Source organism: Anomaloglossus baeobatrachus, chromosome 4, assembly GCF_048569485.1.
Source record: "Anomaloglossus baeobatrachus isolate aAnoBae1 chromosome 4, aAnoBae1.hap1, whole genome shotgun sequence".
NCBI classification, from domain to species: Eukaryota; Metazoa; Chordata; class Amphibia; order Anura; family Aromobatidae; genus Anomaloglossus; species Anomaloglossus baeobatrachus.
The window spans coordinates 439,735,366-440,023,723 of NC_134356.1; the positions used below are offsets into that span (position 1 = coordinate 439,735,366).

The 288,358-nt window shown below is 47.6% G+C and overlaps 3 protein-coding genes and 1 long non-coding RNA gene across 11 annotated transcripts in view; 2 read left to right on the forward strand and 2 right to left on the reverse strand.

The window, feature by feature from the left end:
* HERC1 (HECT and RLD domain containing E3 ubiquitin protein ligase family member 1) overlaps window positions 1-29,542 on the forward strand; it is a 408,496-nt gene extending 378,954 nt beyond the window's left edge. For all 8 annotated transcript variants that reach the window (XM_075345504.1, XM_075345503.1, XM_075345506.1 and 5 more), the window contains 16 exons: window positions 3,903-4,028; window positions 4,161-4,299; window positions 4,572-4,753; window positions 19,536-19,691; window positions 21,228-21,350; window positions 21,462-21,564; window positions 21,684-21,853; window positions 22,441-22,579; window positions 22,732-22,901; window positions 23,741-23,910; window positions 23,995-24,160; window positions 24,294-24,370; window positions 24,679-24,931; window positions 27,038-27,190; window positions 28,507-28,812; window positions 28,941-29,542. In XM_075345504.1, coding sequence (XP_075201619.1) covers window positions 3,903-4,028; window positions 4,161-4,299; window positions 4,572-4,753; window positions 19,536-19,691; window positions 21,228-21,350; window positions 21,462-21,564; window positions 21,684-21,853; window positions 22,441-22,579; window positions 22,732-22,901; window positions 23,741-23,910; window positions 23,995-24,160; window positions 24,294-24,370; window positions 24,679-24,931; window positions 27,038-27,190; window positions 28,507-28,812; window positions 28,941-29,126 — 2,619 coding nt within the window. In that variant the 3' untranslated portion in view covers window positions 29,127-29,542. The remainder of the gene's footprint in view (window positions 1-3,902; window positions 4,029-4,160; window positions 4,300-4,571; window positions 4,754-19,535; window positions 19,692-21,227; window positions 21,351-21,461; window positions 21,565-21,683; window positions 21,854-22,440; window positions 22,580-22,731; window positions 22,902-23,740; window positions 23,911-23,994; window positions 24,161-24,293; window positions 24,371-24,678; window positions 24,932-27,037; window positions 27,191-28,506; window positions 28,813-28,940) is intronic.
* Window positions 29,543-29,867: 325 nt separating this feature from the next.
* FBXL22 (F-box and leucine rich repeat protein 22) lies at window positions 29,868-45,032 on the reverse strand. The gene is made up of 4 exons (XM_075345512.1): window positions 44,839-45,032; window positions 35,755-35,835; window positions 34,815-35,237; window positions 29,868-31,404 (listed from the first exon to the last, which is right to left on the reverse strand). The coding sequence occupies exons 3-4, from the start codon at window positions 35,165-35,167 to the stop codon at window positions 31,059-31,061; spliced, it is 699 nt and encodes a 232-aa protein (XP_075201627.1). The 5' UTR covers window positions 35,168-35,237; window positions 35,755-35,835; window positions 44,839-45,032; the 3' UTR covers window positions 29,868-31,058.
* Window positions 45,033-66,266: 21,234 nt separating this feature from the next.
* USP3 (ubiquitin specific peptidase 3) lies at window positions 66,267-177,607 on the reverse strand. Its single transcript, XM_075342656.1, has 15 exons — window positions 177,395-177,607; window positions 172,086-172,146; window positions 163,543-163,674; window positions 161,691-161,774; window positions 159,961-160,042; window positions 151,195-151,277; window positions 122,861-122,974; window positions 101,661-101,774; window positions 97,456-97,602; window positions 96,220-96,326; window positions 92,680-92,757; window positions 74,455-74,573; window positions 72,920-73,033; window positions 72,718-72,785; window positions 66,267-67,787 (listed from the first exon to the last, which is right to left on the reverse strand). Exons 1-15 carry the CDS (start codon window positions 177,483-177,485, stop codon window positions 67,622-67,624), a joined length of 1,560 nt encoding a protein of 519 aa, XP_075198771.1. The 5' UTR covers window positions 177,486-177,607; the 3' UTR covers window positions 66,267-67,621.
* LOC142301636 (uncharacterized) lies at window positions 177,259-184,449 on the forward strand. Its single transcript, XR_012752857.1, has 3 exons — window positions 177,259-177,465; window positions 183,452-183,572; window positions 184,317-184,449. It is a non-coding gene; the product is annotated as an uncharacterized LOC142301636 (long non-coding RNA).
* The last annotated feature ends 103,909 nt before the right edge of the window (window positions 184,450-288,358 follow it).

Sequence of the window (288,358 nt, forward strand, 5' to 3'; positions counted from 1 at the left end):
GACAAGCACTTTACTAAGCGCCTTACTGACACACGTTACCCCTTCCCCTCTGACGTAGTTAAGGGTTGGGCTCAATGTCCCAAGGTGGATCCCCCAGTCTCTAGATTGGCGGCTAGATCTGTGGTATCTGTTGCAGATGGCTCATCGCTAAAGGATGTCACTGACAGGCAGATAGAGCTCCTGGTGAAATCCATCTATGAAGCCACGGGCGCGTCTTTTGCCCCGGCTTTTGCAGCCGTGTGGGCACTCCAAGCTATTTCAGCTTGTCTGGCTGAGATTAATGCGGTCACACGTAATTCTGCTCCGCAGGTTGCGTCTTTGACTTCACAGGCGTCAGCTTTTTCTTCCTACGCCATGAACGCAGTTCTAGACTCTGCTAGCCGTACAGCGGTGGCATCCGCTAACTCTGTGGCAGTCCGCAGGGCCATGTGGCTGCGCGAATGGAAGGCAGACTCGGCTTCCAAGAGGTTCTTAACCGGTTTGCCGTTTGCTGGCGACCGGTTGTTTGGTGAACGATTGGATGAGATTATTAAGGAATCCAAGGGAAAGGACTCCTCCTTACCCCAGTCCAAACCAAAGAAACCTCAGCAACGGAAAATACAATCGAGGTTTCGGTCCTTTCGTCCCTCCGCCAAGCCCCAATCCTCTTCGTCCAGCAGGCCGGAGAAAGGCCAGAGGAACTCCTCTGCGTGGCGGTCCAAGTCACGCACCCAAAAGGCTGCAGGAGGCACTGCTTCCAAGGCGGCCTCCTCATGACTCTCGGCATCCCCGAACCGCATCCTCGGTCGGTGGCAGGCTCTCCCGCTTTTGCGACGCCTGGTGGCCACATGTTCAAGACCGATGGGTGAGAGACATTCTGTCTCACGGTTACAGGATAGAGTTCAGCTCTCGTTCCCCGACTCGTTTCTTCAGAACATCTCCGCCCCCCGAGCGAGCCGATGCACTTTTTCAGGCGGTGATCGCTCTGAAGACAGAAGGAGTTGTGATCCCTGTTACCCCCCAGGAACATGGTCGCGGCTTTTACTCCAACTTGTTTGTGGTGCCAAAGAAGGACGGCTCGTTCCGTCCCGTTCTGGACCTCAAACTGCTCAACAGACATGTGAGCACCAGACGTTTTTGGATGGAATCTCTCCGCTCGGTCATCGCTTCGATGTCACAAGGAGACTTCCTAGCATCGATCGACATCAAGGATGCTTCTCTCCATGTGCCGATCGCACCCGAACATCAACGCTTTTTGCGTTTTGCCATCGGGGACGAACACCTCCAGTTCTTGGCATTGCCTTTCGGCCTGGCGACAGCCCCACGGGTGTTCACCAAGGTCATGGCATCTGTTGTGGCGGTCCTACACTCACAGGGCCACTCGGTGATTCCCTACTTAGACGATCTTCTGGTCAGGGCACCCTCTCAGATGGCGTGTCAAAACAGCCTTTCCGTCGCTCTGGCGACTCTCCAGCAGATCAGTGGATCATCAACTTCCCAAAATCCAAGTTGACACCGACCCAATCACTGACGTACCTTGGGATGGAGTTTCATACTCAGTCAGTAGTAGTCATGCTACCACTGGACAAACAGCTTTCGCTGCAGGCAGGGGTGCAATCTCTTCTTCGGGGTCAGTCACACCCCTTGAGGCGCCTAATGCACTTCCTGGGGAAGGTGGTGGCAGCGATGGAGGCAGTGCCCTTCGCGCAATTCCATCTGCGGCCACTCCAGTGGCACATTCTCCGCAAATGGGACAGGAGGTCGACTTCACTTGACAGGAACGTCTCTTTCCCTTGCAACCAAGACGTCACTTCAGTTCAGGATTGGTCGCAGTTTCGACTGCCCTATGTATTTCCTCCTCTGGCGATGCTGCCCAGAGTGCTGCGCAAAATCAGGTCCGACTGTCTTCGCGCCATTCTCGTCGCCCCAGATTGGCCGAGGCGGTCGTGGTACCCGGATCTGTGGCATCTCACGGTGGGTCAACCGTGGGCGCTCCCAGACCGCCCAGACTTGCTGTCTCAAGGGCCGTTTTTCCATCTGAATTCTGCGGCCCTCAACCTGACTGTGTGGCCATTGAGTTTTGGCTCCTAGCATCCTCAGGGTTATCTCAGTTGCCACTATGAGACAGGCCAGGAAACCAACGTCCGCCAAGATCTATCACAGGTCTTGGAGGATCTTCTTATCCTGGTGCTCTGATAAGGGTTTTGCTCCCTGGCCCTTTACCTTACCCACTTTTCTTTCATTCCTTCAATCCGGAATGGACAAGGGTTTGTCTCTCGGCTCTCTCAAGGGACAAGTATCGGCGCTATCCGTATTTTTCAAAAGCGCCTAGCCAGGCTTCCGCAGGTCCGCACGTTCCTGCAGGGAGTTTGCCACATAGTCCCACCTTACAAGCGTCCGCTGGAACCCTGGGATTTTAACAGGGTGCTATTGGCTCTTCAGAAACCACCTTTCGAGCCGCTGCGGGATGTCTCTTTATCACGTCTTTCGCAGAAGGTGGCATTTCTAGTGGCAGTTACATCGCTCCGTAGAGTATCGGAGCTGGCAGCGCTGTCATGCAAAGCCCCCTTCCTGGTTTTTCACCAGGATAAGGTGGTTCTGCGTCCGGTCCCGGAATTTCTACCTAAGGTGGTATCCCCTTTTCATCTCAATCAGGATATCGCCTTACCTTCATTTTGCCCTCATCCAGTTCACCAATGTGAAAAGGATTTGCACTCGTTAGATCTGGTGAGAGCACTCCGGCTCTACGTGTCTCGCACGGCGCCCCTGCGCCGTTCAGATGCGCTCTTTGTCCTTGTCGCTGGCCAGCGTAAGGGTTCGCAGGCTTCCAAGTCTACCTTGGCTCGGTGGATCAAGGAACCGATTCTTGAAGCCTACCGTTCTTCTGGGCTTCCGCTTCCTTTGGGGCTGAAAGCCCATTCTACCAGAGCCGTGGGTGCGTCTTGGGCATTGCGGCACCGGGCTACGGCTCAGCAGGTGTCAGGCAGCTACCTGGTCTAGTCTGCACATTTTCACGAAACACTATCAGGTGCATACCTATGCTTCGGCAAGACGCCAGTCTAGGTAGGCGAGTCCTTCAGGCGGCGGTTGCCCACCTGTAAGAGGGGGTCGTTTTCGGCTCTTTTTTATTGAGGTATTCTTTTACCCACCCAGGGACTGCTTTTGGACGTCCCAATTGTCTGGGTCTCCCAATGGAGCGACAAAGAAGGGAATTTTGTTTACTTACCGTAAATTCCTTTTCTTCTAGCTCCTATTGGGAGACCCAGCACCCGCCCCTGTTCCCTGCGGGCTGTTGTTCTTTTGTGTACACATGTTGTTCATGTTGAATTGCTCTTTTGGTTCATGGTTTCAGTTCTCCGAACATCCTTCGGATTGAATTTACCTTAGACCAATTTATAAGTTTCCTCCTTCCTGCTTTTGCACCAAAACTGAGGAGCCCGTGATGCACGGGAGGGTGTATAGGCAGAGGGGAGGGGTTACACTTTTTAAAGTGTAATACTTTGTGTGGTCTCCGGAGGCAGAAGCTATACACCCAATTGTCTGGGTCTCCCAATAGGAGCTAGAAGAAAAGGAATTTACGGTAAGTAAACAAAATTCCCTTCTTTATACATGCTATTAAAGCTATGTGAATCTGTTTAAGGGAAAATGTTCATTTTCGTGTAATCCCTTATCTTATCATCTGGCAGAATGAAGAGGGTGGGATTTAACCCAGTCTCCTGGTGAACCATCGCAAATTTGTTTTATTTATTTTTTAAAGGGAGGGGGGGCTCACAGAATTGTTTGCAGAATGAAACATGATTGATTGATCCAACTTGGGTTTCAAAGTTAGTCACTATGAAGCATTAACCTAAGAGCAGGAATTGAATTTTACAAAATTGCATAAATTGTTTCCGCTTCAGTCATTGTCATATTTTTCATCACAGGATTGGCATCTTGGAGGCAAGTGTGATGTACATCTGTGGGGAGCTGGACGGCATGGGCAGCTAGCGGAAGCGGGCAGAAATGTGATGATTCCATCAGCAGCATCCTCTTTCTCTCAAGCACAGCAGGTATCTTGGGGGCATGGTGGAAGAGTCTGTGTGGGTACATGTGGCATGATGAGCCAGAGTTTTCTATTTATTTTTTTTTTCATCCTGCAAACATCATATATGTAAAAGTTATTTGTCTATATCTATTCCCAGGTTATCTGTGGTCAAAATTGTACTTTTGTCATTCAAGCAAATGGCACTGTGTTAGCCTGTGGAGAGGGTAGTTATGGTCGTCTTGGTCAAGGCAATTCAGATGATCTTCATGTTCTGACTGTCATCTCCGCTCTCCAAGGTAAAGTATACAAAGGGGAATTTTTGAGCGCAGACATAATGAAGTGTAATGTATTAAAAAGTCGTATTATCCTTCAAATTTCCGTGTTAAGGATATCTAGTAATAAAGCAAATACCTTACAAGAACGTATTCAGCTGCAATTCGAGAAGGGCTGATATATTTAACAGTTTTTCTTCATTGAAGCTAATTGCTAAAATGAATTCGTGACACATGCTTGACATTGTTCAATTGATTTCTTAGTTGGCCTAAGAAAGTGTCTACATTTTTAATAGGATTTGTGGTGACACAGCTGGTGACTTCTTGCGGTTCAGATGGTCATTCTATGGCACTAACTGAGAGCGGAGAAGTGTTTAGCTGGGGAGATGGCGATTATGGCAAGTTGGGACATGGAAATAGTGACAGGCAAAGGCGACCTAGGCAAATTGAAGCTTTACAAGGAGAGGAGGTTGTGCAGGTAAGTCCTATTATAGCAATGTGACAAAAAACAGGTGGTGGGATTAAGATGTAATGGCAGTTTCACTAAGCAAGTAGTATATTACGTGACAAAGCTTGGAGCTTGTTTCCCATAGCGTAACTTTTATATTTTTTTTTATACATTTTTGACGGGGCAATATTCCATTTTTCACTTTCCTCACCGTTTTACAAGAGCTATAACTTATTTTTCAATCACTATATCCATATGTGGGCTTATTTTTTTGTGGGTATGAGTCATAGATTTGAATGGCACCATTAATTTTGCCATTCGCTGTAATTGAAAACAGGAAATAGATTTCAAGTGCAAAATGAACAATATTTTTTTTTTTTTTGGGGGAGGGAGGGGGGGTTTACAGTGTTAATTGGGCTTTAAAAATTGCCTGTAGAGGTCTGTATTATTATAGTGATACCAAAGTTGTATAGTTTGCAAGTAGCAAAAAAAAATAAAAATGCAAATTTGTTTAAAAAGAAAACTAATTTTTGCTTGGCACCATTTTCTGAGACCATTAATTTTCATTCTTCCATCGTTTGATCACTATGAGAAATTTCTTTGTGTGGCAAGCCTACGCTTTTATTGATACTATTTTGGGGAAGATAATATGATTTGATATTACATTCACACTATTATAGTATAAAATGAAACAGATATTCTCCTATTAGGTTCACCCAAAGCCTGGGTTTATGGGGCCTTCAGCAGGCCCCTGGCAGCAATTACAGATCACGGATTTCCTGCAGTTGTGATGCAGATGCCAGTGACTGCGTCGCTGCTTTGTATGGTGCGGGCTCCATTCACAGGGACCCAACATAATATTATGTCTTCTCTCAGGAAGGGGTTAGGAGTTGAGCCATAAATGCAAGTTCTGACCTATCCAAAGGAAAGCAGATACCATGCAGATTCCTAGGAGTCGTGTCACTGATCCTGAGAAAGGGAAGTGGCAAAGTTTGAATCAAACAATGGTCCTGCAGGTTGTCCACAGATGCATTCATTGTCTGAGTCTATGTATGAAGCAATGAGTACACTGCTCTTAACCACTTAGCGACCTATGACGTACTGGGTACGTCATGGATCGTGTGAGGTTAATCCCCGCAGGCAGATAACAGACAAATAAATGAATACTATGTAATGAATAGAGTTGAGCGCGGTTCGTGGTTCGTGGTTCTCCAGTTCGCGGCTCGAGTGATTTTGGGGCATGTTCTAGATCGAACTAGAACTCGAGCTTTTTGCAAAAGCTCGGTAGTTCTAGAAACGTTCGAGAACGGTTCTAGCAGCCAAAAAACAGCTAAATCATAGCTTGGTTTCTGCTGTAATAGTGTAAGTCACTCTGTGAATCAAACTATTATCACATTTCAGTGTATAGTGTGCGTGAACAGCGCCTTCAGATCACTGCTGTTTCTATAATGGCGATCGCCATTTTTTTTTTTTTTTTTTCTTGTCTTCCTTCCCTAAGCGCGCGCGTCTTGTGGGGCGGGCCAGCATGTCAGCCAATCCCAGACACACACACAGCTAAGTGGACTTTGAGCCAGAGAAGCAACGGCATGTGTGATAGGATCTGCATGTCACATGTCCCTGCATTATAAAACCGGACATTTTCTTCACGGACGCCATTATCTGCCTTCTGCGTCTTTGGTGTCAGACATCACTGTCGCAGCTCCGTCTTCCTGAGTCCTATAGCCGATACAGCTGTATGCGCTGCATACACAGCGTTAGACAGCTTAGGGAGAGCACTTTATAGCAGTCCTTTTAAGGGCTCCAACCGGCAGGGTCAGAGAGCCATAGGTGACAGGTCCTGCAAACAGCAACAGCGTCTGTGTAGCCCAGGTCAGGGATTTCCTACCTGCATTTCACCATTAGGAGGGAATAGAAAGGCAGTCTTCCATTCCTCTACCCAGAGCACCACAATCCTGCCACTGTACCCTCTTGTCCTCTGCACACTCCAACTGATAACTAAGCCATTATACTAGCAAACACTCAGTGTACCTAGTGGCATCCTATACGTGGCTATTGGACTTTGCTATAGTCCCACTAGTGCAAAGACATTTGCAGAGCGCGTCTGCCTGCATTGCACACTACAACTCATTCTAACCAAGCCATTATACTAGCAAACACTCAGTGTACCTAGTGGCATCCTATACGTGGCTATTGGACTTTGCTATAGTCCCACTAGTGCAAAGACATTTGCAGAGCGCGTCTGCCTGCGTTGCACACTACAACTCATTCTAACCAAGCCATTATACTAGCAAACACTCAGTGTACCTAGTGGCATCCTATACGTGGCTATTGGACTTTGCTATAGTCCCACTAGTGCAAAGACATTTGCAGAGCGCGTCTGCCTGCGTTGCACACTACAACTCATTCTAACCAAGCCATTATACTAGCAAACACTCAGTGTACCTAGTGGCATCCTATACGTGGCTATTGGACTTTGCTATAGTCCCACTAGTGCAAAGACATTTGCAGAGCGCGTCTGCCTGCGTTGCACACTACAACTCATTCTAACCAAGCCATTATACTAGCAAACACTCAGTGTACCTAGTGGCATCCTATACGTGGCTATTGGACTTTGCTATAGTCCCACTAGTGCAAAGACATTTGCAGAGCGCGTCTGCCTGCGTTGCACACTACAACTCATTCTAACCAAGCCATTATACTAGCAAACACTCAGTGTACCTAGTGGCATCCTATACGTGGCTATTGGACTTTGCTATAGTCCCACTAGTGCAAAGACATTTGCAGAGCGCGTCTGCCTGCGTTGCACACTACAACTCATTCTAACCAAGCCATTATACTAGCAAACACTCAGTGTACCTAGTGGCATCCTATACGTGGCTATTGGACTTTGCTATAGTCCCACTAGTGCAAAGACATTTGCAGAGCGCGTCTGCCTGCGTTGCACACTACAACTCATTCTAACCAAGCCATTATACTAGCAAACACTCAGTGTACCTAGTGGCATCCTATACGTGGCTATTGGACTTTGCTATAGTCCCACTAGTGCAAAGACATTTGCAGAGCGCGTCTGCCTGCGTTGCACACTACAACTCATTCTAACCAAGCCATTATACTAGCAAACACTCAGTGTACCTAGTGGCATCCTATACGTGGCTATTGGACTTTGCTATAGTCCCACTAGTGCAAAGACATTTGCAGAGCGCGTCTGCCTGCGTTGCACACTACAACTCATTCTAACCAAGCCATTATACTAGCAAACACTCAGTGTACCTAGTGGCATCCTATACGTGGCTATTGGACTTTGCTATAGTCCCACTAGTGCAAAGACATTTGCAGAGCGCGTCTGCCTGCGTTGCACACTACAACTCATTCTAACCAAGCCATTATACTAGCAAACACTCAGTGTACCTAGTGGCATCCTATACGTGGCTATTGGACTTTGCTATAGTCCCACTAGTGCAAAGACATTTGCAGAGCGCGTCTGCCTGCGTTGCACACTACAACTCATTCTAACCAAGCCATTATACTAGCAAACACTCAGTGTACCTAGTGGCATCCTATACGTGGCTATTGGACTTTGCTATAGTCCCACTAGTGCAAAGACATTTGCAGAGCGCGTCTGCCTGCGTTGCACACTACAACTCATTCTAACCAAGCCATTATACTAGCAAACACTCAGTGTACCTAGTGGCATCCTATACGTGGCTATTGGACTTTGCTATAGTCCCACTAGTGCAAAGACATTTGCAGAGCGCGTCTGCCTGCATTGCACACTACAACTCATTCTAACCAAGCCATTATACTAGCAAACACTCAGTGTACCTAGTGGCATCCTATACGTGGCTATTGGACTTTGCTATAGTCCCACTAGTGCAAAGACATTTGCAGAGCGCGTCTGCCTGCGTTGCACACTACAACTCATTCTAACCAAGCCATTATACTAGCAAACACTCAGTGTACCTAGTGGCATCCTATACGTGGCTATTGGACTTTGCTATAGTCCCACTAGTGCAAAGACATTTGCAGAGCGCGTCTGCCTGCGTTGCACACTACAACTCATTCTAACCAAGCCATTATACTAGCAAACACTCAGTGTACCTAGTGGCATCCTATACGTGGCTATTGGACTTTGCTATAGTCCCACTAGTGCAAAGACATTTGCAGAGCGCGTCTGCCTGCGTTGCACACTACAACTCATTCTAACCAAGCCATTATACTAGCAAACACTCAGTGTACCTAGTGGCATCCTATACGTGGCTATTGGACTTTGCTATAGTCCCACTAGTGCAAAGACATTTGCAGAGCGCGTCTGCCTGCGTTGCACACTACAACTCATTCTAACCAAGCCATTATACTAGCAAACACTCAGTGTACCTAGTGGCATCCTATACGTGGCTATTGGACTTTGCTATAGTCCCACTAGTGCAAAGACATTTGCAGAGCGCGTCTGCCTGCGTTGCACACTACAACTCATTCTAACCAAGCCATTATACTAGCAAACACTCAGTGTACCTAGTGGCATCCTATACGTGGCTATTGGACTTTGCTATAGTCCCACTAGTGCAAAGACATTTGCAGAGCGCGTCTGCCTGCGTTGCACACTACAACTCATTCTAACCAAGCCATTATACTAGCAAACACTCAGTGTACCTAGTGGCATCCTATACGTGGCTATTGGACTTTGCTATAGTCCCACTAGTGCAAAGACATTTGCAGAGCGCGTCTGCCTGCGTTGCACACTACAACTCATTCTAACCAAGCCATTATACTAGCAAACACTCAGTGTACCTAGTGGCATCCTATACGTGGCTATTGGACTTTGCTATAGTCCCACTAGTGCAAAGACATTTGCAGAGCGCGTCTGCCTGCGTTGCACACTACAACTCATTCTAACCAAGCCATTATACTAGCAAACACTCAGTGTACCTAGTGGCATCCTATACGTGGCTATTGGACTTTGCTATAGTCCCACTAGTGCAAAGACATTTGCAGAGCGCGTCTGCCTGCGTTGCACACTACAACTCATTCTAACCAAGCCATTATACTAGCAAACACTCAGTGTACCTAGTGGCATCCTATACGTGGCTATTGGACTTTGCTATAGTCCCACTAGTGCAAAGACATTTGCAGAGCGCGTCTGCCTGCGTTGCACACTACAACTCATTCTAACCAAGCCATTATACTAGCAAACACTCAGTGTACCTAGTGGCATCCTATACGTGGCTATTGGACTTTGCTATAGTCCCACTAGTGCAAAGACATTTGCAGAGCGCGTCTGCCTGCGTTGCACACTACAACTCATTCTAACCAAGCCATTATACTAGCAAACACTCAGTGTACCTAGTGGCATCCTATACGTGGCTATTGGACTTTGCTATAGTCCCACTAGTGCAAAGACATTTGCAGAGCGCGTCTGCCTGCGTTGCACACTACAACTCATTCTAACCAAGCCATTATACTAGCAAACACTCAGTGTACCTAGTGGCATCCTATACGTGGCTATTGGACTTTGCTATAGTCCCACTAGTGCAAAGACATTTGCAGAGCGCGTCTGCCTGCGTTGCACACTACAACTCATTCTAACCAAGCCATTATACTAGCAAACACTCAGTGTACCTAGTGGCATCCTATACGTGGCTATTGGACTTTGCTATAGTCCCACTAGTGCAAAGACATTTGCAGAGCGCGTCTGCCTGCGTTGCACACTACAACTCATTCTAACCAAGCCATTATACTAGCAAACACTCAGTGTACCTAGTGGCATCCTATACGTGGCTATTGGACTTTGCTATAGTCCCACTAGTGCAAAGACATTTGCAGAGCGCGTCTGCCTGCGTTGCACACTACAACTCATTCTAACCAAGCCATTATACTAGCAAACACTCAGTGTACCTAGTGGCATCCTATACGTGGCTATTGGACTTTGCTATAGTCCCACTAGTGCAAAGACATTTGCAGAGCGCGTCTGCCTGCGTTGCACACTACAACTCATTCTAACCAAGCCATTATACTAGCAAACACTCAGTGTACCTAGTGGCATCCTATACGTGGCTATTGGACTTTGCTATAGTCCCACTAGTGCAAAGACATTTGCAGAGCGCGTCTGCCTGCGTTGCACACTACAACTCATTCTAACCAAGCCATTATACTAGCAAACACTCAGTGTACCTAGTGGCATCCTATACGTGGCTATTGGACTTTGCTATAGTCCCACTAGTGCAAAGACATTTGCAGAGCGCGTCTGCCTGCGTTGCACACTACAACTCATTCTAACCAAGCCATTATAGTAGCAAACACTCAGTGTACCTAGTGGCATCCTATACGTGGCTATTGGACTTTGCTATAGTCCCACTAGTGCAAAGACATTTGCAGAGCGCGTCTGCCTGCGTTGCACACTACAACTCATTCTAACCAAGCCATTATACTAGCAAACACTCAGTGTACCTAGTGGCATCCTATACGTGGCTATTGGACTTTGCTATAGTCCCACTAGTGCAAAGACATTTGCAGAGCGCGTCTGCCTGCGTTGCACACTACAACTCATTCTAACCAAGCCATTATACTAGCAAACACTCAGTGTACCTAGTGGCATCCTATACGTGGCTATTGGACTTTGCTATAGTCCCACTAGTGCAAAGACATTTGCAGCACGTCTGCCTGCGTTGCACACTCCAACTAATTATAACTAAGTTGCATTGTCAGGGATATTTATTCTTTATTATTCTGCTGTTAATAAAGCTAGACCACCACTGCAATCTTCACCACCTCTCAATTTTTACTACCACATTTTCAGTCCACAATCTTGTCGCAATCAACATGAGTGGCAAAATGACAGATGCTGGTGGAAAGGGGAAGAGGCGTGGTGGAAAAGGCAAAAAAGGTTTTGTCCGTGGGGAAGGTGGCAAAGCTCCATTATCATCTGCTGAAGATAGACCATCTACCAGCAAAAGTAAGATGTCTACTACTTACCGTGGACAATCCGATGTGCTCCCTTTTTTACGGACACGAACAACAGGAAGAAAGGTAGATGATGGGCAAAAAAGGAAAATGCTTGAATGGATCTCAAGTGGTCCAACAAGTGCCCTCTCAGCCACTTCAAGTACCGCATCCAAAAAACACCAGTCCTCTGAGTTGTCATCCCAATCACACTTGATTTCTCCCAGCTCTGAAGTCTCCATCAGCCCTGCACAGTATGGTGGAACTGAGATGGCTGAGTCTGCAGAGCTGTTCAGTCACACTATAGCCTGGGAATCAGAGGTCTGCTCCCAAGCTACAGTGAGTACAGAACAGGAAATGGTCTGCAGTGATGCCCAGAACCTTTGTGACTCAGATTCAGGCCGTGAGGACCAAGTTTCTGAGCATAATGTTGACCCTTTGTCACAAACTGTAACACCTGTGGTTATAGACAATGAGGAACATACTGATGAAGATGAGACGCAGATACCCGATTGGGATGACAACTTAAATATTCCGTCAGGGCAAGAAGAGGCTCGGTCTGAGGGGGAGGGGAGTGCAAACACAACAATTGATGATGACGTTCTAGATCCCACCTACTGTCAACCCCCAGTCAGGCACTCGAGGAGGTCAACAGAGGCGGTGGAGGAGGATGCAACCGACGACGAAGTTACCTTGCGCCTTCCTGGACAGAGTCGGAGCACTGGTAGCACGTCTACAACTGCATCCTCAGCCACCACTCTGCCTATGAGCATTATTCGGGGTGGATCAACAGGTCGCATGGCCTCTAAGCCTTGCCTAGCCTGGTCCTTTTTTCACATCGAAAAAGATCGCCCAACTCATGTGATATGTAACATTTGTCATGATTCTCTTAGTAGAGGTCAAAAGCTCAGCAGTTTGACAACTTCTTCCATGAATCGTCACATGAATAAATATCATAAGTCCCGGTGGGAAGCTCACCGTGCTGCAATGCGGCCTAGCGGAGCGAACCATCCACCGCCCGCCCCTTCCACTGCATCCGCGCGCTCTTCATCTTCTAGGACTGTGGGGACAGCTGCCACACCTGTTTTTCCACGCAAAACTTCCACCACTGTAACCGCAACAGGCAGTTTGCTTGTAAGGTCGTCAGTTGGTTTGGAAGGGGAAACAAGTGAGTGTGTACAGCTCTCTCAGACATCGATAGCACCAACGTTGGATGAAGGCAACATCATGTCTCCGCCTGCACTTTCCTCACAAACCTGCATTTTTCCAGGGACACCCTACTCAACACCGTCTACACACAGCAGCCAGATCTCTGTCCCTCAGATGTGGTCAAATAAAAGGCCACTTCCTCCGACCCATGACAAAGCTAAGAGGTTGACTCTATCCCTCTGTAAGCTGTTGGCTACCGAAATGCTGCCTTTCCGCCTAGTGGACACACAGGATTTTAGAGACCTTATGTCTGTCGCTGTGCCCCAGTACCAGATGCCTAGTCGCCACTACTTCTCTAAGAAAGGTGTGCCCGCGCTACACCAGCATGTCGCACACAACATCACCGCTTCCTTGAGAAACTCTGTGTGTGAACGGGTGCATTTCACCACCGATACTTGGACCAGTAAGCATGGACAGGGACGTTACATGTCGCTGACTGGGCACTGGGTAACTATGGTGATAGATGGTGAAGGGTCTGCTGCACAAGTCTTGCCGTCCCCACGACTTGTGTGTCAATCCTCTGTCTGTCCAAGTTCCGCCACTGCTTCTGCATCCTCCACCTCATCTGGGTCCTCCACCTCCGCCCCAAGCCTGCCTGGTCAGGCCACCAGCGTTCTCACTGCGCAGAAGGAATCACGCACCCCTCATTACTATGCTGGCAGCAGAGCGCAACGGCATCAGGCGGTCTTTAGCTTGACATGTCTTGGTAATAAGAGTCACACAGCTGAGGAGTTGTGGTCAGCTTTGCGGTCCGAGTTTAATAAATGGTTGTCTCCACTCAAACTGCAGCCTGGTAAGGCCATGTGCGACAATGCTGCAAACCTGGGTGCGGCACTTCGCCTGGGCAAGGTGACACACGTACCTTGTATGGCTCACGTGTTGAACCTTGTCGTGCAGCAATTTTTAACACACTATCCCGGCCTAGATGGCCTTCTGAACAGGGCACGAAAACTGTCAGCTCACTTCCGCCGTTCAAGCGCCGCAGCAGAGCGACTTGCATCGCTCCAGAAGTCTTTCGGCCTGCCGGTTCATCGCCTGAAATGCGATGTGGCGACACGCTGGAATTCAACTCTCCACATGTTACAGCGACTGTGGCAGCACCGCAGAGCCCTGGTGCAATACGTCATGACGTATAGCCTGGGCCAACGAGATGCAGAGGTGGGGCAGATCACCCTGATGGAGTGGTCTCAGATCAAGGACCTATGCACCCTTCTGCACAGTTTCGACATGGCGACGAATATGTTTAGCGCTGACAATGCCATTATCAGCATGACGATTCCAGTCATTTACATGCTGGAGCACACGCTAAACACTATTCGGAGTCAGGGGGTGGGACAACATGAAGGGGAGGAACTACAGGAGGATTCATATGCGCAAGGGACAACAACATCACGAAGGTCCAGACGTTCATCATCACCAACGCAGCAGGCATGGGACCATGGGGGACAGGGATCGACAAGGGCGCATAGTAGCAGGCGAAATGTTGAGCAAGGTGCAGGAGAACATGAAGAAATGGAGGACGAACTGTCCATGGACATGGAAGACTCAGCGGATGAGGGAGACCTTGGTCAAATTTCAGTTGAAAGAGGTTGGGGTCAGATGTCAGAGGAAGAAAGAACGGGTAGCACCTCTATGCCACAAACACAGCATGGACTTGGTCCGCATGGCTGCGCAAGACACATGAGTGCCTTTTTGTTGCACTACCTCCAACATGACAGTCGTATTGTCAAAATTAGAAGTGATGATGACTACTGGATTGCCACACTATTAGATCCCCGGTACAAGTCCAAATTTTGTGACATAATTCCAGCCATAGAAAGGGACGCACGTATGCAGGAGTATCAGCAGAAGCTGTTACTAGATCTTAGCTCGGCTTTTCCACCAAACAACCGTGCAGGTGCAGGGAGTGAATCTCCCAGTTGTAACTTGACAAACATGGGACGGTCTCGTCATCTTCAACAGTCTACCCGTACCAGTAGGACCTTTTCTGGTGCCGGTAACAGCAATTTTATGGAATCTTTTCATAATTTTTTTAGACCCTCTTTTGCAAGGCCACCAGAGACAACAAGTCTGACACATAGTCAACGGCTGGAGAGGATGATACAGGAGTATCTCCAAATGAACATCGATGCCATGACTGTGCAACTGGAGCCTTGCTCCTTTTGGGCTTCAAACCTACAAAAATGGCCAGAGCTCGCAACTTACGCCTTGGAGATTTTGTCGTGTCCAGCTGCCAGCGTTGTCTCTGAACGTGTATTCAGTGCTGCTGGGTGTGTGCTGACAGATAAGCGCACGCGTCTGTCCAGTGACAATGTGGACAGACTGACGTTCATCAAAATGAACAAGTCATGGATCCAGAAGGAATTTACTACCCCTGTGTCATCCTGGGGAGAGTAAATGCTTGTGGATTTGGAATGTGCTTGATGCAAATCAAAACATCCTGTTTGCAACTAGGGCCCAAGTGCTGCCACTGATGGGGTGGGTGTCTGTGTGGCCCAATTTTTGGAAAAAAGGGAGACTCCGCTTGGAGTAACCCTTGCTTGCTGTGTTTTTAAAAGAAGCCAAGATGAACAGAGCTGGGATCAGGAAAGACTTTGCTACCTACCCCGGTGTCATCCTGGGGACGGCTAAGAATAGCGTATTTTTGAATGTGCTTGATGCAAATCAAAACATCCTGTTTGCAACTAGGGCCCAAGTGCTGCCACTGATGGGGTGGGTGTCTGTGTGGCCCAATTTTTGGAAAAAAGGGAGACTCCGCTTGGAGTAACCCTTGCTTACATTGTTTTTAAAAGAAGCCAAGATGAACAAGTCATGGGTCAGCAAAGACTTTGCTACCTACCCCGGTGTCATCCTGGGGACGGCTAAGAATAGCGTATTTTTGAATGTGCTTGATGCAAATCAAAACATCCTGTTTGCAACTAGGGCCCAAGTGCTGCCACTGATGGGGTGGGTGTCTGTGTGGCCCAATTTTTGGAAAAAAGGGAGACTCCGCTTGGAGTAACCCTTGCTTGCTGTGTTTTTAAAAGAAGCCAAGATGAACAGAGCTGGGATCAGGAAAGACTTTGCTACCTACCCCGGTGTCATCCTGTGGACGGCTAAGAATAGCGTATTTTTGAATGTGCTTGATGCAAATCAAAACATCCTGTTTGCAACTAGGGCCCAAGTGCTGCCACTGATGGGGTGGGTGTCTGTGTGGCCCAATTTTTGGAAAAAAGGGAGACTCCGCTTGGAGTAACCCTTGCTTACATTGTTTTTAAAAGAAGCCAAGATGAACAAGTCATGGGTCAGCAAAGACTTTGCTACCTACCCCGGTGTCATCCTGGGGACGGCTAAGAATAGCGTATTTTTGAATGTGCTTGATGCAAATCAAAACATCCTGTTTGCAACTAGGGCCCAAGTGCTGCCACTGATGGGGTGGGTGTCTGTGTGGCCCAATTTTTGGAAAAAAGGGAGACTCCGCTTGGAGTAACCCTTGCTTACATTGTTTTTAAAAGAAGCCAAGATGAACAAGTCATGGGTCAGCAAAGACTTTGCTACCTACCCCAGTGTCATCCTGGGGACGGCTAAGAATAGCGTATTTTTGAATGTGCTTGATGCAAATCAAAACATCCTGTTTGCAACTAGGGCCCAAGTGCTGCCACTGATGGGGTGGGTGTCTGTGTGGCCCAATTTTTGGAAAAAAGGGAGACTCCGCTTGGAGTAACCCTTGCTTGCTGTGTTTTTAAAAGAAGCCAAGATGAACAGAGCTGGGATCAGGAAAGACTTTGCTACCTACCCCGGTGTCATCCTGTGGACGGCTAAGAATAGCGTATTTTTGAATGTGCTTGATGCAAATCAAAACATCCTGTTTGCAACTAGGGCCCAAGTGCTGCCACTGATGGGGTGGGTGTCTGTGTGGCCCAATTTTTGGAAAAAAGGGAGACTCCGCTTGGAGTAACCCTTGCTTACATTGTTTTTAAAAGAAGCCAAGATGAACAAGTCATGGGTCAGCAAAGACTTTGCTACCTACCCCGGTGTCATCCTGGGGACGGCTAAGAATAGCGTATTTTTGAATGTGCTTGATGCAAATCAAAACATCCTGTTTGCAACTAGGGCCCAAGTGCTGCCACTGATGGGGTGGGTGTCTGTGTGGCCCAATTTTTGGAAAAAAGGGAGACTCCGCTTGGAGTAACCCTTGCTTACATTGTTTTTAAAAGAAGCCAAGATGAACAAGTCATGGGTCAGCAAAGACTTTGCTACCTACCCCGGTGTCATCCTGTGGACGGCTAAGAATAGCGTATTTTTGAATGTGCTTGATGCAAATCAAAACATCCTGTTTGCAACTAGGGCCCAAGTGCTGCCACTGATGGGGTGGGTGTCTGTGTGGCCCAATTTTTGGAAAAAAGGGAGACTCCGCTTGGAGTAACCCTTGCTTACATTGTTTTTAAAAGAAGCCAAGATGAACAAGTCATGGGTCAGCAAAGACTTTGCTACCTACCCCGGTGTCATCCTGGGGACGGCTAAGAATAGCGTATTTTTGAATGTGCTTGATGCAAATCAAAACATCCTGTTTGCAACTAGGGCCCAAGTGCTGCCACTGATGGGGTGGGTGTCTGTGTGGCCCAATTTTTGGAAAAAAGGGAGACTCCGCTTGGAGTAACCCTTGCTTGCTGTGTTTTTAAAAGAAGCCAAGATGAACAGAGCTGGGATCAGGAAAGACTTTGCTACCTACCCCGGTGTCATCCTGTGGACGGCTAAGAATAGCGTATTTTTGAATGTGCTTGATGCAAATCAAAACATCCTGTTTGCAACTAGGGCCCAAGTGCTGCCACTGATGGGGTGGGTGTCTGTGTGGCCCAATTTTTGGAAAAAAGGGAGACTCCGCTTGGAGTAACCCTTGCTTGCTGTGTTTTTAAAAGAAGCCAAGATGAACAGAGCTGGGATCAGGAAAGACTTTGCTACCTACCCCGGTGTCATCCTGGGGACGGTTAAGAATAGCGTATTTTTGAATGTGCTTGATGCAAATCTAGCTGTGAAGTGTACAACTGGGGCCCAAGTGCTGCCACTGAAGGGGTGGGTGTGTGTGGGGCCCAATTTTTGGAAAAAAGGGAGACTCCGCTTGGAGTAACCCTTGCTTGCTGTGTTTTTAAAAGAAGCCAAGATGAACAGAGCTGGGATCAGGAAAGACTTTGCTACCTACCCCGGTGTCATCCTGGGGACGGATAAGAATGGCGTATTTTTGAATGTGCTTGATGCAAATCTAGCTGTGAAGTGTACAACTGGGGCACAACTGCTGCCACTGAAGGGGTGGGTGTGTGGGGCCCAATTTTTGGAAAAAAGGGAGACTCCGCTTGGAGTCACCTTGCGGTGTTTTACATGACTTTAGAAGGGCGTGCCATGCCTATATCTGTGTGTCCTCCTCTTTTTCCTTGTCCAGCTGTTTTGTTTTCGCATGAGTACATGTCCTTGTCACTTTCCCATGTGTTTGTGTTGTGTTGTGAGTTGTTTGTCACCTTTTGGACACCTTTGAGGGTGTTTTCTAGGTGTTTTACTGTGTTTGTGATTGCCTGCCATTGTTTCCTATGGGCTCGAGTTCGGTTCGTCGAACGTTCGACGAGCCGAACTCGAGCCAGACCCCCCCGTTCGGCGAACCGCCTCGAGCCGAACCGGGACCGGTTCGCTCATCTCTAGTAATGAAGACTATATATAGCCCCCAATGTGAGTCTATAGGATATATACACACATACACATATACTCACACACACCTAGAGTTATATAATAGATAATCCCCCCCATGGACTCTGTGTCTCCTCTGCCCCCCCCCAGCACCACACCTCCCCCCGCTCTGTCTCTCACCCGTGCACTGTCTTCTCTCCCCCGCACTCTCTTCTCTGCAGCCCCCTCCCCCCCCACTCTGGCTCTCACCCGTGCACTGTCTTCCCCCCCGCACTCTCTTCTCTGCCACCCCCCGTCCCCCCGCTCTCTCACCCAAGCACTCTCTTCTCTGCCCCCCCCCCCTCTCACCCATGCTTTATCTTCTCCGTGCTGTGATGAGTGCAGCCTGCTTATAGCTAGGTAGGTGTTGCAGAGCTCAGTGCTGTTGTTCGCTGGTATCAGGTGACGTCCCTGGTTTCTGCTCCTGGCTGTATTCATCACAGTGTGAGGAGAGAGACAGTGCACAGGGGAGGGGGAACACAGTTATCCGGGCCCCATACATCACAATGAGCTGTGGCAAACAGCGCTGACTGTGTCCTAGACAGAGAGTGCAACCTGTTTATCCAGGACAGGGGCACATACAGGGCACAGATAGCAGCACACAGGGAGTGGGGGAGAGTACGAAATGTGGGGAGGGGGCGGGGGTGCACTTTACCTGGTCGGCTGCAGGGCGGCAACATGACGTCGGCTGTGATGCCCGTCCATAAGCTCCTGCCCTTGTTGTCGTATCATCACAGGAAGCAGCAAAATCACGGCAGGAGCAGTCACATGACCACTCTGAGCCGGGGGAGAGGGGCTGACCGCAGGGTAGGTAGTAGCTATTTACTTAGCTGCCCCAATATAGCACAATAGTGAAATAACAAAATATAAGTAAAATAAGCCGGATAACCCCTTTAAGTATGTTAACAGAGCATTAGAAGGAGATAATTTCTACAAAATGAATTGATCACATCTTTTCTGAAACAAATTACAGATGTCTTGTGGCTTCAAACATTCAGCAGTTGTGACAGCAGATGGCAAACTTTTCACATTTGGAAATGGAGATTATGGTCGTCTGGGCTTAGGAAATACATCGAACAAAAAATTACCTGAGCGTGTGACAGCCCTTGAAGGATTTCACATCGGACAGGTAATGTGACTAGGTTAATTTACCTAATTCCCCTAAAGGGACCCTTACACCCAGTGTTTTTATTTATTAAACTGCTGCTAAGATGCTATGAAGAATTCCTTAATAGATGTCCCTCTTTTCAAATAATTGGTTTTATTATGAAGGGGAAATGTAAGTTATCAAACCACCATGTGCTGCTTTTAAAGGGGTTGTCCATGGTCTGACAACCCCTTCTTAAGTACTATATTCTCCAAGTACAATCAATATAAATACTGACCGTTCAAACCAGCATTGTTCCAATGATGTCAGTGCTGAGTTACCCAAGGCTCATATGACATTTGCTGCAGTACTCACGCGGCATAATCAGCAGCTGCTGCTGACGTCTGAAAGCAAGGGTGAGAACTATAGCCCATTAGTGGCCGCTGACTGGCTTCAGTGTTCTCCTGGCAAAATGTCATATGAGCCCTGGGTTACCTCGCACTGACATAACTGAAACTGCGTTGGTGACTGCTCATTTTATTTTTCTCCAAAGAATATAGTATTTAAGAATGGGTTGTCCAAGTAGTGGCCCACATCCAGTGCTCCATACATAAGGTGGATCCCCTGCAGCTCATGCTGCCATACCCCCATCTAGCGCCCCCCCTGAACGCTTTTGGACAGTGTCTTAGCCTGGCTCCATGTGCACAGAAATCCTCGACAAAGTCCTTGAACAGGTCGAAAAGCTGACTTTGGATATTCTCTGTAGTGCCGATTCAGAATAAAATTATTCACTGTTTGCAGCATTCATGAACTCTATTTGTCTCATTTGGTGCTGAGGTTATTTTTTATGACATTCAGGACTTAAGGGCACTTTACATGCTGCGATATCGATATCGCTAGCTAGCATACCCGCCCCCGTCGGTTGTGCTACACGGGCAAATCGCTGCCCGTGGCGCACAACATCGCTTACACTGTCACACGGACTTACCTTCCCAGCGACGTCGCTGTGGCCGGCGAACCACCTCCTTTCTAAGGGGTGGTTCGTGCTGCGTCACAGCGACGTCACACGGCAGCCGTCCAATAGAAGCAGAGGGGCGGAGAGGAGCGGGCAGAATATCCCGCCCACCTCCTTCCTTCCTCATTGCCGGTGGACGCAGGTAAGGAGATGTTCGTCATTCCTGCGATGTGTGACGCCGCAGGAATGATGAACAACCAGCGGCATGCACCATCAACGATATTCTGAAAAGGAGCGACATGTCAACGATTTTTTAAGTTTTTGCGATCGTTGATCATCGCTCTTAGGTGTCACACGCTGCGATATCGCTAACGGTGCCGGATGTGCGTCACAAACATGTGACCCCGATGATATAGCACCCTTTAGTCCTTTCATCAAGCACAATAACTACTGTACAGTGTGCTGGCTTTTCTTTGTGTGCTAGTAACCCCTTTAATAGTCACCTGGACAGTGATGTAGCAATGATGAGTCCGGCTCCTCATTTTTAGCACACCCACTTTATCTTGAATGGTGTCTGCATCTTCATAACATGTAACAAGTAAATTTCATCTGCTGAGTTTCAGGTGGCGTGTGGGCTGAACCATACGTTAGCAGTTTCTGCTGATGGATTGCTGGTCTGGGCTTTTGGAGATGGAGATTATGGAAAACTTGGCTTGGGAAACTCAACTGCAAAATCTTCTCCACAGGTGATTTATTTTTTTAAATTAAGTTAAATGGGACACTTTCCCTGGCTGAGAGTTGTAGCCTTTAACGTGATATATAACATTCAGATGTTGCCTGATTTTTTGTTTGTTTAGAAAGTTGACATTCTCTGTGGAATCGGCATCAAGAAGGTGGCGTGTGGCACACAGTTCTCTGTCGCCCTGACTAAAGATGGAAATGTGTACACTTTTGGTCAAGGTATGTGTTCATATGAATATCCCCCACTATTTACACCATTTATCATTTTATCTTAAAATTCACTAAATCTTCATAAGTACTTACACGTGATTGCGCTCTGTATTGTGGTTGTTCTCTAGATCGGCTCATTGGATTGCCAGAAGGTCGAGCTCGGAATCATAATCGCCCCCAGTTGGTTCCAAGTCTCTTGGGCACCTTTATTGACGACATAGCAGTGGGGGCAGAGCACACATTGGCGCTCTCATCTGCTGGTGAAGTGTATGCCTGGGGTAGTAACTCAGAGGGTCAGGTCAGTAATCAGATCTTTTCAACTTTATCCATTGTTTTTTTTCTTTGACTTCTTGTAATTTGTTTTCAGTTTCACAGTAATACTAATAAAGCAATAATACTGCTTAACTCTCAATAGTCTAAGCTAATGGTCCCCACATCCAGTCCTCAAGAGCCACCCACAGTGCGTGTTTTCAGGATTCCTTAGTATTGCACAGGTGATCACTTAATGCAATGCTAAGTAAATCCTGAAAACACGCACTATTGGTGGCTCTTGAGGACTGGAGTCGGGGAACTCTGATCTAAGACCTCATCTTCTTGCTTCTTTCTAGCTTAAAAGTTCTACAAATCACTGTTGTGTTCATCTGTTTTACTATAATTTGGAAATGTACTTTGCTCATTGAGGGGATGCTTTATAGAAAAAAAAAACTGACATTGCCATCAACTTTAGTCTATTTCATCCAGTTATAGCAAATAATAAAGAACTCAGCAAAGTTCTCAGCTTTCCTAGTGGTTGTTGTGATTTTTGTCATTGAGGCTTGTGAACAATATATGGACCAGAAATGCACTTACAATTTATCTGACTTTTTTACGATTATCTTTTTTTAGCTTGGCCTTGGTCACACTAATCATGTCCGTGAGCCCACTTTGGTTACAGCATTACAAGGCAAGAACGTTCGTCAGATTTCAGCAGGACGATGTCACAGTGCGGCATGGACGGCTTCTCCTGTACCACCACGTGCCCCAGGTTGCGTGCCTCCTTTTGTTTACATTTATTTCTGTATCTTATGTTATGATTTATTTCACCCTCACTGTACAGGAAAACTTATGATTTTATGCTTTGTTGGTTTTTTACCTTGAACTTGTATCTCTTTTAACCAGCTTATTCTGCATCTCTAGGTGTGTCAGTGCCATTGCAATTGGGACTCCCTGATGTTGTTCCACCACAATACAGTTCTCTAAAGGACATCTGTACCCACACAGTCAGAGCAAGACTACGGCTACTTTATCATTTCTCTGATCTTATGTACTCATCATGGAGATTACTAAACCTTAGCCCCAACAACCAGGTACACAGCTTATGCAATAATTTATTTCTAATTGAACAAAACCAGTCATATGAAGTATTCATTGTCAGTCTCAGACTATAATCATTGATAACATAAAATCAATGATTAATCCAAAGCACCACATATTACATATGTGCCATGAAGTGTTGTGCACTTGTGCAATCTACGCCAGTGATTGACAGCCAAACTCATGTTGTAACCACTGAGATCAAAGAAATCTCTGAGCCTGATAATTACATCCCTCTAGTGCCATGGCCAATAAGGCTACGTTCCCACATAGCGTCTTCACTATGTGATGCCGCAGCAGCATTTACTTAATTTACTGCTGTGCATGTGAAGAAGCTGGGGCTCTGTACATTTCATCCTTGGCATCAGTGGCATAAAATCACCAACAGCTCCTGTCAGTTTGTGATGTTGCTATATTTCGTAGCATGTGCATGAGCTTTCTTAAAACCTCATGCATTACGCTGGCTCTCTAAAATGCAGTTGAAAATTACATCATGGAAACTTAGCCCTACAGTTGTTTTCTAAAATGATATGTTGTCAATCAAATAATTGCTGTCACAGGTGCCCTTCAAAGAATAAAAAAGTAAGCTACATTTTTAATTAAAGATAAATAAGTTGTCAGAGAAGCACAGAAGTCTAGTCTGCTCATGTCCCTAAGTAAGTATTCAAATCAGAGATTACATGGGAATTGTGACAGTGCTTATGCCAAGAAAGTTCCTTGCATGATGCATTTTATTTTTTTTTTTTTCTTATGCACTTTATCTTTATTTCCGCTTATGTTTGACTTTTTCCTTTGATACTAATGTGATTTTTTTTTTTTTTAATCTTTACAGAGTAGTACATCACACTACAATGCTGGAACATGGGGCATAGTACAGGGCCAGCTAAGGCCCCTACTGGCACCCAGAGTTTATACACTTCCCATGGTCCGATCTATTGGGAAAACGATGGTACAGGGAAAGAACTATGGACCTCAAATTACTGTAAAGAGGATCTCCACCAGGTTTGTTTTTTATTGCTACTTGCCTTTTCTAGCAATCACTTTGATCCTCTTCATGCTATGTGCTTTTCATTTGTCTCCTCTCAGGGGTAGAAAGTGTAAACCAATATTTGTGCAAATAGCCCGTCAGGTGGTGAAGTTGAATGCATCTGACTTGCGCCTGCCATCGCGGGCCTGGAAAGTGAAGTTGGTGGGGGAGGGCGCAGATGATGCAGGAGGAGTGTTTGATGATACGATCACGGAGATGTGCCAGGTGAGGTTCATGCTGAACTAACGTTTGAGATGTCAGCACCTTTGTTCACATCTATAAACTGTATATGATACTGAACCTTCACACTTTATACAAATTACTTCATATATCCATATTTCCTATTGTGCTCTGCTAGGAGCTAGAAACTGGAGTGGTTGATCTTCTTATTCCTTCACCTAATGCAACAGCTGAAGTCGGTTATAACCGAGACAGGTAATGCATTTAACTTCTATTTCTTTATCGGTACCACTTAAAAGGTTTGCTTTTTTCATTTTTCTAGCTTTTAAATATAAACACCTTTACTTTGAACTGACTTCTTTGTTACTTTTAGCATAATATTGGCTTTAATCTTTGTCTCACTTAATGGTTTAGCATTCTAGTTAGCTGATCTAGTTGACTAGGCGCAGGTTACTCATGAGCTTACCATGTCGTCTTTTTTTTTTTTCTTTTTTTTTTTTTTTTTAATAGAAAAAGCGTATTTGTTTTCCTGAGTTTAATAGAGAACTTTTATTTTTCTAAAGGTTCTTGTTTAACCCATCTGCTGGATTGGATGAGCACCTTATGCAGTTTAAGTTCCTTGGCATCCTAATGGGTGTAGCTATCCGCACGAAAAAGCCACTTGATCTGCACCTGGCCCCCCTGGTATGGAAACAGCTGTGCTGTATCCCGCTAACTCTGGAGGACCTTGAAGAGGTTGATCTGCTATATGTGCAGACTCTAAATAGCATTCTTCACATTGAAGACAGTGGCATCACCGAGGAGACCTTCCATGAGGTACCCAAGTCCTTCTAATGAGAATTTACTCATGAATATTCAACTTTCATAGACTGGATTGTATAAGCATTCTCTAACCACTGCCCCACTAACTAATGCTTTAGGTCAGGATGGCTCTGTTATGATTGTTATGATATACCCAAATTCACAGTATTGGATATTTTGCTTATGTGCGTCAAAGAAATGGGAAACGTGTGCTGTACAAAATCTTAAAGGGAACCTGTCAGGTCAAAAAAGCATTCTGACCTACAAGCAGGAGCCTGCGTGAGCTGCTAACCCCTTCCTACCCATCCCTGTGTCATATTGTGTAATATGAAACTAATAAAATAATGTTTTATTGTATGTCCTATGTAAATGACAGGGTCTCTAGCCCCATGGGCGTCTCATCGCCCTGTGGGCGTCTACATGCTTTCCATGGTAGCACGCCCCTGTGGCCGTGATACCATGGATTTACATCAGCGACGTCAGTTCTGCAGCTTCAGAATCTCACGTGCGTGCTTACCATTCTCGCCGCCTTCTCATCCTGGCACTTGCTTCTCTGCTTCTGATGCGCACTGCGCATGACCAGAACTGCAGGCGTCTTCTGAGCATGCGTCAGAAGCCGACATGCAAACACCAGGATGAGCCGGCGAGAATGGTAAGCGCGCACACACGAGATTCTGAAGTAGCGACGGTCACGTCGCTAATGTAAATCCATGCTATCACGCCCACAGGGGCGTGATATCATGGAAAGCATGTAGACGCCCACAGGGCGATGAGAGGCCCATGGGGGCTAGACACCCGGTCATTTACATAGGACATATGAAAGTAATAAAACATTATTTTATTACTTTCACATCACACAATATAACAACACAGGGATGGGTAGGAAGGGGTTAGCAGCTCACACAGGCTCCTGCTTGTAGGTCAGAACGCTTTGTTGACCTGACAGGTTCCCCTTAAGGCTACTAACTTCTAATTGTGGAGAATAACAACTGTAATTTTTGCTCTAACTGCAGTACTGTTTACACGTTGGCTATCATTTCTCAGAGAAACATAAGAAGTGACCATAGATTAAATTACCGAGCGTTTCTTAGGCATGTCATTAGCAACTTTTATTATTTCCCTCAGTAATACAGGGTCGGAGATTTCACTCTCATCTTATCAGCTTGAGCTCAAATTCTGGTGAGATTCTCTTCTGTGGGAGATGGCAACTGGGAGGGGAGATGGCAAAGGGGAGGGGAGGTGAGGGGCTGGTTCTCTACATCTGAATGGTACGGTGCAGAGATTATGGTGGACTTATCAATTTGTCTGTTGTGGCATTGCTATATCATAGACTATAATGGAAGAATCCATTTGCTTTTAAAAAAAAATAAAAAATGAATCACCAAATGTTCAGAACAAACATGGTGAATATATCGGTGTATCCAAATAAGCTGCAAATTGGACACTATTTCTTCACCTCAAGGAGCTACATTGAGAAAACTCACCCAGATTTACTTCTACAGCTGCTTCTTCTAGTCTCTTCCTTCCTTCTCCTCCTGAGGATTCAATATATACATGACTACACATTTTACACATTTATCACTACATCTAGTATAAAGATGACAGCACAGATCTATCTTCTCATGTATTTACAAGCTGCACAGTCTCTCCCCCCCCCCCCCCTCTTTATAGTGGTAGCTCCCAGTTAGAAGGAAGTCAGGCAAGGAAGAGCCCAAAAACAGTTTCCTTCAATTAAAATGATCTAAATTACAATCTAATCTATTGCTGATTACTGATAAAATATTTTAAGTTTCCTGAATCATTAATATTTGAGATTTTTTTTAGATTTTGGTCTCCTTTTACTTCCTGGAAATCTTCATGAAGTGATAGGTGACTTTTAAGTATACAAAAGCCATGCTATGCTAGAATAATTGGAGTGTGTGACTCAGTGTTCATTATTATTCTTTAACTTTAGTACCGGTAACAACAAAACAGTGGAGATGGGGTAAACAAGGATTGGTACATCTACTGTTTAACAGGAGTTGGGACTGTTGGCTTGTAACCCACTTGTGTTCTGTTCTTTGGGAATATTCTTCTCTTTATAAATGTTCTTTATATTCTCATTTTCTTTCTTCATTGTAGATGATACCCCTTGATTCCTTTGTGGGTCAAAGTGCTGATGGAAAAATGGTGCCCATTATCCCTGGAGGGAACAGCATACCCCTAACCTTTTCTAATCGCAAGGAATATGTAGAAAGAGCAATCGATTACAGACTACATGAAATGGACCGGCAGGTGAGTCACTGAAAATGTCACGTGAGCAAGAGATTCACATGTAATGACAACCTTAAACTATCTGCTGGCACCCCTCATCAGATCAAAATGCCAACACATTACATCACAAATATGCATTCCTCTATGTAACCTCCTAGAGAAATACATCCAAGCACATTTATCCTGTATTCATTTTACTTAAACAAAAATTTTGGATGGCTTAACCTTAATTTTCTGGACCATAAGACACACCTAGGTTTTAGAAGAGGAAAAAAAAAATTGACGCAAAAAATGTGGTCATGATGTGCGGTTATTGTGGGGGGAACTTGGGCCAATCCTGGTGTATATGCCTCCCATCACTCCACAAGCATTAAAAAAATAAGCGATTTATACTCGCCATCCATCCACTCTCCCAATGCGCACTGTCCTCTTCTGAGGTCAGTAAGTGACTTCAGCGTGTAAGCAGGACAGTGTGTAACGTCAATGACATGCTCACCCAGTTACACGTAGATTTGAGCTGCCAGAATATTCCCTGCTCCCCAGTCCCATAATCCTGGTGAATATTCATTCTCTTAAATAGTGGACACACCTGATCACCCAGCTGGGTGATCACGTGTGCCCGCTATTAATGAGAATGAATATTCACTTCACCCCACGTTTATAATCCTTCCCACCTCTCGGCGTCGGCTTCATTGCTGAGGAAGGTGGGATTATGGGCATGGGAAGCAGTGAATATTCATTTTCTTTCTTAGCGGGCACACTCTTAAGGGTACTTTACACACTGCGACATCGCTAGCGATCTCATTACTGATGTGAAATTCTTGATCGCAAGTGTGATCTTTCGAAATCGCACATAGGTCATTTTATGCATGTGCGATCTCGAAAGATCGCACTTGCGATCTTGAATTTCACATCGCTAATGAGATCGCTAGCGATGTCACAGCGTGTAAAGTACCCTTTAGCCCCAGTGCAGGCTCTCCTGTCTCCTGTGACCCTGCTCCTGATTCTCTGCTGCCCCGTCCACCTTCCCTTCCCCCACCCTTCCCAATCACAGCCAGGTACATCTGGACTATAAGATGCACACCCACTTTCCTCCAAAATTTTTGTCAAAAAAGTTCATCTTATAGTCTGAAAAATATGGTTATTGTGGTGACTGCCGTGAATATCATTCTACATGAGTGACTTTGTTGCCTCTTACATATAGGTACAGCGCACCACTTTTAAAGTTGCCGATAGTAACTGACAAGTGATAGTAGCGCATGCTTCTCTTTCTCTGGATTACGAGGTAGAAATGTATATCTCATGGTAAACTTAATACACCTTTATTTTAATGGCAGGTAGCCGCAGTGCGAGAGGGAATGTCATGGATTGTGCCAGTTCCCCTCCTGTCACTTCTCACTGCCAAGCAGCTAGAACAGATGGTGTGTGGAATGCCAGAGATTTCTGTGGACGTTCTGAAGAAAGTGGTGCGATACCGGGAGGTTGATGAACAGCACCAGCTCGTGCAGTGGTTCTGGCAGACGCTGGATGAATTTTCTAATGAGGAGCGAGTCTTGTTTATGAGGTTTGTTTCTGGCCGATCCCGACTTCCAGCTAATACCGCGGATATTTCACAGCGCTTCCAGATCATGAAGGTTGATAGGGTAAGTATACCTTTTAGTTATTTTATCTATTTATGTAGATAACTACTTTGTTTGACCTAAATATTTGGCACATACTTCTAGCTCTAGTTTTACTATAGTAACACACATTCACTGCTCTTCATCTACAGCCTCACGACAGTCTGCCTACCTCACAGACATGCTTCTTTCAACTTCGACTCCCTCCATACTCGAGTCAGCCAGTGATGGCCGAACGACTGCGCTATGCAATCAACAATTGCCGATCTATTGACATGGACAATTATATGCTATCCCGTAATGTGGATAATACAGAAGGATCAGACACAGATTACTAAATTCCACCTTCAGTCTCCGCTCTCCACAAGTGAAGAGGCATTTTACACCTGCATTTTTGTTTTCTTTTAATAACAGAGAAGACTTTGTTTTAATTTAATTTCTCTCTGTGTCATTGTAAACTAAGGTAAAGTGAACTGGCCCTTCCCTCACTTGCTGAATATAGGATGCATGGAGAGCAGATTTTCTATTGAGGGACAGGGTAATTGGTCAAGGGACTTGGCAAGGTGTCCAGACGCCCCTGGCCAGTGCTGTACTTGAATATTGTACATTGGTGCACTTATTGTTCACCCCTAAGAACTGTTTTACATGATTATTCCTATTTATTTTGTTTTAATTTGGAAGTTGCCTGTGCAGGATTAGCTATGAAGGAAAAAAAAAAAAATAAACCCAACAGAAGAATTGTGTGGTTATCCTATGTGTTTTCCTTGTGAATATTTTGTAAGAATGTTTACACAATAATGATTATATATTGGGGAAAAGGCATCCAGAACAAAACCAAACATAAGTTGCATACCCTTAAAAAAATATTACAAGTATATTGGTGGAGATTGGTCCTTTCACAAAAGTGTTTCATTATAGTGTTGTAGAGCTGGGTGCATGGCGAGGGTACGGCTCCCTAGTACATGGGTGCACGCGAAATGTATGTACAGATATTCTACCCCTGGAGCAATGGTTCTGCAAACATATATCTTCATTCATAAAGCATCTCATTCAGCCTGACACTTTATTTGGAGGCATGCTGAGCATTTTTTATTTGAATCCAAGACTTCTGTTAAGATGACCGTTCTGTAGTGCCAAGTGCAACACATTCTTTAAAGGGGTTGTCCACTACTTTTATTATTCTCTTCACTAGTAAGTAATCTGCATTACCTGGTAGTAGTCACTCAACAGTCCTCTGTTTACAACTTCCCCGCCGCCAGGAGTGATAACAGCTGTTCATGGAGGTGCCAAGTGCTGGACCACACCACCATACTAAAGCCCTATACTATGGATTGGGAATGGATGTAAAAATACTGGACCTTTTATGGTATATTTACACAATAGCTGTCATTGTGATTTAAGAAGGAAAACAATTTGACAGATATGTACATCCATGTAGGGTATAAATAAACTAATATTGGGAGGAGCTAAATGAGTCCTACTAAAGCATTCGCAGTGATAAGTGTATAGTAGCTAAGTGTTTGGGTCTGAAAAATTAATGTGGAATTTGATAGGCAACTGCTTCACCTATTAGTTTTGAAAAATGGTTCTGTATTGCCTGCCTAAAAATTAAAAATAAATATACAGTATATCTAAAATTACCAGAATAACCGCTATAGAATATAGAGCTGCCACCAGAAGTGTTGATACAATGTTAGGTAGTACACAGTTTAAAACAAAACAAAAACAGGCATAGATGTACATGAATTCTGTTATCACCCAAACTAAACCAGTATCTACATAGTATGAGGTTTATTCCGTAATGGAAACAAATCAACACAAAATAGTAATTATATGTATTGAACCCAAGAGCTATCAGTAATAAAAAAAAAAAAAAAGTCAGACAGAAGCCTAAATCACAACTGTACTTTGTTCAGGTTCAGTAGAAAGTCATCAGCTCTAGATCTTCCACCATATTTTACAATTTAAGGCTAGACTTCATGAATATTTTATATGGCAAGTTTTGGGTTCCAGTTCTACTGCTTCTTTTGGATTGAAAATAAAGAAAAGGGATTCTAGGTTTTTGTTTGTTTTGTTTTTTTGTTTGCAAAAAATAAAATAGACTCCCTGGAGCTCACACACAAGCTATAAGGTAGCTATGAATGTGATTCATTGTAAGCATTGGACAATTAGATTAGTTTACGGATGCTGCCATATAGATGGCCATGTAATATCAATCCTAACTGAAAGCTCTTGGATAGAAGAGCAGGTCCACACTGCTGTCAGATTGCTTATGTCAGTATAATTATTCTTGGTGTTCGCTGTAGAGAAACAATCTCATCAGGCCTTCTGTCACCGATCATATCTGCACTCCTATCTGCCTGCAGGATGATAGCTGGGCACCCCTGCCGCACCTGGGAGAGACCCTTCTGTGTTATGTTTCGGCAAAAGTTTACATGGAGGGTATGAAGTCTTTTGGAAAGAAGGGGAACCACTGTTAATATCTTGTCAGTCACTCCAGAACAGTTTTCCAGTTTTAAACTTTGAAGGTGAGGACAGTTTTTTAAGACTTGGATGAGATTTTCATCACCGATGTGGGCACAACCAGAGAGACTCAGCGTTCGCAGGTTTGGGCAGCTAAGAATGGAAGACAATGAGAAAGACAATTTTAGAACCTTCATGTAACACTGGACCACTAGTTTTTATTTCTGCGTCACAGCTTTGCATATTTTGACTAAATGATCTTGACTTGAGTGCGGTGTTATTGATGTCTAGCAGATTCTCCACTTATAAACTCACTAATGCTGCAAACATTAAGCTCCCTCTAGTGACAGATGTAACCTCCAGCATGTCATCTTTTCAAAGGTTATTCACAAAATCTAAAGTGTTGGATTACTGGGGGTTCAACCACTTTGACTCCCAACGATCGCCAGTACTGATTCTCTACTGGACTGCAGGGAATAGCAGTGGGCTGTACTCTGCTATTTCTGGAAGTCACATAGACAATGAATGGAGCTGAGGTTGAGCATGCGCAACTTCACTCAAGATCGGGCTCTTCAGAGCTGGTTTCTTGCGATCACGGGGAGTCCCATTGGGCAGATAACACAGCAATCAGTAAGTTACAAGGCTAAGGGGTTACCTTTTTCTAGTCTGCTTTTAAATGTCTATTAAGACTTCGTTTTCTGATTCAGATCTAAGTTCTGATTGTTACAAACATACAATAAAGATGTATCTGCACTTAATTGTACACATTAAAACAACACAATGATGATGAACAAAGCTTGCTGTAAGCAGTGTGTCACACCCATAAGGCACTTAACTTAAATTACTGTATTACAGACAATTCCTTTAATACAATGTGAAGAATCATTTCCAGGTTTCCCCTTTTGAGTTCTCACTGAATTGATTACAGAACCATTTTATGGGAACTATTGTCAGAATCTGTGACGTGGCCTCATTTACTCATGTGTATTTAGGGCCCATATTCTCTACCAATAGAATACGTCTGAACTATGGAAACAATGTTATTCTATAGTGCTAGTACTCCTAACTATGTATTTAGTTGTTTTCAATACTGTTTACTGTATTATAAATCAGAAAATACTAATTATTATAAAATTGATGTGGATGAAAATCATTCAGCTAACATCTACAACTCTGACAAATACAGAACTAAATTGAGAATTTCTACACAAGTATATGACTAATGTCAAGAAAATTGTCCGCTGCTTATCACATTGATTGGGGTGCGGCGTCCCCCACTAATCAGCTATTTGCTGCATCAGTTGTCAGCCTGATATGTATAGTGAACGGCGCTGACTTAGCCAGACTCCATAAACTGCATAGTGGCCTTTTGTGGTGACTGCACCTTAGAGTCCATTCAATTTCATGGGAGCTGAGCTGCAGTACTTGAATTACCACTACCGCATTGAGTCATGCTGTCCCAGCTCCATTCACTGTTTGGCACTATGGTTGCGAGCTGATGTAAACTACTGATTGTTGCGGGTGCTGGTTGTTTAACCCTCACCAATCTAATATTGGCCTGTCCTAAGGATAGGCCATCAATATGTACAGTACTGGCCAAAAGTATTGGCACCCCTGCAATTCTGTCAGATAATACTCAGTTTCTTCTTGAAAATGATTGCAATCACAAATTCTTTGGTATTATCTTCTTTTATTTTGCTTGCAATGAAAAATGACAAAAGAGAATGAAACAAAAATCAAATCATTGATCATCTCACACAAAACTCCAAGAATGGGCCAGACAAAAGTATTGGCACCCTTAGCCTAATACGTGGTTGCACAACCTTTAGCCAAAATAACTGCGAACAACCACTTCCGGTAACCATCAATGAGTTTCTTACAGTGCTCTGCTGGAATTTTAGACCATTCTTCTTTGGCAAACTGCTCCAGGTCCCTGAGATTTGAAGGTGCCTTCTCCAAACTGCCATTTTGAGATCTCTCCACAGGTGTTAAATGGGATTCAGGTCTGGACTCATTGCTGGCCACTTTAGTAGTCTCCAGTGCTTTCTATCAAACCATTTTCTAGTGCTTTTTGAAGTATGTTTTGGGTCATTGTCCTGCTGGAAGACCCATGACCTCTGAGGAAGACCCAGCTTTCTCACACTGGGCCCTACATTATGCTGCAAAATTTGTAAGTAGTCTTCAGACTTCATAATGCCATGCACACGGTGAATCAGTCCAGTGCCAGAGGCAGCAAAGCAACCCCACAACATCAGGTAACCTCCGCTATGTTTGACTGTAGGGACCGTGTTCTTTTCTTTGAATGCCTCTTCTTTTTTTTTTTTTTTCCCTGTAATCTCTATGTTGATGGCTTTTCCCAAAAAGCTCTACTTTTGTCACATCTGACCAGAGAACATTCTTCCAAAACATTTTAGGCTTTCTCAGGTAAGTTTTGGCAAACTCCAGCCTGGCTTTTTTATATCTCGGGGTAAGAAGTGGGGTCTTCCTGGGTATCCTACCATACAGTCCCTTATCATTCAGACGCTGACGGATAGTACGGGTTGACACTGTTGTACCTTCGGACTGCAGGGCAGCTTGAACTTGTTTGGATGTTAGTCGAGGTTCTTTATCCACCATCCGCACAATCTTGCGTTGAAATCTCTCTTCAATTTTTCTTTTCCTTCCACATCTAGGGAGGTTAACCACAGTGCCATGGGCTTTAAACTTCTTGATGACACTGCGCACCGTAGACACAGGAACGTTCAGGTCTTTGGAGATGGACTTGTAGCCTTGAGATTGCTCATGCTTCCTCACAATTTGGATTCTCAAGTCCTCAGACACTTCTTTAGTCTTCTTTCTTTTCTCCATGCTCAATGTGGTACAAGGACACAGGACAGAGGTTGAGCCAACTTTAATCCATGTCAACTGGCTGCAAGTGTAATTTAGTCATTGCCAACACCTGTTAGGTGCCACAGGTAAGTTACAGGTGCTGTTAATTACACAAATTAGAGAAGCATCACATGATTTTTCAAACAGTGCCAATACTTTTGTCCACCCCCTTTTTATGTTTGATATGGAATTATATCCAATTTGGTTTTATGACAAATGTTTTGGTTTTTTTTCATTGAAGACAAATTAAATGAAGATAATACCAAAGAATTTGTGATTGCAATTATTTTCAAGAAGAAACTGAGTATTATCTGACAGAATTGCAGGGGTGCCAATACTTTTGGCCAGCACTGTACCTCTATTATTACCCATTTAAGTTCTGACATTTTTATGTGGGGTTTTTTTGTTTGACACTACATCTGAAATTATTGTTTAACCTCCAGTGACAGCTATTCAGAGACACTAAGTGGCTCTCCCTGTTGTGCCTGCACACATTATGCAGTAATTCAGGCCTATGCGTAGTGTTCCTTGTTTCACAGATGACACATCTGAGTACCCGTGATGCTCAGCCGAGCACCAAGTGTAAACAAGAACCCTGATGCTAAAGCAGTGGCGAACAAGTTCATCCAACATTAGTCAGGATATATCGGATTTATTTTTCATGTATAAGGTGTCTCTCAAATCCCAAATATTACCTTTTACAAACCTTTTGGAGAAAGTCACTGACTGTGTTCAGATGAGGGCTGCACATGGATTTTTGGAGAGCAGTTTTCGCCCAGTATTCAATGTTGCAGATTTTCACCCTACTTGAATACCAGCAAATTGACAGTGATTTCAATGCAGGTCCCAAGATGTAGTTCTTTTTTGTGAGCTCTGATGGAGAGCTAAAATTTAATAAGGGCCACAGAGAATGTTCCTGGAAAACTTCCTGCAGCTTGTGGCATGTTTGTGACAAGTATTTTCTACTGTCTTTATCCAGGAACGAGCATAAATGCAGAAGGCACTCACGATTTAACTCTGTGATATTCATAGTGACAACTCCAGGCATTCTAGAGAAATCACAAATTCTTCAATCCAGAAGTCTTTCAGACCAGATAATGGAGGTAAAGAGGCGATCACTGTAGAAAGGTTACATGTTAGACCTAGATCCTTGCAGTGCAGTTTATATGGCATGTCTTAAACAAAATGGTAAGAACAACACCCTTCCTAGTATCTTTAGTGCAATGTGCCCAAGAGCCGACCACCCAGCTCCTCCAATCATCAGAAATATAACAATTTGCAGGGGAATCGCACTTCATGTAGTACAGAGTGTGCTTCAAAACATTATTTGTCCCCCATACAGCTGGACTACTGTTAGTTCTTGGGGTAAAGGTGGGAGCTTGGTGAGAAACAGCCTGGTTCATGATCCTGTTCCTCATTGTATGTGACAACATATGTCTAATGAAGGGCATACTATCTGAAACACTGTACCACCTGTAGCTGTTAAACAAGGGTCATATACCAGCCTGTTTAGACAGACCAACTGGAGCATCCTGTGCAGATACTGTCATTGCGTTTGGCAGCACATGCCCTGATTACAAAGGACAATGTGCTGCCAAGAAAGATTTTTAAGTAAGCGTTAAAAGGAACATTTACCTGGTAATTGGTAGTCAGTTAACTCTGGTCACTTAGTCCTTAGCAGTCTCATCCATGATAATCGGTTACAGTAAATGCACCCTAAGAAACACAGAATCTGCTATGAAAAGAACAATATAAGCAAAAAAAAAAATTGTGACTGGTTTTAGTTAAACAAAAAACATTTCTACAAAATAACACCTAGAAATTGATGCAATTTTAAAAATTAGCAACATGCCTCCAAAAGGGTTTGTTTTTTCTTAAGAATCCCTTCTGATCTGAAAGATTAATAAGTAAGACATGGCCTATGTAGTATCACTGTTGTGCCTTACTCACACAACTGGACTTAGGACTCGTTAAAAATTAGACCGAAAAAGAACATTCAGATTTGCTATACTATGTCTTTTAAGTGCCTCTAATTTCACATGAATGTGGAACACATCCTACGGAGTTATATTATGGCGGTATTCTCCAATAAAAGCATTGCTTCCAGAGAAAAATATGGAGGTATCCTTAGAAACTGAAAAATAAACCATACATGCAGCTTCCATGTGGATTTTAATATAGTTTGAATAAAATGAGAAGCGTTCCCTAGACACTGCACCGCTTTTAAGTTTCAGTGCTTTTGTGCACAAAAGGAACGCTACTAATAAGTGGCAAGCTTTTGTTTGGTTTCTCCATAGAAACTATTACACAGCATACTCTTGATACTGCATTGTGTACTTGGCCTTAAAGGGAATCTGTCAGCAGATTTTTGATTTGTAAATTGAGATCATCGTATTGTAGGTGCAGTGAGCCTGATTCCACAGATCCATCATTTACTATGTTGTGTGTTGCCGTTTCAATACTATCAGTGTTTTGTCAGGAAATTATCACTACAGGACTAGGTATTTCACACCCACACCACTGATTGGCAACTCTATGTATACAATGTATAGTGACCAAAAGCTGCTCATCAGTAGCAGTGTGGGCAAATTTATAAAGGGCTCAACATCAGAGTGGATGGATTTGAGGAATGTTATATCATGCCAGCCCTGGGAAATAAAATGCCACATCGGGGATGCCAGAAGGTAAGAAATTAATGGGCCTCTCATCTAGCTGCCAGATACCACTGACCTGGATCGGAATACTGTGAATCCACGCCTCTCTAATCAACATATGAATAAGGATGGGTGAGCACTCAAATGCTCGTTACTCAAGTCAAGCTGGTCAGACACTCGGACAGGTTCGGCTCGAGTAAAAGGGATAATGAAAAGTCAATGATTTGGCAGTTCGGCATAAGAGAAAATCATTTTTGCTATACAAAGCAGTGCTGATGCACTGCTCTGTATAGTACAGTGGGATTAGATCATTGCCGTTTCATGTCCCCTAAGGGGACTAGTAAATACAATAAAAACTGGGGAAGAATAAGAAAATAAAAACAACACAAGTTCAAATCACCCTCCTTTTGCCTCATTGAAAATAAAACATTAAAAAATACACATATTTGGTATCCCTGTATTAAATGTATGATTTATCAAAATATGAAATTATTACAATCGGTAAATACCGTAGAGAAAAAAAAATGCCAGAATTAAAGTTTTTTGGGCCGACGCAATATTGCAATAAAATGCAATGAGATGATCAAAACATTGTATCTACCCCAAAAGTGAATCAGTAAAAACACCAGCTCAGGGTGCAAAAAAATAAGCCATGACAAAGTTCCAGATCCTGAAAAATTAAATTGTTACGGGTCTCGTAGAATGGCGACAAAAGCAAAAACAAAATTATTTATTTATATATTTAAAAAAAAAAAATAAACATGTTTGGTATCTACCTATTACAAGGTCCGTTTTACCATATAGTGAACATGGTAAAAAAATTTTAAAAAATGTAAAATTGCACTTTTTTTTTTTTTTTTGCAATTTCACTAGACTTGGAATTTTTTTTCCCATTTTTTTTTTTTTTTGTTTTTTACTACACTATATGGTAAAATGAATGGTGTCATTCGAAAATAAAACTTGTCCACCAGAAAACAAGCCCTCATACGGTTATGTTAACAGAAAAATAAAAAAGTTATGGTTCTTGAAAATGGAGAGATAAAAACTAAAAAAAAGAAGGGAAAATGGCTATGGCTTGAAGGAGATAAACTCTGTTGAAAACCAGAGGATTTTTCATTTTATTAATTACTGCTCATTGCTTAGGTTCCCGGCTACCACTGCAGTTTATCGGTGGGGGTCCAGTTTCTTAAGCACAGCACAAATCTATTTTCTTCAATAGAGTGTGAACGAATTTCAGTATCACTTCACTCCTCTAATGCTGCGGTGTAGTCTCGGGGATCAATGTTGAGATTAAACCTTTTAAAAAAAAAAAAAAAAGTGGGGGATTCTGCCTGGAAAGAATTTTGTTTTTGTTTTTTTGCAATTCCACTGAACTCGGATTTTTTTGTACACTATATGGTAAAATTATTGGGTTCTTTCAAAAGTATAACTCAACTCGCAAAAAACAGTCCCTACAGCTCTGCTGACGGAAAACAAAAAAGTATGTCTCTTGGAAGAAGGGGGAGGAAAAAATGGAAAATCGCTGGATGGTAAATTACTTAATATGGAGATGCCTCATTTTCAAGGGACCAAAAGTATGGTAAATGGACAATTATAGCAAAGGCTCTTTAATCTCTAAATGATGGGGCAAATTTTGAACTTAATTACCCAAATTTTTCACATTTTCAAGATGTAATATGAAAAACTGGATCCCAAACGTTGTTACGCACTTTCTTCTGAAAGCAGCGATACCCCACGTAGTCAAAAATTCTGTTTGGACAAAACAACAGGCCTCAGAAGGGAAGGAACAATATTTAATTTTGGAACACAAGTTTGTCTGAAAGAGATTGTAGGCATCATGTTGCATTTACAAGGCCCCTGAGATATCAAAAAAGCAAACACACCCATATGTGACCCCCAAATAGCAAACTAAACCCCCTAATGAATTCATTTATTGGTGTGGTATTTTAACTCACAAACTACACAATCTTATAAGATAGTGCTGTAAAAAATGAAAAATGTATGGTTTTTCTCTAAAATTTTACTTTAGACTCACAGTTTTAATTCACACAAGCGGTAATGGGAAAATAGGAAAGTTAATGTAGTTTTTACTGAGCGTGGTAGTACCACCCCATATATAGTTGCACACTACTATTTGAGCACAAGGAGGGGATCGGATGGGAAAGAATGCAAGTTGGTATTTAGGATGCAGATTCCGTTTGAACAGATTGTTTGGTCCTATAGCTGATCCCCTGTGGTGCCAGATCAGCAGAAACCCCACAAGTGACCCCATTGTAGAAATTGCACCTCAATGCAATGCATTAATCTACTGCTACAGTGACTATTTTGCAACATCCACACCATGATTTTTTTTTACTTCTGAATAATTGCAAATATGCCAGTTTTCATCCATACATTGTGCCCACCTTGTGCTTCTGGGGATGTGCACCTGTAAATTGTTAATTGAGCTCTCCCCATTACAATAATGCCCCACGTGGTTGCTTACAGTGGTTTAGGCACAGGCTTACAGTGGTTTAGGCACAGTTCAGAAGGAGGGGGGTGGATTTGGGAGTGCAAATTATACTTGATTTTATTTGAGGGGTTGTGAGCCATGTTTTCCAGAGTCTTTGTTCTACCAGTAACGTGGGAGTGGGAGCCCCCTATATTTCCAGTGACAGTTGACGGACGTGAGTGGGGGCTGGTTTTGTCTTTTGCAGTTTTTAATGTTCTGTATAGTCTGCCACTAGGTGTGTTTAGCACAGTGGAACACTTTATAAGTTACCATTTTAGTACACAATTGATAGGTGTGTACATCATCTGCTGCTGCTTTTTCTCCTACTCCATCTTTTTTTCAATTAGAAGGGCTGGTGTTGTTTATTAATTTTCAATTTCCTCTTTAATACATCATCAAACAAGCAGGTAAAAGGTCTGGGGCTGATTCCAGGTGTGGTATTTGCATTTGGAAGCAGTTGCTGTGAACTCACAACATATGGTCAAAACAGCTCTCAATAAAAAGACAATCATTAAAAAAAATCATTAGACTGAATAACAAGAAGAAATCCATCAGAGAGATAACAGAAATGTTAGAAGTGGCCAAATAAACAGTTTTGTACATTCTACAACAACCAAAAAACAAAAAAAAGGAGAGAAATTTGGAACTCAAAAAGTCCTGGACATTCACGGAAGACAACAGTGGTGGATGATCCCAGAATCCTTTACACGGGGAAGAAAAACCCATTCACAACATCGACTCAAGTGAAGAACACTCCAGTGGTAGGTGTTTTAGTTTACCATAAAGAGGAGACTTCATGAGAGTAAATACAGAGGGATAACCATTAATCAGCCTTTAAAATAGAAAAGGCAGATTAGAGTTTAACAAAAAAAACATCTAAAGAAGCCAGCCCAGCTCTTGAAATGCAATCTTTGGACAGATGAAACTAAGATCAACCTGTACCAGAATGATGGGAAGAAGTATGGAGAAGTAATGAACAGTGATTTCTGGATTTTGTATTGAAGAGTGATCTCCGGTTTCTGTATTGAAGCAGGGCCGGATTATAGGCGGGGCCCCCACCACCATCAGTGTGGGCGCCATTTTATTGACACCGCAGTGGTTCAGGACCGCACTGTGCCTTTAAAGAATTTCAATCCCGGCCGTCACCGTGCTGCAGACACGCCCACTGCACGCTGTGTGGGCTGCGTCTGCTGGGATGACGTCACTGCGCGCCTGCTGCTGCTTCTTCCTGCCGAAGAGGAGCTTGTGGGAGGACCGGAGCGGCTCAGTGGATCACTGTGAGTATGACGTCATCCATCATGGTGCCGGCAGGAGGCTGCAGTGAGGAGGGAGCAGGACGCCGCTGATGACTCCAGACGGGATTCCATAGTGTCAGCGGCTGATCTGCCGGTGATCAGTGTGAGTTATTGCCGGAGTGTGAACTGCTGCAGATCAGGTCGGGCTGTCAGTACAGAGTCATCGGCTCCAGCCTCATCCCTCCCCTGCAATAACTCACACTGAGCTCCAGCACAGACATCACTACACAGATCCTGCACTGATCACATCTGAGCCTGCAGCACCGATTACACTATATGGCCCATATTACATATAGAATATGTGAGGTCCTGTAGGTCCAGGTGTGATCAGTGCAGGACATTGTATATCTGTGTACATGGTATACTACATCCAGTGTACTGTGTACATGGTATACCACATCCAGTGTACAGAGCAGTGTGATATACTGTGTACATGGTATACCACATCCAGTGTACAGAGCAGTGTGATATACTGTGTACACACATCAGATGGTATATAATAATGTGTATATTCTATAACATCTGGTGTCTGTATCACATTAAACCCGGTCAAATGCCGGGGGGACCCACTCGTGGTGGCAGGAGTGGCGTACCGCTAGTAAGGGGGTCCCGGTGCCCGCGCTGCCTCCCCCGCCGAGGATCGCGCTTTCAATTGTATCGACATCGCAGCTGCCGATACAATTGAGAGCAATGATGAGATGGAGCGACGCGCTCTCTCATGATTCCCCTCGCTGTGTCTCTCGGTGCTCTGACAGCTCTGCAGCAGAGCATGGTGACGTGATCACTGCGCGCCTGCTGAGAGGTCAGAGCGAGCGACAGCAATGGACGCGCCGAGGAGACCGGAGGAGCGGGGGAACGAGGAGAAGTGAGTATGTACAATCACTGTGGCCAGACGACCATGGGGGTGCATTAAATGATATGGCGGCTGTATACTACATGAGGGTGCCTAATGCTATCTGGTTCTGCACTGTGCTATATATGGGCTGTATACTACATGAAGGTGCCTAATGCTATCTGGTTCTGCACTGTGCTATATAGGGGCTGTATACTACATGAAGGTGCCTAATGCTAGCTGGTTCTGCACTGTGCTATATAGGGGCTGTATACTACGTGAGAGTGTCTAATGCTATCTGGCTCTACACTGTGCTATATACGGGCTGTACACTATATGAGGATGCCTAATGCTATCTGGGTCTGAATTTTTCTATATACGGGCTGTATACTACGTGAGGATGCCTAATGCTGTCTGGCTCTGCACTGTGCTATATAGGGGCTGTATACTACGTGAGGATGCCTAATGCTATCTGGCTCTGCACTGTGCTATATAGGGGCTGTGTACTATGTGAAGGTACTTAATATTATTTGGTCTGCTCTGTGCTATATAGGGGCTGTGTACTATGAGGATGCCTAATGCTATCTGGCTCTGCACTGTGCTATATAGGGGCTGTGTACTACGTGAGGATGCCTAATGCCATCTGGGTCTGTAATGTGCTATATAGGGGCTGTGTACTACATGAGGGTGCCTAATGCTATCTGGGTCTGCACTGCTATATAGGGGCTGTGTACTACATGAGGGGTGCCTAATGCTATATGGGTGTGCATTGTACTATATGGGGGGCTGCTTAATGTAATATGGGGGCTGCATAGTGCCATATGGGGGCTGCATAATGCCATATGGGGGCTGCATAATACTATATGGAGGACTATGGGAGCTGCATAATACTATATGGAGGAATATGGGGGCTGCATAATACTATACCCCCAGAGTTGTATGTCCTCTCCACCCCAGAGCTGTATACCCCCAGAGCTGCATGTCACCCCTCCACCTCAGAGCTGTTTGTCCCCCCTCAGAGCCACTGCCCCCCTCTAGAGCTGTATGCCCCCCATTGCTATATACCCCTTTCCACAGTAATATGTATGCCCCCCAGTAATGTGTATGTCCCCAGCCTCTCCTGGGATGTGTATATACATCACTGTTAGTGTGCTCTATGTGCGGCCATGTCTTTTAGTGACGGCCACCAATCAGCGTGGCACAGACAAATGCCCAGGAGGAGCTGGATGGAGACAAGCGGAGAGGTGAATGAGGCTGTTGCCGGCTTCCCAATATTAAAAATATATATAAAAATGTGTGTGTGTGTGTGTGATGTATGATGTGTATCTATGTATGTCAGTGTATATGACTGTGTCTAGATTTATGTCTAAATGTGTTTTTGTGAATTTGTCTTTAAATATATATGTGTACGTATGCCTGTATGTGTATGTATCTGTGCATGTCTATGTGTGGATGGGGCCCACTGAGACTCTTTCGCCAGGACCTACAAAAACCTGGAGCCGGCCCTGCGTGTACCAGTCATGTATTCTCCTGTACACTGTACAGGGGCGTACCTTTGGGGGGGGGGGGGGGCATGTGGCATATTTGCCCCTGCACAGCAATCAGGGGGGCACCATTGGAAAGTGTGAGGCAGCAGTATGGTGGGAGAAAATTGTAAGTGGATAGTATTGGGAAAGAAAAGTGTGAGGGGCATAGTATAGAGACTGGGTAGTGGGGCTGGGATAAGCAGTACAGAGGAGGGGCAGTATGGTGGCCAGTGTGAGGGTACAGTATGAAGGGTACAGTATGCTGAGGAGGGGGAATGTGAGACTGAGGTGCAGTGTAGAGAAAGAGCAGCATGGTGGCCAGTGTGAGGGCACAGTATGCTGAGGAGGGGGAATGTGAGATGGAGGTACAGTATAGTGACTGGATAGTGAAGGAGGTAGGCAGTATAGAGAAGGGGCAGCATGGTGGCCAGTGTGAGGGCACAGTATGCTGAGCTGGGGGAATGTGAGACTGAGGTGCAGTATTTATATCCAAATGCTACAGTTCGTGCTCTACTGTTATGGTTAAAATGTTAACGTTATTGGGCCCCCACCAGATTTTCTGCCCAGGGGCCTCCACCAACCTTAATCTGGCCCTGTATTGAAGAGTGACCTCCAGCTCCCTCCAGGAAACACTGGCGTGGTGAGGTCTCTCACAAACCTCTGATCCTACATGGATATTGGGACAATAAAGGTCCAGTCACACTAAGCAACTTACCAGCGATCCCAACAACGATAGGGATCGCTGGTAAGTTGCTAGGAGGTTGCTGGTGAGCTGTCACACTGCGACGCTCCAGCGATCCCACCAGCAACCTGACCTGGCAGGGATCGCTGGAGCGTGGCTACACGAGTTGCTGGTGAGCTCACCAGCAACCAGTGACCAGCCCCCAGTCTCCTAGTTACAGCACACATCAGGTTAATTAACCCGATGTGTGCTGCAGCTAAATGTGCACAGAGCAGGGAGCAGCGCACACTGCTTAGCGCTGGCTCCTTGCTCTCCTAGTTACAGCACACATCGGGTTAATTGCCTGATGTGTGCTGCAGCTACATGTGCACAGAGCAGGAGCCGGCAGCACAGGCAGTGAGAGCGGAGGAGTCTGGTATCAAAGGTAAATATCGGGTAACCAAGGACAGGGCTTCTTGGTTACCCGATGTTTACATTAGTTACCAGCCTCAGCAGAAGCTGGCTCCCTGCTCACTGCACATTAGTTGTTGCTGTCTCGCTGTCACACACAGCGATCTGTGCTTCACAGCAGGACAGCAACAACTAAAAAATGGCCCAGGACATTCAGCAACAACCAACGATCTCACAGCAGGGGCCAGGTTGTTGCTGGATGTCACACACAGCAACATCGCTAGCAACGTCACAAAAGTTGTTCGTTACCAGCGATGTTGCTAGCGATGTTGCTTAGTGTGACGGGGCCTTTAAACTCTCACACCACTAATCAAAGCTAATTAAGGATTCACTTTCTAAGCTCAGTGTTTGTTTATTTAAATGTCTTTTATTATGCCATCCCTCTGCTCTGTTTGTGTATATATTTGTGTTTCTGCACATATTTTGTCATACCATGCCTGAAGGGACCTGAAATGTCTTGAAAGCTTGCTTTGTAAAATCACTATTTTATTTTAGTTAGCCATTAAAAGGTATCACAAGATTATAATTTTGTTCCTCTCACTGAGAACATTCAATAATTTTTCAACTGGCTAACACGGTACCAAAACCTTTTCACTTGTAACTATGTATCCACTGACAGCGATGGTTTAGGAATCCTATCCCTGAAGTATCATCTTACAGGAGTGAGCGTTGAATACATAGGCTATAAATACAAGTATAATTCATAATTGTGCTACATAATTTTGCTAAATAAGAAGTTAAACACAGCCCTATAGAAAACAGTTAAATGAAAAATACTGCTATAAATACCTTTGTGAGCTCCCAGGTAAATCCAGTCTTGAAGGAACTAATTGTGTCCGGTCACTGCAATCCAGATTAGTTATTGCAATTAAGAAATAATAAGATATATAATAGGAACTTTCATATGATCTTCTGCATTGAAATGTGTATGTACAGGAAAGAGAATTTTGGATCTCTGTTGTGTACTCCCGTCTGCTAAGGACATATATGGCAGGGAGCAAGGATCACAGCTGTCACCACGTTATATATAGAACTAGATACTGGCCCTTTAAATCAGCCTGATAGATGGCATTGTTGAGTTCACACATTCAGTTTTGATGCAGTTTCTGAAGTCAATGTCGGGGGTAGATTATAAAAGGAATGGAAGTATTGAAAATTCTATCAGGTTTTTTTCTTTTCTTTCAATTAATCCACCCTTTGTTTTAGGTTGACAATGCATTACTACAGCATGTGGAGAAGAATATGTTTATTGACCCGACAACCCAGTTTTTTAATCTTTAGGTTCTGTGGAGAGAATACTAAGTTGCATATAGGAAATGCTTGTTACAACACATTTTTTTAAGAAATCCTGTGATCCTACACTTTACTCCAATTAACTCCATAATTCCCAATTGGTTATAGATCTGTTTGCTTATATGGGAACTCTCTAGACATTTAATGATTTGATAGCTGGGTATTTCCATAAGGGGCGTGTCCCTGCAGTCTGCATTGTCCAATCAATACTGCCGAAATAAGACCATGCAAGGATACACCCCTTTACCAATGGTAACAACCAGTTGTCAATTTCAATAAAGACATTTCTAGATAGAATCACAGAGGAACTGAATAATAACGGTTCTAAGAAAAAGTTAGAAACTAACAATTTACTAAACTAGACAAGTCAGGACAAGTGATGGGCGAACAGTAACTATTAGTGTTCAGATTATTCGCAACGAAACCCAAAGTACTAATCCGGTATTCATCATGAATAATGAACTTAATGCAAATCAATGGGGACATAATAAAGAGTGGAATAGTACGTAAAAGGTGTGCACTAGCATTTATTCATCTCCACCTGCTGAAACGGCGCCAGGACCAGACACGTGTTTCGACATGTAGCCTTCGTCTGGCGGTGTGGTGTCAGACCAGTAATCAGTAATCTTTATATTCAAATGGACCAATGAAACTAAAGTAATCTCAGACTAGGAGAGCCGCATGAGACCAACAACATACAAGCAGAGTGCATCACGGGGCGCGTAATCTAGAAGACTGGGACACATGACGGGAGCGAAGCTTCAGTTGTGACATGTCGCGTAATCCAGAGCCAGTCACATAATCCCAGCTGACAGTCCAACAAAGCAGATAAGATGTAAGTGATCCAAATAATATGCCAAGAGCAAAATAAATAATTATGCAAACAGAATAAATATTAGGGAACATGCACATGTAAAACAAAACAATATTGTATACATATACACTAAGGAGTAGAGATCCAGCTCCACGGACGTAAAAGTCTTCTTTATCCATACATATTAAAAATTCCAAAGAGCATACTTATCGGCTTCGAACAACAGAAAACACCAACACTTTTCTGGTGCGTCAAGCACCCTTAGTCATGGTATGCTACACAGATATATGGTTAGATTAATACATATAAATAAAAAAAAGTATACACATGACAAACCATGCACAAACATATGTACATGCATATACATGTACATATATATATATTATACTAGCAATTGAACCCGTTCTATGTCCGGTTGTCGATGATTTAGCATCGGTGCAGTATTTTGTGGGTGGGGTCTTTTTTAATCTGTTCTTCCCTGGCTGCTTTCCTCCTTTATTTAAATTCTGTGCCACGACTGCCGCCATTATCCCTATGGCCAGTGCGTGTGCAGTTCTGTGTTCATGTTGTACTTTTCTTCACTAAAATGGGTCCGAGCTGACTCCACTTCCATTTGATTGAAAAACTCAACTACAAAGTGAATATAGCACTGGGCATAAGCTTTCCTGGCTTCAGATAGGACGCACTCAGCATTTTGTAATGAATGAATGAAGAAAAAGTAAATAAAAAAAAATTATGTGTGTGTATATATATATATATATATATATATATATATATATATATATATATATATATATATATATATATATATATATATATATATATACACATGTGTATATATACACGTGTGTGTGTGTGTTTGGGCAGATGACAGAGTGCAGTAGCATGCGGTGGTTGGCACAGGTGACGTCAGTGAATTGGACGCATATGTGTGTATGTATGTGGGTATGAGTGTATGTGTATGATTGTGTACAAGTGTGTGCGTATTGGCTGATAACAGTGAGCAGCAGCACGCATCCTTGTGGTCGGCACAGTGACATCAGTGAATTGACTGCATACATGAATGTATTGGCAGATAACAGAGAGTAGCAGCGTGCACCATTGTGGTTGGCGCAGTGATGTCAGTGAAGTGGCTGCATATGTGTGTGTGTGTGTATATTGGCAGGTAACAGAGAGCAGCTGCAGCGCACCCTTGAGGTCAGTGCAGTGCCATCAGTGAATTGGCTGCATATATGTGTGTGTACGAGTGTGTGTGTAGTGGAAGATAACAGCGAGCAGAAGCATGCACCCTTGTGTTCGGCACAGTGACGTCAGTGAATTGGACGCATATAGTGTATGAGTGTGTGTGCATTGGCAGATAACAGAGAGCAGCAGTGTGCACCCTTGTGGTCGGTGGAGTGAAATCAGTGACCTCAGCCGAATCTCGAGCTGCTGTACCTGCTTCATCAGCTCCTCATTCTCCTGCCGCACTGGTATCCTGCTCTGAGACTCCATATTATTATTGATTATACGGGTCTAGTTGTCCATAGCAACCAATCAGAGCTCAGCTTTCACTTTACCGCAGCAGCTTTTTTCAGTAGTAAAGAGGCGTGGCCTGTGACTGAACGGGTTTTATCTCTTGTGCACTAGTGAAGCCAATCAGTAGCTGGGGCGTGTCCTCTTGCCATGCTGAAGCCAATCAATAGCTGGGGCGTGTCCTCTTGCCATGCTGAAGCCAATCAGTAGCTGGGGCGTGTCCTCTTGCCATGCTGAAGCCAAACGGCATGACAGGATCAGCATTATATAGTGAATAGCACATACACCTATACATGCATAGAAATATACACGTGTGCATGTACATTAAGAAAAAGGGATATGGTACAACCGATGCGGCTTAACTAAGTCCTTAGTTTTGCCCCATTCCTGCAAAATCATCTGACTACCCCATCTCAACAATAGTATTTTTTATTTTATTGCTTTTCAATATTTTTTTAGATTCTTTAATGAGGCACTTGAATAAAATAATATCCCAAAATTTATTTCTGTGAATAAATGATTAATCTTTATATGTGAGTATATAGGTTGGGCTTCTTTGTTGCTCCCATGTATATGCAGGTGTGTATAGTTATGTACGTGTATATGCACTATGTATGCATGTGTTTGTCATGTATGTACTTATTTTTATCGTATTTATATCTCTTATTCTAACCATATTCTTAATCTCGTTTCCGCTCGATCAATCTCACTAGTAATGGTTTTTAGAGGTATTTACATGTATATACCGTATTTTTCGGACTATAAGACGCACCCTGGTTTTAGAGGAGGAAAATAAAACTTTAAGCAAAAAAATTGTGGTCATGACACTGTTATGGGGCGAGGATTTGCTGCTGACACTGTTATGGGGGTAATGTCCCCAAATTCTCTACTAAGGTACCCCATCCTGGTAATGATCCTTCTGCCTTGTATATGATCCTGCTATAAACCCCCATCCTGCTCATATACCTGCATCCTGCTCATATTCCCCCATCCTATTCATATACCCAATCTTGTTCATATACCCCCATCCTGTTCATATACCCCCCCCCCTGTTCATATACCCCCCCCATCCATCCTGCTCATATACTCCCATCCTGTTCATATATATGCGGGGGAACGGCTCCACACACGGGGACGGGTGAGTGTACTGATTCACTGCACCCCGCGCTGCTGATAATGCGCGGGGGCAGTGAATACAGCCGCACATGATCACTCCAGGCTGTAATTGCCAGGGGTGATCATGTGGACCGGCTCTTTACTATGCGCGCATCCCCGCGCGTCCTCCCGCCCACCTGTCAGCGCCGGCTTCTGCGCTGAGAAATGGGCAGGAGGATGGGCGTGCATATGTAATGAGCGGGCACACGTGGTCACAGCAGGCTGATACAGCCTGCTCGTGCCCCCGATGACCCGCTCTACCGCAGCAACTCATTCCCCGCAGCCACAGTCAGACCATAAGACGCACCCCCAACTTTCCCCCAACATTTAGGGGAAAAAAAGTGCATCTTATGGTCCAAAAAATACGGTAATGTGTTGTACATAATTATGGTCTATGACACAGTTGATTATTTGCTCTTTATAATACCATATTTTATTACACTATTGATTAATTACTATTTGAACTTTATCGTACATGGGCACCTGAATGATTACACCTCTGCTTTATGGCAGTATGTCATCACTAGAGATGAGCGCTCACCTTATCACCCTCCCCTGGAAATGTTCTGCCTATAGCTGGCTGTATGTGGGTGGAGACCCAAACTGCAATGATTTCCATTGGGGTTCGGGTCAAGTCCGAACCCGTGGAGGCTCGGTTCAGCTGCACCCACCAAACAGACCTTCCACAGCTTCACTCATCTCTAGTCAACACATACACATGTACTTGCCAACACGTATATTTACTCCACTAGTAAGTAACACTTACACCCCATATTATATGAGATTTCATTCATTATTTTTATGCAGCACTTTTTTCTATCACTGTTATTTTTTTATCATTTCATTTTTTATATTTCTTTACTACTTATTTTCTGTTGCACTCACTGTGAGCACAATGAACATTAGTGAATCAATACACCTCCCTCTACAGTTATCTGCTTTCTATATAGAACTGAATAAAAATACTTACCTATTGTTGTTTCCTCAGTAACATCTACATGTACTGCATTTGTATACAATAGTATTCTGTTCTCCATGTCCATGTCTCTCTCTCTCTCTCTCTCTCTCTATATATATATAGAATTTGTATAGACACATATATATACACAGTTGAAATCATAAGTTTACATACACTAGCTAAAAATACACATATGCATATTTTTATCACTATCTGACATGAAATCAAAATAAACCTTTCCCGTGTGTTTCAGGTGTGCATTAAAATACATCCACAGGTGTGTCTCTAATTAACTCAGATGTTGCCAATAAACCTATTAAAAGCTTCCAAAGATATGACATCATCATATGGGCTGTCCCATATTGGTGAAAGGCTTAGTGTATGTAAAATTTAGACTTTGCAGAAAGTAATAAAAATGCCTTAAAACATTATTACTCAGTAATTTGTGAAATATAAATAATTTTGGATCCTAATTGACCTAAAATGGCAAATGTTTATTCTGATTTCAAATCAGATGGTGAAAAACACATACATACACTACAATTCAAAAGTTTGGGGTCACCCAGACAATTTTGTCTTTTCCATGAAAAAAAATCATACTTTTATTTATCAAATGAGTTGCAACATGAATAGAAAATATCGTCCAGACATTGACTAGATTAGAAATAATGATTTTTACTTGAAATAATAATTTTCTCCTGCAAACTTTGCTTTCGTCAAAGAATGCTCCTTTGCAGCAATTCCAGCTTTGCAGACCTTTGGCATTTTAGCTGTTAATTTGATGAGGTAATCTGGAGATATTTCGCCCCATGCTTCCAGAAGCCATCCTACAAGTTGGATTGGTTTGATGGGCACTTTTTGCGTACCATACTGTCAAGCTGCCCCCCACAACAGCTCAATAGGGTTGATATCTGGTGACTGGGCTGACCACTCCATTACAGATAGAATACCAGCTACCTGCTTCTTCCCTAAATAGTTAATGCATGATTTGGAGGTGTGCTTTGGGTCATTGTCCTGTTGTAGGATGAAATTGGCTCCAATCAAGTGCTGTCCACAGGGTATGGCATGGTGTTGCAAAATGGAGTGAATCTTCCTCTGTCCAATGTCTGTGTTCTTTTGCCCATATTAATCTTTTCCTTTTATTAGCCAGTCTCAGATATGGCTTTTTCTTTGCCACTCTGCGCTGAAGGCCAGCATCCCGGAGTCACCTCTTCACTGTAGACGTTAACACTGGTGTTTTGCGGGTACTACTTAAAGAGGCTGCCAGTTGAGGACTTGTGAGGTGTCGATTTCTCAAACTAGAGACTCTAATGTACTTGTCTTTGTTGTTCAGTTGTGAAGCGGTATCTCACACTTCTCTTTCTACTCTGGTTAGAACCTGTTTGTGCTCTCATCTGAAGGGAGTAGTAGACACCGTTGTAGGAAATTTTCAGTTTCTTGGCAATTTCTCGCATGGAATATCCTTAATTTCCAAGAATAACAATAGACTGTCGAGTTTCACATGAAAATTCTCTTTTTCTGGCCATTTTGAGAGTTGAATGGAACCAACAAATATAATGCTCCAGATTCTCAACTAGTTCCCAGGAAGGTCAGTTTTATAGCTTCTCTAATCAGCAAAACTGTTTTCAGCTGTGCTAACATACTTGCACAAGGGTTTTCAAGGGATTTCTAAACATTCATTAGCTTTCTAACACAGCAAACACAATGTACCATTAGAACACTGGAGTGATGGTTGTTGGAAATGGGCCTTTATACACTTACAGTCATGGCCAAAAGTTTTGAGAATGCTACAAATATTAATTTTTACAAAGTCTACTGCTTAAGTTTTTCTAATGGCAATTTGCATATACTCCAGAATGTCATAAAGAGTGATCAGCTTAACAGCAATTACTTGCAAAGTCAATATTGGCTAAGAAAATGAACTTTAACCCCCAAAACACATTTCAACAGCATTGCATTCCTGCCTTAAAAGGAGCAGCTAACATTGTTTTAGTGATTGTTCCATTAACACAGGTGTGGGTGTTGATGAGGACAGGGCTGGCGATCAGTCATGATTAAGAATGACACCACTGGACACTTTAAAAGGAGGCTGGTGCTTGGTATCATTGTTTCTCTTCAGTTAACCATGGTTATCTCTAAAGAAACACGTGCAGCCATCATTGCTCTGCACAAAAATGGCCTAACAGGGAAGAGTATCGCAGCTACAAAGATTGCACCTCAGTCAACAATCTATCGCATCATCAAGAACTTCAAGGAGAGAGCTTCCATTGTTGCCAAAAAGGCTCCAGGGCGCCCAAGAAGGACCAGCAAACGCCAGGACCGTATCTTAAAACTGTTTCAGCTGCGGGATCGGACTACCAGCAGTGCTGAGCTAGCTCGGCAATGGCAGCAGGCTGGTGTGAGTGCTTCTGCACGGACTGTGAGGCGGAGACTCTTTGAGCAAGGCCTGGTTTCAAGGAGGGCAGCAAAGAAGCCACTTCTCTCCAGAAAAAACATCAGGGACCGACTGATATTCTGCAAAAGGTACAGGGAGTGGACTGCTGAGGACTGGGGTAAAGTCATTTTCTCAGATGAATCCCCTTCTCGATTGTTTGGAACATCTGGAAAATAGCTTATTAGGAGGAGAGGTGAGCGCTACTACCAGTCTTGTCTCATGCCAACTGTTAAGCATCCTGAAACGATTCATGTGTGGGGTTGCTTCTCAGCCAAGGGAATCGGCTCACTCACAGTCTTGCCTAAAAACACAGCCATGAATAAAGAATGGTAGCAGAATGTCCTCCAAGAGCAACTTCTCCCAACTGTCCAAGAGCAGTTTGGCGCCCAACAATGCCTTTTCCAGCATGATGGAGCACCTTGCCATAAAGCAAAGGTGATCACTAAATGGCTCATGGAACAAAACATAGAGATTTTGGGTCCATGGCCAGGAAACTCCCCAGATCTTAATCCCATTGAGAACTTGTTGGCAATCATCAAGAGACGGGTGGACAAACAAAAACCAACAAATTCTGGCAAAATGCAAGCATTGCTTATACAAGAATGGACAGCTATCAGTCAGGATTTGGTCCAGAAGTTGATTGCGAGCATGCCAGGGAGAATTGCAGAGGTCCTGAAGAAGGGTCAACACTGCAAATAATGACTTGCTGCATTAAATCATTCTTACTGTCAATATAACCTTTTGGTACTCATAATATGATTGCAATTACATTTCTGTATGTGATGTAAACATCAGACAAACACAATTAAAAACCAGAGGGTAACAGATCATGTGAAAAGATAATTTTGGTGTCATTCTCAAAACTTTTGGCCATGACTGTATGTATACATTGCATTCAAAACCAGACGTTTGCAGCTAGAATAGTCATTTACCAAATTAACAATATAGAGTGTATTTCTGTTTAATGTAATGTTAGCTTCATTGAAAGAAATGTGCTTTCCTTACAAAAATAAGGAAATATTTAAGTGACCCTAAACTTTTGAACTGTAGTGTACATATCTATATATAAAATGTATTTTGCCCATCGTATTTTGAGGACCCTTTACCTCATATCTACTTTTTCAGACTGGGCGCATGCACCCACCTTGTCAGCTGGGCTAATCTTGCATCTCTATCGATGCCTGGGCCAGATCACATGATCGGCTCTGGATCACGTGACATGACACATGAGTGGAGCTTCGCTCACGACATCTTTCCAAGCTTCCTGGATAACGCGCCCCGTGAGGCTCTCTTACTTGGTCGTTGTTGGTCTCATGCGCCGTGCCTAGTCTGAAATTACTTTATTTTCATTGGTCCATTTGTATATAAAGATTGCCTCCTAACACCATAGCACCTGACAAAAGGCGTGTCGGTACCTGGCACCATTGCAGCAGGTTGAGATGAATACATTGGCACACACATTTTACATACTATACCACGAGATTATACATTGTATATATTAAAATATATATTTAAATGAAACCTTGATATTCTCAAAAAAGAAGGGAATTTTGTTTACTTACCGTAAAATCCTTTTCTTCTAGCTCCTATTGGGAGACCCAGACAATTGGGTGTATAGCTTCTGCCTCCGGAGGCCACACAAAGTATTACACTTTAAAAAGTGTAACCCCTCCCCTCTGTCTATACACCCTCCCGTGCATCACGGGCTCCTCAGTTTTGGTGCAAAAGCAGGAAGGAGGAAACTTATAAATTGGTCTAAGGTAAATTTAATCCGAAGGATGTTCGGAGAACTGAAAACCATGAACCAAAAGAACAATTCAACATGAACAACATGTGAACACAAAAGAACAAACAGCCCGAAGGGAACAGGGGCGGGTGCTGGGTCTCCCAATAGGAGCTAGAAGAAAAGGAATTTACGGTAAGTAAACAAAATTCCCTTCTTTGTCGCTCCATTGGGAGACCCAGACAATTGGGACGTCCAAAAGCAGTCCCTGGGTGGGTAAAAGAATACCTCGATAAAAAGAGCCGAAAACGACCCCCTCTTACAGGTGGGCAACTGCCGCCTGAAGGACTCGCCTACCTAGACTGGCGTCTGCCGAAGCATAGGTATGCACCTGATAGTGTTTCGTGAAAGTGTGCAGACTAGACCAGGTAGCTGCCTGACACACCTGCTGAGCCGTAGCCCGGTGCCGCAATGCCCAGGACGCACCCACGGCTCTGGTAGAATGGGCTTTCAGCCCCAAAGGAAGCGGAAGCCCAGAAGAACGGTAGGCTTCAAGAATCGGTTCCTTGATCCACCGAGCCAAGGTTGACTTGGAAGCCTGCGAACTCTTACGCTGGCCAGCGACAAGGACAAAGAGGGCATCTTACCGGCGCAGGGGCGCCGTGCGAGACACGTAGAGCCGGAGTGCTCTCACCAGATCTAATGAGTGCAAATCCTTTTCGCATTGGTGAATTGGATTAGGGCAAAATGAAGGTAAGGAGATATCCTGATTGAGATGAAAAGGAGATACCACCTTAGGGAGAAATTCTGGAACAGGACGCAGAACCACCTTATCCTGGTGAAACACCAGAAAGGGGGCTTTGCATGACAGCGCTGCCAGCTCCGACACTCTACGGAGCGATGTAACTGCCACTAGAAATGCCACCTTCTGCAAAAGACGTGATAAAGAGACATCCCGCAGCGGCTCGAAAGGTGGTTTCTGAAGAGCCGTTAGCACCCTGTTAAGGTCCCAGGGTTCCAGCGGACGCTTGTAAGGTGGGACTATGTGACAAACTCCCTGCAGGAACGTGCGGACCTGCGGAAGCCTGGCTAGACGCTTTTGAAAAAATACGGATAGCGCCGATACTTGTCCCTTGAGAGAGCCGAGAGACAAACCCTTGTCCATTCCGGATTGAAGGAATGAAAGAAAAGTGGGTAAGGCAAAGGGCCAGGGAGTAAAACCATTACCAGAGCACCAGGATAAGAAGATCCTCCAAGACCTGTGATAGATCTTGGCGGACGTTGGTTTCCTGGCCTGTCTCATAGTGGCAATGACATCTTGAGATAACCCTGAGGACGCTAGGAGCCAGGACTCAATGGCCACACAGTCAGGTTGAGGGCCGCAGAATTCAGATGGAAAAACGGCCCTTGTGACAGCAAGTCTGGGCGGTCTGGGAGCGCCCACGGTTGACCCACCGTGAGATGCCACAGATCCGGGTACCACGACCGCCTCGGCCAATCTGGGGCGACGAGAATGGCGCGACGACAGTCGGACCTGATTTTGCGCAGCACTCTGGGCAGCATCGCCAGAGGAGGAAATACATAGGGCAGTCGAAACTGCGACCAATCCTGAACTAATGCGTCCGCCGCCAGAGCTCTGTGATCTTGAGACCGGGCCATGAATGCCGGGACTTTGTTGTTGTGCCGTGACGCCATGAGATCGACGTCCGGCGTTCCCCAGCGGCGACAGAACTCTCGAAACACGTCTGGGTGAAGAGACCATTCCCCCGCGTCCATGCCCTGTCGACTGAGAAAATCTGCTTCCCAGTTTTCTACGCCCGGGATGTGAACTGCGGAGATGGTGGAAGCTGTGGCTTCCACCCACTGCAGAATCCGTCGGACTTCCTGGAAGGCTTGACGACTGCGAGTGCCGCCTTGGTGGTTGATGTATGCGACGGCAGTGGCGTTGTCCGACTGGATCCGGATCTGCCTGCCCTCCAGCCACCGATGAAAGGCCAATAGGGCTAGATACACTGCCCTTATCTCCAGAATATTGATCTGAAGGGATGACTCTATCGGAGTCCAGGTTCCCTGAGCCCTGTGGTGGAGAAAAACCGCCCCCCACCCTGACAGGCTCGCGTCCGTGGTGACCACAGCCCAGGTGGGGGGTAGGAAGGATTTTCCCTGCGACAGAGAGTTGGGAAGGAGCCACCACTGAAGTGACGTCTTGGTTGCAAGGGAAAGAGAGACGTTCCTGTCGAGGGAAGTCGACCTCCTGTTCCATTTGCGGAGGATGTCCCACTGGAGTGGCCGCAGATGGAATTGCGCGAAGGGCACTGCCTCCATCGCTGCCACCATCTTCCCCAGGAAGTGCATGAGGCGCCTCAAGGGGTGTGACTGACCCCGAAGAAGAGATTGCACCCCTGCCTGCAGCGAAAGCTGTTTGTCCAGTGGTAGCATGACTACTGCTGACTGAGTATGAAACTCCATCCCAAGGTACGTCAGTGATTGGGTCGGTGTCAACTTGGATTTTGGGAAGTTGATGATCCACCCGAACTGCTGGAGAGTCGCCAGAGCGACGGAAAGGCTGTTTTGACACGCCATCTGAGAGGGTGCCCTGACCAGAAGATCGTCTAAGTAGGGAATCACCGAGTGGCCCTGAGAGTGTAGGACCGCCACAACAGATGCCATGACCTTGGTGAACACCCGTGGGGCTGTCGCCAGGCCGAAAGGCAATGCCACGAACTGAAGGTGTTCGTCCCCGATGGCGAAACGCAAAAAGCGTTGATGTTCGGGTGCGATCGGCACATGGAGATAAGCATCCTTGATGTCGATCGATGCTAGGAAGTCTCCTTGTGACATCGAAGCGATGACCGAGCGGAGAGATTCCATCCGAAACCGTCTGGTGCTCACATGTCTGTTGAGCAGTTTGAGGTCCAGAACGGGACGGAACGAGCCGTCCTTCTTTGGCACCACGAACAAGTTGGAGTAAAAGCCGTGACCATGTTCCTGGGGGGTAACAGGGATCACAACTCCTGTCTTCAGAGCGTTCACCGCCTGAAAAAGTGCATCGGCTCGCTCGGGGGGCGGAGAGGTTCTGAAGAAACGAGTCGGGGACGAGAGCTGAACTCTATCCTGTAACCGTGAGACAGAATGTCTCTCACCCATCGGTCTTGAACATGTGGCCACCAGGCGTCGCAAAAGCGGGAGAGCCTGCCACCGACCAAGGATGCGGTTCGGGAATGCCGAGAGTCATGAGGAGGCCGCCTTGGAAGCAGTGCCTCCTGCGGCCTTTTGGGGGCGTGACTTGGACCGCCACGCATAGGAGTTCCTCTGGCCTTTCTCCGGCCTGCTGGACGAAGAGGATTGGGGCTTGGCGGAGGGACGAAAGGACCGAAACCTCGATTGTATTTTCCGTTGCTGAGGTCTCTTCGGTTTGGACTGGGGTAAGGAGGAGTCCTTTCCCTTGGATTCCTTAATAATCTCATCCAATCGTTCGCCAAACAAGCGGTCGCCAGAAAACGGCAAACCGGTTAAGAACCTCTTGGAAGCCGAGTCTGCCTTCCATTCGCGCAGCCACATGGCCCTGCGGACTGCCACAGAGTTAGCGGATGCCACCGCTGTACGGCTAGCAGAGTCTAGAACTGCGTTCATGGCGTAGGAAGAAAAAGCTGACGCCTGAGAAGTCAAAGACGCAACCTGCGGAGCAGAATTACGTGTGACCGCATTAATCTCAGTCAGACAAGCTGAGATAGCTTGGAGTGCCCACACGGCTGCAAAAGCCGGGGCAAAAGACGCGCCCGTGGCTTCATAGATGGATTTCACCAGGAGCTCTATCTGGTTTCACCAGGAGTCCTCCACGTGAGACCTAGGGCCCCCCCTGGGAACGTGCTGCGGCGCGGACAGAGAGGGGCCTGGAGGCGAAGATCCAACAGGGCCCGGGGCCTGTGTAAGGACCGGTCTGGACTGCAAAGCTTCAAGCAGCTTGGCAGACCATTTGTCCATAGACTGAGCCATGGATTGTGAGAGTGACTCAGAGTTTTTCAGCAAAAACTGTAAACTCTGTCCCTGCCGCCTGGACAGGGGGAGCAAGGGGTTCTACCTGAGCCGAGGGGCCCACTAGTGACCGAGGCTCCGGCTGAGCAAGCAAAACAGGGGTTGAGCATTGCTCACAGTGAGGGTAGGTGGAACCCGCAGGTAATTTAGCCGCACAAGAGGTACAGGTCGCAAAATAACCCTGTGCCTTGGCACCCTTGCTCCTTGTGGACGACATGCTGTTGTCTCCTAGGAGAGTGATCACTGAGGGTATATGGGAAAGGGTATACAGCCAGACCGAACAGAAATATATATATAGTATCTATTCCGGCACCCTAAGGGGACCAGCACCGGGTGACCGGTGTGGCTTACCGACCGCTAAAAAGCGGAGCGTGTGTCCTCCAGATTCCCTGCCTTAGATCTCCCAGCATTGCAGAGCTCTTTCCTGGAAATCCTCCACAGGCAGAATGCCAAAAAAAATAGCTGCCGGAGCTCTCAGGGGAGGAGTGGAGCCGTGGGCGGCGCTAGAAAAGTGCGGGAATCTGGAGTCCCCACAGTGATCAGTGAGGGGGGAGGAAACATACAGGGTGCTCCGGCCCTCACATCCGACGTCAGGTCGGCAGTCCCGCCCTTACCCCTGATAGACAGGCCCGGGGGCGGGAGTTTTGCTACTAGGCCGCAATTGAAGCCGGGGACTAAATTTAAGACCGCGGCCGACAAACAGGCGCGGTCGGCGCGGAAGTCCGCCGGCCGTCACAAATAAGCAGCTGCTGCAGCGTCCGGGATGAAGGCGCTCCATGCACATCCCCCATGGGGACACAGAGTACCTTAGTGATGCAGGGCCCGGTCCCTGAGGATAAATAAACTCCTGTCCGACAGATTCCCACAGGGGCTGCGGAGGGAGCACGGTCCCAGTGAATGGATGACCGCTCAGGATCCCACTTCTCCCAGAGCCGCTAAGGGATGGTGAAGGAGACGGCATGAGGCTCCGGCCTTTGTACCCGCAATGGGTACCTCAACCTTAACAGCACCGCCGACGAAGTGGGGTGAGAAGGGAACATGCCGGGGGCCCCGTGGGGGCCCACTTTTCTTCCAACCGATATAACTAAAATGAGAATGCATGAGTGGATGTGTGCCTCCTTCCACACAAAGCATAAAACTGAGGAGCCCGTGATGCACGGGAGGGTGTATAGGCAGAGGGGAGGGGTTACACTTTTTAAAGTGTAATACTTTGTGTGGCCTCCGGAGGCAGAAGCTATACACCCAATTGTCTGGGTCTCCCAATGGAGCGACAAAGAAATCTGGATTTATGCAAATTACACATCCATATGTGTACTGTGACTATTTTGATTACAGACTCGATTACTTTATTGCATATTTGCCCTAATTCAACCCCTGCTGATCGCTGTGCTTCATCCTCTGCCTGTGGTTACAGCGGAGGGTCATATTCTTAGGCTATGTGCGCACTAGAAAAATGATTTTTCTCAAGAAAATTTCTTGAGAAACTTCTGGGAGTTGAAGATTACCGTACCTGCGGTAAAAAAAACGCACCAAATCCGCAGGAAAAACGCATGCATTTTTGCCGCGATTTTGCCGCAGTTTTTTACCGCAGGTTGGTCCCTGCGTTTTTTTTATGCTGAACAGAAATAAATAATATAGATAATAGATAGACAGATAATGGATAGAGGGAAAGATGAATAGATAGATGAGAAAGACCTATATAATGTCCCACCCCCCTGCATATTCTAAGCTGGCACCCTTTAGTGACTTTCATGTGGCACTAAAGGGTGCCTAGCCTTGTATTTAGCCAAAAAATAAGTAATTAAAAAAAATGACGTGGGGTTTCCCCTATTTTTATAGCCAGCTAGGGTAAAGCAGATGGCTGCAGCCTGCAAACCACAGCTGGCAGCTTCACCTTGGCTGGTAATCCAAAACAGAGGGCACCCCACGCTGTTATTTTACATTAAATAAATAATTTAAAACAAAAAACGTGGGGTCCCCAAATTGGATCACCAGCCAAAATAAAAGCGGACAGCTGGGGTCTGATATTCTCAGACTAGGGAGGTCCACTGTTATTGGACACTCCCCAGCCTAAAAATAGCAGGCTGCAGCCACCCCAGAAGTGGCGCATCCATTAGACGTGCCAATCCTGGCGCTTCGCCCCAACTCATCCCGTTGCCCTGGTGCGGTGGCAAACGGTGTAATATATGGGGTTGATGCCAGATGTGTAATGTCACCTGGCATCAAGCCCTGGGGTTCGTGATGTCAGGCGTCTATCAGATACCCGACATCACCAACCCAGTCAGTAAGAAATAAAAAATAGGACTACAAAAAGTTTTATTTGAGGAAAAAAAAAAAAACACTCCCCACATTCCCTCTTTCACCAATTTATTGACAAGAACCATCAAATACTGTTCCGGCGTAATCCAATAAGGATGGGGGGGTCCATACCATAGTCCCTGTCCCAGTCCATGAAGAACAGAATGTTCCCCATTGGCTGGGAGAGCAATGCATTGACCTGAGCTAACATCAATGGGTCAGCCCAGGTCACTGCAGGGGATGACGAGCGCTGCTGTTAGGATGTTAGATGAAATAATTACCTGCTGTGATGATCTCCTGCAGTCCTGCCATCAGCGCTGTCACTGCTTTCTATGCCCGCCGCATTCTCAGCAGTATCGCGAGAGCCCGTGACGTCACCGCTAGTGACAGTCTCAGGCCGCTCGCGAGATGGGCATAAAAGGCAGTGACCGCGGTGACGTCAGGAGGCAGGAGATCGTCACAGCAGGTAATGATCTCATCTAACCTCCTGACAGCAGCGCTCGGCATCCCCGCGGCTGCACGCACTGCTGTGTGTCAGTGTCTGCCTGCGCTGCAGGGTGACAAACTGCTGATACTGCGGGCAGACACTGACACACAGCAGGGCAGGCAGCGGCGGGGCTGGGGCGGGACACAGACTGCACGGGCACCCGCCGGACGTCACACGGAAGTGCTTCTGTGCGGCGTCCAGGGAGTGTGACGTGTGTGTGTTTACTCTGCTCCGCTTCCTCTTCTGTCATAATGACATCACTTCCTGCAAAACCGCAGGCAGCGATGAACATTACCGCAGGTAAATCACGGCTATACCGGGGGTATACCGCACATCATTTGCTGCCTGCGGTATACCCCCGGTATTTCGCGATTACATTACAGTGAATGGAGTGAAATACCGGGGGTATTCCGCAGGTACCTGCGGAAAAGAAGTGACATGCACATTTTCTCAAGAAAATCTTCACAAAGAATTTTCTTGAGAAAAAAAACGCAGCGTGCGCACAGCTATTTTTTTTCCCATAGGTTTTGCTGGGAAATGTCTGCAGAAAGATTACAAACATTTCTCAAGAAATTTCCGCAGCAAAACCGCGGGTAAATCCGCAGGTAAAAACGGCCTAGTGCAGACATAGCCTTAAGCCGTGCGCTGTAGTTTCAGATGTAGCAGAGCTGGAAAATCTGAAAAATGAGCAGATCACTTCTTTTTACCGTTTGAGGGTTTCTGAACCCCCAAAGAAAATCACATAGGACAGAGCATGTACACAGGAATGTCATTTTTGACATTGCTGTGCATTGTTTATTTTATGGAGCTTCATTCAGATTTTTCCTCAAAAAGATGTTTTAGGCACAGCCTTATTGAGCAAGGGCACTGTGATAGCTCTACGTTAGCTATCAAATAGCTACTGGCCAACAATCTGTAAATTCCTTGACATTCTGCAAAAAATAGTCCACTGAGGTATTAGAATGATCATTTCAAAGATCACATAAATTGGTCAATATTGCATAATTGGGACTGGTCTCACATTTTGTGGCTCCAATGCCAATATATATATGGATGCCGCTTCTGCTAGCCAGCAGCAACCATCAGACAAAAATAAAGCCAGCACATGCGTTACTAGATTTAATTCTTCTTTATTAATTCATCCATTAAAACGTTAATGGGTGTTACTTCATTATATATCAATTTTTAATCTACTCACAGATGTGCCGGCTTTGTATTTTTTTTTGTCTGATGTCAACTTAAATCACCTACTATTTATGATTTTATTATGGTTTTACAATTAGCTAATGAAAAAAAAAAATATGACTTTAGTGTGTCCAGAAAAAAAATAATAGGTTTCTAAGTATGCCAACAGCCATATATTCCAGCTTCCCCTGAAGTTCATTTGTATCAGCTAAAAGGCGAAAACACTACAACCACATAAGCAAGTGTCCTGTAGGCACTTCAGGAAGGGCCAAGCTCCTAGAGGTGCCCTAGACACAAAAGGTGGGTCTGGTTGGAAATGATCCAATGAACAGTGCAAGCTTTACTCACTGGGCACTGCTACATAGAATATGCAATGTAAGGATGGAAGCCAATGATAGAAGTGGATGTGGCAGGAACATGTTTAAATGCAATCTGTCACCAGACCTAATCTCCAATGACACCCCACCCGCTCTTCCCCCGGCCTGTCACCTGTCAGCCTGTGTGAGTATTGGCGTCCCTCCCTCCGCCGCTGCTACTACCGTCTCCAATGATGACACCCCCCACTCTCCCCCAAACCCCCGAGCTGCCGCTGCTACCGTCTACAATGACACCTCCCCACAGCGCCGCCGCAACTCCCCCTGTGCGTGCATGCAGAGCAGGTGTGTGTGTGTGTGTAACATGGCATGCATGCATGCAGAACATTGCTGCGTGATACAGTCTGCTAAGCTGTGTATCTAATCCTGTCCTGTGTGATACTGTCTGCTGAGCTATGTATCTAATCCTCTCCTGTGTGATACGGTCTACTGAGCTGGGTATGGTGCTGAAGTCTCCCGCGATGCTCTATCCCATGCGTCTGTCTCCGGCGCTCTGCTACTTACGGGTCGGCTGTGCAGTGCATAACTGCATATGCATAAGCCGGCCTGGAAGCAGGAGACCAGCGTCTGGAGGCAGCCTCACTGGAGAAGGGGAGTATAAGATCAGCGGTGACTTCAGTCAGCTGATGTGAATTGACAGCTGGAGTCCTCCACCTGTCACTGCAAAGCACGAGTGAAGTCACTGCTGATCCCGCGCGGCTCACTTCACTTGCCGCCTGACCCTCACAGTGAGCAGTCATGGTCTGTGGCACTCGCTGAGAGTGTCAAGTGTAGGCGTCGTGGGACCTCATGTGGATTACGTCGGACCTGGAGGGCGGTTATTGGTGGGGTTAATAAAGTGGGAAAGAGGGTCTTTTTTGTCTTTTATTTCAAATAAAGGATTTTTGGTGTGTTTGTGTTTATTTACTTTTACTTACAGTTTAGTGATGAGGGGGTGTCTCAGACACCTGCCTTCACTAAACTAGGAATTTCGCTAATACACTTCAATGAGGATACAAAACGCATCCGGCGCCGGATCCGTTTTATCCGGTATTCGCCGGATTGTGCCTGACGGCAAAAGCCGGATGTGTGAAAGCACTTTAACACTTAGCTTCGTCTCAAAAAACTAACTGGAAAACTGCAGTTTTCCCCTCCAAAGATCTGTGTGATACCACTTAAAATATGTCCACGTGATTAGACACAACAGAAGACTTGTAATATTCTTGGCATGATTAGGATTGTCAGGTATGTCACAGTCACCACAAAACGAGGATGTTGTGAAATCCAGAAGACAGTAGTGAACGGTAATAAGACTAGAGATAGGAGTGTATGAAGTTTTATATCGACTGCTGAACAAAACAGCATGATTCTTCAATTAAACAATATACCATCTATAATTGAAAAGCTCAATAAAAGGAATGTGATGGTAGTTTTGAAATAGAATGAAATGGACACCATTTTATAGTATAAATCATTCAAATGAATGTGTATAGACATCTACAGGGCAAGAAACAGAAGAATGGAGCACTCTTGTGTTAAGGATCGGATCTACATTTCAGGCACCTCCGGAATCATTGGTTAAGACCCTGGTAAGGATAAAGGCCAACCTAATCTGCGAAATAATCAGAATCCTGAAAAAATAGGCAGTACTGTGTTATCTCCCTTCACATTGCTCTACATAAACCAGCAAGTCAAAGACCTGCAGCTTAAATAGCTAAGATTTGCCGAGTGGTGAGGGAACACTGGAAACAGACACATAATCCCAACATTTTTACAGACTTCATTCTGTCCAAAAAGCAACTCTAAAGGCCCCTTTACACACTGAGACTTTCTAGCAATCCCACCAGCGATCCCAACCTGGCCGGGATCGCTACAAAGTCTCTGGTGAGCTGTCAAACAGGCAGACCTGGCCAACGACGCAACAGCGATCCGGACCTGCAGAACGACCTAGCTAGTCATTGGGGACGTTGTCAGACCTAAAACACACATCCGTGAAAACTGTCGGCAGACAGCAGACAGAGTAGCGCGATGAGAATGAACTCGGGTGAACTTCACCCGACTTCATTGTCATGCCGCGGCTCTGTCTGTGTGCCGTGTACTGATTAGCGGTCACCTGTGAAGGATTTACCGGTGACCGCTAATCCCCCGAGTGACTGAAGTGTCCCCCCTCTCTCATACTCACCGATCCCCGATCACCGGCGCTGCACGGCGTTCACACTGCTCCGGCGGCTTTTTCTAATTTGAAAAAGCTGGCCGCTCATTAAACAATCTCGTATTCCCTGCTTTCCCCGCCCACCGGCGCCTATGATTGGTTGCAGTGAGACACACCCCCACGCTGAGTGACAGGTGTCTCACTACATCCAATCACAGCAGCCGGTGGGCGTGTCACTATGGAGTAAAGAAATAAATAATTAAAAAAAACGGCGTGCGGTTCCCCCCAAATTTAATACCAGCCAGATAAAGCCATACGGCTGAAGGCTGGTATTCTCAGGATGGGGAGCTCCACGTTATGGGGAGCCCCCCAGCCTAACAATATCAGTCAGCAGCCGCCCAGAATGGCCGCATACATTAGATGCGACTATTCTGGGACAGTACCCGGCTCTTCCCGATTTGCCCTGGTGCGTTGGCAAATCGGGGTAATAAGGAGTTATTGGCAGCCCATAGCTGCCAATAAGTCCTAGATTAATCATGTCAGGCGTCTCCCCGAGATACCTTCCATGATTAATCTGTAAATTACAGTAAATAAACACACACAACTGAAAAATCCTTTATTAGAAATAAAAAACACAAACACATTCCCTGGTTCACCACACTTTAATCAGCCCCAAAAAGCCCTCCATGTCCGGTGGAATCCAGGGTGGTCCAGCGTCGCTTCCAGCTCTGCTGCATGAAGGTGACCGGAGCAGCAGAAAAAAACGCCGCTCCTGTCACCTCCACGCAGCAAATGAAGAGAGCCGTGTGATCGGCTGAGCTGTCACTGAGGTTACCTGGATCCAGTGGTGGAAGAAGCGGTGGCCGCGGGTAACCTCAGTGACAGCTCAGCTGATCGCGCTACTCACCGCCGCTCCGGTCAGCTCCACGCAGCAACTGAGGTTAGTATCGCGATCAGCTGAGCTGTCACTGAGGTTACTCGCGGCCACCGCTGCATCCACCGCTAGATCCAGGTAACCTCAGTGACAGCTCAGCCGATCACGCGGCTCTCTTCATTTGCTGCGTGGAGGTGACAGGAGCGTCGGTTTCTTCTGCTGCTCCGGTCACCTTCATGCAGCAGAGCTGGAAGCGACGCTGGACTATCCTGGATTCCGCCGGACATGGAGGGCTTTTTGGGGCTGATTAAAGTGGTGAACCAGGGAATGTGTTTGTGTTTTTTATTTCTAATAAAGGATTTTTCAGTTGTGTGTGTTTATTTACTGTAATTTACAGATTAATCATGGAAGGTTTCTCCGGGAGACGCCTGACATGATTAATCTAGGACTTATTGGCAGCTATGGGCTGCCAATAACTCCTTATTACCCCGATTTGCCAACGCACCAGGGCAAATCGGGAAGAGCCGGGTACTGTCCCAGAACAGTCGCATCTAATGTATGCGGCCATTCTGGACGGCTGCTGACTGATATTGTTAGGCTGGGGGGCTCCCCATAACGTGGAGCTCCCCATCCTGAGAATACCAGCCTTCAGCCGTATGGCTTTATCTGGCTGGTATTAAATTTGGGGGGAACCGCACGCCGTTTTTTTTTTAATTATTTATTTATTTCTATACTCCATAGTGACACGCCCACCAGCTGCTGTGATTGGGTGCAGTGAGAATGCCGTGCAGCGCCGGTGATCGGTGAGTATGAGAGAGGGGGGGACACTTCAGTCACTCGGGGGATTAGAGGTCACCGGTGAATCCTTCACAGGTGACCGCTAATCAGTACACGGCACACAGACAGAGCCGCGGCATGACAATGAAGTCGGGTGAAGTTCACCCGAGTTCATTCTCATCCCGCTACTCTGTCTTCCGACATGTAGTAACGACATTTTGCATCACACACGGACATTTCTCGGAAGATCAAATTACACGCACGTGTGCCTTTAAACATAAAAAAACATATGTTCACGTTTGGTCGTATCTCCGGTATGTCCGGAAACAGACCAAACATGCACGTTTTAAACGGATGTGTGTTGCAGGCCTAAAGCAGCTTTTTGAAAGGGAAGTCGCTAACGAAGTCGCTGCAAAGTCCCCTTTACACACTGAGACTTTGCTGCACAGTGGGAAACAAAGGACCAAAGAATGATCCTGAACGATTTGTAGCGATCAGCAACTTCACAGCAGGGGCCAGGTCGCTGGTGTGTTTCACACACTGCAATGTCGCTGGGGAGGTCGCTATAACGTCACAAAACCGGTGACGTTACAGCGATGTCGTTTGCGATGTTGCAGTGTGAAAAGCCACCTTAACACATGGTCATTAGTTTCTGAGCTTGTACATTGCACACTCAGCTCCTACAGATTGCTTGATGCACAGAGCAGTCAGGCTTTATACTCTGGACAGCTCCATTCCAGCAGATAGTACAGATCTCTCCCCTTAGGCCAGAGTGCCACTTGTGTATGAATTATGTTAGTCTCGCATCGGTATCACCCGGCACGGCCTGACACGAGCATGAAGCTGCATGGAAATACATGCAGGCGACCCGCTCCTGTCAGAAGAGAGTGCAACTGTGCCGGGTGACGCGATGCGAGACTTGCACAAGTGGAACTCCGGCCTTATATGCGCCCTATAAAGTTGGACTGCTTGGACAGCAAATGTTTGATTTTGAGGCAGTGTGAGTATGAAGATGACAAAGCTCACAAGCTATGTGATATATCGTACATTGATTGTAGGGTTTGCCTGCTATTTATTACAACGTTATTTTAAAAGTTCAAGAATCTATGTAAATTTTAACTCGAAAGATATTTCTATTGGGGTGGAGGGTCGGGGGCCTTGCTAAAGACCAGCAAGGAAGGAAGCTAAGATTTGGAACTTTACTAAAACTGATACAGCTGCAAGTTATAGGATTACATTAAACACTTTACACATTTTTACCCCAATTGAAATTTCTGTGCATATAGTGATTGCACCTAAAATCATTCTTTTGGAGGACGTCTACATTGTAACAAGAGAACCACAGGCCTCTTTGGCAGCATTAGGGGGCGATCAAGTTCTGTCAGTACAGCTTATTCCATCAACGACAGCCGGACAAAGAGCTGTGAAAGTGCATGAATTAAAAACAAACTTTTTTTTCTCAATCAAGTATTAGTGAAGGGATGGGCATGTGTGAAGTTTGAGGGAATAAATGAGGTATTCAAAGTTTTTCTGGTGTGGCTGGAACAGGACGCTCCACATAGAACAAAATATAGGCTTTTGCTTTCATCACAGTCTCTTCTTCTGTAAAGGTCACTGTACTGTCATTGAAATGAAACCAACGTCCTTCATGGGTTGCATATGCTGTGTAGTGACCGGAGCCAACGCTGTCCAAAAAAATGAGACCAAGAAGAGGGAAATACAATATTAAAGAAATGTAAAAATACATTAAATTACATAAATGTTAAAATCTGATTCTAAAACAGTAGAAAAAAAAATCATTCTAAATTGACTGGTCCAATCTATGAGTTCACTCACATCTGGGTCTAGATAATCATGCCGATACTCATCCAGAAAAGTGGGTCGAGTGTCAGGCGTATGTCACGCCGTGTCATGAGAGTGTGCAATTGTTTTCTCACCTAGCATCCGTATGATATTCGTGTGCAATGTGGTTTTAACATCATCTTTTACATCCTACAATACTTTAGGTAAATTCTTGCTAGTTGGCAGAATAAAGCAATCAAATATAAAAATATAACGTAGATCACGAAAAGTGAGTACACCTCTCACATTTTTGAAAATTGCTTATTATACCTATGCATGGGACAACACTGAAGATATGACACTGATACAATATTGTGACGCCTGCCAGGAACCACAGTCTCAGAATAGCTGTTATGGACAGGTTAGAGGAAAGCCGCTTACTAAGCAGGATCCCGGGAACCCCAAGACTCGTTAACCCCTATATAGGGATTTGGAATTACTACAAGGCCCCGGAGACCGCTAGCTGTGGAAGGCTGAGTCCAAGAAGAGTAGTCGAAAGGCAGGATCAAAACAGGAAATTCTGAAAAAGTACAAAATTGGCAGACAAGGGTGTAGTCAGGAAATCAGGCAGAGGTCAAAACCGGAGATGGCAGTGAGGTACAAAAATGCTGGCAGGAGGGTAGTCAGTAAGCAGGCAGGGGTCAAAACACAGGGATCAATAGTCAGAAAAGAGAGGGAACCAGACGCAAGCAGGAATACAAAACTATATCTGGCAGTGACTAGCAGACAGGAGGGGGAATTAGAAGGGTGTGGTACCCTCCCATTTGCTGTTGCTGAATGGTGGTAACTTCAGCTGGAAGACACATGGCACCTACGGTCAGCCAGTGGTACTGTAGGTACCAGGGAAACCCAGCTTAGTGGATGAGCGCTCAACCAGAGCCACTGGCACCAACTCCTCTCCTATCACCAGCACTGTCTGCAGCGGGAATACGGCGGCTCCTGGTGACCAAAGCAGAAGTCACAGAAGTGGACTCCGTTGAGGACGTGACAAATATGAAGTAGTCAGTGTACAGCTCGTATAAGTGTAAATTTGGTGAGCCCTCTAAAGAACTCAACAACCAGCGATTAATGTCTAAACCGCTGACAACAAAAGTAAATACACCCCTAAGTGAAAATGGCCAAATTGTGCCCATTTAGCCATTTTCTCTCCCCAGTCTAATGTGACTCATTATTGTTACAAGATTTCAGGTGTGAATGGGGATCACATTTGGTGTGATCGCTCACATTCTCTCATAATGGTCACTGGACGTTCACCATGGCACCTCATGGCAAAGAATTCTCTAAGGATCTGAAAAAAAAGAATTCTTGCTCTCCATAAAGTTGGCCAAGGCTATAAGATTGCCAACACCCTGAAACTAAATTGCAGTACGGTGGCCAAGAACATATGGCGGTTTAACAAGACAGGTTCCACTGAGAACAGGCCTCGCCATGGTTGACCAAAGACGTTGAGTGCTGATGCTGAATGTCATATACAGAGGTTGTCTTTTCAAAATAGACACATGAGTACTGTGAGCATTGCTGCAGAGGTTAACCGCTTCACCCACAGGCGATTTTCCGGTTTTCATTTTTTCCTTCCCTTCTTCCAAGAACCATAACTTTATTTTTTCATCAATATTGCCATAAGGATGCTTATTTTTTGCAGGACAAGTTGTACTCTTGAATGTAACCATTAGTTTTACCATATAATGTACTGGAAAATGGGGGAGGGGGGGGGATCCAAATATGGAGAAAGTGAAAAAAGTGAAATTCCACAATGTTTTTGGGTTTTTTTTCACCATGTTCACTATATGGTAAAACTAACTTGCCAGTATGATACCTCAGGTCAATTCAAGTTTGTAGATACCAAATTAGTATACTTTTACTTCTATCTAAGTGGTGAACAAAAATTCTGAATTTTGTCCAAAAAAGAATAGTCCTATTGTCGCTATTTTCTGAGACCCGTGGCGTTCTTTTTCAGGATCTGGGGCTCAGTGACAGCTTATTTTTGGGTTTTGAACTGGCATTTTTCATTATACCATTTTTTTGTGCAGATGCTATGTTTTGATCGCCTGTTCTTGCATTTTAAAAAAATGTTGCGGCAACCAAACTACGTAATTTTGGCGTTTGGAATTTTTTTCTCACCACGCTGTGCATTGATCAGATTAATTGATTTTAGATTTTTATAGATCAGGCATTTCTGAATGTGGCAATCCCTAATATGTGTATTTAAAAAAAAAATGTAACTTATTTACAATGGGGCAATAGGTTGGTGATTTGAACTTAGTTTTTAACATTTTTTTATTTATTGCTCTGATCAGCAGAAATGCTCACCTCCTATGAGTGCTGGCGTTCTGTCGGCTCTCACAGTGAGTCATGGCAGTTTCAGGGGTCACCAGCTGACCCCGCACTACCATGACTACACATTGGTGCCCCATTATCGCATCACAGGGCCGCCAATGGCGGCAGGAAACGGTGGGATCCCCGCCGTGGCCCTTTAAATTCTGCTGTCACTGTTTAACAGTGCGATCTAAGGGGTTAACAGGCACGTATGGCTAGCCGATCCACCTACGCCTGTTAGCCACACGTCTGCTGATCAGATGAGATCAGATCAGCAGACGTGTGAGGAATACCATACGTCCTAGGTCATTAAGGGGTAAAAGGAGTGGGGGAAAGGGGGTCAGCCTCTCAGTGCTCAGACTATACGCCGCACACTGCATCAAATTGGTCTGCATGGCTGTCTTACCAAAAGGATGCCTCTTATAAAGATGATGCACAAGAAAGACCAAAAAAATGTTTGCTGAAGACAAGCAGACAAAGGACATGGATTACTGAAACCAAGTCCTGTGGTTTGATGAGACCACGATAAAAGATGGTGAGGAGAACATAGACAAGTGTTTCTTGCCTACAGTTAAGCATGGAGGTGGAGTATCATGGTTTGGGGCTACTTGAGTACTGACAGCTGTAAGGAGCTACAGTTCATTGAAAGAACCATAAAACGAACGATAAATGCAAACATGTGCTGTGACATACTGAAGCAGAACACGATCTCCTCCCTTCAGAAAGCCGCAGGGTTTCAAACATCACAACCCCAAACACCCATCCAAGATGACCACTGTCTTACTAAAGAAACTGAGGGAAAAAGGTGTCGGACTGGCCAAGCAACTCTCAAGACCTAAACTCTATTGAGCGTTTGTGGGGCATTCTCAAAAGGAAGGTGGAGGAGCACAAGGTCTCTAACATCATCCAGCTCTGTGATGTTGACATGGAGGATGAAAGAGGATTCCACTGGCTACAGTGAAGCTCCATGACCAAGAGAGATAAGGTAGTGCTTGAAAATAACAGTGGCAACATAAAATATTGACATATTGGGCACAATTTGGCCATTTTCACTTAAAGAGTGTGCTCTCTTTTGTTGCCAGTGGTTTAGCCATGAATGAATGTGTGTTAAGTTATTTAGAGGGGGACACCAAATTTACACTGTTATACAAGCTGTACACTGACATTTGATCTTACATTGATAAGACAATGTTCTACTATGAAAACATATAATAAAATATTTACAACATGTGAAGGGTGTACTCACTTTTGTGATATACCTTACATAAAGAGAGATAGAATAGTACCGTACATTACCGTACATATAAAAAATGTCCCAACCCCCCCTACATATTCTAAACTTGTACCCTTTAGTTGGAATCTCTGGACTATGTTGGACCTGCATGTCTTTGTTTTTGTTAAATAAATTCATGAACCAGGTAAAGAGTTGGAGGTGTTCTTTCAAATAACCCCCCCAAAGAAAACACAAAAAGTGTTTCTTTTTATAAATGGGGTTAGTTATTGGGTTGTCTGATCGACACTGCTCAAATACTAACACCAGGGCTTGATGCCAGCTGACATCAAACCCAATTACCATAACCCGATTGTGATTGTCAATGCACCAGGGCAATCAGGAAGCGCCAAAATTGGTGCATCTAAGGGTGCAAGTTTATAATATGTAGGGGGGGTTGTGACATAAGCCAAAATACATCTCTCTATTCTAGTATCTTTCTGTCACCTATCTATAGCTTTACATTATTATTTTTTTCCTTTGACGTGTGTAAAACTCAGACACCACATGCATGGTCCGTGTGCCGTCCAATTTTTCTTTTTTCATCACACCCACTGACGTGCATTGGAGAATCTCAGCCGGTATATACTGTATATTTGGCCATATGCAGCATGCTGCGATTTTTTTTCATCAGCGCGATTACAGCTGAGGAAAATCTGCAGATGAACATTGCCTCATTAAATAACATTAGTGAGAGTACAATGTGATGTTGTTTCGCATTGCACTCGCCATTTTTGAACGCAGATGTGAGCGAAACCCTGAAGGTGAGACTTTTAGGTATAAAACTGTTTGCAACGTTTGTCATTTTAGTCTGGATCAGCTCAGCAAATTTTTGGAAAGTGGATGGAGCTTAGTCGGTAGGGGGCATGGCGGAGAACAGCTGATAAATTCATGAAACGTTATGTCCTAAAACGGCACATGGTAGCTAAAAGATGTGCCAAATTCATTAAAAGGGCACAAGCCTTTATATTCTTCTCTTTGAATTTTTCTGTGTGAAATTGTGAATTTCTAGAATATATAGCAAAAAAACTAATGAGAATAAGAGAAGCTACAAGGAATAACATGTGTGTCTCAGCTGTCAGACAGACATTTCCAAATTAACACGTGTGTTATACCAGTACATCTGCACTGACAGCTGTCACTGAAGACACAGGGATAAAGAAACGATTTACAGTCACTGCACTCACCCCGAACCATGATGAACAACAACAGCTGCTAGATCATAAAGGCAGCTTTCTGGGCCCATATTTTCTGGCTGAGAAAAAGAATATATAAATATATAAACCATACTTACATAGGGCATAGCTAGTTGTATTACTAGTTACTTTTATAAATGTGTAATAAGAATAATAGAAGATAGTAGCAATGATTAAACATGAGATGTATTACCTCAAGTAGAAAGCACTTCATGTCCAATCCTCGCAGTGGAAACTCAACGTATGTGTCCACCTTGTTCCTAAGGTAAGCCGTCCAATGGAATCTTTTTAAATGTAAGCAAAGCACCTGCAGAAATAAGACGAAAAAGACAAAACAACCACTGCTGTGTAATCATGGCCTCAGTATGTTATTTCTGTAAAAGAAGCAGAGCCCATTACATTTACAATAAAGCTCTTAGGTCACACACACCAGTTGCTGCACCAAATATCAGCTATTTACTACGGGAACAGCTGATATGAAGCAAAAGTTGATTGATGCACACATACATATCCAAGCACACCTCAATCTGCTAGGATATAACCAGCGCAAAACAATAAAACTAGTGTAGTTTTCTAATTGAATTCAAAGGATCCGTAATTTGGCCAAACACCTTCCCCTCCAAACCAATTGTAATGTAAAAACCGACGCTTCCCAGAATGGCGCCACTCCAGTGATGTCAGCCTGGGTCTGCCAAGGTTCATGTGACATCATTACATCAAATGGTCAATCAGCGGCCATTAACGGACTGCTGTCCTCATACTTCCATCAGACATCTGAAGAAAGCGTGAGCAAAACAGCCCGTTAGCAGCCGCTGACTGCTATGCCACATGAGCACTCTGGCCAACGTCAAGCAAGTTCAAAAGAACCTGCGCTGACATAACTGGATCAACACCACTGCTCAACATAGGTATCTGTTTTATTTTACTAAGGGGAATACAGTATGTAAAAAGGGGTTGTCTGAGTAGTGGACAACCCCTTTAATAAATATTCAGACTGCAGTTACCTTATATTGTACACAACTGAGTTTTGTCAGATGCAGAAACGTATGCAATAAATCAGCTGCAAAATATACCCTTGGGAGGCACGGCTACCGTGGAGGTCCAACTTTATGTACTACAACCACCAGGGACAGCAGTAAAACGGCAAATGATAAATAAGCAATTTACAATTAAACACTTTTCCTCTCAATGTAAATACCTGTTTAACATGTGACTACCCCATTCTTATTTCAAACCCCATGGATGATCTAGACTAGATCTGCGTTGTGTAGAATGGCACTCTTCCTATATTGGACCAAACAGATATAAAAATATTCATGTAGGGGAAGAGAAGGATTGGGTTGGTTGGATTTAAAAAAAAAAAAAAAAAAAAGATTTATTTCTTCCGTATAATTGCTCATGTGCACTAGAACGTTGGCTAACAGGCAGCGAGCTGTCCATGTAGACTATTTATAACATAGGCAACATTCAGACCAAAAACACTCAATTGTCTGAACCTGGCCCTTGTATCAATTTTTGTGGGACTGAATTTGTAGATTCAATGGGAATGGAAAATAGAGAGAAATTACTTATACATCTCCCTATTGGACCCACTTCTGGATTTGACTCGAAAATCTGCCAGTAGGGATGGCCTTAGGTGAAGCCCAGACTGCAAGGATCAGCCCTTACTAAGCAGAATTCTAACATAGGGATTAGTAAAATGTCAAATATTCATGTCCTTTCTCTAACCTTTGGTAGTTTCTGGATCCAAAATTTTTTGGTGGATTTCTGTTTCTTTTTACATTTCAGGCACATGTAGAGCTCCGTCTCATCCAACTCTTCAAGATCTGTGAAGCTACGTAGGCAGTCTTAGATGAAAGATATAAGAGAATAAGATAAATACCTGCATATAGAAGTCACAAAAGAAGGGAATTTTGTTTACTTACCGTAAATTCCTTTTCTTCTAGCTCCAATTGGGAGACCCAGACGATTGGGTTGTATAGGCTATGCCTCCGGAGGCCGCACAAAGTATTACACTAAAAGTGTAAAGCCCCTCCCCTTCTGCCTATACACCCCCCGTGCTCCCACGGGCTCCTCAGTTTTGGTGCAAAAGCAAGAAGGAGGAAAGAAATTATAAACTGGTTTAAAGTAAATTCAATCCGAAGGAATATCGGAGAACTGAAACCATTCAACATGAACAACATGTGTACACAAAAAAACAGGGGCGGGTGCTGGGTCTCCCAATTGGAGCTAGAAGAAAAGGAATTTACGGTAAGTAAACAAAATTCCCTTCTTCTTTGTCGCTCCATTGGGAGACCCAGACAATTGGGACGTCCAAAAGCAGTCCCTGGGTGGGTAAATAATACCTCATAATAGAGCCGTAACGGCTCCGTCCTACAGGTGGGCAACCGCCACCTGAAGGACTCGCCTACCTAGGCTGGCATCCGCCGAAGCATAGGTATGCACCTGATAGTGTTTCGTGAAAGTGTGCAGGGTCGACCAGGTAGCTGCCTGACACACCTGCTGAGCCGTAGCCTGGTGCCGCAAGGCCCAGGACGCTCCCACGGCCCTGGTAGAATGGGCCTTCAGCCCTGAGGGAACCGGAAGCCCCGAGGAACGATAAGCTTCGAGAATTGGTTCCTTGATCCACCGAGCCAGGGTTGATTTGGAAGCTTGTGTCCCTTTACGCTGGCCAGCGACAAGGACAAAGAGTGCATCCGAGCGGCGCAGGGGCGCCGTACGAGAAATGTAGAATCTGAGTGCTCTCACCAGATCTAACAAGTGCAAATCCTTTTCACATTGGTGAACTGGATGAGGACAAAAAGAGGGTAAGGAGATATCCTGATTGAGATGAAAGGGGGATACCACCTTAGGGAGAAATTCCGGAACAGGACGCAGGACCACCTTGTCCTGGTGAAACACCAGGAAAGGGGCTTTGCATGACAACGCTGCTAGCTCAGACACTCTCCGAAGTGAAGTGACTGCAACTAGGAAAACCACTTTCTGCGAAAGGCGTGCGAGAGAAATATCCCTCATTGGCTCGAACGGTGGTTTCTGAAGAACCATCAGCACCCTGTTCAGATCCCAGGGTTCTAACGGACGTTTGTAAGGAGGGACGATGTGACAAACCCCCTGCAGGAACGTGCGTACCTGTGGAAGTCTGGCCAGGCGCTTCTGAAAAAACACAGAGAGCGCAGAGACTTGTCCCTTAAGGGAGCCGAGCGACAAACCCTTTTCCAATCCGGATTGAAGAAAGGACAGAAAAGTGGGCAAGGCAAATGGCCAGGGAGAAAAACCCTGAGCAGAGCACCACGACAGGAATATTTTCCACGTCCTGTGGTAGATCTTGGCGGACGTTGGTTTCCTAGCCTGTCTCATAGTGGCAATGACCTCTTGAGATAATCCTGAAGACGCTAAGATCCAGGACTCAATGGCCACACAGTCAGGTTGAGGGCCGCAGAATTCAGATGGAAAAACGGCCCTTGAGACAGCAAGTCTGGTCGGTCTGGTAGTGCCCACGGTTGGCCGACCCTGAGATGCCACAGATCCGGGTACCACGACCTCCTCGGCCAGTCTGGAGCGACGAGGATGGCGCGGCGGCAGTCGGCCCTGATCTTGCGTAACACTCTGGGCAACAGTGCCAGAGGAGGAAACACGTAAGGGAGTTGAAACTGCGACCAATCCTGAACTAAGGCGTCTGCCGCCAGAGCTCTGTGATCGTGAGATCGTGCCATGAATGCCGTGACCTTGTTGTTGTGCCGGGACGCCATTAGGTCGACGTCCGGCATCCCCCAGCGGCAACAGATCTCCTGAAACACGTCCGGGTGAAGGGACCATTCCCCTGCGTCCATGCCCTGGCGACTGAGAAAGTCTGCTTCCCAGTTTTCCACGCCCGGGATGTGAACTGCGGAGATGGTGGAGGCCGTGGCTTCCACCCACATCAAAATCCGCCGGACTTCCTGGAAGGCTTGCCGACTGCGTGTTCCGCCTTGGTGGTTGATGTAAGCCACCGCTGTGGAGTTGTCCGACTGAATTCGGATCTGCTTGCCTTCCAGCCACTGCTGGAACGCTTTTAGGGCAAGATACACTGCCCTGATCTCCAGAACATTGATCTGAAGTGAGGACTCTTGCTGAGTCCACGTACCCTGAGCCCTGTGGTGGAGAAAGACTGCTCCCCACCCTGACAGACTCGCGTCCGTCGTGACCACCGCCCAGGATGGGGGTAGGAAGGATTTCCCCTTCGATAATGAAGTGGGAAGAAGCCACCACCGAAGGGAAGCTTTGGTTGCCTGAGAGAGGGAGACGTTCCTGTCGAGGGACGTCGGCTTCCTGTCCCATTTGCGTAGGATGTCCCATTGAAGAGGATGCAGGTGAAACTGCGCGAAAGGGACTGCCTCCATTGCTGCCACCATCTTCCCCAGGAAGTGCATGAGGCGCCTCAAGGGGTGTGACTGACCCTGAAGGAGAGATTGCACCCCCGTCTGTAGTGAACGCTGCTTGTTCAGCGGAAGCTTCACTATCGCTGAGAGGGTATGAAACTCCATGCCAAGATATGTCAGCGATTGGGCCGGTGTCAGATTTGACTTTGGAAAATTGATGATCCACCCGAAACTCTGGAGAGTCTCCAGAGTAGCGGTGAGGCTGTGCTGGCATGCCTCTTGAGAGGGAGCCTTGACCAGCAGATCGTCTAAGTAAGGGATCACCGAGTGACCCTGAGAGTGGAGGACCGCCACTACTGCAGCCATGACCTTGGTGAAAACCCGTGGGGCTGTCGCCAGGCCGAACGGCAGTGCCACGAACTGAAGGTGTTCGTCTCCTATGGCGAAGCGCAGGAAGCGCTGATGCTCTGGAGCAATCGGTACGTGGAGATAAGCATCTTTGATATCGATCGATGCAAGGAAATCTCCTTGGGACATCGAGGCGATGACGGAGCGGAGGGATTCCATCCGGAACCGCCTGGTCTTTACGTGTTTGTTGAGCAGTTTTAGGTCCAGGACAGGACGGAAAGACCCGTCCTTCTTTGGAACCACAAACAGGTTGGAGTAAAAACCGTGACCCTGTTGCTGAAGAGGAACGGGGACCACCACTCCTTCTGCCTTCAGAGTGCCCAGCGCCTGCCGAAGAGCATCGGCTCGCTCGGGAGGCGGAGATGTTCTGAAAAATCGATTCGGAGGACGAGAGCTGAACTCTATCCTGTAACCGTGAGACAGGATGTCTCTCACCCAACGGTCTTTTACCTGTGGCAGCCAAATGTCGGAAAAGCGGAAGAGCCTGCCACCGACCGAGGATGCGGTGTGAGGAGGCCGTAAGTCATGAGGAAGCCGCCTTGGTAGCGGCACCTCCAGCGGTCTTTTTAGGGCGTGACTTAGACCGCCATGGATCGGAGTTCCTCTGATCCTTCTGAGGCCTTTTGTACGAGGAGAATTGGGACCTGCCCGCACCCCGAAAGGACCGAAACCTCGACTGTCCCCTCCTCTGTTGGGGTAATTTTGGTTTGGCCTGGGGCAAGGATGTTTCCTTTCCCTTGGATTGTTTGATGATCTCATCCAGTCTCTCACCAAACAAACGGTCGCCAGAAAATGGCAAACCGGTTAAGGACTTTTTGGAAGCCGAATCTGCCTTCCATTCCCGTAGCCACAAGGCCCTGCGTATTGCCACCGAATTGTCGGCTGCAACCGCCGTACGGCTCGCAGAGTCCAGGACAGCATTAATAGCGTAGGACGCAAATGCCGACGTTTGAGAAGTTATGGACGCCACTTGCGGCGCAGACGTACGTGTGAGTGCGTCAATTTGCGCTTGACCCGCTGAGATAGCTTGGAGTGCCCATACGGCTGCGAATGCTGGAGCAAAAGACGCGCCGATAGCCTCATAGATGGATTTCAACCAGAGCTCCATCTGTCTGTCAGTGGCATCCTTGAGCGAAGCCCCATCTTCAACTGCAACTAAGGATCTAGCCGCCAGTCTGGAGATTGGAGGATCCACCTTGGGACACTGAGTCCAGCCCTTGACCACGTCAGGGGGGAAGGGATAACGTGTATCCTTAAGGCGCTTGGAAAAACGCTTATCTGGACAAACTCGGTGTTTCTGGACTGCCTCTCTGAAATCGGAGTGATCCAGAAACATACTCGTTGTACGCTTGGGGAACCTGAAACGGAATTTCTCCTGCTGAGAGGCTGACTCCTCCGCTGGAGGAGCCGAGGGAGAAATATCCAGCATTTGATTTATGGACGCGATAAGATCATTCACTATGGCGTCCCCATCAGGAGTATCAAGGTTCAGAGCGGCCTCAGGATCAGAATCCTGATCAGCTACCTCCGCTTCATCATACAGAGAGTCATCCCTCTGAGACCGTGAACAATGTGATGAGGTCGAGGGGATTTCCCAGCGAGCTCGCTTAGGCGGTCTGGGGCTGCGGTCCGTGTTAGAGACCTCACCCTGGGATCTATGAGACACCCCGGGGGAACATTGTTGTTCCAACTGAGGGGAACCAGGGGGCAGTGATTCCACAGTGCCCATGGTCTGAGATACCGGTCTGGACTGCAAAGCTTCTAGAATCTTAGCCATGGTCTCAGAAAGTCTGTCAGTAAAAACTGCAAACTCCGTCCCTGTCACCTGGACAGTGTTAGCTGGTTGTTCCCCCTGGGCCCCCCTTAGCAGAGGCTCCGGCTGAGTAAGTGCCACAGGGGCCGAGCAGTGCACACAATGAGGGTCAGTGGAACCTGCCGGTAGCGAGGTTGTACATGCGGCGCAGGCAGCATAGTAAGCCTGTGTTTTGGCACCCCTGCTTCTTGTGGGCGCCATGTTGTTGTCTCCTTTGAGCAACACAACAGGGTATATAGCCAGAATCAACTGTGCACCATACAGTGTAAAGTATAGCCTGTAAACATATAAACTATAATTACACTTCTGCACTAGTGGGGCCAGCACCTCAGGTGCTGCTTACCGCCCGCTTAAAGCGGTTGTGTGACCATCAGAATCCCTGCCTAGGTCCCCCAGAGTTTGTCTCCCCTCTGCAGCGTCCGAGGAGCTGACAGGAATGGCTGCCGGCGTCCTGAGGAGAGGAGGGAGCCGTGGGCGTGACCCAGAAAGTGCGGGAACTGGTGCCCCACTGTGCACAGTGAGGGGGGTGGAGTATGCAAAGCATGCTCTAGCCCTCAGTGCTGCCGTGCTGTACAGCGTCCCGCCCTTCCCCTGACTGGCAGGGCTGGGGGCGGGAAGAAAAAGAGACTAGGCCCAAAAGCCGGGGACTCGAGTTATAAGCGCGGCCGCCGTATAAGCGCGGCCAGCGCAGAGTCCCTGGCGCACTAACAGTCCCAGCCGCGCCTCAGTAATAACAATGGCAGCGGCGGTCAGCGCGGTAGTCCCCATACACAAACACACTCAGCGACGCTGCAGTGTATAATGGCACAAACGCGGTCAGCGCCGCGGTCCCCGGTGCACTAGCACACCCAGCAATGCTGGAGTGTTGCTGTGCGCGGTCCCCACGGGGACACAGAGTACCTCAAAGTAGCAGGGCCATGTCCCTGAACGATACTCGGCTCCTATCCAGCAGGGTCCTCAGGAGCTGTGGATGGAGCACGGTCTCAGTGCCTGGAGACCGATAGGATCCCACTTCACCCAGAGCCCTAAGGGGGATGGGGAAGGAAAACAGCATGTGGGCTCCAGCCTCCGTACCCGCAATGGATACCTCAACCTTAACAACACCGCCGACAAGAGTGGGGTGAGAAGGGAGCATGCTGGGGGCCCTATATGGGCCCACTTTTCTTCCATCCGACATAGTCAGCAGCTGCTGCTGACTAATCTGTGGAGCTATGCGTGCATGTCTGCCTCCTTCGCACAAAGCAAAAAACTGAGGAGCCCGTGGGAGCACGGGGGGTGTATAGGCAGAAGGGGAGGGGCTTTACACTTTTAGTGTAATACTTTGTGCGGCCTCCGGAGGCATAGCCTATACAACCCAATTGTCTGGGTCTCCCAATGGAGCGACAAAGAAATGAATTGTTAATATCCTTAATCAATTTGTGTCATCCCAAGACATTGATAAATTAATTCACTTTGCAAGTAGTCCTGACTAAAGGTTCCCTTCACGTTTATTTCCACAGCTCCTTCAAAGACGCAGGTGAATCTATGGTGGTACTGCGTAGCCTGAACCTGCAGTTATACTCCTTTCGGTTTGTTCCTACTTTGTTATCACATATCTGGTAGTTTATCAGGAACATGAGGAAAATGGAAGGAAGGGTGACTTCAGAATCAGGTTATATAGGGTCTGCATAAGTCCATGTGCGCACTAGCCGTTTTTACCCGCGGATTTACCCGCGGTTTTGCTGCGGAAATTTCTTGAGAAATGTTTGAAATCTTTCTGCAGACATTTCCCAGCAAAACCTATGGGGAAAAAAAAATAGCTGTGCGCACGCTGCGTTTTTTTCTCAAGAAAATTCTTTGTGAAGATTTTTTTGAGAAAATGTGCATGTCACTTCTTTTCCACAGGTACCTGCGGAATACCCCCGGTATTTCACTCCATTCACTGTAATGTAATCGCGAAATACCGGGGGTATACCGCAGGTAGCAAATGATGTGCGGTATACCCCCGGTATAGCCGCGATTTACCTGCGGTAATGCTCATCGCTGCCTGCGGTTTTGCAGGAAGTGATGTCATTATGACAGAAGAGTAAGTGGAGCAGAGTAAACACACACGTCACACTCCCTGGACGCCGCACAGAAGCACTTCCGTGTGACCTCCAGGCGCCCGTGCAGTCTGTGTCCCGCTCCGGCCCCGCGGCTGCCTGCCCTGCTGTGTGTCAGTGTCTGCCCGCAGTGTCAGCAGCTTGTCACGCTGCAGCGCAGGCAGACACGGACACACAGCAGTGCGTGTAGGCGCGGGGATGCCGAGCGCTGCTGTCGGGAGGTGAGAAGAGATCTTTACCTGCTGTGACGATCTCCTACCTCCTGACGTCACCGCGGTCACTGCTGTCTATGCCCGTCTCGCGAGCGGCCCGAGACTGTCACTAGCTGTGACGACACGGGCTCTCACGATACTGCTGACAACGCGGCGGGCATAGAAGGCAGTGACAGCGCTGACGTCAGCAGTACAGGAGATGATCACAGCAGGTAATGATCTCATCTATCCTCTTGACAGCAGCGCTCGTCATCCCCTGCAGTGACCTGGGCTATTGATGTTAGCTCAGGTCACTGCATTGCTCTCCCAGCCAATGGGGAACATTCTGTTCTTCATTGCCTGGGACAGTGACTATGGTATGGATCGCCGTGGGACCCCCCACCTTATTGGATTACGCCGAACGTGGAATTGATTGTTCTTTTCAATAAATTGGTGAAAGAGGGAATGTGTTGGGGACTGTTTTTTCAAATAAAACTTTTTTTGTTGTCTATTTTTTCTTTCTTTCTGACTGGGTTGGTGATGTCAGGTATCTGATAGACGCGTGACATCATGAACCCCAGGGCTTGATGCCAGGTGACATTACACATCTGGCATCAACCCCATATATTACCTCGTTTGCCAATGCACCAGGGGAACGGGATAAGTTGGGGCGAAGCGCCAGGATTGGCACGTCTAATGGATGCGCCACTTCTGGGGCGGCTGTGGCCTGCTATTTTTAGGCTGGGGAGTGTCCAATAACAGTGGACCTCCCTAGTCTGAGAATACCAGACCACAGCTGTCCGCTTTACCTTGGATGGTGATCCAATTTGGGGTGGGACCCCACGTTTTTTGTTTTAAATTATTTATTTAATGTAAAATAACAGCGTGGGGTGCCCTCTGTTTTGGATTACCAGCCAAGGTGAAGCTGCCAGCTGTTGTCTGCAGCCGTCTGCTTTACCCTAGCTGGCTACAAAAGAAGGGGGGACCTCACGTGTTTTTTTTTAATTATTTATTTTATGGCTAAATACAAGGCTAGGCACCCTTTAGTGCCACATGAAAGTCACAAAAGGGTGCCCACTTAGAATATGCAGGGAGGTTGGACATTATATAGGTCTTTCTCATCCATCTATCTATTCATCTATCCATCTTTCCCTCTATCCATTATCTGTCTGTCTATCGATTATCTATATTATGTATTGCAGTTAAAGCATAAAAAAAACGCAGGGACCAACCTGCGAAAAAAAACGCGGGAAAAACGCATGCGCTTTTCCCGCGGTTTTGGTGTGGTTTTTTACCACAGGTGCGATAATCTTCAACTCCCAGAAGTTTCTCAATAAATTTTCTTGAGAAAAATCACTTTTCTAGTGCGCACATAGCCTAAGGGCGGCAGACAAAACTATAAGGCTATGTGCGCACAGTGCGTTTTTCGCGGCGTTTTTCGGGTGCGTTTTTGGGCTCAAAACTGCATGACTTTGCTTCCCCAGCAAAGTCTATGAGTTTTCATTTTTGCTGTTCGCACACAACTTTTTTTTTAAGCTGCGTTTTTGAGCTTGAAAAAAAAAAAAAAATGAACATGTCAGTTCTTTCCTGCAATTTTCTGCGTTTTCCCCCCATGCAATGCATTGGAAAAACGCAGCAAAACGCAGAGATCAAAAACGCAGCAAAACGCAGCCAAAAACGCACCAAATCGCGGTAAAAATGCGTGCGTTTTTTGACGCGGGTGCGTTTGTGCATTTTTAGCGGCCAAAAACGCAGCGTCAAAAAAACGCAGTGTGTGAACTTAGCCTAAAAGACTTAAAGACATTGTAAAGCTGCTACACTGTATTTACACTGTGATTACACTGTATTCAGATAACTACTAAATTATTGTAAGCTACGTAAATTGTGCTAACATGGTTCCCTGCAACTTATTCATTGATGACTACACATAGGAATTTAATTTTAGAAGTGCTGGATCTATAGTATAGGCCTTCAAAGTTTGACTGGTAAATGCCAGTTGTTTGAGATATCCACGATCAGCAGAATGACAAGTATGAAGAATAAATAACATTAAAGCCAAATTTATCCATTCCTTTTATTTTATAACACAACATTATTCAAATCAATTAACTTTTTATTGGTTTGATTCCAGAGTAGCCTTTAACCCCTTAACAACCGCGGGCAGTAATCTTACGTCCTAGCGGTCATAGCGTTACTGCCTGCGTAAAACATACGCCTCTTTTTTCGGACAAACTTCAGATTTTTTTTTAAACCCTTAGATAAAAGTAAACCAATTCATGTTTGATGTCTACGAACTCGCACCGACCTAAGGCATCCAAGCGACATATCAGTATTACCATATATTGAACACAGTAATTAACATATCTCAAAAACAATAGAGCTATCGCACTGTTTTTGCAATTTTTCAGCATTTGGAATTTCTTTGTCGCTCCATTGGGAGACCCAGACAATTGGTGTATAGCTATTGCCTCCGGAGGCCACACAAAGTACTACACCCAAAAGTGTAAGGCCCCTCCCCTTCTGGCTATACACCCCCAGTGGGATCACTGGCTCACCAGTTTTGTGCTTTGTGCGAAGGAGGCAACACATCCACGCATAGCTCCACTTTTTAGTCAGCAGCAGCTGCTGACTATGTCGGATGGAAGAAAAGAGGACACATATAGTGTCCCCAGCATGCTCCCTTCTCACCCCACTGTGTCGGAGGTGTTTGTAAGGTTGAGGTACCCATTGCGGGTACGGCGGCAGGAGCCCACATGCTGATTCCTTCCCCATCCCTTTTTACAGGGCTCTGGGTGAAGTGGGATTTACCGGTCTCCAGGCACTGAGACCGTGCTCCATCTACAGCCCCTGGAGAAGATGCTGGATGGAGCGGAGTACATCAGGGACATGGCCCTGCTTCCTCAAGGTACTCTGTGTCCCCGTGCATTTGGCGCTCACACCGCAGCATGCTGGGTGTTGTAGTGCGCCGGGGGACATCAGCGCTGCGGCGCCTGTGCCATAGCCTCATTCAGCTTAGCTGAAGCAGGCACACTTATGGGACTCGGCCGCGCCGGCCGCTGGGACTGCGGCACGGCTGGCACTTGTAGTGCGCCGGGGACTTCAGCGCGGCCTGCGCTTTTACGGCGGCCGCGCTGATAACTACAGTCCCCGGCTTTTGCGGCCTGCTTCCGTTCGTTCCCGCCCCCAGACCTGCCAGTCAGGAGAGGGGCGGGACGCTGCCCACGTCTAGGACTCGGGCGCGCCGGCCGCTGGAACAGCGGCGCGGCTGGCACTTGTAGTGCGCCGGGGACTTCAGCGCGGCCCGCGCTTTTACGGCGGCCGCGCTGATAACTCGAGTCCCCGGCTTTTGCGGCCTGCTTTAGTTCGTTCCCGCCCCCAGACCTGCCAGTCAGGAGAGGGGCGGGACGCTGGCCACTTCTAGGGCGGTCGCGCCGGCCGCTGGGACTGCGGCGCGGCTGGCACTTGTGGTGCGCCGGGGACTTCAGCGCGGCCCGCGCTTTTACGGCGGCCGCGCTGTTAACTCGAGTCCCCGGCTTCTGGGCCTAGTCTCCCTTCGTTACCGCCCACAGCCCTGACAGTCAGGGTAGGGGCGTGACGCTGCATAGAGCAGAGCTGAGAGCTGGAGTATGTTTTGCATACTCCACCCCTCTCACTGTGTGCACTGTGAATCCGGATTCCCGCACTTTCTCAGGCACGCCCACGGCTTCCTTCTCTACAAGGACACCGGCAGCCATTAGTGTCAGTTTCTGTACGATACAGAGACAAGTGTGGAAGACCCTGGCATTCTGATAGTCACACAATCGCTGTAACAGGCGTTAAGCAGCACCTGTGGTGCTAACCCCACTAGTGCAGAATTGCACTTATAGATATGCTTGTACTATATACATTGCACTGTTTGGTCGCACGTTGTATATACCCTCCTGGATTATGCGGAGGAGTTATCAGCATATTCTCTGTGTAAAACAAAGGTGCAGAACCACATGTTTTTCTATACAGCTGGTACAGCATGTACGGCTATACGGCCGGCAGGTACATAGACTCCCATTGTATGCACTAATGGCCAGGGGATGAGGACGGTGTCTGCAGTATTTACTGACAGTTTTTCTGAGACTATGGCTATGATACTAGAAGCCTAGCAGTCCGGACATGTCTCTCACAATATGGGCACTGTTGAATCATTGATCCATGGCCCCCCTCAGTGTGAATAACTAACAGCTCCGGGAATGTCACACGCATCCCAGAGTCACGGCTCTGCACGGACGTCAGTCCCAGACAGCCTAAGTGGGCTCGCTATGAGCGGCCTCGGTTTCATCAGGGTCCTAACAGAAGGACTCGCTGTGTAATGAGGCGGAAGTAGCGGCTCAGGATTCTGATCCTGAGACCGCTCTCAATCTGGATACACCTGATTGTGACGCCATAGTAAATAATCTTATAGCGTCCATCTATAGAATGTGGGTTATTTCTCACAACTCCTCCAGTGGAGGAGTCAGCTTCACGTATTTTTCTGGACCACTCTGCCTTCAGAGAGGCAGTCCAGGAACACCACGCTTATCCAGATATGCGCTTCTCCAAACGGCTTAGGATACACGCTATCCCTGTCCCCTGACTTGGTCAAGGACTGGACCCAATGTCCCGAGCGGCATCCTCCAATCTCCAGGCTTGTAGCTAGATCCATAGTTGCAGTGGGAGATGGAACTGCAAACTCAAAGATGCCACTGACAGACAGATGGATCTCTGGTCGAAAGCCATCTATGAGGCTGTCGGCGCACCGTTGGCTCCGGCATTCTCTCCCTTGGGGCACTCCAAGCTATTTCAGCTTGTCTTACACAGATTGACACGGTTACACGTACATCTGTGCCGCAGGTGGCATCCTTAACCTCTCAAATGTCTGCATTTGTTTCTTACGCGATTCAGGTTGTCCTGGACTCTGCGAACCGTGCGGCGGTAGCCTCCGCTACTCCGTGTTTTTAAGCAGAGCCTGGTCTGCTCGTTAAGTGAATGGAAGGCAGATTCTGCTTCCAAAAAAGGTTGCCTAACCAGTTGCCTTTTTCTGCTGACCGACTGTTTGGTGAGCGTTGGATGTAACCATCAAATAGTCCAGGGGTAAGGATTCATCCTTTCCTCAGCCCGGACACAACAAACCCCAACAGAGCAAGAGGCAGTCGGGGTTTTCGGCCTTTTCGAGGCTCGGGCAGGTCCCATTTTTCCTCGTCCAAGGTGGACTCAAGAGGATCAGAGGTGCTAAGATTCTTAGCGGGCTCAGTCTCGCCCAAAAAAGCGACAGTCGGAAAACCCGCTTCCAAGGCGGCTTCCTCATGACTTGCGGCCTCGGTCGGTAGCAGGCTCTCCCGCCTTGGCGATATGTAGCTGCTATAGGTCAATGACCATTGAGTGTGAGACATTCTGTCTCACGGGTACAGGATAGAGCTCACTTCTCGTCCTCCAACTCGATTCTTCAGAATTTCTCCACCTCCCGGCCGGGCCGCTGCTCTTCTGCAAACAGGGTGCACTCTATAGGCAGAAAGAGTGATGACCCCCGTTCCTCTTCAGGAACAAGGTCACGGTTTTTACCCCAAATTCTTTGCGGTACCTATAACAACGGGCCGTTCCGTCCCGTTCTGGATCTAAAAATGCTCAGCAAGCTCGTGGACACCAGGCGGTTCCGGATGGAATCCCTCCGCCATGTCATCGCCTCAAGGTCCCAAGGATATTTCCTAGCATCATTAGGCATCAAGGATGCTTATCCACACGTGCCGATTGATCCAGAGCACTAGCGTTTCTACGCTTCGTTATAGGAGACGAACACCCTCTGTTCGTAGCTCTACCTTCCGGCTAGCGACAGTCCAACTGGTCTTCGCCAAGGTCAGGGCAGCAGTAGTCACAGTCCTGCACTCTCAGGGTCACTCTGTGGTCCCGTATTTAGACGATCTACTTGTCAAGGCACTCTCTTAGGAAACATGCCAACACTGCCCGAACGTTGCGCTGGAGACTCTCTAGAGTTTTGGGTGGATCATCAACTTTTTAAAGTCAGATCCGACCCCGACCCTATCGATAACATATCTAGGCATAGAGTTTCTTACTCTCTCAGCGATAGTGAAGCTGCCGCTAGACAAACAGCATTCACTACGGGCTGCAAGCTCTTCTTTAAGAACCAGTCGCACACATTGACACGCCTCATGCACTTCCTACGTAAGATGGTAGCAATGGAGGCAGTTCCTTTCGCGCAGTTTTACTGCGTCCACTACAATGGGACATTCTCCGCCAATGGGACGAGGAGTCGACGTCCCTCAACAGAGTCGTCGTTCTTCTCAGGCGGCCAAGGAATCTCTACGGTGGTGGCTTCTTCTCACCTCTTGGTCAAAAAGAAGGTCCTTCCTATCCCCGTCCTGGGCGATAGTTACGACAGACGCGAGTCTATCAGGGTGGGGAGCAGTTTTTCTCCACTACAGCGCTCAGGGTACGTGGACTCAGCAAGAGTCCACTCTTCAGATCAATGTTCTTGAACACAGAGCAGTGTATCTTGCCCTACAATCCTTCCAACAGCGGCTGGAAAGCAAGCATATCCGACTTCAGTCGGACAGCTCCACAGCGGTGGCATACATCAACCACCAAGGAAGAACGCGCAACCGGCAAGCCTTCCAGGAAGTCCGGCAGGTTTGATGTGGGTGGATGACACGGCATCCACCATATCCACAATTCACATCCCAAGTGTGGAAACTAGGAAGCTGACTTTCTAAGTCGCTGAGGTGTGGCCGAAAGAGTATGGTCTCCTCACCCGGACGGGTTTCAGGAGATCTGGCGCCGCTGACAGAGGCCGGACGTCGATCTAATGGCGTCACGGCACAACAACAATGTGCCAGCTTCATGGCACGGTTTCACAATCATCGAGCTCTGGCGGCAAACGCCTTAGTTCAGCATTGGTCGCAGTTCCAGCTCCCTTAGGTGCCATCTCTGGCATTGTTGCCCAGAGTACTGCGCTAGATCAAGACCGACTGCGGCCGCGCCATCCTCGTCGCTACAAATTGGCCGAGGATGTTGTGGTACTCGGTTCTGTGGTGCCTCACGGTAGGCTAACCGGGGGCACTACCAGACCAATCAGACTGGCTGTCTCAAGGGCCATTCTTCCATTTGAATTCTACGGCTCTCAACCGGATGGTGTGGCATTGAGTCCTGGAACCTAGTGTCGTTAGGATTACCTCTGGACGTGGTTGCCACCATGAGACAGGCTAGCATACCAACGTCCGCCAAGATTGACCACAGGACGTGGAAGATGTTCTTATCTCGGTGCTCGGCGCAGGGTGTTTCTCCCTGGCCGGTTGCATCGTCTATGTTTCCTTCCTTCCTGCAATCTAGGTAGGAAAATGGGTTGTCGCTCAGTTCCCTTTAGGGACAAGTCTCAGCGCTATCTGTATTTTTTTCAGAAACGACGACTTCCTCAGGTACGCACGTTCCTACGGGGAGTTTGTCTTCTCAGCACTCCGTACAAGCGGCTGTTTGAGCCCTGAGATCTGAACAAGGTTCTAATTGCTCTCCAGATGCCGCCTTTCGAGCCTTTGAAGGATGTATCCCTTCCCGTTTTTCACGGGAAGTGGCCTTCTACTAACGTTCTCGTCTCTTAGGAGAGTTTCCGAGCTAGCAACGCTCTTATACAAACTCTCTTCCTGGTCCTTCACCAGGACAGGGTAGTTCTGCGTCCGGTTCCGGAATTTCTCCCTAAGGTGGTATCCCATTTTCATATCAATCAGGATATCACCTCACCTTCTTTGTGTCCTCGTCCAGTCCATCAATTTCAGAAAGATTTGCATCTGTTGGTTCTGGTGAGAGCACTCAGGTTCTACTTCCCGCATGGCGCTCCTGCGCCACCCGGATGCACTCTTTGTCCTTGTCGCTGGTCGGCGTAAACAGTCGCAAGCTTCCAGATCCACCCTTGCTCGGGGGATCGAGGAACCAATTCTTGAAACCTACAGTTCTACTGGGCTTCGGGTTCTCTCAAGGCCGAAGGCCCATTCTACCAGAGCCGTGGGTGCATCCTGGGCATTACGGCACCAGGCTGCGGCTCAGCAGGTGTGTCAGGCACCCACCTGGTCGAGTCTACTTACTTTTACCAAGCATTATCAGATGCATACCTACGCTTCGGCAGACGCCAGCCTAGGTAGATAAGTCATTCAGGCGGCGGTTGGCCACCTGTAGGAGAGGGCCGTTTGACGGCCCTATCATGAGGTATTCTTTTACCCACCCAGGGATTGCTTTTGGACATCCCAATTGTCTGGGTCTCCCAATGGAGCGACAAAGAAGAAGGGAATTTTGTTTACTTACCGTAAATTCCTTTTCTTCTAGCTCCAATTGGGAGACCCAGCACCCGCCCTGTTTTCTCGGGGTTTTTCTGTTTTTTCGGGTACACATGTTGTTCATGTGGTATGGTTCAGTTCTCCGATGTTTCCTCGGATTGAATTGGTCTTTAAACCAGTTATTGGCTTTCCTCCTTCTTGCTTTGGCACTAAAACTGGTGAGCCAGTGATCCCACTGGGGGTGTATAGCCAGAAGGGGAGGGGCCTTACACTTTTGGGTGTAGTACTTTGTGTGGCCTCCGGAGGCAATAGCTATACACCAATTGTCTGGGTCTCCCAATTGGAGCTAGAAGAAAAGGAATTTACGGTAAGTAAACAAAATTCCCTTCTTTTTTGCTGTTTTCCAATACACTATATTGTAAAACTTATGGTTTCATTTAAAAGCACAGCTCGTTCCACAAAAAATGAACCCTCACATGACCATATTGACTAAAAATTAAAAGTTACGTCTTTCAGAGGAATGGCGAAAAAAAAACCGGAAAGTGCAAAATCGTCTGGTCGTGAAGGGGGCTGAAGCAATCTCTTCAGAAAAGCCTACAATACGCCGGCTCTCACTCCACTACAGTACGAGCAGATTCTACCTTCTCTTGTAAATTGTAATGGGGTTTTCGGATGTGTTATTACAGTTAACAGCATGAAAGCTATCCTTATAAAATAAGAAAAGCCATACTTATCACAAGAATTCCTCCCATTTAAGTGCTGCTTCTCCCCTGATCTGCACCGAGCCATAAGTTATAAAGTCATGACCACCAGTTACCTGAAGCCCGATTGGCTACATAATCAGTGACTGGTGTAAGGACTTCCGATCTGACACTGTGAAAGAGGCAGCATTTTAACAGGAGACACATTCTGGTTGTATGGCTTTTTTTCTCTTTTATAAGGATGTCTTCTCAATGGAAACTATAAATAAGAGCCGAAAACCCATCTAAGCCTTCACCGGCAGGGCCATCTGTGTCAGTTTATCACTTGTTTAGTTCATGCTTGTCATATTAGTAACTTGATTAATGTTAAATACTAAAATCCTTAAATTTCCTGTATCTCACATGTTTATTTTGCAGTAAAAACAGGTTTAGAGCCAGAAGGGTCATTTTATTTTCATCACAGGGAAGAAGAAACACTATAGACACACTGTTGAAACTCTATATACAAATGTACTCCAATAGAAAACCTGTTTTTATGTTAAAGTAAAGGCATGACTATAATGTCACTGTTATACAGATTCAATAGAGACCTTCTGTGAAAAGAATCTGCATCCTGGCTGTTTAAAGTGTTTGAAATTTAGGCTTCCTAAGCTTTCGGTGCATTAGGGTGGGACTATGGGTAGGGTCTTTGGCTTAGTCCCGGCACTTCCAATGTCTTTGGTGTATGCATTTTGATTTTGTTTTTAAGTTTGCTCTTGCACCGTTTTCTGCCGCGGGTGGCTCTTGTGAAGACTGATCTCTTGACAGTCTTCAGGAAAATACCACCACTGGTGGCGCATTCGCAGATTGAAATCTCAGCTTGTCATTGAGCCGAGATCTAACTCTGTGCAAGTGCCGCCACAAACGTTAAGACATGAGGAAGATACTTACACCAGAGGCACGTTTTTCTTCTACAATTTATTTTACTTATTTATGTATTTAACAACACTAAAGTTAAATCCATCCCCATGAACAAGTAATGACATCACTTGGAGGAGTTTCTGCGGTGTTATATAAGCCATAAGCTGAATACACTTTATATATAAATTCTGGCTACATGTTCAGAGTATAGTAACAGCAGTTAAAGGAATAGTATGAAATGTTACAATATAAATTACACAATAAAGTGCCAAAGTGGATAAGGTGCAGATATTTTTCGAGTATTCTACCTATATTACATCCCTTTCAGATTCTATAGAAGTAGGAATTCTGGTGATGTTGGTTTCAAGTCCCGTACTCCAAATTAGAGACCTGGATAAAATATTACCAGCAGCACAGTTCCTATAACCTACTCAATAATAGATGAAGACAGTTCATTGTGGTCATACCACGTTCACAGCAGTGGCAGTATCCCAGATTTTACAGCGACCCTGTGTCAAGGAAGAATCTCAATCTGTGTTGCTATAATATACTGAATGTTGATCAATCCAGCCTAATATGGTGACTAATCTATAAAATCACAATGATGATGTTTAGATCTAAAGATCACAGTGGTGATACTCATAATAAAAATTAAACGATCACACCCATTAGTGTGAGTCAGGAGCGGTGGAGCCACATACAGGTGGACACAGCCTCAGGTATATTTCATATGCTGGGCACTATCCCTGATGTAAAAATCAGTCTTGCCTTTGTGATCTCAAGAGTGCCGCCCTAAGAAGGGCAGTCCACAGCTGACCCTATAAAACCTATGGGCCTATAAATCCCTATCCGCTTCTGGATCTCTACTAATTTGGAGTACGGGACCTGAAACAGATCACCAGAATTCCTACTTCTATAGAATCCGAAAGAGATGCCACATAGGTGAAATATTCAAAAAATATTTGCACCTTATCCACTTTGTGTGGGATTTTAAAGTGAATATTAAAAGGATATGTTTTATACTATTCCCTTAACTGCTGCTATTATATTGATATTGTGGGATTTGATTAGTACTGACAATCTGCTGGATTTATTCTATGTTCAGAGACAAACAGATGACTGCTCAGTAAATGTGAAATACGCTTCCACGTTTACCACTGCTGAAACATTTAGAATTTACAATGAACAATTGAGAAAATATAGCAAACGATACCTTTGAGAGTGCATGTTGGTCCATTTTCTTGGTTCTTACGTTTGTTACGAAATTGACTGGGAATGTCTAACGAGAGATCTATTAAACAAAATAAAATAAAAAAAAAAGTAATGATCAGTCTGATGCACAGCCTGGATACCATACTCACTCTGCAGAAGGTTGCACCTCAACTCCAATTCTGAGGGGCCAATTCCAAAATGACAACCAATATAGTGGCATTCTTAAAGATTTCTGTCTTTCAAACCCCCAGTCCCCTCCATCCTCCCCTTAAAAAAGTAGTCCTAAGATTTCTGTCCGTACAACAGAACAGGTAAACCACAACCTTAGATTTATTAATAAATATTTGGTATAAGTCTTCTGGAAACCCTGGGCAGCATAAATCGGGTGACATAGGCCACGATTACACCACTATTACTTACTAGATTACATGCCAATATTCTGATAAGGCTGGAATCACACTAGCATATGGCATCCATGGGATGAGATATGCTAAATGACCCTTGGCTCCTGCTGTGCTGTGAGCATGAGCCAAGTGTCATTATACTCTGATCTGATCTTGCGATCAGATCACAGATGCGGAGGAGAGGGAGGGACTAATCTCCCTATCTTCTCCATTGTCAGCCTGTGCATATATCGCAATGCACTTAGATGTCATCAGTGCAGTCCCATGTTTCTCTCTCAGCCACAGACTTGTATGGGTGCAAGTGATAAGGAGACTTGCAGATTATCGTACCATGCTGTGATTTTTCCCTCAATCCGATTAGGGCTGAGGAAAACTCGCAGATCTGAGCAGGATTGTCTTAAGCTGGTGTCACACACAGCGACAACGACGTCGCTGCTACGTCACCATTTTCTGTGACGTTGCAGCGACGTCCCGTCGCTGTCGCTGTGTGTGACATCCAGCAATGACCTGGCCCCTGCTGTGAGGTCGCCGGTCGTTGCTGAATGTCCAGCTTCATTTTTTGGTCGTCACTCTCCCGCTGTGACACACACATCGCTGTGTGTGACAGCGAGAGAGCGACGAAATGAAGCGAGCAGGGAGCAGGAGCCGGCGTCTGGCAGCTGCGGTAAGCTGTAACCAGCGTAAACATCGGGTAACCAAGGGAAGACCTTTCCCTGGTTACCCGATATTTACCTTCGTTACCAGCCTCCGCCCTTGCTGCCAGTGCCGTCTCCTGCTCTGTGCACATGTGGCTGCAGTACACATCGGGTAATTAACCAGATGTATACTGTAGCAAGGAGAGCAAGGAGCCAGCGCTAAGCAGTGCGCGCGGCTCCCTGCTCTCTGCACTGTGACATGTAGCTGCAGCACACATCGGGTTAATTAACCCGATGTGTACTGTACCTAGGAGAGCAAGGAGCCAGCGCTAAGCGCGGCTCCCTGCTCTCTGCACATGTAGCACAGCGACGTTATGATCGCTGCTTCTGCTGTGTTTGACAGCTAAGCAGCGATCATAACAGCGACTTACAAGGTCGCTGTTACGTCACAGAAAATGGTGACGTAACAGCGACGTCGTTGTCGCTGTCGCTTAGTGTGAACCCAGCTTTAAATGGAGCCGAATGCAATGGGAGATTTTCTCACTTTGCACTCGTGTGAGTCAGATGCCAGTGTGATTCTGCCCTAAATCACTGTTTTGCTTCTGCAGCGCTCATGAGCTTGCTGCAGCTTCCACTAAAGCTATGTCATTCCAATGTTATTTTAAGACAGGTTTGCTCTGAAACCCACCTGAAAAACATGTAAATATACATGTAATGTAAAAAAAACAATGAACGCGCCCAACCTGCTTCTGAGATGCACTCACGAGGCATGCACAAGATTTCCATAAGCTGGAGATGATGCCAGCTCATGAAAACCATGCTATCACAACCACACAGATAGAGGGCTGACTAGTCTGGGGAAACAACCCCTTTGATTAGTCAAAGCCCTAATTTGGATAGGGACAGCGGGGTTTATAAGTTGTCTTTATTAAACCTTTACATTAGTGAATAGCAATTTAAGGGGCTCATTAAGCAGGTACTTTAGCCATACAGGTATGAAAGGTGCTGGGTTAGAGGACATAGAGGGCCTGACAGGTTCCCTTTAAAGGCCATGTTCAGATGTTGCAACCATATCATGGTAAACAAAAAAAAAAACAAAAAAAAAAAATCACATTAAAGCTGCTGTGTTGTTTTTGCATCAATTGTAATAAACCCACAACACAGCTGATCACACTTTTGTGCCAACTTTAAGAAGGCCAAAACTGAAAATGAAGGCCAAACAGCAAAAAGTGATGGCCCATGCCTGATTAAAGTCAATAGCCCCATCAAGGGTTGCCTGACTGCCATTCATTAGGGATTCAAACAGAAGACCCACCAGAGCCACTGACTGCAAAAACAGAGTGAGAACAAACCCTTTCACTGGCAAATTTCAGGCCACTAAGCAGAACCAATAGGCTATGCATTCAGTGCCCGTTTACTAGTCTGTGTATACCGGTGAACATTGATGGGGATAAAATTATCGTTATTTCAACTGATCTGTTCCCCTATACAGTGAATGTTATTGGCACGACATGCCTTACTGACACCGGATGTTGTGCTTCTAAAAAAGAATGATTTTTATGCAGACATAAAAATCAAATCACGCAGTGAACAAGTGTTTTGCTCCGGCATGTTTATACAGGGCGATAATAACAGAGAAGAAATGTTCCTAAAATGCTTAAATCACCGATCAGTCTAATTCAGGCTTTCGGTTTCATTTAATGGTGACAAAGATATTTTCAACATCACAATACAGCACAAATAACTCTTGAATCGGAGCTAAACAGGATTATAGGAAATACGGGGGAAACCAGCTCACCAGATAAACGTCCAAGTACATCAGGTCCATAGAACTCCGACCTAATAAGACGTGTACAACAAAAGGAAAGAAAGGTCATGCTCCAGCTCTTTGGATAAAAACTTTAAATTGTATTTAATCCAAATTGAAATTTTGTAGCACTCATATATAGATAATAAAATAAAGAGAAAGTGAAGAAAAGTCATGCATTTCACACTTCTGCGATCCCTCTATCCGAGCGCTGCACAATTTTAATATGGATTAAATAAAATTTGAAGTTTTGTCCAAGGAGCTCGAAGAAGACCTTTCTTTTATTTATCTAAATAGCATTACCTGGCAGTAGCCACTAGACCAGTGTTCCCCAACTCCAGTCCTCAAGGCGGCCCGCCAACAGTGCATGATTTCAGGTTTTCCTTAGTATTTTACAGTTGATAATTTAAATTACCTGCACAGGTGAAGGTTATATAAATTATCAACTCTAACATACTAAGGAAATCCTGAAAACATGGACTGTTGGTGTGCCTTGAGGGCTGGAGTTGGGGAACTAGGCAATGTACAAAGCTGTAGAGTTCCGCTTGACATCCGGCTGCTGCTGAAGCAGATATCACCGGATTAGTGGGGTGCCCAGGTCGAACCTCCAACCAGTCTCATATTAATGACCCATCTTATAAACAGGTTATCAATGCAAGTATCATGTAACCCCTGTAATGTTGACCTAAACATACCTAGAAATGGGTCAAACTTCCTAGATTCTGTTCCACAAATTAGGCAATTGACTTCATTCTGCAGAATACCCCCAAATACAGACGTTACCACTGTGTTTGCTCCATTTCTGCAAAATACAATACAAATACAATACAAAAATAAACTTCATGGTAAAAACATACTTAGAAAGCAGTGTTAACCCCTTAAGGACAAAACTAATTTTGTGCTTAATGATCAGGCCACTTTTTTGCAATCGTGACCAGTATCCCCCATTTTCTGAAAGTGCAGACCCTCTATGTGAGGAGTGTGGGTGCAGCAATCTGAGAAATACTGCACTCACGCTCCCCGAGTCCACAGCATGGCAGTGTGATTTGCAGTAAGCTCAGTGTCACTGCCTGCAAGGAGCCGGCTTACAGCCGCTTTGCGCATGCGGCCAGCATCTTTTGAGAAGGAGGAGGGATCTCAGGGGGATCATCACTGCAGGAGGTGACGGGGGGGGGGGGGGGGATTGGTGGTTAACTTGGCTGGACCAGGGGAGGACTTTCCTGTCACATGTGACAGAAATCAGAGGAGGAGAATTAATGCAGCATGCGCGCTGCAATTTTAGATCATCGGGAAGGAGAAGGGGAGGGGGACTGTGGGGGTTGGGTGGCACTTTGGCCACACAGGGAGACTGGGGTGGAGATTTATCTCCCATCTGACATGTTTGATCATGGCAGGTGGGAGATAAATAATTTTTTACCGGCACTGTCATTTACTGTAACGTGACCATCTTAATACGGTGTATAACGGTGATCATGTGACCAGAAAAACAGCTCGAATCGTGATCTCCAGGGTCTCAGCTCCCCTGGTAGCTGAAACCCCGGAGATTTTCTGATGCTAGGGGGCCGCTATTCACTTTTTTTCTTGCCGCCATATATAAACGGCGGATCAGAATAAGTACCCTTTCCTAACGCTGTTTTTTTTCTGTGAGGCTGTTGTAAAGGGGTTAAGGATACCCTTACAGTGGTATACATCAGACTAGTGTAGATGATGTATACATGAATATACGTTCTATAATGTGCAGGGTAGGGTCAGTGATTAGCTGACATACAAGTTGTTAAAGCACACAATACTCAGATGAGTGTCAGCTCAGGGCCAAAATACAACACTAGATCCATAGAACATGCAGAATGTGCACAATGTACACTACCTTTATCATTTCTAGCAGAGATAGGGAAAACTTAATGTTCTACAACTGAAATGAAGACACTTACATACAGCACTTGCTGCTTGAGGATCGATTGGCGGTTTCCTGTGGCATGAGAGATTGACTGCAGCCTTCAGAGTCCCCCTGAAGTTCTAGATGCAAATGGTCCAACAAATACCGCATGAACTCATGAGCATCTTGCTGCTGGTAGCCCCTAAGTAAAGAGTGACAGATGAGGAGAAATAAATTCATTCTCCATGAATGACGTCAGGATACAGAATATGTTAAGTATATACATCTATATATAATATATCTATATATAATATATCTACACTATATATAGCTATCTATATCTCTCTCTCTATCGCACTAATATATATATATATATATATATATATATATATATAAAATCTCCAGTTACTATTACTTAGGTTCAATTGATTGTAGAGATGATACAATGTCATCATCGAGTCCAAAACTATACAGTAAAATACAACTTAGAGACAAAATAGTTGGCTTTACTGTCAAAAATACAACACCGATCTCCTGCAACTGAAACATCCAGTACGATCAGGAAAAAAAGCTCTTGTTCAGACAGAATGTGAGGCTGCAGCTGATTGGCTGCAATGGTCAGGTGATACCCCCGCCAAATGCTGATGTCATAAAACCAATGAGACACAGTAGCGCATGAAGCACCGCGCCACCAATAAGGTAGATGAGAATAAGTTTTTAACTTTTAAACTAGTAGAAAACCCCCTTTAGAGTAGATATTTCACATGCAGTTCCTAAATACAAATATAGAGGAATCTATTGAGAAGAAGAAAAAAAAATAGGGGTTCATACAAAAGGTCATATTTGTTTTGGAAACTATTAAGTGAACTTTCCAAGTTGAGGCAAATTTCTAGTTAAAAAAAATCCTTCAAATCAACCTATACCAGATATACTGTCAATGGCTTCATTCAGATGCTCCTGTGACTAATTAAAATGTAAACGTAATTACCTATAAGCAAATTACATTTGATAAAACGGACCTGCTCATACAGGTACATGATGGTGCCACTACATTACCAATGGGACATACTGTTCTGATATATTTAGTGCTGTCGCTACATAAAGGACTCCACTGATTTGTGGACAGTGGCATATAGAAGCCATTTTCAAGTTGCAATGGAATGGTTACTTAACCTCTTCATGACACATGACGTACTGGGAACGTCATGGATCGTGTCAGGTTAATGCCAGCCTGCTGTCGCCGGCAGCAGTCACTGCACATGTCAGCTGTTCAAATCAGCTGACATGTGCAGCTATCAAGCACAAGTGGATTCGCTACCCACTCGTGCCTGTTAACCCCTTACAGCACGCTGTGAAAATGTCACAGCACGATGTAATAGCGAGACACGGTAAGCATTCACTTACCCAGCTCCATCGCAAGTCATGTGATGTGATCACGTGGATCTAATGGTTGTCATGGTAGCACAGGCTCATTATTATTATTGTTTATTTATAGAGCACCATTGATTCCATGGTGCTGTACATGAGGGGGTTACATACAGAATACATGTACACGTTACAATAGACAGACTAGCACAGGGGGAAGAGGGCCCTGCCCTTGCGGGCTTACATCCTAAAGGATTTTGGGGAGGAGACAGTAGGTGGGGTGTAGGTGGGGCGGCAGCTCCGCACGGTGGTGGGGCGGCAGCTCCGCACGGTGGTGGGGCGGCAGCTCCATGTGATGACTCCTGTAGCTATCATGAGTCACTTCCTCCTACACCCGGCAGACTGCTGTTTGTAATAGGAGAGCTGCTGTTATGCAGATGTCAGCTGTGATCTAGATAAATGGAAAAGCGATCGGACCGTTGATTGTTATAGTCCCCTAGGAGGACTAGTAAAAGTAAAAAGAAAAAAAAAAAGTTTTAAAAAAATAAAAAACCTAAAAGTTCAAATCACCCCCCATTCGCCCCATTGAAAAAATAGAAAATTAAAGGGTTAAAAAAATTATATTCTAATATATATATATATATATATATATATATATATATATATATATATATATATATTATATATTATATATTATATATATATATATATATATATATATATATATATATATATATATATATATATATATATATATATATATATATATATATATATATATATATATATATATATCGCCACGTTCAGAAATGCCCGATCAAAATATGAAATCAATTAATTCGATTGGAAATCGGCATACTGGCAAAAAAAAATTCCAAGTGCCAAACTTACGTTTTTTTGTTGCTGCGAATTTTGCGCAAAATGTGATAGCAGGCGATCAAAACGGCGCTTCTGCACAAAAATGGTACAGTTAAAAACGTCATTTAAAGACGCAGAAAATAAGCCGTCAATAAGCCATAGATACAGAAAAATGAGAACGCTACGGATCATGGAAAATGGAGCAAAAGGTTTTTAACCCCTTAGATAAAAATAAACCTACACATGTTTGGTATCTACGAACTCGTACCGACCTGAGGCATCACACCGACACATCAGTTTTACCATATAGTGAACACGGTAAATAAAATATTCCAAAAACAATCATGCAATCACACTTTTTTTGAACTTGGAATATTTTTGCTGTTTTCTAGTACACTATATGGGAAAACTTATGGTTTCATTTAAAAGTAGAACTCGTCCCGCAAAAAATAAGCCCTTAAAGGGAAAGATTGACAGAAAAATAAAAAAGTTATGGCTCTTGGAAGAAGGGGAGGGGAACCCCCCCCCCCCGGAAAAATCGCCCGGGGGTGAAGGGGTTAAGAAAGTCCATGTGCAACGCTCAGTCTACAGTGAGCAAGAAACTTTAAAAGGGGTTGTCCGCTAATTAGATATTGATGACCTATCTTTCCAAACGTCATCGGGATCAGAAGACAGATGGAAGTCATCTGTCCACCCCCAGCTGTCTGCAGTGGCCATGACAGGCCGGATAAACAGAGTAAAAGGCAGCACAAATCCATACACCGCATAGTGACAATTCTCAGGTCCTTCAATTCTGCCCTTATTTACTTCAAATATATCTGATAATGGCCACTAAACTGGAAAAAGCCTTGTTATCTGGGCTCCATTCACCATTTACATCTGGCCATAGCAACAAACAACTGATTGGTAGGGGTGCCAAGTGCTAGACCCTCATTAGGATGATCAATGTCTAATTAATGGATAACTCGAAGATAACAGAATGGTATTTTAAGGCAATTACCAAAGTCAAGCTGGGCAGTTGAAAAGTTCTCCTGATGGACACCTACATTGTGCTTTAAGTAGGGGATGGGAAGATGAGGCACTTCTTTATGGTCAGCTTCTGGCTTGAAATGGGTTTGGAATAGGCTTAGAAGTGATCTGATAGTTGCTTATTTTGGGCCCTGTGTCCACGGGAGCTTGCTTCTGCGGATTTTGCTGCGGAAAACCTGCGCATTTATCTGGATTTTCCAGATAAATCCGCAGGTTTCAGCATGTACAGACACCACCCATGTTATCCTATGGGATATGGAGAGTGCTGTGTCCACGTTGCGGAATGTGCGGTTGAGGAATATGCTGCGGATATCTCGCAGCCGCACATAACTGCATGTCAATTATTCCTGCGGCATTACCTGCGGAAATCCCCTGCTTGGTCCCATACTTACCTGCCTTGATAGCAGACACCCGGTCATTTTCCCTCGGTGCACAGGAGCAGGAAGGAGGAGGTGGGTGGGGCCTGCACGAGCTCCAGTCATGTGACAGCCGGAGCTAGTTCAGGCCCGCCCACCTTCTCCTTCACAGTGTAAACACGGCCGGAGACAGGAGAGAAGTGCTGTGTGATGGAGGTATGAACGCCCCGATCACTCAGCACTTGCTCTGCATTGAGGATGCAGTGCCGAAGCCATGGTACTGTATCCTCAATGCAGAATGCCCGCACCATATCCGCAGGACATTCCGTAAATAAACCGCAGCATGGAAACAGACAAAGTTGTGCTGCGGTTTTCTGGGAGATCCTGCGAAATGTCCTGCGGATATAACCGCAGGACACTTTTCCCCGTGGGCACATAGTTAAGAATGTTTTTCTCTCTCTTGCTCCCCTTTTCTGTTCCTGATATAAATATTTGTTAAGTCAAATCTGCGTTTGAGTATGACAAGAAATCTACCATATGCAGCGTGTTGTGTGACATAAGGGGAAATTGCTTTATCTTTGTTCAGTCTGTAGGATGTTGATTACCATAAATATAAATTGAAAAAAAAATTTAAAATGTTTAATATATTTACCTGAAGCTTGGCATGATTTTCCATACAACATAGAATAAGGATTCCGGACTGAATGCAGTTTGGTTTCCCTGCCACAATGAACACAAAGTCTTTCTGAATTCTTCAACCAATGACCTGAAAAACAGAACAGTATTTCATCTCTTCACTTTACTGTTTCAATATTTTTTTTATTACATAACAGTCATAGAATTTCAAACACTTATGTAAATATATCCAAAAGTAAATAAGTAATCATAAAGATGTTTAACCATTGAAATTTAAGGGGGATGAGGATATTGGAAGGGAGGAAAAATAAAGAAAAAGGCTTTTATTGGGGAATTTTGGAAATATATAGGCAAAACCACAGGGGGAGGGAAATGGGAGAACATATAGAATTAAACTATTTACAAAGATCGTATGAGACTAGTGAATATTATAGACTTGCAGATGTTGACACCCATAATATTTGCTATTACTTACATCATTATTTGACTGTGTGAAGACATTTAAATGCAATAACAAGCAAAGAATGAAAAAGAAAAAAGAGAGAAAGAGAGAAAGAAGAAAAAAAAAAAAGGGGGGGGGGAGGGGTTCATTCCATTTACGTTCAGGTATTACTGATGTTTGTAGGTCATAAACTCCATCTTTTGTAGTATGAACTGAAAAAAGAGAATTTTGTTTACTTACCGTAAATTCTTTTTCTTATAGTTCCGTATTGGGAGACCCAGACAGGGTGTATAGCTTCTGTCTCCGGAGGACACACAAAGTACTACACTCAAAAGTGTAGCTCCTCCCTCTGAGCTTATACACCCCCTGGAGAACCAGATCTAGCCAGTTTAGTGCAAAAGCTGAAGGAGAATAGCCACCCACAAGTAAAAACAGAGCAAGAACCGGAACAACCGGAGACTCTGTCCACTACAACAGCCGGTGATAACACGCGGAACAAGAAATTGCCAACAGGCAACAGGGAGGGTGCTGGGTCTCCCAATATGGAACTATAAGAAAAAGAATTTACGGTAAGTAAACTTCTCTTTTTTATCGTTCCTATGGGAGACCCAGACAATGGGACGTCTCAAAGCAGTCCATGGGTGGGAATAAACAGAAAAACTAAGAAGTAGGCGGAGCCTAACTTCACAAATGGGCGACAGCCGCCTGAAGGATGCGTCTGCCCAAGCTCGCATCTGCCAAAGCATGAGCATGCACTTGGTAGTGCTTTGAAAAGGTATGCAGGCTAGTCCAAGTGGCAGCCTGACAGACTTGCTGAGCCGTAGCCTGGTGCCTGAAAGCCCAAGAGGCACCGACAGCTCTGGTCGAGTGTGCCTTGATCCCCGGTGGGGGAGGCACCTTAGAACACTGGTAGGGATCCGAAATGGTCGACCTAATCCAACGGGCTAAGGTCGGCTTAGAAGCAGAGAGGCCCTTACTCCGACCTGTGGTTAGCACAAAAAGAGAGGTGCACCGCCTAAGAGCAGCGGTGCGAGACACATAGATCCGGAGAGCACGCACCAGATCCAGAGTATGCAACGCTTTTTCAAAGCGGTGAACAGGAGCCGGACAAAAGGAAGGTAGGGTAATGTCCTGGTTAAGGTGGAAAGGAGAGACCACCTTAGGAAAAAAGTCCGGAGTCGGACGGAGAACCACCTTGTCTTGATGAAAAACCAAAAAAGGTGACTCCGAAGAGAGCGCAGCCAAATCAGACACTCTCCTGAGGGAAGTTATGGCCACTAGAAAGACCACTTTCTGTGAAAGACGAAACAAAGAAACCTCCCTAAGAGGCTCAAAGGGGGGGTTTCTGCAAAACCATGAGAACCAAATTGAGGTCCCAGGGATCCAAGGGCCGCCAGTAAGGCGGAATGATATGAGACGCGCCCTGCAAGAAGGTGCGGACCTGAGCCAGCCGGGCGATACGCCGCTGGAACAGCACTGACAGAGCCGAGACTTGTCCCTTGAGAGAGTTGAGGGACAGTCCCAGCTGCAGACCGGACTGTAGAAAGGACAGAAGGGTCGGCAAGTAAAAAGTCCAAGGAGGATGGCCGGAAGAGCGACACCAGGACAGGAAAATTTTCCAAGTCCTGTGATAGATCTTGGCAGAGGAAGACTTACGGGCCCGAGTCATAGTGGATATGACCTCAGGGGGGATACCAGAAGCCGTCAAGATCCAGGACTCAAGAGCCACGCCGTCAATCTGAGAGCCGCAGAATTCTGGCGGAAAAACGGACCTTGTGAGAGAAGGTCTGGACGGTCCGGAAGATGCCACGGCACCTCTACGGACAAGATGGAGCAGGTCTGGGTACCAAGCTCGCCTGGGCCAGTCCGGAGCAATGAGGATGACTCGACGGCCCTCCATTCTGATCTTGCGCAGAACTCTGGGCAAGAGAGCTAGAGGGGGAAACACGTAGGACAGACGAAACTGGGACCAGTCTTGAACCAGAGCATCCGCGGCGAATGCCTGAGGATCGTGGGAACGAGCCACGTAAACAGGAACCTTGTTGTTGTGACGGGATGCCATTAGGTCCACGTCTGGAGTGCCCCACTTGCGGCAGATTGACTGAAACACTGCCGGATGCAGGGACCACTCGCCACTGTCCACGGTTTGACGGCTGAGATAATCTGCCTCCCAGTTTTCCACGCCTGGGATGTGGACTGTGGATATGGTGGACTTGGAGTCCTCCGCCCATTGAAGGATGCGTTGTACCTCCAACATTGCCAGGCGGCTGCGTGTCCCGCCTTGGTGATTGATGTAGGCAACCGCTGTCACGTTGTCTGACTGGACTCGGATGTGCTTGCCCGCCAATAGGTGGTGAAAAGCTAGGAGAGCCAGAAGCACGGCTCTGGTTTCCAGCACATTGATCGAGAGGGCTGACTCGGACGGAGTCCAAGTGCCCTGCGCTCGGTGGTGGAGACATACCGCTCCCCAGCCGGATAGACTGGCATCCGTGGTGAGGATCACCCAGGACGGGGCCAGGAAGGAGCGCCCCTGAGACAGAGAGAGGGGCCGAAGCCACCACTGAAGAGAGCTCCTGGTCTGTGGCGACAGAGCCACTAACCTGTGCAAGGAGGAAGGCCGCTTGTCCCAACAGCGGAGAATGTCCAGCTGCAGTGGACGCAGATGGAACTGGGCAAAGGGAACAGCCTCCATTGACGCCACCATCTGACCCAGCACCTGCATCAGGTGCCTGATGGAATAACGGCGGGGCCTCAGCAGAGAGCGCACCGCCAGTTGGAGAGACTGCTGTTTGATTAAGGGCAACTTCACGAGTGCCGGCAGAGTCTCGAACTGCATCCCTAGGTACGTGAGACTCTGGGTCGGAGTCAGAGTGGATTTGGGCAGATTGACAAGCCACCCGAATTGGGCTAGAGTGGCGAGAGTGAGCGAGACACTCCGCTGACAGTCTGCGCTGGATGAAGCCTTGACTAGAAGGTCGTCCAGGTAAGGAATCACTGCCAACCCCTGGAGGTGCAGAACCGCAACCACTGCTGCCATGACCTTGGTGAATACCCGAGGGGCCGTGGCTAACCCGAAGGGGAGAGCCACGAATTGGAAATGTTCCTCTCAGATTGCAAAAACGTAGCCAACGCTGGTGTGAAACTGCAATTGGCACATGCAGATAGGCATCTCTGATGTCGATGGATGCCAGGAAATCCCCTTGGGTCATTGAGGCAATGACTGACCGCAGAGACTCCATGCGAAAATGCTGCACCTGAACATGCTTGTTGAGAAGCTTGAGATCCAGGATGGGCCGGAAGGAACCGTCCTTTTTGGGGACTAGGAAGAGATTTGAGTAGAAACCTCTGAACCGTTCCCGGGCGGGAACCGGTACAATTACTCCGTTGGCCTGCAAGGATGCCACGGCCTGAGAGAAGGCGGCGGCCTTGGAGCAGGGGGGAGTTGACAGAAAAAATCTGTTTGGCGGGCTGGAAGAGAATTCTATCCTGTAGCCGTGGGAGATGATATCCCGCACCCACTGATCGGAGACGTGTTGAAACCACACGTTGCCAAAGTGAGAGAGCCTGCCACCGACTAAGGACGTTGCTGGCGCGGACAGATAGTCAAGAGGAGGCTGCCTTAGTGGCAGCAGCTCCTGCGGTCTTCTGTGGACGCGCTTTTGTGCGCCAGTTGGATTTTTGGTCCTTGGCTGAGTTAGTGGACGAGGCCGAGGGCTTAGAGGATGACCAGTTGGAGGAACGAAAGGAACGAAACCTCGACTGATTCCTACCCGGGGCAGGTTTCCTGGTTTTGGTTTGTGGCATGGAAGTACTCTTCCCGCCAGTAGCTTCCTTAATAATTTCATCCAGCTGTTCACCGAACAGCCGGGACCCAGCAAAAGGGAGTCCAGCAAGGTACTTCTTTGAAGTAGCATCTGCCTTCCACTCTCGAAGCCACAAGATCCTGCGGATAGCGAGGGAATTAGCCGAAGCCACCGCAGTGCGGTGAGAAGCCTCCAGCATGGCAGACATGGCATAGGATGAAAAAGCTGAAGCTTGGGAAGTTAAGGTAACCATTTCGGGCATAGATTCCCTGGCGAGGGAATGCATCCCCTCTAGAGAAGCAGAGATGGCTTTGAGAGCCCACACTGCTGCAAAAGTCGGGGAGAACGAGGCCCCTGCCGCCTCATATACAGATTTGGCCAGAAGGTCAACCTGGCGGTCAGTGGAATCCTTAAGAGAGGTGCCATCAGCCACTGATACAACGGTCCGGGCTGAGAGTCTAGACACCGGAGGGTCTACCTTTGGTGAATGAGCCCACTCCTTGACCACCTCAGATGGAAAGGGAAAACGGTCATCAGAACCACGCTTTGGGAAGCGTTTGTCAGGACAGGCCCTAGGCTTGGTCACAGCGGCCTGAAAACTGGAGTGGTTAAAGAACACACTCTTTGTCCTCTTAGGCGAGGTAAACTGGTGCTTTTCTGCCAGAGATGGTTGTTCCTCTGATACTGGCGGATTGAGATCCAGTACAGAATTAATGGACGCAATCAAATCACTAACATCTGAGTCACTTTCGGACAGATCAATGGGGCACATGGAGTTAGCCTCCGAGCCCCCTGTAAAGGCATCTTCCTCGTCCTGCGAGTCAGCTTCTGAAACAGAGCCGCGGGACGAGGAAGGAGAGGGAGCCCTGCGTCTCCTCTTAGAAGGACGGGGTCTGGGACCAGATGATGAATCCTCTGTGAGCTCCGGTCCTGAGAGAGCCCTAGCAGCAGAGGCACCGTGTGAAGGGGGCTGATGCATGTTCAGCAAAGTCCTGGACAGAAGTCCCATGGAGTCGGCAAAAGACTGGGAGATAGACCTAGAAAAGGATTCTACCCAAGCCGGGGGTTCAGCCACAGGAGCCGGAGCAGCCTGAGAGACCACTGGGGGTGCGATTCCAGGCTGAGGCATCGTCAGGTTAGAGCAGGTATCACAATGTGGATAGGTGCTCGGTTCAGGCAGTAGGAGCTTACATGCAGCGCATACTGAACACAGCTTTGGAGCCTTGCTCCTCGTGTGAGACATGCTGCTGGAGTGGGGGCTCTGCCAGAATGACCCCCAGAGAGTATATACAGAGGTCCACAACCAGAGGTTGTGGCTTACCAGACCGCTGGAGCGGTGTTGTGTGCCCTCCAGATCCCGAAGCCCGGACCCCCAAGCACCTCAGCAGGGATGCTGCAGACCAGTGCTGATCGCAGGGAAAATGCTGAGAAAATGGCCGCCGGAGCGAAGAGAGGGGGCGGGACTTACTCTGGGAGCGGGATCTGGAGGGCCATAGAGACTTACAGGGGAGGAGACATGTACTCAGTGAGGAGTGTCCCTCCCCTGTGCAGAACGGCCGCTGGGCGGAGCCGCGCTGTCCCTCTGCATGAATGACATGCGAGGGCAGTGAAACCGAAACTAGGCCTCCGGCGAAGCCGGGGCCTAAATTTGAGCGGTGCGGCCGGCGCGCAGGCACCATCGACGCGGTTCTCAGGCGAGAGCCAGAGAACCCGCCGGAAATGTCATAAAACACACTCAGCACACTCTCCCACAACAATAAAGTACAGGGACCCCCAATATATAAACGTCTCAGGTACTTAGCTTGCTGAGACGCAGGGTTCCAAGTCCCTGGGGATGAGTGCTCCGGTCCAGCAGGATCCTGAAGGGCTGCGGATGGAGACCGGTCTCCTGCCAAGCATGGAGAACCGTGCTGGCTCCCACTTCAAGCCAGAGCCCAGGAAGGATGGTGAAGGAGCACGGCATGTAAGGCTCCAGCCTTGGAATCAACCTTAAAAGCACCGCCGACACAGTGGGGTGAGAAGGGACATGCCGGGGGTCCAGACTTGGACCCGCTTTTCTTCAAACTCTTTCCAAAAATCAAAAATCAGATGAGAATGCATGTGTGGATGTATGCCTCCTGAACACAAAGCAATAAACTGGCTAGATCTGGTTCTCCAGGGGGTGTATAAGCTCAGAGGGAGGAGCTACACTTTTGAGTGTAGTACTTTGTGTGTCCTCCGGAGGCAGAAGCTATGCACCCATTGTCTGGGTCTCCCATAGGAACGATAAAGAAAGATTATTGTATATTGCATACTTTCTCTCATATTCTTGGTGTTTATTCATGAGCTTAAATATTTCCGAGGTGATGGGGATAACATTGCTTCTCCAGTTTACTGTTAAAAACGGATTTTTGTGTACTCCCCGTAAAATCGTTTTCTCTTAGCCATCATGGGGGACACAGGACCATGGGTGTTATGCTGCTTATCCATAGGAGGACACTAAGTAGATGCAAAGATGTTAAGCTCCTCCCCTGCAGTATACACCCCCTGGCCCAGCCAGGCTACTTCAGTTTTAGTACACAAGCAGTAGGAGAACAAGTAACAAAAAACGTGAGTGAATACTCATAACAAAAAAGTACTGAGAGAGAAAAAAAGCTAAGGCCCAACAGGGCAACAGGGAGGTTGCTGTGCCCTCCAATGATGGCTAAGAGAAAATGATTTTACGGTGAGTACACAAAAATCCATTTTTCTCTGACGCCTCATTGGGGGACACAGGACCATGGGACGTCCTAAAGCAGTCCCTGGGTGGGTAAACAAACAACGCAACCCAAGGACTAGGAACCAGTCCCAGATAGCCAGGAGCACCTACTGAGATAGGTGCTCCACTATCGTTTGCAGAATTTTCCTACCAGGGTTCGCCTCAGCCTCAGCCTGGGCATGGACTCGGTAATGCTTTGAAACAGTACGTAGGCAAGACCAGGTAGCAGCCTTACACCCCTGTTCCACTGAAGCCTGATGCCCAAGAGGCGCCAACTGCTCGCGTGGAATGAGTCCGCAGCCCACTAGGAATGGGCTTGAGCTTCAAGTGGTAGACCTCCTGGATCGCAGAGCGAATCCAGCGAGCCAGCGTTGCCTATGAAGCTGCCTCTCCTTTCTTAGGCCTTTCAGGAATGACGAACAAGGAGTCCATGTTCCTAAAGGGGCTGTCCTGGGTACGTAATATCTGAGAGCCCTCACAAGGTCTAGCGAATATAGGAACCTTTCCACCCTATGGACTGGGTGGACAAAAGGAAGGCAGAACAATGTCCTAGTTCATATGAAACGGGGAAGTAGCCTTCAGAAGAAAATCCGGAAGGGGCGTAGAACCACCTTGTCCTGATGAAAGATCAGAAAGGGTTCGCGGCAAAAGAGAGTGCTGCCAGTTCCGAAACGTGTCTGATGGACATAATCGCCACTAAGAATTTTACCTTTCAGGAGAGAAGAGCAAGAGAAGATTCCTAAAGAGGTTCAAAGGGGGACCTCTGGATACCGTCCAAAACGAGATTGAGGTCCCATGGGTCCAGCGACCGTTTGTACGGGGGAACTAGATGGGAAACGCCCTTGAGGAAAGTCTAGACTTGCGGATTGCAAGCTAGGCGATATTGATAGAATATTGAGAGAGATGAAACCTGCCCCTTAAGGGAGATGAGGGCCAACCCCTTTTGCAGCCTGACTGGAAAAATAAAATAAAGAATTCTGGGGATCGCCAGAGGCATAGGTTGGACATTAGCTTCCCTGCACTGGGAAAGGAAAGTTTTCCACGTACGGTGGTAAATACGGGATGAAGGCCGGCTTTCGGGCACTGTACATGGTGGAGATGACCACGGGAGAGAATCTCGCTCTTGTTAAAGTCCAGGTCTCAATGGCCAGGCCGTCAGCTTCAGGGCTCTGGAGTTCTGATGGGAAATGGGCCCTTGGGTCAGCAGGTCTGGGATGCTTACGAGGCGCCATGAGCAATTGTACTAATTCGGCATACCAGGCACACCTGGGCTAGTCCGGTGCTATTAGTATCACCGGGACTCCTTCTGCCTTGATCTTCCTGATTACTCGTGGCAGCAGGGGCAGAGGCGAAAAACATGTAAGGAAGACGGAAGCGACTTCAGGAGAGTAGAGCATCCGCGCCGATGGACTGTGGATAACGTGACCTGGCTAAGAACGTGGGTACCTTTGCGTTCAACCTTGAGGCCATTAGATCCACGTCTGGTGTACCCCAGCGAGTGCAGATGTGTGGGAACACTTCTGGGTGGAGAAACCACTCTCCGGCGGCCAGGCCTTGGCGACTTAGAAGGTCCGCCGCCCAGTTCTCTACTCCCGGTATGTGTAACGCTGAAAACATAGACCCCCGTCGATTCGGCCCAGGTGAGGATCCTGAGGACCTCGAGATAAGCTGTCTTGCTGCTGGTACTTCCCTGCAGATTGATCTAGGCCACAGCTGTTGCATTGTCCAATTGGACCCGAATCAAACGACTTGCTAGCAGAAGGGGGGATTGATCTGAGCGCGAGAAAGATCGCGCTGATTTTCAGGATGATTTCTGGGAAGGGAAGACTCCTGGGGCGTCCAACGTCCCCAAGCAGTGGGGAGCCAGTGCGCTGCTCCCCAGACTAAGAGGCTGGCGTCCGTAGTCAGGAGTAGCCAATCCACTTGGGGGAGAAAAACTCCTTCTCGATATGGAAGAGGACTGAGTTCACCAGCAAAGCGCATACCTGACTGAAGGTGTCAGGTGAAAAGTTCGTCCAAGGAAAAGGGGCTCTTGTCCCAGGCAGTTAGAAGCGCAAGCTGAAGTGGGCGGTGGTGTGGCTAAGCGAGCAGCACTGACTGTATAGCCGCAGATTAACTACCTAGCACTCTCATACTGAATCGTATGGAGCGAGAGGAGTATGTAGAAGGCAGTGTACCGCTTGTCGTAGAGCGGTCGCCTTGTCTTGAGGGAGAAATATCAAGCCCCGAAGGGTGTCCACGGACATGCCCATGGAGGTGACAGATTTTGACGGGATCGGGGATGATTTGACTGGAGTCAGAAGCCGCCCTAAGCGGGATAGGGTGCTCACAGAGATCCGCACGCTGGTTGAGCCCTTGATGAGGAGGTCATCCAAGCAAGGCAGAACAGCCACTCTCTTGGCATGAAGGGCACTCATGGCGGCCGCCATGACCTTTGTTAAGACCCTTGGTGCTGTGGCAGAGCCAAGGGTAGGGCCACAAATGAAAAAAAGAAGTCCTGAACAGCGAAGTGGAGGAACTTTTGGTGAGCCGGAGCGATGGGTATGTGCAGGTACGCGTCCCTGATAGCTAGGGAGGCAAGGAATTCTCCTTCGACCATAAAGGTAAAAATGGACCCTAGGAATTCCATTCTGAATCTCCTTACATGCACATGTTTGGTCAGGTGTTAGAGGTCCAGGATGGGTCGAACTGACCCGTCCTTTTTTGGGGACCATGAGAGGTTGGAATAGAAGGCCTTGAACCTCTCGCCGTCCCGAACAGGTACCATCACCCCCACCGTTTGGAGGGAGTGGATCGCTGAGGAGAAGGCCTCGCGGTGTTTTGGAGCCTTGGGGGGGTGGTTTGAGAGAAAAAAAAACTGACCAGGGGATCGGGTTCGGAATTCAATGTGATAACCAGAAGACACAAGGTATCGCACCCATTTGGAGTCTGAGGCGGCAGCCCAGATGGAGGGACGAGACACCTCGATCTTTGTCTAGACTAGAAGGTCGGACCCTGCGTGTCTAGTAAAAAACATCCTGGGCTAGAGTTGGGGGAGGGAGGTACTCTTTTCCTCCCGTGGCGTCAGACAAAAAAAAGAGCCTGTCCAGATGATCGGCAAACCATCGGTATGGAAAGGAGTACTGTGAGAGGCTTCTTAGAGACAGAGTCCGCTCTCCATTATCTGAACCAGAGGGCCTTACAGATGGCTATGGTATTTGGGGTGGCAATAACTGCACAGGTAGCAGCGTCGAGGGAGGCCTGCATGAGGTACTCTGCCGCCGCAGCAATGTGAACTGTTACATCTGTGAGGGTCTGAGGGAAACTGATAGTCCTGGTGCCTGTGCGACCCACACGGAAGGGGAGAGGGACCCCCAGTCTCAAGGCGGAGCGATCGAGCTGCTCCACTTGTCTGTCCGTCGGGTCCTTGAAGGAGGATCCATCAAGTAAAAGACAGGAGGGTCCTTCAGGCAGGCGGAAGCCAGGTGATTGTCCACTGAGGCCGGATCAGCCCAGCCCTTAGAGACAGCTAAGCCAAAAGGGGTACCGGGACTCCATGAGTTTACAGATATCGAAGCGGCGTGAAAAAACTTTTTTTTTTGTTGAGGTTTCTTCACCCTTTTAAAGGAGACCGCAGGGTCAGTAGTGGATGGGAGATCTTCCACATGCAGAGTTTTGGTTGATTGCTGCAATAAGGGAGTCCATCGCAGCTTGATCGCTCGGGGAGGTTGAAACCAAGGAATCATCCCGGTACAAACATCATTCCCCTTCCTCCGGCTCCTCAGAGACCGCGGAACATGTGGGAGAACCCCATCTGTGTACCCCAGAGGGAGAACAATGGGGGTCATGCCCTTTTTCTGATCTGCAAACGGTGAAGCAGAGGGCTGATTCTTATCAGAAGGACCCTCTATAGAGGTGACATCAGGCTGCGTTCTGTCCAGGGCCCCGAGGGGTGTGAGGACCATGTTGCATAGCCAGCACCAGGTTCTGGGAACTATGCCCATCCCGGGGGACTGGGATCCGTAGGCTCTGGGCTGGCAGCGGTTGCTGCGGTGGTGGCGGGGACGGGGGGGGGTAAGCTACAGGGGCACCGGACTCACGGAAGGAAGAGGTGCCATCATCCCCTAGTAGCTCAGCGTCTTATAGTTGTTGCTGTAGTTGTGCAGGGCATAAAACATGTGACTGCAGCCCCTGGCTGATGAGCCACAAACTCTGATTGTAATGAGGGAGCAATGCTCTGCAGAGCTAATATACAAGTGAGGCTATAACTCACCCAGAACCCTGATGACCCCTCCCCCCCTCCTCCTGCGCCCCAGTTCTGGGAAGGAGGAAGCCAGCTCTGAAAGACGCCCACAGGCTCTGATCACAACAAGAGGGAGCAATGCTCTGCAGATCCTGTGTGAGGAGGGTTACGCGCGCTTTCTTATAGAGTGTCGGAGGGGACAGGGCTTAGCTCTGACAAGAAGGCATGAGAAAATATAATAAACAAAAAAAGAAAATGGTGGGAAGGGACTCCCCTTCCCCCCTCCAGCCCTGCACAACAATGGTGGACAGAAAAAAACTCTATAAGTGTACCGCAGCTGCGGGTGCACTGAGTCCTGGGGGCTCTCCCCCTCCCCCCGCCACAGGTGGAATGCTATGCAGGAGTCTGCAATCACAGCTCATGTGCATCCAGTCAGTGTGACCTTTGCTCCAATTCAGTGTGGAGAGTCTGACACCTGCTGGCAAAACTTGTATCAACTCAGAGCCTGCCAGAGGGACTGAGGAAGTATTCATCTGCTCTGGGCTCTGGAAATATCAGAAGGATTTCACCTCAGCTCCTGTGGAGGTGGCAGTCTGCTGCCTGGTCACACTTGGTGCAGAACGTGTATCAACTCAGTGCCTGCAAGAGGGGCTGAAGAAGTTTTCATCTGCTCTGGGCTCTGGATCAGTGCCATGAGACCTGTCGTCCAGTGAGTAACAGCCCAGGATCCAGCGTTGCAGGAGGGGGTATGGGGAGGCGACACTCCGCGTTGCCGCCTGTTGATGGTTTTGGGAAATCGGTCCCCGAAGGAAACAGTCGCCCTCTAAAAACAAAAAATTCTTGCTGCAGTAGTCTGCAGAGATGTGCCTCCTATAGACACTAAGCTAAAACTGAAGTAGCCTGCAGGGGAGGAGCTAACATCTTTGCATCTACTTAGTGTCCTCCTATGGATAAGCAGCATAACACCCATGGTCCTGTGTCCCCCAATGAGGCGTCAGAGAAAGTCCAATTTTATGATGGCGGTTACTTGTTTTTATACCTAAAATGTTGGGATTGTTTCTGATTAACTCTGCAAGGGGTTCTACAGCCAGGACGAAAAGGAGGGGAGAAAGGGGGCATCCTTGTCTGGTACTCTTTGTAATTGGGAAGAGATTTGATAAGTGATTATTGGTGTATATTTTTGCAGTGGGATTAGAATAGAGGGCCAAAATGGTTTTAACAATTTTTTTGTCGAATCCTAATTTATATAAAACCAATTCCAAATATTTCCAATTGATTCGATCAACAGCCTTCTCTGCATCCAATGCCAACAGCAGAGAAGGGATTTTTCTATTGCTGATATGGGAGACTAGATTTATTACTCTCCTTGTACCATCAGAAGTCTGTCGGTTTTCCACGAATCCCATTTGGTCATTATTTACAATATCAGGTAGTATTTTTTTTTTATCCTGTCCGCGATCAACTTGGCATAAATTTTTACATCGGCATTAATCAAGGATATAGGCCTGTAGTTGCTTACGAGGTCTTCATTTCCCTTTGATTTTGGGATCACAATAATTGTAGCTTCTAGCATTTCTTTGGGAAATGTTCCTGTGTCAGCGGCTTTATTAAAAACCTTGACCAGATGGGGGGAGAGGACAAGGGGAAAAGCTTTATAGTAGTCATTGGTAAACCCATCTGGCCCCGAGGATTTTTTGGATTTTAAGTTTGATATCATTCTAATAATTTCTGTAACCGTAAATGGGGAGTTAAGAGTGTTTAGTTGTTTGGAAATTTTGAGGAGTTGCATTCTATCTAGGAAACTATTAATGGTCGTGTAATCTGTTTGGGAAATTGATGGGTCTTTTTTAGGTTATATAGTTTGATGTAATAGTTGGCGAAAGTTCAGCGATTTCCTTTGGATGATCATGATATACAATGGAGCCATTGGGTTTTGCAACTTCATGGATCCTTTTTTGGATTCTGGCTTGTTTGACTTTTTTTTGCGCCATCAGTCTACTGGGTTTATTGATAGAGGTGTAAAAGTTGAAATGCATATTGTGGGAAAATTGTTCAAAAATCTTTGAATAGTTCAGATTTTAATTCAGCTCTAAGGGGTACTTTGCACACTATGACATCGCAAGCCGATTGTAGCGATGCCGAGCGCGATAGTCCCCGCCCCCGTCGCACATGCGCTATCTTGTCATAGCTGCCGTAGCGAACATTATCGCTACGGCAGCTTCACATGCACTTACCTGCCCTGCGACGTCGCTCTGGCCGGCGACCCGCCTCCATCCTAAGGGGGCGGGTCGTGCGACGTCACATGGCAGGCGGCCAATAGAAGCGGAGATGAGCGGGACGTAAACATCCCGCCCTTCTCCTTCCTCATTGCAGGCGGGACGCAGGTAAGGAGATTTTCCTCGCTCCTGCGGCTTCATACACAGCGATGTGTGCTGCCGCAGGAACGAGGAACAACATCGTACCTGTCGCTGCAGCGACATTATGGAAATGCCCGACACTACACCGATCATACAATTTCGACACTTTTGCGCTTGTTAATCGTAGTAAAAACGATTCACATACTCCGATGTCGACAACGACGCCGGATGTGCGTCACTTTCGATTTGACCCCACCGACATCGCAGCTGCGATGTCGTAGTGTGCAAAGTACCCCTAAGAGTTAGGATTTCCCTTTGGATTGCTGGGGATGGAGAGACAAGTTTTTGTTGTGCTTCTTCCTTCCGTCTGATCATATTTTGTATTGCTGTAACTCTTTTCCTTTGACGTTTTTTATGCTGCGAGGATAATTGGATGAGGCTCCCGCGAATTAGTGCTTTAAGTGCATTCCATATTACAAAAGGGCACATATTTTCAGTGGAATTTTCATCACAATATAATTTAATTGACTTTTCAATGTCTTTTTTATATCTTGGGCAGTTTAAGAGGAAAGAGTTACATTTCCATAGGAAATTGTTTAAAGAGAGTATTTAGGCATACCTCGCATATTATTGGCGAATGATCCGAAAATGTTTTGGGTAAAATTTCAATTTTTTGATTTTAGAGCTTGTGAAGGAGTCCGTTAGTATTAGGTCAATCCGGAGGGTTCGACGAGGAAACTGATGGAGGTGGAATATCTAAAACGTACTAGGTCCACCCTGTGTCTCCCTACTATGACAGCATCGATAGCCATATGGCGCAGTGAGATGATCCCTAAGATCCAGGTCCCGCTGTCAGAAATTTCGCTCAGAGCAATAGAATCCCACATTCCATATACAAATTTGAGTAGATGGGAAGCAGCGGGTTTTGGAGTTTTGGCGGACTTTTACGATGGTGCAGAGATTAGGCCCTTCAACGATATACTTTGGGAGCACCCCTCCCTAAAGGGGTGTTTTTATCAACACCTGCAGATTCGCCATTTTCTAAGCACAAAATCCCCCCCGGGATCAAACCCGACCTTACCCACTGTTAAGGCACTATTGTTTAAAAAACTAATGAGGCAACCGGGAATCTCTTTAACCTACAAATGGTTGAACAACCCCTCTGACGAGCAAAAGCTCCCATACATGACTAAATGGGAATCAGATTTAGGCATTAACACCTCCCCCTCGGCGTGGCATACTGCGACACAGTGGGTGCAAAGATCCTCAAAATGCATTAACCATTTGGAACAGCTGAAAAAGGTGCATCTACGTTGGTACCATACGCCGGCAAAATTGGTGCATTACATTCCCAACTACTCACCGCTCTGTTGGAAGGGCTGCCTCCAGAGGGGATCACTGGGACACTGTTGGTGGCACTGTCCGAGGGTCCAACCTTTTTGGATAGCAGTTTTCAGACTCATTAGTGAAATAACAGGTGTGCACACCAACCCCAACCCAGGGCTGGCAGTTCTGAATTTGGGCATAGACTCGTACCCGCAGAATTTTAGGGGACTGATTGTGCAAATTCTAATAGCTGCCAGACAGTGTCTGAGCCATTCGTGGAAGGCCACTGAAGCTCCCTCTGGAGCCGAGTTATATAGTAGGATCGACCAACAATGCCAATATGAATACTGCCTTGCCCACTCCCTAAAACAAAAAACTAGAATTCTTACAATATGGGAACCCTGGCTGTCATCCAGCCATGCAACACCTATTACACAACTATTCCCCGGGCAAAGAGCACCTAGTTGAGATAGAGCCGATGGAATTATAGCCCTGGCTCGGCTAGCCAGGGGGCTAAAGCATTGAGACCCTGACTGAGGCAGCAGTTTATGAGAGAAATCTAGGAGGAGTTGATGGCCCCGGCTGGTGGACTGGGGTTGGTAATGCAGGCAGGCATCTAACCCTGTACCCCTACTAACCCCCCCCCCCCCACTTCCCCCCCAACCCTACCTTCTTCCCCTCCCCCTTTGTTCTTGTTCCCCCTTACTTGAATGAAGTCCCCATCTTTCCTCCCCTCTCCTCCCTCCCCATGTTGTTGTGTGGTTAAAGTGTAAGGCAGAGGGATTGTAACTGGATTGTCTCAGAGTATATTAATGTATGGAGCCCTCATGTGCGGGCAGTTGACAATTGTTCTCTTAAATTACCATGTATGATTTTGTATCTGCCATGTTTTCAATAAAAACTAATTGGATTAAAAAAAAAAAAAGTATTCGGTCAATCCGGGAAAATGTGTTGTAGATGTCGGAATAATACGTGAATTCTTTTGATGTAGAGTTTATACACCTAAAGGCATCAAGGAGTTCCTGTCTTTGTAACCAATGTTTCAGACAGTGCTTCTTGTGTCGTGCCTGAGCTGTTGAATCAAGTTCATTGTCTGGGACAAGATTGAAATCACCCAAGAGTATAAGATCTCCTTGTTTGACCTCCTGGACCAACTCGTATAGTTCATCCAGAAAGCCAATTTGGGCGTGGTTGGGAGCATACACATTAACTATAGTGCAGGGATGATTATTTATTAAACAGGAAATGACAATATACCTACCTTCCTTGTCTTTGTTCTCAGTAAGAAGCGTAAAGGACACTGTATCTTTAACCAATATCATTACTCTTGCCCTTTTTCCAACACTTAGTGAGGAGAGGATGTGTGGAAAGTTTTTATTAACGAATTTTTCATCTCTAGTGAATTTCACCTCTTGTAGGCATGCTATATCTGCTTTAGAGTTTCTTAGTTCTTTCCAGGTCAGGTATCGTTTTCTAGGGGAGTTTAGACCATGAACGTTATAAGAAATGAATTTAACAGTCATATTTAGGGATGGAAGTAAGGAAGGGGAGGGAAGGGAAAAGAAAGAAGAGAAAGGGAAAGAGAAGAGGAGTAGAAAAAAAAAAAAAATATGCACTAAAGGAAACTTACTTCAAAACTACTATTATAATATATATTATTATAAAATCTATAAATAACTACAGTGCTTCCATTGAACAATATAACTTTCCCTCAACTAGATAAAAATACAAAAGATGTAAAGTAATAATTTCAGGAGGGAGTCCAAAATGGGTGGCAAGCAAAATTTTAATGACAAAAGCAAAAAAGTTCTCCCTGAAGGTATCTCCACAAAACGGGTAAGATAAAACCTTCAAGTAGAGGTTAAAGTTTGTGGAAGAGAAAGGAGGTTAAATAATACGTGTCGTCTCTATTAGTACTAAAGTAAAACGTGGACAAAGAAAGAAAAAAAAAAAAAAAAGTTTAATCCGTGTAATAGCAGCAACGTGTCCTCTTGTAGATTCTCAGAGCTCAATTCCAGGTGGAAAAGCTCCCAGGAAATAGTTATTTCAAAATCCAGATTTAGGAAAAGATGGTGTAACCCAAATAGGTGGGATGGTCACCCTTTTTCGAGTCTCCTGAAATTATATACATATTAGGTACTTCATATGAAAATTAGTATTTGAACAGAGAGGTCATTAGCATTGAGCTCTTGGGTCCCCTTCATTATTTAACAAATCGATACGTTTTAAGCCATCCTCTGGGGTTTTAATGAGGGTTGTTTTATCATTTAACCAGACAAGAAGTTTAGTGGGGAACCCCCACCTGTAAAGAATACCCCATTCTCACAGTTTGGTGATGTCGTTGAATCTTCTTCTTGATTCCATTGTCTCCTTGGAGAAGTCGGCAAAGACCTTGATATGATAAGGATCCGGTAGTGTCCTGTTCTCTTGTATACATTTTAGTAAAATCTCCTTTGTGGTAAAGAAATGGAGACGTAGGAGAACATCCCTGGGGATGTCTGAAGGGAGAGATTTGGGTTTGGGCAGGCGATGTATCCTGTCAATCATAATCTCTAACTCCGATAAAGATGGTATAACCGTTTTAAGACAATCCTTAGTCTAGGTTGCCAGGTTATTATTTGTTACTGACTCCGGAACGCCTCTAAGTTTGATGTTATTTCTACGATCACGATCCTCCAAGTCAGACACTTTGCCCTTTAAAAATTGAACTTGTAGTTCACACTGGCCCTTTGAGAGTATGTCCGCTTTTTACTCTACTTGGGATATTCTGGCTTCATTAGCATCCAATCTGTTTTTGACTTCTAAAATGTCTTCGTGTAGGATCTTTGTTTGATTTTTGAATGCTAAGACCATGTCTTTGAGAGCTTTAATAAGGTTTACTAAATAGGAGTCAGAGTCATTTTTCACAAGATTTGGATGAGTTTCACTGCTGCTTAGAATCTTTGATTCAGCAGAAGGTAGTGAAGGTGGATTGTAATCGAGTCTAGGTCTATGTTTATCGGGACTTAGCAAATCAAATTCTTCACTAGCGGACGGAGAGGAGTTGTTAAAGTCTCTTATTAGTGCATCATTTCTTATAGTCTGGCCTTTTCTTTTATTAGAGCTGGAAGATGATGTTTCCATGTCTGAGATGTTGGATTGTTCTAACTTATTATGAGAGACGAGATTGAGGAGTGGTGATTTTATATATTTAACCGTCGCTTTTACTGGGGGGAATGATTCATTTTTATAACCTTGAGTGTCTTTCATCCCCTGCTCCAGTCTCTATGGTTTAATCTTGATGTATAGTCTCTATACCTCCTCCTACATTTGGGCCTGTGGCTGGTGAAGCTTCTATTTTGGGGGTGATGCATTTTAGGTTATAGGGGAGATTTTCCTTATCCAGAGTAGTTTTAACCATTGTTGTTTTATGTGCCGCCTTTAAGGTGAGTTTTTGGTCATTTTTTTTGTTTGGGTTTATCTCCTGCCTTGCTCCTTTATCCATTGCAAAAAGAATTTTTGAAATCGGAGCTATCCCTTTAAATCCGAAATTTTATGTTTTAAATGAAATCAATGTTGCGGTTATATTTTTGGACTAGTTTTTTTTTTTAAACTCGTTTTATTGAAGGTTAAGTATGGCATTACAACAGAAATCAAATCAACAATTTGTACAGTCAGGATATGGGTAAATATTGGTTAATATCTAGAGTGATAATACATCAATAATCAAGTCAACATCCTGTACTCTTAGGATGGCATTGAACAGTAGATACTTCAGATGTGTCTGCTCACAAGTTACATCTAACATGGGGTAAAGAACCCATATTGACAAGGAATATGCAAACTTGGTGTCGGGGACCGCGTCACACTGTTGATACATAACCTTATGATCTATAAATTTCCCCTTCCGTATCACTGGTATGGTAGCAAATTATTACTACGACAGCAGTGTCTGTAGGTTGTTAGCCAGGTAACTGGATGAGCCCCCAGTCAAGGGCGAACTCAACCATCTGCCCCATATTTTGTCAAATTTATTTAAAGAACGTCTCGTCTTAAATACAAATTGTTCTAGCGGAATTATAGTATTTACCAGTGCAATCCAAGAGGCCCCAGATGGGGGATGAGTACTCATCCAATTTAGTATAATGCCCTTCTGGGCCAAAAACAGGACCTTTTTTAATAATAGATTCTCATCTTGGGACCAAGAGTGTACATCTACCACACCAAATAGGCACAGAATCGGGCTCATAGGGACCGGTTTTTCAAGTATGGAGGAAAGAGCCGCTATAACCTCGCCCCAGTAAGAATGAATGATCCGGCATTCCCATATCATGTGCCAGAAATCTGCACCGTCTCTCCCACACCTCGGACAACCCTCCCACACAGAGTTGTTCATCTTGTTCAGTCTCTGGGGAGTGATATAACTCTGGTGTATTATGTCTAATTGGATCAGTCTGTTATTAATTGCAGGAGAGACCAAAGTGTGGGATTCGACTATGTCGTCCCAAACTACATCATCTATTTCAGGAATCCTGGCTCTTCACTTATCCCGGACAGAAAGAGGGTTATATTTTTGGACTAGTTATGAGAGGAGGTTGGGTTTTTTTCCCTCCAGTTCCTGCTTATCTTCTTTAGATGAAGACAATCTCTATATTTTCCCCTTTTCCCTAGGGTTATGATTAGGGTTTGAGAATGCAGGTATTAAGGGTCCAGATAGGCTTACTTGGAGGTCTGGTAGAATGTATATAGTAGAAAAGTAATTATAAAATGTATTTATTCATAAGTTGCAGTCAAATTAGGCTTTATTATAAAGGTCAGATAGTGAATTTTCAGATCTGGCGTAACTTGTATGGTGAATTGGCTTAGGAGCCTTAGCATAGAATAGAACAGAACAGCGTACGTCAATGTATAAGTATAGGAGCGTGGCTGCACAGGTAAATGTCAAATCTGAGGTAACTAGTCAATGTTTAATGCATGTATCTGTCAAATTTGGCGTACGTGTCTTTGTGAATTGGAGTACAGTAACGTTGACTGAGTGCTTTACTAGCGTAGATCAGTTAACGGCTACGTATAGTAGCTGTCAAAAGTAGTGTAAGAGATGCTAGTTTACAGGGCAGCTATGCTTCATCTAGAAATGCTGTATGTGTAGCTTCACTGCAGTAGATGTCAGTACCAGCGTAAGCCCGCTTTGTGAATACCATTCATAGACCATGGACGCATATCCTCCTGCCTCTGCTATGCTGCTTTATTGTGACAGTGCAGCCTCCAGGGAAGAATGCAGGGCAATAGGGCTTTTCCAGTAAGGCTTATAACCACTATTTAGGGTGATTATAGGTGGCTATTAGGGAATATTATGGCCAGGACTTATAAAATGGCCGCTCCTCACTGACTCAAACTGTCACTTTCACTTTGCGCTCAGAAGATGGCCGCTGCTCGCACCCCAGCACGGGATCTAGTTGGTTAATATATATGGCACAGCAGGGGGAATTTTAAGATTTCTGTGGGTTTTCCCACACTGCCCCAAGGTCTACAGTAATATTTAGGAGAGGGGGGCACATAAATTTTACAGGGTACGGGGTTCAGTGTGATCGGTGTAAATTTTATGGGGACAGCGCTGAGTGCTTGTACTCACTAAAACCTGCCACAGTTTTTTCCTTATATCTTTGGTGTGCCACCTCTGATTTTCATGGGGGTGATATCAACATTTTCAGCACCTTCCTCTGAGTCCGGCCATCCTGGATGTGGGATGTGAAAATGCTGTCGCAGTACAAGGTCCACAGAGATTAATTCTTCATATCCTTATTAATGGCTTTGCGCAGAGCTAATAGAACTGACACCGCCGAGGATTTTTGGCTTTATCTTCTGAGAACCTTCACCAATTTTGATGGATATGGTCTTTAAATTCTCCAGATGATCTCCTCTGTCTTTCTGGCTACTTTTTTTCTATAAATCCACCAAGATGTTTAATAAAAAAAAAAAAGTTGCTTTGGAGTATGACATTGCTGGTGATTTTTCTACATGTCACCTCCTTAACGTCGCCCCGGCAACCAGCATCTCTTCACTTTACATCACAATGACTCATGATATCATGCAATCACAGGCTTATATGATCTATATTGCGGCTAAAAATTCATAAATGTGAATTTCTAAAAAATGAGTAAAAACAACCTGATAGACAGGTCCATTATTACAATATCCAATTCAGCACCGTGGACTCTGATGCCTTATGAAGCCCAAGCATCACCCTTTTTAGTTGGAAAGAGCCAACCAGAGAAAAGTTTGAAAGCCTTGGATTCAATGATAATTCTAGTCCATATCACAGGTAACTGATATTATAAATTAGAACTCACACATTGACTTCCCCTTGACTTCTTGTGTGGTAGGTCCGACGTCCCGCTGTTTTCCCATTCCGAAGTTCTACTGCTGGCAGCTCTTTGAAATAGCAGCTAAACTGATGAATGTTGCTGCAGAAACACAAAATTATTTCATGTTCAGACAAAATACATAGGCAAATAAATAAATTAGGGGAAAAGCTAATGTAACTTTATATTATACCATAAACTGAACCCCAGATGAAGATTTCCAAGCGAAACCGCATCAGATGTAGGTCCCTGCTATTCTACATTATGGTAACTTGTTATATTGTGTTAACTTGTTTATGTTCCAGCTTTAAGGAGTGTCTACTACCTTTTTTGTAGTGTTCTCTTTCTGGGACATTTATATTTGTTGAATGCTTTAAATATTTACGTTAAAGGGAATCTGTGAGCAGGTTTTTGCCATGTAAGCTGAAGCCAACATGCTGCAATGGTTAACACAAGAGTTCAGGAATGTGTGTCTTGTCCCAGTCCAATCTATTGTTTATTTGATATGTTTGTTTAAGCAGCAGGACCCTTTCCATTGCTCCTATAAAAGGTAACAAGCACACACACCCTCCTCTGATTGTACATTGACAGGTGCCAATCTCTATAGAGATCCTTTTGTGGGCGAGGATAGCTCTCTCAGCTCTGCTATGACTAAATCTAAAAATTCTGATTGTGTCAGAACGGCTGCAAATCACCAATAAATGAAGGGAATTTTGTTACTTACCGTAAATTCCTTTTCTTCTAGCTCCTATTGGGAGACCCAGACGATTGGGTGTATAGCACTGCCTCCGGAGGCCACACAAAGCATTACACTAAAAAGTGTAAGGCCCCTCCCCTTCTGGCTATACACCCCCAGTGGGATCACTGGCTCACCAGTTTTAGTGCAAAAGCAAGAAGGAGGAAAGCCAATAACCGGTTTAAACAAATTCACTCCGAAGTAACGTCGGAGAACTGAAAACCGTTCAACATGAACAACATGTGTACCCGAAAAACAACCAAAAATCCCGAAGGACAACAGGGCGGGTGCTGGGTCTCCCAATAGGAGCTAGAAGAAAAGGAATTTACGGTAAGTAACAAAATTCCCTTCTTCTTCGGCGCTCCATTGGGAGACCCAGACGATTGGGACGTCCAAAAGCTGTCCCTGGGTGGGTAAAGAAATACCTCATGTTAGAGCTGCAAAGACAGCCCTCCCCTACGGGGAGGCAACTGCCGCCTGCAGGACTCTTCTACCTAGGCTGGCGTCCGCCGAAGCATAGGTATGCACCTGATAATGTTTGGTGAAAGTGTGCAGACTCGACCAGGTAGCTGCCTGGCACACCTGTTGAGCCGTAGCCTGGTGTCGTAATGCCCAGGACGCACCCACGGCTCTGGCAGAATGGGCCTTCAGCCCTGATGGAACCGGAAGCCCAGCAGAACGGTAGGCTTCAAGAATTGGTTCTTTGATCCATCGAGCCAGGGTGGCTTTTGAAGCCTGCGACCCTTTGCGCTTACCAGCGACAAGGACAAAGAGTGCATCCTAGCGGCGCAGGGGCGCCGTGCGGGAAATGTAGATTCTGAGTGCTCTCACCAGATCCAACAAATGTAGATCCTTTTCATACCGATGAACTGCATGCGGATAAAAGGAAGGCAAGGAGATATCCTGATTAAGGTGAAAAGAGGATACCACCTTAGGGAGAAACTCCTGAATGGGGCGCAGCACTACCTTGTCCTGGTGGAACACCAGGAAAGGAGCTTTGGATGACAGCGCTGCTAGTTCAGACACTCTCCGAAGAGACGTGACCGCTACCAGAAATGCCACTTTCTGTGAGAGTCGAGAAAGTGACACATCCCTCAGGGGCTCGAAAGGCGGCTTCTGGAGAGCAACAAGGACCTTGTTTAGATCCCACGGATCTAACGGCCTCCTGTACGGAGGTACGATATGACACACCCCCTGCAGGAACGTGCGCACCTTAGAAAGTCGCGCTAGACGCTTCTGAAAAAACACGGATAGTGCCGAGACTTGCCCTTTAAGGGAGCCGAGCGACAAGCCCTTTTCCAACCCAGATTGCAGGAAGGAAAGAAAGACAGGTAACGCGAATGGCCAGGGGGATACTCCTTGTGCAGAGCACCAGGATAAGAATATCTTCCACGTTCTGTGGTAGATCTTAGCAGACGTGGGCTTCCTAGCCTGTCTCATGGTGGCAACGACCCCTTGGGATAATCCTGAAGACGCTAGGATCCAGGACTCAATGGCCACACAGTCAGGTTCAGGGCCGCAGAATTCCGATGGAAAAACGGCCCTTGGGACAGTAAGTCTGGTCGGTCTGGTAGTGCCCACGGTTGGCCGACCGTGAGATGCCACAGATCCGGGTACCACGACCTCCTCGGCCAGTCTGGGGCGACGAGTATGACGCGGCCGCAATCGGATCTGATCTTGCGTAACACTCTGGGCAAGAGTGCCAGAGGTGGAAACACATAAGGGAGCCGGAACTGCGACCAATCTTGCACTAAGGCGTCTGCCGCTAGAGCTCTTTGATCGCGAGACCGCGCTATGAAGGTCGGGACCTTGTTGTTGTGCCGAGACGCCATTAGGTCGACGTCCGGCACCCCCCAGCGGCGGCAGATTTCCTGAAACACGTCCGGGTGAAGGGACCATTCCCCTGCGTCCATGCCCTGGCGACTGAGGAAGTCTGCTTCCCAGTTTTCTACGCCCGGGATGTGAACTGCGGATATGGTGGATGCTCTTTCCTCCACCCACATCAGAATCCGCCTGACTTCCTGGAAGGCTTGCCGACTGCGTGTCCCTCCTTGGTGGTTGATGTATGCCACCGCTGTGGAGTTGTCCGACTGAATTCGGATCTGCTTTCCTTCCAGCCACTGCTGGAAGGCTAATAGGGCAAGATACACTGCCCTGATTTCCAGAACATTGATCTGAAGGGTGGACTCCTGCTGAGTCCACGTCCCTTGAGCCCTGTGGTGGAGAAAAACTGCTCCCCACCCTGACAGACTCGCGTCTGTCGTGACCACTGCCCAGGATGGGGGCAGGAATGATCTTCCCTGTGATAATGAGGTGGGAAGAAGCCACCATTGCAGAGAGTCCTTGGTCATCTGAGAAAGGGAGACTGTCCTGTCTAGGGAAGTTGTCTTCCCGTCCCATTGGCGGAGAATGTCCCATTGAAGTGGGCGCAGATGAAACTGCGCGAACGGGACTGCCTCCATTGCTGCCACCATCTTCCCTAGGAAGTGCATGAGGCGCCTTAAGGGGTGCGACTGACCCTGAAGGAGAGACTGCACCCCTGTCTGTAGTGACCGCTGCTTGTCCAGCGGAAGCTTCACTATCGCTGAGAGAGTATGAAACTCCATGCCAAGATACGTTAGTGATTGAGTCGGTGCCAGGTTTGACTTTGAAAAGTTGATGATCCACCCGAAAGTCTGGAGAGTCTCCAGCGCAACATTCAGGCTGTGTTGGCATGCCTCTTGAGAGGGTGCTTTGACAAGTAGATCGTCTAAGTAAGGAATCACCGAATGTCCCTGAGAATGCAAGACTGCTACCACTGCCGCCATGACCTTGGTGAAAACCCGTGGGGCTGTCGCCAGACCAAATGGCAGAGCTACGAACTGGAGATGGTCGTCTCCTATCACGAAACGTAAAAAAAGTTGGTGCTCTGTAGCAATCGGCACGTGGAGATAAGCATCTTTGATGTCTATTGATGCAAGGAAATCTCCTTGAGACATTGAGGCAATGACGGAGCGGAGGGATTCCATCCGGAACCGCCTGGCGTTCACATGCTTGTTGAGCAGCTTTAGGTCCAGAACAGGACGGAACGAGCCGTCCTTTTTTGGAACCACGAAGAGATTGGAGTAAAAACCTTGTCCTTGTTCCTGCAGAGGAACAGGGATCACCACTCCTTCTGCTCTTAGTGAGCACACCGCCTGCAGAAGGGCATTTGCTCGGTCGGGATGTGGGGAGGTTCTGAAGAACCGAGGCGGAGGATGAGAACTGAATTCTATCCTGTACCCGTGAGACAAAATGTCTGCTACCCACCGGTCTTTGACCTGTGGCAGCCAAATGTCGCAAAAGCGGGAGAGCCTGCCACCGACCGAGGATGCGGAGGGATGAGGCCGAAAGTCATGAGGCAGCCGCCTTGGAAGCGGTTCCTCCGGTTGCTTTCTTGGGGCGTGAATGAGCCCGCCAGGAATCTGAGCTCCTTTGCTCCTTCTGAGTCCCTTTGGACGAGGAGAATTGGGTCTTGCTGGAGCCTCGAAAGGACCGAAACCTCGACTGCCACTTCCTCTGTTGAGGTTTGCTCGATCTGGGCTGGGGTAAGGAGGAGTCCTTACCCTTGGACTGTTTAATGATCTCAGCCAATTGCTCACCAAACAGTCTGTCTCCAGATAGTGGCAAGCTGGTTAAACATTTCTTGGAAGCAGAATCTGCTTTCCATTCCTTTAACCACAAGGCTCTGCGCAAAACCACAGAGTTGGCAGACGCCATTGAGGTACGGCTCGTAGAGTCCAGGACAGCGTTGATAGCGTAAGTCGCAAACGCAGACATTTGCGAGGTTAGGGACGCTACTCGCGGCACTGCTGGACGTATGATAGAGTCCACCTGTGCCAGGCCAGCTGAAATAGCTTGGAGTGCCCACACGGCCGCGAATGCTGGAGCAAACGACGCGCCGATAGCTTCATAGACAGACTTTAACCAAAGGTCCATCTGTCTGTCATTGGCATCTTTAAGTGAAGCCCCATCTTCCACTGCAACTATGGATCTAGCCGCAAGCCTGGAGATTGGGGGGTCCACCTTTGGACACTGGGTCCAGCGTTTGACCACGTCAGGGGGAAAGGGATAACGTGTATCCTTAAGACGTTTGGAGAAACGCTTATCTGGATAAGCATGATGTTTCTGGACTGATTCTCTGAAGTCAGAGTGGTCCAGAAAAGTACTCAATTTACGCTTAGGATACCGGAAATGGAACTTCTCCTGCTGTGCAGCTGCCTCCTCTGCTGAAGGGGCTGGGGGAGAAATATCCAACAGTCTATTGATGGCCGCTATAAGGTCATTTACCATAGCGTCACCATCAGGGGTATCTAGATTGAGAGCGGTGTCAGGATTAGATTCCTGATCACCCACCTCTGTCTCCTCATACAGAGCCTCGTCTCGCTGAGACCCTGACCAGTGTGATGACGGCGAGGGTCTTTCCCAGCGAGCCCGCTTAGGCTGCCTGGGACTGTCATCCGAGTCAGAGTCTTCAGCCTGTGATGCCTGGGACCCCCTTGAAGTACGGATTAGTTCCAACTGAGGGGGACCGGGGAGCATAGACACAGCAGTGTCCATGGTCTGAGAAACTGGCCTGGACTGCAAGGTTTCCAGGATTTTTGTCATAGTCACAGACATCTTATCAGCAAAAACTGCAAATTCTGTCCCCGTCACCGGGGCAGGGTTCACAGGCGTCTCTGCCTGGGCCACTACTACCATAGACTCCGGCTGACGAAGTGCCACTGGGACTGAACATTGCACACAATGGGGGTCATTGGAACCTGCCGGTAGATTAGCCCCACATGCGGCACAAGCAGTGCATACCGCCTGTGCCTTGGCACCCTTGCGTTTTGCGGATGACATGTTGTTGTCTCCTCAGAGCAATGTAGGGTATAAGCCAAGAAGCGACTGTACAGTGCAATATAAATATATATGGTACAGGGAAAAAATGCACCAAATAACACTGTGGCACTAGTGGGGCCAGCACTTATGTGCAGCTTACCGCCCGCATAAACGCGGGTGTGTGGTCGCCAGAGTCCCTTGTCTGAGTCCCCCAGAGCCTGTGTCCGTTCTCCAGCCAGACTGCATGCAGGAATGGCTGCCGGCGTCCTGTGGAGAGGGGCGGGCCCTGGGCGTGTTGAGACCAAGAGCGGGAAACTTGCGTCCCCACTGTGCCCAGTGAGAGGGCTGGAGTATGTAAATAAGGCTCCAGCCCTCGGCGCTGACTATAGAACAGCGTCTCTCCCTTTCCCTGATTGACAGGGTGGGGGCGGGAACGAAGCAGAGCTAGGCCGCAAAAGCCGGGGACTAGATTTATGAGCGCTGCCGCCGTAAAAGCGCGGGCAGCGCGAGTCCCCGGCGCACTACAAGTCCCAGCCGCGCCGCCGCTCCCGGAGCGGCCGGCGCGGTAGTTCCCAAGACATAAAATCACTCAGCTAAGCTGCAGTGACTCTAACCCGAGCGCGCAGCGCTAGTGCCCCCGGCGCACTAGCACACCCAGCAAGCCTGGAGTGTGCGTGGCCTGTCTGTGCGGGGACACAGAGTACCTGAACGTTGCAGGGCCTTGTCCCTGACTGTACTCAGCTCCTCCAGCAGGGTCTCTGGGTCTGTGGATGGAGCTCGGCCTCAGGGTTTGGGGGCCGGTAAGATCCCACTTCCACAGAGCCCCTCAGGGGGATGGGGAAGGAAAGCAGCATGTGGGCTCCAGCCTCCGTACCCGCAATGGGTACCTCAACCTTACAAACCGCAAGTGGGGTGAGAAGGGAGCATGCTGGGGGCCCTATATGGGCCCTCTTTTCTTCCATCCGATAGAGTCAGCAGCTACTGCTGACTAAACAGTGGAGCTATGCGTGGATGTCTGACCTCCTTCGCACAAAGCAGAAAACTGGTGAGCCAGTGATCCCACTGGGGGTGTATAGCCAGAAGGGGAGGGGCCTTACACTTTTTAGTGTAATGCTTTGTGTGGCCTCCGGAGGCAGTGCTATACACCCAATCGTCTGGGTCTCCCAATGGAGCGCCGAAGAAAGACAAGATTCATATAAAAATTAACTTTTATTCATAAAAATATTAAAAATAAAAACAGGATGTCTTCCAGAACGGCTGCAGTCAAAAATCTAAGTGATACATTGTTGGATTCAGCATATCTTTGCCTACAACATGCTGGTCTCAGATGAAGTAACAAAATCTGCTGACAGATTGCCTTTAATACCCCAAGGTTGTATTGTTTCTTCTTGACAGTTCACAAATAAACGGATTTTGGTGTACTCACCGTAAAATCGTTTTCTCTTAGCCATCATTGGGGGACACAGGACCATGGGTATTATGCTACCTATCCATAGGAGGACACTAAGTAGATGCAAAAGCATAGCTCCTCCTCTGCAGTATACACCCCCTGGCCGGGCCAGGTAACCTCAGTTTTGTTTTTTTTTTTTTAAATCAGATCTTTTTTATTAAACAACTAAGAATCAATAGAGAAAATATACTGCATCTTATATAACTAGATACATATTAGCAGATTTCTATATTTTCTCCACCATGATTTTAAAGATACTTTAACTCAAACGAATACATGTCATCAACAAACAAACAGAAGAAGGGAATTTTGTTACTTACCGTAAATTCCTTTTCTTCTAGCTCTTATTGGGAGACCCAGACGATTGGGTGTATAGCTACTGCCTCCGGAGGCCACACAAAGCATTACACTAAAAAGTGTAAGGCCCCTCCCCTTCTGGCTATACACCCCCAGTGGGATCACTGGCTCACCAGTTTTAGTGCAAAAGCAAGAAGGAGGAAAGCCAATAACTGGTTTAAACAAATTCACTCCGAGTAACCTCGGAGAACTGAAAACCGTTCAACATGAACAACATGTGTACCCGCAAACCAACGAAAAATTCCGAAGGACAACAGGGCGGGTGCTGGGTCTCCCAATAAGAGCTAGAAGAAAAGGAATTTACGGTAAGTAACAAAATTCCCTTCTTCTTCGGCGCTCTATTGGGAGACCCAGACGATTGGGATGTCCAAAAGCAATCCCTGGGTGGGTAACAAAATATCTCATGTTAGAGTCGGAAGACAGCCCTCCTCAACGAGGAGGCCACTGCCGCCTGCAGGACTCTTCTACCTATGCTGGCGTCTGCCGAAGCATAGGTATGCACCCGATAATGTTTGGTGAAAGTGTGCAGACTCGACCAGGTAGCTGCTTGGCACACCTGTTAAGCCCGTAGCCTGGTGTCGTAATGCCTAGGATGCACCGACGGCTCTGGTTGAATGAGCCTTCAGCCCTGAAGGAACTGGAAGCCCCGCAGAGCGGTAGGCTTCAAGAAATGGTTCTTTGATCCATCGAGCCAGGGTGGCGTTAGACGCCTGCGACTCGTTACGCTGGCTAGCGACAAGACAAAGAGTGCATTAGAGCGGCGCATGGGCGCCGTGCGGGAAATGTAGATTCTGAGTGCTCTCACCAGATCTAACAAATGTAAATCCTAATCATACCGGTGAACCGAATGAGGACCAAAAGAAGGTAAGGAGATATCCTGATTAAGATGAAAAGAGGATACTACCTTAGTGAAAACTCTTGAATGGTGCGCAGCACTACCCTGTCCTGGAGAAAACTCCAGGAAGGAAGCCATGGATGACAGGGCTGCGAGCTCAGACACTCTCCGAAGAGATGTGATTGCTACAAGAGAGGCCACTTTCTGTGATAGTCGCGAAGCGAAACATTGCTCAGAGGCTCGAAAGGCGGCTTCTGGAGAGCAACTAGTACCATGTGCAGATCTGATGGATCTAACGGCCGCTTGTACGGGGGGACGATATGACAAAACCCCTACAGGAACGTGCGCACGTTAGGAAGTCGTGCTAGACGCTTCTGAAAACACACGGATAGTGTCAAGACTTGCCCTTTTAAAGGAGCTGAGCGGCAACCTTTTTCCATTGCAGGAAGGACGGCAAAATAGGCAATGCCTATGGCCAGGGAGACACTTGGTGAGCAGAACACTAAGATAAGAATATCTTCCACGAGTCGTGGTAGATCTTGGCAGACCGCGGCTGGCTAGCCCGTCTTATGGTGGCAATGACGTCGTGCTCACGGTCGACCGACCGTGAGATGCCACAGATCCCGGTACCCTGACCTCCTCGGCCTGACTGGGGCGACGAGGATGGCGCGGCGGCAATCGGTAGCTGGAACTGCGACTATCCTGAACTAAGGCGCCTGACGCTAGAAGTGTTTGATCGTGAGACCGGGCCTGAAACCATCCTGGTGCAGAGCCCATTCCTCTGCGTCCATGCCCTGGCGACTGAGGGAGTCTGGTTCCTAGTGTTGGACGCCCGGGAAGTGAACTGCTGATATGGTGTATGCTCAGTCTTTCACCCATAGCAGAATCCGCCGGACTTCCTGGGAGGCTTGCCGACTGCGAAGTCCGCCTTGGTGGTTGATGGATGCCACCGCTGTGGATAGTCCGACTGAATTCGGATCTGTTTGCATTCCAGCCACTGCAGGAAGGCTTGCAGGGCAAGATACACTGCCCAGAGCTCCAGACCATTGATCTGAAGAGTGGACCCCTCTGTATGAGAAAAGGGGGACGTTCCTGTGTAGGGACATCGAACTCCTCTCATTAGCGAAGAATGTTCTATTGAAGCGGACGCAGATGAAACTGCGTGAAAGGGACCGCCTCCGGATGAGGCGTCTGCTTGAAGAAGAGACTGCACCCTCGTCTGTAGTGAACGCTGTTTGTCCAGCGGAAGCTTCAGTATCGTTGAGAGAGTGTGAAAACTCTATGCCAAGAGATGCCAGCGATTGGGTTTAACTTAGAAAGTTGAAGACCCACCCGAAACTCTGGGAAGGCTCTAGCGCCATGTTCAGGCTGTGTTGGCATGCCTTTTAAGAGAGTGCCTTGACAAGTAGATTGTCCACGCAAGGGATCACAGAGTGACGCTGAGAGTGCGGGACTGCTGTCACTGCTGCCATGACTCGCCCGACGGAAGGGTAGGGCTACGCACTGAAGATGCTCTTGTTTAATAACGCATCATAGCAAACGCCGGTGCCCTGGAGCAATCGGCACATGGAGATAAGCATCCTGATGTCTATTGATGCTAGGAAATCTCCTTGAGGCATTGAGGCAAAAACGGAGCGGGGGGGATTCCATCCGGAACCGCCTGGTTTTCACGTGTTTGTTGAACAGTTTAAGATCCAGAAACGGAACGGAAGGAGCCGTCCTATTTTGGCATCATGACCAGGTCAGAGTCAAAAGCGTATCATGTTCCTGAGGAGGAACAGGGATTACTACTCCTTTTGCCTGCAGGAGAGCCTCGTCTCGGACGGTGAAGAAGTTTTGACACAAACTGACTCTCACCACCGGCCTTTGACCTGCGGTAGGTAAATGTCGCTAAAGCGGGGGAGTCTGCCTCCGCGGATGCGGAGTGCGAGGGCTGAAAGTCGTGAGGAAAACGCCTTGTATGCGGTTCCTCCGGCTGCCTTTCCCGGGCGTGATTGAGCCCGCCAGGAATCTGTGCCCCTCTGGGCATTTTTGAGTCCTCTTGGACAGTTGAATGATTTCATTCAACTACTTACCACCAGTCTGTCACCATATCAAGGCAACCTGGTTAAGAACTTTGTTGGAAGCATCATCTGCTCCAATGTCTTACCAATCGGCTCTGCGTAAAAACACGGAGTTGGCGGACGCCACTGACGTACGGCTGGTCTAGGACAGCGCTTACGGCATGAGTCGCAATGCCGACAATGTGAGATTAAGGACGCTGCTGGGGCCCAGAGGTACCTGTGACAGCGTCCCCCTTGCAATACCAGCTGAAATAGCTTGGAGTGCCTTTGCGGCTGCGCATGCTTGAGCCACCGACCCGCCGATAGCTTCATAGACAGATTGCAACCAGAGGCCTATCTGTCTGTCAATGGCATTTTTAAGTGAGGTCCCATCCTCTGCTGCAACTATAGATCTAGCCGCAAGCCTGGAGATTGGGGGATCCACCTTTGGACACTGGGTCTAGCGCTTGACCACGTCAGGGAGAAACGCTTATCGGGATAAGTGTGGCGTTTGTGGACTGTGGCTCTGGAGTCAGAGGACCAGAAAAGTACTCAATATACCCTTGAGATACTGAAAAAGAGATTTCTCTAGCTGTGAAGCTGACTCATCCACTGGAGGAGTTGAGGGAGAAATACCAAACGTTCCATTGATGGACGCTATAAGATTAGTCACTAAAGCGTCATTGTCCCGGCATCCGGGTTGAGAGCGGTCTCAGGATCAGAGTCCTGAACAGCTACGTCTGCCTCATCATACAGCGAGTACTCCTGCTGGGACCGTGACTAGTGTGATGAAGTTGAGGGCTGTTTTCAGCGAGCCCGCTTAGCCAGTACGGGACTGTCGTCCGTGTTAGAGGCTGCACGCTTGGATGCCTGGAACCCCCCTGGGGCCTTGATTTGTTCCAAATCAGGGTGGCCAGGGGCATTGCAAAAATATTGCCCAAGGTCTGTCTGGACTGTAAAGTCTGTAAGATGGTAGTCATAGTCACAGACAATATATCAGCGGAAAACTGGGACTCCGTCCCTGTGTCTGGATAGGGATCACAGGTGGGTCTGTTGGCCACATGTAGCCGAGACCCCGGTTGAGCAATTGCACACACTGGGGGTCCTGGAACAGTATCACATGCCGTACAAGCAGCATAGAAAGCTGTGCTTTGGCACCCTGTCAATTTTTTTTTTTTTTTTAACCATCTGGGAGCATTAGCCCAGGATAGCGACCATACAAATCAACGCCTCAGCACATGCAGCACAAGCAGCCTAGAAAGCCTGTGCCTTGGCCCCGTCGCTTTCCTGCCGCTGTTGTCTATTTATCCAGGAGCATTAGCCCAGGATAGCGACATACAGCGAATGTACAGCATACAAGCATGTAAGCAGCACCGAAGGCCTGTGGCCCGGCACCCTTGGTTTTCTGTTGCTGTTGTCTGTTTCTCTAGGCGCATTAGCCAAGGATAGCGACATACAGTGAATGTATAGCATACAAGTATGACAATAACACTGCAGCACATGCAATCCAAGCAGCATTGAAAGCTTGTGCCTTAGCACTCCTGCTCTTTTGTTGCTATTGTCTGCCTATCTAGGCGCATTAGCCAAAAACTAGCGAAATACAGTGAATGTATAGCATACAAGCATGACAATAACACTGCAGCACATGCAATCCAAGCAGCATTGCAAACTTGCGCCTTAGCACCTTTGTTTTTCTGCTGCTGTTGCCTATTTATATAGGAACATTAGCCCAGAATAGCGACATACAGTGAATGTATAGCATACAGGCATGACAGTAAACGCTGCAGCACATGCAATCGAAGCAGCATTGTAAGCTTGTGCCTTAGCACCCGTGCTATTTGCTGCCGCTGTCTAGCTATCTAAGTGGGCAGAGAGCCAAGAATAGCCTTTACAGTGCAATGTATAGACGGTACAAAAGTACAACAGGACACTGCAGCATTGGTGGGTCAGCACTTCAGCTGCCGCTTACCGCCCGCACAAAAGCGGGTGTGTTGCGCCGGAATCCTGTGCTGATAGCTCCGGCGCTTGTCTCCATCTTCCTGCTCTGCGTGCCGGAATGGCTGCCGGCTTCCAAGGAAGAGGGGCGGGCCGAGGGCGTGCCCGAGACAAGAGCGGGAAAACAAGCGTCCCACTGCGTCTAGTGAGGGGGGCTGGAGAATGCAAAGCAGACTCCAGCTCCCTGCACCGACTTACTGCACAGCATCCCGCCCCTCCTCTGACTGGCAGGGCTGGGGGCGGGAACGAAGGGCAAACCAGGCCGCAAAGCCGGGGACTAAAGTAGAAACGCCGCCGCCGTAAAAGCGCGGTCGGCGCGTCCCCGGCGCACTACAAGTCGCAGCTGCGCCGCCGCTCAAGCGGCGGTCCCCACACATAAAGTCCTCTAGTAATCTCAGGGACTATCAGCCCAGCGCACAGCGCTACAGTCCCCGGCGCACTAGCACACCCAGCAAGCCTGGAGTGTGCGTGCCATTCCATACGGGGACACAGAGTACCTGAAAGTTGCAGGGCTTTGTCCCTGAACGGCACTCCCGCTCCACATCCAGCAGGTGCTATGGGTCTGTGGATGGAGCCCGGCCTCAGGGCTTGGAGGCCGGTAAGATCCCACTTCCCCAGAGCCCCTCCGGGGGATGGGGAAGGAAAACAGCATGTGGGCTCCAGCCTCCGTACCAGCAATAGGTACCTCAACCTTACAAACACCACCAGGGGTGAGAAGGGAGCATGCTGGGGGCCCTATATGGGCCCTCTTTTCTTCCATCCGAAAGAGTCAGCAGCTGCTGCTGACTACAAACAGTGGAGCTATGCGTGGATGTCTGACCTCCTTCGCACAAAGCAGAAAACTGGTGAGCCAGTGATCCCACTGGGGGTGTATAGCCAGAAGGGGAGGGGCCTTACACTTTTTAGTGTAATGCTTTGTGTGGCCTCCGGAGGCAGTAGCTATACACCCAATCGTCTGGGTCTCCCAATAGAGCGCCGAAGAAATCAGAGTATATTGTATCAAAATAGTTTTATTTTGCAAAAAATATTTTTTAAAAAAATATTTTATTTATTCCAAATCACTAAAAACATCACAACATCAAGAAAAACATCACCAGAAAAAACACATAGACAAAGGGATCTTTGACCTAAAAAAATATTATTGGTGAGGAGAGCAGAAGGAGGTTATACTTTGTTCATAACGAAAATATATCAAAGTTTATATCATTAAAACATCACCTCTGCCCTTTCTGAGCCTCCTGATGAAAAAAGAGAATTTTGTTACTTACCGTAAATTCTTTTTCTTATAGTTCCGTATTGGGAGACCCAGACCATGGGTATTTAGCTTCTGCCTCCGGAGGACACACAAAGTACTACACTAAAAAGTGTAGCTCCTCCCTCTGAGCTTATACACCCCCTGGTGAGCCAGTCCCAGCCAGTTTAGTGCAAAAGCTGAAGGAGAATAGCCACCCACAAGTAGAACCGAGTAAGAACCAGAACAACCGGAGACTCTGTCCACGACAACAGCCGGTGATAACACACAGAACAAGAAAATTGCCAACAGGCAACAGGGAAGGAGCTGGGTCTCCCAATACGGAACTATAAGAAAAAGAATTTACGGTAAGTAACAAAATTCTCTTTTTCTTTATCGTTCCTTTGGGAGACCCAGACCATGGGACGTTCCAAAGCTGTCCCTGGGTGGGAATAAACAGAAAAAACTAAGAAGTAGGCGGAGCCTAACTTTACAAGTGGGCGACAGCCGCCTGAAGGATGCGTCTGCCCAAGCTCGCATCTGCCGAAGCATGAGCATGCACTTGGTAGTGCTTCAAAAAGGTATGCAGGCTAGTCCAAGTGGCAGCCTGACAGACTTGTTGAGCCGTAGCCTGGTGCCTAAAAGCCCAAGAGGCACCGACAGCTCTGGTAGAGTGTGCTTTGATCCCCGGCGGAGGAGGCACCTGAGTACTCTGGTAGGCGTCCGAAATGGTCGATCTAATCCAACGGGCCAAGGTCGGCTTAGAAGCAGAGAGACCCTTGCGCCGCCCTGTGGTTAGCACAAAAAGAGAGTTGCACCGCCTAAGCGCAGCGGTGCGAGACAAATAGATCTGGAGAGCACGCACCAGATCTAGAGTATGCAGCGCTTTCTCAAAGCGATGAACAGGGGCCTGACAGAAGGAAGGCAAGGAAATATCCTGGTTAAGGTGGAATGGAGAGACCACCTTAGGAAGAAAGTCCGGGGTCGGACGGAGAACTACCTTGTCTTGGTGAAAAAACAAAAAAAGGTGACTCCGAGGAGAGCGCAGCCAAATCAGAGACTCTCCTGAGAGAAGTTATGGCAACTAGAAAGGCCACCTTTTGAGAAAGACGATATAAAGAAACCTCCCTAAGGGGCTCGAAAGGGGGTTTCTGCAATACCATGAGGACCAAGTTAAGGTCCCAGGGATCCAAGGGCCGCCGATAAGGCGGAATGATGTGAGACGCACCTTGCATGAAGGTGCGGATCTGAGCCAGCCGGGCGAGACGCCGCTGGAACAGCACTGATAGAGCCGAGACTTGTCCCTTGAGAGAGTTGAGGGACAGTCCTAGCTGCAGACTGGACTGTAAAAAAGACAGAAGGGTCGGCAACGAGAATGGCCAAGGAGAATGGCCGGAAGAGCGACACCAGGACAGGAAAATTTTCCAAGTCCTGTGATAGATCTTGACGGAGGAAGACTTACGGGCCCGAGTCATAGTGGAGATGACTTCAGGAGGAATACCAGAAGCCGTCAAAATCCAGGACTCAAGAGCCACGCCGTCAATTTGAGTGCCGCAGAATTCGGGCGGAAAAACGGACCTTGCGAGAGCAGGTCTGGACGGTCCGGAAGATGCCACGGCATCTCCACGGACAGTTGGAGCAGGTCCGGATACCAAGCTCGCCTGGGCCAGTCCGGTGCAATGAGGATGACTCGACGGCCCTCCATTCTGATCTTGCCCAGGACTCTGGGCAAGAGAGCTAGAGGGGGAAACACGTAGGATAGACGAAACTGGGACCAGTCTTGAAGCAGAGCGTCCGCGGCGAAGGCCTGAGGATCGTGGGAGCGAGCCACGTAAACCGGAACCTTGTTGTTGTGACGGGATGCCATTAGGTCCACGTCCGGAGTGCCCCACTTGCGGCAGATTGACTGAAACACTGCCGGATGCAGGGACCACTTGCCACCGTCCACGGATTGACGGCTGAGATAATCTGCTTCCCAGTTTTCTACGCCAGGGATGTGGACTGCGGATATGGTGGACTTGGAGTCCTCCGCCCATTGAAGAAAACGTTGGACCTCCAACATTGCCAGGTGGCTGCGTGTCCCGCCTTGGTGATTGATGTAGGCAACTGCTGTCGCGTTGTCTAACTGGACTCGAATGTGCCTGCCCGCCAACAGGTGGTGAAAGGCTAGGGGAGCTAGAAGCACAGCTCTGGTTTCCAGCACATTGATTGAAAGGGCTGACTCGGACGGAGTCCAAGTGCCCTGTGCTCTGTGGTGGAGATGTACCGCTCCCCAGCCGGATAGGCTGGCATCCGTGGTGAGAATCACCCAGGACGGAGCCAGGAAGGAGCGCCCTTGGGACAGGGAGAGGGGTCGAAGCCACCACTGAAGAGAGCTCCTGGTCCGTGGCGACAGAGCCACTAACCTCTGTAAGGAGGAAGGCCGCTTGTCCCAACAGCGGAGAATGTCCAGCTGCAGAGGACGCAGATGGAACTGGGCAAAGGGAACCGCCTCCATGGAAGCCACCATTTGACCCAGCACCTGCATCAGGCGCCTGAGGGAATAACGGCGGGGCCTCAGGAGAGAGCGCACCGCTAGCCGGAGAGACTGCTGTTTGATTAAGGGCAACTTCACAAGTGCCGGCAAAGTCTCGAACTGCATCCCTAGGTACGTGAGACTCTGGGTCGGAGTCAGAGTGGATTTGGGAAGATTGACAATCCACCCGAATTGGGCTAGGGTGGCGAGAGTGAGCGAAACACTCCGCTGACAGTCTGAGCTGGATGAAGCCTTGACTAGAAGGTCGTCCAGGTAAGGGATCACTGCCAACCCCTGTAGGTGCAGAACTGCAATCACTGCAGCCATGACCTTGGTGAATACCCGAGGGGCTGTGGCCAACCCGAAGGGGAGAGCCACAAATTGGAAATGATCTTCTCCGATTGCAAAACGTAACCAACGCTGGTGTGAGAATGCAATTGGCACATGCAGATAGGCATCTCGGATGTCGATGGACGCCAGGAAATCTCCTTGGGTCATTGAGGCAATGACTGATCGCAGAGACTCCATGCGAAAGTGCCGCACCTGAACATGCTTGTTGAGAAGCTTGAGATCCAGGATGGGCCGGAAAGTACCGTCCTTTTTGCGGACTAGGAAGAGATTTGAGTAGAAACCTCTGAACCGTTCCCAGGCGGGCACCGGTACAATTACTCCGCTGACAGTCTGCGCTGGATGGACCCTTGACCAGAAGGTCGTCCAGATAAGGAAGCACTGCTAACCCCTGGAGGTGCAGGACCGCAATCACTGCCGCCATGACCTTGGTGAATACCCGAGGGGCCGTGGCTAACCCGAAGGGGAGAGCCACGAATTGGAAATGATCCTCTCCTATCGCAAAACGTAACCAACGCTGATGTGACACTGCGATTGGCACATGTAGATAGGCATCTCTGATGTCGATGGACGCCAGGAACTCCCCTTGGGTCATAGAGCCAATGACTGATCGCAGAGACTCCATGCGAAACTGCCGCACCCGGACATGCTTGTTGAGAAGCTTGAGATCCAGGATGGGCCGGAAGGTACCGTCCTTTTTTGGAACTAGGAAGAGATTTGAGTAAAAACCTCTGAACCGTTCCTGAGCGGGAACTGGGACAATTACTCCGTTTGCCTGTAAGGACGCCACGGCCTGCGAGAAGGCGGCGGCCTTGGAGCAGGGGGGAGTAGAGAGAAAAAATCTGTTTGGAGGGCTGGAAGAGAATTCTATCCTGTAGCCGTGAGATATGATGTCTCTCACCCACTGATCGGAGACCTGCTTTAACCAAGCGTCGCCAAAGTGGGAGAGCCTGCCACCGACTAAGGACGTGGCTGGAGCGGGCCGAGAGTCATGAGGAAGCTGCCTTAGTGGCAGAACCTCCTGCGGTCTTCTGCGGACGCGCTTTTGGGCGCCAGTTGGATTTCTGATCCTTGGCTGAGTTAGCGGACGAGGCGGAAGGCTTAGAGGATGACCAGTTGGAGGAACGAAAGGAACGAAACCTCGATTGATTCCTACCCTGGGCGGGTTTCCTGGTCTTAATTTGTGGCATGGAAGTACTCTTCCCGCCAGTAGCTTCTTTAATGATTTCATCCAGCTATTCACCAAACAGCCGTGAACCAGCAAAAGGGAGCCCAGCAAGAAACTTCTTGGACGAAGCATCTGCCTTCCACTCTCGAAGCCACAAAATCCTGCGGATAACAAGAGAATTAGCTGAAGCCACCGCAGTGCGGTGAGCAGCCTCTAGCATGGCAGACATGGCATAAGATGAAAAGGCTGAAGCCTGAGCAGTTAAGGTAACCATCTCAGGCATAGATTCCTTGGTGAGGGAATGCATCTCCTCTAGAGAAGCAGAGATGGCTTTGAGAGCCCACACTGCTGCAAAAGTCGGGGAAAACGCGGCCCCCGCAGCTTCGTACACAGATTTGGCCAGAAGGTCAATCTGACGGTCAGTGGAATCCTTAAGTGAGGTGCCGTCAGCCATCGACAACGGTCCGGGCTGATAGCCTAGACACCGGAGGGTCTACCTTTGGGGAGTGAGACCACTCCTTGACCACCTCAGGTGGAAATGGAAACCGGTCATCAGAACCACGCTTTGGAAAGCGTTTGTCAGGGCAGGCCCTGGGTTTGGTCACAGCGGTCTGAAAACTAGAGTGGTTAAAGAACACACTCTTCACTCTCTTAGGCGAGGTAAACTGATGTTTTTCTGCCAAAGAGAGTTGCTCCTCTGATACTGGCGGATTGAGATCCAGCACAGAATTAATAGAAGCAATCAAATCACTAAGATCTGAGTCACCCTCAGAGAAATCGATGGGATACATAGGAGTCCTCTGTCAAGAGTATTAGAGGCACCCTGAGAGGGGGTCTGATGCATATTCATCAAAGTCCTGGACAAAAGTCCCATGGACTCAGCAAATGACTGGGATATGGACGTAAAAAAGGACTCTACTCAGGCCGGGGGTTCAATCACAGGTGCAGCAGCAGCCTGAGAGACCACTGGGGGTGAAACTCCAGGCTGTGGCACCGCCAAGTTAGAGCAACCATCACAGTGTGGATAAATGCTCAGCTCAGGCAGCAGGAGCTTACATGCAGTGCATGCAGAATAAAGCTTTGGAGCCTTGCTCCTTGTGTGAGACATGCTGCTGGAGTGGGCTTTGCAGAGAATGAACCCCAGGGAGAATATACAGAGGTCCACAACCGGAGACCGGCTGTGGCTTACCAGACCGCTGAGCGCGGTGTTATGTGCCCTCCAGATCCCGAAGCCCGCTCCCCCAGAGCGCAGCACCTCAGCAGAGATGCAGAATTCAGGATGTCCCAGAGCAGAGTGAACTCTGCCTGAGAAATGGAGGGGGCGGGACTAGGGGCGTTCCTATAAAAGAGCGGGAACTGGAGGGCTATAGAGACCTGCCGGGAAGGAGGGACGCCCCAGCAGTGGGGAGTGTCCCTCCCCTGTGTAGAACGGCCGCCGGGAGGAGCCGAACCTGTCCCTCTGCATGAGTGACATGCGAGGGCAGGAAAACGAAACTAGGCCTCCGGCGAAGCCGGGGCCTAAATTTAAGCGGCGAGGCCGACAAGCAGGCACCGTCGGCGCGGTTCTCAGGCAAAAGCTGGAGAACCCGCCGGAAAAGTTAAAAACAATCACATACAGCATACTCTCCCCTTACAATAAAGAACCGGGACCCCCAACATAAACGTCTCAGGTACTTAGCTGCTGAGACGCAGGGCCATGTCCCTGGGGATGAGTGCTCCGGTCCAACAGAATCCTCAAGGGGCTGTGGATGGAGACCGGACTCCTGCCAGGCATGGAGACCGTGCTGGCTCCCACTTCAAGCCAGAGCCCAGAAGGGATGCTGAAGGAGCGCGGCATGTAAGGCTTCAGCCTTGTAAATCAACCTTAACAACACCGCCGACACAGTGGGGTGAGAAGGGACATGCCGGGAGTCCAGACATGGACCCGCTTTTCTTCAAACTCTTTCCAAAAGTCAAACAATCAGATGAGAATGCATGTGTGGATGTATGACCTCCTGAACACAAAGCGATAAACTGGCTAGGACTAGCTACCAGGGGGTGTATAAGCTCAGAGGGAGGAGCTACACTTTTAAGTGTAGTACTTTGTGTGTCCTCCGGAGGCAGAAGCTAAACACCCATGGTCTGGGTCTCCCAAAGGAACGATAAAGAAATAGTAAGAACTTATCTCAACGGAGGAACATGAGAAAAAAAAAAAAAAAGTCATAACCAAATAAGGTACTGAGAGAACCAAGGCCCAACAGGGCAACAGGGTGGGTGCTGTGTCCAATGATGGCTAAGAGAAAACGATTTTACGGTGAGTATACAAAAATCCGTTTTTCTCTGACGCCTCATTGGGGGACAAAGGACCATGGGACGTCCTAAAGCAGTTCATGAGTGGGAAATTTAAAAGAAAGACAACACAACCCAAGGACGAGGAACCAGTCCCAGACAGCCTGGAGCGCCTACTGAGAGCGGTGCTCAACTGCCGTTTGCAGAACCCAGATTTGCCTCAGCTGAAACCTGGGTATGGACTCTGCAATGCTTTGAAAAAATATGTAGGCTAGACCAGGTCGCAGCCTTACACACCTGTTCCACTGAAGCCTGATGCCGAATGGCCCACGAAGCGCCAACTGCTCGCGTGGAATGAGCCCGCAGCTCACTAGGAATGGGCTTGAGTTGCAAGCGGTAGACTTCCTGGATCGCAGAGCGAATCCAGCGAGCCAGAGTCGCCTTTGAAGCTGCCTGTCCCTTCTTAGGCCCCTCGGGAATGACGAACAAAGAGTCCGTTTTCCTAAAGGGGGCTGTCCTGGATATGTAATATCTGAGAGCTCTGACGAGGTCTAACGAATGCAGAAACCTTTCCACCCTATGAACTGGGTGTGGACAAAAGGAAGGCAGAACAATGTCCTCGTTCAAATGAAACGGGGTAGGAACCTTTGGAAGAAAATCCGGCAGGGGGCGCAGAACCAACTTGTCCTGGTGAAAGATCAGAAAAGGCTTGCGGCAAGAGAGTGCTGCCAGCTCCGAAACCCGTCTGATGGACGTAATTGCCACGAGGAATGTTACCTTACAGGACAGAAGATCAAGGGAGGATTCCTTGAGAGGTTCAAAGGAGGACCTCTGGAGACCGTCCAGAACGAGATTGAGGTTCCATGGGTCCAGCGGCCGTTTGTACGGGGGAACTAGATGGGAAAAGCCCTGGAGGAAGGTCTTGACTTGCGGTTTTTGAGCCAGGCGGCATTGGAAGAAGATTGAGAGCGCTGAGACCTGCCCTTAAAAAGGGAACTGAGAGCCAACCCCGCTTGCAAGCCAGACTGCAGAAAGTCGAGAATTCTGGGGATGGCCAGAGGCATAGGCTGGACATTAGTTTCCCTGCACCATGAAAGGAAGATTTTCCACGTACGGTGGTAAATGCGGAATGAAGCAGGCTTTCGGGCGCTGATCATGGTGGAGATAACCGCGGGGGAGAATCCCGCTCTTGTTAAATCCCAGGTCTCAATGGCCATGCCGTCAGCTTCAGGGCTCTGGAGTTCTGATGGGAAATGGGCCCTTGGGTCAGCAAGTCTGGGATGTCTGGAAGGCACCACGGTACGTCTGCGAGCATTTGTACTAATTCGGCGTAGCAGGCGCGCCTGGGCCAGTCCGGTGCTATCAGTATCACCGGGACTCCCTCTGCCTTGATCTTCCTGATTACCCGCGGCAGCAGGGGTAGAGGTGGAAATATGTAAGGCAGGCGGAAGTGGTGCCAGGAGCAGACTAGAGCATCCGCGCCGATGGACTGCGGGTCGCGTGACCTGGCTATGAACGCGGGTACCTTTGCGTTCAACCTTGAGGCCATTAGATCCACGTCTGGTGTGCCCCAGTGAGTGCAGATGTGTAGAAACACATCTGGGTGGAGAGACCATTCTCCGGCGGCCAGGCCTTGGCGACTTAGAAAGTCTGCTGCCCAGTTCTCTACCCCCGGTATGTGTACCGCTGATATCACTGACCCCGTCGATTCGGCCCAGCTGAGGATCTTGTGGGCTTCGAGATAAGCCGCTTTGCTGCGGGTGCCCCCCTGCCGATTGATATAGGCTACAACTGTCGCATTGTCCGATTGGACTTGAATCTGATGACCCGCTAGCAGAGGGCAGAACGCCCTGAGCGCGAAGAAGATCGCACGGATTTCCAGGATGTTTATGGGTAGGGAAGACTCCTGGGGCGTCCAACGTCCTTGAGCAGTGTGGTGCCGGTACACTGCTCCCCAGCCTAGGAGGCTAGCGTCCGTGGTCAGGACCAGCCAGTTCCCTGGGAGAAAGGATCTCCCCTTCGATAGGGATGAGGACCGAAGCCACCAGCGGAGTACATACCTGACTGAAGGCGTCAGGTGAAGATGTTTGTCCAGGGAGAAGGGGCTCTTGTCCCAGGCCGCTAGAAGGGCTAGCTGCAGTGGGAGGAGGAGCAGTTGAGCAAAGGGTACTGCCTCCATAGCCGCCACCATCCTGCCGAGCACCTTCATGCTGAATCGAATGGAGTGAGACGGAGGACGTAGAAGGCAGCGTACCACTTGTCGAAGAGCGATCGCCTTGTCCTGAGGGAAAAGGATCAAGCCCCGACGGGTGTCCAGGGATATGCCCAGGAAGGTGATGGATCGTGATGGGACCGGGGATGATTTGTCTAGATTCACTAGCCGCCCTAAGCGGGATAGGGTGTCCACAGTGATCTGTACGCTGGTTGAGCAGTCGCGGAAGGAGGGGGCCTTGATGAGGAGGTCGTCCAAGTAAGGGAGAACGACTACTCCCCTGGCGTGAAGGACGCTCATGGCGGCCACCATGACTTTGGTGAAGACCCTTGGTGCGGTGGCAAGGCCGAAGGGTAGGGCTATGAATTGAAAATGGGAGTCCTAAACTGCGAAGCGGAGGAACTTTTGGTGATCTGGGGCGATGGGTATGTGCAGGTACGCGTCCTTGATATCTATGGAGGCGAGGAATTCCCCTTCGACCATGGATGCAATAATGGACCTTAGGGACTTCATTCTGAATCTCCGTACGTTCACATGTTTGTTCAGGTGTTTGAGGTCCAGGATGGGTCAAACTGACCCATCCTTTTTGGAGACCACAAAGAGGTTGGAATAAAAACCCCTGAACTTCTCGTCGTCCGGGACAGGTATTATCACTCCTGCTGTTTGGAGCGAGTGGATTGCTGAGAAAAAAGCTTCGTGTCGTTTTCGAGTCTTTGGGGGGTTTGAGAGAAAGAACCGACTCGGGGGTCGGGTCCGAAATTCTATGTGGTAACCGAAAGACACAAGGTCTCGCACCCATTTGTCGTCTGAGGCGGCAGCCCAGATGTGTTGAAAGAGCCGCAGTCGACCTCCTACAATGAGTGTGTCTTCCGGGGAGCCGAAGGAGTCATGAGGGGGGGAAAACGTCGTAGACGAGTCTCCCTAGTCCTGGACTGTTTCGGTCTAGGCTGCCATGACGAAGTGGGTTTCGGTGAGAGCTGAGAAGGTCGGTCCCTGTGTAGTCTGCGGCTAGCGGCGGGGGCAGAGCGGGATGTCGACCAACCAAATGAGTTCCGAAAGGAGCGGAACGAGGACTGTGGACGTCTGGTGAAGGTCGTCCTGGACTTCAGCTGGGGGAGGGAGGTACTCTTTCCTCCCGTGGCGTCAGAAATGAGCTTGTCCAGACGTTCGCCAAACAAATCGGTCTGGAAAAAAGGGAAGGCCCGTGAGAGACTTCTTGGAGGCAGAGTCCGCTCGCCATTGTCGGAACCAGAGAGCTCTACAGATGGCTATGGTATTTGAGGCGGCAAAAACTGCGCAGGTAGCAGCGTCAATGGAGGCCTGCATGAGGTACTCCGCCGCAGCGGCAATTTGAGCTGTTACCTCTGTGACGGTATGAGGGAACTGGGATTCCTCAAGCGAAGTGTTAAGGGATTCTGCCCAGACCGAGATCGCCTTTGCGACCCACACAGAGGCAAAGGAGAGCGAGAGGGAGGAACCCGCAGCCTCAAAGGCAGAGCGGGCGTGGTGCTCCACCTGTCTGTCTGTCGGGTCCTTGATGGAAGAACCATCGGGTAAAGACAGGAGCGTCTTTGTGGCAAGGCGGGAGACCGGGGGGGGGGGGGGGGGGTCGACAGAGGGCGGATCGGCCCAGCCCTTAGGGGCAGGTGAGGCAAAATGGTATCGGGACTCCATAAGTTTACGGTTACCGAAGCGCCTGTCAGGCTTCTCCCTTTGCTTTGTGAGGATATCCTGAAACTCTGGGTGATGAGCGAAAACCTTTTGGGGTTTCTTTGCCCTCTTAAAAGGAGACCGCATGGTCAGTGGTAGTGGATGGGGGATCCTCCACATGCAGAGTTTGGTTGATTGCTGCTATAAGGGAGTCTATTGCAGTTTGATCATCTGGGGAGGGTGAAACCAAGGAATCATCCTGGTACAAACAGCATTCTCCCTCCTCCGGCTCTTCAGAAGCCGTGGAGCGTGTGGGAGAGCCTGCCCTGTGTGCTCCCGAGAGAGTGCTGGAGACACCCGGCCGTGTGCTCTTTTTCTGATCCCAGCAACCGGTGAAGCATGGGCTCGGATTACCTCAGAAAGACCCTCCATAGGGGTATCCTCAGGCTGCGTTCCGTCCAGAGGCAAAGAAGGGTGTGGAGGACGACATTGCATAGCCAGCACCAGGTTCTGTGACAGTTTTTCCATGGATTGGGACAGAAACCTAGGCTCTGGGCTGACGGTTGCGGCGGTGGTGGCGGGGGGGGGGGGGGGGGTCTTGGGGGGCTATAGGGGCACAGGACTCACAGAGATAAGAGCTGTGTTTACGTGGTAGGTCAGCGTGGCAGGCAGTGCAGGCTGAATAATAGACTATGTGAGCCTTAGCACTCCTAGTACCCTTAGAATTCTGCATGTTCCTAATAGGAGTATGCCAGGAAGGGGAGCAATGATCTGCACACCAGAATCAGCCGATGGCCCTGCGTCACCAGGAAGGAGTAAGCCCGCTCTGTGGAGATCTTCGCGCGCTTTCCGGGGGGAAGGGGGTTGGGGGGGGGCTTAGCGCTAAAAGAGCGCTAAGAAGAAGTCAGTGTGCCCCCGTGCTGTCGGTAGTAAAAAAACGGCGGGAAGGGAGCTTCTGTGACAGTTTTTCTCCCCCTCCCTCCAGTCAGCACACAGCTCGTCTCCAGGATTCCCTGCAATCAGCAAGGGACTCCCCTCCTCCAGCCAGCACGCAGCTAGAGGGAATAAACACTGAGTTCATGAGCCCTGGGGCCCTCCCCCTGCCACTGGTAGATTATCTCTGCAGGATTCCCTGCATTCAGCAAGGGACTTTCCCCTCCTCCAGCCAGCATGCAGCTATGGTGGGAATAAAGACTGTAAATTCAGTAGTCCTGGGAGCCTTCCCTGCACCGTCTTTCTCCCTTTGTCTGGGAAACCAGTCAGGGGGGATCTCACCTTACCACTGCCTCAGTCCAGGCAGTGGAATAGCAGAGTCAGCTTGCTGTGTCCGGCCACACAGGTGCAATGTATCAACTCAGAGCCTGCAAAAAGGAGCTGAGGAATTGTGCCTCTGCCCTGGGCTCTGGAAAATCGGTGTCTGTGGGACCCGTCGTCCAGTAAAAGGCAGCCCAGGATCCAGCGTCGCAGGAGGGGGTACGTGGAGGCGACACTCCGCGTTCCCGCCCGTTGATGGTATTGGGAGATCGTTCCCTAAAGGAAACCGTCGCCCTCAAAAAATAACAAAACCTTGAAAGGAAGTGCCTCCTTCAGACACTAAGCTAAAACTGAGGTTGCCTGGCCCGGCCAGGGAGTGTATACTGCAGAAGAGGAGCTAATGTCTTTTGCATCTACTTAGTGTGCTCCTATGGATAGGCAGCATAACACCCATGGTCCTGTGTCCCCCAATGAGGCGTCAGAGAAATTTATGATTTTTTTTTTTTTTTTGGGGACATGTGATTATATGCTGCCATCTTGTGGCAGTCATTGAAATTGCAGAGTGTACATTCTTGTCCAGTTTTTGTTTACCATCCTGTTTATCTGTATTCTTGTGTTGTCTCTATACTAATAATTTGTGTATTTTATTTTAGATTTCTTAACAACAATGTAGTTTTTATCTCCCTTTTTCCGATTTACACTTCATACTTTGGATACGTGTTGCCTTTTTATGATGCTATAGGCTAGTACAGGGGTCAGGAACCTTTTTGGCTAAGAGAGCCGTAAACGCCACATATTTTGAAATATAATTCTGCGAGAGCCGTACAATATGTTTAAAGGGCCATTGACAGATCAATCGCTCCAATGTTCACTTAGTACAGCAAGGAATGCTCCTCCCTGCTGTATAAAGCCACAACTGGACTGAAACAATGGTAATTAGCAGTAAAAAAATCAAATAAATAACTTACATTGTGAACTTGCGATGCATGACATCAGGCCAGCAGTCTGGCTTCTTCTTTTTCCTGCGCATGACTGGAAGCTGGCATTCTTCCCACCTGATGTTGAGAGAATGCCAGCTTTGAGGCATTCGCAGAAGAAAGAAGCTGGAATATTGGACATGTCACACAACGCATTGTCAGTTATGTCAATTATCTATTTTATTATTTTACAGCGAATTATTGTTTAGGTCCAGCGGTGGCTTAGTGCAGCAGAGAGGAACACTCCTTTGTGTACTAAGTGACCGCTGGAGCAATTGTATCGGTCAGTGGCCCAGACACCCTGCTTCCCATACAGCCTGCACCCCCCATATCACACACACACACTGCTCCCCATACAGCCTGCACCCCCCATATCCCACACACACACACACACACTGCTCCCCATACAGCCTGCACCCCCCATATCCCACACACACACACACACTGCTCCCCATACAGCCTGCACCCCCCATATCCCACACACACACACACTGCTTCCCATACAGCCTGCACCCCCCAGATCTCACACACTACACCCCCATATGTCACATACCCTGCTTCCCATACAGCCTGCACCCCCCCATATCACACACACACACTGCTCCCCATACAGCCTGCACCCCCCATATCACACACACACACTGCTCCCCATACAGCCTGCACCCCCCATATCCCACACACTACACCCCCATATGTCGCATACCCTGCTCCCCATACAGCCTGCACCCCCATATCACACACACTACACCCCCATATCTCACACACCCTGCTTCCCATACAGCCTACACCCCCATATCTCTCACACCCTGCTTCCCATACAGCCTGCACCCCCCATATCACACACACACACACACACACACACACACACACACACACACTGCTCCCCATACGGCCTGCACCCCCCATATCCCACACACTACACCCCCATATGTCACATACCCTGCTTCCCATACAGCCTGCACCCCCCACATCACACACACACACACACACTGCTCCCCATACCCCACACACAACCTGCTTCCCATACAGCCTGCACCCCCCAGATCTCACACACTACACCCCCATATGTCACATACCCTGCTTCCCATACAGCCTGCACCCCCCATATCACACACACACACACACACACTGCTCCCCATACGGCCTGCACCCCCCATATCCCACACACACACTGCTTCCCATACAGCCTGCACCCCCCAGATCTCACACACTACACCCCCATATGTCACATACCCTGCTTCCCATACAGCCTGCACCCCCCATATCACACACAATACACCCCCATATCTCACACACCCTGCTCACATATCTCACCCTGTCTGTACCCCAACTTACCCCTCTCAAACACTCTGCACCCCTTCACATCCTTCTGTCAGTCTGCAGCCCTCATATGTCACTCACCCTGCAGCCCCCCTCACCCTCATGTCCCCTCTTTTCTTATTACCAGTCATGTGTCCAAATCTCCTTCAGGATTCAGTTCTCTTGCTTTCTGCCGGCATCCTGTGTCTCCTCCCACACAGTCACATGGGCGTGACGTCATCGCAGGTCCTGCAGGATGGAGATTCCGTCTGCTGTGCAGGTCAGGACTAGCACTCCTGCAGCTCAGACATGGCTGGTGGCTTCTCCAGGTCAGGGGCCCCTCTACTGACACTGGGCTCCCCTGACTCACAGGTCGGCCACTACACAGCAGCACTACACATAGACGCAGAGCGGCTGCCGGGCCCCTATGTGTACTAGTGCCGCTGTGTAGTGGCCGGCCTGTGAGTCAGGGGAGCCCAGTGTCAGTAGAGGGGCGGCTCACTCGTTCCCCCGCTGATCCGGTCTCCTCGGCGCGTCGTCCATTGCTGTCGCTCGCTCTGACCTCTCAGCAGGCGCGCAGTGATGACGTCACCGCGCTCGCTGCAGAGCTGTCAGAAGAACACCGACAGTCACAGCGGGGAGAATGATAAGAGAGAGCGCGCCGCTCACTCTCTCATCATTGCTCTCACTTGTGCTGGCGCCGGCCCTGATCCTTCCCATAGACAGGTAGGAGCCCTGTCTGCGAGCCAGATACGGCCATCAAAAGAGCCATATCTGGCTCGCGAGCCATAGGTTCCCGACCCCTGGGCTAGTATATATGGGTCCATGCTTAAGTGTCTTTTGTAAATTATACTTTGAGTATAGATTTAGCAACCCATTAAATGCATGTATTCCTTAGTTCCTCATGTAATATTACAACTTCGAAAAAGTTAAGACTTGCTTTTCCCAGCATAAGCGTTTACATTCTGGAATTTAGCTGATCGTTGGGCTGGATTCAATTTAAAATGGGTTAGAGTGATACAAAGTTTTGGAAGCGGAGACACACCGATTCGTCCAGATCTTATAGAGTTTGCCTCTGCCAATATATATAGGACATGTAAATTAATTGCAGACATTTAAATCAATTCCACAACTTCTCTTTACCTGAGAGACTGGAGTATTGCATTCATAAAACAGGTATTTCCCAAATTCCGTAAACCAGTGGCACAAATAGCAGAGGTACTTCCCTTGTGAACAAAAGAAAATCATTAAGTAGAAATTGAATGTGGTAACATATACATATTACAGTATAATGTATACGACACACATGTGAATGTTATTACAGTAAACTTATGCAGTTTATAGAGGACTGTTCACTGCCCTGACATATCCATTTTTATAAATACTTGTATTCCAAAAAAGATGAGCCAAATTGTCTTAGTGTTCTGTGGTTCTTCTGTTATCCTTTCTAAGTTATCAATCAATTGACAACTAGGAGTCACCAGTTGGGGGAGTGTCGCTGCAGTCTGACACTGTCCAATCAATGCAAACATGATTAGACCGTATTCACACATTCATGTTTCGAAGTCTGAGTATGGACAGCGATGCATGGACGGACCACGCCTAAACCCAACCACCTCGTAAGTATGGTGGTCCAGACGTGGACTGCGAAATGAAATTTGTGAATCAACTTAAAAATTAACTTTGTTAGTTAGAAATCCCTGTCAAGTCCAAGGTGGTGTTACCAGAGATTTTTTTCTGCAGGCATGTACTTCTTCCCCTGTATGAAACTGACTAATCATAGCTGGCAGCAACAAACAGGGGAAAAGTAAACATGATCCAATTGATTAAAGCAAGCTTTCTCCTGTGGGAGACAAACCCCAATCTCAATAATGACCATCCTGTTCTTATTCCAGGACTATGTGTGATCACAAGGATTGCCAGGAGTAGAGCAGAGATGTGTGTGCTTACTAACATCATTCAGCTTTCATCTCACAGCAGTCAGAATTGTGTGAGGGGCGGTATATCAGAAATTTGTCTCATTAGAAACACATTTTTAGTATATTCTCTCAACACGGTCAAGAGAGATAACATTTCAAAAAGTGTAACCATCTCTGCTCCTGGATCTTTTTAAAATCACACACAGATCTCAAGTAAGAGAAGGGCTCTCTGGTATTACATGTCTCACACAGGAGAAGGCCTGTTCTAACCTATTGTGGGATTATGTTCTTATTCCCTTGTATGTTGCTGCCTGCTAATGATTGGTCAACATTATATAGGGAAAAACTCTAGCACTACCTCTTAGACGTAAATTATAACCTAATATTTACAAGTCAATATCTCAGCAAAGGAGATGAGAAACTGAAAAATAAAAACTAATGTTTTATTCTGGTGTATTCAATGATGTGATCGGTTTAACATTATCTAACTGGTGAAATCTCCTTTTAGGCTAGGGTCACACGACAGTAAAAAAAAAAAATAAAAAATTGGTCACATTTTCATGCAGAAAAGTGGGACGATTTTTTTTCTAACTTCTCATCCATGTGCAGTCTGGGAAATCCATTTTTTTTTAATCAGAAGCTATTAATCATTTACAGAACTATTTAAAGTTTCCTGTGTTACAGATTTGCAGATTTTAATAATTAGATGCCATATCATGACTATATTCATTGCTTATTAATCATACCACGAAGTATTGAGTGCCTGAAAGTTTTTAGTTCCATGCTGTAAAAATTTCTCTGTCTCTCTAGATAGATATATATATATATATATATATATATATATATATATATATATATATATATATATATATATATATATATATATATATATATATATATCTATATATATATATATATATATATATATATATATATATATATATATATATATATATATATATATCTATATATATATATATATATATATATCTATATATATATAACCGTACGAACCAGAAGAGGCCCACGGTGATACTGGTTCCAATGTGCTATGGGGGAGGGGGGGTTCCTTCTGTGTTGTGTGTACGGGGTTTCGCTTAAATTTGTATGTAAAAAGTGTTTTAATAAAAATAATCGAATTAAAAAAAAAAAATAAATAAAATCTGAAACTCCGATGCCATACTGTGGTTCCTAATGGCATCCAATTTTTTTTCTCACTCCCATAGACGTGATTGGGCGAGTCAAACTTATTTTTTTCTCACGTTGAATTAATAGGAGAAGAAGGGAATTTTGTTACTTACCGTAAATTCCTTTTCTTCTAGCTCTTATTGGGAGACCCAGACGATTGGGTGTATAGCACTGCCTCCGGAGGCCACACAAAGCAATTACACTAAAAAGTGTAAGGCCCCTCCCCTTCTGGCTATACACCCCCAGTGGGATCACTGGCTCACCAGTTTTAGTGCAAAAGCAAGAAGGAGGAAAGCCAATAACTGGTTTAAACAAATTCACTCCGAGTAACATCGGAGAACTGAAAACCGTTCAACATGAACAACATGTGTACCCGCAAACAAACCAAAAATCCCGAAGGACAACAGGGCGGGTGCTGGGTCTCCCAATAAGAGCTAGAAGAAAAGGAATTTACGGTAAGTAACAAAATTCCCTTCTTCTTCGGCGCTCTATTGGGAGACCCAGACGATTGGGACGTCCAAAAGCTGTCCCTGGGTGGGTTAAGAAATACCTCATGTTAGAGCTGCAAAGACAGCCCTCCCCTACGGGGAGGCAACTGCCGCCTGCAGGACTCTTCTACCTAGGCTGGCGTCCGCCGAAGCATAGGTATGCACCTGATAATGTTTGGTGAAAGTGTGCAGACTCGACCAGGTAGCTGCCTGGCACACCTGTTGAGCCGTAGCCTGGTGTCGCAATGCCCAGGACGCACCCACGGCTCTGGTAGAATGGGCCTTCAGCCCTGATGGGACCGGAAGCCCCGCAGAACGGTAGGCTTCAAGAATTGGTTCTTTGATCCATCGAGCCAGGGTGGCCTTAGAAGCCTGCGACCCTTTGCGCTTACCAGCGACAAGGACAAAGAGTGCATCCGAACGGTGCAGGGGCGCCGTGCGGTAAATGTAGATTCTGAGTGCTCTCACCAGATCTAACAAATGTAAATCCTTCTCATACCGATGAACTGCATGAGGGCAAAACGAAGGTAAAGAGATATCCTGATTAAGATGAAAAGAGGATACCACCTTCGGGAGAAACTCCTGAATGGGGCGCAGCACTACCTTGTCCTGGTGGAAGACCAGGAAGGGAGCCTTGGAAGACAGCGCTGCTAGCTCAGACACTCTCCGAAGAGATGTGATCGCTACCAGAAAAGCCACTTTCTGTGATAGTCTAGAAAGTGAAACCTCCTTCAGAGGCTCGAAGGGCGGCTTCTGGAGGGCAACTAGTACCCTGTTCAGATCCCATGGATCTAACGGCCGCTTGTACGGGGGAACGATATGGCAAACCCCCTGTAGGAACGTGCGCACCTTAGAAAGTCGTGCTAGACGCTTCTGAAAAAAGACGGATAGCGCCGAGACTTGTCCTTTAAGGGAGCCGAGCGACAAACCTTTTTCTAACCCAGATTGCAGGAAAGAAAGAAGGGTAGGTAATGCAAATGGCCAGGGAGACACTCCCTGAGCAGAGCACCAGGATAAGAATATCCTCCACGTTCTGTGGTAGATCTTAGCAGACGTGGGCTTCCTAGCCTGTCTCATGGTGGCAACGACCCCTTGGGATAAGCCTGAAGACGCTAGGATCCAGGACTCAATGGCCACACAGTCAGGTTCAGGGCCGCAGAATTCCGATGGAAAAACGGCCCTTGGGACAGTAAGTCTGGTCGGTCTGGTAGTGCCCACGGTTGGCCGACCGTGAGATGCCACAGATCCGGATACCACGCCCTCCTCGGCCAGTCTGGAGCGACGAGTATGACGCGGCTGCAGTCGGATCTGATCTTGCGTAGCACTCTGGGCAAGAGTGCCAGAGGTGGAAACACATAAGGGAGCCGGAACTGCGACCAATCTTGCACTAGGGCGTCTGCTGCTAGAGCTCTTTGATCGCGAGACCGTGCCATGAAGGTTGGGACCTTGTTGTTGTGCCGGGACGCCATTAGGTCAACGTCCGGCCTTCCCCATCGGCGACAGATTTCCTGAAACACGTCCGGGTGAAGGGACCATTCCCCTGCGTCCATGCCCTGGCGACTGAGGAAGTCTGCTTCCCAGTTTTCTACGCCGGGGATGTGAACTGCGGATATGGTGGAGGCCGTGGCTTCCACCCACATCAGAATCCGCCGGACTTCCTGGAAGGCTTGCCGACTGCGAGTCCCCCCTTGGTGATTGATGTATGCCACCGCTGTGGAGTTGTCCGATTGAATTCGGATCTGCTTCCCTTCCAGCCACTGCTGGAAGGCTAGTAGGGCAAGAAACACTGCTCTGATTTCCAGAACATTGATCTGAAGGCTGGACTCCTGCTGAGTCCACGTACCCTGAGCCCTGTGGTGGAGAAACACTGCTCCCCACCCTGACAGACTCGCGTCTGTCGTGACCACCGCCCAGGACGGTGGTAGGAAGGATCTTCCCTGTGATAATGAGGTGGAAAGGAGCCACCACTGCAGAGAGTCCTTGGCCGTCTGGGAAAGGGAGACTTTCCTGTCCAGGGATGTCGACTTCCCGTCCCATTGGCGGAGAATGTCCCATTGAAGTGGACGCAGATGAAACTGCGCAAACGGAACCGCCTCTATTGCCGCCACCATCTTCCCGAGGAAGTGCATGAGGCGTCTTAAGGAGTGCGACTGACTTTGAAGGAGAGCCTGCACCCCAGTCTGTAGAGACCGCTGCTTGTCCAGCGGAAGCTTCACTATCGCTGAGAGAGTATGAAACTCCATGCCAAGATACGTTAGTGATTGGGTCGGTGACAGATTTGACTTTGGGAAGTTGATGATCCACCCGAACGCCTGGAGAGTCTCCAGTGCAAAATTCAGGCTGAGTTGGCATGCCTCCTGAGAGGGTGCCTTGACCAGTAGATCGTCCAAGTAAGGGATCACAGAGTGTCCGTGAGAGTGCAAGACTGCTACCACTGCTGCCATGATCTTGGTGAACACCCGAGGGGCTGTCGCCAGACCAAATGGCAGAGCCACGAACTGAAGATGGTCGTCTCCTATCACGAAGCGTAGAAAGCGTTGGTGCTCCGTAGCAATCGGCACGTGGAGATAAGCATCTTTGATGTCTATTGATGCTAGGAAATCTCCTTGGGACATTGAGGCAATGACTGAGCGGAGGGATTCCATCCGGAACCGCCTGGCGTTCACATGCTTGTTGAGCAGTTTTAGGTCCAGAACAGGACGGAAGGAGCCGTCCTTTTTTGGAACCACAAAGAGATTGGAGTAAAATCCTCGCCCCCTTTCCTGAGGGGGGACAGGGATCACGACTCCTTCTGCTCTTAGAGAGTCCACCGCCTGCAGCAGGGCATCTGCTCGGTTGGGGTGTGGGGAGGTTCTGAAGAACCGAAGTGGAGGCCGAGAACTGAACTCGATTCTGTACCCGCGAGACAAAATGTCTGTTACCCACCGGTCTTTGACCTGTGACAGCCAAATGTCGCAAAAGCGGGAGAGCCTGCCACCGACCGAGGATGCGGAGGGAGGAGGCCGAGAGTCATGAGGTAGCCGCCTTGGAAGCGGTTCCTCCATTTGCTTTCCTGGGGCGTGAGTGAGCCCGCCAGGAATCTGAGCTGCCTTGTCCTTTCTGAGTCCCTTTGGACGAGGAGAATTGGGGCTTGCCCGAGCCTCGAAAGGACCGAAACCTCGACTGCCACTTTTTCTGTTGAGGTTTACTTGCTCTGGGCTGTGGCAAGGAAGAGTCCTTACCCTTGGACTGTTTTATGATTTCAGCCAATGGCTCACCAAACAGTCTGTCTCTAGATAATGGCAAGCTGGTTAAGCATTTTTTGGAACCAGCATCTGCTTTCCAGTCCTTTAACCATAAGGCTCTGCGCAAAACCACAGAATTGGCGGCCGCCATAGAGGTACGGCTCGTAGATTCTAGGACAGCATTGATAGCATAGGTCGCAAACGCAGACATTTGCGAAGTTAGGGACGCCACCTGCGGCACTGCTGGATGCATGATAGCATCCACCTGTGCTAAACCAGCTGAAATAGCTTGTAGTGCCCACACGGCCGCGAATGCTGGAGCAAACGACGCGCCGATAGCTTCATAGACAGATTTTAACCAAAGGTCCATCTGTCTGTCGTTGGCATCTTTAAGTGAAGCGCCATCCTCTACTGCGACTATGGATCTAGCCGCAAGCTTGGAAATTGGGGGATCCACCTTTGGGCACTGGGTCCAGCGTTTGGCCACTTCAGAGGGAAAAGGATAACGGGTATCCTTAGAACGTTTAGAGAAACGCTTGTCTGGATGAGCGTCGTGCTTCTGGATTGATTCTCTGAAGTCAGAGTGGTCCAAAAAAGCACTTAATTTACGCTTGGGATACAGGAAATGGAACTTCTCCTGCTGTGCAGCTGCCTCCTCTGCAGAAGGGGCTGGGGGAGAAATATCCAACAGTCTATTAATGGCCGATATAAGGTCATTAACCATGGCGTCACCATCAGGGGCATCCAGATTGAGAGGGGCCTCAGGATTAGAATCCTGATCACCGTCCTCAGTCTCATCACAGAGAGACTCTTCTCGCTGAGACCCTGAGCAGTGTGATGACGTCGAGGGTCTTTCCCAGCGAGCTCGCTTAGGCTGCCTGGGACTGTCATCTGAGTCAGAGACTTCGGCTTGTGATGCTTGAGACCCCCTTGAAGTACGGATTAGTTCCAACTGAGGGGGACCGGAGAGCATAGACACAGCAGTGTCCATGGTCTGAGGAACTGGCCTGGCCTGCAAGGTCTCCAGGATTTTTGACATAGTCTCAGACATTTTATCAGCAAACACTGCAAAGTCTGTCCCCGTCACCGGGGCAGGGTTCACAGGCGTCTCTGCCTGGGCTACCACCACAATAGGCTCTGGCTGACGAAGTGCCACTGGGACTGAACATTGCACACAATGTGAATCCTTGGAGCCTGCCGGTAGATCAGCCCCACATGCAGTACAAACAGTGTACACAGCCCGTGCCTTGGCAGCCTTGCGTTTTGCGGATGACATGTTGCTGCCTCCTTAGAGCAGTACAGGGTGTCCAGCCAAGAAGCGACCTTACAGTGCACTATATAAATATATATATATATGGTACCCAGAAAAAAGTACACTAATATATCACTGAGGCACTAGTGGGGCCAGCACTACTGTGCAGCTTACCGCCCGCTTAGGAGCGGTGTGTGGTCGCCAGAAATCCCTCTAGTCTGGGTCTCCCAGAGCCTGCTGCCTTTCCCCAGCCAGATCGCATGTGTAATGGCTGCCGGCGTCCTTGTGGAGAGGGGGGGCGGGCCCTGGGCGTACACCGACGAAGAGCGGGAAGTCTGCTTCCCCTTGTGCCTAGTGAGAGGGCTGGAGCATGTAAATAAAGCTCCAGCCCTCGGCGCTGCCAATTGAGCAGCGTCTCTCCCCTACCCTGATTGACAGGGTGGGGGCGGGAACGAAGCGGCGCTAGGCCGCAGAAGCCGGGGGCTAAAGTTAGAAGCGCCGCCGCCGTAAAAGCGCGGTCGGCGCCAAGTCCCCGGCGCACCACAAGTCGCAGCTGCGCCGCCGCTCCAGGAGCGGTCGGCGCAGTAGTTCCCAACATATAACGTCACTCAGCAAAGCTGCAGTGACCTAACCCCAGCGTACAGCGCTACTGTCCCCGGCGCACTATAACGCTCAGCAAGCCTTGCGAGTGTCCGTGCCTGCCGGGGACACAGAGTACCTGAAAGTTGCAGGGCCTTGTCCCTGAACGGCACTCCCGCTCCAAATCCAGCAGGTTCTCTGGGTCTGTGGATGGAGCCCGGCCCCAGGGCTTGGGGGCCGGCAAGATCCCACTTCCACAGAGCCCTCCAGGGGATGTGGAAGGAAAACAGCATGTGGGCTCCAGCCTCTGTACCAGCAATAGGTACCTCAACCTTACAAGCACCACCGCGGGTGAGAAGGGAGCATGCTGGGGGCCCCATATGGGCCCTCTTTTCTTCCATCCGATAGAGCCAGCAGCTACTGCTGACTACAAATAGTGGAGCTATGCGTGGATGTCTGACCTCCTTCGCACAAAGCAGAAAACTGGTGAGCCAGTGATCCCACTGGGGGTGTATAGCCAGAAGGGGAGGGGCCTTACACTTTTTAGTGTAATTGCTTTGTGTGGCCTCCGGAGGCAGTGCTATACACCCAATCGTCTGGGTCTCCCAATAGAGCGCCGAAGAAAGAATACACGTTTATCAGCACTGCTTCACTGTATAACATTGGTCCGAGTGCAATACCCTTTTTATCAGTGGTGTGAGCGAGCTCCAAGAGGTATATTCATGGCATTTTTTAGTAAGTCAAAAAATGGAATAGTGTGGCAAAACTGATATATTTATCATATAGCTACTACAGCTGTGCTACAAATATGGCGCATGGTTTTCAAAAAGTCATAGTGATTATGTCACAAATGGTGGCAGCACAATCCTGTGATGAGGCCTTAGATGTCATGTCAGTAGTACAATCTGTAAAGAAAACTTCAGCTAATGGAGAGAGGTGGGCCGTGAAAGTTAAAGTAGGTAAATCATTACTAGCAAGTACTGTGTATTTTGGCATTATTTTATTTCTGTAATGCTCACTATGGAAGATTTTATTACAATCATGTCTCTGAAAAAGTCACCAAAAATGGCACGTGATAGATTACTGGATATTTCTCATTACAAGACTAGAATTCTAAAACTTACACTTCTGCCAAAACTATATAAAGGGAACTTAATTATCAGTCGGATCCTTTTATCTCTTCGATAAACATTTCTGCACATAAAAAACACTGACATCATAAAATTAACCAAGGTCAGAGGGATAGTCCAAATACTTACATTTATTTTGAGTGTTTTCTTATTTAGTGACGGATTATCCGATAACTTTCTCTTTCTATGCCTTTCTACTGTAAAAGCAGAACTGACAGAGGAAACAATTACTGACAGGTCCACAGAAGAAAAACTATTGACTATCCTTCCGTGATTATTACCACCATAATACAGATTTCATATAGAATGGTAGAGATGGAACGGACCTTCTGATCATCTAGTCCACCCCCCTGCGATTGCAGGATTCACTCTGTCATCCACTACAGATGTCTATCCAGTCTCTTTTTGAAGGCTTCCATTGAAGGAGCACTCACCACCTCTTGTGGGAGCCTGTTCCACTCGATCATCCTCACTGCCAAAAATTTTCTTCTATAATCTAATCTGTGTCTCCTCTTAATCAGATTCATGAATCATGGAATGAGCCCGAACAGCTCACTGCTATCCTTGAGACTTTAAATGGAATCTGTCAGTATAATTTCACCCCCTCGTACGCTTTTTTTTTTAATTCCATACCTTTACATAGCCAGTTCATTCCTCCATTACTGAGAATTCAGTGTTTAAATCAATATGCAAATTAAACTAAAGCACTATAGTAGATTGGAAACTTCTGGCACTCCAGCTCTATTTCTGCCCAGCAACCGCCTCCTTCCACTTGAATAACCACTTCTATCCTGTGTGACTTTAGTCAAGTAAGAGGTGGCGGCATTGGGAAGAGACTAGAGCTGGAGTGACAGAGGCTTCAGATCTACAACAGCCATTTGCATATCAATTCAAATGGTGGTTTCTCTAACAGAAGAATGGACAGGCCATGTAAAGGTATTGTTGGCCTGGTCTTCGAAAGAGCTACATTCACATGACTAGTTTGGGGTATGAAATTCTGCTGACATTCAAATTAAGCAGGTTGATTTCACATATATGATGCCCTAACCTCTTTTGCTGGGTTTATGAATATCACAAAACAGTACAATTTTCACGTTTGTTAAAGGGGGCTTACCAATTTAGGGAGAATCATGCTCGTTTACAGTCTATAGCAAAAGCTGTACATATCACTTCAGTAACTTAAAGGGAACCAGTCATCAGAAGAGGGAGATCGCGGTCACGAGATTGTGGGCAGGCACTTGCGATGCAATCACAGCGCTGCCCATAGTCTCGTGCCTGCGACCACGTCACCAGCGGTCCTCGCGTGCACGGGACCTCGGGTGCAGTGGGCGGCGTCCTGAGATATGAAATGGAGCAATGGGGGACGGTGTCAATCTGCAGGAGGGACAGCAACGGACGCAAGAGAGCCCACCCCCATGGAGAATTTACAAGAATGGCAGACAAAAAGGTACAACTTTATAAAGTGTTTAATTTGGTTTCAAAGGGGGCACAAAAAGTACAGGAACCTTGCTAGAATGCAGACCAGGAGCTGCAGAGGGGGAAACGTTTAGGTTTCAAGCTAAATTTCTGATGACAGGTTCCCTTTAACTTTTCTCAGGTTTCCTCAGACATGTCATTTCTTAAATTTCTCATTATTTTCAAGATATTGGATTACTATAATGAATGAAGATACTGATCTCATGGAGAAGCTGAAAACCTATACATGGCTTGTCTTGCCCTCAGGAGTGCTCTCTATCCAGTATAGCCGTAAGCCAATGAGAACAGCTACATGATCAGCTTTTGTCTTGAGATTTCACATTCTAGCTCATAAATGCAACTAAAGACAAGAAAAATAAATTACTTTTTATTTTTCTACTTACTTTTCTAAGTTTTGCAAGTATTCCCGAACTTTCTGCACCAAACATAACTTTGTGTCGTTAACCACAAAGTCATCACAACGGTAACTGCAATCAGGAAAAATAGACATGGATTAAAAAGAAATAATATATATTTTTATTACTATACAAAATTTTGAAAGAAGTTACAAGAAGCTAAAACATTAAACTGGTCACTTTGGGAACAAGTCATTATCCTTAAAAGTGGTGGTTCCCTAGTCTACAGTAGTGACCACATCCCTGTAAAACTGATAGGGAAGGCTTTTTCTAATTACCTTGATCAGCGAAATCAGCCTCTGAGCGGCGCTATTGTGGTCCGCTCATCCCCAGGAAGTGCGCCCCCCCTCCCAGGGTCCATGACCTCTGAGATCTGATGATGTCACATTAACTTCCAGTTGACCTAACACCACCGCAGCCGGCCCCAGTCTCCCTGAGTCACTGGGCGGCGTTTCCCCGTTCATCACAGCCCAGCATCTCGGATGTGCTCTGCTTCACTGCAGAGCGCCGCAAGCAGGAGCAATGCAGGGCTGGGACCAGCGGTGAAATGCCGCCCATAGCCCAGTCACTCAGGAAGACTTGAGCTAGGCTCAGCGATGTCACATCAACTTCCAGTTGACCTGACATCACTAGATCCCAGAGGTCACAGAGCCCAGGGAGGTCACTGCATGGGCATGAGCGGACCGCAATAACGCCGCTCAGAGGCCGAATTCGCTGATCAAGATTTTTAGAAAAAGCCTCCCCTACCAGTTTTACATAGAGGTGGCCACTACTACGGAGTAGTGAACCACCTCTTTAATTCCTGCAGCTTTAAAGTTTGTGCAATTCCTGTACATAGCTGGATGTCCTGTTTCTCACATCGATCTTACAGCATACAACTCCTGGCTGTATTTGCTCCATGACTGCCAAAAATAGCCATGCTCTGTTCCCTTCTTTTTTGGTCATTTTGGACAATGAATGGAGTAGATTGAGCATATCCACCTCCATTCCATTCAAGTCATGGCTCTGCAGACCCAGAGTCCCAGAGCCTCATTCTTGGGATCGCTGGGGAGGTCCCCATGGTCAAGCCCCCAGCGATCAGTAATATATGTAATGGGGATAACTTATCTTTGGAACAACTCATCATCTTGACGTAATAAAGAGACATTCCCTTTAAGGGTACCGTCACACTTTAGCGTCGCAGCAGCGATCCCCCCAGCGATCTGACCTGGTCAGGATCGCTGCTGCGTCGCTACATGGTCGCTGGTGAGCTGTCAAACAGGCAGATCTCACCAGCGACCAGTGACCAGCCCCCAGCCAGCAGCAACGTACAAGCGACGCTGCGCTTGCACGGAGCCGGCGTCTGGAAGCTGCGGACACTGGTAACTAAGGTAAACATCGGGTATGGTTACCCGATGTTTACCTTAGTTACCAGCGCACACCGCTTAGCTTAGCGTGTGCAGGGAGCAGGAGCCGGCACTGGCAGCGTGAGAGCTGCGGAGGCTGGTAACGAAGGTAAATATCAGGTAACCACTTTGGTTACCCGATGTTTACCTTGGTTACAGCTTACCGCAGGCTGTCAGACGCCGGCTCCTGCTCCCTGCACATTCAGGATTGTTGCTCTCTCGCTGTCACACACAGCGATGTGTGCTTATCAGCGGGAGAGCAACAATAAAAAAACGAACCAGGGCTGTGTGTAACGAGCAGCGATCTCACAGCAGGGGCCAGATCGCTGCTCAGTGTCACACACAGCGAGATCGCTAATGAGGTCACAAAAAACGTGACTCAGCAGCGATCTCAGTAGCGATCTCGCTGTGTGTGAAGTACCCCTAAGAAGAGTATCAGAAAGACTGAACCTCACCAATATGTGCTGTAGCTGCTGCAGTCCATACACACCGTGTGCTGAGTTTTCTCTAACTTTTCTTGCAGCTTGTGGTTGGGCAGTGGTGTTTGGGCTTCCTCGTAATGTTTCTTGGCATGACCATTCACGTACCTGTTCATCACATGGAAACAATCACATAGGAAGAACAATTTTTTCTCATTAGGGACATTTCACATGATTTTATTGTAGAAGTTTATCTAACGTCTCAAAGTGCATTCAAGCAGATCTATACTAATATCCATAGTATTGACATCAATAACATTCATTTACAGAACAGAAAGTTCTAAAACCCAGAACAAGATGAACACACAGTGACGGTATACATGGATCTCATGATGCACTTAGAATTGTTGATAGGAACGCTCATATCCAATCAGACCATGTAAATATGTTACTGATAACATCCTTCTGTATGGGGACAAAACAATGGTAAAAGTGATCATTGTGTCCCCATTATTATTCATTGCTCTGTGGAAACGCGCCAGTAATCGAGCACTGATTGACTTGTTATATTGACGATTAATGCTCGCTAACGTGCGCTGACTAGTTTAATTCGCACAGCTAAACGTGCTCTTGTTATATTGGCATTATAATTCCAGTTTACCAGTCTTCTCTCCATCTCTTGAAAGATAAGTCAATGTGAAGAGCATTAGAGACAGCATGTCTGGAGTCATGGGAATTTTTCCCTTAAAAAGGTTGTCTAAGACTTTTTTATTTTTCTCGAACTTTGGGTTTAGAAACTGGCGGGTAGTTAACATTTACCAACCTATTCTGCCCAGCACCGAGCGGTTACGTACTGCTGCTGCAGTTTTTATTGACATGTCACAGAGCAGTGGCTTCTCTTCCGCTCTGTTGACTGATGGGGCTTTCCGATGACATGCTGATTGACAGCCGGCTCCCTGCTGACTAACTGCGGGGAGCCAGCTGTCAATCAGCAGTCACACCTCCTCGACAGAGCGGCCCAGAAGAGGAAGAGCTGCTCTGTTGATGTGAAGCAGGACAATCGCCGGTAGGAGCGGTCTGTAACAGCTCTGAGCTAGCGCCTGGCAGTTATTATGCCTATGTTAAAAAATAAAATTGGCCCAGACAACCCCTTTAATATGGAATCTGTCAGCAGAATTTTGCTATCTAATTTGAGAGCAGCATAATAAGAGGGGCAGAGACCCTGATTAAAGCAATATGTCAATAACTGGGCTGGTTAGTGTAGTATTTATAAAGCCATTGTTGTATCGGCAGATTACCAGAGAGCTAGTAAACCTCCTGCCATGTAGTCAAACCTCAGCCCACCTGATTCTACCTATACATAGTAAGCTGTCAATCAGTGATGTGGGCGTATACTGCTTCATCTGCAGCAGATAAAATAAAGATTGTATCAAAACTGCAGCAAGCAGCACAAAGTGATACATCACTGGGATCAGGATCTCTGTCTCTACATTATGCTGCTCTCAGATGGGGTAGAAAGAAGGGAATTTTGTTTACTTACCGTAAATTCCTTTTCTTCTAGCTCCAATTGGGAGACCCAGACAATTGGGTGTATAGCTTCTGCCTCCGGAGGCCACACAAAGTATTACACTTAAAAGTGTAAAGCCCCTCCCCTTCTGCCTATACACCCCCCCGTGCATCACGGGCTCCTCAGTTTTGGTGCAAAAGCAGGAAGGAGGAAACTTATAAATTGGTCTAAAGTAAATTCAATCCGAAGGAAGTTCGGAAAACTGAAAACCATTCAACATGAACAACATGTGTACACAAAGAACAACAGCCCGAAGGGAACAGGGGCGGGTGCTGGGTCTCCCAATTGGAGCTAGAAGAAAAGGAATTTACGGTAAGTAAACAAAATTCCCTTCTTCTTTGTCGCTCCATTGGGAGACCCAGACAATTGGGATGTCCAAAAGCAGTCCCTGGGTGGGTAAAATAATACCTCGTAATAGAGCCGTAAAACGGCCCCTTCCTACAGGTGGGCAACCGCCGCCTGAAGGACTCGCCTACCTAGGCTGGCATCTGCCGAAGCATAGGTATGCACCTGATAGTGTTTCGTGAAAGTGTGCAGGCTCGACCAGGTAGCCGCCTGACACACCTGCTGAGCCGTAGCCTGGTGCCGCAAAGCCCAGGACGCACCCACGGCTCTGGTAGAATGGGCCCTCAGCCCTGAGGGAACCGGAAGCCCAGAAGAACGGTAGGCTTCGAGAATTGGTTCCTTGATCCACCGAGCCAGGGTTGATTTGGAAGCCTGTGACCCTTTACGCTGGCTAGCGACAAGGACAAAGAGTGCATCCGAGCGGCGCAGAGGCGCCGTACGAGAAATGTAGATTCTGAGTGCTCTCACCAGATCTAACAAGTGCAAATCCTTTTCACATTGGTGAACTGGATGAGGACAAAAAGAAGGTAAGGAGATATCCTGATTGAGATGAAAGGGGGATACCACCTTAGGGAGAAATTCCGGAACCGGACGCAGAACTACCTTGTCCTGGTGAAACACCAGGAAAGGAGCTTTGCATGACAGCGCTGCTAGCTCAGACACTCTCCGAAGAGATGTGACTGCCACTAGGAAGACCACCTTCTGCGAAAGGCGTGAAAGAGAAATATCCTTCATTGGCTCGAAAGGTGGTTTCTGAAGAGCCATCAGCACCCTGTTCAGATCCCAGGGTTCTAACGGACGCTTGTAAGGAGGGACTATGTGACAAACCCCCTGCAGGAACGTGCGTACCTGTGGAAGTCTGGCAAGGCGCTTCTGAAAAAACACAGAGAGCGCAGAGACTTGTCCCTTAAGGGAGCCGAGCGACAAACCCTTTTCCAACCCAGATTGAAGGAAGGAAAGAAAAGTGGGCAAGGCAAATGGCCAGGGAGTAAAACCCTGATCAGAGCACCAGGATAAGAAATGATAAGAATATCCTCCACGTCCTGTGGTAGATCTTGGCGGACGTTGGTTTCCTGGCCTGTCTCATAGTGGCAATGACCTCTTGAGATAACCCTGAAGACGCTAGGATCCAGGACTCAATGGCCACACAGTCAGGTTGAGGGCCGCAGAATTCAGATGGAAAAACGGCCCTTGAGACAGCAAGTCTGGTCGGTCTGGTAGTGCCCACGGTTGGCCCACCGTGAGATGCCACAGATCCGGATACCACGACCTCCTCGGCCAGTCTGGAGCGACGAGGATGGCGCGGCGGCAGTCGGACCTGATCTTGCGTAACACTCTGGGCAACAGTGCCAGAGGAGGAAACACATAAGGCAGTTGAAACTGCGACCAATCCTGAACTAATGCGTCTGCCGCCAGAGCTCTGTGATCTTGAGACCGTGCCATGAATGCCGGGACCTTGTTGTTGTGCCAGGACGCCATTAGGTCGACGTCCGGCATCCCCCAGCGGCAACAGATCTCTTGAAACACGTCCGGGTGAAGGGACCATTCCCCTGCGTCCATACCCTGGCGACTGAGAAAGTCTGCTTCCCAGTTTTCTACGCCCGGGATGTGAACTGCGGATATGGTGGAGGCTGTGGCTTCCACCCACAGCAGAATCCGCCGGACTTCTTGGAAGGCTTGCCGACTGCGTGTTCCGCCTTGGTGGTTGATGTATGCCACCGCGGTGGAGTTGTCCGACTGAATTCGGATCTGCTTGCCTTCCAGCCACGGCTGGAACGCCTTCAGGGCAAGATACACTGCCCTTATCTCCAGAACATTGATCTGAAGGGAGGACTCTGTCTGAGTCCAGGTACCCTGAGCCCTGTGGTGGAGAAAGACCGCTCCCTACCCTGACAGACTCGCGTCCGTCGTGACCACCGCCCAGGATGGGGGTAGGAAGGATTTCCCCTTCGACAATGAAGTGGGAAGAAGCCACCACCGAAGAGAGGCTTTGGCTGCCTGAGAGAGGGAGACGTTCCTGTCGAGGGACGTCGCCTTCCTGTCCCATTTGCGGAGAATGTCCCATTGAAGTGGACGCAGATGAAACTGCGCAAAAGGAACTGCCTCCATTGCTGCCACCATCTTCCCTAGGAAGTGCATGAGGCGCCTCAAGGGTTGTGACTGGCCTTGAAGGAGAGATTGCACCCCTGTCTGTAGTGAACGCTGTTTGTCCAGCGGAAGCTTCACTATCGCTGAGAGAGTATGAAACTCCATGCCGAGATATGTCAGCGATTGGGCCGGTGTCAGATTTGACTTTGGGAAATTGATGATCCACCCGAATCTCTGGAGAGTCTCCAGAGCAATGTTCAGGCTGTGTTGGCATGCCTCTCGAGAGGGTGCCTTGACAAGCAGATCGTCTAAGTAAGGGATCACCGAGTGTCCCTGCGAGTGTAGGACTGCTACCATTGTTGCCATGACCTTGGTGAAGACCCGTGGGGCTGTTGCCAGGCCAAAAGGCAGTGCCACGAACTGAAGGTGTTCGTCTCCTATGGCGAAACGCAGGAAGCGCTGATGCTCTGGTGCAATCGGTACGTGGAGATAAGCATCTTTGATGTCGATTGATGCTAGGAAATCTCCTTGGGACATTGAGGCGATGACGGAGCGGAGCGATTCCATCCGGAACCGCCTGGTTTTTACGTGTTTGTTGAGTAGTTTTAGGTCCAGAACAGGACGGAAAGATCCGTCCTTTTTTGGCACCACAAACAAGTTGGAGTAAAAACCGTGACCCTGTTGCTGAAGAGGAACAGGGATCACCACTCCTTCTGCCTTCAGAGTGCACACCGCCTGAAGAAGAGCATCGGCTCGCTCGGGGGGCGGAGAAGTTCTGAAGAATCGAGTCAGGGGACGAGAGCTGAACTCTATCCTGTAACCGTGAGACAGAATGTCTCTCACCCAACGGTCTTGTACCTGTGGCAGCCAGGCGTCGCAAAAGCGGGAGAGCCTGCCACCGACCGAGGATGCGGTGTGAAGAGGCCGAAAGTCATGAGGAGGCCGCTTTGGGAGCGGTTCCTCCGGCGGTCTTTTTAGGACGTGACTTAGACCGCCATGAATCGGGGTTCGTCTGACCCTTCCGTGGCCTGTTGGACGAGGAGGATTGAGACCTGCCCGCGGGCCGAAAGGACCGAAACCTCGATTGTACCTTCCGTTGTTGAGGTCTGTTTGGTTTGGACTGGGGTAAGGATGAGTCCTTTCCCTTGGATTGTTTAATGATTTCATCCAATCGCTCACCAAACAGGCGGTCGCCAGAAAATGGCAAACCGGTTAAGAACTTTTTGGAAGCAGAGTCTGCCTTCCATTCACGTAGCCACATGGCCCTGCGGACTGCCACCGAATTGGCGGATGCTACCGCCGTACGGCTCGCAGAGTCCAGGACAGCATTAATGGCGTAGGACGCAAACGCCGACGCCTGAGAGGTTAAGGACACCACTTGCGGAGCAGAGGCACGTGTGACTGCATTAATCTGCGAGTGACAAGCTGAGATAGCTTGGAGTGCCCATACGGCTGCGAATGCCGGAGCAAAAGACGCGCCGATAGCTTCATAGATGGATTTCAACCAGAGCTCCATCTGTCTGTCAGTGGCATCTTTGAGTGAAGCCCCATCTTCCACTGCAACTATGGATCTAGCCGCCAGTCTGGAGATTGGAGGATCCACCTTGGGACACTGAGCCCAACCCTTGACAACGTCAGGGGGGAAGGGATAACGTGTATCCTTAAGGCGCTTAGAAAAGCGCTTATCTGGACAAGCTCGGTGTTTCTGGACTGCCTCTCTGAAGTCGGAGTGATCCAGAAACGTACTCATTGTACGCTTGGGAAACCTAAAACGGAATTTCTCCTGCTGAGAAGCTGACTCCTTGGAGGAGCTGGGGGAGAAAGATCCAACACCTGATTGATTGTCGCTATAAGATCATTCACTATGGCGTCTCCTTCAGGTGTATCTAGGTTGAGAGCGGCCTCAGGATCAGAATCCTGATCTGCCACCTCCGCTTCATCCTCTAGAGAGTCCTCCTGCTGAGACCCTGAGCAGTGTGATGAAGTCGAGGGAATCTCCCTGCGAGCCCACTTAGGCGGTCTGGGACTGCGGTCCGTGTCAGAGACCTCACCTTGGGACCTATGAGTCACCCCAGGAGCACCTTGCTGCTCCAACTGAGGGGGGCCTGGGGTCAATGATTCAACCGTGCCCGGGGCCTGTGTTATAGGTCTGGACTGCAAAGCTTCTAGTATCTTAGCAGACCATTTATCCATACTCTCAGAGAGTTTGTCAGCGAATACTGCAAACTCCGTCCCTGTCACCTGGACAGTGGTAGCAGGTGGTTCCACTTGGGCCACCAGTGGCAGAGGCTCCGGCTGAGTAAGTGCCACAGGGGCCGAGCATTGCACACAATGAGGGTAGGTGGAACCTGCCGGTAGCATAGCCGCACATGAGGTACAGGTTGCAAAGTAAGCCTGTGCTTTGGCACCCTTGCTTTTTGCGGACGACATGTTGTCTCCTCTGAGTACAATCCGGGAGGGTATATAGCCAAAAACCAACAGTGCGACCGTACAGAGTAAATGTATAGCATATAAGCATATATATACACTTCGGCACCCAGGGGGTCCAGCACCTAGAAACAGGTGCGGCTTACCGTCCGCTCAAAGCGGTTGTGTGACCACCAGATTCCCAGCCTGGGTCTCCCAGAGCCGTGTCTCTCCTCTCCAGCTTCAGAAGTGCTGACAGGAATGGCTGCCGGCGTTCTGTGAGGAGGAGGGGGCCGTGGGCGTGCCCTAGAAAGTGCGGGAATCTGGTGCCCCATGGTGCTCAGTGAGGGGGGAGGAGGATGCAAAGTATGCTCCTGCCCTCAGCGCTGACGTCCAATGCAGCGTCCCTCCCTTCCCCTGACTGGCAGGCCCGGGGGCGGGAGTATGCGGTACTAGGCCGCAGAAGCCGGGGACTAAAGTTATAAGCGCGGCCGGCAAACAAGCGCGGCCAGCGCGGTAGTCCCGGCGCACTAACACACCCAGCAGTGCTGCAGCGTGTATGACACAAGCGCTCCATGCGCCGTCCCCGAGGGGACACAGAGTACCTCACAGTAGCAGGGCCTTGTCCCTGACGATACCCGGCTCCTGTCCAGCAGATTCCCCAGGGGCTGCGGAGGGAGCACGGTCCCAGTGCCTGGAGACCGATTAGGATCCCACTTCACCCAGAGCCCTGAAAGGGATGGGGAAGGAAAACAGCATGTGGCTCCTGCCTATGTACCCGCAATGGGTACCTCAACCTTAACAGCACCGCCGACCAGAGTGGGGTGAGAAGGGAGCATGCCGGGGGCCCTGTTATGGGCCCTCTTTTCTTCCATCCGATATAGTCAGCAGCTGCTGCTGACTAACATGTGGAGCTTGCGTGGATGTGTGCCTCCTTCGCACAAAGCATAAAAACTGGGGAGCCCGTGATGCACGGGGGGGTGTATAGGCAGAAGGGGAGGGGCTTTACACTTTTAAGTGTAATACTTTGTGTGGCCTCCGGAGGCAGAAGCTATACACCCAATTGTCTGGGTCTCCCAATGGAGCGACAAAGAAAAACCTGGTGACAGATTCCCTTTAATATGGAGCAACTGGATCCAACTCCAATGGGATTCTCCTTTGTTTGGATGAACATGTTCGGTTATAGGTTGGACTTTATGGTTCTCTTGTCTTTTTTCAACCTTATTAACTATATCCTGGCACAATCATGTGTCAACAAAACCTTAAAGGGAACCTGTCACCAGATTTGGTGACTGTAAGCAGTGGCCACCACCAGTAGACTCTTATATATATTCTAGAATACTGTATATAAGTGACCAGGCCGCTTTCTGTAATTTAAAAAACACTTATACTCACCTAGGGGGTGGTCCGGTCCAATGGGTGTCGCTGCTCTCCGGTCTGGCGCATCCTCTCTTCTACGATGGCTGTCCTCCTTCTTCGTAGGCCTGTGTGCATGACGCGTCCTACATCATCCACACAGGCCAGCATTGCGGTCCTGTGCAGGCACACTTTGATCGGTCCTGCTGAGGGCAGATCAAAGTACTGTAATGTACAGGAGCGTGGAAAGATCAAAAACTGCCCGTGTATGCGCACTATAATAATTTGCCCTACCCTCAGCAAGACAGATCAGAGCGTGCCTGCGCTGGACCGCAATGCCAACCTGTGTGGATGACGTAGGACGGAGAGCAGAATCACCCATAGGACCGGACCGCCCCCTAGGTGAGTATAATAAAAGTGTTTTTGCGTTATACAGAGAGGCCTGGGCTCTTATATACAGTATTCTGGGATGCTGTATGGAAGGGCTCACTGGTGGTGGCCGCAGCTTATAGTCGTAAAATCTGGCGACAGGTTCCCTTTAACTACACAGCCACAGCCTGGAAGGGATATGGAATAATGTCTGGTGAGGGTTCCACTTCCAGCCTCCACCTATTAGGATTACAGAAAATGACATGCAGCTTACTTTATTCAGATCTATGAAAGTTATGGATAAAGCAGCGCATGTAGAAGACCCCAGTTCCCCCACCTTTTGGGACCCCCACAACATTTATTGCATATTCCCCTTATTTCTAATTCAGAAGGTTGAATATTACAGCACCTGAAGCATGTTGGATTCACAGCACTCTGCAGCACTTACCGTCCACAGTGGACACTGGAACAAGTCAGGCAGACCCATGGGCTTTTATTAGAGCGGCAAACTACAACAGATGCAAGACAATACAGTGAGATAACACAATCAGTGAATGGGGCACTTCAGTGTACGCTCACACAGCACTGATCAGACTCAAAAATCCACATCCAAAAAAACTTTGCATTTTTGTAAGAATTGGCTTTTTTCGCACTGTCGTGAAGATATTTTTGATGCCTTTTTCAGTGTGGATTTTTGTGCAGATTTCCAGTATGGGCTGTGGAAATACGATGATTTCTGGTACATTGCCACGACCATTTTTTCAACCACATTAAAAAAAAATAAAACAACCTCTTGAATAAATGCAACTTATGCACTAAAGGTGCATTCCCCCACTCAAATGAACGGAAAGCTTGTTGTACACCCAAAGCATTTTTATGAAGATTTCGGCTCTGAATCTGCGCCAAAATGTTCAGTGTGAACATACAGTACAGACCAAATGTTTGGACACACCTTCTCATTCAAAGAGTTTTCTTTATTTTCATGTCTCTGAAAATTGTAGCGTCAGATTGAAGGCATCAAAACTATGAATTATCACATGTGGAATGAAATACTTAACAAACAAGTGTGAAACAACTGAAAATGTCTTATATTCTAGGTTCTTCAAAGTAGCCACCTTTTGCTTTGATTAGTGTTTTGCACACTCTTTGCATTCTCTTGATGAGCTTAAAGGCCTGAAACACACGTCCGCAAAAAACACGTGCGTGTCTCGCGGACCGTTTTGGATGTCCATTTCTCCGGTACGTGTGATATCAGTGTGATGGCGTATGCTTGCCGTGCGTGCGTGCTGAATGTCCGTGTATGTGTGAGATACGTACGTGTCATGTCAGTGTGCAGTCCGTGTGTCTTGAGCTGTTTCACCATTTTTTTAAAAAAAAATAAACATACGGAAAACACACGTCCGTGTCACGTACGTGCAGACACGGACCCATTGACTTTAGCGGGTCCGTGTCTGCGTGATGCCGCTGAAACGCGGACATGTCATCCGTGTTAAAAAACGCACACACGTACAAACCACACGGACACACGTTCCGTGTGGGTTTACGTGTGTGTGCCTGTTACCATAGGGTAATATTGGTGCACGTGTGTTCGTGCCGCCGATACGTGTCAAAAAGTCCCAAACACGTACCGGCGGCATGGATGTGTGTTGCAGGCCTAAGAGATAGTCACCAGATATGGTTTTCCAACAGTCTTGAAAGAGTTCCCAGAGATGCTTAGCACTTGTTGGCCCTTTTGCCTTCACTCTGCGGTCCAGCTCACCTCAAACCATCTCGATTGGGTTCCGGTCTGGTGACTGTGGAGGCCAGGTCATCTGGCATAGCACCCCATCACTCTCCTTCTTAGTCAAATAGCCCTTACACAGCCTGGGAGGTGTGTTGGGGTCATTGTCCTGTTGAAAAATAAAGGATGATCCAACTAAACGCAAACCGAATGGAATAGCATGCCGCTGCAAGATGCTGTGGTAGCCATGCTGGTTCAGTATGCCTTCAATTTTGAATAAATCCCCAAGAGTGTCACCAGCAAAGCACCCCCACACCATCACACCTCCTCCTCCATGCTTCACGGTGGGAACCAGCCATGTAGAGTCCATCCGTTCACCTTTTCTGTGTCGCACAAAGACACGGTGGTTGCATCCAAAGATCTCAAATTTGGACTCATCAGACCAAAGCACAGATTTCCACTGGTCTAATGTCCATGCCCTGTGTTCTTTAGCCCAAACAAGTCTCTTCTGCTTGTTGCTGGTCCTTAGCAGTGGTTTCTTAGCAGCTATTTTACCATGAAGGCCTGCTGCACAAAGTCTCCTCTTAAGGCTGGAAACACACTTATGCGTGTAAAATCGGTCCGAGTAACAGGAAAAAAACTGGACCGATTTTAGTTCACTAGTCATCAGTGTGCTGTCAGTGTGCAATCAGTTTTTACCCTCAGCAGCTGCTATTCATGTAATGTTATGTACAGAAGCATTTACATTGTTCTCTGCTACATGCGTGAAATATATTGTGAAAAACGCATGTCACTAGGATGGTCCGTATGCACCCATAGACTTGCATTGGAGAGAATCGTGCGAGAAACTCACCAAAATGCAGCATGCTGCGATTTTTTCTCATTCCAATTTGGATTGAGAAAAAAATAGCAGATGGGAGCTGCCTCATGGATTAACATGTGTCCGAGTGCAATGCGAGAATTTCTCGCATTGCACTACTGCGAGAAAATAGCAAGTGAGAAGCCGGCCTAACAGTTGTTTTAGAGATGTGTCTGCTGCTAGAACTCTGTGCGGCATTGACCTGGTCTCTAATCTAAGCTGCTGTTAACCTGCGATTTCTGAGGCTGGTGACTCGGATAAACTTATCCTCCGCACTAGAGGTGACTCTCGGTCTTACTTTCCTGGAGCGGTCCTCATGTGAGCCAGTTTCTTTGTAGAGTTTGATGGTTTTTGCCACTGCACTTGGGGACACTTTCAAAGTTCTCCCAATTTTTCGGACTGACTGACCTTCATTTCTTAAACTAATGATGGCCACTCGTTTTTCTTTACTTAGCTGCTTTTTTCTTGCCATAATACAAATTCTAACAGTCTATTCAGTAGGACTATCAGCTGTGTATCCACCAGACTTCTGCACAACACAACTGATGGTCCCAAACCCATTTATAAAGCAAGAAATCCCACTTATTAAACCTGACAGGGCACACCTGTGAAGTGAGAACCATTTCCATTGGCTACCTCTTAAAGGTCATCAAGAGAATGCAAAGAGTGTGCAAAGCAGTAATGAAAGCAAAAGGTGGCTACTTTGAAGAACCTAGAATATAAGACATATTTTCTGATGTTTCACACTTTTTTGGTAAGTATTTCATTCCACATGGGTTAATTCATAGTTTTGATGCCTTCAATGTGAATCTACAATTTTCAGAGTCATGAAAATAAAGAAAATTCTGAATGAGGTGTGTCCAAACACTTGGTCTGTACTGTAAGCTTAGGGGTACTTCTCACATAGCGAGATCGCTGCTGAGTCACAGGTTTTGTGACGTACCAGTGACCTCCTCAGCGATCTCGCTCTGTGTGACACTAAGCAGTGACCTGGCCCCTGCTGTGAAATCGCTGATCGTTACACACACTGCTGGTTCATTTTTTGCTCGCTGCTCTCCCGCTGTGAAGCACACATCACAGCGAGAGAGCAATGATCTGAATGTGCAGGGAGCAGGCGTCTGGAAGCTGCGGACGCTGGTAACCAAGGTACACATCGGGTAACTAAGCGAAGCGCTTTGCTTGGTTACCCGATATTTACTTTGGTTACCACCGTACGCCGCTCTCAGGCTGCCAGTGCTGGCTCCCTGCACACGTAGCCAGAGTACACATCGGGTATTTATGCTTTTCTTAGTAACCCGATGTGTGCCCTGGCTACAAGTGCAAGGAGCCAGCGCTAAGCGGTGTGCGCTGGTAACCAGGGTAAATATTGGGTAACCAAACAAAGCATTTTGCTTAGTTACCCGATATTTACCTTGGTTACCAAGTGCAGCATCGTTTCCATGAGTCGCTGCTGGCTGGTCACTGGTGAGAGCTGCCTGATTGACAGCTCACCAGCGACCATGTAGCGACGCACCAGCGATCCTAACCAGGTCATATCGTGGTCGGAATCGCTGGTACGTCGTTTAGTGAAACGGTACCCTTAGACCTTATTCTTGCCTGCATACAGATGGTGACAGGCTGCTAAACGGTCTGATAATGGCAGATAATACCATCGGTCGTCATTAGTTAAAGGCTCATTTAGATATGCCAATAATGGTGACAAGCTTCCCTTGGATTGCTGCCATGGTTTGTAGGAAACGTGCTGCCGATGATGTCCGAGGTGCACTGATCGGTTGGATTAACTCTGCAGGTAGAATTTGTCCTGCTTACACAGGGCAATTATTATATGACCGCCGATATAACAGCCCGGTCAGCTCGAGCAATTGGGCCCCAACAGTGAACAGAGCGAGGTCTGACCGCCGGACTCCCTGCCACAGTAACAATAGGAGAACACGAACATCTGAGGCCTTTCTCATTGTGCTATTGTCTGTGCTTAGCCCCTGTGAGATTGGCCCTCTGCAGTACTGGGATTTGTAGTTCCACAGGACCAGCAAGGAGTTACATAGCTGCAAATAATGGCAGTCAGTACTTTCCACAGAGGGTGCAGTAACAGTAGAGTGATGGGAGTGTACGGGGTGAGAGGTAACGGCTATTCTGTAGTCCTGACCACATGCCAACGTCTAGCTCGTATGGAGAAGGAATACCCGCTCCTCATCTGAGCCGGACTCTGTGACATGACAGCTCAGAGGGAAACAAAAGGCCAGAAAAATACAACTTATAGATCTTTATCCTCCCAGAGTGTAGGCAATGGCGGGGGGCAACATGCTGCCGGGACCCCCAAATCTTAGCATAACCAGGATGTCCTGAAAGTAATTAAGCTGTACAAATTGTATCATGTTAATGTGACAAACTAAGAAGCCTATCACTATACTGGAGGGTACAGGGCTCCGCAGGGCACATGGGCATTCAGGGCGGGGGGGCGCAGACATCAGCACGGCGGGGGGCCAGACACTGGCATTAAGGGCAAGGACGCAGACATGGGCACTCAGGGCAGGGAACGCAGACATGGGCACGGCGGGGGCACAGACATGGGCATTCAGGGCAGGGGCGCAGACATGGGCACGGCGGGGGCACAGACACAGGCATTCAGGGCGGGGGACGCAGACATGGGCACGGCGGGGGCAGCCTCGACCAAGGAAATCAGGATTCAGGATCAGTCACCACTGCAGAGTAGGGCTAGAACAATACGTGTTCACGTGTAAGCACTAAGCAGCCCCTCTGTCCCCCCAGAAGGAAAGTGGCCAAGAGAGGGCAGGAGTAATGGACATGCCACCCTGCAGACTGGCACAGGACACCTGGGAAACCGTGCCCCTGTGCCCGCAGTGTGGAGGGTCCTCACCCGCCTGTATATGGCCCCTCCAGTGTGAACAATGCGGCCGCACAGTGATTCTTCACTGAACACGTGCCCATATCGTGTGTCGCCACTATCGTGTCCAGATCGTGTGTCGTCACTATCGTGTCCAGATCGTGTCGTCACTATCGTGCCTCCCCGCGGCCGGCTCCGCGGCTCCCTGGTGATGCGGACTCTGCGCTGCTGCACACAATAACAAACCGCACACTAGGCCGAGCTCAGAGCCCGGGACTTTCCTGAGCGCCACAGCCAGGCGGCGCTGCTTCTCCTGCGGGAGGAGTCACTCACCACTGCAGCACCATGAGGAGGGGCAGCCGCTGGGGAAAGCAGCGGTGTCCGGTACTATGCAGACACTGGCGGTAAGGTGCGGGCACTCCATGGCGGCGCGGAGGGACACAAGAGGTTAAGACACAGCACAGAAAACCGGGACTTTTTCCACCATAGAAACATGAAGGCGTGGCTTCATGACGCACGCTCGTATCACTGCCCCATTGCTGCTGGTTTCTATGGTAACTGTGCGGTGGCTGGTTCCTGTTGTGCACCAGCCAGGATGCTGTGGAGGCGGCAGTTTCCTGCTCTGCCCCAGCACAGACTGCAACAGGGGAGAAAGGGGCGAGGCTGGAAATCACAGGAGCCGTCAAATGTAATGACATGTAAATGGGGAAATGGAACAAAAACATCTGGATTTATAAATACAATGTAAACCTCTTTCATCTATATGAATAGGGTGAAAGTCAGTGCAATGGACTGTGCAGCTAATATCAGACTTGGAGGCCAGTGTGGAATATACATTTTTTTCATCTATATAATGTGAAAAAAAAAAAACGCCTTGTATCTGATGAACATTCCCTTTAAATATTTCTGGTCAGTCTGTTACCAAGGGTTTATACAGCAGCGGATTCTAATGCAGGGTACTTGCTGTAGTTTTGATCACACTGATTAGTCCTCTCAGTGGCGAGCTCCACCTATGTGGTCCTTGATATTCATGAGCGCTGGCTGTCTCCACCCACCACTATTTATTGGCTGCTATCTGCCTATGCACAGGGTAGGATAAAAGCTGACAGTCACCAGCAGGGCTGGGTTGGGCTTAGCTTACCATTAAAGGGGTTGTCCACTACTTTACCATTGGTGGCTTATCCTTAGGAGAGGTCATCAATGTGTCATCAGCTGGAGTCTGACACCCCGCACCCCACCAATCAGCTGTTCTCAGTCGCGGTAGCTGGCGGCCGAAAATGCTCAGTTCTGGAGCTGCTCTGTCTTCTGATAGCGGCCACAGCCTGGTACCGCACATTAGCCTCCTATTGATTAGAATAGGAGGCGGATAAGCAGTACCCGGACTGGGTACTGCTCACATTCCACTCGGACCAATATTACTCTATGTGCCAGCATACATGAGCAATTATTTTCTCAGCCCTAATCGGACCGAGAAAACAATCGCAGCATGGTGCAGGTGCAATGCGATCCTAGTTTCTCTCGCACCCATTCAAGTCTATGGGGCGGGAGAAAAATCGCACTGCACTCGCAGTACGCCGGTGTACCCGTTAGTGCAGGGCGAGAATGGAAATAGCCGGCTATGGAGGAGAGAGGGAGATAAATCCCTCCATTCCTCAGTGCCGGCCCACCCCTTCTCAGTGCTAGTCCTCCCCTCCGCAGCGCTGCCCCGTCCCTCCTCAGAGCCGGCCCGCCCCCCGCAGCTGTGGTCCACTCGGCTCCTGCTGTGCCGCCAGCTCGAGCCGAGTGTCATGCTTGGATCGCAGTAGTCCCCGTATGGCCCTGGCCTTATATGGTTGCTGACAACTTCTCCCTGTGATCAAAACTAATTCTTGGGGGTTTTGTAGGCAGAAACTCAGGGCGAAATCAATCTGCTTGTCTGATGGGATGAATTTGATTATTCTTATCAGGCAGGAGCCATAAACTCAAAGTCTGATGGAAGAAAATCATGGCCGACCAGAAAACCTACGATCAGTATACAATATATTATGAGGCATCTACTCTATATACAGAACATGTGTATGGCAGCTGGGAACAAGCTGAGGTTAAATATATAAAAGACAGTAACACTATTACAATACTGCACCCCAAAATATTCTGGGGTCACCACTTTTCATACTAAATATACAGTCAGGATGAAGAATGATACTTGTATACACAGCCAGTTATATTCATTATAGATATATAAATTTATTCACTCATACAGTGCTATTAATTCCACAGCACTTTACATACAATGGTAACACTGTCCCCATTGGGGCTCAGAATCTAAATTCCCTATCAGTAGGTCTTTGGAGTGTGGGAGGAAACCGGAGACCCCGGAGGAAACCCACGCAAACACGGGGAGAACATACAAACTCCTTGCAGATGTTGTCCTTGGTGGGATTTGAACCCAGGACTGCAAGACTGCAGTGCTAACCACTGAGCCACCGTGCCGCCCTATATTCATTAACATCTTTATTAATTTCTTACAAGATGTGTAATGTAGAAGTTCCCATCAGTCGTGTGGTCCTGATGATGATAATGATGATGATGATAATGATACTTATTGATGATCATTATCCCTGTGCTGGATAATGGTAGCATGTGCCGTAGATTGGGGTGGATGCAGCAGAAGATTCACTTACTCTGTGATTACATCTGACTGGAGAAAGTAATGAGAACAGAGCCCGAGCCCAGAATGTGCCTCATACTGAAGAGCGTCATCTGCTCCTGACATGGCGGCTGCCACATCATTCACTTGTGATAGTCGTCTTCCCCATCCATATCCAATCTTCAATATGGGGGCACAACAGGCCCCCCGCTCTGGAGCGTTGATCTGTAGAAAAAGGAAACAGCGCTGGTCATGGAGTAGCCAAATATTACATATCAGAGACATGCACACGATTTAAGCTGGTTTCACACATCCGGCTTTTCGCCGGTTTGCCGGATTCGGCGCACGCCAGTACAGTGTATACAGTACAATGGCAGCACCGCAACGTCCAGCCCACATGTTGCAGTCACATTACAGCATGTGACCGGCACTTATCGCGCTGCCATTGTACTGTATACATTGTACTAGTGTGCGCCGAATCCGGCAAACCGGTGAAAAGCCGGATGTGTTAAACTAGCCTTACTCCCGGTCACTACCACTTACCTGGAATATATTTGGGTCCATGGTGACACAATGGCATTTATTACAGCCGCGTCTTAGGGGTCGTTCTTGTTCTGGGTCACACCCCTGTGTACAAAATAACAGAAAACACTTTATAATTCTGCATTGATTAATCTCATAGTATTTACAGCTCAGAATTCTCTGCTCTCTGTCACTAGTCATAAATCTGGGTACCGCTAGGAGGAGCAGTGGAGCCTGTGCATTGCGGTGAATGGTAGCTGCCCCTAGTGGTGGCTGCAGGCAGATTAGTAATGGACACTAATGATCACTTCTCCTCTCGTCTGCCAGGAGAATCTTCACTCTTCTGTGTCAGCACAATGTGGCATCATGGCCGCTGTTATTATCAGCTCCTGTCATTAATCACATTACGCACTGATGATCTTACCTTATGTGAGGTTTTGTGGTCGCACAATGTCACCCGTCTGTGGTCGGGAGTTACCGCTGAGACCAGGAGAGGGTCGGACTCTGCGCCTCGCTTTGTCCATTAAGACTCTGGTGAAACAGAAAACACATAAATATATTTATACAGAAAGTGACAGAACATCAGTATACAATGAGGATACAAAGAGACAGACACTCCAACATATCTAACAGGAAACCTGTCCTTACACATAGCAACCAATCAGCACGCAACTTCCATTCTACCAGTGATGTTTAAGGTCTTTATAGATAAATCTTTGGGGAAACTCCAGCTTTTTACTTGATTTGTACAATATCCTAATACATGTTTTTGGATGCAATTTAGTCATTGGATAGATTAAGTGATTTAATCATATAAAATTACATGAACAGCCTTTTTAAAGGGATAGCGACCTCAATGTGCCACAATATGCGACTTACCCTTTGCACAGAACTTATAACACTTAATATATCAAATAATTTTTTGTGCAGATTGCACTTTTAAAGGGAAAGTGACCAAAATCCTTTTTGCTATTTGCACAGAATTTATTCATTACATATTACGAAATAGTTTGTGTAAGATTGCACCCATGGCCCTTTTAAAGGGATAGCTCCCCCAATGTAAAGGGAACCAAACATCAGGATTTTGGTATATAAGGTGCAGCCAGTGCAGTACTGGCACTATCAGGCACAGGCTGTACATACCATTAGTGGGCAGCTCGGATGTTTAGTCAGTGAAATCCAAGTTTATGAAGTTTGAAAATTCATCCACTTTTTGATTGACTTGAACTTCATAAACTTGGATTTCACAGCCTAAACATCCGAGCTGCCCACTAATGATATGTACAGCCTGTGCCTGATAGTGCCAGTACTGCACTGGCTGCACCTTATATACTAAAATCCTGATGTTTGGTTCCCTTTAAATATTTTTTGCAGCTAATCTATAATTTTGACATATTTCCCTATTTAACAGTTATAGCTTAAGTTCCCTAAAAAAAATTCAGTAATGTTAAAGGGATTGATACCTATGAAATATATTTAAGGTATAAATGGACAGAGAATATAATTTTTTGTATTATTAAATTATTGATAATCAATAATATATAAATATATATCTAATAAATAAAGCTGAGTGTGTGTATGTATGTATGTATGTCCGCTAAAGGAATTTGCTCCGTCGCATGTACAATCATGAAACTTTGCACAGACACTCCATTTGACCCAGGGAACGTCATATGTTTTGAGGGGAAATTTTAACCCCGCGCTTTACAGTTATTCGCCAAAAAACCTGCATCCATTAAAGTCAATGGAGCTGGGAGCCACAGTGCAGCCAGAACTTCAGAAGAATGCGCAGTCACGCCCTTAAATGGAATGTTGGCGAGTCACAATGCAGCCAGGGAAAAAGAGAGACAGACAGAGACAGACAGACAGAAACAGACAGACAAAGAGACAAACATACACAGGGAAAGAGACAGACACAGGGAAAGAGACAGACACAGGGAAAGAGACAGACAGACACAGGGAAAGAGACAAACAGAGACAGAAAGAGTCAGACAGACAGGGAAAGAGACAGACAGGGAAAGAGATACACAGACGAAGAGACAGACAGGGAAAGACAGGTAAAGAGACAGACAGGGAAAGAGACAGACAGAACAGGGAAAGACATAGAGAGACAGACAGGGAAATAGATAGACAGACAGGGAAAGAGATAGAGAGACAAACAGTGAAAAAGACAGATACAGGACAGGGAAAAAGACAGACAAGGAAAGAGACAGACAGAAAAAGAGAGGAGACAGACAGAGACTGGGAGAGAAACAGAGAGACCGTTACTATCCCTGGAAACGCCGTGTGTACGTCAGCTAGTAATATATAAAAAAAAATATTCGCATTAAGCGTTGGCACATGTAGTTAATGTAATATAGCAGTGAGAACCTCCCCGCAATTGTATTTGCCTGTAAATATTTGACTATATACTTTTTGAACAAAATATATTTCTTTTAATTATTTATTTAATGAAAATATATTTTTTTTGTCGGTATAATATACTGTTCAGTGAAGTTTGTGCTATTAATTCAAATACCGTTTATAACTATTGATGGGAGATCACTTGTGTATATACTGAGTTTTATGTGCAGATTTTCCACCATAGAATTGTGTTAAATGCAGAAAATCTGCAGGTAAAAAAACCCCCACAGATGTGTTTTTACTGAGTTTCCACTGCGTAAAAGCACAAAATATGAATATATTCTGCACGTGACTGTATTAATAATGTTTTGTGAATGTCAAATGCCAGGAATAATAAAAAAAACAAAGCAGTTAGATTTAGAACATTACAAATGGAAAAGAGCTAAAAAAAAATGCAACAGTAAAAACACGATAAAAAAATACACTAAAAAAAATTCAATGAAAAAAAACACAAGTAGCCTAATTTTAACTAAAACGTGTAGAAAATCTGCAACATAAAAACTGGACAAATTCTTATTGCAGAAACGTAGCCTAAAGGCAGATTATAGGAGCTATCTGGCAATAAAAGCCGTCATCCTCCTGACGTTCTTCACACTTTTCTTTGCTTTCCATGGAGGTTTTGGAAAAACGATATTGACCAAGAGAAGACACGAGACAGATGGTAAAAACATTTATGTAAAGGAGAACTGATCTTTTTAGTTGCAGAATTTTTTTCTAATAAATCGATAACAATTGTAAAAATAAAATGTTCATTTTTCTATTCCACATTCAGTTGCTTTTGATAGATAAAATTAGTTATATTTGTATTTTTATGGATTTATATTTTTTATTTCCAGTCTATCGGTGATCTAGCTTCTCCTGAACCAATGGAGATTGTTGGATTTCCACCTCCTCCACTAAGTTCACAGCATGATTGACAACACACAGTCATTAATGTCTAAACTGCTGGCCACAAAAGTAAGTACACCCATATGTGAAATGGCCAAACTGTGCCCAATTACCCATTTTCCCTCCCCGGTGTCATGTGACTCATTAGTGTTACGAGGTCTCCAGTGTAAATGGGGGCAGAGGTGTTACATTTGGTGTTATCACTCACGCACTCTCTCATACCTCATGGCAAAGAATTCTCTGAGGAGCTGAAAAAAAGAATTGTTGCTCTACATAAAGATGGCCGAGGCTATAAGAAAATTGTCATCACCCTGACACTGAGCGGCAGCACGGTGGCCAACACCATACAGCAGATAAGACAGGATCCACTCAGAACAGGCTTCGCCATGGCCGACCACAGAAGCTGAGTACACGAGGTCAGCGTCATATCCAGAGGTCGTCTTTTCAGAATAGACGTATGAGTGCTGCTAGCATTGTTGCGGAGGTTACAGGGGTGGGGGTCCACCTGTCAGTGCTCAGACCATACACCGCACACTGCAGAGGTTACAGGGCTGGGGGGTCCACCTGTTAGTGCTGAGATCATACGCTTGTTGAGGATAAAGAATTGAGTATCCAAAAATACTTAATTCAGCCATTTCATAGACTCAGTTATATAGTTCAGTAGATGTGAACTAACACATATTTGTGAATGCTTTTGTTTCTTACTAATATGTATATATGTATATTGCATATTCAGTGTATTTTCCTTAGACACAGTATATACCAGCACATGTAATTGTAAAGATGGCTGCTATTTCCTGTTCTACACCCCAGACAGATGGACAAAGGAAAATTCCTGGAGTCTGGACCGACCAATCCAAGAAGGATGTGTAGATCTCTCTACGTCATGAAGCCCTGCCCTGCGATACTTGATTGGACTAAAACTTTTGTTTACACCCCCTTACTGCTTGGCCTAGAGTTTCTTTCAAACAATAAAAAACACACTTGGTTAAGAGCCAGTCATGGAGATAGATATAACTGACTTGCTGTGCAGTTATTTATTCTCGTGTGCACACATGACATTTTTAATTAGAAACAGCAGCCGGATATCGAGAGATCCTTTGAGTCTCATCATCATCGTCATTCTGACCGTGACACGCTGCACACTGCAGAGGTTATAGAGGTGGGGGGGGGTCCACCTGTCAGTGCTCAGACCATACCACACACACTGCATAACATTGCTCTGCATGGCTGTCATCCCAGAAGGAAGTCTCTTCTAAATATAATGTACAAGAAAGCCGCAGTTTAGTGAAGACAAGAAGAGTAAGGACATGGATTACTGCAACCGTCCTGGGGTCTGATGAAACCAAAATAAACTTATTTGGTTCAGATGGTGTCAAGCATGTGTGTGGTGGCAACCTGGTGAGGAGGACAAAAACACATTTGTGAACACAGACACAGGGCCGTATTTACTACTAGGCACCCGTGGTCCGGTGGCGGGCTGCGGTGGGTGTCACTTTCTGGCAGCAAAAAATTTTTATTTTAGTTTTTTTTCACATCCCCTCCTCCTCCATTAGATAGTCTATTAATCTGCTGTGTTTTCGAAGGGGGGGGAGGTGCACCTCCATTTATTCGTGTCCGTATTTCTAAGACGCGAATAGAAATAAACTGCGGGTGCTGGGCACAGGGAGCTGATTGACCCCGGAACTGCTGGCGCCTGCACGCCAATCAGCTCTTTGCTCCATGCTGCGGCGTACAATGCTCTGTGGACGTCTGGGGGAGGGGGGAGAGAAAGACTGATACTAGAGACTGGGGGAGGGGGGAGAGAGAGGCTGATACTAGAGACTGGGGAAGGGGGAGAGAGAGGCTGATACCAGAGACTGGGGAGGGAGAGGCTGATACTAGAGACGGGGGGATTGGGGAGAGGGAGGCTGATACTAGAGACTGGGGGAGGGGGGAGAGAGGCTGATACTAGAGACTGGGGGAGGGGGGAGAGAGGCTGATACTAGAGACTGGGGGGGAGAGAGGCTGATACTAGAGACTGTGAGGGAGGAGAGAGGCTGATACTAGAAACTGGAGTTAGGGGGAGAGAGAGCTGATACTAGAGAATGGGGGAGGGGGAGAGAGAGCCTGATGCTAGAGACTGGGGGAGGGGGAGAGAGAGACTGATACTAGAGACTGGGGAAGCGGGGAAAGAGAGGCTGATACTAGAGACTAGGGAAGGGGGAGAGAGAGGCTGATACTAGAGATTGGGGGATGGGAGAGGCTGATACTAGACACTGGGGTAGGGGGGAGAGAGGCTGAATAATAATAATAATACTAGAGATGGGGGAGAGGGAGGCTGATACTAGAGACTGGGGGAGGGGGAAGAGAGAGCCTGATACTAGAGACTGGGGGAGAGAGAGGCTGATACTAGAGACTGGAGAGAGGGGGAGAGGCTGATACTAGAGACTGGGGGGGGAGAGAGAGGCTGATACTAGAGACTGGCGGAGGGGGAGAGAGAGGTTGATACTAGAGACTGGGGAGGGGGAAGAGAAAGGCTGATACTGGAGACTGGGGGAGGAGGAGAGAGGCTACTAGGGACTGGGGAGGGGGAGACGGAGGCTGATACTAGAGACTGGGGGAGTTGGAGAGAGAGGTTGATCTAGAGACTGGGGAGGGGGGAGAGAGGCTGATACTAGAGACTGGGGGAGGGGGAGAGAGAGGCTGATACTAGAGACTGGGGAGGGGGAGGAGAGGCTGATACTGGGGGAGGGGGAGAGAGAGGCAGATACTAGAGACTGGGGAGGGGGAGACAGAGGCTGATACTGGGGGAGGGGGAGAGAGAGGCAGATACTAGAGACTGGGGAGGGGGAGAGAGAGGCTGATACTAGAGACTGGGGGAGGTGGAGAGAGAGGCTGATCTAGAGACTGGGGGAGGGGGAGAGAGAGGCTGATACTAGAGACTGGGGGAGGGGGAGAGAGAGGCTGATACTAGAGACTGGGGGAGGTGGAGAGAGAGGCTGATACTAGAGACTGGGGGAGGGGGAGAGCAAGGCTGATACTAGAGACTGGGGGAGGGGGAGAGAGAGGCTGATACTAGAGACTGGGGGAGGGGGAGAGAGGCTGATACTAGAGACTGGGGGAGGGAGAGAGAGGCTGATACTAGAGACTGGAGGAGGGAGAGAGAGGCTGATACTAGAGATTGGGGGGGAGAGAGAGTCTAATGCTATGGACTGGGGGGAGGGGGAGAGAGACTAATTCTATGGATTGGGGATGAGGGGGGAGAGAGAAGAGCTAATACTTGAGACTAGAGATGAGGGTTGAGGGATAGTGCAATGGACAAAATTGATGGGGGAAAACTGTAAGAACTCAGAGAGAGGGGCAGCATTGGGAGCTCATTATGGAGAAGGGGCAGCATGGGGGTTGAGTATGGAGAGGGTTCAGTGTGAGTGGGCTTAGTATGGAACAGAGGAATGTAGGGGATTCAGTATGAAGAGTAGTGTGTGGGGGATGTCTCAGCATAAGCGCTAGTGTTGTGGTCTCAGTATGATGAGTTCAGCATGGAGGTGTCATTATGGAAAAGACGAAGGCAGCATGGGAAGTTCAGTATGGAAAAGAGGAAGGCAGCGTGGGAAGTTCAGTATGGAAAAGAGGAAGGCAGCGTGGGAAGTTCAGTATGGAAAAGAGGAAGGCAGCGTTGGGAGCTCATTATGGAGAAGGGGCTGCATTGGAGGCTCAGTATGGAGAGGGGCAGCATGCATGGAACATTATGAGGAGGGGGCAGCATGATGGGAGGACAGTGTGCAGATCATATTTCATAATTGAGGAATGTTTGGTGGGTATAATTTATAAGGGAGGGTAGTGTGGTGTTTTAGTTTATTAAGGGGCAGTGTGGCGGTATTCGTATATAATTGGGGACGATGTGGTGGGAATATTTTATAGGAGAGGATAGTGTGGTGTAATATTTTTTTGCATGGAGCACAGTAAGGAGCAATATGGGGCTTATTTATGGCACAGCATTGGTGGTTAGTTTTCTTCAGGAACATCAGGCTATGTGCACACACTGCAGATTTGGTGCAGAAATTTTCTGCACGCTGTGGCAAAAATAACATGTTAAAACCGCACTTGGTTTTGATGCGGTTTTTTTTGGGCCATCAAAAAAGTAAATGAATTGAAGTCAATTGGTGAAAAAACACTGCTAAACCTGACGTATAATTATCATGCTGCAGATTTTTTTTCTGCATCAAAATCTGCATTAAAACCATGTGGAAAAAAAACGCACAGCAAATCTAAAATCCTATAGACTTTGCTGGCTTCAGGAGAGGCATGCAGATGTGATGCCGATTGAAAACAAAAAACGTCAAAAAATGCAGTGTGTGTACAGGGCCTTATAATGACATTGCTATTTTTCAGAGCACCATGTTGAGATGTGCTACAGAAGACTGGAGATGAGGGAAGTCTGCAGAGATGAGCTGTGGATGTGAAGTCATAATGGAGTTAGGCACATGAGAACAGCGATCGGTGAGTGAATTATCACAGACCTTACACTACACTAACATTTACACAGATTTAGAGGACAAAATTACTAGAGTGCTTCTTTAATATTTGCAGAAAAATCTACTTTTATTTACTATGCAAATGAAGATGCCTTGGAGCACCATTGGGGTTGTTCTTTGCTTTGGTGCTCCATTGGGGTGGTCTTTGCTTTGGTGCTCTGTTTGGTTGGTCTTTGTTTTGGTGCTCCGTTATGCCCTCGTATTTGTATTTTAAAGTCTTTTGGTTTTTTTGACAGCGCTCCATTACTAAAAGTGAGGGCTGTCTAAAATCAGCTTGATTTTATTGCTCTTACTAAGTGAGAACTAGCTTTCATATGCAAATATGAAGCCCCTTCATTTGCATATTAAAAATTAGATTTTTAAGCACATTTTAAACGACTTGTTTAGTCTAGAATGACAAGTCTGCAGTCACTCCGTGTGACTGTAGATTTGTGAATCCTCCCAGCGCACTCGCTGTACGCTACGAGAATTCTCCAGTGTCTGCGCCGGTAACGGCGGTCAAGTATGCAATATGCAGACTTCCCACAAGAACCCGTCTAGGGGGCTCTGCCTCGCTCAATACAAGTGCATTAAGGGAGGCCGTACCCACTAGATGAGTTCTGACAAGGAGTCTGCATATTACATACTTGACTGCAGATTTGTCATTCTAGACCGGACAACCCCTTTAAGCTAAACTGTGTGTGATTTTTGGAACACACATGCCAGCAAGGGGGGGATAACACACATGCCAGCAAGGAGGGGGGGAGAACACACATGCCAGCATGGGGGGGACACACATGCCAGCATGGGGTGGGGGAGAAACACACATGCCAGCATGGGGGGGAAACACACATGCCAGCATGGGGGGGAAACATGCATGCCAGCATGGGGGGGACATACATGCCAGCATGGGCGGGAAACATACATGCCAGGATGGGGAACAATGCATGCCAGGATGGGGAACAATGCATGCCAGGGTGGGGAAAATATAAATGTCAGGATGAGGAAAACATACATGCCAAGATGGAGGAAACTTGCATGGCAGGATGGGGAAAATATACTTGCCAAGATGGAGGAAACATATATGCCAGGATGGAGGAAACATGCATGGCAGGATGGGGAAAACATGCATGCCAGGATGGAGGAAACATACATGGCAGGATGGGGAAACATACATGCCAAAATGGAGGAAACATGCATAGCAGGATGGGGAAAACATACATGCCAAGATGGAGGAAACATGCATGGCAGGATGGGGAAAACATGCATGCCAAGATGGGGAAAACATACATGCCAAGATGGAGTAAACATGCATGGCAGGATGGGGAAAACATGCATGCCAGGATGGAGGAAACATGCATGCCAGGATGGAGGAAACATGCATGCCAGGATGGAGGAAACATGCATGCCAGGATGGAGGAAACATGCATGCCAGGATGGAGGAAACATGCATGCCAGGATGGGGAAAACACACATGCCAGGATAGGGTACATTTACCAGGAAGGGAAACATTTACCAGGAAGGGGAACATGCCAGGAAGGTGGACATTTACCAGGATGGGGGTACATGCTAGGAAGGGGGATATTTACCTGGATGGAGGTACATTTACCTGGATGGGGGTAAATTAACCAGGATTGGGAACATTTACCACGATGGAGGACATTTACCAGGAATGGGGTACATGCTAGGATGGGGGAACATTTACAAGGATGGGCAATATGTCAGGATGGGGTACATTTACCAGCATGGTGGAACATGCCAGAATGGGGTACATTTACCAGGATGGAGGACATTTACCAGGATGAGGTATATTTACCAGGACGGGGCCATGATGGGGACAAATATACCAGAATGTAGGAAATATATATCAGGATGGGGGACATGTTTACCAGGAAGTGGCCAGGAAGGGGGACATAACTACACAATGAAAGGGGAGGGGAGCAACTCGTACTGTTCTGTCCCCACTTAAAGGCGATGGAAGGTGCATAGTTGTGAGAGGTTGTGAGAATCTTACCTTCGTTTTTCCTATAGGTGGGGCAGACAGGACCAGAGCGCTCCAGAGTGAAAACATGCACATGCTGAGATGAAACAATGGTGGTTTATTTTCTCCAAAGGTTAGGACATGCAGAGTGCAGTAATCCAAGTACTTGGCACTGTAATTCTCAGTGATGCTTGCCTCTGAAGCTACTCTGTAGTCAGAAGACTTTGCTCCTAGTAGCTCCAATCCAATATGGGAAGTTGTTCTCACAAACTCTTCTTTGGAAATGAACATCCCAGGATGTGATGCAAGAGGGTCATCAGACACTCCCATGGACTGGACAAAAGAAACAGAGGAGCCGAAAGGTCTGACCAGTAGATGGCAGCAGAGACAAGCATGAAAAACATTAAATAACAGTTTTAACTAAGACAAATAGAAACAGCACACGTACGTCTTTATGGGATTTCAAGATGTTCAGACTTTGAAATGTAGATGTGGATTTAAGGGTGACATCTGATTGCATTCCATGCTAAAATCTCTGTCTAATATGCTGCAATTTTTTCCAGAAAGATCAACTGCTGTGTCTGGAAAGGGCTCAGCTTCAATGTGTGGTAAGCATGAATGAGCGTGATGCCCCCTGCTGAAGAGAAGAATGCAAAGGTAAGATTAAAATCAATTATTTACATAATAGGATTGGTTGGCACTTTGGAAAAAAAATTGGGTTTAGGGCTACAGTTTGGGTACTCGGCCTGTAAAAGGTTCGCCATGACTGAGATAGACCAATCAATTTCTGATTATTGGCAGCATTATAAATGCACCTCAGAATAACTAAACAATTTTATGAGATTTTTTTTATGTTTTATGCCCAATAATTTTGAGCAGATTGGTGGGGAATCTGATCCAGAGACCCCCAACAACAGCTGAAAAGTTCTTTTAGAAGAACGTGCACAGCACAGAGTGGATGCTGTAGAAAGTCATAGTCCTGTCTCAAAAGCTGTCCACGTCTAATGCGGGCGTCACACGGTATAATCTATCATGCGATCGCACAAGCGATTGTACCTGCCCCCGTCGTTTGTGCGTCACGGGCAAATCGCTGCCCGTGTCGCACAAAGTTGTTAAACCGCCGTCACACGTACTTACCTGCTGAGCGACCTCGCTCTGGGCGGCGAACATCCTCTTCCTGAAGGGGGAAGGACATTCGGCGTCACAGCGACATCACACAGCCGCCGGCCAATAGAAGCGGAGGGGCGGAGATGAGCGGAACGTAAACATCCCACCCACCTCCTTCCTTCCGCATAGCCGGCGGGTGCCGCGGGACGCAGGTTAGCTGTGTTCATCGTTCCTGGGGTGTCACACGGAGTGATGTGTGCTGCCCTGGGTACGATGAACAACCGGCGCCATGAAAAATAAACGATTTTTAAAAATAAGCGACGTGTACACGACTCACGATTTGTGACCGATTCAGCGTCGCTCGGAGGTGTCACATGAAACGACATCGCAAACGATGCCGGATGTGCATCACAAAAACCGTGACCCCGACGATGCATCGCACGATAAATCGTCTCGTGTGACGCCTGCCTTAGGGGTCTTTTGAGCAATCTATGGGTGTTTCAGGACCCAGACCCACATCAGTGTGCTCAAAATGATTGGGCCTAAAACATAGAAGATATCTCCCAAAAGTTAAGGTATTTTTTAAATGTTTAATAGTGCTACTGCCTGCACCATCAGTACTGTGGTTCCTGTATGGTCCACAGGCTGATGATGGCTGGTAACAACTCAGTATCTCCTTACCATTGGTAAAGACATACTAGAATCTGCAGTTTGATGCCAGACAATTTTATGCTGGACTGGTTTTGGTTCTGGTTATGTAATAGTGATTTGAGGTTGGTTCTGATGATGTATAGCCTTATACAGACGGTGGTTCTGGTGGTGTAGCCATGAATTGAGGTTGGTTCTGGTGATGTTATGATTAGAGGTTGGAACTGGTAATCATGTACCAATGGTAGCTCTGGTTATGTAATAGTGATTTGAGGTTGGTTCTGGTGATGTAGTAGTCATGTAGATATAGCAGTATTTAATTTATTCAACTTGATATTAGATTATTATGGGGCCAGTGTGCCAGACTAATAATATTGCTGTCTCAATGAGTCCATACATCAGCCAAACGAGTATTTGACTAAAGCCCTTATGCACTATAGACAGGTGTCCTATCATACGGCTGGCAGCTACCTCCCTGACTCTCCCATACACTATAGGCAGGTGTCCCATCATACGGCTGGCAGCTATCTCCCTGACTCTCCCATATACTATAGACATGTGTCCCATCAATCGACTGGCAGCTACCTCCCTGACTTTCCCATACACTATAGACAGGTGTCCCATCACTCAGCTGGCAGCTACCTGCCTGACTCCCCCATACACTATAGACATGTGTCCCATCATTCGGCTGGCAGCTATCTCCCTGACTCTCCCTTTCACTATAGACAGGTGTCCCAACATTCGGCTCCCAGCTAAATCTCTAACTCTCCCATACACAGGACCGCTGACTTTGTTGAGTGCTCTTGTATTCTCTGAGAATCACACTACGAGACATCTCTGGCGGTGGCTCATCTCTAAAGCCTGCTTTACACACTTCAATAGATCTTTCAATCCGTCGTCGGGGTCAAGTTGTAAGTGACGCACATCCGGCATCGTTCGTGACGTATTTGCGTGTGAAACCTACGTGCGATCGATATTGAACGAAAATACGGTGATCGCATACACGTCGTTTATTCCTCATACATTGGACGTTTGGTAGTACGAAACTAGTCAATTGTAACGTGTGACATCCATCATACGATTTTGGTGTCTGTGGCTATGTGCGCAGGTGTGCGCTCTGCACCACAGCTTAAAAAAGGTCCGCTTCAGAGCGCAGCTGAAAAGCTGCATTCTGAAGCGCCTCACAATGTCTGTCACTCACTAATCTCTGTCAGTCCGTCACTATCTCTGTCCCTCTCTCTCTGTCCATGTCAGTCTATCCCTCTTACCCCCTCTCTCATATACTCACCGATCCCTGATCCCCGGCGCTGCACGGCGTTCACACTGCTCCGCCGGCTTTTACTGTTTTGAAAAAGCCGGCCGCCCATTAAACAATCTCGTATTCCCTGCTTACCCCGCCCACCGGCGCCTATGATTGGTTACAGTGAGACACGCCCCCCACGCTGAGTGACAGGTGTCACACTGCACCCAATCACAGCAGCCGGTGGGCGTGTCTATACTGTGTAGTGAAATAAATAATTAAATAATTTAAAAAAACGGCGTGCGGTTCCCCCCAATTTTAAAACCAGCCAGATAAAGCCATACGGCTGAAGGCTGGTATTCTCAGGATGGGGAGCTCCACGGTATGGGCAGCCCCCCAGCCTAACAATATCAGCCAACAGCCGCCCAGAATTGCCGCATACATTATATGCGACAGTTCTGGGACTGTACCCGGCTCTTCCCGATTTGCCCTGGTGCGTTGGCAAATCGGGGTAATAAGGAGTTATTGGCAGCCCATAGCTGCCAATAAGTCCTAGATTAATCATGTCAGGCGTCTATGAGACACCTTCCATGATTAATCTGTAAATTACAGTAAATAAACACACACACCCGAAAAAAATCATTTATTAGGAATAAAAAACACAAACATATACCCTGGTTAACCACTTTAATCAGCCCCACAAAGCCCTCCATGTCCGGCGTAATCCAGGATGGTCCAGCGTCGCTTCCAGCGCTGCTGCATGGAGGTGACCGGAGCTGCAGCAGACACAGCCGCTCCGGTCACCTCCACACAGCTAATGAAGACAGCCGCGCGATCAGCTGATCTGTCACTGAGGTTACCTGGATCCAGCGGTGGATGCAGCGGTGGCTGCAGGTAACCTCAGTGACAGCTCAGCTGATCGCGCTACTCACCTCAGTTGCTGACTGGAGCTGACCGGAGCGGCGGTGAGTAGCGCGATCAGCTGAGCTGTCCCTGAGGTTACCCGCGGCCACCGCTGCATCCACCGCTGGATCCAGTGACAGCGGGTAACCTCAGTGACAGCTCAGCTGATCGCGCGGCTGTCTTCATTAGCTGCGTGGAGGTGACCGGAGCGGCTGTGTCTGCTGCAGCTCCGGTCACCTCCATGCAGCAGCGCTGGAAGCGACGCTGGACCATCCTGGATTCCGCCGGACATGGAGGGCTTTTTGGGGCTGATTAAAGTGGTTAACCAGGGTATATGTTTGTGGTTTTTATTCCTAATAAATGATTTTTTCAGGTGTGTGTGTTTATTTACTGTAATTTACAGATTAATCATGGAGGGTGTCTCATAGACGCCTGACATGATTAATCTAGGACTTATTGGCAGCTATGGGCTGCCAATAACTGCTTATTACCCTGATTTGCCAACGCATCAGGGCAAATCGGGAAGAGCCGGGTACAGTCCCAGAACTGTCGCATCTAATGCATGCGGCAATTCTGGGCAGCTGTTGGCTGATATTGTTAGGCTGGGGGGCTCCCCATACCGTGGAGCTCCCCATCCTGAGAATACCAGCCTTCAGCCGTATGGCTTTGTGGCACCCCAGGGTTGCCACAGTAACAACACAAAGGGATAACTCCCCACATACAACACCAAGACCTCCTGGCCAGAAGGGGGAGACCAAGCTGCTTCCCTGGATATTCTGGTGGGGGGAGGAAATGGTCAGTAGTTTCAGTTTGGAAGTTCAGTGCAGAGCACTGAGGAGAAAGGATCTCTGAAGGTTGGAAGCTGGCTTTAGCTCACCTCAGGATCCACTGACCAATTCCAGGCCTAGCTGAGGGTCTGAGGAAAGGAGAAAGCGTACACAGAGGAACATTCCTGGGAGACAGAGCATTGCTGAGCTCATCCCAGTGGAGCACACAGAACGGATGCTGGATCCGAGACTGCAGGTTACATACTGCACAGTTACCACCAGAGAAGTGAAGATTCCAGATCTTTCACCTGTACCACAGACACAAGCAACATAGGAGAGTTCAGGAACATACTAGTAAGGACTCGAGTTGCCTGTCAGGTCGGTACCTAGGAGCAGAGCAGAGCAGAGCCAGCTGCCTAGTTCACACAGCGGCAGGGCCACAGACACACAGTGCAGGCAAGGAAGCCAAAACGGCCCGGCTGGGTGGGAGAAACCCTGAACCCCTCACAGACTCCGTGGACAGTACTCTGCTGAATACCATCATCAGTAAAGGACAAAGAAACTGCAAAACCGTGAGTCTGCCTGTTTATTGTGCTCATGTCCTGTACTCCCCCCATAGACTAACACACTGCCCCGGGGAAAAGGCTTTACCCGTGGGGAGCCGTCCCATCTCAAGCTGCCTTCCATCACCCCCGGAGGTTCTGCAGCAGCGGTGGTCATCTCTGATCACATTCCACGGGTGGCGTCACGAACATAACCCCCCTTTTTATTGTGGAACCAGGGAGCACAGACTGGGTCACGACACCGTGATCGCCTTTCCAGAAGCAACCCCTTGGCCCGGTTCTGGGTATCCCCTTAACCCCTGGTGACACAACTTTGGCGTCACGAACAGGATGCGGACTGGACCCGGCTGCAACCCGGGTGACGTGTGCCTGTAAAGACTTATTGCATCGCATAAAAGACTTGCACTGTGAATTGTTGCAACAAGGAACGGACTTTAAACTTTGCAAAGATACCTGGAAAAATCCAAAAACATCATTGGTAAAATTTTCCAGGCGCCATCTTTAATCACGCCATTACCTGCTATGCGCGGGAAAACATCGCGCCTAAACTAAGACTCCGCCTACCGCTTGCGGAGGAGGTGCGCTCGGTGCTGCGACCCGAACGAAAACGCAGAATAGTGTCCCAGGCTTGCTGTCAAGAAGACTGGTGAAATAAACTAAGGGGGCGCAGAGATGTCGCAGCAGGGAGACGCTGTTGTACCCGGCGGTGCAGCGGCACCTATCATGCCGTTCCTGATGCCGTACACCCCGGGTGCAGTGTGGCTGCCGCAGTACTCAGGTGAGCCCAACACACTTAATGACTTTATCGGAAGGCTAAAAATCTACTACAGCATGTACCCCCTGACAGAAGTCCAGCGTGTTGGTATGCTTATGGGACAGTTAACTGGCAATGCCCAGCGGGAGGCTACATCCTGGCCGGACGATGCAAAGGACACTGTAGAGCATATAATAGCTGGACTAAAAGCGGCTTTTGAATCCACTGCTGGCAGCCGGGCTAAAATGAGGTTCTTTGGATGCAAGCAAAAACCTAGAGAGAGCGCAAGAGACTTTGCCTTAAACTTGCAGGAGGCGCTCAGAGCACTTAAATTAGCAGAACCTGCCTTAGGGGTGCTTCACACACAGCGAGCTCGCTGCCGAGATCGCTGCTGAGTCACGCTTTTTGTGACGCAGCAGTGACCTCATTAGCGATCTCGCTGTGTGTGACAATGAGCAGCGATCTGGCCCCTGCTGCGAGATCGCTGCTCGTTACACACAGCCCTGGTTCGTTTTCTTCAAAGCCGCTCTCCCGCTGTGACACACAGATCGCTGTGTGTGACAGCGAGAGAGCGACAAATGAAGCGAGCAGGAGCCGGCATCTGACAGCTGAGGTAAGCTGTATCCAAGATAAACATCGGGTAACCAAGGTGGTTACCCGATATTTACCTTAGTTACGAGCCTCTGCAGCTCTCACGCTGCCTGTGCTGCCGGCTCCGGCTCTCTGCACATGTAGCTGCTGTACACATCGGGTTAATTAACCCGATGTGTACAGCAGCTAGGAGAGCAAGGAGCCAGCGCTCAGTGTGCGCGGCTCCCTGCTCTCTGAACATGTAGCTGCATTACACATCGGGTTAATTAACCCGATGTGTGCTGTAGCTATGGTAGGAGAGCAAGGAGCCAGCGCTCAGTGTGCGCGGCTCCCTGCTCCCTGCACACACAGCTGTGCGCTGGTAACTAATGTAAACATCGGGTAACCATACCCGATGTTTACCTTAGTTACCAGTCTCCGCAGCTTCCAGACGGCAGCTCCGTGCAAGCGCAGCGTCGCTTGCACGTCGCTGCTGGCTGGGGGCTGTTCACTGGTCGCTGGTGAGATCTGCCTGTTTGACAGCTCACCAGCGACCATGTAGCGATGCAGCAGCGATCCTGACCAGGTCAGATCGCTGGTCGGATCGCTGCTGCATCGCTAAGTGTGAAGGTACCCTTAGCCCCCGGAGCAGATAAGCTGCTGATAGACCAATTCCTGGATGGACTCTCATCCCCTTCCCACCGGGGACAACTGAGCATGATGGTGATCCAGGATCCAGGACTAACATTTGCCCAGCTAAAGGATAGAGCCATCCGCCTCCAGCAGGTGGAGGAGCCGCAGGATATAGACTCTGTTCAACACCTTACAGTGGCACCCCAGCAGCCAGTAGTGCCAGTGACATCGGCCATGTCAGCGGCTGCTGCTAACCACCTGGAGCCGATCACTAATGAGGCTCTCCATCAAAGGCTTGATGCCCTGACAGACACTGTTGCTTCCATGGCTAGAATCGTCCAGGAGCTGCGTGGATCCAAGTCTGCACCCAAGATTGAGCTGGCGACCAGCAAGGAGGATGTCCCATGGATGAGGCCTAGGAGATACCAAGCGACGAGAGGACGACCCAGCGACCGCTACCAGCCGGATGGACAGCCCATTTGCCGCCGTTGCAAGGAGCCAGGTCACTTTGCCCGTGAATGTGCTTTAAATGGGGATCCCCTGGGGAGGCGGGCCGCTCCTCAGGAATGAACTCTCAAGGTCCTTCACCCTGGCACGACAAGTATGTGGGAGGACGTCCAGTCATCCCCATCGTGCTGGATGGCATTCCGCTCAACGCCTTGCTGGATACTGGTTCCCAAATAACATCAATTCCGCATGTCCTTTATAAGAGGTACTGGGCTGATTCAGACGTTAGCAGTGGTCCATCTAATGTTGCATTGAATATATGGGCTAGCAATGGTGAATTAGTACCACAGGTTGGTTTCAGAGAAATGACCATTAAGATTGGGAGAGTAGAATTGCAGAATCAGGGTATTATCATTGTTGATGTTGACCGACGAGAACGTGAACCAACTATGCTGCTAGGAATGAATGTAATTGAAAATTGTTTTGCAGAGGTAATTACTGTCTTGCAGCAGATCGTCGAGACTGCCAAACCTGGGCAACAGAGACTCCTGCAGAAGGAAATTAAAGCCTTGATGCTGAAGCAGCAGGTAGAAATGTCAGGAGGTGAAATTGGCAGTGCAAGGGTAAGTGACCCAATACCTATTGTAATTCCTCCCAAAACAGAAATGCTGGTCTGGTGTAGAGCCGCAATAGGCATCAGAGGGCGAGACTATCAGGCCCTGGTAGAACCCGTGTACTCAGACAGTAGGCCCACTGTACTGACGGCCAGAGGAATAGTTGAGGTACACAGGGGGAGAGTGCCAATACGCCTTCTAAATTGTGGGGAAGATGAGGTCACCCTACCAAAGTATGCTACCATGGCTAAGCTATATACGGTTGATAACAACGCCATCACCACCGTTGAGCCCTTGAAGCCGTCAAATCAGGCGGAGGACAATGGCTCAGAGGGAAAGCTGGAGGATTGGTGCCAAAAGCTACATGTAGGTACCGATTCTACACCCTCCCATCAAAAGCATGGAGTATACAGGGTAGTGAAAGAATATGAACAAATATTCAGCAAACACCCATTAGACTTTGGGCAGATCAAAGGGGTAGAGCACACTATACCCACAGGTCACCATCCACCCATAAAGGAGAGGTATAGACCAGTACCACCGGCTCACTACCAATGCGCCAAAGACATGCTCAAAGAAATGAAAGAAGCAGGGGTAATAAGAGACAGTTGTAGCCCCTGGGCAGCCCCACTAGTGCTGGTTAAGAAAAAAGATGGGACCATGAGGATGTGCGTAGACTACAGACGGATCAACCGCATTACACACAAGGATGCATACCCATTACCTAGGATAGAAGAGTCATTGGCTGCATTAAAATCCGCTACTTACTTTTCCACCCTAGATCTGACTAGTGGGTATTGGCAAGTTCCTGTGGCAGAGGCTGATAAGGAGAAGACAGCATTCACCACGCCGATGGGCCTCTGTGAGTTCAATTGTATGCCGTTTGGACTCTGCGACGCACCTGGAACCTTCCAGCGACTGATGGAGTGCTGCCTAGGACATAAGAACTTTGAAACTGTCCTCCTGTACCTGGATGACGTCATAGTCTACTCCAAGACCTATGAACAGCATCTACAAGACCTGGCAGAAGTGTTTGAAGCCTTATCCGGATACGGCATGAAAATCAAGCCATCCAAGTGTCACCTTCTAAAGCCAAGGGTACAGTACCTGGGACATGTCGTGAGCTCAGAAGGGGTAGCACCAGATCCTGAAAAAGTTACCGTGATCAGAGATTGGCCGAGACCCACCAGCGTGAAAGAGGTGAGGCAATTCCTGGGACTGGTGGGCTACTATAGAAGATTTATAAAAGGGTTCACGAAGCTAGCAGCTCCCCTTCAAGACATCCTGGTAGGACAGTCAAAGAAGTCTGCAGCCCGAAATCCTCCTTTCCAGTGGAGTGATGAGAGAGAAGAGTCCTTTAAGAAGTTGAAGTGGGCACTGACAGGAGAAGAGATCCTGGCATATCCAGATTACCATCAACCCTTCATTTTGTACACGGATGCCAGCAACGTAGGACTGGGAGCAGTATTGTCTCAAAAGCAGGAAGGCAAGGAGAAAGTTATTGCCTTTGCAAGCAGGAAGCTCCGGCCTACAGAAAGAAACCCAGAGAATTACAGCTCCTTCAAGTTAGAACTACTGGCAGTAGTTTGGGCTGTAACAGAGCGTTTCAAACACTACCTGGCAGCTGCAGAATTTACCATCTTTACTGACAACAATCCGTTGACCCACCTGGACTCTGCAAAATTAGGTGCACTGGAACAGCGATGGATAGCCCGACTGTCAAACTACAACTTTGTCATCAAGTACAGGGCAGGCCACAAGAATGGGAATGCAGATGCCTTATCCCGGATGCCACACTCGGGGAACGTGGAAGAGGAACCGGAGGGACTGGAAGAAATTGAGCTGCCGGCCTTTCACCGTCCTAAGGTGGGACAGTATCAACCGAGTGTCTACCAAAAACAACAGCAGGCAACTCTCAACCCATTAGCACACCACGGATGGGCTGATACACAAGACAGCGATCCAGCTGTGAAGCTAGTGAAAGAACTGCTTACACAACAAGGTGCATACCCTAATCAGAATGCCCCAGCTGAGACACAACATCTCTGGAAAGAGAGAGGTAAATTGTTCCTGTACCAAGGGAAGCTCTGTAGAAGGCACACCAATCCAAAAACACATGAGTTGGTCTGGCAGATCATCGTGCCCAAGAGAGACGTCAAGATGGTTCTGGAAGCTTACCACGACGGTGCTGGTCATTTTGGTTGGAAAAAGTTGGAAGTGCTCTTAAGAGAAAGATTCTACTGGGTTGGCATGAGAAAATCAATTGAAGATTGGTGTAGAAAATGCGGACCGTGCAACCTCAGAAGAAAGGATCAACAGAACCAGAGAGCTCCACTCCAGTCCATAGTAACCAAGCAACCACTCGAGCTAGTCGCATTAGACCACGTCAAGTTGTCACCAAGCCGGTCCGGCTATGTCTATGCCTTAACCATCGTGGACCATTACTCACGCTTCTTAGTGGTGGTACCCGTGAAAGACCTTACAGCTAGAACAGCAGCTAAAGCATTCCAGATGTACTTTTGCAGACCCCATGGTTACCCAGAACAAGTCCTTGCAGATCAAGGTCCAGCTTTCGAATCACAGATCTTCCAAGAATTCTGCAACATGTATGGCTGTAAAAAGATCCGCACAACAGCATACCATCCCCAAACAAATGGCTTATGTGAGAAGATGAACCATATTGTGATTGACCTGTTGAAGACCTTACCAGAGTCAGAAAGAAATCAATGGCCAGAGAAACTGCCAGACTTGGTGGACTTGTACAATCATGTCCCGGTGAGTTCTACAAACTGCACCCCCGCTTACCTCATGCGTGCAAGGCCCGGTAAACTGCCAATTGATTTAGATATGGGAATTCTGAAGCCAGATGCGGAAGTTCAAGAATCCAATTGGGATACCCTACGTCAGCAGCAGTATCGCCAAGTACAAGAGTGCGTAGAGAAAAGTCTCCAACAAGCTAGAGGAAGACAGGAGAGAACCTTCAACCAGCATGCTCTAGCAACCCCATTGCAACCTGGTGACCAAGTTCTCAAGAGGAAACGGCGCACAAACAAATTGGATAATCAGTGGGAAACCACCCCATATACAGTCTTACCATCCAGTATGGATAATCCCAAAGTGTGTCTCATCAGTAAGGATGAAGGAAGGACATCAGCTGTCGTGTCAAGAGATCAACTCAAACCATGTCCTGAAACCCTGAAGACACCAGAAGTCACCTCACCCATACAGGTACAACCTGTCAAGAAGGAAGAAGATGTATTCCATACAGTCTTAGGAGATTTCCCAAAAACATGGCCAAATTACTATGGAGCAGTAGTAGTCCCAATGATCGCCTTCCCTCAAGTGATGGAACCACAATCAGAACCCATACCACAAGAAGTCTCAAGACAAGAAGAACTGGAAGTTGAAACCGTAGAGGAAGAACAGATTCCTGGTCCCAGTGAGCTTGCCAGTCCTACAGTCAGCCCCCAATCCTCACAAGTACCAGAAACACCAAATAGGTACACTTCCACTCACACCATTATGCTAAGTACACCCAGTACACCAGCAGTACGCAGGTCACAGCGTAGTACTCAGGGTCAGATACCAGAAAGATATAAAGACTAATGTGAAATTGCATATAAAATGTACATATGTTATAATGTTTATATGAAAAACCGTAACAGTTTAGTGTACAGAAAAGGTGAGAGAAGAGTGGTGTAAGGTGGCAGCACGGAGAGTTACAACTTGATCACATTGTTGGTGGCCCGAGGGCCGTGAGGCCTACTGCACTTATGACCAGAGTAGAGACACCTTTAAGAAGTGTTTGTTGATTGAAATGTTTATTTAATTGCAACGTTAAGACCAAAAGCCCAGTACCTACAGAGACTATACTGTATGAACACTTATATATTTTTGAACATTTTGGACTCTTTTTGAGCTTTAAGGTTTTTGTATTTTTTCCTTTTGAGACTCTGTATATATATAATTGTTGTGATAACTTGTTTGTTTGTTTCACAGTCCCGGAGTACTGTTCTTCACTAAGGGGGAATGTGGCACCCCAGGGTTGCCACAGTAACAACACAAAGGGATAACTCCCCACACACAACACCAAGACCTCCTGGCCAGAAGGGGGAGACCAAGCTGCTTCCCTGGATATTCTGGTGGGGGGAGGAAATGGTCAGTAGTTTCAGTTTGGAAGTTCAGTGCAGAGCACTGAGGAGAAAGGATCTCTGAAGGTTGGAAGCTGGCTTTAGCTCACCTCAGGATCCACTGACCAATTCCAGGCCTAGCTGAGGGTCTGAGGAAAGGAGAAAGCGTACACAGAGGAACATTCCTGGGAGACAGAGCATTGCTGAGCTCATCCCAGTGGAGCACACAGAACGGATGCTGGATCCGAGACTGCAGGTTACATACTGCACAGTTACCACCAGAGAAGTGAAGATTCCAGATCTTTCACCTGTACCACAGACACAAGCAACATAGGAGAGTTCAGGAACATACTAGTAAGGACTCGAGTTGCCTGTCAGGTCGGTACCTAGGAGCAGAGCAGAGCAGAGCCAGCTGCCTAGTTCACACAGCGGCAGGGCCACAGACACACAGTGCAGGCAAGGAAGCCAAAACGGCCCGGCTGGGTGGGAGAAACCCTGAACCCCTCACAGACTCCGTGGACAGTACTCTGCTGAATACCATCATCAGTAAAGGACAAAGAAACTGCAAAACCGTGAGTCTGCCTGTTTATTGTGCTCATGTCCTGTACTCCCCCCATAGACTAACACACTGCCCCGGGGAAAAGGCTTTACCCGTGGGGAGCCGTCCCATCTCAAGCTGCCTTCCATCACCCCCGGAGGTTCTGCAGCAGCGGTGGTCATCTCTGATCACATTCCACGGGTGGCGTCACGAACATAACCCCCCTTTTTATTGTGGAACCAGGGAGCACAGACTGGGTCACGACACCGTGATCGCCTTTCCAGAAGCAACCCCTTGGCCCGGTTCTGGGTATCCCCTTAACCCCTGGTGACACAGCTTTATCTGGCTGGTTTTAAAATTGGGGGGGACCACACGCCGTTTGTTTTAATTATTTAATTATTTATTTCACTGCACAGTATAGACACGCCCACCGGCTGCTGTGATTGGGTGCAGTGTGACACCTGTCACTCAGCGTGGGGGCGTGTCTCACTGTAACCAATCATAGGCGCCGGTGGGCGGGGTAAGCAGGGAATACGAGATTGCGCGTCACGGTGAGCGAGTCGCTGACAGAGAGGGTTGGCATGGCAGCCGGATAACACATCCGGTTTCCCTGCTGACTCCGTGTCATGTGACCGCTGACCGCACTTGTGCGGTCAGGTGGCAGATGACGCGCTCGACAGGCGACGGACTCACGTGTGGTGCATCATGGGGCGGGGCGCGCCCACAACATCTACCTGGGAGCGCGCAGCTGTGCCTGCTCATGGGGTCAATAAAAGGTGTGATTACAATACTTCACGCAAGCCTCCTGACGAAACCAGAGCGGTGAAACGCGCGTAGAGGTATAGGTGTCGACTTCCAGCCACGTGGTGACCAGTATATGATTACCGAAATGACTTCAGGTATGGACTAAAGACAGGCAGTGGTGGCACATAAAGATATAAGAAAGTTACATGCCAGAGTGGGGACTGTGTGACATCTTGTCAGGGTATGTGTACTATCTTGGAGTAAATATGCCATCAACACCATGGGTCCCAATTGAGATATAGAAACATCACCGGTGGTCCATATATGGATACATTTATATATACATATGGTTACAATATGACCTGTGCATTATTTGGTATCACTAAACTGAAGTGCATGTGAGTCAGCTATTCTTACCTTGCAGGTCTGAGAGAAAAAAACAGTTGGTATCCATTAATGTTTCCTAGGTGTTTTCTAACACATAGCGGCATAATAGGACCATTTTGCTATATATGTGGGGTCAGTTATTTGACTGGGTGTTGTTTTGCATAGCAAACGGTATCTACCCTTGATCCCAATGTGACATAAGGTTGTTGTGGCATATACTACTATGTCTCTTTAGACACCAGGGGGTATATTGTAAATATTTTTCATGCCATAACACTCTGGTGCGACATTGAAATCACACATGTACTAATCCTGCAGTATTGTCCTTAAGTTACTGGAGTTGGTCACATGATACTTGGGTGCTGGTCACCATCTGCCTGAAAATCGTCACCTTATAAATGTGCGGCTATACTATCATTCCCTGTTGTTCACGAAACTGTTGTCCTATGTTTATCTTGGAAATGTATTATCTAAACACTATGAGCAAAAATAAAAATCATTTTTTTGATTAAGAAAATAAAGATTCCTGTATTATTATTGTAGGTGCATTAGGTTCTATAAGGAATCATCTTTTTGAATTAAGGGGCGCATTATTGGTGTATAGGGAATACGAGATTGTTTAATGGGCGGCCGGCTTTTTCAAAACAGTAAAAGCCGCCGGAACAGTGTGAATGCCGTGCAGAGCAGGGGATCGGTGAGTATATGAGAGAGGACTGCTCAATTCACTTACTCAGGAGTTTAGCGGTCACCGGTGAGTCCTTCACCGGTGACCGCTAATCAGGACGCGACACAGACAGAGCCGCAGCATGACAATGAAGTCGGGTGAAGTTCACCCGAGTTCATTCTGACAGTGCGGCTCTGTCTGTGTCTGCTGTCATCTGCCATTCAGCTCTGCTACATGGCTGTCTGTGTCTGCTGTCAGCGGCCATGTAGCAGAGCTGAATGGCAGATGACATAGTAAAAACGCATCTCTACACATTACACACGCTTGGCAAGTCAATAAATAAAAAAAAAAAAGGGTGCCCAATGCATACGTCACAGAACACATGATCTAAAGGATCGCACACAAAATTGATCAATTTAACATAGGCTACTAACGCACGTGTGACAGCAAATGAACGACCTACGTGCAATCTCATTCAATCGCATATGCGACCTGGGCGTGTCACATCGCATACGAGATCGCACACCTAATTGTAAGGTGTAAAGCTGGCTTTAGGGGCGCGACTACTTAAAGTGCCTAGGGCAGCACGAAGGCCAAATACAGCCCTGGATATGGCTGACACGTAAAACCTTTATTTTGTGACACTGCCCAAGATTCACATATTATAAAAAAAATAAATAAATGAATAAATGCACTTTTTTTAAGAAATAAAACTAAAATCAGAGTCATATAAGACTCTCCGTTTACCCATGAAGAGCTGCGGGCATCCTGTAGAGGCCACTGTTTATTAGCAAGACTCAATTCATGCTTCCCTGGCATCATCCAACACAATGTCTACATACAAGCTGAAAACATTCCAATATTTATTGCAGTTTCACTGTAATTAGAAGAAATAATTAGTAAAATCTCAGCCAAGTTTTCTGATTTTGACAATACATGCCACTGTACTTTTCATTTTAAATCCCAGCGCGTCCTGTCCGCCTGCACCATATCTGGATCCTATTAGTACAGGCTACAGAGTGATTGTTCACACGAAGCACACGATCTCCGCTCCACCCACAGCTGTTAAAGGAACAAGATGGCTGACTAAATCAGTCGTCATGTAGCGGTGGCCTGGGGCGGTAGCCGCTGGTGAGGGGCTCAGGCCTCCTTCGGTGGTCCGCACCCTTGCCACCAACACAGAGCAAGGGGTAAGAGATTGGTCACGGTGATCCTGGCTGGGTGTGTGAACTTGCCGTATGTGTGAATAGGCCATCATGCAGGCCAGGATTGTTCCAGTAGGGAATCACAGAGACAGATACTGGCTTCTTTCTGAACGGTCTTTTATTTAACACTTTGCACAATACTGTGATCACGTTGCCACTGAGTGCACAACACATGAACAAGTTTTTTACGGCACAATTAACTTTAAGGCACCATTTTACTTCAGGCTGCTCCATCATTCCTGGTACTACCAATGTTGTTCGTCCGTCCTCTTCTTTACTGTTTGGCGCCACAGATCCGCACATTAAAGTCATGTAGTCCTCCCTGACCAAGGTCTCATCCCACCCACAGGTACCCGTTCTCCATAATGGTGTCGACCTCCGTCTGACTCGCCTCGTCTACCATAACTCCTGTGCTAACCTATTCGCCCAGGTCTATGCCAAGTCTCCACTTGAGGACTGATACCGCTGGGGTCATTTCACTGACAGGGGAACTTCGGTAGAGTTCAGCCCTGGAACTCATGACCGTGGGACATGGGTGACCCTCTACCCGTCCCCGACTGGAGTCCTTCCTGGGTACTCTGTTCCCGCTGTGACCCAGAAGGTCAGTTGACAGGTGCCATGAAACACCCACTTACTATGGCCTAGGGCAGTGATGGCGAACCTGTGGCACTCCAGCTGTTGCAAAACTACAATTCCCATCATGCCTTCACAGCCAAAGCTTTTGCTTTGAATGGCCAGGCATGATGGGAATTGTAGTTTTGCAACAGCTGGAGTACCACAGGTTCGCCATCACTGGCCTAGGGTATCTATCCGGCTTGCATACTGCTCCTACTCGCAATACTATCCACTAAACATCTACTGACTAAACCAAAATGGAGTCAGCCAATATTTTGAAGCGGGCTCCTTCTCCTGTCTATAGTCCTTCTGTCGCTTGCAGAATCTATTCTTTACACCAGGATGCATTACCTAAAACTGGCCACTAGATGGCCACTCTAATACTCTTTGCATGAACACATTATGCACACAATAGATTGATTGCTCTCAGTGAGAGAAACAAAATTAAAATTTTGTAGTTGTGATACCTTGTGATACGCACACAATAGATACATGGACACAGCTCACACTACTATCATACATTGCGATAGGTGTCTTGACGGCAGGAGCATATGAGCCAAGTCCACCTCCATATAGTCATGTGCGGGGAAAGGTGCAGGCTTGGTGTGCGAGCCTGCATTAAAGGCAGGTACACAACATATGACATGTACATCATATGCCATGGAGAGATTTAAAAAATAGTAATCGTTCACACTGGCTACCGGGGCTTTTTAGACTATATTTCCTGTCTTTTTTGAGAGTTTTCAGAAAGGGTCACTCTTTATAATCAGAAGAGAGTAGAAAAAGTTTGATCTAACAACAGCATAATCAAAAATCTCAATTTATTTATAATTATTAAAATGAGTCCAAAGAAAAATAAAAATTAAATGTAATGAGTACTGGGCAAGACGGGTTTAGGACGAGCTCGTCTTTAGTCATGGCCTATGCACGAGTTTCATAACAATGCTGTAATCTGCAGAACTAATCATATGCTAATTACTTAGCTGTGGTCAATGTCGTCTTTTCCGCTCGCTCTCGTTGGACATTGGACATATTCATAGGCTCTCTCTTGATGACCTGGACCTGAGCAGCTCTCCGCATTCTGTGAAACTTCTTTGTGCATTGGACATCCTGTCGCTTCCATCTATTTTTGATGCATCGGACATCCTGCAGGTGGCGACGTGGCCGAGTCTGTACTCACTGATACAGCAGGTGAAGGGTGTGGAGAAGATGGGCCTGACGTAGATGTGCCCGTTTTACCGGACACCGGAGAGATGTCCTCTCCCAAGATCCTCCGGCTCATCCACACGAGGAGAGGTCGCCGGCAAATGATGTCACGGTGAATTGCGCATGTGGTGTGTCAGGCTGTGGCTGTTGCCTAGGTAACAGGCATACACGCACGTCATGGGGAACAATAGGGGGTAATGTGCAGCAGCAGGTGACTCGTAGATCCAGAATTCCCATCCTTGTCCCCATCCTGTAGTAATGTGCCCAACTTTGTCCCCTTTTACTAATGTGCCCCATCCTTGTTCCCATCCTGTAGTAATGTGCTCATTCTTGTTTCCTTTTTCTAATGTGCCCATGCAGGTCCTCTTCTTGTAGCAATGTCCCATACTGATCCCCTATTTTGCCATTCCACACACACACACACACACACACACACACACACACACACACACACACACAGTAGCAATGTCCCATCCTGGTCCCCTATTGTGCCATTACACACACACAGACACACATAACACACATTCGTACCACCCCTGCAGCAGTCGGACTGCTCGGATCCGAGTTTTGCTGTGGTTCGAAGGTCTCTGGACCCGTGGGCTCGGGCTCACCCGAAAATGAAAGGTGGGCTATTTACAGGGAATTAATGTTCATGATGCCACCCGTGGTTCACGGTAAGGAGAATACCGCCGCTGCCGATGGGAGTACCTGGGGGAGATGGAGCGGGGCAGCCAGATGACGTTCCCTCCACGGGTAAGGGAGGCCCTGGGACTCTAAATGGTGGAGTGTAGGGGAGCGTAGTGCAAGTTGGACGCAGGGGAAGGCAGGGTACTCACTCAGGCCGTGTTGGTGTTGATGCGACCATAAACCATACTCTGACACAGTAGTAAACCAAGTCTCTGGGTGCCGCTGCCACTTAAGGGGAGTTCGTCCGGGAGTCCGCTCCCGTTGGTATTGCTGATGGTCTGTAACCTGCCTCCATGCACTAGAATTTAGATGTTCTGATTGATCCCTCAGCCTGAAGCCTTCGGGGTCCCGCTCCCTACAGTTAGTTAGAGGAGCTGTGCTCTCGATGGCTGACACTTGGGATCTCAGTGGGCTGAATAAGCTGGAAAGCCCTATCCCCCTCGTTGTGTTGATGCCTTCGATCTCTGAGCTCTTGGGAAAGTTCATAAAGAGACTATCCTCCACAGGTTAATTATCAGGTTGCGTGAAGCTATTCCCTGATCTAGGGTCCAGTACCCCGCCGTGCTTGGTACCGGTTCGGTTACTAGATTTTCCGGTGCCGACCGTTCTCCCAAACTAAGTCTGGGCACCCTTCTCTAATACCCTGAAACCGGGTCTCCAACTCCTCCGGTCCCAGACCACCATCTGCGACCTAGCCAACGTCTCCCAGGGAGCTCCAACTCCCTCCGCTCTTCACTCTCTGAAAGCTACCACTCAACTGACTCTGTCCCTCCCACCAGTCTGTCTGACCTCTAGGCGGGTGGCCCTTTTCCAGCTAGACCACCCACTGTTGTGCCTGACAGGGTGTGGTGCAAGGTGTGGCTAGGATTTGAATGCTGATGGAGCAATACCAAAGGTTAGGATCCCAGAACCCTGTGACACCCTGACTAGTTCAGGGGCGTCACACATACACTAGCAATGTCCCATCCCGGTGTCCCCTATTGTGCCAATACACACACACACACTAGCAATGTCCCATCCTGGCCCCCTAGTGTGCCATTACACACACACATGCACACTAGCAATGTCCCATCCTGGTTCCCTATTGTGCCATTACACACACACATATACAAACACACACACCAAAACATTCTTATCACCTGACATCTGTTCCCTCGGCATCCTACAGTTAGGTCCAGAAATATTTGGACAGTGACACAATTTTCGCGAGTTGGGCTCTGCATGCCACCACATTGGATTTGAAATGAAATCTCTACAGCAGAATTCAAGTGCAGATTGTAACGTTTAATTTGAAGGTTTGAACAAAAATATCTGATAGAAATTGTAGGAATTGTACACATTTCTTTACAAACACTCCACATTTTAGGAGGTCAAAAGTAATTGGACATATAAACCAAACCCAAGCAAAATATTTTTATTTTCAATATTTTGTTGTGAATCCTTTGGAGGCAATCACTGCCTTAAGTCTGGAACCCATGGACATCACCAAACGCTGGGTTTCCTCCTTCTTAATGCTTTGCCAGGCCTTTACAGCCGCAGCCTTCAGGTCTTGCTTGTTTGTGGGTCTTTCCGTCTTAAGTCTGGATTTGAGCAAGTGAAATGCACGCTCAATTGGGTTAAGATCTGGTGATTGACTTGGCCATTGCAGAATGTTCCACTTTTTTGCACTCATGAACTCCTGGGTAGCTTTGGCTGTATGCTTGGGGTCATTGTCCATCTGTACTATGAAGCGCCGTCCGATCAACTTTGCGGCATTTGGCTGAATCTGGGCTGAAAGTATATCCCGGTACACTTCAGAATTCATCCGGCTACTCTTGTCTGCTGTTATGTCATTAATAAACACAAGTGACCCAGTGCCATTGAAAGCCATGCATGCCCATGCCATCACGTTGCCTCAACCATGTTTTACAGAGGATGTGGTGTGCCTTGGATCGTGTGCCGTTCCCTTTCTTCTCCAAACTTTTTTCTTCCCATCATTCTGGTACAGGTTGATCTTTGTCTCATCTGTCCATAGAATACTTTTCCAGAACTGAGCTGGCTTCATGAGGTGTTTTTCAGCAAATTTAACTCTGGCCTGTCTATTTTTGGAATTGATGAATGGTTTGCATCTAGATGTGAACCCTTTGTATTTACTTTCATGGAGTCTTCTCTTTACTGTTGACTTAGAGACAGATACACCTACTTCACTGAGAGTGTTCTGGACTTCAGTTAATGTTGTGAACGGGTTCTTCTTCACCAAAGAAAGTATGCGGCGATCATCCACCACTGTTGTCATCCGTGGACGCCCAGGCCTTTTTGAGTTCCCAAGCTCACCAGTCAATTCCTTTTATCTCAGAATGTACCCGACTGTTGATTTTGCTACTCCAAGCATGTCTGCTATCTCTCTGATGGATTTTTTCTTTTTTTTAAGCCTCAGGATGTTCTGCTTCACCTCAATTGAGAGTTCCTTAGACCGCATGTTGTCTGGTCACAGCAACAGCTTCCAAATGCAAAACCACACACCTGTAATCAACCCCAGACCTTTTAACTACTTCATTGATTACAGGTTAACGAGGGAGACGCCTTCAGAGTTAATTGCAGCCCTTAGAGTCCCTTGTCCAATTACTTTTGGCCCCTTTAAAAAGAGGAGGCTATGCATTAGAGAGCTATGATTCCTAAACCCTTTCTCCGATTTGGATGTGAAAACTCTCATATTGCAGCTGGGAGTGTGCACTTTCAGCCCATATTATATATATAATTGTATTTCTGAACATGTTTTTGTAAACAGCTAAAATAACAAAACTTGTGTCACTGTCCAAATATTTCTGGACCTAACTGTATCTCCTGCTTCATGCAGCCTGCAGACACTAGCCCCCTTGATGATCGTGGCCGCTGTGTGCGCTTTATCAAAAATTCAGATGAACGTTTTGCTGCCGCACAGAGTCAAGCACTCTCTGCAGTATTCCAATGGCAGCCACCGGGCAATCAGATGCAACCAGATGACATCATACAGATCAGCTGCTTGCCTCTGACTGGCCAGCGGTCGCCATTGGAATACTGCAGAAAAAGCTTGACTCTGTGCAGTGGCGGTAAAACACTCATCTGAAATAAAGCAGTGATGGCTGTGACCCCTGCACCGGCCACAATCGTCAAGGGGGGTACATGCCTGTAGGCCGCAAGAAGCCGCATGCGGGCCGCGTGTTTGATACCTCTGCGCTAAATAGTTAAAAGTCAAATTTATGTATAAGATGGCCACGATGATTGTCTATAAAATGAAGATAGCCTCAGCCTCGAAGCTGTAGAGGATGGTGAGATATGGAGCCTGAAAGTCAAAAGTTCAAGTTTTTGCTCATCAGTATATATATATATATTATGGCTCTGTTCACACTTGCATTATGTCTTCCGATTGTAACAGAAACAATTATGCCTTGCCGGAGGCTCTTATGAACATGTGATTGCTGGTGTTAACCTTTAAGTAACCTTTGCACAATTCTCATCAAATGTGTTTTTACTTTTAATGGTGCAAAATAAATAATAGTAATAATTGATAAAACCAGTATATGAAGAGACAAGGACTATATAGGTCACATGTACACAGGAGCGCATACCTCCCAACCGTCCCGGATACAGCGGGACAGTCCCTCTTCTGAGCCTTTGATCCCGGGTCCCGCCCGTGAGGCTGTTTGTCCCGGGCTCCACCCACCCACTGTAGCCCCGCCTCGCTGTTTCTCCCTTCTATTCATTACAGAGTCGAGCGCGCACTGCTGCTGAGGTATGAATCACCCCCTGCAGCAGAGCGACCCCCCCTGCAGCAGAGCGACCCCCCCTGCAGCAGAGCGACCCCCCCCTGCAGCAGAGCGACCCCCCCCTGCAGCAGAGCGACCCCCCCTGCATACCTCCCAACCGTCCCGGATACAGCGGGACAGTCCCTCTTCTGAGCCTTTGATCCCGGGTCCCGCCCGTGAGGCTGTTTGTCCCGGGCTCCACCCACCCACTGTAGCCCCGCCTCGCTGTTTCTCCCTTCTATTCATTACAGAGTCGAGCGCGCACTGCTGCTGAGGTATGAATCACCCCCTGCAGCAGAGCGACCCCCCCTGCAGCAGAGCGACCCCCCCCCCTGCAGCAGAGCGACCCCCCCTGCAGCAGAGCGACCCCCCCTGCAGCAGAGCGACCCCCCCCCCTGCAGCAGAGCGACCCCCCCTGCAGCAGAGCCGCCCCCCCCCTGCACCAGAGCCGACCCCCCCCCTCCCCCAGAGCGGACATCCCCAGTCCCGAAGCCTGCTTTTCTCTGCAGCTGTTCTCTGATTCCCCGTGTGCGGCTTCTCACTGCTGCAGACACGCCGGGGATCAGGAAGCTGAGGAGAAAGTGCAACCAACACTTCTCTCTCCTGCAGATAGCACTGGCCAGTAATAACCTATGCAGAGTGACATCTGCAGGCTTCTATTAGCTTACCGATCAGTGGTCTCCTGCCTGTGGAGCTGCTGGGTCCTAGCTTCCCAACAGCTTCAGCTCTGCTTTATCCTGGCTCCTCTACCAGTTAAAGGGAACCTGTCAGCAGAAATGTCACAATAAAAATAAAAGATTCCCCTCTGCAGCTCCTGGGCTGCTTCTAGAAAGGTTCCTGTTGTTATTGTGCCCCCTTTGAGACCTACAAAAATACTTTATGAAGTCTTACCTTTTTGTATGCAAATGTGTTTTTATGGTCACGGGGGCGGGCTGTCTGGCGTCCGTTATTCCCCCTCCTGCCGCTTTACGCAGTCCCCCATTGCTCATTTACATACACAAGGACGCCTTCCTCATGTAACTGTCCTCCCGAAGTTTTGCGCATGTGAACGCTTTTTCAGGTGATTGCGCAGGCGCGAGATTATGGGCGGCGCTGTGATTGTCATCAGCAGCGTTATCCAAGTACCCGCCCATAATCTCGTGCCCGCACTTTTCCCTCTGACTCCACCGTTATGCGCAAGTGCTGGCCATATGAACCATGTTACCTATTACTGCTTGCACGAGATTATGGGCGGGTACTTGGATGACTTTGCTGATGACAATCACAGCGCCGCCCATAATCTTGCGCCCACGGTAATAGGTAACATGGTTCATATGGACAGTGCTTGCGCATAACGGTGGAGGCAGAGTGAGAAGCGTGGGCACGAGATTATGGGTGGGTACTTGGATGACGCTGCTGATGACAATCACAGCGCCGCCCATAATCTCGCGCCCATGGTAATAGGTAACGTGGTTCATATGGACAGTGCTTGCGCATAACGGTGGAGGCAGAGTGAGAAGCGCGGGCACGAGATTATGGGCAGGTACTTGGATGACGCTGCTGATGACAATCACAGCGCCGCCCATAATCTCGCGCCCATGGTAATAGGTAACGTGGTTCATATGGCCAGTGCTTGCGCATAACGGTGGAGGCAGAGTGAGAAGCGTGGGCACGAGATTATGGGTGGGTACTTGGATGACGCTGCTGATGACAATCACAGCGCCGCCCATAATCTCACGCCTGCGCAATCACCTCAAAAGCGTTCACACTTTGCACAGTGCTCAGTCCGGCGAGAGTGGCACTGGGCATGCACAAAACTTCAGGAGGACAGTTACATGAGGAAGGCGTCCTCATGTATGGAAATGAGCAATGGGGGACGGCGTACAGCGGCAGGAGGGGGAATAACGGACGCCAGACAGCCCGCCCCCGTGACCATAAAAACAGATTTGCATACAAAAAGGTAAGACTTCATAAAGTATTTTTTTAGGTCTCAAAGGGGGCACAATAGCAACAGGAACCTTTCCAGAATGCAGCCCAGGAGCTGCAGAGGGGGAATCTTTTATTTTTTTTGCTAAATTTCTGGTGACAGGTTCCCTTTAAAGGGAACCTATCAGGTGCAATCTGCACTCAGAGCCAGGAGCAGTTCTGGGTGTATATTGCTATTCCCTGCCTAACCATCCCTGTATACACCAGCATAGATAAAGGCAGCTATAGAAAAAGTATTTTTAAAGAGCTTATATCTTATGCTAATTAGCGCGGGGACTAGTCCCAAGGGCGTTACTTCACTTGGCAGGTCGGCTCACATAGCGTGTTAGTACTCACACAGGGGCGTAATAACATGCTAACATGCTATGCGAGCCGACTAGCCAAGTGAAGTAACGCCCTTGTGACTAGTCCCCGCGCTCATTAGCATAAGATATAAGATCTTTAAAAATATTTGTTCTTGATCTCTTTATCTATGCTAGTGTATACAGGGACGGTTAGGCAGGGATTAGCAATATGTACCCAGAACTGCTCCTGGCTCTGAGTGCAGATTGCACCTGACAGGTTCACTTTAAAGGGAACCTGTCACCAGATTTGGGGCCTATAAGCTGCGGCCACCACCAGCGGGATCTTATGTACACATTCTAACATGCTGCATACCTCCCAACCGTCCCGGATACAGCGGGACTTTCACGCTTTATGTTGTTTGTCCCGTTGCCACGGGCGGGACGGCCGGCTCCCGGGCTCCGCCCACCCACTCTCTCTCCGCCTCCCTGCTTTTCCCTCCTACCATCCTAGTAGACGTGGCATAGAGAGGAGCGCTGCCTGTGCTGCTGCTGGTACAGTAAACTAATCTCCCCAGCGCTGATTTCCCTCCCTCCCCCCTCACCCCCGGCCGGAGCCTGTCTGTGCGGTCGGCCGGCCGCCTGTCTGTGCGGTCGGCCGGCCGCCTGTCTGTGCGGGCGCCCCCCGCCGCCTGTCTGTGCGGGCGCCCCCCTGCCGCCTGTCTGTGCGGGCGCCCCCCTGCCGCCTGTCTGTGCGGGCGCCCCCCTGCCGCCTGTCTGTGCGGGCGCCCCCCTGCCGCCTGTCTGTGCGGGCGCCCCCCTGCCGCCTGTCTGTGTGGGCGCCCCCCGCCGCCTGTCTGTGCGGGCGCCCCCCGCCGCCTGTCTGTGCGGGCGCCCCCCGCCGCCTGTCTGTGCGGGCGGCCCGCCGCCTCATTGTGCGGGCGGCCGGCCGCCTCTCTGTGCGGGCGGCTGGCCGCCTCTCTGTGCGGGCGGCCCGCCGCCTGTCTGTGAAGGCGGGCGGCCGGCCGCCTGTCTGTGAAGGCGACCGGCCGCCTCACTGTGCGGGCGACCGGCCGCCTCACTGTGGCTGCCTGCGTGTCCGTGCTGGAGGCCCGCCGGCTGCCTGCGTGTCCGTGCTGGAGGCCCGCCGGCTGCCTGCGTGTCCGTGCTGGAGGCCCGCCGGCTGCCTGCGTGTCCGTGCTGGAGGCCCGCCGGCTGCCTGCGTGTCCGTGCTGGAGGCCCGCCGGCTGCCTGCGTGTCCGTGCTGGAGGCCCGCCGGCTGCCTGCGTGTCCGTGCTGGAGGCCCGCCGGCTGCCTGCGTGTCCGTGCTGAATGGGTGTGGATGGGGAGTGGATATGGGTGTGACTGTGAAATGGGTGTGGTTAGGGGGCGTGGCCTAAAAATTTGCCGCGCGCCGCAAACCTTGTCCCTCTTTTCCTTCTTTAAAAGTTGGGAGGTATGCCCCCCTGCAGCAGAGCGACCCCCCCCCCTGCAGCAGAGCGACCCCCCCCTGCAGCAGAGCCGCCCCCCCCTGCACCAGAGCCGACCCCCCCCCTCCCCTAGAGCGGACATCCCCAGTCCCGAAGCCTGCTTTTCTCTGCAGCTGTTCTCTGATTCCCCGTGTGCGGCTTCTCACTGCTGCAGACACGCGGGGGATCAGGAAGCTGAGGAGACCGTGCAATCAGCATTTCTCTCTCCTGCAGTCCTTTTTTTCCTTCTTTAAAAGTTGGGAGGTATGCAGGATTGAATTGAAAGGATAACAGAAACTCACTTTACAACTTCTCTTCCATTCCACATGTGATGACCTATTTATGGCCTTTAACCCACATCTCCTAACGGGTTTGAATTCTTATTACCTTCCTTTCCTTGAAGAAGGGCAGGGAGCTAGAGAGTTCTCACCAAGTTCACTCCTTATCTCTTTTTATCAGTAAACGTGTACTGATCTCCATGAAACACAAACATGTTTAGTTTGGGACAAAAACACATGAAGCATGTAGCCAAAATACCCTTAAAGTCATTATAGTGTCTCAAGGTGATCTCTGGGATTCTACTCTATATATATATATATATATATATATATATATATATATATATACACACACACTGGAGATCAAAATTAGAGAACAGTGTATGATCACTTGCCTTGCCACTGGTACAGTGTTTTACAAAGGATCCAAAGTATCTCACCATAGGCCCTTTATTTTGCTCAAAATGTGGTAATCATAATTAGAGAACAACAATGACTGTAGCACAGAGAAAGATTATAAGTACATTTTCTGAAGAAAACAACAGTGTACAAGCCGTTGCTTTGAATGACTTTAGCACATCTGCGGCCACAGGACATCTGCAGGACATCACTAGTCTCTTACACTGCTCTGGTTTGATTTCGGTCCACTCTTCTTCCAGTCTCTCCCACAGTTTTTTGATCATTGTGGGTTTCTTGGTCATAACTTTGTCACCAAGGATTTTCCAGAGGTTTTCTATTAGGTTTAGATCAGGACTCTGGGCTGGCCATTTCATTGTTTCAACATTTTCTGTTTCAAGGAACTGCTTTACCCGTTTTACTGTGTGACAGTGGGCATTGTCCTGCATGAAAACTGCTGGCTGATTGAGTGATGAACGCAAGTAAGGAACCATGTGTTGTTGAAGAAGATTCTGATACCCACTTACATTCATTCTGCATGTAGCTGTATGAGATGTCCAATTCCTGCTGCAGAAAACATTCGCCAAACTATGACATTTCCTCCACCAGCTTTCATTGACTTCTTAACACACTTTGGGTTCAGTCTTTCCCTAGTTTGTTGACAAAGAAAATATTTCCCATCAGACCTAAATAAATTAAAAGGAACCTGTCAGGTCCCTTATGTGTTATGACCTACAAGAAGGGTGATGTGTGGCCTAGAAACCCCTTCCTACCCATCCCTATGTTGTAATATTGTGTAATATGAATGTATAAAAAAAGTTTTATTACTTACATGTTCCCTATGTAAATGATCAAAAGGTCTAGTCCCCTGGGTTTCGCTCCGTGGGTGTTTGCATGCTTTCCGTGATATCACGTCCCTGTGGGCATGACACCATGTGTTTACATTAGCAACGTCACCGTCAGCTCCTTGAGATCATGCAAGTGTGTGCTCGCCATTCCCACAGCCTTGTTATCCGGCTGCTTGCTTGTCGGCTTCAGACACGCACTGTGCATGCTCAGAAGACTCCTGCGGTTCCGACTATGTGCAGAACGTGTCTGAAGCTGAGAAGCAAGCACCCGCATAAAAAGGCTGTGGGAATGGCAAGCGCGCATGTGCGGGATCTCAAGGAACTGACAATGACGTCACTCATGTAAATCCATGGTATCACGCCCACAGGGGCGTGATACAACGGAAAGCATGCAAACGCCCACGGAGTGATGCGACACCCAGTGGGCTAGACCCTCTGGTCATTTACATAGGGATCATGTAAGTAATAAAACTTTTTTTATACATTCATATTACACAATATTACAACACAGGGATGGGTAGGAAGGGGTTTCTAGGCCACACATCACCCTGCTTGTAGGTCAGAACACATATGGGACCTGACAGGTTCCCTTTAAACTTGCTTTCATCACTATAATGAACTGTGGACCACTTCTCCTCTGCTCACACAACATACTCCTCACCAAAGGTGAGTCTCGCATTTTGATTCTTTCTGCTAATGAGAGGTTTGATCACTGCAGAGTGAGCTTTCAGTCAAAATTATCTTAAACATCGTGACACTGTACAACGTGACAGATCCTTACCCTGTTCAGTTTCCAGCTGCAGTGTTGAAACGATCACCCATGCAGATTCTCTGCATTATCCTGTCCTCTCTTGTGTTTGTCTTTTGAGGCCGACTAGCCTTCATGGGGGACTTGAAAGAGTTTGAGATGTTGTAAAGATTCAATATTGTCGAAATGACAGACTTGGAACAACCAACTTGTCTTATTATGGCTGATAAGGTCACCCCTTTGGCCTTCATCTGGACAATCTACTGCCGGAGGGTTTCATTCACTTTGGAACGGCACACCATTTTTCCAAAGTAAGTGCAAACTGGAAATTCAGGCTGCCAGTTAGGCTGGGTTCACACATAGCGACAGCGATAACGACGTCGCTGTTAAGTCACCATTTTCTGTGACGTATCAGCGACCGACTCTTTCACTCTCTTGAGGACCTTTTGAAAGAGGAACTGCACTATAGTCTTGATGCAAGGTTTTTGTCCATTTACATGGAAGAAAAGCTCTGCCCTAGGGGGCTGCAAATCCATCGCAGTTCTCCGTTTCCACAGGACCCTACCTTCACGGCTAAATGGGATGGACTCTTTATGAACTGCATGCAAGGTATGTTGTTATGCCTTCATGAGAAAAGATCCAGCATTGCTGTAGCATCTGCTGCAAAAATTTCTGATTTGTATAGTAAACTTACTCTCTATATGCTACATCCTGAGTATAGGAATTTAAATTCTAGTATAAATACACGTCTACTGCAATTAGAACACGATACAATCATTAGAAAATCTAGAAAGCTCCAAAGGGACAGGCAAGAGAAAACTCGGGCAAATGTAGCCCCCCCGCAGGAGATCTCCCTGTTAGAAAAATGAGTTTTAGGAGACACAGCTCAACTAATAATAATCACAGCAGTAAAAGGAGCTTTGTTAATAGCAGGTTTCATAAGCAGAATAATAATGACAAAAATCTAAAAACCAATGATACTATCCCTGTAACCACAAAAAACACCATAAAAACAACCGATACTAATGGTATCAATAGACCCCCAGACAAGATTGACCTTTTGGTGGATGAGGTCTTCCTGCAATCCAACATAGACAGACCATCTTGCACCAAAGGGACCACCCCTCCCTCCACCTCTAGGAGCCGTACTGACCCCTCTGGCCCTAAAACTCTTGAGGAGACTAGGGAACACCTTGCCAAGATCAGGTTACAAATAGAAAAAATCAGGAATGAAAGGGCATTATTGTCACCTGGTTTAAATGATACATTAGGAGAAAAGGATATCACACAAGACCAAGATTTCATTGATCTACTGGACCTGTCCACCCATGACGACTACATTCCCCTTCCTACAGCACAGATTGCAGTACAGAGTGCAGTACAGGATACGGTCGCTGCACCTGACAGGCCTATGGGTAACGACAAAATAACCATAGATAATTCCAATAAAGTAACACCTTTAGTACCCTTTTTGCCCCCAGCCAAGAGCCAGAGAGGGGGACAATTACGGATTTTCTGATACCAAGATCCACCAAAAAGCGAAAAAATACAATAGAGGAGTCCGCGCAGGGCACAGGCACAAACAAAAAAGAAAAAAGGGTTGCCTAACCAATGAATCTGGTATCAATAGGTCCACCACTAATATTTTTAACTTTTCGGATTATGTTTTAAACGAAGGAGAATTAAGGGTACTTAATAAAGGTCTTTCATTTTGCCCATCCTATAAATCCAAGGATTTTGATGTATTTCTGGACGTACAGAGCTATATAAGAAAGCTCACCCTAAAGAGGCACTTTTTATTGAAAGGGGATGCTACCCCCGCCCCTATAGAAGAACCAGACCCCTTTTGTCACACTATGGTTAAACCAAAATCCAGATTTTATCCCACAGAAAGTAAGGGGCATTTTATCAAAACCTTCAGCGATTTAATATTAGCAGATCTAAAGGAGGTAACGAACAGTAGAAGGAAACTCAAATATAACCTCTCAAATGCTGAAAGAACAGCCCTGAATGATCTCAAGAAAAATCCTGATATAGTCATACGGGCGGCTGACAAGGGGGGGGGGATTGTAATCCAAAATAGAACTGATTACCTTAAAGAGGCGTCCAGAATATTATCTGATCCCTTGTACTATGAGACAGTAGATAAAAATTGCTATGAATCAGCTATTTCAGCCTATAAGATCTTGATACAAAAAGCAGTGGATCTAAATATTTTAAACTCATCTGAAAAGAGATTTCTACAAGTAAAGGACCCCAGTATGGCATTTTTCTACCACCTTCCCAAAATCCATAAAAGTCTGGTAAATCCCCCGGGGAGGCCCATAATATCTGGTATAGATTCCCTGACGGCTAATTTAGCAAATTATATTGACCAAATCATGCAACCACATGTCTCTAGTTTAAATAGCCACCTTAGGGATTCAGCCCATCTCATTGACCTTATAAAGGATATACCATGGAAGGATTCCTACACATTTCTTACTATTGATGTAGCATCCCTGTATTCTAATATTCACCATCACCTAGGACTTTTTTGTTTCTCATATTTTCTTGAGAACGACAGCAGAATCCCACAACCCCAAAAAGATTTTTTAGTGGAGGGAATGAGCTTCATTCTCAATAATAATTTTTTCACTTTTGATGGCAAACTGTATCACCAGTGCCTTGGCACAGCCATGGGCTCGAAAGCAGCTTGTTCATATGCAAATTTATTTATGGGGGTCTTTGAATTATTACACATCGAAAATGGGATTTTTGATAGCAGCATCATAGTCTACAAAAGATTTATAGATGATCTGTTCATCATCTGGGACAGTAAACATAATAATTTAGAATCCTTCCTCAGCACCCTAAATGATAATGATTGGGGCTTGCAATTTGCCCCCACTGTGCATGAAAAGGAGACACACTTCCTGGACCTCACCATATTTCATCAAGACCACAAAATTCTTACAAAAACTTTCTTTAAGAAAGTAGATGCGAACAGTTACATTCACAATCACAGTGAACACTATGCTAAGTGGTTGCACAACATCCCCATAAATCAGTATAAACGGATTAGAAGGAATTGTACCTTAGATGCTGATTTTAAAGAACAGGTTGGGATTTTGAGGGATCGCTTCATTGAGAAGGACTTCCCCAGGTCTTTGATGAAAAAAGCTTACCTAGAAACAGCCAAATTGAAACAAACAGACATGCTGAAACCCAAAAAGACCGCATCTATCTCGGGTACAAGAGGGATTATTAATGGTGCTGGAAAGGGCGATTTTTCTGCTAACTTCATCACTACTTACAGCAGTGACAATGTAACCATTAGAAATATTTTTTCCAGACACTGGGGGATATTACTAAGTGACCCCATCCTTAGAAATATGTTACCTGCTCGCCCAGGGGTTACTTTTAGAAGGGCGCCGACCATCAAGAATATTATAGCTCCCAGCAGGTTAAAAGCACCTCTGCTGATGAAAAAAACAGCTACCATAATTGGCTCCTATAGATGCGGTCTCAAAAATTGTCTCTGTTGTAAAAGTATTTGCCACAAAAGGACCACTTTCTGCTCTCAGGGGGGCTCAGAAAATTTCCCCATCAGAAGTCGTTTAACATGCCAGTCGGACTTTGTTATATATTTAGTAGACTGTGTGTGCGGAAAACAATATGTAGGAAGGACGAGTCAGGCCCTCCACAATAGGCTAAATTCACATAGGCACAATGTGAAGATAGGCTATATGCTCCACGGACTCTCTAAGCATTGCGCTCTGAAACACAATAAGGGGATGGTTTTTAATATTACACCAATAGAGCAGATAGCCCCAAATGCCCCCAATAGAATGGAAACCCTGAGCAGAAAGGAGACCTTTTGGATCAACAAACTAAATACATTAAAACCCTTTGGTCTAAATGAGGTCACTGACTTGTTTTATTAATTCGTTTTTATCCCCTATCAGTTATGAAGTACCCTTTTATCTGGTTTTATATAGTGGCTTGGCCGTTGTTTTTATATCTAGTGCTAACAAACTTTTTACCCATTTATTGTGTTTTATTGTATGTACTTTTATATTGACACTGCCCTATATATATCTACAATAAGTATAGTCTTATTGTTTTACCATTTATTATTTATTTCTATTGCGTTTCTGTATTAGTCCCCTATGTTCCTCCATCTCTCGTTAATACTCTTACTCTTCATGCAAATGACTGCTCCATGCATTTGGTACATATATTTTTTTTTTTGCTGTCTCTCTGCACTCTTTGCACTCATTGCCGCTAGATTGACAAAACCTCCCTGTCTGCTTGTCTAGCGCAAGCGCATTGTATCTGGCTTGCACAGTAGTGAACTCTGGTGTCACCCCTCGCTTCCTTGAACTTGTATCACCTCTATTGTGCAAGTGCCCTAGTTTTTGTTTTTTTTTTTTTTTTCTGCACTCACTTATTACCGGAGCATGTCTCCTTTTCAAAAATAGAATGCATACTAAGCATTAGAAAGTAAAAATCCCTGGACGTCATTTTTATATAAATGTCCCCAACCCCCTCTTTTTAGTGGTTTCCTCACTGAGCCCGCTTTTTTTGTCATTGTCGGACATTGTAAACATTTTTAATCAAAATAATTTTCAATCGCAGTGCCCTTGCAGTTCCTCATTCTTTATAGTTTTATTTATAAATAAATACATTTAAAAAGATTTTTTTCACGTCCCTCTGGATATTCACTCACGATCGCTGTATCCCCATATATAGTTCAATATATATATATACTTTTTTACACATTGTTTTGAATTTTCACTCTAAATCTCTGTATCCCCATGTAGAGTAGAGGACTAAACACCAATAAATTCACCTATACTTCATAGGTTCGCACACCATCTTGAACACATCCCTCACATTTCTTCCCCCCCTGACTTTATTAAATAACACGAGGAACAAGTGTTTTCATGTCTTCATTCATTCATTTATTTATTTGTTATTTCTTCAGTACTCCCTTTGTTGGAATTATCCATGTTTCTTGGGATCATGCTGTTTCAGACACTTTTTTCTGTTATTCACGATCGTTCCATCTCCCCTTTTTTTTCTTCTTCTCCCTTTTTTTTTTTCCTCTTCTTCTTCTTTACCATGTGGCTCTGAGTCATCAGCTCTGAGTCATACAGGCAGTCCTTAATGCATACATGGCTGTTTGCTCCTTATATATAGGTCCAAGCGGCCTTGCTGTAATATGATTTCTTTTCCTGAGGAAGGAGACGGATGTCTCTGAAACGCGTAGGAACTATCCAATAAAAAGGAAATCTTTTAATTTACACGCATCAGTGGTTTTCAGCGCGGCATAAACCCGGTCTTTTCTTCTACCTGTGTGATACAAAATTCCTCTCCCGGGGCTGCAGCTAAACCACCACTCACAGGCTATCATAAGGGGTTGTGACTGGCACAACCTCACCAGGTGAGTGCTTCTTTGTCTTGTTTGTCCACCCTCATACCGGGTAAGACCCTATTGCGCTTTTTTCCCCTTTACAGTTTTACAAGGTATCAGCGACCTAGTAAGTCGCTGTTATGATCGCTGCTTAGCTGTCAAACACAGCGACGCAGCAGCGATCATAACGTCGCTACATGTGCAGAGAGCAGGGAGCCGCGCACACTGCTTAGCGCTGGCTCCCTGCTCTCCTAGCTACAGTACACATCTGGTTAATTAACCCGATGTGTACTGCAGCTACATGTGCAGAGAGCAGGAGCCGGCAGCACAGGCAGCGTGAGAGCGGCGGAGGCTGGTAACGAAGGTAAATATCGGGTAACCACCTTGGTTACCCGATGTTTACCCTGGTTACAGCTTACCGCAGCTGCCAGATGCCGGCTCCTGCTCTCTGCTCGCTTCATTTCGTCGCTCTCTCGCTGTCACACACAGCGATCTGTGCGTCACAGCGGGAGAGCAACAATAAAAAACCGAACCAGGGCTGTGTGTAACGAGCAGCGATCTCACAGCAGGGGCCAGATCGCTGCTCAGTGTCACACACAGCGAGATCTCTAATGAGGTCACTGTTGCGTCACCAAAACCGTGACGTAGCAGCGATTTCGGTAGCGATCTCGCTGTGTGTGAAGCACCCCTTAAATAGGGTTTGTCAGATAATTAAGGAAATTAGCACCAGGTGCCAGACTAACACCAATACCTTTCAAGTATCTGAAAGTGTTCTCTAATTTTGATCAGTGTTCTTTTTCATTTATCTCATTTACATTTTTATTATGTGCTTTTGAATAATTTCAAGTTTATGAAATAAGCTTAAAATACTGCTAGTTTACTAATGTTAAGATATAATCACATAGGACTACACAATGATGTCGCGGGCGGAGGAGGGGACGCTGCGCTCACCCACTGCTCGGGTCCGCCTGCTGCTGCTGCGTGGTGGCTTGAGCGGTGGGCCGGATCCCGGGGTCTCAAGCGGCGTTCCTCGCCCGTGAGTGAAAGGGGGTGGTTTGGGTTTAGGGATATTGTCCGTGACGCCACCCACGGTTGTGGTGAGATTGGTGACACCACCGCTGCTCTGGACGGGGGATCCCGGGAGCGATGACAGGGAGCAGCTTGGATGTTGGTTCTCCCCTCCGTGGGTAGGGGGGTTGGTTCTCCTGGGGCCCGGTGAGGGGTTGGGTAGGAATGGCAGGCGGGTTACGGGGCCTGGTGAGGTGCAGGGTCACGGGGGCAGCGCTGTGCCGCACGGCACGGTGGTACTCACTCAGCCAATGACGAATGCAAAGTCTCCGGTAAAACAAACTGCTGGATGGACGGGTCCCACAGACGGCTGCGGTGTTTCTCCTCCTGGCAGGTTGATGGTGACTGCCTTTCCCTGCACCTGTGTTGTGTGATTGTTCCAATGGCTTCCCACCGGTAACCCGCTCCCCAGCTTGGGTGGATGCTGAGGGAGCCGCTTTTGCCCGCAGCCTCTGGCCCTGGGAACTGTAGCCTTGGCGGTGACTGTGCTTCCCTTTTCGGTTTGAGATGTCGCCTTCAATCGGGACTTGAGTGCTGGGAAACCCCGGAGGTTCCCTTCGCTAACGGATTTGACAAATTCAACGGTGACTCCTAGCCTTGTCGGGGTTCGTAAGCCCTGCCGGATGGTGCTGGCTTCTCTTTGCTTGCCGATCCGGTACCGCCGGGCCACCGCCCGTCCACGGTCCTTACGGTTTGCTCCAATAGGCCTCTCCTGCAGACGGTCACCACCGTCTGCCAACCTTGCTGTTGCGTCCGGGCCACACACCCGGACCACCTTCAGACTGCTCCTCTACCACTTTACTTCCTCTCACTTCAACACTCTAATCTGATCTCCCTCCTTTTTCCCACCTCCAGGACTGTGAACTCCTCGGTGGGCGGGACCAACCGCCTGGCCCACCCCTTGGTGTGGACATCAGCCCCTGGAGGAAGGCAACAAGGATTTTGTGTTTGGCTTCGGTGTGCCTGACCGGGGTGTAGGGTGTGTTGGTGTAGTTCTGTGACGACCTGGCTTGTCCAGGGCGCCACAATGACCTTAACATTTAGGAAATTGTGTGCTGTTCTCTAATTATGATCTTCTGTATATATATATTTATATTATTTTTTTGCAGTACATTCTGTAATAGTTTGACAAATATAGTAAACAGAGACTGAGTCTTTTATTATGTAACCCTTTGATTGTCAGTGTTGTTGTTTTTTTGTTTTTAAATTCTTTATTTTAAAGACAAACTCGTAGCATAACAAGATACCTCCTGCTCCCCAAGGAGCCGCGTAAATTATATCAAGTACATAACATTGACATGTGTCCTGACAATCTGCACACATGTACAAATCCCATCCTCACAACTGCATGAGTTACGAAGAAGGTAGAAAATAGAGCAGAGAAAGAGAGAGCGAAGCCTGAAGAAAGTTTAAAATAGGTTGAAAGAGAAGGGTAGAAGGGAGAAGTGGGGAGGTGGGAAATGGGAGAATATGGGGGACAAGGAAGTGATTTTAAAAAAAAAAAAAAAGGGGGGGGTTCGAAACAGAGCTTCACACCATCGACCCACCGGGGGACTCCTGTGGATCAGAGAGCAGTTTAGTGTATTCCATCGAGTAAATAAACTCCAACAATGGAATCCATGTCCTATAAAAATCTTCATGTCGGTCATTAAGAGAGGACGTCAGATCCTCCATATGCAGTAGGTCGTTAACCCTTGAAACCCACTGTGCGAACGTGGGGGGGGGCAGTAGACTTCCAGCCAAGTGGAATGCAAGACCTGGCGGCCATGACCAGGAATCTTAACAAGGAGCACTTGTATTTAGAAGCCGGGGATTCTGATGACTGTAAAATAAACAGACCCAGTGTCTCATTCGTACCAGTCACCTGTCTGATTACCTCCCTCACATCTGACCAAAACCGCTGCAAAGAAGGGCAGGACCAGAAAACATGCACGCAGTCACCCTCCCCCGAGCCACATTGCCAGCAGACAGGGTTGTCAGTGTTGTTTAACCCAAGCATAATTCTTTTATGTTTTGCTAAAAGGGAACTTGTCACCAGATTTTGCACTATGACTACCACCTTCAGCAGGGTCTGCGCTGCGTTGCATAATTGTGCATGTTATCCCCTAACTCCCCCTGATTCCTACCCCCAAACCTGTTTATTTTCTCCCGCGCTGTATGTAAATCCGGACTGTCCGGTCCGATGGGCATCCTTTGCGCAACATCTATCCCTCCTCCCCACTGCTGATTGCTGCCCTTTTCCTTTGATTGACACGTGGTTGACACCTCCTGAGTCATCCACATAGCCGTAGGGAAATCTCACACTTGCTCATACACAACGCCAGCACACACATACGCACTTTGCTCTGCCCTGCTACAGGCAGAGCCTAAAATGGCGATGTGACTGAGGAGATGTCATCCACATCAATCAAATGAAAAGGACAGCAATCAGCAACCTCACCACAGTTTTCATCCCATCCCAACCCGTCTATTCAACCTATCACTAACAACTAGTGTCTTCCCTTCATGCTTTAAACATGCCTCCATCACAACCATCCTGAGAAAGCCCTCCCTTGACACAGCCACTGTGTCTGACTATCGGCCCATATCAGTTCTCCCTTATGCCTCAAAACTACTGGAACAACATGTCCATCTTGAATTGTCCTCCCGCCTCACCTCCTGCTCCCTCTTTGACCGGTTACAATCTGGCTTCCGACCCCATCATTCCACCAAAATTGCCCTAACTAAAGTCACCAATGACTTACTAACCGCCAAAGCCAAGCGACATTACTCTGTCCTCCTCCTCCTAGACCTGTCTTCTGCCTTTGACACGTTGCACCATTCCCTCTTGCTACAGATTTTCTCATCTCTTGGTATCACAGACTTGGCTCTATCCCGGATCACTTCATATCTCACGGACTGGACGTTTAGCATCTCCCACTCAAACACTACTTCCTCCTCCTCATCTCTCCCCCTATCTGTCGGTGTCCCCCAAGGTTCAGTTCTTAGACCCCTGCTGTTCTCCATCTACATCTTTGGCCTGGGACAGCTCATAGAGTCCCATGGCTTCCATTATCATCTTTATGCTGATAATATGCAGATCTACCTCTCTGGACCTGATATCACCTCCTTACTAACCAAAATCCCACAATGTCTGCCTGCTATTTCATCCTTCTTTTCTGCTTGAATTCTAAAGCTGAACATGGACAAAACAGAACTCATCATCTTTTCCCCATCTCACGCTACCATCCCACATGACCTATCCATCAAAGTCAATGGCTGCTCACTCTCCCCAGTCCTGCGTGCTCGCTGGCTGGAGATAACCCTTGACGCTGCTCTCTCCTTCAAGCCACATTTCCAAGCCATTTCCACCTCCCGCCGACTCCAAATCAAAAATATTTCTCGGAATTGTACATTCCTTGACGAAGAATCTGCAAAAACACTAGTGCATGCCCTTATTATCTCCCGGCTCAACTACTGCAATCTCCTGGTCTCTGGCCTCCCTTCTAACAGTCTCACACCCCTCCAATCTATCCTACACTCTGTTGCCCGACTAATCCACCTGTTTCCTCGCTATTCCCCGCTTCTCCTCTCTGCTAATCTTTTCACTGGCTTCCCATTGCCCAAAGACTGCAGTTCAAAACACTAACCATGACATACAAAGCCATCCACAATCTGTCTCCTCCAAACATCTGTGACCTAATCTCCTGGTACCTACCTATGCAACCTCTTCCCACAATCGCACACAAGATTTGTTCTGTGACCCTCCAACTCAGGAACTCTCTACCACAACATATCAGATAGAGTTGAGCGGATCTGTCATAATCCGGGTCCGAGCAAGGAAGAAACACACGACCAAAAATCCAAATTGCAAAGGAGATAATCTTTATTGACACAGGGGTAGGTGCGGGGCGGCACGAAACAAGTGAGGGCACGAACCATCAATCTCTGACCAGAGCGCATAGACAATTGTCAAAAAAGTCTTATAAACTGATATATAATCTGACCATAATGCACATGTATATAATCAATCATAAATATGAAATCAGCAAATTGGTAGATATAGTGGGTATATGAACACAAAAATCAACCAGGCAAGGCTGTGTCACTATAGGATGGAGTTTTTTTTCCGGCGGCCGTCGGAAAGGACACGGACACCCCTCTCTGACCACCACAATCTCCCAGGTAAAGTGTGCCACTGGTTATTCGATCTACATGAAGTATTGGAGTTGTTTCCCTGACTCTTAATGTAACACAGTGTCCAGCTTAGTTATGGCATTGCCCAACCTTATCCTTTCAGCTGTGGTTTAGCCATGATCAGGGGCCCACACGGATAGGATGTGAATGAATTTTCCTCTCCATCTTATAGTGACACAGCCTTGCCTGGTTGATTTTTGTGTTCATATACCCACTATATCTACCAATTTGCTGATTTCATATTTATGATTGATTATATACATGTGCATTATGGTCAGATTATATGTCAGTTTATAAGACTTTTTTGACAATTGTCTATGCGCTCTGGTCAGAGATTGATGGTTCGTGCCCTCACTTGTTTCGTGCCGCCCCGCACCTACCCCTGTGTCAATAAAGATTATCACCTTTGCAATTTGGATTTTTGGTCGTGTGTTTCTTCCTTGCTCTATAATTATTACGACTTATCCTCAGTCCCCATCCAGTCCCTTATGCTCAATATGGTTTTTATTGTTCATATATGTATCTGGTAAATCATTGTGTGGCTGTGGCTCTATTTGAACATAATCCGGGTCCGATCCGGATCGGGTTGCCGCCGAAGTCCGGATCCGATCCGGAATCCGCCGCAATGTAAATGAATGGGGAGCCGGATCCGGGACGAGAGAGAGAGAGTGTGAGAGAGAGAGAGAGAGAGAAAAAAAAAAAAACACGGATCCGGATTGTGCGAATCCCGGGTACTTCTCGGACTCGGATCGGGCTCTCAAACCGTGCGGATCCTGATTTTGCGGATCCAGGTCTGCTCAACACTAATATCAGACTCTCGCCTACCGTGAAAACCTTCAAAAGGAACCTGAATACCCACCTATTCAGACACGCCTACAACCTGAAGTAACCCTCAGTCCACTATACCGCTACACAACCAGCTCTACCCTCACCTACTGTATCCTTACCCACCCCTGGTAGATTGTGAGCCCTCATGGACAGGGGCATCTCTCCTCCTGTACCAGTCTGTGTCTTGTATTGTAGTTATTGTACTTGTCTATGTATGCCCCCCCTTTTTCAAATGTAAAGCGCCATGGAATAAATGGCACTATAATAATAATAATAATAATAATGGGCAACATGTTCTGAACAAACAGACACATTCAATAAAAAAAAAATACAAATGGAGTTCATTTGAACTTAGTTCATGTCATTGCAGTCTATGGCCGTTGGGGGATTGTCTGAATCACATTTTCAGAGGGATTGCCTTAGGCTTGTTTCACACATCCATGAAACAAAGACATGAGTTAATTACTTCAGAGGTGTATGGATTTGTGAAACTGACCCTGGTAACATGTTTTTAAATGAAAGTCTCATAATCAATAGGCGTTTACATCTATCAGATTTTATTTTCAGACTGATGATCTGAAAACAAAAACAAAAAACATGGAGACATGTTCAAATTTAGTCTAATTTTTGGACCAAGCTCCCAAATTCTAATAACATAGATATGCGAATTAAGCTCCCCATACACTGTAGGTAGTTCTCGTTGGTCCGGCGTCTATTTTGTCTAACTCACCATATAGGGGGGCGTGGCCTGGCTATGGAGGAGTGAGGACACACTTCATCTCAGCTCCCTAACCTGCCCTGGATAACAGCCGACTATACAGCACCCCAGGTCCCTGGCCCTGGAATATGAGCCACAGAAAGAGAGGGAGATTGGTCAGGCATTGGTCCTCTGAGGCTCAGACAGCTAGCAGTGGCATACAACGTTTTTTCCCCAGGGCCTCAGAAGCTTCCTCCAGACAAGCTCCACCAAATATGGCTGCCAGCCTTCACAGCCACAAGGCAGCATACAGCCTGGGTGAGGCTCCACAGACCCGCAGCAGGTCCACTGATTGCCACCTGCGGTCCCACAGCGAGGAAATTTCCACCAGGGGATCCGCTCGGTCGGGAGACACAGTAGGAGGTTTAGGTATACCCCAGTCTCTGCCCACCTTGGACACCCAGCACGGGAATGCAGCCCTTGGAGAAGGTATAAACCTGTCAGCTCCAGTGATCCTCCTTCCCCCTCCTCCCCCTTGCAGCGAGGATGAGATCAGTACTCCAAGAGGGGGCCTCAGAGATCCACAGCCCCAGCAGACATGTAACAGCTCCCTGGGGAGCCTTGATAATGGACAGGACATTGCACAGCCTCCGGACAAACAGCAAACACCAGCTCCTGCTACTGTTCCCCTCCTCCACCTCTCTCCTGGCCCTTTACTATGTACTGCTATCCAGGCTCAAAGCAGTTTAGCAGCGTCTACCCCACTTATCCTGGACTCAGAAGCACAAGGTACCAGTGGGGGATGGGAGGGTGAGAGTCTTGGGGAAATGATTCTGATAAATAGCCCTGCTGTGCCCCCTCCCCCTCCAGTGCAGAGTCTCGGGAATCAGCAGCAGGGGGCAACCACTTACACCAGGCCTGCAGCCCAAGCAACCACAGCAAGCTGTACTGATGCTGATAATTCATGTGCCTCACCTGTCTTGACTTCCCAGGGGATGGAAGTCCTGTCCGAATTAAAAGACCTCCAAGCCCGCATCAATACCATCCCCTCTAGGGAAGACATGGACATGATTGTAGCAAGGCTTGAAAAAGCGTACCGCGCAGAACTCTCTACTTTACGCGCCAATGTGCAGAAAATTGATAGCCAGGTCCAGTCTCAAGCCAATAAAATACAATCCATCCAGAGCGACGTTTTCTCTCACCAGCAAAGTCTAGATGCGCACGCTCAGCAAATACATTATCTCACAGAAGCATTAGATGGTGCCGAGAATCGGGGCTGCCGCAATAACCTCAGAATCCGAGGCCTTCCTGAGGAGGTAGACTCCAGAGATCTCCCACGGGTTCTACAACGGGTGTTTAACAAAATTCTGGATGCTCCCCCTGCTAATGAGATAGAGCTGGATAGGGCTCACAGAGCTTTGGGGCCCAGATCGTCTGACCCTAACCGTCCCCGGTACGTCATTTGCAGGATCCATCACTACGTGCAAAAAGAGGCCATCCAGCAAAAGCTCAAAGACGGCGCCTCAGCTCTCTTACAAAAGGTCAAGCTCCAGATCCTGCCGGACCTATCCCTCCTCACCCTTCAGAGGAGACGAGCCCTAAGACCACTTCTGGATCTGCTTAGGGCACACAACCTCACTTACAGCTAGGGATTCCCGTTCCGCCTGCAGGTACGACATGACGGCCAAATGCATATTCTTCGTTCCCCTTGGGACATTGATTCCTTCACAGCGGCCCTCCGCATCCCGCGGATTGAGATCATGGACTGGCCGGGCATCCCTCTGGAGCCCGAGGGAGGCCCGCGGCGACATCGTTCCAGAGACCGCCGTCAATGAGATAGATGAACTTTCGTCAAAAGAATCCCTGCTTCTCGGTTCCGTATAAATCTGGTTGTTTTCCGAGTTATGGGGGGGGGTCTATCTCAGGGACTTTTCATTTTACAGTTTTGCCAATTGAGGTTGTGGCGTTCTACATTTGCCTGATTTTCACTGATGTCGATTAACTTTTTCTTTTAGGCTGTATGCTCTGCTGGTGTGTGGAGACTCTTATGCAGTATGAGCCCGGGGAGTCCACCTTGAGGTCCCCCTGGCCCATAAACTTGGGGACCCAGATTCGAAGCTTGACAAGATGTCTTTCTCCTGATTCGAAGCTTGACAAGATGTCTTTCTCCTGATTCTCCCTTTCTCTATGCTTTCTCTCTCAATTCTGCTTCTGGGCCATGGCTAGTGGGCTTTCACTTCTGTATTGAACACCTTAATCCGGGGCAGCAAGGGGGGCCCCTCTCCCCTTGGTAGAAAGCCTAGCCCCCCACAGGGGTCCAACGTCTTTAGGACGTTTAACTTCTTTATCCCAGCTAGTGGACTGAGCCCATTAGTCCACATCTTTTTAGTGTTCTACTCTATCTCTACTTCCTTGATCCTCCTCTCATTTAACCTCTAATCCTTCCTTCTTTCCCTTTGTTTGTTTCCTGCTCTCTCTTCCTCCTTTCAATCCTAGCTCCCTCCCCTTCCTCTCTCATCCCTCTTTTCTCTCTCCCACCCTCCTTGCCTCCCCCATCCCTAGACTAAATACCCCATATCGTGGAGCAATGGCGCAGATTAATGTTGCCTCTTACAACACCAGGGGTCTCAACTCGCTTCGGAAGAGATCGCAAATTTTATTTGAAATGCACAAAAAACGGATCCACATACTTATGTTGCAGGAGACTCACTTCAAGGAAGGCCATCTCCCTGCACTGAAGGACAGGAACTACACCTCCTGGTTCCACAGCCCCAATCCGGCTTCCAGGTCTGGGGGGTCTCTATTACCCTTCACAGGTCTTTGACCCACACGATTGTGGATTCCTTGGCCGACCCCGGAGGTAGGTTTCTTTTTCTGAAATTATGCATTGGCTCCACCGTATATACAATTGACAACTGGTATCTCCCCAACAGGGATCCCTCTCGGGCCTGTGCCTCTATCCTGTCCCGTCTGGCTGAATTTTCTGAGGGCGTGTTAGTAGCTGGTGGAGACTTTAACCTCACACTGGACCCAGACATAAACACCTCGTCAGTGCGTCATTTTATACCACGCAGAAAACTTAAGGCCCTTAAACGTGACATTCAAAATATGCAGTTGGTGGATGTATGGCGTGCTGTCACGCTCCCCGGGTCCCCTGCCCCGCTCCCCGGCTCACCTGCCACGCTCCCCGGCTTCCCTGCTTCGCACCCCGGCTCCTCTGTTAGGCGTCCCCCGCTCCACAGCCTCCAGCCCCCATCACCTGCGGTCCCCAGGCGGCCCGGTCCCCGCTCCCGGCGCCCGTCGGCAGCTCTGCTCCAGGCCGGCTCCCCTGCTTCCTATTCACCGCTCCCTGCCCTGGCTTCTGGCACCCGGGCCTCGCGCATGCGCATTAGGGCGCGCGCGCGGTCATTGACCCTCTCTTAAAGGGCCAGCGTCCACTGACAGGATATTGAACACACAGGTACAGGGTATAAAGGGGTTTAATGTCCAAGTGGGCGGGGCCTGTTCTTCGTGTTTTCCTAAGCTAGGAGTCAGGTCTCCTTGCGTCTGCTGGTATACTTACCTATCTCTCTTCTAGAGCCGCTCCTGCCTCGCCATCCGGTCCTGACGATTCCCGAACCCCGAACGCTGACTGTCTGCCATCCCGTCAGTCCGTACCATCTCTGATCCCTGTGGTGATCCGTCCTCTCGCTGCATCGGTTCCGGAATCTGCCTGACAACATCTCGGCCTCCGAACCTGAGCTCCGTCACCCGGACTACCATCAGTGACTCCGTGGTCCCAGGGACTTCTCCACTCCACTCTTTTGAACGGACTGTCCTGCTACCTGTGGTGCTCCGGCTACCGGACCCCTTGCCTTCAGTAAGGTGTTCGGCCCAGTGGATCCCCCTCCTGGGTCTGCCCGTCCACCTGGCCCTAACAGTAAGAACAGGCCATGGATCCCGCCGAAGCACTAGCGGCCTTGCAGCAGGAACTCACACGCCAGCGTGAGACCCAGACCCGCATGCTGAACTTCATGACTTCTGTGGATACCCGCCTGAACGCGCTACAAGCAGCGGCCACATCCTCGGCATCTCGGGTTTCCACTGTACAATCCACGGCCACTGCTCCCGTGGCAGCCTCCTCGGATGCCTCCAGTCTTCGTTTGGCCTTACCACCCCGGTACGCCGGAGATCCCAAGACCTGCAGGGGATTCATCAATCAATGCTCTCTCCATTTCAAGCTGCTGCCGCACTTGTTTGCCTCCGACCAAGCCAAGGTCGCGTTCATGATGTCCCATCTGGAGGGAGAGGCACTGGCCTGGATGAACCCCTTGTGGGAGAAGGAGGATCCGGTGACCACCAACATCCAGGAATTCCTGCAGGCATTTCGTGGCACCTTTGACGAGCCCGGACGCGCCTCCGCGTCTGCCTCATCTCTCCTCCGGCTACGTCAGGGGACTCTGACGGTGGGCCAATATGCCATCCGTTTTCGCACCTTGGCTTCGGAACTCGGGTGGAACAATGAGGCTCTAACCGCCGCCTTCTGGGAAGGACTCTCGGGTCGAATTAAAGATGAGCTGGCTGGTCGTGACGTGCCGTCCACCCTGGATGCCCTGATTGCCCTAGCGACTCGAGTGGATCTTTGCTTTCAGGAACGATCCAAAGAGGTGTTCCGTGAGAGACGTCCGATACGACATTCCTCTCCTCCGCAGAAGCCTGCCGTACTTCAGTCAACGTCGTCTGGTGTCTCCGTCCACGAGCCCATGCAGATCGACCGTTTGCGGCAGTCCGAACAACGCCGAGTAGAACGGCTCGCCAAGGGTCTCTGCTTCTACTGCGGAGAGGGCACACACCTTCTACGCTCCTGTCCAGAGAGGCCGGGAAACTCCAAAGCCTAGGGTTGGTAGGAGAGGCCACCCTAGGTGCTGGGACTCTCTCAGACCCGATTACGTGGACTGTTCAAGTGACAATGGGAGAGACGCGGTTCACGGCCGAGGCGTACCTCGATTCTGGGGCAGCAGGCAATTTCATCCAGCAGGCCACGGTGGACAAGTACCAGGTGCCTGTTACTCCACTCGACATACCCCTCGTGATTGCCTCAGTGGATGGGAGACCCCTCTCTGACACCATCTCGTGGATCACCAAGCCGGTGGAACTGCGTATCGGTGCCCTGCACACCGAGAACATCACTCTCTACGTCCTCCCACACATGTCTCATCAAATCCTGCTGGGACTCCCCTGGTTACGGACACACGAACCGTCAGTCAGCTGGGGTACTGGTGAAATCACCCGATGGGGCTCCTCTTGCCACGAGAACTGTCTGAAGACTATACAACCCATCCGACGACCTCCGGTTCCAGAGTCCCTACCGGGACTGCCCTCGGCCTATTGATCCTTCGCGGACGTCTTTGATAAGAAGGAGTCAGAGGTACTGCCGCCACATCGTCCTTACGATTGTGCCATCGACCTGCTCCCGGGAACTACACCACCTCGAGGACGGATATATCCGCTGTCTCCTGCCGAAACAAGGGCCATGTCTACCTACATCACAGAGAACCTGGCAAGGGGATTCATTCGGAGATCCTCCTCTCCTGCTGGAGCAGGCTTCTTCTTCGTTAAGAAGAAAGAGGGCGACCTACGCCCATGCATTGACTACCGGGGATTGAACCAAATCACCGTGAAAAATAAATACCCTCTGCCGCTCATCCCCGAATTGTTTGATCGGCTTAGAGGAGCTCGTGTGTTCACCAAGTTGGATCTTCGGGGTGCCTACAACCTGGTCCGCATCCGCTCTGGGGACGAATGGAAGACCGCGTTCAATACTCGCGATGGGCACTATGAATACTGTGTGATGCCCTTCGGCCTGTGTAACGCACCAGCAGTCTTTCAGGAATTGGTGAACGACGTGTTCCGGGATCTTCTCTACGTCTGTGTGGTGGTGAATCTTGATGATATCCTGGTCTTTTCTCCAGACCTCCAGACCCACAGAGAGAACGTGCAGCTGGTACTACAAAGACTGAGGGAGAATCGTCTGTACGCCAAGTACGAGAAGTGTGCCTTCGAGCAGTCTTCTCTTACCTTCCTGGGTTATGTAATCTCCGATACCGGTCTGCAGATGGATCCGGAGAAGGTCTCTTCCATTCTCACCTGGCCCCCTCCTTCTGGACTGAAGGCAATCCAACGCTTTCTGGGATTCGCAAACTATTACCGTCAGTTCATCCCTCACTTCTCTGCTCTGACTGCACCTCTCTCCGCCTTGACCAAGAAGGGGGCTAATCCAAAGGACTGGTCACCTGTGGCCGACGCCGCGTTTGGCTCCCTGAAGCGGGCATTTGCTTCCTCCCCTGTGCTCCACCGTCCGGAGTTAAACCGACAGTTCACCTTGGAGGTGGATGCCTCCTCCTCGGGAGCCGGAGCAGTGCTCATGCAGAAGTCCTCCTCCGGGAAGATGGTTACTTGCGGTTTCTTCTCCAAGAGCTTCTCAGCGCCTGAACGCAACTACACCATCGGTGACCGAGAGTTATTGGTAGTCAAACTGGCTTTGGAGGAATGGTGCTACCTTCTGGAGGGAGCAGTGTACCCCGTGATCATTTACACGGACCACAAGAACCTGGAGTACCTGCGGTCCGCTCAGCGACTGAACCCACGGCAAGCCAGGTGGTTCTTGTTCTTTGTCAGGTTCGATTTCCAGCTCCATTTCCGACCCGCGGACAAGAATGTACACGCAGATGCCTTGTCCAGGTCATTCATGCCCATGGAGCAGGAGGAGGAGACATCCCAGCCCATCATCTGCCCTAGTAAAATCATTCCGGTGGCCCCTGTCACCCTGGCCCAGATACCGCCCGGGAAGACCTATGTCTCTGAGACTGACAGGCAAAAAGTGTTGCACTGGGGCCATGCCTCGAAAACAGCCGGCCATGCTGGTCAGAAGAGAACATGGAGTACAATTGTACGTCACTACTGGTGGCCATCCCTTCGCACGGACGTCGCTTCTTTTGTCTCAGCCTGCTCCTCTTGCGCCAGGAACAAGACGCCCAAACATCTGCCATATGGCCGTCTTCTGCCTCTGCCTATACCCTCTGTTCCGTGGCAACACATTGCAATGGACTTTATTACGGACTTGCCCCTGTCCTCCGGACACACAGTCATATGGGTCGTGGTGGATCGGTTCTCCAAAATGGCTCATTTCGTCCCTATGGCTGGACTGCCCTCAGCCCAGGAACTCGCTGACGCTTACATACAGCACATCTTCCGGTTGCATGGCTTTCCATCACACATTGTGTCCGACAGAGGAACTCAGTTTACCTCCCGCTTCTGGAGGGCTCTCTGCAAACATCTGGGAGTGACTCTGGACTTTTCTTCAGCCTACCATCCTCAGTCGAATGGCCAAGTGGAACGAGTCAATCAGATCTTGACCTCCTTCTTACGTCACTACGTCAACGCCCATCACGACGACTGGTCCACGCTTCTTCCTTGGGCTGAATTCTCCCATAACCACCACGTCAGTGAGTCCTCCTCCAGCTCTCCCTTCCATGTCGTTTACGGACTTCAGCCTTCCGTCCCGTTACCTGTATCCTCTTCCTCGGATGTCCCTGCTGCTGATGCTGTAGCCCGTGACTTTGCAACAATTTGGGACTCTGTCAAGGCGTCCCTTGGACGTGCTTCCCTGCGGATGAAGAGACACGCAGACAAGAGGCGTCTGGATCCTCCGCGTTTCTCTCCAGGAGATCTGGTCTGGCTTGCTTCCAAGTACGTCCGATTGAAGCTACCATCATACAAGCTGGGTCCTCGCTACATCGGGCCGTTTAAAGTCCTTAGCAAAATAAATGAGGTCTCCTACAAGCTGCAGCTCCCGGCCACGATGAGGATACCCAACTCCTTCCACGTCTCCCTGCTCAAGCCGGTTGTCCTTGGTCCCTTCTCCGCTGCTGCCAGTTCTGCTCCTCCTCCTATTGCTGATGATGACATCTATGCGGTAAGGGATATCGTGGCCATGAAAACCGTACGAGGCCGACAGTTCTTCCTGGTGGACTGGGCAGGGTATGGTCCTGAGGATAGGTCCTGGGAACCCCGGGAGAATGTGGGTACTCCTCTGATACGTGCCTTCCTGTCCCGGTTGCGGGGAGGGGGGCGTGGGGTGGGGTACTGTCACGCTCCCCGGGTCCCCTGCCCCGCTCCCCGGCTCACCTGCCATGCTCCCCGGCTTCCCTGCTTCGCTCCCCGGCTCCTCTGTTAGGCGTCCTCCGCTCCACAGCCTCCAGCCCCCATCACCTGCGGTCCCCAGGCGGCCCGGTCCCCGCTCCCGGCGCCCGTCGGCAGCTCTGCTCCAGGCCGGCTCCCCTGCTTCCTATTCACCGCTCCCTGCCCTGGCTTCTGGCACCCGGGCCTCGCGCATGCGCATTAGGGCGCGCGCGCGGTCATTGACCCTCTCTTAAAGGGCCAGCGTCCACTGACAGGATATTGAACACACAGGTACAGGGTATAAAGGGGTTTAATGTCCAAGTGGGCGGGGCCTGTTCTTCGTGTTTTCCTAAGCTAGGAGTCAGGTCTCCTTGCGTCTGCTGGTATACTTACCTATCTCTCTTCTAGAGCCGCTCCTGCCTCGCCATCCGGTCCTGACGATTCCCGAACCCCGAACGCTGACTGTCTGCCATCCCGTCAGTCCGTACCATCTCTGATCCCTGTGGTGATCCGTCCTCTCGCTCCATCGGTTCCGGAATCTGCCTGACAACATCTCGGCCTCCGAACCTGAGCTCCGTCACCCGGACTACCATCAGTGACTCCGTGGTCCCATGGACTTCTCCACTCCACTCTTTTGAATGGACTGTCCTGCTACCTGTGGTGCTCCGGCTACCGGACCCCTTGCCTTCAGTAAGGTGTTCGGCCCAGTGGATCCACCTCCTGGGTCTGCCCGTCCACCTGGCCCTAACACGTGCACTATACCCCACCACAAAAGATTACTCCTACTACTCCCCAGCCCATTCATCATATAGCCGCCTCGACATGATCCTCCTGAGCCAACATGTCCTGACGTGGCAGGTTGGAGCGTCTATTGGGAACCTTTCTCTCTCCGATCACGCCCCGGTCTTTGCTCACTTTACTCCTCCAAATAGCTCACAGCGCCCATGGACTTGGCGCCTCAATGAAAATTTGCTTAATGATCAATTGTGCTGTAGTGAAATACGGAGCCACATATCTGAATTCTTGGAAAATCATGCCAGCGACCCGACCCCTCTTCCGACACAGTGGGAGGCGCTAAAGTGTGTAGTTCGAGGTTTATTAATTAAACATGGCTCTAGATTAAAGAAGGAGAGGTCTTCCCTTATCACAGAGCTCCTACAGCAGATTGCCTCTTTGGAAGCCGCACACAAGCAATCCCTTTCCGCCACGGTTTATGCAGACCTCACAAAGGCTAGGGAGGGGCTGAGGGACCTTCTCGATCAAAGGTACAGGAGACAAAGGGCCAAGTTAAGTCGATATTTATATGAGCATTCAGACAAGTGTGGGAGAGCCTTGGCTCGTTTTCTGCACCCCAGAAATGCTATTGGCCATGTTCCAAAAATCCAGACCGGGGGGGGGTTCCCCAACCCAAGATCCCATCCAAATTGCAAACCTGTTCCGTTCGTTCTATGATGACCTCTATAATTTGAAGGGGCAGTTTAGAGATATGCCGCCATAATCTTTCCAGCGTAAAGTTAACGAATATGTGCAGCAAACTGCACTCCCTCAGATCTCTGAAAGGGATGCGGTAGCCTTGGAAGAGGACTTTTCCACAGAAGAGATCCTCGCCATAATTAAAGCCTCCCCGAATGGTAAGAGTCCAGGTCCGGACGGATTTACCTCCAAATTTTATAAGATATTTGGTGACCAAATTGTCCCTTTCCTCACGAGGGTTTTTGGCTCTGTATCTGGAGACTCCTCCTTTGTCGCCCAGTCCCTAGAAGCACATATTAGTGTTCTACCCAAACTGGGGAAGGATCATTCATCTGTCTCTAACTACAGACCCATCTCCCTCATCAATGCTGACATCAAAATTTTTGTCAAGGCTCTCGCCAATAGACTGGCTCCACTTCTTCCCGGTATTATTCACACTGATCAGGTTGGCTTTGTATTGGGTCGTGAGGCCAGGAACATTACCAACAAAACCCTTATTCTTATGGCGCGGGCTAAGGCCAGAGGTCTCCCTATGTGCCTTCTCTCCATTGATGCAGAGAAGGCCTTTGATAGAGTCAGCTGGGAGTTTGTGATGGCCTTTCTGCGGCAGGTGGGACTGGGAGACAAATTCATTGAAAGGGTCTCTTCCCTTTATAGGAATCCTTCTACCAGGGTCAAAGTCAATGGGTTTCTCTCATCACCAATTGCAATACATAATGGTACACGTCAGGGGTGCCCCCTCTCCCCCCTACTTTATGTCCTGGTTATGGAACACCTTGCCGTGGCCATCAGAAACAATTCCAGTATCCACGGGATAGGGGTGGGGGGTGGAGAATGCAAGTCAGCTCTTTACGCAGATGATCTACTTCTGTTCATTTCACAGCCTCACCTTTCCTTCCCCTCACTTATTCAAGAGTTTGAAAAATTCAGTCACCTCAGCAACTTTAAGGTCAATTACTCCAAATCCGAGGCATTAAACATATCTCTCCCTGATGCTGAGGTGGATCATATCAAGAAAAATTTCCCCTTCAAGTGGCAGGACTCTGCCATTACTTACTTAGGGATAACAGTCCCCATGGATCTCTCAAAACGATATCAGCTTAACTACCTTCCCCTTCTGAACAGGACAAGAAAGGATCTTACCTCATACAATAGTAAAAGACTATCCTGGTTTGGACGAATAAATGTTATCAAAATGGACGTTTTGCCTCGCTTTTTGTACTTGTTCCAGACGGTCCCCTTGGTTCCTCCTGCGGCCTTTTTCTCCAGCCTGCAGTCAGTTATCACTCGCTTCGTGTGGGGAGGTAAGCGCCTGAGGATAGGCTTCACTACCCTTTGCAGACTTAAAAGCCAGGGAGGACTGGATTGCCCAACCTTAAACTCTATCATAAAGCGGCTCTACTGATGCGATTACTAGATTGGCAATATCATGGGGCCACAAAGCAGTGGGTAAGCCTAGAAGAAATGGACCACGAGATCCCCTTGCGTTACCTCCCTTGAATTAGCTCGGGCTCCAGGGGCCAGCCTCTCTCTGAGGCTGATCTCTTGAGGGCGACATTGAGAACGTGGGATTTAGAAACCAAAAGGGGTCGTCTGTCCAGGGGGTGCGGTCCCCTCTCCCCTATCTTTTCAAACCCAGATTTTGCCCCGGCAGTTGGGGCCGATGTTTTCCTGTGCCGGAGGAGGAGCGGGGACGTGCGCTTCTTTCACATAATTCAGGGATCTCCATTGCCCACATACGACTTGCTCTCTGCCTCTGCCTTGGGAGGGGCCATACCCTGGTTTGAATACTTCCAGATCAGGTCTTTCTTGACCGGATCAGGCCGGGAGGCACTTTATGCTGCCTCCCCCTCCTCGTTTGAAAAGCTCTTTCTTTTGGAAGAGGCTCCGGGACATACCCTGTCCCTTATCTATAACCTTTTGATCCAGAAGGGGGATGTGGACGAGCTCAAATTTGTGGGGGGATGGAGTAGAGACTTGGGCGTGACTATCCGGGTTGAGGAATGGAGGACTGCTTTTCTTTTCACTCACAAATTTTCTAGGGCTTGTTCGGTCCAGGAAAAGGGTTACAAAATTCTCACCCGCTGGTACCGCTGCCCTCATGCCCTACACGCAATCTTCCCTTCAGTGTCAGACAGATGTTGGCGGTGTAATCACGAGAGGGGGGATATGTTGCAGATATGGTGGAGCTGTAGCCTCATTAAGCCTTTTTGGAGTGGGGTCTTCTCGGCATACAATAGCATTAGTGGGGAGGCCCTCTCTGGTTCTCCACAAATCGCTCTCTTATCTATACTACCGGGGTCTGTTAAATCTCAGAAAATGGGACTATTGCGGTTTTGCTTAGCGGCTGCCCGAGCCGTGATCCCCAGACACTGGAGGGCCACCCGTGCCCCCCCCGCCTTGGATGAGTGGCTTGAGGAGATGGCCTCCCTTTACAGAATGGAGAGTCTCACTGCTGAAATTCAGGACGCTACTGAAAAATGTATTAAGATCTGGAGTCCCTGGGTCATTTTTTTGGATTCTCCAGACTTCAGGTCCCTCTTTGGGGCGAGCTGAGACTCTACCTAGATTTTTCCTGCTAGTTATTCCCGGCCCTTTCTTGCCCTTCCCCATGATCCTTTTCCCCGTCCCCATGATCCTTTTCCCCGTCATCATTCACTTTGTCTACTTCCCTCTTTCTTTCTCTCTTTATTTCTTTTCCCTCGACTGACCATTATGTGCCACTATGGTATGAATGGTAAATCTTTGCTGTTTATGGTATAGTTTATGGATTTTATACTTTTATAATGGTTCAAGACAGAATGATATAAATGTTCTTAAATGTTCTTTATTGTAACAAACTGTATATGGCTACAACCATGCAAAGCCTTTCATGTTTCATTGCATTCTTGTTTTTTTTTTTTGTTTTGTCTCTATTTGGGGGTTTGCCTTGGTCTGCAGCCCTGCTTATTGTAACCAACCTTAATTTTTCAATAAAAAAAGAGATTAAACATAACTCACCATATACAGGAGAGCTTGCTCAGCTGAGCTGCTGCCAGACATCTCTGATGGCTCTCTCGAAGATCAAATTGATTGGTAGAGACCTTTTAATCACTTGGAGAAGCCATCCAAGCCCATGTACACACGTTCAGTATTTGGTGTGTATTTTACCTCAGTATTTGTAAGGCAAAACAGATGAAACATCTGATCACCGTTGATACTTGGCCGAGATCCACAAGAACCCGAGCATCCTGACGTTCGATCGAGTAATGAGCAGTGCCGAACACCCTTGCTTATCACTGCTGAAGGTACAATTTGTCTTTATTGCTTTTTCACCCATTTACTGTAGAAAGAATGACGTTTCTAAAATGTGGTCACTGTTTCTGCGCATGAAACAAAATGATATCTTTAACATAATGACCATTGTATGGCCTAAAATAAGATGCTGCTTGCAAATGTGAGCTGAGTAATTAAATTCATTATTGTTAATTAGGGGGCAGAAAGAAGCAGCCAACATCCAAGTGTTTTTTGCAGAATAAACTGCTGTTCTCTGGTAGGGGCTTTGAATTCGGTACAAAGGACATAATCATTGTAAGTAATAACAGGTCACAGCAGATTATAGGGCACTACTACTCTGTGCAGAGGTTGGGAAGGGACAGCATAATGTAACGACTGGATAGAAGCAATAGTCCCTGTAAATGTGAGTATCTGATAGGAGCACCCCCAGCAGCACACAAACCAGTGAACCCAGTGTCCACTATGTTATTTTCCTATATTCTGAGGTACAACCTGTAATAACCTATAATTTACAGTGTGAAATTTTCTGCAATTTTTACATTTTGTACTTTGAATTTTCTTAGATTACAGAGAATAAAAGGAAAGGTTTTAACCCTTCTTGGTCAGGCTGCTTCCTGTTTTTCACTGTTGAGGAGAGCCATAAGATGAAATACTTAATTAATCTCTGGACATAGAGCACTGTGAGAAGTGTGTTCAATTAAATCAATTCTCTATACATAAGCCAGTCACTCTTAAGAGGAAGCCAAGATGGCCACCGATGACATCACAGACCAAACCATCAGCATGGATCCACCAGATGACGTCCCTCCCATCACCACTGATGTCAGACCCGCCCATCAACAGCAACACGGATCTCCCCATTGGCTAGCCCATGAACTGTCCCACTAAATGGGCATATCTGAACTTGTGTATGCCCCTAGCCTATATCAAGAGGACACATGCTTGTACTCGCTCTGTTCGGTGCCATTTTTACTGAGACAAGAAGAGATTTCATATCCGACTGTGTCCGGTGTGAATTCTTTTACGCATGCACTTGGTCCATACCAATTCGGCCAGGCAGTAGGCAACTAGTGATCTCTGGTTAAGAGTTCACCTCAACATCATGACAATAGCTTCTTTTTTTACAATAATTGGGGATAGCTCTTTATTGCATAACTTATCAGTGTCTAATGATAAAATAGAATTTATACATTCTATTTTTTGACAAAACAGTTTCCCGTGTGCTTTGCTCACCTTGCAATGCTCATGTGGATAAAGGCACCCGCTCTGTTTAACACGGTCACCAATATGCTGGTTTCTCCTTTCCCATCTTTTGCAGATGGGTTTAAAAGGAACGTGTGACCAGTTTTTTTGGGTATGAAGTAATACCATCACCTTACTTAGCACCTGTGCTGCATTCTAAAAAGTTGTGTATTATGTCCTGTCCACGATTGAAATCTTGCGCATGTGCAGGGACATCACCAGTTTACGCAGACACACTTTCCGCTGCCCTAGTGCAGGCAAAGCCTAAAACCTAACATGCACATGCTTCGGCCCACGTATTCCCGGCTTCTACTTAAAGAACCATTTGCCCGTACAGTTTTATTCCCTGCCTCCAGAAATCACAGAAGGGTAGTTGAACTACTTTTCTGTGATTTCCGGTGGCAGGAAACAAAAGAATATGAGCAAAATGGTTCCGATTAGCAGGAGCCGTAAATATGTGTGCCAATGCAAGTGCAGTTAGATTTAAGGCTTTGCCCGCAGCAGCAGAGCACAGTGCGCCTGGGAGAACCGGCTATGTCCCTGCGCAGATTTCATTAGGCTATATGGATGACGCAGGACGTGTCATCCACATCAATCACAGCAGTGGGATGGTGAATAGCAGTGGAGAGGAGGGACAGGAGCTACTGTAATGACGCCCATTGGACCGGACCATCCGGATTTGCATATGGCTTGAGAGCAATTCAAAAGGTCTTTTCTGGGATATAGAAAGGGGTCAGGACATAATGTTCAACTTTTTAGAATGCAGCACAGGCACTGAGAAAGGTGGTGGTATAAATTCACACACAAAAAATTGGTGACAGGTTCCATTTATATAGGACCTATTATTGGTCAAAAGTGCCTGTTCTTTCATCTTATTTTACTCCTAATGCTCCATTGAGTATTCCATTTTATTTACAGTTGCAGAAACGGGCTTTTTTTGTGCTAATTTGTATGGTCTTTACAAAAGGGCGGTGCTTAGAGGGCAATAATTCACAGCAGCCTTAAGACCCGCCCCCAAGGAATCACATCAGCCACGCCCCCTTGTAAAGACCATAGACGTTAGCACTGAATAAAAAGGACCAAAACTATGGAACTATAATGGTGGATTTGAAAAAAGACAATTCAAGAAGCAGCGAGAATAAAATAAGAGCAAAACCGAACACTGTTGACCTGAAGACAGGTCAACTTATCAAAAAATATTTTATTACTGTTTCCTTCTAGAATCTTTGTATTGCTGGCTGCAGAAAGAGTTAACAAAGAATCCATCAATTTGCCCATTCTGACAAAAGGCTTTATAATTCTTGTATCTGTCTTTTTCTGAGCTTCTCTCAGCTGATATATGGTCACGTGAAATTTGATGTTGTTTGTAGTCAATTTCAGCTGAGAGGATCTCAGTATAAGGCTGGATTCACACGGGTGTGTAACTCACGTGAGTATCGCATCGTTCTGCTGTAGGGGGAGAGCGAATAGTGCCCACTCATATGTAAGAAATACTATAATGTTGAAAATCTAATGTATATAAAGGTGTAATGTGTTTATAAATGTAAATGCAGGATGTAGCAGAGCTGAACAGGTGCGGCATTTGGTTCCAGCTAGCGGCCACAGGTAGTATATGTTTTATGGTAAGAAAGAGACTTGATTATTATGTATGTTGTAAAGAAACTGTAAATAATGTGTAATATGTAATATAGAGGACTGGCCCCACGTGCTGTGTCAGGCGGAAGACATTAGTGCAGGGCTAGGAGTACTGTAGATATACGATTAAGGATGGATATAGTAGGAATAATATAGGACAGTTAAATACTTTAGATAGGATATTTTAGTTGTAACTAGGGACCAAGTTGCAGGAGTGGGGAGTCAGTGATAGTTAGCTTGTTAATAGGATACAATAGGGACACAGGAAGAGTAGCAAGATGGTTACCAGGGAGATGGAGACAGGAGGGAGGAGTGAGAAGAAGGTTTAGAAGCACAGAGGAGTTTGTAGTCAGTGAAGCAGCAGGAGCTGAAATATACAGACAGAGCCCTGAGCTAGGGTCTGTCCAGGAAGGGAGGAATCCTCCCGTGTGTCGAGACCTTACCTTGCAGACGGGCTGTAGATGGAGTGTCCTGTGACTGGTGGGACATTGGGGTATAGAGACCGCTGACGAGACCCTGAACTGACCAGGAGCTGCTACGCATCAGAGGGCCCAAATGAGACATGTCATCCACATGGAAAGGATACAGAAGGAGAAAGCTTACATAGGACTCAGCTCCTGGAGGATAGTGCCCAGGCGAGTGCGAGGAAGAGAAAAGTTTCCCCCTAGGAGTGCAAACGCAGAACAAACGGTCTTAAGGGCCTGAAGTAAGGAAGAAGAGTAATAAAAAAAAAAGGTTCTTGTTTGTTTACCAGAGACTGGCATGTGCTTTGTATCGCCCCCCTGTCCTTGATGAGGACGCCGCAAGTAAAGATGAAGGTAACCCCGAACGTAATGGCTAAAGCCTAATGCCCCAATGGGAGCATCACACGCACATTTACATTTCATTAAGCTAGGGGAAGCACTGCCGGCCATCACCCAACTCCCCTCTTCACTGCCAGGACCGGCCGCCTGCTCTACTGGCAGGAGCGAGTCATCTGCATAGAAATACATGAAGCTAACACGCTCCTGTCAGGAGAGCCACCAGCCAGTCTGAGCGGTGCAATGCGATCCTTACACGAGTCACCCACCCCTAAATTGCGACAAGATGATTAGCAGCTCCGATTTACCACCAATTTCCACAACCAGTAGAATGAGTTTGGCAAGATAATTTTTAATCATTGGAAAGTTCTCAAAATTGACCCCAGAATTTGTGATTTGATTGGGGATAGGCCGTTGCTCACAGCAAAAAGAGCACCTAGCTACCTGGTTAGGAGCCATTTTGTTAGACCAACTCACCGTCTGGGACGTGGCTTTTCCTATACTGGCTCTTACCCTTGTGGGGATTGTAATGTGTGCCCCTATATAAAGTCTTCTCGGGATACATTTACACACCCCACGGTGCAAAATATCTTGTGTTATTTACATGATTATTTGCCCTTTTAATAGATGTATGTGGAAGAGACCACGCAGGAATTGAGGAGGCGTATTCAGAAGCATATTTCTACCATCAACCCGGCGTCCAGTGATTTGCTTAAATGTAAAAAACTTACATCTGTTGCTTCCCATTTCCTTACTAACCATGGGGGCAGTCCTAGGGGATTACGGGTGGTTGGCCTTGAGCGACTTAAGAGTAATATGAGGGATGGAGACACCACAAAACGGATGCTACAGTTGGAGTCCAGATGGATCTGATGTTTAAACACCGTTTCCCCAATGGTTTTTATTGGCACCTTTCTATATGGCTGCATATCTGCTGGCATGTTGATATTATCAGGACCTAATTTAGGTAATGTGTGCACTAGAAATTGACTTTTTCTTAAGGAAAACCCGGACCCTCTGAAAGAATCTTGCACTTGCAGTAAAAAACCGTACCAAAACCGCAACGAAATCCGCATGCGGTTTTGCCGCGGTTTTGGTGTGGATTTGCTGCGTTTTTTTCGCAGGTTGGTCCCTGTGGGCTTTTACCATTATCTATGGCAAAAACCGCAGGTACCTGCGGAAAAGAAGTGACATGGATATTAATTATGCAGCGGAAATTCTGCGGGTAAATCCACAGGTATAAAAAACCGCAGTGCGCGCACAGCATTTTTTTTTCAAAAATGTTTATTGAAAAAGAGAAAATATCATACAAAATCAAGTATAAGTAACTCTATAACATAGTGGCATATTTTCAATTTGTGCATGGATATTTCCACATATCGAGGAAATAAAGACAATCGCAATAAGAGATCATTTACACACAATTATCCATGTCGACTTAGGTAATGAGTCAATGAAAATAAGAACGTTGATTTCTGAAGCACTAAATTTAGATGAATAAAAACTGGAAAGAGAAAATAATGTTAAGAAGAAGCGTAGAAGAATTCAAATAAAAGGAAAGACAGATCAGAAAAAGAAAGAGAAAAGAAGGGGGGGCATAAGGGGGGTATGAGAAGGAGGGACTTGGGATCTCCTTTGGAACACAACCGATTTAAGGAGGTCTACACACCACCTCTCAGCAGGAACCGAGCAAAAATTAAGCGATTGGTACCTCAAAATCAGCGGATTCTCTAAATAGAAGCCACGGCGTCCAAGAGCTGAAATATTTGCTCAGTTGGAGCTCAGAGTAGGAGGATAGTTTCTCCATCCTGCAAATGTGTAACGTCCTGGAGGTGGATCCACAGGGCTGAGCACCAGACTCCCCCGGAGAGGCAACCAGGAGCGAACCCCTATACAGGGACTGTCCGATCAACCCTCCAGAGGGCATAGATGCACGGTAGCCGGACCACGGGAGAGTTCGGATTACGGGTCCTTCAGAAGTCTTTACGGGATATGGCTATTAGTTCAACGGGAACCTTATGCAGGACGGGTGACTGGAACCGGGTACAGGTGCCGAGTGGTACAGCAGACGGGGTCCGGGTCCAGCGAGACGTGCAGGCTGAAGTAACCAGGTGGAATCCAGGATCGGTGACTGGTACAGGCTGATGGAAGATGGTGAGATCCACAGAAGATAGTCACCGGGGCAACTCCTGGGACACCGGCAGGCTGGACACACTCAGGGCAGCAGACGGGCACTGCGGAAGAGACAGGGTTAACCTGGGTACAAAGCACAAAGGGACCTGAACACCTAGCTACAGGAACACGTTGATCAGGCACCGCCCACATGGAAAAGGAAGTCTTATATACCCTGTATCTGTAATCAGCCATATCCTGTTCCAGTGACGCTGGCCCTTTAAGAAGAGGTGAGTGAGCGCACCCGCACCCTAATGCGCATGCGCGAGGCCCGAGTGCCGGAGACCAATGCAGGAAGCAGAGAGGGAGGTGGAGGAGATGCAGGGGAGCCAGGCACAGAGTCGCGGGTCGCAGCGGAACGCCGGGACCGGCGGACAGAAGAAATGGAGGACGCACAAGAGGGGGAGCGAGAGGAGCAGCCACGGACAGGGGGACCAGGAACCGGAGCGGTGAGTGACAGGCGGCGCCGGGATCCCGGGATCGTGACAGTAGCCCCTCCCTCATGCCCCCCTCCCCGCAACCGGGACAAGAAGTCGCGCAGCAGAGGGGCAGCAATGTTCTCCCGGGGTCCCCAGGACTGGTCTTCGGGGCCGTATTCCTCCCAATCAACAAGAAATAACTGCTTACCCCGCACTTTCTTCATGGCCACGATGTCTCTTACCGCATATACATTGTCTTCGGCAATGGGAGGAGGAGAAGTACTGGTATCAGAGGAGAAGGGACCAAGGATGACTGGCTTGAGCAAGGAGACGTGGAAGGAGTTAGGGATACGCATCGTATCCGGTAGCTGCAGTCTGTACGAGACCTCGTTGATCCTGTTGAGGACCTTGAAAGGACCAATGTGTCGCGAACCCAACTTGTAAGATGGAATCTTCAACCGGACGTATTTGGAGGAAAGCCACACCATATTCCCTGGAGAAAAGTGAGGAGGATCAAGGCATCTCTTGTCAGCATGTGTCGTCATCCGGGCGGAAACACGTTCAAGGGAGGTTTTGACAGTACTCCATATATTAGAGAAGTCTCTGAACAGGGCATCTGCAGCGTGAACATCAGAAGTAGAGGGTACCAGTAATGGCACGGAAGGCTGAAGACCGTAGACAATATGGAAGGGAGAGCTGGAGGAGGACTCACTGACGTGATGATTATAGGAGAACTCAGCCCAAGGGAGTAGCGTGGACCAGTCGTCATAATGGACGTTGATGAAGTGCCGAAGGAAGGAAGTCAGGACCTGGTTGACATGTTCGAGTTGACCATTAGACTGGGGATGGTAGGCCGAGGAAAAGTCCAGAGACACTCCCAAATGTTTACAGAGCGCCCTCCAGAAGCGCGAGGTGAACGGAGTTCCCCTGTCGGACACAATATGCAAGGGAAAGCCGTGCAGCCGGAAGATGTGCTGAATGAAGGCGTCGGCAAGTTCCGGGGCAGAGGGTAGGCCAACCATGGGGACAAAATGAGCCATCTTCGAGAATCGGTCCACCACGACCCAAATGACTGTATACCCAGAAGATAGAGGCAAGTCTGTAATAAAATCCATGGCAATGTGTTGCCATGGAACGGAGGGAATCGGCAGAGGCAGGAGACGACCATAGGGCAGGTATTTGGTCGTCTTGTTCCGGGCACAGAATGGACAAGCGGAGACAAAGGAGACAACATCCTTATGGAGAGACGGCCACCAATAGTGACGGACAATAGTGCTCCACGTTTTCTTCTGACCGGCGTGTCCGGCCACTTTCGAAGAATGCCCCCATTGAAATGTCGCGGGCGGGGAGGAGGGTGTCAGCACACTACGCTCACCCCTTCTGCTTGGGTCCGGCGGCTGCTGCTCAGTGGTGGCTCGAGCGGTGGGCCGGATCCCGGGGGTTCTCGAGCGGCACTCCTCGCCCGTGAGTGAAAGGGGGTTGTTGGGTGTGGGAATTGTTTATTGTCCGTGACGCTACCCACGGTTGTGGTGATTTCACCACCGCTGCTCTATAGGCCAGGGGATGATGGTGTGTAGCAGCGAGACGTTGCGTTGCCCCTCCGTGGGTAGGGGTTGGTGATCCCGGGGCCCGGTGATGGTGAGGGAGGTGCAGGGCCTGGTGGGCGCAGGGACGCGGGGGCAGCGCTGTGCCTTGCGGCACTGTGGTACTCACTCAGCCTGAGACGTTGACACAGTTTTTACGGTAAACCAAACAGCTGGAAAGACGGTCCCACGGACGGCTGCACTTGCTCTCCCAGTAGGTGACGGTGATGTCCCTCTTCCTTGCACCTTTGTTTACTTGTTGCTTGCGATGGGTCCCCACCGGTAACCCGCTCCCCGGCTTCAAGCTGGACCGGAGGAGCTCTACTCTTTGCCCGCAGGCGCTGGCCCTGAGAAACTGGTGCCTTGGCGGTGGCGGTGTCTCTCCTACACTGGTTGGGCTGTTGCCTTCAATCGGGACTTGGTTGTTGGGGGATCTATGTCCCCTTCACTGACGGATTCGGCAAATTATGGCGACTCCTAGTCTTGCCAGGGTCCGAGAGGCCCCTGCCCTGGTGCTGACTGTCCTTCGGAACACTGCTCCAGATCGCCGGGCCACTACCCGTCCGCGGTCCTTCCAGGAACTTCCACACGGTCCCCCTCCAGACAGTCACCGCCGTTGCTGACCTTGCTGACCTGTCCTGCACACAGCTGGACTACTTCAGGCTTTTCTCTCTGTCACCACTCTTGCTTTCCTCCTTTACCACTTTTCTACTTTCACTTCTCGTTTACTCCACTTAGCTGTTTACTCAAGCTCTTCCCTGAGCTGACTGCCCTTGAGCCCTCCCTGGGCTAATCTGCGTTGTTTACTCCTTCACCTCCCTAACTGTTCTGCCTGGTTTCTCCCGCCTCCAGAGCTGTGAACTCCTCGGTGGGCGGAGCCAACCGCCTGGCCCACCCCCTGGTGTGAATCATCAGCTTCTGGAGGAAGGCAACAAGGATTTTTGGTTAGCTTTGGTGTTCCTAGCTGGGATGTAGGGTGTGGTGGTGTGTGACCTGTGTCCCCTGGCTTGCCCAGGGCGACACAGAAAGACCTTTAGTCTGTTGGTCTCCGTGACGAGGTTCTTCACAGGGGGTATCTGTGCCAGGGTGACGGGAGCCACCGGGATGACCTTACTGGGACAGATGATGGACTGGTCCGTCTCTTCCTCTTGTTCTGCCGGAATGAAGGACCTTGACAAGGCATCAGCCCGCACATTCTTGTCCGCGGGCCGGAAATGTAGTTTTCAACCCAATTTACTCTAACGGTTTCAGCATTTTGAGATTTCCAATACTCTTTTAAAATCCATATTCTTTGATCTGTATTTAAATTATTTGCCATCATGTCTTATCTGAATTATCTGAAAAGAAAACATATTTGGGGGAGATTTATCTGTGAAAACTGGATCTCTGAAACTGACTCAGTTGCCCTTAGCAACCAATCAGATTCCATCTTTCATTTTCTAAAGAGTCTGTGAAGAATGGAAAAGTGGAATCTAATTGGTTGCTAAGGGCAACTGAGTCAGTTTCACTTTACACCATGTTTGATAAATTTCCCCCTTCATAACCCTATTACACATACTGTCCTGTCCACCTACTTTTGGACCGCCCTGTATATACCAGCATAGGGCCCAGGCTTGGGACACACATGCACATACATACACATATATATATATATATATATACACAGTGGGTACGGAAAATATTCAGTCCATTTTAAATTTTTCACTGTTTGTTTCGTTGCAGCCTTTTGGTAAATTAAAAAAAAAATCATATTTTTCTTAATAATGTACACTCTCCACCCCATCTTAAAGGGAAAAAAAACAGAAATGTAGAAATTTTTGCAAATTTATTAAACAAGAAAAACTAAAATATCACATAAGTATTCAGACTCTTTGCTCAGACACTCATATTTAAGTCACATGCTGTCCATTTCCTTGTAATTCTCCTTGAGGTGGTTCTACTCCTTCATTGGAGTCCAGCTGTGTTTAATTAAACCGATAGGACTTGATTTGGAAAGGCACACACCTGTCTATATAAGACCTCACAGCTCACAGTGCATATCAGACCAAATGAGAATCATGAGGTCAAAGGAACTGCCCAAGGAGCTCAGAGACAGAATTGTGGCAAGGCACAGATTTGGCCAAGGTTACAAAAGAATTTCTACATTACTCAAGGTTCCTCACAGCACAGTGGCCTCCATAATCTTTAAATGGAAGAAGTTCAGGACCACCAGAACTCTTCCTAGACCTGGCCGTCCAGCCAAACTGAACAATCGTGGGAGAAGAGCCTTGGTGAGAAAGGTAAAGAAGAACCCCAAGATCACTGTGGCTGAGCTCCAGAGATGTAGTAGGGGGATGGGAGAAAATTCCGCAAAGTCAACTGCAACCCTCCACCAGTCGGGCTTTATGGCAGAGTGGCTCGACGGAAGCCTCTCCTCAGTGCAAGACATATGAAAGCCTGCATAAAGTTTGCAAAAAAACACATAAAGGACTTCCAGACTATGACAAATAAGATTCTCTGGGCTGATGAGACAAAGATAGAACTTTTTGATGATAATTCTAAGTGGTATGTGTGGAGAAAACCAGGCACTGCTCATCACCTGCCCAATACAATCCCAACAGTGAAACATGGTGGTGGCAGCATCATGCTATGGGGGTGTTTTTCAGCTGCAGGGACAGGACAACTGGTTGCAATTGAAGGAAAGATGAATGCAGCCAAGAACAGAGATATCCTGGAAGAAAACCTCTTCCAGAGTGCTCTGGACCTCAGGCTTGGCCAAAGGTTCACCTTCCAACAAGACAATGACCCTAAGCACACAGCTAAAATAACAAAGGAGTGGCTTTAGAACAACTCTGTGACCATTCTTCACTGGCCCAGCCAAAGCCCTGACCTAAACCCAATTGAGCATCTCTGGAGAGACCTGAAAATGGCTGTCCACCAACGTTCACCATCCAACCTGACGGAACTGGAGAGGATCTACAAGAAAGAATGGCAGAGGCTCCCCAAATTGAGGTGTGAAAAACTTGTTGCATCATTCCCAAGACGACTCGGCTGTACTAGCACAAAAGGGTGCATCTACTCAATACTGAGCAAAGGGTCTGAATACTTATGACCATGTGATATTTCAGTTTTGCTTGTTTAGTAAATTTGCAAAAATTTCTACATTTCTAGTGCAGAGTGGGGTGTAGTGTGTACATTCATGAGAAAAAAAATGAACTTTTTTTAATTTAACAAATGGGTGCAATGAAACAAAGAGTAAAAAATGTAAAGGGGTCTGAATACTTTCCGTACCCACTGTATACATATATATATATACATATATATATGTATAAAGCCAAAAGTAAAAAGAAGAAAAACAGCTCACTTGCAAGACATGCACGGATCAGAGAAAAAAAACAACAGGGAACAAACAAAAAGGGAAAGAATCCAGCACTGAAAATTAACTGTCACGTCTCCACCAGAGTCAACTTCTACTTCTATCAAAAGCATCGCCGCGTCACCACTGTGGGTGGCGCTGGGGACGGGGGAATAGTCAGTGGTTCTGCTGGGTGCAGGCTCCGCTCATCTATTAGGCTGGGTTTCACTAGGACCTGAGAACCACTGGTTGACTGTGGTGGTGTGTGCCTTCCAGCTGAGTAGTTACCTTTCAGCTGAGGCCAATGGGAAGGCGCCACACCCCTCTTATGCTTTCTCCCTTCTGTTGGCAGGTGCCAGATATAGTTCTGTAATTCCCTGCTAGACTCTGGTTCCTTGCTGTTGTTTATATTCCCGTGTATTGACCTTAGCTTGACTACCTGACCACTCTTCTGCCTGCCATTCCTGTACATCGCAGCTAGCTCCGGATTTGACCCTTAGTTTGTTTGCCCGACCATTCTTTTGCCTGCCGTTTCTGTACTTCGCTGCTAGTTCCGGTTTTGACCCTTAGCCTGATATCTGACCACTCTCCCGCCTGATCATTTTTTTCCCTGTTCTACCTTCTGTATTTGACCCTGCCTGGTTACTGCTCTTCTCAGGACCGCAGTCTTCCATGAGCAGCGATCACCTGGGCCTTGTCGTAATTCCAAATCCCTGTATAGGGGTTAAATGGTTGCAGGGTCTGGGTTCCTGATTTGTGGACGGTTGCCTCTATTCATCTGTTTCACCGATCCTGAGTCCGTGGCTCTAGGCAGGCGTCACATTAACTCATTTAATGCATATTAAAAATACAAACTGTGAACATGGAGGAGACAGACAGACAGACAAAAACACACCTGTATCTGGTTTACATGTTTCGAGGAACTACCTCTTAATCATAACGTGGTTATGATTATATGGTTATATATACCAGGATGGGACCCAGGCTGGGGAACATATATATACCAGGATGGGACCCAGGCTTGGGGACATACTATATATATACCAGGATGTGGCCCAAGCTGGGGGACATATATACCAGGCTGGGGGACATATATATACACCAGGATGAGGCCCAGGCTGGGGTACATATATATCAGGATAGGAGGAACCAGGCTGAGGGACATATAATACCAGCACGGGGCCCAGGCTGGGGGACACATACATACCAGGATGGGCCAAGGCTCGGGACATGTATACCAGGATTGCCACAGGCTGGGGGACATATATATACACCAGGATAGGGCCCAGTCGGGGATATATATATATATATATATATACCAGGATGGGGCCCAGGCTGCGGTACATAAATATACCAGGATGTCTTATAGGATTTAGAAAACTACAAGGGCCCATACATCTGACATCAGCATGCAGGGGGTGGGAATGCGGGGGCAGATCCAAATCTTGCACCAGGGTCCACCGGGTTATAGTCATGCCACTGGTGCATGGGGCGCTTATACAGTGTGAGAGGCCTTTATACAGTGTGGAAGCTAATAGGGAGCCTTTATAAAGTATAGGAGTTAATGGGGTCTCTGATGTCGGTACCGGCGGGCTCCAACCCTGCTCCGGTCCTCCTCGGATCTGCCGAGCCGTCTTCCCGTCTCCTGCTGACGGAGACCACCGTCTGCCACCTAGCCAAGGTACCAGGGCTCCGACCCTGGCACCGTTCAACTTGAACTTCTCCTCTGCTGGGGCTACACCTAGCTTCAGCCCACAATCCTCTCAACTTGAACTACAGACTAGACTGTTTCTTGTCCCGCCCCGGGCTGTCTAGACCCCTAGGTGGGCGTTCCCTAGCCGCCTGGTCCCGCCCACTGGTGTGCCTGTCTTGCCCTGAGGGGTGTGACTAGGGTTTCAGGTCAGCTGTATGTAACCTAGGTGAGGGATGGTGTTATGCGGGGGCCTAATGTGTGACTATGTGACGCCCTGGCAAAAACCAGGTAGTCACAGATATGCCCCCCGCATAACACCATCCCTCACCTAGGTGACACACAGCCGACTTGAAACCTTAGTCACCTCCTCTTAGGGAAATATAGGAACACCAGTGGGCGGGACCAGGCGGTTGGACACTCCTACCCAGGGGTCTAGACAGCCCGGGGTAGGAAAACAAGCAGTTGAGTTAAGCTTGAGTTCAAGTTTGGAGTTCAAGTGGAGAGGAGTGTGGGCTGGAGCTAGGTGCTGCTCCAGCAGAGGAAGGGCAAGTTGAACGGTGCCAGGGTTGGAGCCCTGGTACCTTGGCTAGGTGGCAGATGGTGGTCTCCATCAGCAGGAGACGGGAAGACGGCTTGGCAGATTCGAGGTGGACTGTGACAGGGTTGTAGCCCGCCGGTACCGACACGGAGAACTGACCCGGAAACCGTAGCACAGAGGGGGTACTCGGACCCTGAAGCCAGGACCGAAACCAGCGGCCTAGCTAATTAACCAATTGAGGGCAGGATTATAGGTCCTGTCCCACCCAATGTCCTTAAAAGAAGACAACAGCCCACCAATAGGGATACAGCCACCGCCAGGGCCCATAGATCCCACGGGCCAGCTTCAGAGGGAACGGCTCCTTAGGCCACATCCAGCCGGGAGCGGACTCCTGAGTTCCAGACCAGGCAGTCCACCATACACAAAGTAAGTGCAGAGGGAAAAGACAGCGACCACCAGCCCGGGTGGGGGACCTGAAAGCAACCGGCCACGGCAGCCGGCCACGGCAGCCGGCCACCAGCACCTTGGTTTACCAAAAGACTCGTGTGATTCATTTACTGTGAGTAACCAACCATCCCCCCACACGTCCGGGCGCGCTGGCCCTTGCCATCGCTATACCCTGCACAAAGACACTGGGCCCCGGGGCAACCATCTCTACCCACGGAGGGGTTAACATCCAGCTGCCAATACATTTTCCCCGGGTGCCCCACAACAGCAGCGGTGGTGTCTCACCTCACCACGCACCGTGGGTGGCGTCATGAACTTAATACGGCCTAGCCCGTACATAAACGTCCCCCTTTTTATTCTGCGTGTCCGCGAGACCCCCGGGTCCAAAGACCCTCGAGCCACCCACAGAAGGTCTGGATCCGAGCAGCGGCGGCAGCTGACACGGGGGCAGCACAACTACCTGGTTTTGCCAGGGCGTCACATAACCTCTTGTATGTGCTGAGGATTGGATACCAGGATGGGGGACATATGTACCAGGATTGAGGACATTACTGCATAATGAAGAAGAGGGGGAACTTCATATGTCTTTATATGATTTGGAAAGCTAAAGGTGCCCATAAATCTGAATAAATGTTCGGAGTGGGGCCCAGGTCCAAATTTCGCACAGGGGCCCATCGCACACTGGTTTCTACTACTAAGTACTCTGCAGTGTCAGCACTGAACATTTCCATCAACAGACAATAGAGATCAGGGAACATATGGCAATAAGAGCTAAATGGTTAAAAGTAATGATGGGCGGACTCGCAGATATCCGGGATCGGCGAGTCTAACCAGATTTAAAAAAAAAAAAAAATGGGTTCAGGCCCGGAATTGATGCTGTTTATGTGGTTGAATACCAGTCCCTATATGTCTATGGGGACCAGAATCCGGTGCTTAAACATGGTGGTGGAAAGGATAGGGCGATTAGAGCAAGCATGCTATACTTACCAAGTATCTGGTGTAGCTGTAACTGCGTTTGTGCCGCTCACTATTCTTCCAGGGCTGCTCCTTTATCTTAAAGCATATTCACTGCTTCCCCCTGCATCGCCAATTCTGGCGTCTGTGATTGGTTGCAGTCAGATGTGCCCCAAGCCTGTGTGACAGCGTTTCTGACCCTGTCTGCAGATCACTGTAGATTGGTGTAAAAATAGATTTTCAAAAATTGTTGGCAGGACCCCCATATTATCATGCCCAGCACAGATAAAGCAGATGGCTAGAGGCTGCAGCCTCCAGCCTTGCACTTATCTTGGCTGTGTATCAAACTAAGAGGATCCAAATGCGGCTTTTAAAAAATTATTTAAATAAATTATTTTGAAAAACAGCGTGCGGCCCCCCCCAATTTTGATACCCAGGCATGATAAATCCCATCAGCTGGGGGCTAGTATTCTCAGGTTGTGGAGACACATGCTTATCGGGCCCCCCAGCCTAAAAATAGCAGTCTGCATCTGCCCAGGATTGTCGCAACCATTAGATGTGACAATCCTGGAATTTTACCCGGCTCATCCCAGTTATCCTGATGTGGGGTAATAAGGAGTTCATAACAGCTCACAGCTGCCACTAGGTCCTAAATTAGTAATGGGGGGCGTCTATTAGACACTCCACTACTAATATGTGAGTGAACAGAAATAAATACAAACACCCAAAAAATCCTTTATTTGAAATAAAATATAAAAAACCATCCTTTTCATCAATTTATTAATAGGGATGATCGAATATCACAAATACTCGGCAATATTCGGCTTCGCGAATATTTGCCGAATAGGTCGCCACTATGTGAATATTCGATGTGCAATGTAAGTCTATGGGAAGCCCGCATAGTTGCTATTCGGCAACTATTCAGGTTTCCCGTAGACTTACATTGCGCATTGAATATTCGCAAATAGTTGAATAGTGAAGACCAATTCATCGAATATGGGCGTAGACGAATATTTGAGGTATTCGATCAACCCTATTTATTAACCCCCAAAACAGCCAGGCCCAACGTAACCCACAGGAGGTCCCATGACGACTGCAGTTTTTGCTACATCTGAAGCACAGTGCACAGCCATCGAACATGATCGCTCACTGTGAGCTTTAAGCAGAGAATGAGCCACAGTGATGAGCGGTGACGTCACTCAGGTTATTTTCAATCACAGCTGGAGGTTCCCACAGTAACCTGACCTCAGGTGACCTTAGTAAACTCAGTGACCTCACCTCAGGTGAATTCACAGACCTACATCTGTAACGCTTAGGACTAGCCAGGTAGTCACAGATAGGCCCCGCATAGCACCGCCCCCCTAAAAAGGTAACAGCAGCCAACCACATTAAAACCTAGTCACCTCCCTCAGAGCTTAATGGACACACCAGGGGGCGGAGCCAGGCGGTTGGCCACGCCCACCGAGGAGTCCAGAGGGCCTGAGGCAGAAAACAGTAGTCAATCAAGTTCAGTTGTCAGTTGCAGTTGTCAGTTGACAGTCAGTGGAGTTGTGAGGAGTAGAGTGTGTGGCGCCCTGGACTAGCCAGGTCGTCACAGATAACACACAAACACCCCCACCCCCATTAGACAGGGACACCAGCCAAACACAAAACCCTTGTTGCCTCCCTCCAGTGTCTGATGTCCACACCAGGTGGGGCGGAGCCAAGTGGTTGGCCCCACCCACCGAGGAGTTCACAGGCCTGGAGGCGGGAAAAGTGACAGATAGAGTTTGGAGTTTGAAGAGTGAGGAGTAAACACTTGGGTGTCTAGGTTTGTGGCCCAGGCACTGACAGCAAGGTTGGCAGACGGTGGTGACCGACTGCAGGAGTGGTGAATCAACGCGGAACCGTAGGACCGGGGTCGGGCGTTGGCCCGCCGGTACCGACTGGGGAGCGAAGTGAAGCCAGCACACAAAGGCAGGGCCATCGGACCCCGACCAGGCTTGGAGCCGCCGACAATAGTCAAATCCGAATGTGACCGGAACCCCAGGGGTTTCCTAACAGCAAAACTCCCGATTGAAGGCAACCGCCCACACCGTGAGGGTATACAGCTACCGCCTAAGGCTAGAGACCCAAGGGCCAGCGCCTGCGAGCAAACGGGCTCCTCTGGTACCCATACACCAGGGAGTGGACTACCGTTGGGGATCCATAGTAGTCAAACGAGAACATCAAGGTGCAGGGAAAGACAGCCACCATCACCTGTCCGGGGAGAGACACAGCAGCCGGGACCCGTCCATCCAGCCGTTTGGTTTACCGAGGACTTTGTACATTTCTTACTGAGTGAGTACACCCGTGCTATCCGGCACCGCGCTGCGCTGTCCCTGAAACCCTGCACCTCACCAACCCTGCCTCCCCGTCACATCATCGGGCCCCGGGACCACCGACCCCTACCCACGGAGGGGGAAAACAACATCCCAGCTGCTCCCTACCATCGCTCCCAGGATCCCCGTCACCAGCAGCGGTGGTGCCTATCTTCACCACGACCCGTGGGTGGCGTCACGGACTAAATCCCCCAAACCAACCACCCCTTTCACTCACGGGCGAGGAGCGCCGCTCGAGTCCCCGGATCCGGCCCACTGCTCAAGCCACCAAGCAGCAGCGCCGGACCCGAGCGTTAGCGAGAGCGCAGCAGCGACAGCGTCCTCCCCGCCCGCGACAAGTGCAGCAGGCCTGTGGTGACAGGTCTGCAGCGGGAAAAACTGACAGGTGTGAGGGTCGTAGCCCGCACACCTTGGCTAGGAGGCAGGCCGTGGCCTGGCCTGCAGGAGCCCTGAAGACGGCCAGGTGGAACCGTAAGGGACCGGGACAGGGTAGTGGCCCGCTGGTACCGACCCGGGGAACCGACTGGAAACCGGAGCACCAGGGGGGTACTCAGACCCAGAATGAGGCCCAGAAGCCACTGGACCACATCGAATTTACTGATTGAGGTCTGGACCTTAGGTCCTTTTCCATCCCAAGTCCCGACAGAAGGCAAAAGCCCACCAAGGGGGATAGAAAGCCACCGCACAGGCAGAGGGATCCCAAGGGCCAGTGCCTGCGGGCAAACGGACTCCACCGACACATACACAGCCGGGGAGCGGACTCCCGTTGCTGAGGCACAGGCAGTCTACATAAACATAATGAGGTGCAGGAGAAAGGCCAAGACCACCAACCCGGGTGGGGGACAAGACGCAGCCGGCTGTGGGCACCGACCACCATCAACTTTGTTTACCAGAGACTTGTGTGTGTCCGTAATCGTGAGTACAACAGTGCCATCCGGCCGCTCACCGCCCTGCACCGCCCAACCACTACTCTCCCCAATCGGGTCCCGGGGCCACCATCCCTGCCACGGAGGGGTTAACATCTTCCTGCACGACCATCTCCCCCGGGTGCCCCCGTAACTGCAGCGGTGGTGTCTACACCTTCACCACGTCCCGTGGTTGGCGTCACGAACTCAAACACGGCTCCGGCCGTACACCTACCTAACCACCCCCACTGAGATCGCCAGCAACCCCTTGCAGAGCGACGTGACCCCCGGGGTCCGGAGGCGCTCGAGCCACCCACCAAATGAGCCCGGACCTGAGCGGCTCGGCTGCAGCCGAGCGCGGGGCGGTACACATCTCCTGTCAGAAAACCACTGTTTTTTTTGCCAAGAGATGCAGCTTTGGTGCTGAAATCATTACATCATACTCCTGCATCCAATCTACATCTCCTGGCAAAAAAAATCGCATCACTACCACATGCGTTTTTTTGCCAGGAAATGCAGGTCTGTTAACGCAGTGACCTCATCTAAGGTCAGTTTACGGCTGGAAACACACTTATGTGTGTAAAATCGGTCCGAGTAGCAGGAAAAAAAGTCGGCCGATTTTAGTTCACTAGTCATCAGTGTGCTGTCAGTATGCTGTCAGTGTGCAATCAGTTTTTACCCTCAGCAGCTGCTACTCATGTAATGTTATGTACAGAAGCATTTACATTGTTCTGTGCTACATGCGTGAAATCTATTGTGAAAAACACATGTCACTAGGATGGTCCGTATGCACCCATAGACTTGCATTGGAGAGACTCGTGCGAGAAGTTCACCAAAACTCAGCATGCTGCGATTTTTTTTCTCAGTCCGATTTGGAGTGAGAAAAAAAATCGCAGATGAGAGCTGAATCATTGAATAACATGTGTCCGAGTGCAATGCGAGATTTTCTCACATTGCACTACTGCGAGAAAATCGCAAGTGAGAAGCCGGCCTACCTGTGATCATATGTGGAGGGCCTTGAGAATTACCAGCTGTGACCGTAAATAACCTGAGTGACGTTACCACTCATCGGGCGGGTCATTCTGTGCCTGAAGCTCACAGTGAGGGGTCATGTTCTATGGCCATCCCTGTCACTTCAGATGTAGCAGAGCTGGAATCGTCATGGGACCTCGTGTGGATTACGTCGGACCTGGATTTTTTGGGGGTTAAGAAATTTGAGAAAAAGGGTGTTTTTTGTATTTTGTTTCAAATAAAGAGTTTTTTGGTGATTATTATGATTTAATGCTTACCTTGGAACCTGACGGCGTCTGATTGTACTAAGACAAACAGGTGGTGATTCAAGTCTGTATTCACACAGGTACAACAACAGTGCAGCAAAGTTCACACAAAAGTAGTTCAAGCAAGAGCAAGTAAGTGATTGAAGTGAAGCAATACGTTTGTTCAAGTTCATTGGACTTTCCTTAGATCTGGAAATAGTTTATACACAGAGAAAACAAGTTCCGAACAGTCCTTAGTAACACGGCCGATATTGCAAAGCAGAGTCTATAGGACAATGTACACACTGGCAACAGGTACTAGCTTACGTGGTGCTGGTGCAGACCAAAGTATAAGTTCTGGCAAACTTGAGACCCTTCGTGGAGCACATCCATTGAGGCCTAAAACACACTTCCGCATAAAAAACGTCCGTGTGACACGGTCCGTTTTTCGGGTCCGTGTTCCGTTTTTATGGGGCGTTTCTCCGGTATGTATGGCATCCGTGTGATGGCATATGCGAGCCGTGTATACGTGTAAAATGTCCGTGTTTGTGTGTAAAATGCCCGTGTATGTGTACGTGGAATGTCCGTGTGGAATGTCCGTTTGTGTGTTGCACAATGTCGTTGATACATGTCGGCTGACAGCAGACAGAGTTGCGCAATGAGAATGAACTCGGGTGAACTTCACCCGACTTCATTGTCATGCCGCGGCTCTGTCTGTGTCGCATACTGATTAGCGGTCACCTGGGAAGGATTCACCGGTGACCGCTAATCCCCCGAGTGACTGAAGTGAACAGCTCTCTCTCATACTTACCGCTCCCCGATCACCAGCGCGGCGAGGAACAGCTGTGCGGAGAATACGCGGCAACAATTACTTTGAATATGCCGGCCGCTCATTAATCAATCTCGTATTCCCTGCTTTCCCCACCCACAGACGCCTACGATTGGTTGCAGTCAGACACGCCCCCCACACTGAGTGACAGGTGTCTCACTGCACCCAATCACAGCAGCCGGTGGGCGTCTCTATACTGTGCAGTAAAATAAATAAATAATTAAAAAAAACGGCGTGCGGTCCCCCCCCAATTTTAATACCAGCCAGATAAAGCCATACGGCTGAAGGCTGGTATTCTCAGGATGGGGAGCCCCACGTTATGGGGAGCCCCTCAGCCTAACAATATCAGTCAGCAGCCGCCCAGAATTGCCGCATACATTATATGCGACAGTTCTGGGACTGTACCCGGCTCTTCCCGATTTGCCCTGGTGCATTGGCATTCGGGCTAATAAGGAGTTTTTGGCAGCCCATAGCTGCCAATAAGTCCTAGATTAATCATGTCAGGCGTCTCCCCGAGATACCTTCCATGATTAATCTGTAAATTACAGTAAATAAACACACACCCGAACAATCCTTTATTAGAAAAAAAAACACTAACAAATGTCATGAAGTATAGGTTTAAAACAGGCTCAGGGTAATGCATCAGGGGTCATATGGTGTGGGTATACAACCTGTTATAACTCCCTAGCAGGCTGTGCAAGGTGCACTAGTCGTGAGCTGGCCAAAGGCTCTTCGTGGTGAGGGAACCTCAGGTGGAGCGTCAGGTGACCTAGAGAGTTATAACAGGTTGTATACCCACACCATATGACTCCTGATGCATTACCCTGAGTCTGCTTTAAACCTATACTTCATGACATTTTCAATATGAATGCCATCCTTTGAGCCATTTCATGACCCTTGTGGATTCATCCTGAATACTTATGTAACATAAATACGGACCCACAAAGGCTCTTCTTTGGTGAATAAAATAACACTCCAAACCTTAAGTTCACCTATCTTTACACACAAGACGGACTTGGTCCTTTTCCCTCTACATCCTATTAACTTACTCGATGTCTTGACACCTAGTAATTACTGCAACAGCGTAATTCTGACATGAGAATTTCCGTATTTGCCTGATACGCCTGGGTGCTCCTCTGAAAATTCAAAAATTTACTCTAATTTGACATAGTCCTTGAAGAAAACCTCCGGGTTGAAACGTTGGACAATTGACATTATAAGAATATAGATTAATAAAAACATTTTTTTGAGCACCATTTTTGCACTCATCTCATATCTTTCTCAGTGTGCCGGAGTATATTTGCTATTGTATCGATTTTTCTCCAGAGCATCTATTTATATTAGTGGTCGAGCCAGATCTTTTCTGTATAAAAAAACGGACATGTCGTCCGTGCAGAAAAGCGCACACACGTACTTATCACATGGACACATGTTCCGTGTGATTTTACGTGTGTGTACCATCTACCATTGAATAACATGGGTCTCCGTGTGTACGTGTCTCCGGTACGTGCAAATACGTACCGCACACGTACAAAAAAAGTAGAGTAGAGACAAGTCCACCTGAGGAGAGGCCAGGAAAGCACAGCATATCCAGTGATACTGCTTCAATGCAGTTTTGCTATGAACAGGGGTAGCAAGAGAGATCCGGAAAACAGGAGTGGTGCCGAGAACAGCTAGAAGTAAGGAGCAACACCAGTCAGAGGAGCCAGGTCCAGGGAATAGCACACTCAGAGGAACAAGGTAAGTAAACAGTCAGGCAAGGTATGAATGACGCACCAGAACTTAAATAGGCAGACTGATAGGAACCACATGGTAAAAATGAAGCAGTAACCGCCATCTTGACTAAGGCAACAAACCCAGAAAATTAAATGGAAAACCCATAATCCTGTCATTGTGTTTATTTCTTTTCACTTATAGATTAGTAATGGGATGTCTCATAGACACTTCCCAATACTAATCTAGGGCTTAGTGGCAGCTATGAGCTGTTATTAACCCCTAATTACCCCCACACCAGGGCAATCGGATGAGCCGGCTAAAGTTCTGGGATTGTCACATCTCATGGATGTGACAATTCTGGGCAGCTGCAGGCTTATTTTTAGACTGGGGGGGCAATAACCATAGGCCTCCGTAGCCAGAGAATACTAGCCTGCATTTGTTTGCTTTATCATGGCTGGGTATCAAATTTGGGAGGGACTGCACGACAGTGTTTTAAATTATTTATTAAAATAGTTAAAAAAAAAAAGCCGAATGCGGTTTCTCTTGGTTTGATACACAGCCAAGATAATCACACGGCTGGGGACTGCAGCCTGCAGCCATATGCTTGATCTGTGCTGGGTATCCAAATATAGGGGGACCCTATGACAATTTGTTTTCTTTATTTATTTTTAATCCAATTTACAGTGACCTGCAGACAGGGTCTGTGATTGCAAGTAGAGATGAGCAAACCTGAGATTTGAGGTTCGAATTCGGAAACTGACTTAAAAAAAACAAGGTTCGGGTTTGAAGTTCGAATGTGTTACGAGTGCAAAACACTCAAGCGAGCAGCACTGTGCTTGAGTATGAGTGATGCTCATCCCTATGTGAGCTGCATGTAGTGTTTGAACGGCTCACACTGGGGGTAAAAGCAACACAATCAGGTGCATTGTGCACATACAAACAACCACAAACATTTTTTGAAAAACCCTGCCCACCCTCCCCGGAAGTGATTTGCTTATGGCTTGCTGCATGTGGGCGAAGACACAAAGTGCCCAATTACTGACTTCCATTGAGGTTCGGTTCAAGTCAGGGTCACAAACCAAATCTTATCTAAGGTTCGAATGTACCTGGTGAACCGAACCTCCAAAGGTTCGCTCATCTCTAATTGCAAGTAGTATGACACGCTGTTACACAGACCGGATACTTTTTAAACCTTGTTGATCCGGACTTTTACAATCCAGGTCCATCCATCACTAGTTAAAGCTATTATAGGGTTATTTCTATCTTCATAAATAGATGTCGTGAGATAGTGCTTGTAAATTCAAGCATTTTTGCAATGTACCTCTTATTAAAATTTGTAGTGGTTCTTGAAATATTAACCCTTTAGTGACCAGCAATAGCGTTTTACTAAACTAAAGCCTGCTTTACACGTTACGATTAAGCATACGATATCATATTGATCATTGATATTGATATTGATCATGGGCTGCCCTAGCCTGAGAATACAAGCCACCATTTGTGAGCTTTAACATGGCTGGGTATCAAAATTGGAGGTGGAACGCACGCTGGTTTATAAAAATTATTTATTTAAATAATTTTTTAAAAAGCTGCATGGGGTCCCTCTTATTTTGATACACAACCAAGATAAGCAGATTCCTTGGGACTGCAGCCTGTAGTCGTATGCATTATCTATGCTGGGTATCATAATAGGGGGGGGACCCTACCTTAATTTTTTTATTTATTTATTTTTACACCACGATAGACACGCACACAGAGTGTGTGATTGCAAGCAGTCAGAAATGCTGTCACGCAGGATAGGGGCACGGTCTGACTGCAACCAATCACAGACGCTGGCACTGCCGGTGGGCAGGGAAAGCAGTGCATATGCATGAAGTTAATGAGCAGCCCTGAAAGTAGCATTACAGCTGCTCCGAGACTGTTAAGTATAACGCGCCTGCTCTAATTCGGTTAGACCTAACGATTCCAGATATCTGCGGGTTTGCCCATCACTATTTAAGATATTATAGCAATGTTACATTTGCTCAATATTTTGAAAGGCTGTTATGAAAAATATGGCACCAGCAAGTACGAATTAGCCTGTTGCTGAGATAAACATTTCATATTACTAAGAGCTAAACACAGGGGATATCTATGGACCCCACGATCTAACATCGACAGCTTATCCTAAAATTAAGTCATCAACTTTAAAAAGACAACTAACACCGTTAGGCTATATTTACGTGTCCAGTATTAACCCACTAGACTGGATCCAGCAGCAATCTGTTAACAAAAAAGTTGTAAAGACACTATTGTTTTTTATTCCTAAAAAAAACCTGATTTCAGTTGAATCTGTTTTTTAACATTGATGTCTATGGAAAACTGATCCATTTATTAAGGCATATGTTTTCTTACGTTTGAAACTGATCCAGTAAGCAAAACATGGATCCTTTTCAAATGAAAGAAAAAACAGATGGCTATTTAACAGATCTAATTTCCATTAGACGTCAATGTTAAAAAAAGGATCCAGTTGAAATCAGGTTTTTATCAGGTGGACAAAAATGTTGTGTCTGCACAACTTTTTTGTTAACGAATTGCTGCTGAATCTGTTCTAACCTCGGAGTCACACTTGCGAGTGCCTCGCGTGTAACTGGCGCGAGACTCTCATTGAATCACCTGGCACTGCCGCACACTCTCCGGACAGGGGTGTCTCAGCTGCATAGAGATACATGCAACCGACCCCCTCCTGTCAGGAGAGTGTACAGCCGTGTCAGGTGATTCAATGAGAGACTCACGCGACTTACACGCGAGGCACTCGCAAGTGTGACTCCGGCCTAATAGATGATTACTGGACATATTCTCCAAGTACGCAACCCCCCCTCCACAAACTCTCACACCCTCACAGAAATATAAAACACATTGATTTACACGCCCTTTCTCAGTCCCTTCTCCCTCTCACAGACATTGCATTTCTACACGATGCAGATGCTGCTGCAACTTTATACAACACTACAATCTCTGCAGCTCTCGAATCAGCCGCCCCCCTCACACACACCAAAACCCGCACAATCAACAGGCAACCCTGGCACACCAGTCAGACTAAAGAACTGAGACGGGCTTCCAGAATTGCTGAGCGCAGATGGAAGAGGTCTCATTCCACTGAGCACTTCATTGCATATAAAGAGTCCCTCACCACTTTCAAGTCCACACTCACTGCTGCAAAACAATCCTACTTCTCATCCCTCATATCCTCTCTCTCTCACAACCCTAAACAGCTATTCAACACTTTTAGTTCTCTCCTCCGTCCTCCAGCACCACCTCCCTCTCCTCTCCTCTCAGCTGAAGACTTTGCCTCTTTCTTCAATCAGAAGGTTGACAACATCAGAGCAAGCTTTGGCCCACAATCACCACAGCCCCTCATCATAGCTACTCAGCCTTCTTCCTCCAAATCCAGCTTCTCCACCATGACAGAAAACAATCTTTCCACTCTACTCTCAAGATCACATCTAACAACCTGTGCACTGGACCCGCTCCCATCGCACCTCATCCCCAACATCACCTCAGTCCTCATCCCAGCCTTAACCCATCTCTTCAACCTATCACTAACAACTGGTGTATTCCCTTCATGCTTTAAACATGCCTCCATTACACCCATCCTCAAAAAGCCCTCCCTTGACCCATCCTCTGTGTCAAACTATCGCCCCATATCCCTTCTCCCCTATGCCTCAAAACTACTAGAACAGCATGTCCATCTTGAACTGTCCTCATACATCTCCTCCTGCTCTCTCTTTGACCAGCTACAATCTGGCTTCTGACCGCATCATTCCACTGAAACTGCCCTAACTAAAGTCACTAACGACCTACTAACCGCTAAAGCCAAGCGACACTACTCTATCCTCCTCCTCCTGGACCTGTCCTCTGCCTTCGACACAGTAGACCATTCCCTCCTACTACAGATTCTCTCATCTCTGGGCATCACAGACTTGGCCCTATCTTGGATATCCTCATACCTAACCGACCGAACTTTCAGCGTCTCCCATTCTCACACCACTTCCTCATCTCGCCCCCTATCTGTCGGTGTCCCCCAAGGCTCAGTTCTTGGACCCCTGCTGTTCTCCATCTACACCTTCGGCCTGGGACAGCTCATAGAGTCCTACAGCTTCCAGTATCATCTCTATGCCGACGACACACAGATCTACCTCTCTGGACCTGACATTATCTCTCTACTAACCAGAATCCCACAATGTCTTTCTGCTATTTGATCCTTCTTCTCTGCGCGATTCCTAAAACTTAACATGGACAAAACAGAATTCATTGTCTTTCCTCCTCCTCACTCATCTCCTCCAACAAGCCTTTCCATCAAACTCGATGGCTGCTTACTCTCCCCAGTCTCACAAGCTCGTTGCCTTGGAGTGACCCTCGACTCTGCTCTATCCTTCAAGCCACACATCCAAGCCCTCTTCACCTCATGCCGATTACAACTCAAAAACATCTCCCGGATCCGGGCTTTCCTTAACCAAGAATCAGCAAAAATATTAGTGCATGCCCTCATCATCTCCCGCCTCGACTACTGCAACCTCCTGCTCTCTGGCCTCCCTTCCAACACTCTTGCACCCCTCCAATCTATCCTAAACTCTGCGGCCCGCTTAATCCACCTCTCCCCTCGCTACTCCCCAGCCTCGCCACTCTGCCAATCCTTTCACTGGCTTCCCATCACCCAACGACTCCAGTTCAAAACACTAACCATGACATACAAAGCCATGCACAACCTGTCTCCTCCCTACATCTGTGACCTAGTCTCCCGGTACCTACCTGCACGCAACCTCAGATCCTCACAAGATCTCCTTCTCTGCTCCTCCCTTATCTCCTCTTCCCACAATCGCGTACAAGATTTCTCCCGTGCATCCCCCATACTCTGGAACGCTCTACCTCAGCACATCAGACTCTCCCCTACCGTAGAAAGCTTCAAGAGGAACCTCAAGACACACCTCTTCCAACAAGCCTACAACCTACAATAGCCCTCAGTCCAGTAGACCACTGCGCAACCAGCTCTGTCCTCTCCTATCGTACCATCACCCATTCCCTGTAGACTGTGAGCCCTCGCGGGCAGGGTCCTCTCTCCTCCTGTACCAGTCTGTTATGTACTGTTAATGATTGTTGTACGTATACCCTTTCACTTGTAAAGCGCCATGGAATAAATGGCGCTATAATAATAAGTAATAATAATAATAATAATAATGTGACCTTAGCCTAAAAGGGTTTTTTCCATAATGTGTCTGTCTAATTAGTGGAGGCATTGCCATTCGAACCCCTACAAAGCACAAGTAAAGTATTCCTGTAAGTTTTTAATTAGAGTGGTGGTCTAATATGGAAGTTGCCCTCTCCATTCATTGTCTATGGAACTGATAAAAATAGCCGAATTCACCAACCATATATTTCTATTATTCTTATATACAATGAATTGAGCAGCAGGTTTATGCGTGACCGCAACTTAATTCAGACATGGGACACAAGACCCCTTTCTCCTATTTGGTGAGCATTCTGGTGGTAGAACCTGTAGTATATTGGCTGCAATTTCAGGAAAATACGTTGAAGTTACAACATGTGAGAACAGCGTTACAGCAGGAGCAATATTGGTATTGGGCTTACTAGAACAAGGCTCGATGAGCAAATTAGAAATCACATTTCAATGGTTTATGCCATCACTGCTAATCCTGCAGGAAACAGCTGTTTCTCGAAGCCCCTGAAGGCTTGTATTAGTGGCTATACCACATTACCTCATGCTGTGATGTAACACAATCACAAAGTGTGACGCTCACAATGTACAATATTACTGTAGAGTTTTGGGAAATTGCAGATGATATAAATTACCTAAATTATTACCTTTGGTCAGCCCTCACTGCTGATACACACAACAATTGACTGTAGGAATAATTACATACGTATGTATGACCACCATCACCGCATCACGGTGTGAGGCATAATCCACATATAGATGATTTCATTGACATTCACCTTCTGGACCATAAATCTCTCCAGCTCCTGCTGTCAGTGCAGTTTCCCTAGAATAACACAGAGGCTGGCAATCTGCCTGGAGAAGGCTTTACTGGCTCACCGATTGTGACTACAACATATAGAAGTCTTATGATCCTATACAATTACAACAGCTTTAGCGTTCCTTTTTAAGAATTTCTTTTTATTTTCTTCATGGCTGAAATATGAATTTTAGCCTTCAAAAGCTAAGATACAAAAAAAGGTTCACAATACTCAAATTTAATATGTTTTGTTCATGGTCTTAAGCCCGCTTTACACGCTGCAATGTTTCTTACAATGTGTCGGCGGGGTCACGTCGTAAGTGACGCACATCCGGCATCGTAAGGTACATTGCAGTGTGTGACAGGTACGTGGGATTGCGATTGAACGGTAAAACGTTCATTGCACGCACATCGTTCATTTCTCTAGAATTGAACGTGAGGTTGTTCAATGTTCCCGAGGCAGCACACATTACCTGCGTCCTGCGGCTCCCGGCCGGTAATGCGGAAGAAAAGAGGTGGGCGGGATGTTTACGTCCCGCTCATCTCCGCCCCTCTGCTTCTATTGGCCGGCTGCCGCGTGACATCGATGTGACGCCGAACATCCCTCCCACTCCAGGAAGTGGACGTTCGACGCCCACATCGAGGTCGTATGGAAGGGTAAGTACGTGTGACGGGGGTTAATCGTTTGTGCAGCACGTTCAACAAATTGAACATGCCACACATACGATGGGGGCGTTGCAAATCACATACGATATCGTATGCGAAATTGCAACGTGTAAAGCAGGCTTTACACAGAGTTATTTGAGAGGCGTTCCTAAATTGTACAGCTTAGGCATCCATGTCTATTACAGCTCTGTACAATATCAACATATAACACAGCCCTAATACAGCACCCATGTATATCAGTGGAGTCCTACTATACCACCTTATGCCTCCAATATCATTTGGATATATATATAAATTTTCATACAGATACGGATTAAAGAATAACCTAAATGTCCCAGGTTCTTTCAAATGCCATATACAGCATACCTCCCAACTTTCTAAGAAAGGAAAGAGGGACAAAGTCTGCGGCATGCAGCGCGCCGTGGCAAATTTTGACCACGCCCCTAGACACACCCATTTGGTAGTAAGGGTCATTCATCAGATGCCCCGGACTGTTCATTAATAGTCATAGAATTTTCTTATATTTATGTGTCACTATATGACATATTGCTTATTTGTGCCTATAAAGCCATGTTCACACGTGGCATAAATTATGTATGTTTTTGTTTCTGCCGCTGTCTGCACCAAACTACACAAATCCATTTTTGCTGTATTTTTTCTGCCTTTTCTCCCTTATTTAATGCAATTTTGGTTGAGATCTGAATCTGCATTTTTAAATGTTTTTATTGTACAGAGAAGCTTTTTCCTGCATTTTTTTAAGCTCCACATAGAAACCTCTAGAAAAAAAAAGCACCAAAACCGCAGAGTTCAGCGGCGTCTTTTCATGGAATCACATCCACTTTGCTTGTCCAATCAAACACAGCAGAATATGTGCAAAAAAACAGCAGAAAAAAATGCAGCATTTACACTACTGTACATGTGAGCATGGACTAATTGTCCAAGCAAAGGGGATGAGACATCATGAAATCTCCGTCCTCGGTCTGAAGACGCTGCTGAACTGTGCGGTTTTGGTGTTTTTTTCTTTATAAGCTTCAGGATTCACATCTGTACCAAACATGTATCAAATAAGGGAGATAATGCATAAAAAATACCGCAAACACGCAATAATCAGAGAAGATTGTTATTGCGCTCGTGGTGCGGACAGTCTGCAGAAAAAACGCAGCATTTACGCTACGTGTGAACACGGCCTCAACAATACATTTTTATTACATGCATGATACACAGGTGGGGTACGGCATGGCAGCCCTCCTGATCTAATAGTATGGACGTCACCTAATAGGCTGTGGGCTTGTGACTGTGCAATGTGTGAACAGCGCTCTATGCAAGCCATCAGTGTGCAGTTTTATCATGCAGCAATCGCCCCCTCCATTCTTTGGAAGTGTGTGTGTGATTTGCGCCTCCTGCATCTGTGATGTCTCCACTGGTGGGGTTTAGCTGTATCCTGCTTTGGCTTAGGTGATGTACACACTGCAGCCCAACTTTGCTGTAAGTAATAATTAATTTTTGGAGGATATTCATTCCTTTTTTTGTTGCTATTTTTATATTTAGTGTAGGGACCTACAAGCATGAGGTTCCCGTGACGGGGGTTGTAGGGTTCCGTTTTATGGCCATAAATACCAACTAAAACCTCAATTTTTTTGTACAGAATACAGCCAGGCCCCTTTCTGTTAGGCCTTGCATATTAGAGTTTCTGTCCCTGTATGGTATACAGATGGAGTACGGCATGGCAGGTTGCCTGATCTAATAGTATGGGCGTCACCTAATAGGCTGCGGGCTTGTGACTGTGTATCTGCATGTGTGAACAGCGCTCTATGCAAGCCATCATTTTTCAGTTTTACCATCCAGCAATCGCCCCCTCCAGTCTTTGGAAGTGTGTGTGTGATTTGCTCCTCCTGCACCTGTGATGCCTACACTTAGTAGGGGTTTACCTGTATCCTGCTAAAGTATTAGTCTTTGGCCTGGGCGATGTACACACCGCAGCCCATCTTTGCTGTAAGTAACATTTACCGATCCCCATCAATAATCTGATCGCTGTGTTGTTCAGGTCGTTACGATTACAGGGACACCAAATATGTCCATGTTATTTGCTGATTTGTGATGTTTTTTATTTTATAAAAAAGTGTAATAAAATGACATTATTCTATTTTTTTATTGTTTTTATTAATTTTATTAGAAGAGAAATAAAACTCTTTTCCTCTCCCTGTAGAATACAAGACATAGAAATGCTGCTCTGTACAATGAAGCTCTATGTCCTGTGTAATCTGCTGTGTAATCAGAGGCTGCATTGTAGGTTCATCCATATAAAATCCTCCCTCTAATATCATCATTCCTAGTAGCACAACAGCTAGAACAGCTGTAAAAGCTAGGAGGGCTGCTGGACACATGTTTGAAAGTTGCTGGTTTGAATCCAAGGTGATGAAAATAAAGAAACTTTTTTTATATATTTATTTGTATTTTTTTACCCTCATTTCTTTATAGTAGTTTTATGGGAACAAATGAATCTGACTCTTTCCTTCACCTACAAATAGATGAAGTCTCTATCTATCTATTTTCTATCTATCATATATCTATTATATATCTATCTCTCAATCTATTATCTATCTATTATATATCTATCTATCATGTATCTATCACGTATCATTTATCTATCCCTCTACCTATTTATCATGTATCTATCTATCCATCTATCTATCATGTATGTATATATCTATTATCTATCTATCATGTATCTATTTATCTATGTATGTATGTATGTATCTATCTATCCCTCTATCATGTATCTATCTATCCCTCTATCTATCATGTATCAATCTATCTCTCTATCATGTATCTATCTATCCCTCTATCTATCTATCTATCTATCCATATATCCATATATCCATATATCCATCTATCCATGTATCCATCTATCCATGTATCCATCTATCCATGTATATCTATCCATGTAATCATCCATGTATCTATCTAGCTATTATATATCTATCCCTCAGTCTATTATCTATCTATTATATATCTATCCCTCTATCATGTATCTATCTATCTATCTATCATGTATCTATCTATCCCTCTATCTATCATGTATCTAGCTTTCTCTCTATCATGTATCTATCTATCCCTCTATCTATCTATCTATCTATCTATCCATATATCCATCTATCAATATATCCATCTATCCATATATCCATCTATAGCTATCCATGTAATCATCCATGTATCTATCTATCTATCTATTATATATCTATCCCTCAGTCTATTATCTATATATATTACATATCTATCCCTCTGTCTATTATCTATCTAGCTATCTATCATGTATCTATTATCTATCTACCTATCTATCATGTATCTATTGCATATCTATCCCTCTATCTATTATCTATCTATATATCATGTATGTAGAGTTAGGTCCAGAAATACTTGGACAGTGACACAATTTTCGCGAGTTGGGCTCTGCATGCCACCATATTGGATTTGAAATGAAACCTCTACAACAGAATTCAAGTGCAGATTGTAACGTTTAATTTGAAGGTTTGAACAAAAATATCTGATAGAAATTGTAGGAATTGTACACATTTCTTTACAAACACTCCACATTTTAGGAGGTCAAAAGTAATTGGACAAATAAACCAAACCCAAACAAAATATTTTTATTTTCAATATTTTGTTGCGAATCCTTTGGAGTCAATCACTGCCTTAACCCCTTCAGCCCCCAGCCTGTTTTCACCTTAAAGACCCGGCCATTTTTTGCAATTTTGACCAGTGTCACTTTGACAGGTTATAACTCTGGAACACTTCAACGGATCCTGGCGATTCTGAGATTGTTTTTTCGTGACATATTGTACTTCATGTCAGTGGTAAATTTAGGCCGATATGTTTTGCGTTTATTTGTGAAAATTTCGGAAATTTGGAGAAAATTTTGAAAATTTTGCAATTTTCAAAATTTGAAATTTTATGCCCATAAATCTGAGAGATATGTCACACAAAAAAGTTACTAAATAACATTTCCCACTTGTCTGCTTTACACCAGCGCAATTTTTGAAAAAAAAAAAATTCCGTTAGGAAGTTAGAAGGGTTCAAAGTTCATCACCAATTTCTCATTTTTCCAACAAAATTTACAAAAAAAAATTTTTTAGGTACCACATCACATTTGGAGTGATTTGAGAAACCTAGGCGACAGAAAATACCCAAAAGTGACCCAATTCTAAAATCTGCACCCCTCACTCTGCTCAAAACCACATCCAAGAAGTTTATTAACCCTTTAGGAGCTTCACAGCAACCAAAGCAATGTAGACGAAAAAATGAAAATTTTACTTTTTTAACACAAAAATGTTACTTTAGCCATAAAAATTAGTATTTTCACAAGGGTATCAGGAAAAATGCATCATAAAATGTATCGTGCATTTTCTCCTGAGTACGCAGATACCCCATATGTGGTGGAAATCAAATGTTTGGGCACACAGCAGGACTCGGAAGGCAAGGAGCGCCATTTGAATTTTTGAGTGCAAAATTAGCTGCACTCATTAGCGGACGCCATGTCGGGTTTGAAGACTCCCCGAGGTGCCTAAACAATGGAGCTCCCCCATAAGTGACCCCATTTTGGAAACTAGAGCCCTCAAATATTTTTTCTAGATGTTTGATGTGCACTTTGAACCCCTGGGGGCTTCACAGAAGTTTATAACGTTGAGCCGTGAAAAGACAAAAAAATTTTTTTACCACAAAACTGTTGCTTCAACCAGGTAGCATTTTTTATCACAAGGGTATCAGGAAAAAATGCACCATAAAATGTATTTTGCATTTTCTCCTGAGTACGCAGATACCCCATATGTGGTGGAAATCAAATGTTTGTGCGCACGGCAGGACTCGGAAGGCAAGGAGCGCCATTTCACAGTAAAATTGGTTGGAATTATTAGCGGACGCTATGTTGCGTTTGGAGACCCCCTGAAGTGCCTAAACAATGGAGCTCCCCCACAATTGACCCCATTTTGGAAACTAGACCCCTCATGGAATTTATCTAGCTGTTTAGGGAGCACTTTGAACCCCTGGAGGCTTCACAAACGTTTGTAATGTTGAGCCGTGAAAATATTTTATTTTTTTTACCACAAAATTGTTTTTTCAAACAGGTAGCTTTTTTTTCCACAAGGGTATCAGGAAAAAATGCACCATAAAATGTATTGTGCAATTTCTCCTGAGTACGACGATACCTCATATGTGGTGGAAATCAATTGTTTGGGCGTACGGCGGGGCTCAGAAGAGAAGGAGCGCCATTTCACAGTAAAATTGATTGGAATTATTAGCAGACGCCATGTTTCATTTGGAGACCCCCTGAGGTGCCTAAACAATGGAGCTCCCCCACATGTGATCCCATTTTGGAAACTAGACCCCCCCCATACAAAAAAAATTAGTTTGGCGAAATAAAAAATACAGACATCAGTAGAAAAAAAAAAAAAATGAGCGCCTGCCAAGACCAGTGCCAAACGTGAGAGCAATGCACGAGTCTCGCATCGCATCATCCACTGCAGTCTGGAAGCGAGCAACTGCGCTGGATAATGCGATGCGAGAGGGCGGGGCGGCAGATGAGAAAGGGCGCAGCGGATGGAAGATGGGAAAGGGCGCAGCGGGTGGAGGAGCGGCAGAGGATGGGAAAGGGCGCAGCGGATGGATGATGGGAAATGGCGCAGCGGATGGAGGAGCGGCAGAAGATGGGGGGGGGAGGTGAGATGGGGATACCTACCTTACAGGATGGATCTAGGCAGCAGGATCACAGCAGACAGAAGAGGCAGCAGATGAAGGAGGCAACAGATCGAGGAGGGTGAGAGGGGGCAGTAGATGGAAAATGGGAGAGAGCAGGCAGCAGATCGGGGAGGGGGGCAGAGTCTGATGGGAGAGAGAGATGGCACATGGAGGAGGGGGGGCCCCGGGGGGAGGGTGGCATGCAGCACATGTAGGGGGAGGGTGGCTGGCTTGCAGCACATGTGGGGGGAGGGTGGCTGGCTTGCAGCACATGTGGGGGGAGGGTGGCTGAAGCCAGCCACCCTCCCCCCACATGTGCTGCAAGCCAGCCACCCTCCCCCCACATGTGCTGCAAGCCACCCACCCTCCCCCCACATGTGCTGCAAGCCACCCTAACCCCACATGTGCTGCAAGCCACCCTCCCCCCACGTGGGGGGAGGGTGGCTTGCAGCACATGTGGGGGGAGGGTGGCTGGCTTGCAGCACATGTGGGGGGAGGGTGGCTTGCAGCACATGTGCTGCAAGCCAGCCACCCTCCCCCCACATGTGCTGCAAGCCACCCTCCCCCCACGTGGGGGGAGGGTGGCTTGCAGCACATGGAGGGATAGGAGGTGTGGCGATGGAGAAGGGGCAGCCGATGAAGGAGGCGGCGGCGGCGGCCGCCGATCGGGAACAGTGGGGGCCGATTCGGGGGCAGCAGCGGCTGAAAAAGGTGAGTGCGACGGCGGCGGGGACAGTGGCGAGCATGGCGGCGGGGACAGCGGTGGAGCGGGAGCAGCGGCGGGGCAATCGGAGACAGCGGCGGAGACAGCGGCGGAGCGGGAGCATGGCGCCGGGGCGATCGGAGACAGCGGCGGAGCGGGAGCATGGCGCCGGGGCGATCGGAGACAGCGGCGGAGCGGGAGCATGGCACCGGGGCGATCGGCGACAGCGGCGGAGCGAAAGCATGGCGCCGGGGCGATCGGCGACAGCGGCGGAGCGGGAGCATGGCGCCGGGGCGATCGGCGACAGCGGCGGAGCGGGAGCATGGCGCCGGGGCGATCGGCGACAGCGGCGGAGCGGGAGCATGGCGCCGGGGCGATCGGAGACAGCGGCGGAGACAGCGGCGGGAATAGCGGTGGAGCGGGAGCATGGCGCGGCGATCGGAGACAGCGGCGGTGGAGCGGGAGCATGGCGCGGCGATCGGAGACAGCGGCGGTGGAGCGGGAGCATGGCGGGGGGATCGGAGACAGCGGCGGGGACAGCGGTGGAGCGGGAGCATGGCGCCGGGGCGATCGGAGACAGCGGCGGGGACAGCGGTGGATCGGGAGCATGGCGCCGGGGCGATCGGCGACAGCGGCGGAGCGGGAGCATGGCGCCGGGGCGATCGGCGACAGCGGCGGAGCGGGAGCATGGCGCCGGGGCGATCGGCGACAGCGGCGGAGTGGGAGCATGGCGCCGGGGCGATCGGAGACAGCGGCGGTGGAGCGGGAGCATGGCGCGGTGATCGGAGACAGCGGCGGTGGAGCGGGAGCATGGCGGGGGGATCGGAGACAGCGGCGGTGGAGCGGGAGCATGGCGGGGGGATCGGAGACAGCGGCGGGGACAGCGGTGGAGCGGGAGCATGGCGCCGGGGCGATCGGAGACAGCGGCGGGGACAGCGGTGGATCGGGAGCAGCGGCGGGGCGATCGGAGACAGCGGCGGGGCGGGCGGCGGGGACGCGGGCGGGCGGCGGGGACAGGGGCGGACGGCGGGGACAGGGGCGGGCGGCGGGGACAGCAACTTACCGCTCTCCTCGGCTTCCAGGGACGGTCACAGGCCGCAGATCCACATTGATTGGAGAGAGCGGTCACAAGACCGGTCTCTCCAATCAGAGCTGGGGGCGGGTGAAGCATCGATCACCCAGCTCCAGCCAATGGCCAGTGCTACAGCAGCACTGATCAGGGCTGGATTTCAATGTTCCAGCCATTTTCAATGGCTGGAACATTACAGTGGCTGTAATTGGCTGAGCGGCGTTCATCAGCCAATCACAGCCTCTGTAGGTTCGGGGAGGAGGCACCACCCCTCCTGAGGTCAGGCAGAGGTCCCCTCCTTCCCGAATCCACCATTTAAGTAAATAAATTTCACTCCCCGGGGCTCCGGGACCGCGATTTCGCCAGGACGTACTGAGTACGTCATGGGTCGTTTAGCACCATGTCACCATGACGTACTCAGTACGTCCAAGGTCGTTAAGGGGTTAAGTCTGGAACCCATGGACATCATCAAACGCTGGGTTTCCTCCTTCTTAATGCTTTGCCAGGCCTTTACAGCCGCAGCCTTCAGGTCTTGATTGTTTGTGCGTCTTTTCGTCTTAAGTCTGGATTTGAGCAAGTGAAATGCATGCTCAATTGGGTTAAGATCTGGTGATTGACTTGGCCATTGCAGAATGTTCCACTTTTTTGCACTCATGGACTCCTGGGTAGCTTTGGCTGTATGCTTGGGGTCATTGTCCATCTGTACTATGAAGCGCCGTCCGATCAACTTTGCGGCATTTGGCTGAATCTGGGCTGAAAGTATATCCCGGTACACTTCAGAATTCATCCGGCTACTCTTGTCTGTTGTTATGTCATCAATAAACACAAGTGACCCAGTGCCATTGAAAGCCATGCATGCCCATGCCATCACGTTGCCTCCACCATGTTTTACAGAGGATGTGGTGTGCCTTCGATCATGTGCCGTTCCCTTTCTTCTCCAAATTTTTTCTTCCCATCATTCTGGTACAGGTTGTTCTTTGTCTCATCTGTCCATAGAATACTTTTCCAGAACTGAGCTGGCTTCATGAGGTGTTTTTCAGCAAATTTAACTCTGGCCTGTCTATTTTTGGAATTGATGAATGGTTTGCATCTAGATGTGAACCCTTTGTATTTACTTTCATGGAGTCTTCTCTTTACTGTTGACTTAGAGACAGATACACCTACTTCACTGAGAGTGTTCTGGACTTCAGTTGATGTTGTGAACGGGTTCTTCTTCACCAAAGAAAGTATGCGGCGATCATCCACCACTGTTGTCATCCGTGGACGCCCAGGCCTTTTTGAGTTCCCAAGCTCACCAGTCAATTCCTTTTTTCTCAGAATGTACCCGACTGTTGATTTTGCTACTCCAAGCATGTCTGCTATCTCTCTGATGGATTTTTTCTTTTTTTTCAGCCTCAGGATGTTCTGCTTCACCTCAATTGAGAGTTCCTTAGACCGCATGTTGTCTGGTCACAGCAACAGCTTCCAAATGCAAAACCACACACCTGTAATCAACCCCAGACCTTTTAACTACTTCATTGATTACAGGTTAACGAGGGAGACGCCTTCAGAGTTAATTGCAGCCCTTAGAGTCCCTTGTCCAATTACTTTTGGTCCCTTGAAAAAGAGGAGGCTATGCATTACAGAGCTATGATTCCTAAACCCTTTCTCCGATTTGGATGTGAAAACTCTCATATTGCAGCTGGGAGTGTGCACTTTCAGCCCATATTATATATATAATTGTATTTCTGAACATGTTTTTGTAAACAGCTAAAATAACAAAATTTGTGTCACTGTCCAAATATTTCTGGACCTAACTGTATTTATCTATTATCTATCTATCATGTATCTATCATGTATCTATCTATCTATCCCTCTATCTATCCATATATCTATCTATCTATCTATCATGTATCTATCTCTCTGTCATGTATCTATCTATCTATCCATCTATCCATCTATCCATCTATATCTATGCATGTAATCATCCATGTATCTATCTATCTATCTATTATATTTCTATCCCTCTGTCTATTATCTATCTATCTACCTATCTATCATGTATCTATTACATATCTATCCCTCTATCTATTATCTATCTATCTATCTATCTAGTATGTATTTATCTATTATCTATCTATCTATCCCTCTATATATCATGTATCTACCGTTAGGTCCAGAAATATTTGGACAGTGACACAAGTTTTGCTATTTTAGCTGTTTACAAAAACATGTTCAGAAATACAATTATATATATAATATGGGCTGAAAGTGCACACTCCCAGCTGCAATATGAGAGTTTTCACATCCAAATCGGAGAAAGGGTTTAGAAATCATAGCTCTGTAATGCATAGCCTCCTCTTTTTAAAGGGACCAAAAGTAATTGGACAAGGGACTCTAAGGGCTGCAATTAACTCTGAAGGCATCTCCCTCGTTAACCTGTAATCAATGAAGTAGTTAAAAGGTCTGGGGTTGATTACAGGTGTGTGGATTTTTATTTGGAAGCTGTTGCTGTGACCAGACAACATGCGGTCTAAGGAACTCTCAATTGAGGTGAAGCAGAACATCCTGAGGCTGAAAAAAAAGAAAAAATCCATCAGAGAGATAGCAGACATGCTTGGAGTAGCAAAATCAACAGTCGGGTACATTCTGAGAAAAAAGGAATTGACTGGTGAGCTTGGGAACTCAAAAAGGCCTGGGCGTCCACGGATGACAACAGTGGTGGATGATCGCCGCATACTTTCTTTGGTGAAGAAGAACCCGTTCACAACATCAACTGAAGTCCAGAACACTCTCAGTGAAGTAGGTGTATCTGTCTCCAAGTCAACAGTAAAGAGAAGACTCCATGAAAGTAAATACAAAGGGTTCACATCTAGATGCAAACCATTCATCAATTCCAAAAATAGACAGGCCAGAGTTAAATTTGCTGAAAACACCTCATGAAGCCAGCTCAGTTCTGGAAAAGTATTCTATGGACAAATGAGACAAAGATCAACCTGTACCAGAATGATGGGAAGAAAAAAGTTTGGAGAAGAAAGGAAACGGCACATGATCCAAGGCACACCACATCCTCTGTAAAACATGGTGGAGGCAACGTGATGGCATGGGCATGCATGGCTTTCAATGGCACTGGGTCACTTGTGTTTATTGATGACATAACAGCAGACAAGAGTAGCCGGATGAATTCTGAAGTGTACCGGGATATACTTTTAGCCCAGATTCAGCCAAATGCCGCAAAGTTGATCGAACGGCGCTTCATAGTACAGATGGATGATGACCCCAAGCATACAGCCAAAGCTACCCAGGAGTTCATGAGTGCAAAAAAGTGGAACATTCTGCAATGGCCAAGTCAATCACCAGATCTTAACCCAATTGAGCATGCATTTCACTTGCTCAAATCCAGACTTAAGACGGAAAGACCCACAAACAAGCAAGACCTGAAGGCTGCGGCTGTAAAGGCCTGGAAAAGCATTAAGAAGGAGGAAACCCAGCGTTTGGTGATGTCCATGGGTTCCAGACTTAAGGCAGTGATTGCCTCCAAAGGATTCGCAACAAAATATTGAAAATAAAAATATTTTGTTTGGGTTTGGTTTATTTGTCCAATTACTTTTGACCTCCTAAAATGTGGAGTGTTTGTAAAGAAATGTGTACAATTCCTACAATTTCTATCAGATATTTTTGTTCAAACCTTCAAATTAAACGCTACAATCTGCACTTGAATTCTATTGTAGAGGTTTCATTTCAAATCCAATGTGGTGGCATGCAGAGCCCAACTCGCGAAAATTGTGTCACTGTCCAAATATTTCTGGACCTAACTGTATCTATCCCTCCATCTATCTATCTATCTATCTATCTATCTATTCATCCATCCATGTATCTATCTATCTATCTATCTATCTATCTATCTATCTAAAAGACAAAAAGTCAGAAGAAGGTTCAAATGTGAACCGAAATGTCACTATACACCTGTGTGACCAATAAAGGTCAAGTATTCTAAGAATTTTGTAGTGTTGCCTGCCATTTTTTTGTCTTTAACGCCCGTTTCACGCATCTGGCATTTTGCCACTTTGCCGGATCCGTCACACTCCAGTACAGTGCAATACAGTACAATGGCATCGCAGCAAGCTCCAGTCAATGCTCCGGTGACATGACAGAATGTGACCGGAGCTTGTCGTGATGCCATTGTACTGTATTGCACTGTACTGGAGTGTGACAGATCCGGCAAAGCGGCGAAATGCCGAATGTGTGAAACTGGCCTTATATGGATGGTGATCTGAAAAAAACCCAAGGTGGAAATATTGCACCCTAAAAGGTTTTTGTGCTGCTTCCATTTTTTTTTCTTTTTTATCTATCTATCTATCTATCTATCTATCTATCTACAGTCATATGAAAAAGTTTGGGCACCCCTATTAATGTTAACCTTTTTTCTTTAGAACAATTTGGGTTTTTGCAACAGCTATTTCAGTTTCATATATCTAATAACTGATGGACTGAGTAATATTTCTGGATTGAAATGAGGTTTATTGTACTAACAGAAAATGTGCAATCCACATTTAAACAAAATTTGACCAGTGCAAAAGTATGGGCACCCTTATCAATTTCTTCATTTGAACACTCCTAACTACTTTTTACTGACTTACTAAAGCACTAAATTGGTTTTTTAACCTCATTGAGCTTTTAACTTCATAGGCAGGTGTATCCAATCATGAGAAAAGGTATTTAAGGTGGCCACTTGCAAGTTGTTCTCCTATTTGAATCTCCTACGTAGAGTGGCATCATGGGCTCCTCAAAACAACTCTCAAATGATCTGAAAACAAAGATTATTCAACATAGTTGTTCAGGGGAAGGATACAAAAAGTTGTCTCAGAGATTTAAACTGTCAGTTTCCACTGTGAGGAAGATAGTAAGGAAATGGAAGAACACAGGTACAGTTCTTGTTAAGCCCAGAAGTGGCAGGCCAAGAAAAATATCAGAAAGGCAGAGAAGAAGAATGGTGAGAACAGTCAAGGACAATCCACAGACCACCTCCAAAGACCTGCAGCATCATCTTGCTGCAGATGGTGTCAATGTGCATCGGTCAACAATACAGCGCACGTTGCACAAGGAGAAGCTGTATGGGAGAGTGATGAGAAAGGAGCCGTTTCTGCAAGCACGCCACAAACAAACTGAGTCGCCTGAGGTATGCAAAAGCACATTTGGACAAGCCAGTTACATTTTGGAAGAAGGTCCTGTGGACTGATGAAACAAAGATTGAGTTGTTTGGTCATACAAAAAGGCGTCATGCATGAAGGCAAAAAAACACGGCATTCCAAAAAAAGCACTTGCTACCCACAGTAATATTTGGTGGAGGTTCCATCATGCTTTGGGGCTGTGTGGCCAATGCCGGCACCGGGAATCTTGTTAAAGTTGAGGGTCGCATGGATTCAACTGAGTATCAGCAGATTCTTGACAATAATGTGCAAGAATCAGTGACGAAGTTGAAGTTACGCAGGGGATGGATATTTCAGCAAGACAATGATCCAAAACACCGCTCCAAATCTACTCAGGCATTCATGCAGAGGAACAATTACAATGTTCTGGAATGGCCATCCCAGTCCCAAGACCTGAATTTCATTGAAAATCTGTGCGATGATTTGAAGCGTGCTTTCCATGCTCGGCGACCATCAAACTTAACTGAACTGGAATTGTTTTGTAAACAGGAATGGTCAAATATACCTTCATCCAGGATCCAGGAACTCATTAAAAGCTACAGGAAGCGACTAGAGGCTGTTATTTTTGCAAAAGGAGGATCTACAAAATATTATTGTCACTTTTATGTTAAGGTGCCCATACTTTTGCACTGGTTAAATTTTGTATAAATGCGGATTGCACATTTTCTGTTAGTACAATAAACCTCATTTCAATCCAGAAATATTACTCAGTCCATCAGTTATTAGATATATGAAACTGAAATAGCTGTTACAAAAACCCAAATTGTTATAAAGAAAAAATGACTGTATCTATCTATCTATCTATCTAGTATCTATTATATATCTATCCCTGTGTCTATTATCTATCTATTATATATCTATCCCTCTGTCTATTATCTATTTATTATCTATCATGTATATATTATGTATCTATCTAGCTATCATGTATCATTTATATATCTATTCATGTATCTATATATCCATGTATCCATCTATCCATGTATCCATCCATCCATCTTTGTAGCTGAATAATCTGCTTCTGGTTTCTCTGCTGCAATACAGAGGTCAAGATTACCAAATCTTCCACTGTTTTTCAATAGAGGCAGTAGTTCCAGTAGTAGAGCAGCTGCCTATGGACAGTGAGTTCACGAGTTTGAATCCTGGCCGTCCCAGTATCCCAGAGCAGATGAGAATTTAATTTATTCACTGCACTGAGGGGAGGAGCTGGGACATCAGCTGTGAGCCGGGGGACTTAGGGAGAGAGCCCTCAACTCGGGACAGTCACGCAGAATCCGTTGGTTGGGAGTATATACAGTATATGCGTTCACTCACATTTGCGTATAACCCAGACAAGTGCTATCTGATGTTATACTATGGAGGATTGCTGACTAGCGTTTTTTTCTTATGCTGATTCAGCATTGTTTCATGCTGCAATTGGCAGTGTATCTCAGCCAGTGCCCACCCATTCAAGTCTGTGGGTGCGCGTGAAACATCGGACTGCATCTGAGTGTAATTCAATACATGTCAAGACAGACAATGGAGAAGGTGGAGAAATTAAGTTCTCCATCTTCTCCCCACCTGTGGTCCAATTCTTGCATGCAAGAGAATCTGAGCACAGTGAATGACACTCTGTTCATGCTTGCAGGAGAGTTTGAGCCGAGTGTCATTAGCATATCACATCAGATTCTCTCACATGATAGAATCAGTGGATGCTATACACTAATACATTCTTCTTCTTATTATTATTATTAATATTTATTTATAGAGCACCTTTAATTCCATGGTGCTGTACATGAGACGGGGGTTACATACAGACATATCAAAGTTACAATAGACCGACTAGTACAGAAGGAAGAGGACCCTGCCCTTGCGGGCTTACATTCTATCGGATTTTGGGGAGGAGACAGTAGGTGGGGTGTAGGTTGGGCGGCAGCTCCATGCGGTGGTGAGGCGGCAGCTCTGCGTGGTGGTGAGGCGCTAGCTCCGCGCAGTGGTTGTGAAGCAGTGAGGTCATTGAAGATTATAGGCATTTATTAACAGATGAGTTTTCAAATTCTGTTTGAATCTTGCAAGTGTAGCAGATAGTCTGACGTGTTGAGGCAGTGAATTCCAGAAGACTGGGGATGCTCGGGAGAAGTATTGGAAGTGGTTGCATGAGGAGCGAATGAGGGAGGAGGAGAGAAGGAGATCTTGGGAGGACCGGAGATTACGTTTTGGAGTGTAGCGAGAGATTAGTTCAGAGATATACGGAGGAGACAGATTATGGATGCCTTTGTAGGTCAGTCTTAGTAGTTTCAATTGGATACAGTGGAAGATTGGGAGCCAATGGAGAGAGGAGAAGTGGGGTGGTATTGAGGAGAGAGGTGGATCAGCCGGGCAGCAGAATTAAGGATGGACTGGAGAGGGGCGAGCGTGTTCGCAGGGAGGCCACAGAGGAGGATGTTGCAGCAATCGAGGCGGGAGATTATGAGGGCATGCACTAGTATTTTTGCAGATTGAGAATTGAGATAAGGACAGATTCTGGAAATATTTTTGAGTTGAAGATGGCAGGAGGTGGTGAGGGATTGGATGTGTGGTATGAAGGACAAGGCAGAGTCGAAGGTCACTCCAAGGCACTGAACTTTGGGTACTGGCGAGAGCATGGTGTTATTTATTGTAATAGATAGATCAGGTGGAGAGTGTAGGTGAGTTGGAGGAAAGATGTTCAGTTTTGGCCACATTGAGCTTTAGGAAGCGAGAGGAGAAGAAGGAGGATATAGCCGATAGACACTCTGTGATTCTGGACAGCAGATATGTGACCTCTGGGCCAGAGAGGTAGTGTCATCAGCATATAGGTGGTACTGGAAGCCATGGGACTTTGAGTTGTCCCAGGCCAAATGTATAGATGGAAAAAATAATAATAATAATAATCTTTATTTCTATAGCGCCAACATATTCCGCAGAGCTTTACAATTCAGGAGGCTCATATACATATCATATACATAAACATATACAAACAAGTAACAATTATAGAAGATACAATATTTAAAGGGAAAAATGGCAACCCTGCTCGTGAGAGCTTACAATCTACAATGAGATGGGGGGAGGGGCAAGGTACAAGTGCTTATAAGGGTCCCAGGACAGAGCCTTGAGGGATGCCAACAGAGAGAGGGCGAGATGAAGAGGTTGTCTGGCAGTGGGAGACACTAAAAGTGCGGTTGGAAAGGTATGAAGAGATCCAAGGGAGGGCAAGATCTCTGACACCAAGAGAAGAGAGGATCTGTAATAGGAGGGAGTGGTCGACAGTCTTAAAGGCTGAGGCCAGGTCTAACAGTAGGAGTATGGAGAAGTGGCTGTTAGCTTTGGCAGTAAGTAAGTCATTTGTGATTTTAGTCAGGGCAGTTTCAGTAAAATGATGTGGGCAGAAGCTGGACTATAGGTTGTAAAAGACAGAGTTAGATGAGAGGTGGGAGGAAAGTTCAGCATGGATGTGCTCTTCGAGGAGTTTTGAGGTGAATGGGAGTAGTGATATGGGGCGATAGCTGGTAGTAGAGGTTGGATTGAGTGAAGGTTTTAGGATGGGTGTGACTGTTGCGTGTTTAAAAGCAGAAAAGAAGGTACCAGTCGTTAAAGATAGGTTGAAAAGATGGGTTTAAGACTGGAATAAGGATAATGGTGAGGTTGCGGAGGAGGTAGGATGGGGTCAAGTGAGCAGGTGGTGAGGTGCGCTTTCGAGAGAAGATGTGCAAGCTCTCCTTCGGTGATGGTGGGGAGGAAGTTTATGGGGGAGGGGCAGTGGTCTGTTATATGAAGGGGTTGTGGTGGTTGAGCAGAAAAGACTTGCCTGGTTTGGTCGATCTTTTCTTTCAAATATGTGGCAAAGTCTTCTGCGGAGATGAGGGAGGTTGGAGGGGGCAGTGGT

Bases quoted from the DNA above. Each gene is read 5' to 3' on its own strand.
- FBXL22 (XM_075345512.1), bottom strand. From the start codon at position 35,167: ATGCCTGGAGTTGTCACTATGAATATCACAGAGTTAAATCGTGAGTGC. The intron at 31,405-34,814 runs GTAATATTTGGG...TTCCATTCTTAG, and splicing joins CTCCAAAAGGTTTGTAAAAG to CTGCCCAAACCTGCGAACGC.
- USP3 (XM_075342656.1), bottom strand. From the start codon at position 177,485: ATGGAGTGCCCGCACCTTACCGCCAGTGTCTGCATAGTACCGGACACC. The intron at 172,147-177,394 runs GTGAGTGACTCC...CATCTGTTGTAG, and splicing joins CTCCTCATGGTGCTGCAGTG to TTTGCCGCTCTAATAAAAGC. The intron at 73,034-74,454 runs GTTAGAGAAAGG...TTATTTCTGCAG, and splicing joins GGATCCAGAAACTACCAAAG to GTGCTTTGCTTACATTTAAA.